At 46.0% G+C, this 288358-nt stretch overlaps 1 long non-coding RNA gene across 1 annotated transcript; it reads right to left on the reverse strand.

Annotated features, from left to right (window-relative positions):
- Nucleotides 1-9140: 9140 nt before the first annotated feature.
- Nucleotides 9141-126695, reverse strand: LOC138468033 (uncharacterized). Its single transcript, XR_011268183.1, has 3 exons — nucleotides 126437-126695; nucleotides 126059-126170; nucleotides 9141-10271 (listed from the first exon to the last, which is right to left on the reverse strand). It is a non-coding gene; the product is annotated as an uncharacterized lncRNA (long non-coding RNA).
- Between the last annotated feature and the right edge of the window lie 161663 nt (nucleotides 126696-288358).

Here is a 288358-nt window from a genome sequence, read left to right on the forward strand (position 1 = left end):
TCTAGTATCAGGTCATGTGCATCGATGGCGTGAGCTCCTAAGTACCAAATGTTGATCAGCGCACATTTAAGGTTGTGTTGATCTGGTGTAATAGGGGAGTCAGCTAAGCACAGAGGGGGGCAGCTGGACATTTTATGTGAACGGGTGACTGATGGAGGTTCCAAATGGGTATTATGAGGATGGGCAGCAGTAAAGGTCTCGGGGTGGGCCAAAGGGGTGCGAGTCGTACGTCTGGCACAGCTAAGTGATCCTAGCAAGGGGGTTGAGGTAGGAAATGAGTGAGGTGATTAATATTTCCCTGCTATGTCTTTCACATATAGTTAAGCAAGTTTAAAGAAAGCATATTACTGAGCAAGGAAGAAAAACAGTAACTCAAACATATTGTAACATATGCCATTGACTTTGTATTGTTTATTTGCTTGAGCATAGATGTATATTGAATCATTTTAAGTTCTCTTGTGTATGAGACATGAAGTACATTAGAGAGACTAGTCATTCAGGATTGCTTTATTTCGGCACTAGACCATGAAAGCATACACATTCAAATTCATACTAGATAAAAGCCAATGCAGTCCACAAATATATTTATGCATAACACACAGCTTCTAAAAACCATCTGTAAACCAGATCTACATCTGGAACGTCTATTTGGTAAAGTGCAGTGCTATGCTAACACATGACAATTCATAAACACATCACATTAATACATAACACACAGGAATTTAAAGCCTAGAACAACATATTGGACTTCTCTTTGGTAAGGTGCAGTGCAATGCGGACCCATAACCATGACAACATTCAAATTCATACAATTACATATACCCTTGCTGTTAATAAGACACATAATACAAGATTAACGTAACATATGACTTAAAAGCTATTTCAGCATCTCATAGTTATCTATGATTACCCGTTCCATCAAGAAGTGATAGAGGGCAATAGTTCCCTGGGTGGTCCCTATCGCCCTCCTTGAGTATCGGGATCATTTCTTCTGGACGACAGGATTGAGGAACAGTTCCTGATTTGATGGCTGCATTAAATACACAGTAAAGAACCGGGGCCCAAATCTGTGGTTCATCCCTAAAGAAATCAACTAAGACTCTGTCAGGGCCTGGGGCTTCTCTGCCCATCAGAGCCTTAACGGCACCGTCAACCTCTTTCACTGTCACCTCAGTTGGGTTCAACATCTCAGTGGGGTTTATGATTTCCAAACTCTCAACAGGAGGGTCTTCAACTGAATCAGAATGTAGCTCCCCAAAGTGCTTCTGCCATGACAATGATGGCATACTGGAGGGTATATACACTGGAGGGTATATACACTGGAGGGTATATACACTGGAGGGTATTTGGAGCGTGCTGGTCTTTCGCCACCACCATCATCCAAATAAGACAAAGATTGCTCTCTTTGCGTGTAGATGCAAGGGCATTCCATCTATCCTGATTATAAGAAGCCCTTTTTCCTTAATCAATGCTTTATAGGAGGCCCTAAGGACGGGTAACCTCACTTTCTGAACAGACTGGTCATTCTTTACACATGTTAAAATATCCTTTTTTCCCGGCTCTTCACTCTTCGTCAAACCAAATCACGTGCTTAAGTGCCCTCTTTTTAAGTTCTAGCAGACTTAGTAAAGACAGATTGCAGACCTGATATCATGGCCTCAGAGTGACACCAAATCTATTGATTACATAAAGGGGCACCACAAATAGCATCAAGGCCGTCCAATAAAAGGCCATAAACATTGTGCAATCTCCACTGTGCGTTGCTGAACCTCAAAGAGTGTGGCATCCCCCACCTTACACTGTAATGTACACATGAGAGGCTTGTGATCACTCTCATTACACTGGAGGACCCCACAGTTTCGAGCAAGGACCATACTTCAGTGCTAATCAAGATGTAGTCAATTCTCGATTAGCCATTATGACCAAAAAATGTGTTTACAGCAAGTTGATCAGGTTTGAACCTGCCATTACAGGCTCTCAAATTAAGGCTATATTGGATGCACACAACTTCAATGGCCTCAGATGTGTTCTCTGTGGGTAGGTAGCCATCAGAATTGGGATCCCCATACATGATCCTGTTCATCCCGTATCTCGTCAATGTAGTGTAGTGGCTCAAATTGTAAGTTCTGATCACCCAATACCAGTAAAAGAGGCTGGACATTGTACTGGGCACACAACTTGATAATTACATCCTGCATCAATAGTATTGACTTGTTTGGCAGCTTTCTATTCGATCTGTTATCTGATATGATATGGCATTTATAATGCGCCCATGCACAAGTGTTTCAAGCTCCAACAATGCAAGGGAAGGAAAACAGAGGGAGGACAAAAACAACGATCTTACCAGGCTTAGTGACATTCAGATAGCGCAAGTGCAGGGGAGCGGGGAGAAGGGCCATAGGGGGCTGGGAGGATGGACAAGTGCAAGTCAAGGAATCAGGAAACAACAAGTAGTGCAGCCAACGGGTGGCAAGTGTTAGTGTTAGAAGTGCAAACAACAAGTGTCTAATAAGTGCAGGAGAGGGGACTGTAGGGTTACAGATACAGACCAGTAGTGCAGGGGGTGCCAAGAGGCAGTGCCATTGTGCAGCTGGACAGGAAGGGACATGGGCCCTAATTCACAGGGTTGCCAGGTGAGCAGTGCATGTATCAGACCGGAGATCAGCAGGGGAGAAGAAGAGAGAAGGCAGAAGCAAAGAGTAAGGTCTTGAGGTGCTTCCGGAACCAGAGATAGTTCTGCTCAAGTTTCAGAGAGGCACCAGCCAAAGAAAGAGATATGCCCCCAACTCATTGCCTGGAGATCCGACTGATCCTCAATGAGTTGGAGGTGGAGGAGCGAAGAGCTAGAGAAGGAAGATATTACGGTAGTGAGCGTTGGAGGTATTATGGTCCCAGGCCCCGGAAAGCCTTGTGGACAAGTCAGAGGGTCTTGATCTTGTTCCTTGCCGTCACTGGGAGCCAATGAAGATATTTCAGTGCTGGAGAGATACAATCCCTGGGCTTGAGGCCAAGGACAAGTCTTGCAGTCCTGTTCTGGATGATTTGTAGGGGATGAGAGTATAGGCAGGTAGATTTAGAAAGAGGCTGTTGCAGTAGTCCGTCCTAGAGATCTGGAGACAGTGAGCTTCTGAAGGAAGGAGAGGAAAGGAAGAATACCTCTGAGGAGGTGCAGCTGGTAGTTCGACTTCTAGAGACGTCAGTGATGTGATGAGAGAAGGAGAGTGTGGAGTCGAACATGACCCCAAAGTTCTTAGCCTCATGGGTAAGAGCAGGAAGAGGGCCTAGAGTGGGCGGCCAGAGAGTGAGAGGAAAGGAAGGTGCTGGTGAGCTGATGAGGAGGATCTCTGTCTTTCTGGCATTAAGGCAGATATTATTGGCAGCACACCATTCCTGGATTGTGGACAGACAATCTGGGAGAGAGAGAGAGAAGAGGCAGCTGAGGGGAGCCTGAATACGAGCTCAGTGTTATCTGCATTGCACTGAAAGGTGAAGCAGAGCGCAGATATGCAGTGGGCGAGAGGTGCCAGGTATTGTGGTTGAACAGCCAAGGAGAAAGATTAGACTCCTGGGGAACACTGAGGTAGAGAGAGAGGAGAGGAAGGACCCAAGTTGAACCTGGGAGGGCTGGTCAGAGAGAAAGGAGGTCAGCCAGGCCATAGCCTGATCAGTGATACCCAGGTTATCACGGAGCTGGTTGAGCAGAATGGCATGGTTGACTGTATCAAAAGCAGAAGAGAGATTGAGGAGGATGAGGACAGAAGGTTGGTTAGAGTCAAGGTTTGAGAGCAGGTCTTCACAGATGTTCAGGAGAGCAGTTACCATGCTTCTGGCTGCTCTGTAGCCAGACTTAGGGTCATGGAGATGACCTACAGAATTAGTGTGAAGGTTAAGCTGGGAGATGACCAGCTTTTCCAAGAGTTTGCCAAGAAAAGGAGTAATGTATATCGGGCGATAGTTAGCCGGACAGGAGGGGTCGGCTGAGGATTTCTTAAGAAGAGAGTGCACAAGGGAGTGCTTCAGGGGGGAATGGAAGGTTCCAGTGGCAAAAGAGTGGTTGCAGAAGTCGGTCAAGACTGGAGCAAGGGTGTCAATATGGGCCTTGATGGTTTTGGATGAACAGGGAAGAACCTGTTTTGATGAGACTTTCATAGATCGGACTTGTCTAGAATCATCGCCAGGGGTGAACAAAGGAAAGGAAGAGAAGGGAGGAGGAGGGATGGCCACAGGAAGTCCAGAGTAAAAGATAAAGTAGAGGAAGACATGAGTAGAGGAAGAGGGGTGGTCAGGAAGTTAAATAGATCTTAAATATATTAATGGACTTAGCATCAGGAGCAGGAGCAACAAGGTGTTGTAGATCTGCACTACCATTATAGCAATCATTTACAATCCAATTTAGGCCAGAGGCCACCCAGGTCAACAGACCCCCCTTAGGCCTACCTCTGGAGCCTTTAGCTGCAGGAATGGAGAACACACTCTAACTCTGAATCATCTTCACTGCCAATGCCCATTTCTCTTGTCTTGTATACAGATGATGTCAAACCCTCAAATAAATTCCTATCAGCCAGGGTCATCCTGATGTTTACCAATAGCAGCAATGTTCCAAGACAAGACTTTACAGCTATTGCAGTCAAAGAGAATAATAAACAGGAAAGGCTATTTGATCCAAGAACATTACAAGAATAAAGTGACTCTTCAAGGTCAACAAGCTAAAAAAGATAATGTATCAAGGTTAAGTTGTACCAGTATCAACATCTGGAAGTCTTCATCAAAAGGTAAAGACATTTAATCCTATTATAGGGGTGGCATTGGTCAGTACCAATTACTTCTTTCTGGGAAAAGTCAAAGAACATTTTCCACATCTCTATAAAGTTCTGACTTATTAAGCCTGTTATTAGTCTTTCAGTAGAGGTTATTTGACTATGTAAATTAACCAGTCTTTCAGTAATGGAATATTCCTAGTCTTTCAGTATGTAAGAATAATGTATTTAGCTATTTAAGCACAGGCCCATAATAGGTCTGAAATTGTAGAATTAGTCTCACCACATAGCCAACAGGGGTCAATAATAAACCAGAGTGAAAATATTTTGTTGATCCATGAGTGAATCACCCACATGTTTACTGTAATAGGATGATTGGATTTGACTTAACTTTTATGGGATTCGGGTGACAAATTTGTGTTAAGCTTGTGACAATTCATACTGATGAAATATTGCTGTAAACATTGGGTGAAGAGGTCAGACCTTTTTCTGCAAGCCCACGTTCAAAACAAACAAAGTATAAAGTTAATGGAATAGGTCAGAAGTTCGGAATCGTTCCTGCCAGGGATCTCAAAGAAAACAAAGTGTCTAAATTACTAATGACTTGTACCTGGCTTTTCTTTAATATACAAAACCAAAAATAACTCTTTGTTTGTTGGCAGCTGACAAGAAATGACAAGAAATTGTAATCTATAAAAAAACACAATGCAAAATTCACAAACATGAATACAAATAATAAATACACACAAAAGGCTTTTTTTATTTGCATTATTTTGGGACATTAAGTAGTCACCTTATTCACATATGTGCCCTGTGCATTACCAGTGGGCTGTTCTGCAGTACCAACGATGCACTTTCCAGCCGCATTCCATACATTAGTGCCAGAAGCATGTATGACACTCTCTGAACCCAGAGGTCTCTTAATGTAGATATGTGCTTTGTTTTTCCACGGTAGAGAGCTCATAACATTTTAGTCTTACCTGAATGCTTGGCATGAACTGACTCTGCCTCAGCCCTACTGGCCTTTCTGAGGTCAATTATCTTCACCCATTGACTCTCCCTATTATTAAATAAATAGCCTCAGTAGTCCTCATGGAAGACAATTCAGACGAGGGAAACCTCAAACACCCCTAATGCATGACAAACACGTCCCCGGCCCTTTAGGCTTTCTAGGCTTTTCAGATGTCCATGTCTCTTATGAATTCCCTCTATTGCAATATTATATACGTAAATAATACACAATGGGCCTCATTACACGGTAGGCGGTAACCATGGCGCTATTAGCGCCATGGTTGCCGCCGGTACCGTACCGTGTCCGCAATGGTGAATGGCGGAATTACCGCCACATTCCAAGGTGTGTGGTGGCGGTAATTCCCCATTCACCATGGCACTTCCCCATTCCCATTTGAGCCACATTAGGGCTCAATGGGAATGGGGAAGGCGGCAATTACGGTACCGTAATTGCCTCCAAGGTCCCTTTGCGGGCCCGTTACATAACGGCTGGTAAATCCAGCCGTTGAGGTTGGGTCCCGCAAAGGGACCTCATAGTAAGGCGGTAAGGGTTAATGGTCACGGTACCCTTACCGGTGACCGTTAACCCTTACCGCCTTCTGTGTAATGAGGCCCAATGTGATGACCTCTGAATGATGAAAAGCAGACCCAGGCATGCCTTAGATGTGACTGATTCTGATGGTCTGGCATGCAACCTTACAATTCCCCTTTTCAAACGTACTAATTTGACTATGTTCAGAAGTCTTATCCAGATTCAAACCTGGGACCTGCAGGTTACACATAGATCTGTGCATTAGGTCATTAACGTTCTGTTAAGTGCATCAACCTTCTGTGGTATATTATTGCAGAGGTTAATATGCTGTAATTCTTGTATATAAATCACAGATGCACAGGACTCACTTTCGTCTTAAAAACCCCTTCCCACCTAACCTCATCCAACCTGTTTTTCCCTCACCTCTCTCTACCTTCCTGAATTATTTTATGTTATTTGGTGTATGTTTTTTTTTATCAATGAACCTGAACATTCCAGAACTTCTCACACGTTTTCTTGATGTATGGCTTTTAATGGAGATTTTGGCAGATTCACGATGAAAGAGAAATCTGTGGGAATACCCAAATCTACCCGAATCTCACTAGCAGATTAGTGGGAGCCGGTGGATCACTTTTGAGAAAGTTTATCTAGGCTTAGTCACTATTAAGTATGCCAGCTTTGTTTAGTCTAGTAGGCGCCCAATGCCACTGGCATACAACTCTGAATTGGGAGCATTTCAAATGTTCTTCCCTGCGGTCCCCCGTTATGGTGCAGGAGAACTCTGTCCCATTGCGCCCTCATGAATTTGCACAAAGGTTTCTCTTCTCATTTTGATTGGAGGTTCTCACAGATAGTATAATGATAAAACGTATGAATAAGTGGCGTAACATGCTGGAGTTACAACTTTATTATTACCCCATTTAGAAAACACATCAGTGATGGGGGTGCTACGGAGGGGTGCTGTAAGCTTTCTGGTCACATGCTCGAAATAACATTTCACTTCTAAATAATGCCAATTAAGTTTCTTTCCTGGAAAGAATGGAGACTTCAGGACATCAAAAGAGAGGATACCCTTCCCATTGTCTCTTTTATATTTAATACCTTTAGTTTGTCTTGTGTGTCCCACATGAATGTTTGTCCTGAAATGCGTAGCTTGTTGTTAACCCCTGAAAGTGTGCCTCTTGGTGATTATGTGAGTTTTGAGTGCATTGTGGACCTTCTTCCAGCCACACCTGACACAATCAATACACGGATGTGCAGTAGTTTAACCTATTTTAGTACTGACCTGTCCATACCGGATTTACACATGCGTTTATCAATATAAAACCATTTAGGAATCTATAGTTATTATTATAATTAATGTATTTATTGAGCACAGACCTAGCTTTGAGAAGCAACAGAGCGCTTTTCAGAGGTACATATGCAGATACATAACGGAGCACTTTACATGGGCGTACAACATTACAGATGCATAACGCAGCGCTTTTCAGAGGTAACAACCAAACAGATATACAGCGGGGGTAGGATACAGAGGGGCACACAGGAGGGGTACAGCTGTACTGGGTGTCGGGGAGATGAGGGGCGGGCAGCATCTAGCGAGTCAGGCGGAGTGAGGGGCGAAGGTGATGGCCTAGGTGTTGAGGAGCAGAGAATCTTTGAAGAGGTGGGTCTTGAGTTCTTTTCTGAATTGTAGGGTCGTGGGGGCGAGTCTGATGCCGGTGGGGAGGGGGTTCCATAGTCTTGGGGTGTAGGCAGAGAAGGCTTGTTTTCTGATACTTTCCTTTCACCAGCAGTGGATTTCAAGTCTGCACGTGTCCTGGCTTCTGGTGGTGCGCGGTCCGCCAGAGATGCTGAGTTTCTCTGAGAGGTAGCTGGGTGACTTGAGGGCGACTGCATTATAGAAGATACAGCAAGACTTGAAGGTGATTTGTGCATGCAGTGGAAGCCAGTGACGGTCGATGAGGGCGGGTGATGTGGTCATATCTTTGTAGACCCTTGATGAGGCGTGCAGCTACTTAAGAGAATGCCTTACTGCTAAGCAGTGAAAGGTGGCAAGTAAGCCAATGTAGTCCCAACTTAGGTAGTTTGAAGCCACCAGTAGCTTTGTAATATTGACTCTTTCTGCAGTGTTACCCATCTTTACTGAATAACAATGACCGTGAAGAGTCTGGGTTCATAGGGAGCATTCCATTCTGAAGACAGCAGCATCACACATTTGCACTTTTTGGGCCATAACTCACTAGGAGAGGTTTAGTGTGCTTCACCTGGAGATGTCAGATAGAATGGGTTCACACGATTTTTTTCCCCAAACAGGGAAAACACAAATCTTGAACGTGGTCAGAATTCATGAATTCCCAATCACCCCTTCCCAGTGAAACAGAGTGTGAGGGCGAGTGGGGTATGGCTAAAGGTGAGTGGGGGGCTCAGTTGTGGTAATGGAATGACCCCACTCGCATGAAGGGTAAAGAGGTGGGAGGAAAGGTGACAAGAATACGTTCAGGAAAAATGGTCGGGAAAATTGTATACATGCGGATAAAACGTCTTCCCAAAGCATGTTTTATAATCAGGGTTTACATGTAATCTCTATATGGCACATTTCCTTTAACACCAATACTGTCAGGAACGGAGTGGAAAGGCCCCATCTGAATCCGGCCCACAGCCGCCTTCATCTTGTGGAACAGATGCATAACATACGCTTTCACTGGCCGGCCTAGTACTGCATATTTGATGCCTACTATCTACTCTTCTCCCCCTTCCTCTGTGCTTGCTCTCATATGGCTGAATGGCTCAAGCACTGTGATTGGGCCTTTATTTGACCCCGCCCATCACCCCCATGCCTTTTATATATCCACAATAACAAACTCGCAGGTTAGATAATTAAGGTAGTTAAGTAGAGGCTCTTATTCGGGCCAAACAGTCCCTCCCATGTGTTTATTTAAGAGCATTGCGCGGCAAATCTTTTCCAACCTGATATGGTCTCCTCTGGGGGCACGTGGAACATGTCGGTAGTAAACAGGAGTGGTGAGTGCTCAGTGGCGGTAGCAGCAGTCCCTGGGGGCGAGCATTGCGCGGGAGCGGTTGAAGATAGAGGGGGCAAACAGGAAACGATGGGCCTGATTTATAATGGCCAAACACTCATAGAATAGTCGCTCTGTGAATCAGGCCCACCGTGAGCAGAAACTTTACAGGCCATTCCAAATATAAAAAGAGCCGGCAGAAAATGCGTTATAGGTGAAACATCCTAGACTCTTACAGGACACAGATAGGCACATCTTTAGTGATAATCCTCTGAAGTCAGTAAAAAGAATAAGGGCAAACAATAGCAGTGGTAAATATGTTAGTTACTGTCACAAAAAGGACTGATTGCTTGGGACCATTACATAGTAAATCCACCCACCAGAGGGCAGCATTGTCAATATAATACGACAACATTCTGCAGGGAGATGTGTTGAATGAAAGAATATGGACGTATGGAATCTATATGCCCTGTTCTTGAAGGGCAGTTTGTCCAGCAGTAATAATATACAAGAGTAACAGTTATTTCGTTGCTGGACGCGGCCTGGGAAGAGGTTTGTGGTACCGTAAAGCCTGAAAAGCAGTGTCAACTCAGTATCTACTCTAACATTCCATGTATAGTGCTGCTGCAAACGCACATTAAAGCAGATAAAGGCGCTCAAATCTTACCATACATGACCCATCCAAAAATGGGACCACAGAGAATAAACCAGTGGATATGAGCAATGGATGACCCCCTTGCATGTCTTTTGGACCTTACTTAACTTCAGCAATAGCACTTGACCATTTTGTGAATTTCCTGGTGACCACGGGGGTTTGCAGAATGTAGGGTTGTTGTTCTGGGGGGTGAACTCTTCGCTGGAAGAGCAAGGCATCAATCCATTTACTAAGAGCAAAGATGTGCCATGGACATTTGATGGACGCCGCATGTGGTTTCTCGGTGGGGGCACCTGAAACTGCGGAAAAATTACATCACTTTTAACTGTATTTTATTTATATACATAGTTCATTCGAACTTTTCACATACATCAAATTCACAACAGAACAAATTGTATCTCTTCATTCATGAACAACATGTATATTCACACTTCATGCCAATCCGATGTAAACATGAACTTCTAAGACCTGATTTAAAACCTATTAAATTTCTAAAATACAACTTTACAATATTACAAAACCACGCTAACAGTACATTAATGTCTACCTATAATCCGTCTAGTATGTTGTTTTTTAGATTACTCATCTGTGTGGGCCTATCGAGCTCCCCACATTCATAATTCATGATTTAGCCTGGTTTCCAGGTGCTGCCACATTTGAAGAAGTGCAATCTGCAGAGAAACCTTTTCGGAATGTAAGCAATAGAAAAAATCCACCGCTTTTAATCGAGTCGTAGATTTGAACACATTTTCCCAGATTGCACATATAAACAGTGCCTAATTCCTTGCATTCGGTCATTACATGTTTAATTGTTTCAGGAATATGGGCCATTTAACATATTCAACTAGTTATTTGCTTGCGAGGAATTTGGAATTGTGGGCGCTGCCTCATTAAAGTTGCTAGTTGCTTTATCCTCATGAGCAAATCAAATCTCCTGACGGCAGGAGACAGACTTAGGATCAACTATCTTTGCGGTCTCGTGTGATTATACATGACTTTGCCAATCGCTGAATCAGGGGTGTTGCTAAGTCTGGAAAAGATCAGGGGCTGAGCTAATGTCGGGACTGTCAGGACTCGGGGCTAGCCAGCATTTTGGTTGTAGCACCTGAGTTTCTATCCAGGGCTACACCCAAAAGACCCGGGGCTATAGCCCCCTCAGCCCCCCCCCCCCCAACAACGCCTCTGCGCTGAATAGATTTTTAGAGCAGCCAGATGTTCAACACTTTTGCTCCAGTCCCAGGGACTGATCTTGAGCTCAAACTGCGATTTTAGCTGGAGAAACTCCGACTCCCAATCAGGGTTGCAGCCAATGGCTTCCAACAACGTATCATTTCATTTTCGTAGGTCACCTAACTTGTTATCAGTATCATCCCTTAGAACATTCCCCAACAGGGGACCTTTAGAGTCCTTAATTGCTTTTAGGTAACGTGCCTTTTCTGAGCCAAACAAAACCTACCAATGAAGTCAGTCCCAACTTCAATCTAAGCACTTCCATCGGGACACATTGTGGTAGGCTCAGCAGTCGCCTCCAAAATATTCCTTCCAATACTTTCAGCCATTGGTAATTCTCCATTGCTAAAGCATCTGAGCTGTACAGGTTGGCCGGGCAAAAACTTTACCTATATCACAATCAAATGCATTGCAAACTAAACCTGCCATCCTGTTGAAAAATCTCTTAATGAAAGTTGTTAACAATGCAGCCCTTCTTTTTTTATCAGCAATCCATTGCGAATATTTTTTTCATATGGCAAACGTCACCCCCAGGTATTTGTACTCGTCTATTTGTTCAATTTGGGCATATGCAAGGTTAAAAGAACACTTCTTACAATGATTACCACAATAACACATATTTTCCTTTCCGACTGCCCATCCCAGATGGAACTTGGTTCCTTTCTCTCTACCATTAATCTTTCAACCTGTGGCGTCCATCAGGGTTCTAACCTATCCCCCTGATTCTTCAATGTCTACATGGCTGCCCTGGCACGTCTGATTGCCACCTCCATCTCCAACTTCCAGTGTTAGGTGGATGACACAAAACTCTCCTTCAGGCTACCCTCAGCCACCTCCTATACCTCGCTAATAACTGACTGTCTACAATTCAGTCTTGGTGGGCTGCAAACGACCCCTGCCTCAATGCCTAGTAAGACTGAGATCATTTGCTTTGGGACTCCTGATCCCGCTTACCCACTCTCACGCTGGCCGTCCTCCCTTGACCCTGCGCCTGCACCCACCTGTGAGGAAAAAAACCCTGCGGTCATCTTCGACTCCACTCTCTCCTTCTCCACTCACATTTCTGACATCTCTAAAAAGTCCAACTACCAACTGAACCTCCTCAGAGGTACTATTCCTTTTCTCAACTTCCCCCATTGGCTCACTGTCTCCAGAGCCCTGGTTATCTCTAGGCTGGACTACTGCAACAGCCTCTTTCTCAACCTCCCTGCCTCTGCATTGCACCCTCTGCAAGTCATCCAGAACAGAACTTCAAGACGTATCCTTGGCCTCAAGCCCAGGACTGCATCTCTCTGGGGCTGAAATCCCTCCACTGGCTCCCGTGGCTGCAAAGATCAAGTTCAAGACCTTCTGCATTGTCCACAAGGCTTCTGGGACCTCCGACCTACCTATCTGCAACAATGCATACCTAAATACTATCCCTCCCGAGCCCTCGGCTCATGCACCTCCAACCTTCTGCGAGTGAGCCGGTTCTCCAAGCAGAGATTTGGAGGGAGATCTTTATCCTCAGCAGGGGCCTCCCTCTGGAATAGCCTCCCTAACACTCCCTGTCTTGAGCCTGACGACCTCCTTGAGTTTCAGTAACCCCTTAAGACATTCCTCTTCTCCTCTTCCTTCTCTCTCCCTCTACCCTGCTAACCTGTAATGCTTACCTTGTACCTTGTCTCTGCGGGAGCGCCTGGACCCTCGGGGTAGCTGCTGCTATTTGGGCTGTTTGTATGGGCTGCTAGGGCTTCTCCTAAAGAGAGGGTATAGGTGTTACTACTGAGTTCCTGTATGTCTCGGGCTGCTCCCTAACCTCCCCAATGCCTTTTTCATTTATTCCCTGTGGGTGTTGAGCTCACCTTTGTGTAAATGATGCTGGGCTCTCCATCTTGCCGTCAGACGCAGGGGTGATATTCTTCTGCGTGCACCACCAGTTTCTTCACTGGGTTCCAGGCTCAGACTGGCTTCGGTTCGTCAGTGCTGTGTGTGATTGTCTTGTTAGTGTCAAGGGACCACTGTAGGGGGTCTGCGGATGTCTGGTGGCCCTAGTCCCTTAGGGTGCCCAATGGCTTAACTAGGGTCCTTGTGGAATGGTTGACTTGCACTGCTCCCTAACATCAGGGCTCAAATACTGCTTTTCAGAAATCCCACGGAACGCGGGATGACTCTCGTGCTTCTTTAGAATGTCTAGCACAGTTTACGCTGTGCGCGACAAGCAGCGTGTTCCCTCTGAAGTTATAGCTGCTGCTGTAGCTACACGGCATGTTACTTCCAAAACTAAGTATACGCAAAGAATATGTAACCAGCTGCTTGCTGTATTGAAGCATCGCATGCTTGCCTGTTTGTGTTGTAATGCTGTCTTCTTTTATTGCAGGTGATGACATGTAGCGAGCTCCGGAGCAGAGAAACCCATGTGCAGAATGAAGGATAAGCCGGTGCTGATGAGGGATGAAGCCGGCGTTGCTGAGGAATGACACCAGAACTGCAGGAAGATTCGAATCTAGGATGTTCTTAACTTCATACTCAGGCTCACTCTCTGCTTATACCAGAGCTCGGGGTGCCTTAATGCGAGGGCAGGTTGGACTGGTTTGAGCAGGGACACATGAAATACTGGGTGCATGCGCAAGTTGCAGGGCAGAGTCCATTTCATAGTGACTGGATTAAGCATGGCCTCGATTGTATAAGGTCCCAAGAATTTGAGATGACATTTTCGTGGTCCTTTCAGAGGAATATGTTTGGTCACCAGCCACACCGCATCACCCACTTGATAACTGGGAGCTTCTTTTCGGTAACTGTCTGCAAATTTCTTGTGTGTTTCCATATGCATGGACAAGTATTCAGTGGCCTTTTTCAAAGTCTGATAGATAGTGTCATGTAAAGTTCTAACTTCCGGCATTTCCAATGTTTCCGGTGGGTCATTTTGGCCTCATTGGTCATTTTTCAAAATTCTCGCAATGGGCGACCAGATCGTAACCCTTACAAAATTAGCTAGGTGCGATCTAATCATCTATGCTGTGTGCACAGTGTAGCAATGTATCCTAGGGGCATTAACATTAACATTTTCAAGGTGCTCAATGTAATCAAAGTTTCTTGTATCTAAGACCCTCAAGGGTGGGATCAGCGGTAGCAAATATAGAAAAGCCGTTCTTACATTGTTTCGTCAAGTCTTTCAGGGAAGATGCTTATTACTATAAATTACTTTGGGGCAGATGTCTGTTTCAGCCTGGCCGCATTTTTCAAGCCCCTTCACGTGAAAGGTAACTTTCTTTTCTGCTACTAGTCCTGATTTCTATGGCTCTGGAGTGGAGCACCTGTCAACAGATATCATTTGGCTGATATTTAGCTCAGAATTCATCTGTTCCATTTCAGAGATTTCAAATGTCATCTCTTTGATTCCCATGTCATTGTCTTTTAATACCCAGCTGTTCAGAGTGCCGGTGGTTTTGCAAGATCTTTTCTTCCTTCTATTGGCTTTTTTCGTAGCCTTTTTGGTGTTTACAATCGCCTTTAAAGTGCTTTTTTTAAAATTTCAGAATAGTACGTTGCTTGTTCTTCCTGTTTCCGGGTTAGATAAATCTCAAATGAGTTGACTCCATCTCCTGGTGTACAGACAAGTACTGCTTCCACTCCAGCTTTGTCCAGCACTATGATCAACACCTTCTGTGTGTCTGGCTCGATGGTGGCACTGGCAATTAACCAGCTGGTATCGGCATGATGTACTTCTCGATGACAGTTGGCCCCTGGGTGACGCTTGTCAAGGCATCGCAAAATTTCCCCGCCTTCACGAATACCCTCATGTATCTTGCCATAAAGCCTTAATAGGATTATGGTGGTAAACTGCAAAGTTGACATAGTAGTCAGTATGTCTACAGAGTTTTCGTGTGCTGTGTGGGAATCTTCCGCCTCAGCGTACCTCCGAAAAAAATCAGGCGTTACAGTCAGGCTGCGACTCAACTCTTGCCTGTCAGTTAATTGCCTTGCTTTCACTCTTTCATCTGCACTGCTCATTGCTACTTTGCTTCTCGGTCCGGCAAGGCCACGATTTCCAATTGTAACGAGTAACATAAATTGATCAATGAGTTGTTATTGATGATTGAGGATTTGGTACTATAATGTTCCTATAGCAGCCTTCTGGCCACCTTCTTTTGTGTTTTCCGCAGGTTGAAAATATGCTGTAATTTTCTTAGTGAATAGGAGAATTCATATTTTCTTCATGCTCGGGCAAGAGGGGTGTATCACTTTACCAGGTCCTCCATTTGTGTTTCTAGAAAAGCTCATGGCCCCATCTGAGGCATTGGAAACCAAAATACCCTTATTTCGAAGATTGTAAGGACCTTTTTTTGCCTAGAGTGTTTTTTGGTATTCTATTGTGTCAAGCAACCCCAAGTATTAGGACAAGACTCCAATATCTAACAATGCACATATTTTCTTCCCTGGCACCAAGAGCTTGGTCACAAGGAATCTAATAATTCAACCTCACCACCAAGCCTCAGGCTGCTTGACTGCAGAGCACTTACAAACTCACATGAATGCGCATGTGTTACGCATTGCATTTGGGTTTTTCAATACTCCACTGAATCAGGCAAGTTAATTGATCACTGCTCCAGCAGTGACAAGCAGCGTGCAGAGCCCAGTCTAGCACACAAAAAGCAAGTGCTTGCTGCTTGATTGCGGAGAACCTACAAACGCACTTGAATATATGTGCACTATCTGCTGCGTTTGGGTTTTTCAATACTCCAATGAATCAGGCAAGTGAATTGATCACTGCTCCAGCAGTGACAAGCAGAGTGCAGAGCCCAGTCTAGCACACAAAAAGCAATTGCTTGCTACTTGATTGCGGAGAACCTACAAACGCACTTGAATATATGTGCACTATCTGCTGCGTTTGGGTTTTTCAATACTCCAATGAATCAGGCAAGTGAATTGATCACTGCTCCAGCAGTGACAAGCAGAGTGCAGAGCCCAGTCTAGCACACAAAAAGCAATTGCTTGCTACTTGATTGCGGAGAACCTACAAACGCACTTGAATATATGTGCACTATCTGCTGTGCTTGGGATTTTCAATCCTCCTCTGAATCAGGCAAGTGAGTTGATCGCCGCTCCAGCTGTGAGAAGCAAAGTGCAGAGCCTGGTCTAGCAGACAAAAAGCAAGTGCTCTCGGCTTCACTGCAGAGCACTTACAAACACACTTGAATACATTGTCAGCACTTGCCAAGATCCTTCTTGGAATCATGATTGGATTGGCGGAGGTGTTCAAGCCTGTACATTATTTTGAAGACAGATTGGTGCCTCTGAGAAACATGGCTGGGCCCACACCCCCGCCCTTACAGCCCAGCAGAATCATCCCCCTACCCTAACCTATTAATCTCCCTATCGCAAAGGTTAGGCAAATTTATTCAGGCAAACCCACAGATACATTGCCCTGAATTTGGGATACCCCCCAGAGATTTGGATTAACGCTCTACCTAATCTGCTAATTCTTATAGTCCCTTCTCTCTTTCCATGGAGACCTGAAAAAAAAGGATACTGCGTGAGGGACACGCAAAAGCGTAAGTGGGTTTACCACCAGATATGGATCGCAAAATAACCAATGGGTTCGTTTGTGGGAGAATGACACACCCGCTCTGGGTGCTAATGATAAGTATATAGAAAATATGTAAAATAAAACAAATATGCGAACCCTTAGTGAATGTGGTATGGATGGCGCTTGCTTTTCTATGCTTTTCAGGTTCATACAATGGCATGTAGGGGGTGGCATATTATTGTACATAACATACATGAAGATGTACTTAAAGCTTTATGTCTGTTCGTTAAGATGGCAAAGGAGATGAAGTAAACATCAAAGAAGATAAGGTAGCTGTGCACATGTACCAACTCATGTGAACACCACAGCAGGTGAGCACCACATCTGAGTAAAAAAGGGGAACTAGAGCCACCTTTGAAATATAGTGAGGAAGAACATCACTAGCACATTTTTAGTGGGAACTTCGCTACCCATCCCAGGAAGGACATCAGGAAAAGTCATCTTGAAGACCTTTTCTATTATAACCTCCTTTGCGTGTGTTACTTAAACATTCCTGTATTCTTTATTACACATGTTATATTCTAATTGTACCTCTTGCTATGACGTCACCCATGCATGAAGGTTGGAGCCTGCATGCTGGAAGGCGTCTCCTGTGAAGGACCGGGAGGATAGCTCTGGCTCAACGCCTTGGTCTTGGAAGCAAGACGACGCATAACAACACAGGTTCGAATTCTGGGCTTGTGCAACATGTCTGCGTGGAGGACGGATAGTACAGACCATCCATATCAATCATGATATTTCCAGGGAAGCCAATGCGAGTGCTTGTAGATTCAGGATCCCCATACACAGTAACTTCTGCTGCAGAATATCAAGAGCTGTGGACAAATTTGATCACAGGCTACAGACAAGTGACATTCGACCCGGGGCATATGGGGCAGCACCATTGAACCCTGAAACCTGAAGAAGGGGAGCATCAAACCCCGAAACGTGTAGAGACACAAATTAACGTATTGTTATTCTATAAAAGATTGCCCCGAGGGGTTATTATTGAATAATTAAACGTCACACTGTATATTGTCTATTTCGAATTGTGAAATGATCAACAAAGTGACATACTGTAAAATTCGAAATTCAACAGTTTGGTATTGTATATGGTCTAACATAAATGAATGTGTGTGTATATATACTTTATTTGAGTAAAGATTTTTTTATAAGACAAGAGTTACAAGCAAAGCGTTATTTTTGAATTACAGAATTGAACATATAGAAATCATTCATTAATTGTTTGTGTTTACAATATCTTTTGGGTGTGCAGGGGACGGGAGGAATCCACAAGTGTGTGGTTATCTGTTGTCTATAGTATATTGTATACAACCTAGTGTCAGGGTTGGTTTTCTCCCCGGCACCCCACTACTAAATTTATACTTTATCAAATTTTAAGGAATAAGAGGAGTGCACTGTGATAAATTGGCTAGAGGCAGTACCATTGATGTCATTGTTTTTTTTAAGACACCACTGCATACAAGTGGAAACAGACCAAGGAAGAATTGGAAGCAAAAGAGGTGATTGCTTGTTGGATTCCTACCACCAGAGCAAAGTAGGCATGGAATCGCATTCTGGGAAAGTGGAACATTTGTGCATGGTGGGTGGTGCCGACTGGCATAGGTTAACGGATATTGTGACAGTCATTCCATAGGGCCTTCAACGCAAACAATGACAAGTTGAAAGGGTTCTGCCACAGAATTAAACTCCAACAGGGGGCGAGACAAGCAGGACACAGAGTGAGGTTGATGCCCATGAGTGTGTGGGAGAAGCTGAAAGCTGATCTTGATACTGTAGGCAAGGAGTGAACTATTGGCTCAATCAAGGGCAGTGAGTGGCTCCCGCCCATTGCGGTGATTCAGTGGCTCGATAGTCACATGCGGTTATGTGTGTACCTACAGGACTTGAACAGAGAAATGTAGGTGAATAGGTACCCCATCCGCAAGGTTAAATAATGTTAAACTGCTATGATGTCAAGTGGTTCACACTATCTACCTGTCCTCTCCGTATCACCAAGATGACTTAAATGAAACATCTCACTCTTTTACCCCCTTCATAATAATATAAGCGGCCTATCAAAACAGTTTAGGGCTAGCATCATCCAGACTATCCATTGGGCAAGTATCAGACATTTCAGATTCCCCCGGTCGGATGTCACTATTCCATTAGGATGGACACATGGTGGGGCTCTGGTTGGACTGGGCTAATGGCAGGGGTGGGCCCAAGTACAGGGATGTGTTTATGGTGGAGTTCCATAAAAGTGTATTGGATCCTGTGGGATCAAACCCAAATTCTACCCTGCCACCCAACCTTGAGAGCATTGAGGCACCTACAAGGTCTGCTCCTCAGGCACTATCTTTGACCCTTTCCACTGAGCATTGGCAGAGTTCATGATTAAGGAATATTACTGCTAAGTATGAATTATTTGTTATCCATTGCAGTGATACCTTTGTTTTCTTCTCTGTTGTTTTTTTCTATCCCCTCTTCTTTTACCCACCCTCTATATGACTATGCAAAGATATGTATTACGTGCATCCTTCATCATGTGTGTTACAGAAACATTCCTACATTCTTTATTCCACATGTTATGTGCTCATTGTACCTCTCGCTATGATGTCACCCATGAATGTAGTGTGTACCTCCACATGTGTGCTGGAATTGTCCAAGGGCACCTTCCAGGGACGTCAGTTGGCAGTTGCTGGTAACTGGGATCAGTTTTGGTGCTGCTCCTCACCAGTACAACCACCGGGGTATCTGCCATGGAGACTTAATAAAGATCCTGTTCATGAAATTGGGTCTCTTGTGCTTCATTCCTGCAACCTCCCACCAGCTACATGAGAGGGTCACACAACACACGTCTCTGCAGAATTACAAGTCCAGCTTCTGACCAAAATGCAGCACAGACTTGTCACCATCCCACTTACTGGCAATGGCCGTCACATTGCATAGCAGAGGGGCCATTCCTACTGCTCTTGCTCAACCTTGAAGACTGTCAATTGCAAGTCTCTCCTCCATGCTACTCTGTGTTCAATATGGCGGGCCTCCTACTTCACAGACAACAGCCTGCACAGATTGGCACAACATTATTCCAGTTCCATTCCATAACTGGTTGAGATGCCTCCTCCCAAGGATCCATATTCTCGCCGATCATTTGCAAGCGCTACATAGAGTCATCATGATCAACAAATAAGTAAATCACATACACCTCTACCAGAAGGTCAACTATATCATGGACACCCATCATCTCTTTCCTCTCCCTCATAGAGTCTTGGATTTCAAGCACCTACTTGCAGCCATTGACCAGTGGCTAATTTGACCAGTGAAGGATATCAATCAAGTCCTGGGAACCTTCGTCCAACCCGATGATGGGCCCATTTTGTCTGCAGATTGCATCCCAGGCTAAGTCTCTGGTGCTGCCCATGGTCATGGAGGCAGCCAGGCCTGTGGCCCTGCAAGGCACCTGTAGCCACACCATCAAAACTAACTTTTCATAAAATAATTGTGGAGCAATTGGGGAGGACACTGTTCCCCTATGGGACCCTACTTAAGGGCAAGCTGATGCAAGAGAATTAAATGATCCCCTTTTGGAATATTTTGCAGTGGGGGTTTGGATGAACCCCAGAAAAAGTAAGCAGACTACTTTGGCGGCCTCCTGAAAAATTGAATGATTTGTTATTTATTATGCGCCTTTACACAAGTATTTAAAGGTGTAACAAGGCAAGGGAGGGAAACAGAGGGAGGACAAGACTAGGCCTTGCATCATTGATATTGTGCAACTGTGCAAACGTGAAGTGCAGGGGAGAGGGGACAGGGAGAAATGCACCCAGAGCAGAAGGACTCTGAGTTAAGTGCTGGGAGGCTGGGACTCCAGGGGGAAATCCCAGCTCGGTACTGCAAGGTTAGCCAGGAGGCAGTGCAAGTAGGGCCAGGCGGCAAGTGCAGGGGGACTGGTCAGCATGGGGCTGGTGTCCTGTAATACTCAAAGGATAACCAGGCAGCCAGTCAGCAGACGAAGCAGGAGCAAAGGAGGGTTATCAGGGTAGAAGAGAAAAGGTAGGTCTTGAGGAGTTTCCAGAACTTAACGAAGTCCGACTCAAGGTGGAGGGAGGGAGGCCATTCCAGAGGGAGGCACCTACATAGAAGGGTTTCTACCCCCAATCTCGAGGTAGTTGAGCAAAGGGCTCTAGGAGTAAGGTACATAGGAAGAGAGAATTAAAGGTAGTAAGGGCCACTGCCCCAAAAAGCCTTGTGGACAATGCAGAGTGTTTTAATCTTGATCCTTGCAGCCACCGGGAGCCAGTGGAGGGATTTCAGGACTGGAGAGATGCGGTCCCTGTGCTTGTGGCCAAAGATAAGTATTCCGACCCGGTTCTGGATGAGATGAAGAGGGTGAAGAGCAGATTGAGAAAGAGGCTGTTGCAGCAGTCCAGCCGAGAGAGAAACAGAGCTCTGGAGACAATGAGCATCTGGGGGAAGGTGAGAAAAGGGAGAATACCTTTGAGAAGTGTGAGAAACCTGAAGGTGTCTCCCTGGCTAAACCCCGGGATCTGTCATCAAGGTGGCCAGGAAACGGCCATCGCTATTGGATCCAGTTCCTGGCCATGGACTAGTGAGGGAGGATTCCCTGGATGGGGAGTCCTCAGGGAGTGTGAGTGGGACACCGACGGGTGAGACGTGGTATCCCCCTTCTTTAAACACCTTTTCTCCATCCCACCATGTAGGACATTCAAAAACACTGCACCCACTCTTTCCGACACGAACACTTCATTCCACACACAAGAGAACAGACTAACACCAGAGCTGTTTACCAGCCATATCCCAAGACAAGTGTCAGGCAAAGTCAGGCAATTGATCAGAATCACACACACCTGACTGCCTTTTCCCTTCCCCACAGGGATAAAAGGTGGAGCAAGAGAGCACAGTAGGAGCAAGGCAGATCGCACAATGACACAGCTATCCAGGTCCTGAAGTTCAAGAGGAGGAGAAAGGCAGCGAACATGGAGAGGCTGACAAGGAGAGACATGACTTTTCCCTTTTCGACGCAGACACGCAAAGCCTCCACAGCCGGAAGCGTAAGACCGAGGAAAATAGCCCAAGTGTGCTGCAACAGATGTCAACAGTACACAGAGTGTGTCGACACTGATAAGCAGGAGTGAGGGAAACTCCTGATACCATGGTACTGGCTTTGGCTCCAGTTACGAGGAAAGCCAACTGATTCATCACAGCCAGTGAGCCGAGGGGAGAGCCGATAAGAGTTGGACTGTGGTGAATGAAAGTCACAAAGTGGCAACTTGAACCAAGTACAAAGAACTGTGAAAGTGTTAATGGGAGACCAATTGCAGAGGGAACTGGTACCATGTGGGTGCCAACTCAAGAGACTCTGGTCAGTCCCCGTCTAAGTGAAACTACAGATACTTGAAGCCTGCAGGAGAGCCGCCAAGTTAGGTCAAAGTGGTCATACAGGAGGTCAAGTGAAATCCCTGTACAGTCGAAAGCCTTTGACCTATGAACTGTAGAAAAAGTAAGGGAAGAAAATTCCACAAATCATTGAAAGCAAAGTGAATGGGAAGTTGGCAACAGTGAACCTGGAAGAGGGATGCTAACGAAGAGGGGCAAAGTCTAAAGTCCCAACAAACAGTGTGTTGACAACAGTGAACCTGACCAAGGGATGTCCACGGAGAGCAGTTTGAATAGACATTAAGAATGATTGGTGAATGCTGGAGAAGCCATAGTGAACCCAGTGGAGGGAGGCTGAAAGCAGAGACCAGTCTGCACCCAGAAGAGGGTGATCCAGGGGTCGAGCAATCACCCAAAGTTGAGAAGCCATAGGGAACCCTGTGCAGGGAGGCTGAAAATTGAGAGGGGTCTGTGCCCGGAAGAGGGGGACCCAGGCGTGAGCCAGTAGCACCCTGATCAAGTGAACCCGAGAAAGGGAGGTTCACAGCGAACTGTTGAAAAGACTTTGTATGAGAACAATAGGGGAAGATTTGTTGAAAGCCATAGTGAACCCGGTAGAGGGAGGCCTACAGTCGAGAGGGATCCGAGCCTGAACGAGGGAGATTCAGGGGTGAACCCTTCACCCAAATTCCATTAAGAGAAGGAACTGTTATTGATTTATGGCGTACAATTTATGAAGGGTCAGCACCCGGAAGAAGGGGACCCAGGGGTGAAGAATCCTCACACTAAGTAAAATCAGGAAACAAACGTTCATTTATTTTGAAGGAATGTTTGTTTTGTTGTTGAATATGTTAGGCCCTCGAAGGCAAGAGACTTTCAACAGAAAGAGACTTGGCCATCGATGGCCCTGATAACTGTCATCTCATGCTGGGGAAGATTGAAAGTGTACTGTGCTACAAGATCCCACCTTACCCCGTGCTCAAAACGTGGGGAAGGAAGAACCACGCTACCATATCCTGACATATTATTTGTGAACACTTCTTTCTTTTCTTGAAAACTATCCCACACTCTTTTTGTATTAATTGTAAGGTTTGGCAATAGGTTTCTTAGTATAGGCCCTTTTTTTTGACACAGCACCACTAGGACTGCCTTATTTTGATTTGATGGTCGACGCTTGCTCCCATCTTAGATTTTGGTTTAGATTAGGCGTTTTTCCAACCTGCATACAGTTTAAATAACACCCCTGAACTATGATCACTTATACTGTGATACTGTTGCCACCATGAGTACCTTACAGAAGGCACAGCTGGAAGTGGGCCTTTTTTGCAAGGTCCATGATGTGTGTTGAATAGGAGAGTGTGGAATCAAAGATTACTCCAAGGTTTTTCGCCTCAACAAAGGGTGTGGGCAGAGGGCCCAAGGAGGGCAGCCACAGTGAGAGAGGGAAACCGGGAGCAGCTGTCCCAATGAGAAGGATCTCAGTCTTGCTGGCATTGAGGCAAAGATCGATAGAGGTGGACCATGACTGCATAGCAGATAGACAGCCAGGGATGAGTGAGGAGGAGGCAGAGGGTAGCCTGAAGGAGATCTGCGTGTCATCAGCATAAAACCGAAAGTTAGAGGTGAAGGTTGGAGATCAGGAGGGCCAAAGGAGCAAGATAGATGTTTAAGAGACAGGGCAAGAGTATAGAGCCCTGGGGAACAACAGATGGAGAGAGAGAGAGAGAGAGAGAGAGAGAGAGAGAGAGAGAGAGAGAGAGAGAGAGAGAGAGAGAGAGAGAGAGAGAGAGAGAGAGAGAGAGAGAGAGAGAGAGAGAGAGAGAGAGAGAGAGAGAGAGAGAGATATGGCAGAGAGAAATGGTGGAGAGAAAGGAACCAAGCTGGACCTGGGATGGTTGGTCCAGGAGGAAGGAGGTCAGCCAAGCCAGAGAGGCTGATCCATGATGCCAAGGGTCTTGCACAGACGAGAAATCAGGATGTTGTAGTTGACCGTGCCAAAAGCAGAGGAAAGGGGAATGAGGACAGAGGGAGAACTAGAGCTGAGATTTGAGAGCAGATCTTCACGGGTGCTCAGGAGTGCAATATCTGTGCCTCGGCTGTGTTGTTAGATGCCACAGAGATGCAGGCTTGAATGTGGACCTCTTCTTAGAGAAGATGGATAGTCTGTATTGCCTTTGGAGCAGGCGACAAGCCAGTTTGTCAGAGGCTGCACCTGAAGCTCCCCTCTTCCGCTCAGCTACTCTGCACTTGCATTTCAGTGCTGCCAAATCGGAGTCGTACCAAGAGTTGCACCTTGTAGCAGGCTTCAGGTGGATCCTCATAACAGGGGCAAGGATATCCAGAGTGTTAGAGATGGAGAGGTGAAGGTTGGAAAGGGCTGTGTCAGGATGGCAGTCAGCCACAGGAGTAGGTGGTGGGGAGAAGGTTGAGGCAAAGGGGGCCGCTGACACTTGCTTCATAGGCAAATGTCCGTGGAGGAAGGTGGCAGTGCTAGGAGAGGCTTTGACAAAGGGACAGGAAGTTTCAAGTGAGAAGAGAGAAGAAAGTGGTCAGACCAGGAGAGAGGAGTAGTGAGAGAATTAGAGAGGGGGATGCCTGAAGACATGAGAGCATGTGTGGCTGGCAGAGTGAGTCATACCAGATGGTAGAATGGAGAAGGAAAGAGAGTTACATAGGTTTGCGAAAGAGCCCAGATGAGTCTGAGGAGTCCAGGTGGATGCTGAGATCCCCAAGGAGGAGAAGATGGAAGAGATAGGATAGGGGAGAGGAGTAGAGATCAGCCCATTCAGAGAGAAAGAGGGTAACCGGGCAAGGTGGCTGTAGATGGTGTCCATGGTAGGAGAGGGGCCAGAAGAGACAGAGATACTGCAGACCAAGCATTCAAAGGAGGAGCAGGCCTGATTGTGGATGATGGAAGCTGGGTTCCACTCAGGAAAGAACAGGGCCACTCCTCCTCCGGGCCTGTTGGGCCTTGGCTTGGTGAGGATCTTGTAGCCTTTAAGGAGGAGTGTATCAAAACTTGTGACAGAGCAGGCCTTGAACCATGTCTCAGTAAGAGCGAGAACATCCAGGTCCAGAAGTGCAAAGAAGTGGAAGATGTCAGAGGAGTGTTTGACAGCAGAGCGAGAGTTGAGAGTAGCCACGTGGAGCAGGTTGCACTTTTGAAAGACTTCTGGGGCAGCGGTGCAGGGGAGAGAAGTCCCCATCGGAAGTGTCAGAGAAGCCAGAGTGGTGGAAGGAGGAGGCGGCAAAGGAGCCAGCGAGGTAGAGGATGGCAAGGGAGCCTGAGAGCTGGAGGTCAGGGATTGTAGAGGAGCCAGAGAGGTGGAAGGAGGAGGGGGCAAGGTAGCCAGAGAAGGAGTGGATGGCATGGGGCCCTGAGAGGAGGAGAGAGGTGGCTGAAGAGCCATAGATGTAGTGCATGGCAATGGAGCCAGAGCGTTAGAGGGAGGAGGAGGAAGAGTAGCCAGAGAAGTTGTAGAAGGATTAGCAGGAGAAGGAAGGAGGTTATGGAGGCAGGGGAGGCACCTATCAAATAGATTGGGTTAAGGGCCCTGGACCATGGTGGTGCCATTTAGACATACATTAATGATGACTCTGGAAGACTGAAAGGGGGTCATGAGGACCTCCCACCAGGTTCCACTATTAAAGGAGGAGAAGGAGAGAGAAGTGCCACCATATAAAGGGTCCATAGGTCGGGCTAAGGAACGACAAAGAGGATGTCTGGAAGAGGCACTGATAGGTGTCAGCAATGGGAAGGCCTGGATTGGAGACCAGGGTGTCCTTCCTGAGCTTCTTCCTTCCAGACTTAGTGAGAAGAGACGGATAGGAGATAGAAAAGTAGTTGGAGAAGATGGGGGGCATTGTTGGCACCATACTGGATGTGATAGAGGGAGGCGAAGGAGAGGTGAGAGGAGGAGAAGAGAAGGAATGCACTGCACAGAGCAACGCCCTACAGGGTACACCAGGAGGGGAGTCTGGAATAATGGGGGGGTAACAGAGGGATCAACCAGCAACAGCAGAATGGAGACGGACACAAGCAGCATGGGCAGCAACAGGCATTAAGTGGAGAATGCGATAGGAGCCAACCAGGCTCAACTCAACCAAGAGAGGAAAAAGCCTGGAGGGCAACAGTAGAGATCAAAGTTTAAGGGATGCAAGGCAGAGCGATAGAGGCCAATATATTGACCGAAAGGGAAAAAGCATGACAGCAGAGGAATGCAGAGAAACAGGGATTGAGGCCTAAACAAACCCCTAAACAGGGAGAAAATGTGGCAGATGCAACATAACAATAGTGCAACAGCTTGCAAGAACAGCAGAAAATAAAATACAACTACACAGGAGCGGCATAGCCTAATGAATGCATACAAACAATGCAGGGTGAGATACACATGAAAATGGAGGTAAGCGCAAGGTAGCACAGTTTAGTTGGACGCAGTAATGGCTGCGTCCACTGCCCACACCTGTCTTACCTTGTGGTTGCTGCTGGTCGACGGCTGCGCTGCATGCTCACAATCTGCGTTCTGACCCGTTCATTACCAAAAACCTGGCTCACACAACACTGCATCCTTGTCCTGTGAGGGCTTTGCCACAGAGGTTCCAATCCTAGGACTTTAAAGGTTAGATACATGGACATAGGTACAGCGTATTACATACCGATGGGCTGCGTCTCCTGTACACCTGCATCACACAACACCACAGCCTTGTCCTGCAAGGTTTTTTCGCCCTGGCGACCAACCAGATTTGCTCTTTACAAAGAACTAATCTGGTTGGCCTTTACTAGATCTCCAGGCCCAGCTGCTAGATTGCACAGGAGAGTGCCAGCATAGCCAGATTCAGGTAGCCATTGAGATTTCTTAAAAGATATATGTGGGCCAGGGAACTTGACTAGGCAAACCCAGATATAGCTAATTGACTTTTGGCTCGATTTTTTTTTAAAGCGATGAGATGGAATTGCTGTAGATATTTGAAAGAATGTTTTGGGAATTTGACACCTAGTACTTGCAAAATATTGGCGCAGATCCGTAAAGCGGTTCAGGCTGTAAATGAGAGCAAACATTTGTCTGTGGGAAAGAAATGGAAAAACATACATTTTGGGCACCCATATAACTTCCCACCTGTCAAAAAGCATCAACAAACATTTGAAAACATGTTTTTTGGAACATTTCATGAAAAGTCATTGTATGGCATCACAATGGAATCAAAACTACAGGCTTCTTACAGGGAGTTCAAATTTTTCTTGACTACAGAGTTATCGCGATCCTGTAATCTAAATATGAACAGGTTCTGTCGACAGACATAACACTCATCAATTGTTGAAAATCATTGATCCTGTAGGTTGCTTTTCTGATTCGCTTATCGCATGATGTTCTTTGCACCCCAAAGTAAACTGCACTGAGAATGGACGCATGTGACTGGCTGTCATACTCCGAGCAGACATTGGGGGGAGGTGAGAGTTGATGTGCTGCTGCATACGAGGATCTTCTGTGCTCTCTCCTCATCTGGCGCCTCGCCCTACCATGGTACAGTTTGCTCCAGTGCATTGCAGTGCAAATATCTCCTTAACCGTGCATCCTAGGGCCTTGAAAATTGTGTTCCTTGAGTCGAGAGCGGTCCTTCTACAACCACATTGATGTTTTGCCGATGCCAAGCAACCGTCTCATGTGTCAAGGAGCTGACATCTCGGGAAAGAGGTGGGGTGTCCAAATGTCACTAGCGCGTAATGTCCAGAGGGTCCTAATAGGTAACTATGCAAATGTGGTGCAGATTGGTGAAACAGTGTGGAATTGTATAAAGAACAACGCTTCACCAAGCCGCAAATCCACAGACAAATGTTTACTTTTATTAATATAGATAACTATATCATTCACCTTTCTATTACTAAAATCTTAGAAAATCGCTGAAACAACTTAAATTGAAGGGGTGCTGTGGTAACAAGGTGAACCCGAAAAAAAAAAGAATTGCCACTTATGGTTAGTAATGAAAGAATAACTCGTCCTATGCCATACACTGGTTTGCCATCACATGTGACATCACTAATACCATCATAATTGACCTTAATGGACCATAAATATTCCTTTTGTATGCAAATTATCACAATTCAGGAAGTTGTCTTCATTTCTATGACGATGTGGCATACAGTAAAGGGGCCTGTCAAAGTACAAGGGGCTGGACGTGAGACTCAAGTGAGGGTTAAACAAATAGTTTTTATTTTGCACAATCACAGGGGTTTGAGTAATGGTTGAACCAAAAATGGACCCTTCTTTCTCAAGGGATGATAACGTTCATGGTGAGGATTCAGGGTGGGCAAACCACTGCCAACTCGAGCTTGGTGGACAAGCCGAATGTTGGCATCGAAATTTGGAGTCAGGGCCGACTGGCAGCCCAAACACACTACTGAATCACTGCGAGAGATCTTATGTGTACGGCATGCACTGGTGGGCCAATCAGAATCTTCAAATAACCTGCAGAGATTTGTTGGCCAATTAGAGGTCCAAAATCTCTGGGGAGGTTGGAAGTGCTGTCAAATGGTCCAGTCCAGTTCCTGGTTCTCTGTGGACTGTTCGCGACTGTTAGAGGGAGGGACAGGGCTAATCTACGCTGGGAGAGAGGATGAGAGCTTGTGCTGTAGCCTGTGAAGTCAATTCCTGTGGCTTTTTGCCATTTGGGTCCCGGTTTGTGACATTTCTTTTTACGTTGTTCTTGTTTCTTAAAGTCTTAACACACTTTGAGTTAAGTCCCTTTGTAAAATCCTTTATGATTGTTTGTTTTTTCAACTGCCCGCTTTTTCATTCCCTCACCCCAAAAGAAAATAAAAATAGAAAGAAAAGAAACTCTTTTTGAAAAGCTTTTGTGAAGGCCAGTTGTTTGTTTTCTGAATCCCTGTTCCTTAGCTTTCAGCAGAAGAACATGGGGTGGTTGGATGGGAGGAAGCAGGTGCAGGGCAGCAGGGAGCAGGTGCAGGGCAGCAGGGAGCAGGGAGCAGGGCAGCAGGGAGCAGGGAGCAGGTATGGGGCAGAAGTAGGAGGAATATGAGGCGCGGCAGCCAAAAGAAGGGCAGGAAGAGGATGTTGACTGAACTGATGCTGGTGGCTCCGGTCCTGTCCATTGGCCAGACAGGATGGAGGAGGGGAAAAATGATAGGGTATATCCCCACCACCCTGACTGAAGGTACGTACATGCATAGGTGTGTGAAGTTGTATGAAAGTGTAAGTTAATTCTGCAGGGCAAGAAGAGTGATAAGTAAGCATTGGTCAACTGCAATGTGTAACCACATTAGGCAGTGACATACACCAATGGATTATAGCTATTCTCCACCTGCTGCCCCTGCCATCATGGTAACCTGCTTCCATGGTGTGTTGGATGCCAACACGTCTCTAGGTGAAAGTAATTTCCCACAAGACATAGAGTACAGCAGCGTGTGAAAGAGTCCCAGCCACAGCCAGCAACACTGGTTGACGCTATCAGGTTTGTGTTGCCTTGGTTGACTGGGCCATTCATCAACAGCTAGCATGATTGTCTGTAACAGCATGCAGGTACAAGATGACTGCCTTGTGGGGAGGTTGTAAGCTTGGAGAAAGACACTGCCATCCATCTATGTTCCCATCACCCCACCATCTCCCCCCACGAAATTGAGCAAAGATGGGCACTGACAAGCTTTCCAAGCTAGCATATTCACCTGGCTGCTCCTATCCCTCACCACTCTCCTCCTGGTATCCTAGCACTTAGCGCCCTCCTCAATATTTCTGGTTCTTGCACACTGTGTGCATTTTCTCGCTTCTGCTCCTATTCCGACGTTGCCTTCACCCCACTGTTTAAACTCCCTCTCCATCCTTTGACATTTTCCATTCTGCCCTCCAGCCCACTAAAAGAACCTGATCCCCTTTTCCTTGCGCGAGTTGCAGCAGACAAGTCTTTATTAGCTGAGGTGTGGTACTGGATATGGCTAGATGTCTTAACATAGTCTTGCTCAATGTACTGGGGGTTCATTTTAATGAAAGTTAATTGTTCAACATCAGGCCCTGCCAGGATTTGTTTGTGGTCAGATAAAAATGCCAAAAGCCAAAGCAGCACTAAAACTTGACTCGGATTATGCACTGGGATAGGTCAGGTTTGGGATTCTGTGTCAACTCTCACAGAGGTGCTGGCCAGATGGTTGCTTACTGAACCAGTGCTGTAGGGGATCAACAGCCCTATTTATGTAGCAGGTAGATATGCATCACCCTATGCTTTGCTGATGAACCACTGTATACGCGTTTAGACTCATCTGTATTGAGGATTTCCAGGTGAATGAGGATGGCATCCCACATGCTCTCTGTCTCCAGCAATTCACTACAGTCACTCTTGCTCACAGAAGGTTGGTGGGGTGGGGGAGTGAAGGCAACGTACACCATAAGCATGAAGAAAACTTTGGGCTCATTGTGAGTTCAGTGGTATACAGTAAAAGTAACAGTAACGGAATTGATGCCACTTTTACCACACCACCAAATTAGGAGTTGGTGTTAATTCCACTAGCAGAATTACCGCCAAGAGTGAAAACGGTATTTCCACCATATCACAAGTTGCTATATTGCCAAAAATGGGTGGTAATTCCTCCAAAAACACAGTGCAGTTACCTCCACCGAAAAGGTGGATGTAAATGCATACAGGTGATGGAAAACAAGTCACAGGTGCACCCAATCCACCCTGAAAAACTACAAAAGGCCTGCACCTGACCCAAAATCACTTTCCAACCCCATGCTGCCTCTAGCTGTCTCAAAATGGGACATGCAGCACCTCCTGCTCCGCATTGAGCTGCAAAGGGAGGAACAGCAGTACAGAGCACAGAGGGGAGGAGGAGGAAACACAATGCAAGGCGAGGACACATTCCCAGGTCAGGCGCTCACCCTAGACATGGACATGGACTGCACACAAAAAACATTTGTTTACAGGCGCGTTATGAATGCCACATCATATCATACTATGCAGCGGAGTATCATGTACCGGCTGAACAAGGAGAACATTGTAGAGCTACTCCCCCTGATCCATGATGACATACAGAGCAGGATTAACATCAGAGCTGCCTTAACTCCTCGGCTGAAGGAAGCTTGTGTCGGTCCTACATTTCCTTGCAACCGGCACCTACCAGCACACTTTGGGCATACTGCATGGTATATCCCAGCCCACATATTCACATGCACTTGTGTAGGTGCTGGAAGCCCTCCTGTGCCATGACTCCCAGCACATCTCCCTGCCCACCACCCCGTCACAGATAAATGCCATGAAAGCACATTTCTATGCAGCAGCCCACCTGCCCAACGTAATTGCTTCTCTGGACTGCACCCATGTGGCATTGCTTGCCCCCCTGGCATCCAAAGAGGTATACCCCAACAGGAAGCAGGATCAATCTATGAAAATCTATGATGACACACTGCTGTGCCCGCTTCTCTGGTTCCACACATAATGCCATGGTCTGGAAGAACAGCACACTGCCTGCATACATGGAGAGCCACAGAAGCCAACGGACATGGCTACTGAGTAAGTACAAGTACCAACACATAAACTGGTCTTCCAGCACTAGTGAAATGGGGTGGGTGCATTACCACAACTGATCAATGCATGCCCTGTCAAGGCCCTGTACATGCAGAACCTGCCCTCTCAACCCGCACATGGCAGCCATAACCTGCAGGACAATGCAGTAGTATGTCAGCAGTGCATATTGCCCCAACATGCGAGAAATACACCCACACAGGACTGCAGGAACCACAATGCAAGGGCACACATACCTTTACATCGAATGCCACAGCTCAGCACTGCACATAGACAATGCAACACTGGCAGAAAATAATGCCACGTAATCTGCTAACCATGTATATGAAGCCAAAATGTAAGGAACACAAGCACTTCAAATATGCACAAGAAAACAAATCGCCCATCAGGGCACATGCATGACAGCAACATACAGGCCCAGCACAGCCCACATGCACTCTGCAATGGCAATCACAGACCATGAGAGTGATGACTGCTCATTGTGAGCTGTGCGCAAGATGTAACACGAAAATGCGTATGCTCCCCCATAGTGAATCGCTCTGTATCCAATAAATGGGACGGACAACCATTAAAATTGCATGCACAGATTGTCAACCGAAATGTCATAAGAAAAGGCAGCACATCCACAATGCACTGTGCAAGACACCTATGACATTTGTTCTTACAAGTGCCTCTGGATATCCCCAGCTACTATGGCTAAGGCACGTGTGCACAATTCACATACGCCACAATGAGGCACAAGTCAGGACCAAGCGGCTGTGCATGGAGCGGACCTCTGGCCTACTGAAGGGATGTTTTCGGTGTCTACACAGGACCGCTGTGTCATGATGCCTACCCCCGGGGACCCAGACCAAGTCCAGCAACCCCAGAAGCAGGCATCAAGTTATTCCAAGCAAGCCCAAATACCCCTGCTAGGGGCTATTTAGGTGCAGTCCTGGTGTCTATGGCGCCAGGCTCATATGGAGAGTCAGTCCTGGTGCCATAGGCGCCAGGCTCATAGATTAAAACTTATCTGATGTAGACCATGCTGCAAACTTACCTGATGCAGACCATGCTGCAAGAGCTCCAAGCCAAAAGAGGCTTGGAAGGGACTACTTTACCCAGGGACTATTTTTTTACTCGAGTGGGGCTGGGGAGGAATACTTACCTGGGACTACGTTGGTGGCTATTTAAACCACGCCTGAAGAGCAGCACACACTTCGCGTTATTCTGCATCCAGCAGCGTAACGCTCACCGTGCCTGCAAGTCTGCATCCAGTCTTCTGCCACGCCCGCCTCGAGTCTGGAGCTTTTAGAAAAAGGGAGAAAGAAGGAGAAAAGGTTAGAACAAGAGCAATACCTTTGATCCTTACCTGAATTCCCGATCCATCGCGCCTTCAAACTGGAAGAAAGAAACTATTTTATGCGCGTCACCTCGCCTGCTGCAGCGCCGCGCTGAACTCACCGGCCTTCGCAGCATCTTCACATTCCACCGCATCCTTCTGCATGTTCCCGCCGCACTCCGGCACCTAAGGGGAAGACGAGAAAAGCAAGGTGAGCCAAGGGAATACACAGAGGCAATATTAGTTACCCCCCATAGACTTACCTGATTTTACCACCGGGGGTACTATTCCTCTTCACGGGTCGGCGCAACTTCCACTGCATCCTCGCCGAACCCCGGCCCCTAAGGGGAAACAAAAGGACAGCAAGGTGAAACAAAGGGACAAACAAGGGGAAACCTCCTCACCACAATAGACTTACCTGATTTTACCGCCAGAGGCATTATTCCCTGAGACTTCATACTTTCTCTCAGCGCCTGAATAAAGGAGAAAGCAACAGGTTACATATTGACATTATTTTATCGAACTGTGTTGGATAATACAAATCCTTACCTGAATATTACCGGTTGCCACGAGGAACTCTTCGCTAGGGTCAAGCTGCAACCTGCAAGGAATCGGACAGAGTGAAAGTCAGACATTTGAACTCTTACGAACTACATACTTACGGCGTCTTGCCGGGAATCTCAGAGTCAATATTGTTCTGTAACTCACCAATTTCTTTGAGCCAGTGAAGTAACTGGTTATCTACGCGCCCCTGCGCTCAATGCAGGATGGAGAGCTCATCTTTCCAAACCATCAGGTGAGACTATAAGAGGGGACATCAAAGGTGATCAGTGGGGAGAACAGCGGGAGTGGGGGGGGGGGTTAACGCTCAACTCCACGGGTGGTTAATTCCCTTTCTCCATTTGCAGAAGAATATTCCTATGGGCCAAGCAAACGAAGCTAGGTGGGCCAGTCCAGTCCGTCATCTCGGCACTACGCGTCACATTGGTGGAGACCGCAGCTGTCCAGTTCAGATAGACCCCTGTGGGAGCCAGGTGAGCGTAACAGAATGCGAAGCCTATCCACAAATTCCCACAAGGCGGGATACCTCAGAAACTGACCAATTGGCCCAATTACTAGGGGAACTGAGGGCTGAAGTGCATTCAGCCTGTCAAGAAACCAATGCTCTTAGGAGAGAACTGATTTTATCAAAGGAGCGAACTGATGACCTTGCTAGGCAACTACTGCAAAGCCAGGCTGGACAAGCACCCCTACCAGGTCCCAGGGGAAATCCAGCTCCTGTGTCATCGAGTAACCCTGTGCAAATAAACCTACCAGGAAATATTCCATTAGCTCCGCCCGAACGCTTTGCCGGAGATCCCAAAAGGTTTGCCGTGTTTATGAACCAATGCCGCTTGCACTTTTTATGCATACCTGGAGCCTTCCCAAACGATCAAGCCAAGGTACCCTTTGTATTGTCATATCTCAGCGGCAGTGCAGCTGATTGGTCAATTCCACTAGTTACTCAGAATGACCCAATTCTTCATGATTTTCAGGGCTTTCAAATGAGCATGGAAAGACTATTTGCCCGGCACTCCCAAGGACAGGCCCTGGATAGCGACCTTTTGTCCCTATGACAGGGTAACCAGGACCTTCTTTCCTACATCGCAACCTTTAACAGGTTGATAGTGGAAACTGGATGGCCTGAGGTCAAACGAATCACGTTATTTCATCGAGGGCTTTGAGGAGAACTCAAGGATGTCTTGGCTCAAGTCGTGAACCCACCTCAAGACTGCGCTGAATATATAGACTTATTGGTCCAGTTAGATCACAGACTTCAGAACAGAAAGGCTGATCGAGCCAAGTTTGAGAATCGGATGTTGGTCAAAACCCACGCTAACCCCAAAGGAGCAGATGCTTCAGAACCCATGCAAATCGGAGGGGTTAAAGGACCCTTAACCCAGAAAGAAAGAGAAAGGAGACGGCAAATGCAATTGTGTCTATATTGTGGAACCTCTGGGCATTTTCTACGGGATTGCCCTGTAAAACCACCCAAGAAGGTGGTAGGAGCTGCTGATAAAAGCCATATGGAGTCAGACTCGGGAAACGACCACACCCGACAAGCGTAGAGGTCCGCTTGCCGAGCTTGAAGAAGGATACTCAGACCTCGCATTGCATCATACCAATGGTCCTCTTAGATCCAAGGCAGCCATCGCGGATGCACGCAGGAAGGGCATACACTGATAGCGGGGCCATAGGAAACTATGTGAATTAAGAATTGGCTTCCAGGATGAATCTACCGCTCTGCCGAAAAACCACCTCAGATGTCATCACCACAGTCGATGGAACTGAAATTGCCTCTGGGCCTGTAACTCATTCCACCGCAGAGATGACACTATTGGGTCAGGATGGGCATCGAGAGACTATTGTGTTTGATCTAATCAAAGCCCCACAGTTCCAAATAATACTGGGGATACCTTGGTTGGAAACACATAATCCTTGTATTGATTGGCGAGAGAAGAGAATAACCTTCCTGGATTGTGCACAAACCTGTTACCCAAAGAAAAATCTGAACGCAGGCCTGGCCACAGTAACCACAGCAGTCGTGCAACTACCTCCAGAATACCAAGAATTCCAGGATGTCTTCCAAAAAGAACAGGCAAACACCTTACCACCTCACAGATCGTATGATTGTCAAATCGATCTCATACCCGGTGCACAACCCCCTTGTAGCAGGATCTATGCCCTTATGGAACCTGAGAACCTTCACCTATGACAATTCTTAGACCAGTACCTTGCTAATGGCTTCATTCGCCCATCCAAGTCCCCTGCATCTTCAGCTTTGTTCTTCGTGCCCAAAAAGGAAGGTGACCTCAGAACGTGCATAGACTACCGCGCATTGAACCAGATAACTGTTAAGAACCGATACCCATTGCCTCTGATCCCTGAACTACTAGACCAAGTGAAGGACGCTTGCATATACACTAAGTTAGATCTCCGGGGGGCATACCATCTGGTACGTGTAAAAGAGGGTGACGAATGGGAGACTGCTTTTCGCACTAAGTATGGGTTATTCGAATACCAGGTGATGCCGAGTTGTGCAATGCACCAGCGGCCTTCCAATACTTCATGAACGATGTCCTTCGTGAACTCATTGACGTTTGTGTTGTCGTATATATCGATGATATTCTAGTATACTCCTCTTCAGAATCTGACCATGTGAAGCACGTCCGAGCAGTCCTTGAGAAATTGCGCCAGCACAAACTATTTGCGAAACTGGAAAAATGCGTTTTTCATGCCACAGCAGTTGAATTCCTTGGGTTTATCCAGACCCCAAAAGGAGTCCGAATTGACTCAAGAAAGGTGGACGCAATCCTTAAGTGGCCATCACCAAGTTCAGTTAAAGGAGTACAAAGCATGCTCGGCTTTGCCAATTTCTACCGCAGATTCATCCCGGATTTTTCACATGTTGTACATCCCATTACAGCACTCTTGCGAAAAAATAAACGCTTTATGTGGACTGAAGAAGCTGAAAATGCCTTCCAAGAGCTGAAAGCGAAATTCACGTCTGCACCTGTATTAAAGCACCCGCGCCCTGAACTTCCATACCTAGTGAAAACTGATGCATCCAGTCTAGCCATGGGAGCTGTCCTGTCTCAAAAGCACCCTGAAACTGGCCAGCTTCACCCAGTAGCATTTTGGACCAGAAAGTTCTCGGCACCCGAGTTAAACTAGGCGGTTACCGACAAGGAGTTATTAGCCATTAAATCCACCTTCAAGGCTTGGCGGCACTATCTTCTTGGTGCCGGGCATACCATTAATGTGATCACCGATCACCGGAACTTACAGTATTTAAAGACAGCCAAGGCCCAATCGTCACGCCAACTCCGATGGGCATTGTTCTTTGCCGAGTTCGATTTCGTGATAACCTATCGACCAGGTTGTAAGAATGGTAAAGCAGACGCCTTATCCCGAATAGGGATGGGAGAGGCAGAAGTGAACCCAGAACCAGTACCTGTAATTTCCGAACAAAGGATTCTTGGCATGACTACTCTACAGACACTAGAGGACATCCAGGTAAAGATCCAGCAACTCTTTGATCCTACAGCCCTGCAGGACTGGGTAAAGAAAGGCCAGGATTACTCTGTCACCAATAACCTGCCTTATTACCCGGGGCGGCTATTTCTACCACACAAGGAACTACAAGAGCTAGTCATTTCCCGTTATCATGATACCCTAATGAAGGGGCACCCGGGTATTGCAAACACTGAAGCTAAAATTAAGAGACAATTCTGGTGGCCCACCTGGCGAAAGGATATTAAATCATTTGTGATGTCTTCTGGCATTTGCGCCCAAAGCAAAAGTCAAAAGAAAAAACCAGCTGGACTCTTACAACCTTTAGACATTCCACCTATACCATGGCACTCCTTATCGTTAGACTTTATTACTGATCTACCCCCATGCAATGGATTTAACACCATTCTAGTTATTGTGGATCTTTTTTCCAAGATGGCCCACTTTATTCCTTTAAAGGGATGACCTTCAGCTTCAATCCTGGCCAAGGAGTTCCTCGAAAACATTGTTCGCATACACAGATTTCCGTCCGTATTGGTCTCTGACCGGGGCAGTCAATTCATTTCACATTTTTGGAAAAAATGTTGTCAATTGGCGCAAATCGATGTGAGGTTATCGACCAGTCACCACCCCCAAACCGATGGTCAAACGGAGAGGACCAACCAGACTCTCGAACAATACCTGCGTTGTATGTTACATCAGACTGAGAGTAATTGGAAAGACATTCTTTGGATCGCCGAATATGCATACAATAATTCAGTACATTCTGGAACTGGACAAAGCCCCTTTTATACCTTATATGGGCACCATCCTCGAACCTCAGACCTTGACTCACCCCAACACTTAGAAATGCCCGCAGTGGACCATCTGCACCCCACGATTACACAAGCCTTAAAGGAAGCAACTGCACATTTAAAACAGGCGAAAGAAAAATATAAGAAAGATGCTGATCGACATAGAAGTGATACTCCACAATACCAGATAGGGGACCAAGTATGGTTAGCCACAAAACATATACCTCTAAAGGAAACACGGACCTTTAACCCCAGATATGTGGGACCTTACTCTATTAAGGCCTATCAACCCGGTGGCTGTCAAGTTGGACTTACCTGCTAATATACAAATTCACCCCGTCTTTCATGTGTCACTTTTGAAGCCAGTGCAACCAGGGACAAGATTAACCAAGCCACCAGACCCCATCCTTGTAGACTGGGAACCCGAATTTGAAGTTAAGAACATCCTGGACTCCAAGCTGATAGTCAAAACCTTTTTATTTAATCGACTGAAAAGGTTACAGACCACAGGAAAGGTCATGGGAACCTAGTGACCACGTTCATGCACCCCGATTGGTGAAAATATTCCACCGAAATTTCCCAGACAAACCGAAACCACAGGGAAGAACGACTTTAGGAGGGGCCTTGGGGGGGAGTGCTGTCATGATGCCTACCCCCGGGGACCCAAACCAAGTCCTGCAACCCCGGAAGCAGGCATCAGGTTATTCCAAGCAAGCGCAACAACCCCTGCTAGGGGTTATTTGGATGCAGTCCTGGCGTCTATGGTGCCAGGCTCATATGGAGAGTCAGTCCTGGCGCCATAGGCGCCAGGCTCATAGATTAAAACTTACCTGATGCAGACCATGCTGCAAACTTACCTGATGCAGACCATGCTGCAAGAGCTCCAAGCCAAAAGAGGCTTGGAAGGGACTACTTTACCTAGGGACTATTTTTTTACTCGGGTGGGGCTGGGGAGGAATACCTACCTGGGACTACTTTGGAGGCTATTTAAACCACGCCCAAAGAGCAGCACACGCTTCGCGTTATTCTGCATCCAGCAGCGTAACGCTCACCGTGCCTGCAAGTCTGCATCCAGTCTTTTGCCATGCCCGCCTCGAGTCTGGAGCTCCTAGAAAAAGGGAGAAAGAGGAAGAAAAGGTTAGAACAAGAGCAATACCTTTGATCCTTACCTGAATTCCCGATCCATCGCGCCTTCGAGCTGGAAGAAAGAAGTTATTTTATGCGCGTCGCCTCGCCTGCTGCAGCGCCGCGCTAAACTCACCGGCCTTCGCAGCATCTTCACATTCCACTGCATCCTTCTGCCTGTTCCCGCCTCACTCCGGCACCTAAGGGGAAGACAAGAACAGCAAGGTGAGCCAAGGGAATACACAGAGGCAATATTAGTTACCCCCCAATAGACTTACCTGATTTTACCACCGGGGGTACTATTCCTCTTCACGGGTCGGCGCAGCTTCCACTGCATCCTCGCCGCACCCCAGCCCCTAAGGGGAAACACAAGGACAGCAAGGTGAAACAAAAGGACAAACAAGGGGAAACCTCCTCACCACAATAGACTTACCTGATTTTACCGCCGAAGGCATTATTCCCCGAGATTTCATAATTTCTCTCAGCGCCTGAATAAAGGAGAAAACAACAGGTTACATATTGACATTATTTTATCGAACTGTGTTGGATAATACAAATCCTTACCTGAATATTACCGGTTGCCACGAGGCACTCTTCGCTAGGGTCAAGCTGCAACCTGCAAGGAATCGGACAGAGTGAAAGTCAGATATTTGAACTCTTACGAACTGCATACTTACGGCGTCTTGCCGGGAATCTCAGAGTCAATATTGTTCTGGAACTCAGGAATTCCTTCGAGCCAGTGAAGAACTGGTTATCTACGCGCCCCTGCGCTCAATGCAGGATGGAGAGCTCATCTTTCCAAACCATCAGGTGAGACTATAAGAGGGGACATCAAAGGTGATCAGTGGGGAGAACAGCGGGAGTGGGGGGGTTAACGCTCAACTCCACGGGTGGTTAATTCCCTTCCTCCATTTGCAGAAGAATGTTCCTACGGGCCAAGCAAACAAAGCGAGGTGGGCCAGTCCAGTCCGTCATCTCGGCACTACGCGTCACATTGGTGGAGACCGCAGCTGTCCAGTTCAGATCGACGCCCCTGTGGGAGCCAGGTGAGCGTAACACGGAGGTGCATTGATGTGAAAGCCTGAGAAGGTTGGACAAATAATTCTTGCCTGAGCCATGCTGCACAACATCTGCCTCAGGTGAAATATCCCCCTGCCCTCTGAGGAGGACATGCCACCCCCAGAAGACATCTACTCACTACCTGCAGGTGCAGTGCTCCCACACAGTTAGCGGGAGGAGGGGAGGAATAGTCGTCTGATGTGGCAAGAATTGATTGACAATTATTTCTTAACACATAAATAAATTCCCAGCTGCTCACCTTTGTATATAGCCACGTCTTGAATATATCATATTAACACAATAAGAATTGTCCTTGCATTTCTTCAAGTGAACTGGTATTGAATGGTGGAGTGTCAAAAACATTCATCCCCAACAACCCTCCCATCCCGCCTCCCCATCCCCATCCCACCATCACCAAAAATTCTCCCTACCTCCCCCATCACCAACACATCATTCCTATCCCCAACACCCCAGCACACCACCCTCCCCATCCCCAACACCCATGCCACCCCCTTGCGCCTATGAATAGAATGTTGCAACATGTCACTTTTGTGGCCTCTTGCCCTTGTCAGCCTGCTCGGATCCTGTTGGGGTGAAATGGCTCAAGGAGCGGTGCCATGGGGTGCTAGGCAATGATACCTCAATGGGTGATGGAGGTGGAGCGCTTTGGCCCCAGATGTGATGCAATGTCAGGAGCATGGCGGAATGTAGTGACTCGGCAAAGGGCAACATGCCCTTGCTGTGTTCCCTCATTTTCTGCCCAACAGTAGTGATGGCAGCAGTAGACTGGCAGAGCTGCTAGCACTGGCAGTCCAGGGACCGGGAGGTCCTCCTGGATGATCCCTGGACACTGTCCCTGATTGCCTGCAGGTGCTACACCTGCTGCCATGCAAGGTGTTTGATGGACACCTGGCACTGCTCCATATCACCCTGCCTCACTCATATTTATTTATTTATTTATTTTATTGTTCATTTATAGCATGCTTAATACCAAGCAAGTGGTTTCTAAGCACAGGATCAGGATTCAAACCTGTGTTGCGCTGCATTGTCTTGCTTCCAAGACAAATGCATTGCCCCTGAACTATCCGTCCTCCCCTGTTGCTGCCAGTGAATACTGTGGTACTGGCAGTTGGCTCTGGAGAGGGACAGGGCTAAAGCATGGTGACCTGAAGCCTGCGACTTCCTCCTCCTGTTCCTCTGGAGAGCCATCGGTTCCCGTGTCTGCCCTGGCCTGGTGCTGTTGATGCCTGTCAGACATAGGGGATGAGGGGGCATCAGGGGGAAAATGGGTGGGTGCAGATGTGTGCATGGCACCATTGTGACCCTTGGGGATCTCCACAGAGGCCATCTGTGGTTGTGGCTGTTGCAGCACCTCCAGCAGTATGTGCTTTGCCTCCTGTGCCATCTGCATGGCTGGTGGAGGGGTCACTTGACACAGTTATGGGGACAGTGGGTGTCTCCATGCCTAGCACAGCTGACTCCGTAGTGGTCTCATGTGGCCTTGGTGACTCCCTCCTGCTCTTCCTCCCGCTACTCCCACATCCAGCCTGTGCAGGGGTGGAGGTGGAAGCACTGCCAGCGGTGGAGGTATCCTGGGCAGTAGAGGCCCTGCCTCATCAGCCTCAGTCAACCTTATACCTGTTGGGTGGATAATGACATACATTCAGTCATCATGCATACAAGTAAGTGGGCTAGCAAGACACTCATGCTACATAAAGTTTGATCTTCCTATATATATTTTTTAGGAGGGGCATGGTTGGTTTCAGGCCAATGAGTACAGCTACTGATAGGTGGGAGTAGTATCTGCTGAGGGTGTATCTGATGAATGCATGTGTACGTTGCCTGTTGTGGATGTGCAGGGGGTTAACTTGGCAACATGGACCATCACAGCACGCATGAGTGCTTTTCATGGTTCCATGGATTTACATGCACAGTTTTCCTACAGTGCATGTGCCTTACAACATTATCACACCTCCCCAGGCACATGCATGTAGTCACTGTGATTGACATGTGGTTACTCATTCCCCTCCTCATTTTGCACGTCTAAGCGGGGGGGATGCATGCTTGTGGTCAGTGCATTGACATGGGAGTGGGGACTGTAAGACCCACTGCCAACCCTATGGCTGCTTTCTCCAACTTCTGTGCTTCCATGTGGAGGATGGAGCAGGCCTTCTCTTCCCATGGAGTCAGGGGTTTCACTGTGCCACCTCCTGTGGCTAGGGTCTTTCTCCTGTGACCGGCAATAATGCTGTGGAGCCTGTCCTTGAGGTCATTCCACCTCTTATGACAGTCTTCACTGTCCCATAGGAGAATGACCACTGCCACAACTTTGTCGCTGATGGTGGCCCAGATGGCAGCCTTCCTCTGGCCAGAGGTCCTACGCTGTTTGCTCCCATAGAGCTACTCAGTGTGGCAGACAACATCATCGACTAGCACCTGGAGTTCAGCATCAGAGAACATTTGTTTCCACAGCCTCATCTCTGGCACCTTAGCTTTCCCCTTCTCCTGTTTCATGATTGTGGCAAGTCTGGTCTCCAGATGGCAACAGGAAATGGACGATTCAGAGTGGAGTGTACTTTTCAAGAAGGCTGCAGCAAAACTTGCGTTCTGCCGCTGCCAATATTTCTACCGGCGGTAATTCGCTGGCTGGAATTACGCCGTTGGAATTAGCACCAAACATGCCAGTGGTAATGACAAATCTGTGCAGAATTACCTCCTGAAAGTCATGTTACCCTCCAATGGTGTGTGCGCAATCAGTATTTTGCAATACAGCAGTAATTCTGCTGTACACCGTAGCGGTTACGGCAATTCTGCACCGTATTACTGCCGCACTCATGATGAGGCCCTTTGTTCTTTACATCCGTGGTGGAGTTTTGTTGAGCACAGGGCTTGTTGCATTTACTTCCTGACTCTGTTGTTCAAGCAATTTGATGCCACAGTGCATCTTTGCACTATTTACTGTATCTCATTTTGCTGGGTTCTCAGAGTTTTCATGTCACTGAAAAGCAGCCACTTTGATCTTGAAATAAGGGCAAAAAATGAGTACAGGATCTATCAATGTTATCTTTCATTGAGGCTGTGCGTCAATCTGTGCATGAAGTTGCAACCACATCGCTCACAAGCTGCACAGTGCATGCTTCGCCAATCAAGTCATGGGACTTTACATGTTGGATAGGTTGAGTTGTATCAGGTTCATCAGTGGCAGTTCCTTATGGTGGGATGTGCATTGCCAGCTAACATGCTTGTCTGTAGCACACAACAGACATCAGACCGCAGCTGCCGCTGTCTTTACATACAGAATACCCCATCTAAGTTGTGTCTGTGACTGTTGTAAAAACCAGTCATTACACTGCACATTACACTGCATTGTTCACTTAGTCAAACGTGTGCAACGTAGAATTCCAAATGGTGCCAGTTGCAATAAGCAAACTGTACTGTGACAACATGTGTCACGCCTGTAATTGGTATGCCACACTGGGACTCATTCCGAGTATGCTGGTATCCTGGTGGTAGAGCCGCCAGGATACCGGCATCTGGTACTTAGCATTACTGGCACCCAGTCTGGGAAGCATTGACCGGTGCCTGGCATAGCGGTGTATATCCCTATTCATGGAGTCATGTAGGACTCCCTGAGTGGATTTGCCATCATTACCGCCACTGGCAATGGCGGTGGCAGTAACAAGGGCCTTTTTGGCTGGTAAGGCTCTTGGCTTACTGCCAGGATTTAGCTGGAGGTAACCCAGGTGCCCCACAGGCACTCCCGTAGTCGGGCGGTATGGTAAAGTGCTGGTATCTTCATATACCGGCACTTTCTTACTGAGCCGCCCGACTTGGAATGGGGCCCATTATTTGCACAGGTGCCCTGGCTGAAGTGTGAGCTGATCTTCAGGGTCACAGAAATGATGCCCTTCACACCCTGGAAACTGCTGATGAAATGTGTCACCACAAAATGAAGGCCATGCACAAATCAAGTAATATCCATTGGCTTTCCCATTTGCAAGGCAGCAAGGATATGCATCCCCTTGTCAGCAGCAACAAAGCCCGAATTTGGGTATCGCGGTCCTATTCACTGCACTAGGACATCCTTCTCCTTCTCCTTCGATGGCCACTCCCCTTTGTCCTCTACCTTTTAATTCTTAAATGCACAAAATGGCCTGGAGCTAGACTGCATTCATTTTTCATTTGCTGGCCTCTGGGATAAATTAGTGATCCAAACCCATCTAGACTGAAAGGGGAAGGGAATGGCACCCAGTGTGCTGTCCCAACAAAGTAGTCAACACACTTTCCACCGGTCCCCATCCACGTGGTGAAGTAGACTTTCTGGCCCTCGGACTGATCTCCTGCCTCCCAATTACATAAAGAACCTCGTCATACGACTCTGGTGCAGCCTTACATTAAAATGAATTTCAACTCGTAACTTCTCAGTAATGATTGCCTTTACTAATGAACTATCAGAAACCAGTCCTTCCCACAAGCCCACCAATGTAGAGGTTGAGGAAGATATGGGGGTGGGGCGGCTTGGTGAGGAGGATGAAATTGCTGAATAGTTGACCTATCAGGGAGAGCAGGAGGAGGTTGCGCGCCAGTAAAGGGGATAATGATTGGCTCCCTCGTTCTGCTTTCCTATCTTTCCTGTGGCTCCCTTTCATGGAGGGAGATGCCCTGTCCACCAATGGAAACAGGTGCACCATGTAATGCCATCATTGTATCAGGCATTAGGCAACACAGAACCATGATATCACCATTTGCTTTTTCAAATGCAATAGCTCTGGCTGACTTCAGCCAGACCTCAAGAGAGGAACTGAAAAGTAGAGAAAGTAAATCAATTGACAGGACCAGGGCATGTTTTATTATATTTTCATAATTTTGATCAGAGCAGGCTTTAATGACTACACTTTTACAAATAAGCAGAAAAGGTAAAACATAGAAAAGACGAAATGAAAGGCAAACGAAAACTAGCAACAAAGAAAGCAAGGGGGTTTCTCTTGGCAGATTGTGAGAGCTGACAACCATTTCATCAAAAGCAGTATAGTACAGCTGCAGATGCTGGAAAACTATTGCACTGCAAGTCACCTTGGTGGCACGTGGACACAGACCACTCTATGGTCATATTACTCCTTGATATTTTGTAACGGACAATTGAGGGGTTGGAGATTGTCTGATATGCAAAGAATAATTAAAGGAAAATAGGCAAGGCATGTTTACTGTGTAAAGGAGAGAGCTATGATTCATCCATCCTCTTTTATTAAGGCCTGTTGCAATAATATACAAGAGACACCGATAAGTTGTTCCTTACTTAAGCAGTGTTTTAATATTCTACATTATTTAGTCATACAACTCACATTACCAATTCATTCCGGATAAGTAACAGACAGGGCCACTCAAGTACAGAAAATGTCATTTCACATCAGCATTAAGGTTCGACTTCCTCCACACTCCTAATCAGGTTCTGTGCAATTTCACTTCACTAAACACAGAGGTCAATCATGTGCAGATTGTTCTAGGTGGCCAGAAAGCCCCTCTGGCCCTGTGCAACCCCCCAGCCACAGAGCACACTCAGAGACGTGCTTGCTGTTCGTGCTCCACGGTCGCTCTGACGCTCTGACGCAGCTGTGGAAATGCCCTGTTTAGAGTTGCGTCACTCCGCCGCGTGTGCGTGTGCCCTTAAAGGGGCAGTCACCACAGAGATGTTAAAACCAGGAAGACCTTGTCATCAATACTCATGCGTCCACAAAAGAGTATATTTCGGGGTACCCACAAACAGACCCCGCATGTAATTCAGAGAGAAATGTACAGACGTCCTGTCGTAGCTTGCTTTGTGTAACCCAGACACTATGCAGCAGATTCTCAAAAGTGCACGCAAATGAAAAAGCGCAGGGGAAGCAATGCAGTGCAAAATACGTGCAGCCAGCCCCCTTGCACACATTAGTGCCAGGAGCTCTCTTGCTGCACTACTGTGCTACGGGCACTCAGCACCCATTGGGGTTCTAGGAGTGCATTTTACGGTGGCAGGCCCTCTATTAAATGTGAAAAAAAGAATAATGCATTCCCTCCACCCCCCGGTCTGAGGGATAGAAATGCAAGTGTGACAGCAGAGGTTCGTACAGCTCTTGCTCCACTTTAACACAATGTGTATAGGACTGGCCCTGCCATGCCGTGCACAGCCCCTGCCCCTGTTCCAAACATGTCCGGGGACATTTATGATTTCGGAGTGCTCTTTAAAATGCACAAAAATGCCCCCTGGTTTGCGCAAATGCATCAAGGGGTCAAAAAAACATTTCAATTGCCGCTTCATTGATGCACCAGTTTAAATGCCCTTTCAGGCTAAATGATAAGACACGACAATGCCTCTTATTATTTGCACCAAAAAGGTTTTGAGAAGTTGACGGACAGTCTAATTGACACAGCTTTTCAATGCAGTATGATTGATGCCGGACACAACATGATAATCTATGCATGTGTAAGTTAGTGCCAAAGGAACTAATGTGTGATTCCCAAAAAAAAGTGTAACGTTTAATTTATGTGTGCAAAGCTGCCTACCAACTTTGGAAAATGTTTCAGGGAAGGAGCAGGGGTAGTAGGGAAATGCAAGGGTTTGTAAAGAGCCACCAGGTCACAGCATGCATAGATATTCACAAACATTTGCAAACACATGTCCCACTCTTATCTGCTAACCTGACCCTTCCACATTGTGTGCTTTATATGTAATGTGTGTGTATTCCAAGCTTTGTGTAGTACACTATGATGACAGAAACCTTCATTTCCACTTATACGTCAATTTCCTTTCTGAATAGAACGTATTACTTGTGCACTTGACGATACGTGTAAGTTTCTCATACATTGGACACATTTCTTTGTGAATTTCTTTCTTTTCTTCTTTCTGTTATTAAGTGTTTGGCTTATTACAAACCTTTCTCTATAAGAGAACAAAAGAAGAAAATCAACACTGTAATCCAATCCATAATTCAAATTCTGATACAAAATGTGAATAAATAAATCGGCACAATCAATTTCCAAGGGAGTACAACCAGACATTTCATAATATTTACAACGGCCACGATTAAAAACATGCATTTCAAAATCTAATTGTATTTAAAATCACCGACGTGCTTTTGCCACAGCAAAGAACTCTCCACTGGTCTTCTGCACAAATCTCTTTATATTGTATCAGGATGTACCCAAAATGGAAGGTTCTCAGTGCAGTCAGGCCTCTGCAAAATCACAATAACTGCTTCGCTATTTCAAGTTCAGTTTGTGAATTTCATGTCCAGTTTCATTTTCCTATAAAAAGTAGCTGTAACGTAAGTATGGCATAAATTGCGTGAGTAACTGGCTTCACTTGGCGAATGAGCCGCTTCATGCAGTATCTCTTCACTTTAACAATTGTCAGGCTTAACATTCAAGGCGAATTGATGGTTGCACCCATTATTACTGTACTGAAACTTTTCTAGGTTTGGTTAGGGTTGTATTTGTATACTACACTGCCACCTGCTGTCTAACAAGGAGAACACCCACAGGAAATCTAAAATGTGAGAACGAATTGCGTGCGGTTGCACTCAGTCACTTTTAATATTACTAGGTTTAACTTTTTGATGTATTTATCTTATTTTGGTCATCTCAATAAAGGTTTTAAACATTCTGCATGCAAAGGGAAATGTTGTCATTTGGCATTAGTAAGCTTAATTCAACGTCAACAAAAGGTAACAGCAAGGAACATGTGTTCAGGTAGTCATGTCTTTGGGCCAAATTCATAGAAAATGCGCTACATTCCTACTACTTTGCACCATATTTTATTTTATTTATTTATTTATTTATTACGCGCCGAAGCTCGCAAGCATCAGGGCGCGACAAAAAGACTCCGGGACAATAATTTCACGGGACAACACTAAAGAAGGGAGAAGAGAAGCAAGAGAAGCAACCCAGAGCGATGAAGTAGAAGCCTAGTTATTTGAAGAGGAAGGAAATGACATTGTGCCTACTTGAGTGTTCGAAAAGCTCAACGCTGTTTGCTGATTCATGGATTTTAAAGCACAAAGTCACCGGCAGCGCAACCAAAAAGAGGCGCACGGAACACCTACAGCACACCCCCACGCAAACAAAAACTAGCAGCAACAGTCTTTGCACCTACCTTTGCTCCACCATCCAGCACCCTGGCTGCCCCATGCAATGCAAGCCAGCACCCCTGTGAAACAGCAAACCGTCACCAGCAACGCAAACCAGAACCCCACCAAAACTGTGAACCGTCTCCCGCAATGCAAGCCAGAACCCCACCAAACTGTGAGCCATCCCACGTAACTGAAAGCATCAGTCTGGCAAAATGGCTGATCGCCCCCCGTAACTGAAAGCAGCAGCCCAGCAAAACTGCAGCCCGTCCCCCCTAGGTTTAAGGCACCTAAACTGTGGACCTGCACACCTAAGTCATAGCAGCCCCTGAACTCCTCACACCTCCCACCACCCCCACTCACCTACGCCCACTACCCGGGCTGCCCTTTCAAGTCCACATACCTCCTAACACCTCCACTCACCTACACCTACACCCACTGCCCCTGGCTGCCCCCTCAAGTCCTCACAACTCCCACCACCACCACTCACCTATGCCCACTACACCTGACTGCCCCCTCAAGTCCTCATACCTCCCACCACCCCCACTTCCCTATGCCCACTACTCCAGCATTCCCCCTTAGATCCTCACACCTCCCACTGCCCCACTCACCTACGCCCACTACCCCAGGAAGCCCCCTGCTAGTCTGCACTCCTGCTAGTCCAATGTGCAGCTACAACTTACCAAAACTCCTCTGGCCTGCCTCCACCATGAAGTATCCCTGCCACACATCCTCCTCCAACACAATCAACTGGGAGCACTGCTGTTGGAAGACAACAATCCTCTTCGGATAAAAGTGGGATTTTTTTTATTTTTTATTTTTCTTGTTATTGTAACATATAGTTTATTACAAACTTTTATTACAACTTTTTCCTTACGTTACGTTCACATTCCATCACCATAAGTCTAACATTTTTCTTTCTTTTTCCATTTTCAGTTCAGAATTTTGTCCATAAAAATAATAACTGAACATGTTAGGTGCACAGAACCCCCACTTAAAATACGACTCCACCATTCGTCCATGTTCATATTTATCGGTGCAAATTTACCAAGATGGAGTGTTCTAAGATCTTTGAGCACCTGACATTCTGTTATTAGATGTTTTATGGATTCCGTCAACCATCATCCTTTGTGTCCTGAAAGAGGGAATTTCCACTGCCAATGATTTACAGTGTTGCATATGTGCCAGGGTTTCCCTTAGCAACATCTGAAGGAAATCAGTGACTAGACCTATGAATACTGCCTTGGGAAAGATCAACTCAGGTTGAAAGAGTGAATCTGAGAAACTAATCATTCTGAAAAGAACACCAGCCATGAGATTGGTCGATCCTGGGATGATAGTAAAGGTAATGTCATAGGGAGAAAAGAAATGCACCCAGCGAGCATGATGGCTGTTTTGCGTTTCTGCGTATTGAAGACCCCTCAGATTCTGGTGGTCTGTCCTTGCTTCCACAGAAAACTTTGAAAACAAGAGCAGATGTCTCCATTCCTGGAACACTCTTTTTATTGTTAAAAGTTCTTCTTTTTCTGGCACCTTATAGTTCATTTCAGATGAAAGTAAGATCTTGGACAAATAGGCCACTGGAAATTCCATTTCAGTCGAATCTATTTGTTTCGATACGGCACCCGTAGCATCGGATTACTGTGAATTGTCGGTTCTGATCTGGGTTTCGTTGGATTGTGGCTGAAGTAAAAGCCGCTTTGAGAGCACAGAAGGCCCGATTAGCAGAGAATGACCATTCATATATATTTCGCTCCTTTCTTGAGCAAGGCAGCTAATGGTAGAATGGAGCGGGAAACATTTGAAATTAATTTCCTGTAGAAATTAGTGAAACCAAGAAATCATTGGAGTTCCTTAATGGACCCTGGGAGAGGCCATTGCAGGGCAGCAGAAACCTTAGTAGGGTCCATCCAACAAAACATAACTTAGGTAAGTGATTTCACATTGATGGAACTCACACTTCTCAATTGTACAGAAAAGATGATTGTCTCCGAGATGATGTAATTCCATCTGCACATGTACGGTATGGTCAGAAGTATTAGGAGAACAAGCCAATATGTCATCCAGATAGACAATAACAGAGTGTAGGAGAAGATCAGCAAACACATGGTACATGAACCTCTGGAATATTGCAGGTGCATTTGACAGATCAAAGAGCATTACCCTATATTCAAAATGTCAAAATGGAGTGCGAAAAGCCATCTTCCATCCATCACCTGCTCGGACTCGGATGAGGTGGTATGCTCCCCTAAGATCCAGTTTACTGCAGACTGATGCCCCCTTAACAGCTATGAGTATATCTGGGATCAATGGCATATGATATCTATCAGGCACCGTGACCTTAATTAGACCTTGGAAATCAATGCAGGGACGTAGTTCTTTAGTGTTCCTTTTTGGGAATAAAAAAAGGACGCTTCAGCAGGTGATTTTGATTTTGCTATTAGACCATTCTTTAGGTATGCATGGTGTGTCTGGCAGTGATCATCAGTCTATCTACAATATTGCAACTCTGCTACAGCCTTTCTGCAATGACTACAACTTTTGAGGCCTAGATCTGTGTTCCTTTAAAAGGTTGTGTGCAGCGCACGTGGTGTGCGTAGTGTGTTTGGCAGTGACTGCCAGTCTGTCTATGATTTTGGACCTCTGCCACAGTCTTTCTGCAGTGACTACAACTTTGGAGGCTGAGATCTGTGTTCCTTTAAAATGTTGCACACACCGCAGAGTGCGCGCAGTGTGTGTAGTGTGTTTGGCAGTGTTCGGGAACGGAACGGCCACTTGAAGAGGTCTGTATTAAGTGATCTGCCCCAGGCTCTGAAGTTGCAGGAAGGCAAGCAGCATTATTGCAGGTGGTGGACTACTGAGAGCCCGGAAACACACGCCAAGGTGAGCCTATCAAAACTCTATTATCCAAAGTACTTTTTGAAGTCGATATTAGTACCTTGAAAGACTGGGATTCCAGGGAAAGTGGTGATTTAAAGTAAAACTGGCCAGTCCCGCAAAGCTAAACTATATGATTTAAGGTCAGGAAAAACCTATATGAATAACATGGCAATAGCTGACCGACAGTTTGAAAACAAAGCAGAGGTTTGTGCTGTGAATACCGGTCTGGCGGCGATAAACATTGGAAGACCGCAAGGGAAAATCACTGACTTCTACTCTAAAAAGAGCAGTATCTAGATTTAAGCTGTGATACCTGAGGTGACGGTCTCTCAGCATGACAGTATTAATACTTTGCTGCAGGATATTGACAACAGCTGCTTGTTGGAACTTTGCTACAGACTGCATAACAGTGCTCAGGCAGGAGTTAGTAGCATTGCCAATAACGACATTTCTGTAGCAGCGTTTGACGGAGAAAGGGCTGATGCTTCACAAAGACTCTCTGGAAGCCCAAAGTTGGTGTATGATTCAAGTGGAGAATCAGCTGTCCCTGTGTCTAGCTAGTAACAGCCAGAACTCAAACAATAAGTGGAATGATGCCTCTCTGACCTATTCAAACCCAGAAGTGTTAAACTTCTCTGTCAAGATACTTCTTACATTGTGCAGTGCAATACACAATGATATTAAGCGACAGGGGGAAGCAATCATGCAGTTACACGATCTCGTTATTGACTAAGTACTACTCAAGGTCAGAGTGTAGTACGACCAGTAGACACGGACCTGGCTTCAGTTCAGAATAATGCAGATGTTAATTTATCTGAACTCCAGGAAGACTGTAGCTTAAATAACGAAGGTTGTACCTCCCTGGCCTCTTATCCAATGTGTAAACAGCGGGTGCTCGTTTAGCGCCTGCAAGAGTGGGCCCTTAAGAACAAGGGGATAAATCAAGACTCAACTGATGTTATAGCCTCACACACCCTGAATTCCACCTTAAGGCCAGCACCTAAAACAAACCCGAAAACATTGGGGAAAAGAGAAGTGCGCAGGAAAAGGAGATCTGCACAAAACAGAGACATTCACTAGTTGGTTAGTGAAGGACGATAGTCCAGCGCAGGCTCCAGATTTGGCAACTCCTGTCACGTGTGAGGGCAAAGAATCGGATCAGTTGACTGGATTTCCTGGGCCACAGTGTGTGGATGTAAGAAGTGTGAACTTCACAGTTGTACCTCAAGTCCCTCAGCAAAGTAACAGAGAGGAGACACTGGTCTGTCGGAAACCTGACCCTAAGGTATTCACTATCAGTCCAATAACAGTAACTAAAGACAAACAGAACTTAAACCATTCAGCTTTGATGGAGCTCTTTCATAAAGTGCCATCATTGAGACTGTTTACATCTTCTGACTTCGATTTTGTGGTACGTTTGATTGCTCTACCTGGGAAGATATCACAGATACACTGCTGCTTACCAGAAACAGTGGCTTTAACAGGTCAACATCAAGCATCATTAAAATACTTTGGCTTTTCTTTAGATATAAAACTAGACAGTCTGAAGGAACCTACATGTTGCCCTCAATGCACGAACCCCAGCAAATGAATAGGCTATTTACTTAAAATTGAGCTCTAAGATCGATGGGAAATAAGATGATGCACAGGACAGGGAACGGCTTCAGCGTTTTCTACGCAAAACTGGACTCACTAAGTGAAGTACTACGATCCTGAGCTGGAGAACTCAGGGTTTATCTCACCTGCTCAAAAAGCATGGATCCATGGTCAAAATCTTGTGTAATGATATATTTGTCCTTCAAAAGACATTTGGCATTAGGTTAGATGGTTATGTAATCCATCAGACAGAAGCAGTGAAGGGAAACCTTGGCCGCTCGAAAGGTGGTCTTATGATTGGAGTCAGGAACAGTCTAAGTTCCTCTTTAGTTTTACTGAGGGATACAGCGGCCAAAGTCTTAGTTGTTGAGGTCAGAATTAAAGCCGGTGGGGCTCAAACACGCTTGCTGGTCATCAATACCTATGATCCCCTTGTACCTGTGTTACTCAGGCAGTGTTTGACTATCTAGACACAATTTTAACATAGTGAGGAGAGTTGACTATTGATAACCCAGTGGTAATATGCAGTGACTGAAATGCTAGGTGTGCTGACAAAAAGGGGTGTCCCAAATTTGAGAACATAACTGTGTATAGCATAAAACCATACTCAACTTCTAACGCCCAGGAAATACAGTGGGTCTCTTATCTAAAGGAATGGTATCTGGTATTGATGAAATGTCAGGTAGTGGGCGATCAGCCGGGTGATCCTATGTGGTTCTGTGTCACTAAGAAGACCATTTTGGACTACTTTAGCAGTAATAGTTCCTTAATAGAAAAAGTTAATTCTTTAAGGATCGTACCTAATGAATACAGTGACCATGCCATGCTTGTTCTAGAGATACATTTGGAAGCAAGAGAACCTGGAAAAGTTGCATGTGGTGCATTAAACTCAAATAACACAGGTTAACTATCTGTACAAAAATAATTTGTACTACTTGCGCCTTTTGAGAGCAATTAGACCCTTTATAAATGAGACAAACTCGGCTACTATTGCAAGAGCAATCCTGCTGTCCCGTTTAGATTACGGTAATGCATTGCTATTGGGAGCCTCTAAGAGAGAGCTGACAAAATGCCAGGTAATGCAAAATGATGTAGTTCGCAACATTAAAAAGAAAAAACAAAGGGCCCATATATCAGAAGGAAGAAAATAATTACATTGGCTCAGAATAGAGGATAGAGTCAAGTTTAAGTCAATGACGATAGTCCACAGATGTCTTTTTGGGGAGGCACCGGCCTACTTTAAAAAACAATTATCTTGGTATGCATCCCAAAGATGCCTAAGATCAGCAGACACGGGCCTCCTAAACATACCAGAGGCTAAACGGGCAACAGGAAGGTGTAGATCTTTTCCGGTTAAGGCAGCTAAATATTGGAACGGGTTACCAGCAAACCTAAGACACGAAGAAAACTACCTTAGCTTCAGGAAGGCTTTGAAAACTTTCTTGTTCCAATAGCCTTGAAACACCACATTGCCAACCTCAGAGTAGAGTAGACACTATTAACCATTGTGAGATTTCTACTGTAAATGGTACCTCTCTGCGCTCCCCGCACCCTAATGCCCGCAGGCTTATGGCGCGCTATAAGAACAAAGACATAGACATTCGGCTTAGTTGGACCAAGGACAAAATAGAGAAAATCTGTAGGACAGTTTTCGCTCATGGTTTGTTTGACTGGCTCAAATTAAAGGATAAAAGAACGTGAATGAGATTGAAGACTGACTTAGCCAAGTTGTGCATAGAACAGGGATCGGGGGTCGAGCGCCAAACGTGACCCGTGGGAACCAGAATCCTGCTATATTTGACATCAACATACTAAACCTATTAAACGCAGGGTCATCAGAACAGTTATAGGGTAATTCATGGAATAAATGTGCGCCGAAAAGGGTAGTGCAAGCGTGAAAATCGCAGCGCACATGTGCTAAAGCCACGCACGCAGCCATTCGTCGATTCATGGAATGCGCTGCGCGTGTAAACCCTGGGATGTGTGCCAAATCCGTGGGTGGCACACGCGTGTGCACACGTCACCAGACGCTGTGCGCAACGCGCACAGGGAAAGTGCAAAACGTGTAGCGCACACAAGAAAAGTGGGCGTAACACAGGGCGTAACACGCAGAATGGGGAACAACGCATGAAAATGTGGGCGTTATGGGGGAGGTACGGGAGGCAAATGATCGCAACGCCCACACGCACGCTAACAACACGTATTCATGGAATCGAACAGGGGAAACCTGTGCGCCAAAAAAGACGCGCTAATCTGGAAACACGTACGCCAGCAGGAAGCAGGCCTAAGCGGCCCCGCACAGCATAAAAGTGCACACAAACAACAAACAAGCTCATACGCTACGATGAATATACGGTTCCTCGCAGCCGTGGTCGTGGGACACCACAGGAGGAGGAGGATAGCCAGGTCCCGTATTTTTTTACCCAGGACCAGCCTTTTGGGATGCCTGATGACCAGGTGTATGGGAGGAACAGGTTTCCACAACTAATAATCCTAGAACTGGTCAGGGAGTGGGAGGATGACCTCACATCACCCACCCTGTGCTCCCAAGCACTGAGCCCCTTGGAAAAGGTGCTCAATGTACTGCACTTCTTGGCAACTGGGTCATTTCAGCGGACAAGTGCCATAGTTGGGGGTGTCTCACAGGCCACGCAGTCATGCTGCCTACACCAGGTGTTGGTGATCATGACTGCACGCCCCTCCGTCCGCAGGCACATATACAGACCCAGAACACCTACAGAAAGTCGTCCAGGACTTTTTTACGGGGTGGCACACTTCCCCAAAGTGCTAGGTGCCATTGATTGCACCTATGTGGCTCTCTGTCTTCCCAGGGCCACTGAGCACATCTATCGAAACCGCAAGCACTGGCATTCCATCAACGTGCAGGTTGTATGTGATGCCAAGGGAATCATCACCTCAGTATATACCAACTATCCGGGGTCCAGCCATGATAGTTTCATATTCCGAATGTCACCCCTAAACCGGGACCTGGAAGCTGGGAGGCATGGCGACACATGGCTAATTGGAGAGTATAAATGCCTCTGCACATGCATGCATGTCAGACACTGAGAAATGGCAAAACCCCAATAATGACAACCATTTCACCTTCCCAGGAGACAGCGCCTACCCTCTGAGCACCTACATGATGACGCCAATAAGGAACCCCACCACACCACCCGAGGTAAGATACAACAAAGCCCATATTGCAACCCGGGGCATAGTGGAGCGTACATTCGGAGTGCTGAAGTCACACTTTAGATCCCTTGACCACTCTGGTGGGCAGCTGCTATATGCACCCCCAGTAGTGTGCAGGATCATAGTGGCAGCATGTGTCCTGCACAACGTTGCAACCTGGCGGGGCGTGCTGGTGGACATGGTGGTGCTCCCACGTCCCCAACCACATGCACGGCCACTGAGCATGGCAGGTGAAAGGGCATGTGGTGAGGCAGCCCGTACCCAGCTTGTGGCAAATTTCTTCACCTAAAATCCCACCCCTGCGGAGTACACACAGATCTGGCACATACCAACTGTCACAACAATACCACCCTGAGATTTTTTACCTGGAAGTGCTCCATTTTGTGCATCCCTAGCTACTTAAACAAACCCAATGCTGTGTCAGTAAAAGGCAAACATGTATGCAGCATGAAGGACTACACCCTTGCAAAACACTACAACCAAATAGTGGCATGTCACCTAACCCCATCTCAGCTATCAAACACACCATGGCATGCCATGCGATGTGAAAGCAACCAAATGAATGCACATCACATGACACAAGTGTCACAAAGTGCACTGTCCCAAATGTAAACAGACCACAAACAATTGCCTCTCACTAATGACAAAAAAGCAGTACACATGAACAAATACATACCAGCAAGACAAAACATCAGTACAGGATCCAACAGTGGCAACATATGACAGTAAAAAATGAAAGTAGTGCAAGTGTCACAACCTGACTAAGGAGGCACATTTGAAAAAAAAAACAAACCCCCCCCCCCAAAAAAAAAAAAAAAATCCAAAATGGCCCATCATCCTCTGGTGGTACATCAGAAGGTGGGCGTGATATGGGAGGCAGACCACGCAAAGCCCTGGCATGCTCCTCCATGGCAGCAAGCATGCGGGTCTGAAAGGTTTGGTTCTGCAGGATGATGGTACGGAGATCCCCATGCCGCACCTCACGGGTAGCACGCATTTCTGCCTGCAAGGCCTCGCGTGATGCCCGGATCTCCTCACGGGTTGCCTGGAGCTCAGCTGAGAGTGTGCGTGTCAGCTGCTCCAGCTGCTGTTCTGACCTTGTACACTGGGACACCTCAAGTGCACCCAGAGTATCTCTGAGGGACCTGTGTTCTAACCTCAGGGCATCGCTGTGGGCCTGTGACTCTACAGATATGGCTGTACGCAGAGTCTCTAGTCCAGCCCATCGGTCCCTGTTGGATGCAAACATGTCCTCCCTGTGTGAGCGCCATATGGACTCTGTTGCTTGCTGCTGGAGCTCCACCTGCCTTTCAGGGGGGAGAATGGAAGTGGCCACCCTATCAATGGCCTGAGCCATCATCTCACATGATGCCCCCTGCTGTGCTGCAATAGTATATATGGAGTTCTCCCACACAGTATTGCCTGGTGGCGCACGGCGACCATGTTGGCGGGCACCACACCTGTTTGGGGCAAGGTGATGTGCACCTTGCTGTGCTGGCACTTCCTGAGGCTGCAGGACTGCATTCCTCCTTGAATCTGCTGGCCAAGGAACAGGAGCAAATATAGTGGAGTGTGACCCTGCATCCGTAACCGCCACAGGTTGAATTTCCAACACTGAATGGCCCATAGCGGGGTCTACCCCCAGTGCAGGTGGGTTGGACAGAACAGCATCCCTGCCAGAAACACTCACCTGCGACGGGACATTTGTCTCAATGTCAGATTCAGCACCTGAGCTGTAGAGGTCTGCGGAGGTGTACCCAGTGACACCCGTGGACAGGATGGTCTGTAGGACTAATGGATTTTCACCCACAACCACCCCACGCCCTCCACTGGTGCATGGTTGTGTCTGTGAGTACTCCTGCCTTTGCGCCATCTCCTCCTTCTCAACAGCATCTACTGCCTCATCACCTGCAAAAACATAAAAGAAAAGTAAAGAAGACAGGCATGAGCAGCACAGCCCACACACATAGGCATCACAAGGCACACATTGAATACATAAATGACACATGTCACACATGACAATAACTGTGGCATGCATGCACTGGCAATGAGGTTGAAGGGGAGCCTAAAAGCAGCCACTGAGGACTCCAAGATGGGAAAGCAACACATCTGTTGCATGCTGCATAGCACCGGCATCACACATTAGCCTGTGAGTGGCATGGACAATCCACATACATGACACATGCCAGCACACAGATGGCACGTAGCATAGCCATGGCAGATTTGACAAGGACACCCAGATGGTAGCAAATCAGTACTGTCACCCATCCATGTGAGCTGGACATCATGAAATAGAACATGCAAAAGAGTGTGACAAAAAACACATGTGCCACACGCTGCAACAAAGCCACTGTTCACCAATGCAGTGATGGTAGGCACATGGATACAACAATGTATGGTGACTTGAACATGACAGAAGACAATTGTCATGTTGAACATTCAAACAGGGCCCTGCAGTGAATGTGTGCAGGCCATGTGTAGGGGCACATTACTCAATCAGCCTGATTGATGAAATCATTTCCATAATAAGTAAACAAATGTGGGACATTGTGGGGTGTAATCCATGTCTGAAGTATGGTACATTTGGGGCAGAATGGCACCAAAATGTGTGGTTAACATGCAAAGGATCTCATCAATCAGGCAGAATGAACAGGAAAACAGTATGAACAATGTGGTGGCATGATGGCAGTTGAAGGGCAAGTGCAGTAATCAGGTGGAAATGGTTAACTGCGGTCAGAAGGGATACTGTAAAATCCAAACCCAAGGCCAGGGGATGTTTTGGAGGCACCACATGGGTGACCCATAGCAGCCATGACCACACATCCCCACCTGGCACTCAATCAGAACACATCACCCAAGCAACATACACATGGTTTGCAAACACATGCATGGCCACTCACCCAACATTGCCTCAAGATCTGGTAGGTATCCCACGCCTTGTATCTGATCCTGTGTGATGAAGCCTCCAGCAACAGACTCATGTTCTGTGAGTACTTCCTCCTCTGGTGGAGACCGAATGCCAGTCACCAGAGTAGAGGCATGATTGGAAGCCAGCTTGTTCTTTGCTCTGCGTTTGAGGTCATTCCACCGCTTAGAGCAATCATCAGCTGTGCGCCTCACAAATCCAAGGGAACTAATCTGGTCCGCCATGCACTGCCAGTGGGCCCTACGTTAAGCAGTTGTAGACTTGCACCCTGCAGTCACCAGCATTTTGCGGCCATGGGCCGACACGTAGCCCACAAGTGCGTCTAGTTCCACATCATTGAAACTACGCTTCCTTGACATGCCGGAGGGGGGAGCCGTGTCTGGGGTCCCAGCCTGTACTGCTCTGGTTGGTAGGGGCTGAAGCACAGGTGGACTGGGCACTGGAATTAGCCAAAGGCACAATGACCAAAGGTCTCACTGCAGGCATTGGCTGCTGGGTGATTTTGGCAGGACCAACCTCGGTGTGATGGACTTGGACCAACACTGTCCCGGCTGGGTGACTCAGAGCTGGGTGGATTGAGCTGCAGCTGCCCCTGCAGCCTCCTCACCTTGGCTACTTGGGGCAGCAGATGACATTGCTGCCCCAGATTCACATGGCCTGGTGACAGCGACTTTCACCGCCACACGTGGCTTTGACTTGGAGAAACGCAAGTCGGCCTGGGAGTCATCCTGTGCCGGTTCGGTCGACAATATGGGCTGGGTTAAGAAGGCCTGAGCTGGGATGATGTCAGCTGCATCTCCCTGACCCATTGGTGGGGGCATAGGTGTACCTGATTGGTTCTCCACACACTGGCCTCTTGGGCCACCCTGCACATCCTGGCCACGTCGCCTACCGTGCACACCTCTTCTAGGTCTGCCACCTTTGACTCCCTTACCACTTGGCCGCCTCCCAACCATGGCACTGATGTTCTTGTGTGAATGGGAGGTGCATTCAACAATTCTCCTGGGCAATTCGGGTGAAAGCGGCAGGGTACTAGATGGAATACGTACCCTAGTGCTCTAGTAAGGCTGTCTGTGACCCCTCGGGAAGATGATGGGTCACACAATGCTCAGGCACCCCAAAAACAAAATTTAATGTGCACGTGACCCCTGGTAGCCCACGTGCATAGAATAAAGAACCCGCACTACGCTGTGGCACCCAGAAACACGAAAGTGAGCGTACACGTGGTACACGCAGGCTACAATGACATCTAAATGGGAAAGTGACAAACGAGGGGCAACCACAGTTTAAAAAATATGTGCGTGACGCACCGTCTGCCTGGAAAAAGAATGTGAAAAAGACGTGCGTGTACGCGTTGGCAACTCCGCTGCCGAAAGAAGAATTGAACGCTGTCTGAGGATAAAAGGAGTACGAACTGGAACCGTTGTGAAGTAATCTTGTGTGAACCGACAAGAAGTACAAGAATCACCCGCTCTCTCTCCACAAAAAGCAAGAACAAAAAAATGGCGTCCTACGCATACCTTTTAACCCTACCCACACGTGTGACATCACTTACGCACATACGCGCTAAGGGCCTTTCCTCCAATTACAGGCAGTGACACCCGGACGTGCAGTTTTTGCACATGTACAATGAACATGCACCTGTGTGGAGGGAAACGCCCCCGCACAGACGCGCTTACGCGCTAAGGGCCTTTCCTCGAATTACACGCTGACGTGCAGTTTTTTCACATGCCAAATCACTCCGTATCAAACTGGCCACGCGACAACACACGGAAGACCATGCTCCTGCCCAGAAGGCCATTTTCCTGCCCCCAAGAACCCCAAGCACGCTCCCACCTGCCAGCTGCTGCTGCCTGCCTGCCTGCTGGCCACGTGCCCTGCTATTTGTTGCCTGCACATCAGCCATCTGTAGGGGTCCAGTTGCTGTGACCACCCCTGCTGGAACAGAAGACTCCCGACTGGTATTCCATCGCTCCACAGCCCAGCCCCAGGACCCAGTTGCCCACCCACACCTGCCTCGGGGGTTGCCATGTCTGACACAACACCATCTGGCACCAGTGGCAACCCCCCCAGCAGTGAGGAAGAGGGCTGCCAGCTTCACTGCCAATGAAGTTGGCATCCTGGTGGAGAAAGTCCTGGGGCATTATGATGCCCTCTTTGGTAGTTCACATGCTGACAATGAAGGACGGAAGAGGATCTGGATGGACATTGTGGCTGCCATCAACGTGGAAGCGGTGGCAGCCCGAAACATGCAACACGTCCGGAAGCGCTGGGAGGACTTCAGGTCCAGGACCCTCAGCAAGGCCCGGCGCCTCTTGAAGGCAGCGCATGCAAGGGGTGCAGGGTCTACCTTACCGAGCGGTAAGTGTCCATGCGTACTGATTGGATGCTGCCATGTTGAGGTATGGCAGGAGTGGGCAGGTTGGACATATGTCTTGGTAGGCCCATGTATCGATGTGTATGTACAGGGACATGAGCCTGCCACATGTGAGTCCAGTCATGTGTGAGTCACATCAATGGTGTATGTGTTCAAATGCATGGTGCCCAAATGCATGTGTGGGTGCACACATGTTTAAATTTCTGTGTATGTACTGTGGCATGGTTGTGGTGTGATGGATGCTGGTTCCACCTTCATGTATGTGCACAATATACATGTGCGTGTGTGTGTATTTGACATGTGTGCCACTGTGATACACCATGGATGCATGTGACACCGACATGTAGGAGGCTGATTGAAAGATGTGACATGAATGCTGATGATTTTACTGCGACAGGTGGTGGAGATGTACAGATGCATGTATGTCTGGTGGCATGTGTGCAAGTTTTTGGCACTCCCCGTGTTGCATGTGACGTCAGGCTAACCTTCGGATGCTGATGCTGTTGTATGTGTATGGATGGTGCTGCCTGCTGCTACATTCCTGTTAATTTGCGCATGTGTGTGGGTTCAAATGATATGTGTGTTGGGGCGTGTGATGCTATGTGTGAAGTTTGACACTGCCACTCATGTGCAACTGTCATGTGTCTATCAGACCATTGTACAGTGCCCTGATGCCTGTCTTCTGTCTCTCCCTGTCTGCAGCGTCAACTGATGCAGCGTCAACTGATGAAGCGGGCGGAGATGGTGCTGTGGAGAACAGCGGCAGGGATCACACCGCCAGCCGGAGACGCAAGGCCCAGCTCCCCTCCCATGTTGTCATCTCGTCAGTGAGTGAGGAGCCTGGTCCCGCGTCCGCAGCCGCAGCTGCCAAGGGTTGATCCAAGAGGTGGAGGTCGGAGGTGGACTCTCAACAGCAGAAGGGCCAGCTGAGACCCCACAGGGGCCTATGGAGGAAGATGGCACGGAGTCATCCAGGTTGGTGGGGAGTTTGGTTGAGGGGGAGGCCGTGGAAGGGCCACACATGAGGTCTGGAGGGGGGGGATTCCACTGGTGCTATTGGTGCAGTCCAGGGGCCGGGACAGGAGGCAGCACAGGTGGCCGCGGAGGTGCCTGTGTGTAATCCTGTCCCCGATCCTGTGATTGCATCATCCCGCACCAGCAGGGATGCCTTTGTCCAGACCCGTTTTCAGCGAGGGGATGCGCAAACAACAAATGGCCTTTCTCTCCCTGTGGACGTGGCAATCCGGGACCATGTTGAGCCTGTCCTGGCTGGGGTGGCTTTGCATCAATGTGGCATCTGGGATGACGTGCAGGGTTCTCGTGAGGACGCCTCACGTTATTTCAGATGCCTTGTTCACCGCGTCGACCTACTAGGACGGGTCACCAGTGCTGGGTTCCTCTGTGTGCTGGACCTTCTACCGACTCCCTCCTCAACTGAACCCCCTATGCGCCAGTCGTCCTCCGTGCCATCTTCCTGCCCAAGTATCACCTGGGCACCCTGTGGAGCTGACCCAGCAGCCAGGCTGATGGAGGACACATCCCTGCCACAGTCAGGAGTCGGAGGTCCAGCAGGGGTGGCCACCCCAACAACTGGACCCCAGCAGGAGGAGGACGTGCAGGCATCAACAGGCAGGGCACATGCACGGCAGCAGCAGGCTCAAGGTGGGACCGATGATGGCTCGGGCCATCAACATCAGAGGTGCAGGCATCGGCCAGTGGGCAGGAGGACCTTGGATTAGGAGTGTCTTCCGTGTGGCAGCGGTTGGGCCGGCAAATAGATGCGGAGCGGCGGCGGGTGGAAGAGGCACAGCTCACTATGGTCAGGACGGAGAACTCCATGCGCAGGGCTTTGAGGCGGGCTGAGTGCCTCGAGGCAATTTGTAGGGAGTTGGAGGAGGCCATGGCTGCATCCCTGCGAGACCTCGGGGCCAGGCAAGAGGCCCGCCTCCGGGACGTTGAGGAGGAGTTCAATGATGCCCTGGCCCGGAACATCAACAAGTGAGCCGTTGGACTTGCCCGCCGCCTTTGTAAATAGTTCTGTAGGTGTAAGTTTCCTTTCTATTTTTTTTTTCCTTTGGCGTGCATGGACTATGCCCCACCTTTTTGTATATAGTTATTTTATTGGTAGGATTTAGGTTAGGCTTCCTTTGGATTGTTGGGCTCATGGACCCTTGGATGTGCTTTTGTAAATAGTTTTCGATCTGGATTTCATTTTCTTGGACCCATGGTGGAATACTTTGCTTTTTTTTAACTCTGATTTTTTTTTCATGGATGGACCCATTGGAGCCTTTTTACTTTGGATTTTATTGGTTGCAGCATTTATTTTTTTTTAATCATTTTTGGACTTGGAATCTTTCTTTTCATTATTGGGTGCTTTTGTTTTATTAATTTCGTTAATTCTTCAATACACTTTTTTCTATACTTTACTTGTGTGGTCTTCTCTCATTTGTTTTGTGCATGTCACAATGTGGTTTTTCACAGTTATGTGTCGCCATTGTGTGGGTCTGAGGGACATGTATTCATTGGCATGCTGGTTATTTATTTTCTATCATGACATTGGGAATTCAATGTGGGGTGTTTTGACTGGGGTGGTGTGGGGTGGCATTTGGGTGGACATAAGGGCCATGGGGCTGGAGTGTGATGATGTGTCGGGTGGGGGGACATGAGTCGGGGCCTGCTGGCATATGCCCGTCAATGGTGGGTGGGTGGTGGAACATGAGTCGGGGCCTGCTGGCAGGTGCCCGTCAATGGTGGGTGGGGGACATGAGTCGGGGCCTGCTGGCAGGTGCCCGTCAATGGTGGATGGGTGGGGGTCATGAGTCGGTGCCTGCTGCCAGGTGCCCGTCAATGGTGGGTGGGTGGGGACATAAGTCGGGGCCTGCTGGCAGGGCATGGGGCTCACAAGTGCATGGTGGCATGTGAGCTTCCTGCAGAGCATGGTCAGGGGTGTTGACCCCTGACAATGTGGTCTGGGCTGCCTACAGGGCATGGTCAGGGGTCTAGGGTAGTCCCCTGTGGTGTGGGTTGCCTGCAGGGCATGGGAAGGGGGGAAAGAGCACACCCGTGAGGAGCCACAATGCCAAATTGCGTGTAAAACTTCCTGCGCACCCCTGAAATACACGTACCCCGCTCTCGCCAGGACTATCGCATGTGAAACTTCCCAAGCACCCCCGTAATACACGTTCCCCGCTCGCCCAAGGCCTATCGCATGTGAAACTTCATGCGCACCCCAAAATACATGTACCCCGCTCGCCCAAGGCCTATCGCGTGTGAAACTTCCCACGCACCCCCGAAATACACATACCTCGCTCGCCCAAGGCCTATCGCGTGTGAAACTTCCCACGCACCCCCGTAATACACGTTCCCCACTTGCCCAAGGCCTATCGCATGTGAAACTTCACGCGCACACCCGAAATACACGTACCCCGCTCGCCCAAGGCCTATCGCGTGTGAAACATCCCGCGCACCCCCGTAATACACGTACCTCGCTCGCCCAAGGCCTATCGCATGTGAAACTCCATGCGCACCCCTGAAATACACGTACCCCGCTCTCGCCAGGACTATCGCATGTGAAACTTCCCAAGCACCCCCGTAATACACGTTCCCCGCTCGCCCAAGGCCTATCGCATGTGAAACTTCATGCGCACCCCCAAAATACATGTACCCCGCTCGCCCAAGGCCTATCGCGTGTGAAACTTCCCACGCACCCCCGAAATACACGTACCTCGCTCGCCCAAGGCCTATCGCGTGTGAAACTTCCCACGCACCCCCGTAATACACGTTCCCCACTTGCCCAAGGCCTATCGCATGTGAAACTTCACGCGCACACCCGAAATACACGTACCCCGCTCGCCCAAGGCCTATCGCGTGTGAAACATCCCGCGCACCCCCGTAATACACGTACCTCGCTCGCCCAAGGCCTATCGCATGTGAAACTCCATGCGCACCCCCGACATACACGTACCCAGCTCGCCCAAGGCCCATCACATCTGAAACTTCCCATACACCCCTGAAATACATGTACCTCGCTCGCCCAAGGCCTATCGCATGTGAAACTCCACACATATCCCCCAAATACACGTACCCCGCTCACCCAAGGCCTATCGCGTGTGAAACTCCCCACGTACCCCCGTAAAACACGTTCCCCACTCGCCCAAGGCCTATCGTGTGTGAAACTTCACACGCACCCCGGAAATACACATACCCCGCTCGCCCAAGGCTTATCGCGTGTGTAACTTCCCAGGTACTCCCGAATTACATGCAGGCACCCCATCCACCCTGGGCATGCCCCACAGGCAGCCCACTCACCCCCCCATTCCCCGCAGGCAAGCCATCCACCCTGGGCATGCCCCACAGGCAGCACACACCACATAGGGTACATTTTTCTACGCAATTTACCTGGAGGGAGCGGGGTACACGTATTCCGAGGGGTGCGCGAGTACATTTTCAGGCATTTTGGCTGCCGTGAGTGGGGTACGCGTAGTATTTTAACGCGATTACAGTGCAGTGGCCCTGTAAGCTGGTTCAGGGCTAGCGCAGCCCTTTGCGCTGCATTGGGGATTTCATGGCTTTTCCTTGCACAAGGGCCGTTCTTGGGAGCGTAACTGGCGCTGCGGGATGTTTGTTGCACCAGCGCTCAAAATGGCTTGGAAATTCCATGAATATGCAGTGCGCCAGAATGCTGTTTAGTGCACACAGCTGGCGCACGCTGGTGCACGCTCCCTCTCTGTGCTGCTCGCGTGCGCTGCCTCTGCGCTGAAATCTGTGAATTACCACCTTAAAGTAGGGCTTAAGGGTCATAGTTTGACATTGCTAGCGGCTGGGGAAATAACAAGCATAAATAAAGAATATCGGTCCTGGTTGAATTTTATAAGATCAATAAGATCAGGAGTAACTGGGAACAATGTGCTGATATTTTGAAAAAACAAAATACCTGTGCAATCTGTAAATGTTGGTTTCAGCAAAAGGTGAGACTGAGAAAAAACGGATATACCCGTTTCTGGAGAAGTATGGTGTACATACAAAAGAAAAAACGGAAGATATCGGTACAGGACCAATTTGCCCTTTGGACTTGAAAGAGGAGATTATTAAGCATGTAATAGTTAAATCGAAGACCTCAAGATCACCCGGTCCTAATAGCCTTGCCAATGTGGTTCTTAAGAGTGACCCTAACAACTGGGCACACGTTTTGCTGATATTGTTTGCTCGGGTCTGCCGGGAGCGAAAGTTGCCGTCCTCATAGCAGCAGTCTATTTTTGTGCCTATGTATAAAAAAGGAGATCGAATGAATGCTAACAACCACAAACTGCTGTCCATGTTGGACGTCACAATTAAACATTTAGCCACTTTGGTATTAAAGGAGTTACAGAAATGGGTGGAGGGCGACAATATTCTCTAACCATTCCAGAAGGGTTTCGGCCTGGCTCAGCCACAGCTCATAACATCAGAGCACTTGACTACCTAGTACAAGGTACCTGCAGTAAAGATGGCCCAGCACTATATGCCACATTTGCTTATTTCAAATCAGCATTTGACCAAGTGAACAGAAACATCCTATGGGCTAAATGAATGAAGTTTGGATGCCCAACCTGGTTATTGCAGATACTTATGAAACTGCATTGCAACAACAGGGCGCATGTTCACCTGGATAATGAGGACACAGTGACATCCTTGGTGGAGGTCAACAGGGGAGTCAAGCAAGGTTGGGTCTTGGCTCCCCTGTTGTTTTATCTGTACATTGAAGACTTGCTACAACGTCCGCAGCGTAAATCCACATGCCTGCCGAAGATGGGCAATTCTTCCTTAGTCGCCATGCTACATTCTAACCACGTGGTAATGTTTGAGGATAGATTAAGTGGGACGCGTGTATGTCAACCGAGCCCTCAGTCAAACAATGCTCCATACAATAATCAGAGCCAAGGAACAATGAACTAGCTTTCCAATTTACAGTGGGGTTGTGACACTAACTACAGCAAGCCTAGAATGATGGGATAATGGGCCACCCTTGTTATATCAAAAGAAAGTTGTTATTTATGCGATGCAATACTCATGACCAAAGGCGACGTCTGTTCGCTAATGGGTCCTGAAACCAAAGGAGAACCATCCACACCTTCCACAGGAATAGGTATCTCTTTTATAACCCTATGGATACTCTTACCCCCTGCCCTTTGGTCGTCCATAAATAAACATGCTGCACAACGGTCAATGAATGCGGGTACATTAAGTTCTTCACCACCTGAGAAAAATAATGACACCTTGATTACTACCATGGAATGCTGTAAACAGGGGCTTGAAGTTGTTGAGGTCTGTTCAGGGGAACCCAATGGACCTTCCCGGATCACGGTTCCCTCTACGATCGGAAACCGGTGTTTCCCTGACATCTAGGTGGAGGCTAGAGGACAATCACACACCAAATGACGTTTAGAAGCACAGTACATGCATAATCTAAGAGTGCATCTTCGGTTCCTCTCTTCCACTGTTAATGGACCTCTAGCTACCCTCCGTAGTCCAACTGCATCACTAAAGTGATTATCTCTGGAGACTTCAGGGGTCATTACGACCTTGGAGATAACCATGCCGCAATTTGCAGCATGGTTACCCCCTTACCGGGTACCGGGTCCGGGTTCCTTAAATAAGGAATTACCGGGCCGTTCCAACCTTGGAGAACCCAGTAATTCCTCATTCGAGGAACCCGGACCCGGTACATCCCCATTCCCATTCGAGCCCCCATAGGGCTCAATGGGAATGGGGAGGGAGCTAACAACGGGCCCGTTAATAACGGGCCCGTTGTTAGCTCCCTGGTCTGCTAGCGGGACCCGCTAAGAGCACCTGGTTTTACCAGGCGCCCTTTGAGGGTCCCACGAGCAGACACGTAATGGGGCGGTAAGGGGTTGACGGCTCCAGCACCATAATGGAATATAAATGGGCGTCGCTATCTGTTATGATTTCACTTAATATCACTATATAGATGGAAGGATGGACCTGATGTGCAGCAGAGCTGGTAATGCGGCTGTAAGAATCACCAAAAAGACATTTGTCTCCCTGTGCTCTGTGTAACCAAGGATGACAAAGGCCTCAGGGAACCCCTCTGGGGTAAAAAAGCCTGTGTGTCCAAAGGTCGTCGATACAGATCTGTTGGACTGTTGTGCGTAGTGTAGATTGAGGGCTTCTTTTATCAAATACGGGAGCTGCAAGGAACGCGTCTCTTTGTGGAGGGGGATGCAGCAGGGAAAGGACCACGGCATAGGGAGATTGCTCTGATCTTTACAATAGTGGACTTCTAAAGCCGACATATAGAAAAGAAACATAGGATTAGACATATAGAAGAACGGCGAGACAGAGGCAAGACAGGAAGAAACGAATAGACTTGCAACACGGAAAGATATGTTTAATAGAACTCACAGAGCGTCTCGTTGAAGAGTATCTATGCACTGTGTTCCATGGCAATGGCTCCTATGTAGACATTCGGGAATGGCTTACGATGCAGCAGGTGGGCCGTCATTCTTATGGATAGTTAAAAGTGAGACAGTGGGCCTCATTACAAGTTTGCCGTACCGGCACCAATGTTTCCAGACCAGCAAACTACGAGTCTGCTGCCGGGTGCCGTTTCACCCACCAGGTCTGACCCTGGCGGGTGGAACGGCACCCACCAGCAGACTTTGACGGAAGCACTGGCACTGTTGCGCACAGTGCCGGTGCTTCCGTCCTCCCCATTCCCATTGAGTCCAATGGGAGTCAAATGGGAGTGGGGAGTAACAATTGCTGCCGCCTGACTTACCGGACCGCTGGGGCTGTAATGCCACGGTTATTCCAGCAAGTCAGGCAGCGGAAATAATGTGGCCCTGTGTGTAAGATAATTCTTGATGTTATACTAGTTGTACATGGCTGTGAACAGCATGAATCACAAAAAGTGCTAACCAGAACATCAATACATGACAGCACTGTAGTATACAAAGTGAAGCTATTCCATACTTTTCAAGTCGATGCACCCTGCCAGGCCCACCTAGATGTGAAACGCAACAGGGCGCCATAAAACGGGAATGCATTATGTTTTTACGAAGGCCTCTATATGAACATAAAGTATTTTTCAGAAAAAAGCAGCGCAAAACAATGCAAGGTGTTTGTTAGGGAAACCTAGATGTGGGCAGAAAATGGATTGATGCACTTTGAAAGGGATAGGTAGGTCTAACAATACAGAATAAAATATGGACCAAATCAATGTACTATCTTAGGGATAGCTAGATATAAGGTACATTGGAAATAAAAGGATAAATCAATGTAATGCATTTTCAAGGGGAACATGGACGTGATACACACTATTATGCACATTATGGAGATAATGCATTTCTTTGGGATACCTAGTGGGAGAGAGGAATAACAAAGCACAACAGAGAACACATGCACTGTGCTTTGTTGGGAAAGCTAGAAGGGAGGCAACAACATAGTGCATGGAAATCCATGCACTTACTAAGGGAGACCTAGATGTCATATGATGATATGAGACACTATATAGAAGCAAGTGCTAAAATTGGTATAGTCGGGGCTTGGATAGGGGTAGCATAGCACAAGACAGGGATAAAAGGTCATCATCGTCCTTTACGTGACAGTATCAGAAGTCAAGACCAGGAGTTATTGTAGGGCTGGGGTGCCAGGTGAAGAGGAAAATGGTATCTACTTTGTATATTCATTATGCAGAGAAACGCCTACTGATCTAACACCCCCTACTTTATCAATCCTAACCCAAAACTCTGGGACAAGAAACTGAATCTTCTGTGTTTTTTAAAAATAATACATCAAAATTAAAGGTGGTCCCCTAAAGTTATGCTGGGGAAATCACCCATAATGTTGCATTGAAATATATGATAAGTCATTTATAACGCTCCTGTACACAAGTGTTTCTAGGCGCGACAAGACAAGGGAGGGAAGACAGGGCCAAACAAACAGTCTTACTAGGCCTTGGGTCATTAGGATCACGCAAGTGCGATAGCAGAAAGTGGAAGGGGGAGGGCGAAGGGGGAAGTGCCAGGGAGAGGGGAAAAGGGAAGTGCAATTAGGGCAGCATTGCTCTGAGTAAGTGCAGCCAGGGCAACGCGGCTTTGGGTAAGTCCATGGAGGCAGGGCAGAAAGCAAGCATGGCTGGAAACCAAGTTCTTGAGCTGCTTCTGGAACTTCAGGTGGTCCAGCTCAGGTTTGGGAGGGGAGGGAGGCCATCCCAGAGGGAGACACCTGCAGAGGAGAACTCCCCACTCCCTGCCTGGAGAAGTGACTGACCCTCAGAGAGTTGGAAGTGGCTGAGCGAAGAGCTTGAGAAGGAAGGTGTTTTGGACAAAGAGATGGATGTAGTGCGGGCCCCAGCCACAGAAGGCCTTGTGGATGATGCAGAGGGTCTTGAACATGATCCTTGCAGCCACCAGGAGTCAGTGGAGAAATGTCAGTGCTGGAAAGATACAGTACCTGGGCTTGAGGCCAAGGAAAATTCTTGCAGTCCTGTTCTTGATTTAGTTGCAGAGGGTGGAGGGTAGAGGAAGGCAGATTGAGAAAGAGGTTGTTCCAGTAGCCCAGCCTAGAGAGAACCAGGGCTCTGGAGACAGTGAGCCTCTGGGAGAAAGTGAGAAAAGGAAGAATACCCCTGGGGAAGTGCAGCTGGTAGTGGGCTTTCTTGGCAAGGCCTTTGATGTGTGGAGAGAAGGAGAGAATGGAGTCAAAGATGACATCAAGGTTTTTTTGCCTCACAGGAAGGCGATAGAAGAGGGCCCAAGGAGGGCAGCCAGCGTGAGAGAGGAAAAGTGGGAGCAGGAGTCCCAATCAGAAATATCTCAGTCTTACTGGCATTAAGGCAGAGATTGTTGGGCGTGCACCAACCCTGAATCGCGAATAGACAGTCAGGAATGAGCGAGAGAGGAGAGGAGGCTGAGAGGAGCCTGGGTGTCATCTGCATAACAATGAAAGTTAGAGGACAATGTAGAGATAGGGTGGGCCAAATGGGTCAAGTAGACATTGAAGCGCCCGTGTGAGAAGTTAGAGCCCTGTGGACCTCGGAGAGTCAAGGAAGAACAAGGTCAACCACTCCAGGGACTGATCAGTGATGCCCAGGTTCTCACAGAGTCAATTGATCAGGATGGCGAGATTGACCGTGTCAAAATCAGAGGAAAGGTCAAGGAGGAAGAGGACAGAAGGAAGGCGAGCATCAAGATTAGTGGGCAGATCTTCACGGGTGTTCAGGAGAGAAGTTTCCATGCATCTGGCTGCTCTGAAAACAGATTCATGGTCATGGATACAACCAACAGATAGTGCTGAGAGTACGCTGGGAGATGGCCAGATTTTCCAAGAGTTTGTAGAGGAAAAGAGTGATAGAGATTGGGCAATAGATTGCTGGACAGGTAGAAATGGCAGAAGGCTTTTTAAGGAGTGGGTGCACAAGGAAGTGCTTGAGGAGAGAGGGGAAAGACCCAGAGGCAAAAGAGTGATTGCATAAATCAGTCAAGCCTGGAGCAAGGGTGTCTATGTGGTCCTTGGAACACTTGTGTGGATGACACTTTCGTAGATCGGACTTGTCAAGAAATGTCGTCAAGGGTTGTCACAGAGAAAGAGGAGAAAGGAGGAGGAGAGGGAGTGGCAGCCAGAGGGGGGCAGAGAGAGGTAGAGTGAGAGGGAAAGTGAGAGGAGAGAGAGGACAGGATGTCCAGAATTTTAGTGGTGAGGTGAGAAGCCAGAGTCATACAGGGGGCCTGGGAGGGAACAGGAGAGGTGGAGACTACAGAAGGATCTGCCAGCTCCTTGCAGATTTTAAAGAGTTCTGTCATGTTTTAGAGGCGGCGGAGATGCAGGCTTGGATCTGGACTCTCTTCTTGGACAGGACATATTGCCTTTGGAGCAGGCAGCAGGCCAGTTTTTCAGTGGAGGTGCCTGAAGCCCTCCACTTCCTCTCAGCCACTCTGCACTTGCATTTCAGGGCAGCGAGGTCGGCAACAAGGCAATACAGGCAACAAGCCTACAAAAATGACGGAAACACAACTTGCCTCCTGTTGTCCCATTAATTATTACATGCACATTATACTCAAACACCCATTCATATAAAGGCAAGTTGACAATAGCTAGTCTAGATGACATAACAACCTTCAAATGCAGTATATACATTTAAATGTTTACTGCTTGTCAGCATCACATTTAATATTCACATTTCCAATTGTCCTCTTTGATCACCCTGTAGTGATACACGAAATTGCAACCTTGCCAATCAGGGCTTTAGATGACAGCATTAGCCGCTGAAAGCCAATAGTGTATTCAAAGTATGTGCTAAAAATGCTGACAGTAGTCTGTTGTAGCACTTCCATTATGCAGTAGTGAGCTACAAGCGATATGCAGGCCTAGTATGAAATAGGTCAAATTAAGCATTGTTGATAGACAGGCAGGGAGGGCCCCCAGCTATGTAGCTAATAGGTTTTTGGAGTGTTTGGAACATCATGGCACCTATATAGCGCTTAGATAGCCAGTCTTAAGCGCTATAAACACTAAGCTATGAGTGCATGCCTTTTAGAGCTTGCAGATGGGGTTAATACATCCCTGCTTCCCTTAGAATATTCAGCCTCACTAACGTTAGCCCTGGCTCCAAGCTAATCTTCCTTTTCTCTGGGAAGGTACTGATAAGACATTCCTCAGCCAGCGCAGATGGGAACAAGGGAGGGGGTAGGAGCGAGCAGGGAGCATCTCAGAGAGAGCTGGGTTTTTTCCATGAGCCAGTTGCACAGGGAAAGTTCTGGAACTGTGCGTCATGGTGACTGACAGCAAGAGGGTATAAAATATCCATGCACACATGGATCAGGGGGAGATCGCCTGTGGACTTGATTCGTGTACAGTCAGGTGCCCGGAATTGGCTCTCACGGTGTCCTCCAGCCTTGTTTTTCTATGAGAAACCCAGGTCTCCCAGGGCTGAGATTAAGGGACGTAAGACTGTGTTTCTCTATGTTTCTCTATATTTCTCTATGTTTCTCTATGTTTATCTAAGTTCCATGTTTCACTATATTTTGCATTGCTCTTTGTTTTAAGCTTTGTAATATTCTCTAACTTGAATCCCAAATGTATATGAAATTCACTGCTTAGAATAAATATGCTAAAGCTTTGAGGGTGTCATTTGTCACTAGCATGAGATCACTGCTCAGCACAATAGAACCTGTATTTTGGGCTGAATTGGGTATTTTTGCTCTCAAAGGGCTGGCCCCGAGGAAGATTTTGCCCAATATCAAGACATTTGGTGGCAGCTTTGTGGGATTGTGAAGAGCAGTGCCATGCTGACATGACAAATGGTGTGAGAGAACACAGTGTAGAGTGGGGAGCAGGCTGTCGCATTTCCTTGATGGTCTCACTGCAGCTCTGAGACTTCAAAAGGCAGCAATGTTGTGTCGGCTTGCCGTGGCCGATAGCTTGTGTGGTTAAGACTCCCTTCAGTAAATCAGTCGTGACTGACTTATTGCATGGGATTGGTGCCAGGGAGTACAAGGCAATAAACGAGCGGGAAATGGCTTTGTTTAAAGCACTCCGATGAATGGTTAAGAAAGATGTATGCTCAATTAGAAAAAGAATTTTATCATGTGGTTTCCCAGTTTAAAGTTGTAATTTGGAATGCATAATGAGACGGAGTTCTCATCTCTATTCTGTCATGAGGGCAGGAAAAAAAAAATAATTGCAGGGATTTGACATGCAAATTGTGAATAGTGATTTAACCATTGACTCAGCCCCAGTGTGCTAGCGAGTGGGGGCTGTAATGTTCGGAGGCGAAGGTTCGTCTTTTTTGATATATGCTTTTGAAGGGTTGGCATTCCTGAATAATGAGGAAGGGGAATGAGCCATGCTTAGGAGAATGAGTAACATCTGTGCTGAGAGCCTAAAGAGTTTTTTCTTTCTTTTGGCAACTGTAAAATTCCATGTGCTAATGGTGGCAAATTCTGTTTAAAGGAAACACACTAAAATGGTTATATTGCATTTTAGGCTGTGCCATGCTTATATTGGGTGAGAGACTCACTTAAAAGGAAAGTGAGTGAATGTTATTTGGATTTTCGATTTTTGTGTACTGATTTGAAATTGCAGAATCAGTTTGCAATGGTTGGGGGGAAAAACAATTTACATTTTTCTAAATTGCCCCTGGAGTATTTTTGACTGTCCCTATGCTATGCCATGGATTTGTGCTGTTGCCTTATAAGTGATGTATGATTTGGAAATAGTGTCCTGTTGACTGTGATACATGGGGAAAAATGTTGTTGACACATTAAACAGCCCACAAGCAATAGAGTGTGGGTTGTTCTTGCAGAAAAAAAAACGTGCAGGGAGCTGCACTAAATATGGCATTTTTATTTTTTAAATGCACTGAACTGAGTGGTTATAGTTTGGCAATGGTACAACAGAATGAAACATCTGTGTGTGATAAGATAGCACAAAGATTTAATGGGTTGCGAGTTCTCTTGAAAGATCGCACATTACAAGAAAAAAAAAAGACGCTTTGACATTTTGCAAAATTACATGGAGTAGAAAAATGACAAGAAAAGTGCCGCTTTTGAAAACAAGAGTCTTGCTGTGTGTGCAGAGCTTGTGCCTTGAAGCTGTCTTGGGCGAGGTGCAGGAAGGCAAACAAAAGCAGAAACAGTACAAGAAAGAGTTAATCTGGATGAATTGTCTAAAACGAGTGAAGCCGCCACAGTATAAGAGTTATAGGCAAAAGAGATAAGCTGCGTGCTAATGGCGCTGCCAGGTGCACACGAAAGATAAACATGCCTGCATTCCTGAGGAAGGGGGAGCAAAGACAGAGCTGTTCAAAAAGTAAAGAATTTGCCCAGTAAACTGTGGTACGGAGCAAAGGCTTCATGCAGGATGGCAGACGGGCACATCACATCTGAACATTTACCTATGCATCTGTGAATGGGCCAAGAAAAGACAGCTGCCCATTCCAACAGACATTACTGTGCAAACCGCATTCCCATGTGATGTGAAGTGAAGTAAAGCGCTATTGCTGTGCAAGCTGCATTCCAATGCTCCATGTGATGTGAACTGAAGTAAAGCGCTGTGCACTGGAGAAGAAACCTCTAGGCGCTTTGAGAAGAGAAAATACACATCTGGCAAACTGCAAGCTACATTGCCAGGGGATGGAGTAACTGACAAAGACATTATGGCATTCCAGATGGAAGCAAAACTGACAAAAGTGCTTAGCCGTTTTGCAAGAGACAACATGCAGAGCGGGGCTTTGAAGTACAACATGAACACTGCACATTAGCCATGATCCAGAAGCCACACGGCTTAGTGCAAGAATGAATGATTTGTTGAAGCAACAAAAGAAACTGGGTTAGACTATCGCACTCAAAGGGGTGGTTCAAAAACAGCAAACGCCCTTTGAAAAAATGGAGTGAAAAAACCAGAGGCTTGAAAAGACACTGCTAAGAAAAGAAAGATAAATAAACAAAGCTGCTTGTACAACTGTAAGCGGTATTGGACTGAAAGACTTTACCTTTGAAAAATGGAGTGATGCCAGCAGGGCAACCTAAACCAAGATCATGGGACACTGGAAGCAAGTTGGCGCCTGGCATTGGTGATCGCTTTGGTGAAAAAAGAAAAGCATTGTGCGACCTGGGTACTTACTATATGGCTTTGTAAAAGCACAGATCAGTCTGAGGTACCATTGACCAGCTATGATTGCATTGCACAAATGAGTTTGTGATTAGGCAGTTACACCCCGTATGGTTGAGTGTAAATAAGCCCCCAGAAACATGCAGAAAGGTGATAAATAATTGCAGTAGCAATGACAAAGTGTGTAGTTACCTGATGAGACTTTTTGAAGATGGGGGTGGTATTATGGGAAGGGGTGGATAACGCTGATATTGAAGTTTTGATGACATCCTAACATTTCTGTTTGTATTTTGCCTAGGCAAAGCACAACAAGACATTTTACAATATCAGGAAGTTAATATGCCGTTTGTGGGTGACACTGATCAAAGAAGGGTCAGACGCATTCTCAGAGAAAGCGAGCCACTGCGACATGCTATTTCAACTTTAACGTGCCCTGCACCGCACTCAATGCTGTAACCTGCGAATAGTGTCCAACAGAGTAATAACTTTTGCTGAACTGGCACGATGCAGACTTGGCTAATTATCAAGTATTTGATGCTACACATTTAAATGACATGTTTTGCCCTTTCTTGTTTAAAGGACTATGGACAATGAATTGTGGACTGTAACATCAGGCACCACATACAGCTGTGTGACACAGCAATAGAATGCTAACACATTGAAAAATGGTTTTTAAATGCACTGTTGAGATGAATCTGAAAAAACCAAATGGTTTTACTCTTCCAACTGAATGGCTTTAACCAGAGATGTTTTGTTTTTTGAAAAAAAAAAAATATTCTACATTGCACGTAGGCAGGAGAATGATTTATGAACTGTTGGGGCAGCAGAATTATGCAAGCAGGAGCGTAATTTATTTTGAGATAAGATGAGTGCGCACATCAAAGTCACCTGTGCGTAGGTTAAGATTCTTAATTGAAGTAATGCTGCCAAGTGTATGAGCTATATTTTGAAATGGTAATCTTTGAAACACTGGATACTTTTACAGCCAGCTTAAGGCAGGTAAATGAAACCATGACTGACTTGATGTTTGATTTTATGACACAGAGTGTGACACGGTTTTTTGTTAAACCAACCAGTTTCATGTTTTTGTGGGGACAGCTGTCTCCAGCACACTAATGCAAAGAGTCACCTTTTGATTGTAAACATTTGGAATAATTCTTTGGAAAAGCGCTACAAATGAGTATCCACATGGAATTGCTAGTGTACTGGCCTGGCACATTGTCAGGCATCTTTTGTCACTGAATGGATACCATTTGTTTAATTTGTCTAATGTGATGTTTTTCTGACCAAGAACTGCAGCGAGTGTTCTCGCCAAGATTTATGGACTATAACTTGACTAAATGAATTTTTTCCATGGTGTGATGAAACAGCCACTGCCGGATAGTAGTATGGTGTTTGTGGCTAAAGTTAATATTGTATATGGTAGATATCCCACTTGAAGAAGGGTATTCTCCAAGTCACAGAAGGTAGACACTGTGAACCTGTTAGATTTTCCAGTAGTAAGATAACATGTAAATTGTAGGCTGGTAATGCACACCTTTATTATTACAGTGATACACTTAGACATAGATTTACCATGAGGCAATGTTTCCTTAGTACTACCAAGCTGCTACAAATGGAGTCCATTTCTATGGCCCATCACTAGAGTGCGCGTAGCTAGGGAGCTAGATTCATTAATTGCAGGAGCAGCGGGGAGTAACAGGAGCTTTATATGCTTGTGACATAGAAACTGTGCACAATAAGCTAGCCACTATGGGTTCTGATGCCAGCTCTGCTATAGAACCTCTGGCCTAGTGGGGCCCATTGATATGCCCAGCACTGCTACAAGTATTGACAGCCAATTGAAGATGACAGAATTTTAGACATGTAGACATTTTTGTCTGCCATAGGGCAGGTCAACAAGACTGCTAAATACACACAATGCATTGTATGGCAAACATTGTTAAATCAGCAGGTGTTGGCTTTTTATTGGGTGGGGGCAACCATCCTCCACACACTGGCACGCAGAGCTACAGTTACCAGCATACATATGGATTGAATTGCTTGCTTTTGATTGCATGAATAACACATGCCATGCTTTGATGTAAATTAGTAGAATTGTTTTTATTTTGACAACCTGGTGCCCATGGGTTCACCTTGTTCACGAAATTAGATGGTTTCTGGTTGGGTTCCACCTACCTGGGGGAAGTGTATAGTCACACAGCCCATAGTCACGCTTGAATGCCCTGGGATCAGGGGGAGGGTAGGCCCTTAGGGTGAAAGGCTGCCAGGTTTTAGAATTGGTAACCATACATAAATGCAATAGTGCATTGTAGATTAGACTACACTGGATTGCCTTGACATTTTAACTGCATGCTGCTTTTTAACTGACAATCAGTTATACAAAATTGATTTAGGTATTTTTGTGTAGGCCATGTTTTGGCTAGAGTAAATGTCCATGTTCACTTGGTGTAGGTATTTTTGGTGTAGGCCAGGTTTTGGCAAGGGTATATGTCACTGTTCACTTTGTGTACATTTTTGTTTAGGTAGTGTTTTACCTTGCATGCCACGCTAACTAACCGCTATAAGATAGTTTGCTTAAACCTCTTGCAAAGCCCCAAGGTCTTTATCGCTGCACTAAATACTATGTTGATAGGTATTAGTCAGCATTTGTCGCACAAACGTTGAATAGGGGTGGAATGTAGTGATACACGAAATTGCAACCTTGCCAATCAGGGCTTTAGATGACAGCATTAGCCGCTGAAAGCCAATAGTGTATTCAAAGTATGTGCTAAAAATGCTGACAGTAGTCTGTTGTAGCACTTCCATTATGCAGTAGTGAGCTACAAGGGATATGCAGGCCTAGTATGAAATAGGTCAAATTAAGCATTGTTGATAGACAGGCAGGGAGGGCCCCCAGCTATGTAGCTAATAGGTTTTTGGAGTGTTTGGAACATCATGGCACCTATATAGCGCTTAGATAGCCAGTCTTAAGCGCTATAAACACTAAGCTATGAGTGCATGCCTTTTAGAGCTTGCAGATGGGGTTAATACATCCCTGCTTCCCTTAGAATATTCAGCCTCACTAACGTTAGCCCTGGCTCCAAGCTAATCTTCCTTTTCTCTGGGAAGGTACTGATAAGACATTCCTCAGCCAGCGCAGATGGGAACAAGGGAGGGGGTAGGAGCGAGCAGGGAGCATCTCAGAGAGAGCTGGGTTTTTTCCATGAGCCAGTTGCACAGGGAAAGTTCTGGAACTGTGCGTCATGGTGACTGACAGCAAGAGGGTATAAAATATCCATGCACACATGGATCAGGGGGAGATCGCCTGTGGACTTGATTCGTGTACAGTCAGGTGCCCGGAATTGGCTCTCACGGTGTCCTCCAGCCTTGTTTTTCTATGAGAAACCCAGGTCTCCCAGGGCTGAGATTAAGGGACGTAAGACTGTGTTTCTCTATGTTTCTCTATATTTCTCTATGTTTCTCTATGTTTATCTAAGTTCCATGTTTCACTATATTTTGCATTGCTCTTTGTTTTAAGCTTTGTAATATTCTCTAACTTGAATCCCAAATGTATATGAAATTCACTGCTTAGAATAAATATGCTAAAGCTTTGAGGGTGTCATTTGTCACTAGCATGAGATCACTGCTCAGCACAATAGAACCTGTATTTTGGGCTGAATTGGGTATTTTTGCTCTCAAAGGGCTGGCCCCGAGGAAGATTTTGCCCAATATCAAGACACACCCTATTATATCTCTCCAAAACCCCATTTTTTTGGGAATGATATATGGCACTAGTTTTGTGGACAATGCCGCCCCCCTTAAAGTACTAGCTATTTATCTCAACTGGAACCGAGAACCATGGTCCATAAGAACTACATCATCCTCACGGCCACACAACTCCTCCAACAAGTCAATAACTCTCCCTGCCGTAACATTGGGAGTCATTAACAACTCCACCCATCTGGCCGGCACATCTATAACTACAATACAATATGTCTGACAACCACCACTCCATTTGCTTGTCTAAATCTTGTGTAAAAGGAGTGGTCACTAGACCATTGTTAATCCGTTAGGTCAGGAGGAGACATTGCGTCCATAAGTGGCGGTGTGCATTGACATCTGCAGCCTTCACAGAAAATCACATTTTGTGCAAATAAGAAAAGCATTGTAGCACCAAAAAACAACACTTTTGCTATTCTGCACTCACATCAGTAAGAGGCCCAAGTGTTCACTAAGTGGATTTACTGAGTGTCTTTCCCAAAGAAATTCAACAATATTTTCATAAGTGTCAAAATGTGCCTATCGATATGAATAATGACATTGATTGTGTGGCACTGTACAGCATGCTCAAGTAGCGACACAAACATGTAGCAGCCTGAGGAGCCAATGGGCAATATAGAGACATGCCTAGAAGTTGCTTTTATTTTTGTATTTAATATCATTTTCAAACATTGAACGAAAGAGAGAGAACATCCAGATAAAGCACAAATACATTCATCCATATTCTTCCTAAAACTACCTGTACTAATAAACTAGAATCCTGCTAAAAAAGTGCCTAAAATACATAAGGTGCCTGAAAAACATAAAGTTACAAAAAGCTCTTAAAGTGCCTCAGGTGAACATACCTGTAATGCCTGCCACTTCTGTGCAGAATTATTTGAGCAAGCAAACCTTTGATTGAGTTGTGTCAAGTCAAGTCACCCCACCCCTCAACTAAATACTGCAAATACGGTAAATAATTTAAAAAGTAGGTGCATGCTCCAGATTACTAAGAGATATCTCCAAACTCTTCTGCAACACACTTCTTCATTATCCCCCATATCCATCTACACCTTGACCTTTGTCCCTGCTGGTTTACCTTTTGCACAGGTAAAAATGACTGACGCATCATACCAGTTGCTGCCTATGGGAGGTTGTGAATGCTTCTAGGTTTTGGGTAGTGATATAGTAGAAAAGACAAGTCCTCCCGTTTTTTATCACTGAGCCCTAATTATCTCACTTTGGACCAAAACCTAGAAGACCTATGTACCATGCCATTCAGGCTCTTCACACCTTGGACATTTGTAGGTCACATCTATTTAATCATGATGTTTGTAATACCACCAAAATACCTTTTACAATTGGTGGAGCTTTTGATTTATTGTGTCAATTTCCATAACACCCCATCTCCCTCCAACTGATAACTACACATTGGCCCTCATTAGGACCCTAGCGTTAATGGGTTAATGGCGCCGTAAAAGGTTGCGGCGCCATTAACCCCTTAACGCCTTACTACAAGGTCGCTTTGCGGCTCCCGACCTTAACGGCTGGTCTAGACCAGCCGTTAAAGTAGGGACCCGCAAAGGGACTTTGAAGGTAATTATGGTACCGCAATTTGCGGTACCATAATTACCGCCTTCCCCATTCCCATTGAGCTCTATGGGGAAAAAATGGGAATGGGGAAGGGCCAATGGTAAATGGGGAATTACTGATCCCCCCAACCTTGGAATAGGGTGGTAATTCCCCATTTAACCATGGCGGAGTCGGTAAATTACCACCATTGGTTAACGCCGGGGTCCTAATGAGGGCCATTATCTGATACTTTTTAGAAAGTAAGCCTCTCCCATCTATTGTCTGAGATAGTAATTGCTCCAGGATCTCATTTACTTTAAGGTGAGGAGCTAAGGATATTAATAAATGCCTGAATTTTAAACAGACTTATTTGGAAATATCAAATCAGTGTACTAATTGATGAATGGCTGGTATGGAGCCCTGTAGAATAAGCCAGCTGGATGGACTATTGCCAGGCATCCCATCTTTGCGTGATCTCATTAAGGAATATAAAGGCAGAACAAAATTCCCTCACATGCTCTTGGAGGGATGCACTTTCTGCAGTCGTTAAATGTTCTGAATTATGGACCTTATTCACATGAGAAGTTCCTGGGATTTCAGTCTTACTTTTTTGAAAAACCTAGGAGTTCCAAATTTAATTTCCCAACTCCCCCCACATCTGAAATGAACATAGCTCATACTATCTATACACCTTGAAGCAGAATACACTTCACACAGGCTGACAAAGCTGCCCAACTGTATCATTTTAAATCTGAAAGTGAGAAACCACCGGTTTCCCAATCACAACACACTGTGATGAATCCTGCGGATCCCTCACCTAATCCCTGCCTAAAGTCTCCTCCCAGGTGGCCAGAGAAAGGCAGATGCTTTCTCATCCTGACCTGGGGGGTGGTGGCTCTGCGGGAGGATTACCTGGGAGGAGAAAAGGATCAGGGAGGTGAGAGTAATCAATGGAGTGAGACACAGTATTTACCTCCCTTTAAGCAAGAGATATTAAGAATGCAAAAATACCTAATTGCTTGTTGCCACAATAATCTAACTGTTCCACTCGTTGAACATCTGCATGTGGGTATAATCAGCTAAAACCGATGTGGTATAAATGAGAATGAACCCCAATCTCAAACCCCAGGAGCTAAAGGAGGAAATGGAACGAAGTCTGTGAATAACAATCGCAAGAAACCTAAAAAATCAGATTCCTCTTTTCAAACCAAACTGGTAACTGTTTCATACAATGTGCCTGTCCGGTAACTACGGTACCGGCAAGCTTGCCGGTACCGTAGTTACCGGACCGGCAAACTAAGAGTTCGGCTCGTGGGTACCTTTTCGCCCACCAGGTCGGACCTGGCGGGCGAACCGGCACCCACCAGCAGAGCATGTCAGATGCACCAACACCATTCTGAATGGTGCCGGTGCATCCGGCCTACCCATTCCCATTGAGCCGTAAGGGGCTTAAATGGTAATGGGGGGCATTTTTTACCGGCGCCTGGGAATTGGCAAATACCGGGTCCAGCGGGCCATAATGACCAGGTAATTGCCCATTTCCGGGCGCCAGTAAAATTCGCAAGTTCGGCGGCAGCCTGGCAGTTTTACCGGCGAGGCTATCGCCGAACTTGTAATGAGGCCCAATGTTCCTTCAAAGAATTTTGTAGAAAATATAAGGCAAATCAGCAAAGTAAAATGAGTTAGAAAAACTAACATATCTGCCAGGGACTTCAAGTCCAATAATTCCCTCAGTACTGAAACGAGGAAGAGAGATACAGAGGAACACTACTGTGGGCGTGATCTCGTAATTAAGGTAAATTATCTACACCTGAAGGGGACTGAAAGGCTTAAAAAGCCCCCTAAGGTGCAGGCATTAGAGAGAGAATGAAAAGCAGAGCAGTGGAGGAAGCAGGAGCAGCACAAGCTGTGGTTACAGCTCAGAGGGAGGCCTGAGGCGAGAGAATACTCCGGGACCACTGGAATGCCAGAAGCCATGCCGGGTCCTTAGAGAGTCTTTGCCTTTGACTCTCCCTGCTGCAGAGGTTGTGCCGTGGGAAGCATGAGGAAGAGATGCTTGCCAGATACAATTTTGTTGTGCAGAGTTTGCGCAGAGGGAAGCAGTTGTAGGAAGTTAAGTATTCCCTCTTTGAAGGTTCCAGGTGGCTAGGTTGCACATGACCCTCTCCAGAGCAGAGGAGGCTCCATTCATCCGTGGCATGAGCGGAGGAAGACCAGAGGAGGCTGTCCACCTGATCGCGAGAAGCCACAAACACTGAAGACCTGCAAACACAGAATGGAGCCTAAACGAGCGTCTTAACCGGTGAGTTCACAGCTTGCAAGTGACTCCGGAGAGCTCCAACGTGGCCCGCGTGTTCACAGCAGGCTGCTTCACTCACAAGTGAGTGAAACCAAAATTAGCAGTAACTTTGAATACGGAACTATACGAAACCAACAAAAGTTGGGCCTGGTGAAACAAAGTGACTATACAAATAAGTGCATGAGAGTGTGGGAAGCCCAGAAATCCAGTGGGAAGCTGTAGAAAGTCTGAAAGCTTACAAGCAATACCCAGGCAAGAGTATATTAACAACTAGCAATACCAGTATAACAAACAGTGCTCAAGGCAAAAGGGGAATACTGAGAGGCTTTATGAGTGTGAGACTTACTGCTTATGTGCTATGACACACAGATCTTCAGGGGATAGGAACCTACATTGCCAAAGCCAATCTATTGGTCACTCTTAGGTTTTTGATGCAAAGGGTAAAGAAAGGTGGCAAACAGGCTTCCCTTCTGGAGAAGGTTTTCCACAGGAAGAGGAGCATAACTGCCTAGGAGTCTTAAATAGCACTAATGTGGTTCCCTGTTTCCCTGCCACTTGTTTAAATGTTATTACTAAAAAAAAGTCTAATGAAGTTGTTGTTATTCTAAGTTGGAAGTTACCACTGAAGCACTTTTCTATTCTTGTTATTTAAGCAGTAGACAGGCAGGCGAATTTACCCATAGGGCAAGAAGTTATTGCCCAGAAGAGCCTGTTAAAGGAATATGCCAGGTAGTAGTGGATGCAAGGGCTAAATTGTGATCTAACAGAAACAACTCATGTTGATTTGTGGCATTTGAAGAAGAATTGTGAACTTGTTCTTACTGCAGGAGGAGTTGCAATAGCCTATTTCCTGCTGAAAACAAAAGTTGTGACAATTATTTTGATGAAGACAATTGTGGTTGCTCACTTGGAGAAGACAAATGCGAGACAGTTCTTATTCCAGGAGGAGTGGGAACTTGTGATTTTCTTGAGATGTTTTATTGAAGCAACTGAACTTTGTGTTAAATTAAAATTCCTTGTTTCCTTTGAACTGTGGAGAAAACCGTTGCTCAATTCTGGGGAAGGGAAACTCACCCAGGTTATGAGAAGAGACATTGGGCCTCATTATGACTCCGACAGTAGCCATGCCAGTAAATAGTGGCACGGCTGCCGCCGGAGTCATGAATTTACCGGCACCCGGAAATGAGGACTTACTGGGGCATTCCAGGACTGGCAGACCCGGTACATGTCCATTGCCGGGTGCCGGTAATAATTACTCCCCATTTCCATATGAGTGCCATTGGACTCTATGGGAATGGGGAGGCCGGATGCACCGGCACCATTCATGAATTCATGAATGGTGCCGGTGCATCCGACATGATCTGCTCATGGGTGCCGTGGCGGGCGGTAAGGCACCTGCGAGCAGAACTCGTAGTTTTCTGGTCCGGTAACAATGGTACTGGCAAGCTTACCGGTACCATTGTTATTGGACCGGCAAGCTTATAATGAGGCCCATTGATCATATTGTGAATCAGCTCATATCTTATACATTATTGTAGAATTTAATTGCCATATATTTCCTTTTTGCTTTATTTGTTGTACAAGTATGAGGGTTAGAGACCTTTTTTTTCGAGTGTTTCCTTTAGTTTCTCTTAGGCAGGGGAATCCTTGTCAGGGTAAGGGATAGTGAGGCACTTTTCTAACCTGTTTATTTAATAAAATGGCTTAAGTTGAAAACTCTTTACAAAGTTGTCCGCCTCCCATTTCTGACCCCTCACAACACACACGCTTTACTGGTGCTGGGGTATTCTTATTCCATATAAAAGAGGAGATGTTGGAGTTGATCCTTCTTAATCCAAAGAGGCCAAAGATGAACAATTAAATCATGAAATACAAACTCAAAGTTAGGGAGTATAAATAACCTCACTAGATTAACTTGACCAATCACTGAAGTAGGTAACTTTGCCACTTCTGCATTAAGGCCAACGCCTCTCTGCCTACCTGATCTGAATTTGTCTTCCCTGTTAAAGTTGGATCCTTACATAAAGTTACCCTCAAGAACTTGACCATGCCATCTAGTAACATTTGTACTGGTGGCAGTTCCATTCCATGCATTGGCATTTATTTGTATTTTCAAAATATCTTGACACCTAACCAAATTCTTCAGTGCAGTGACAGATCTCTGGAATTGATGATTTTGGAGCATATGTGAGAACTGCAATATAACCTGCATAAATGGCAGCTTTAACCCTTCCTGGTTCCCACTTTAATTCAAACACCCCTGGAATCTTCAATATCTATCTCGCCCCTCTTGCTCACCTGACCACATCCTTCTCTCCTCACTTCTAGTGCTATGCTGATGGCACACAGCTTTCCTTCAAACTTCCCTCTACTATCTCTTCTTTCATACCTGATTGTCCGCCGTTCAGGCATGGTGTGCGGCTAAGGATCTCTGATTTAATACCAGTAAGACAAAGATCCTTCTCATTGGGACACCTGTGCCCTCTTTTCTTCCTACCCTCTGGCCACCCTCTCTGGGCCCTCAACCCCCACCATCCTGTGAGGCCAAAAACCTTGGGGTCATCTTCAACTCCATTCTCTTTTTCACCCCTCACATCATGGACCTTACTAAGATGGCCCACTTCCAGCCCCACCTCCTCATAGGTACTGTCCCTTTCCCCACCTTCCTAGAGGAGCTCAATGTCTCCAGAGCTCTGGTCCTCTGTAGGCTGGACTACTGCAACAAACTCTTTCTAAATCTCCCTCCTTCCTCCCTGTGTCACCTCCAGCTAATCCAGAATAGAGCTGCAGGACTTATCCTTGGCCTCAAGCCCAGGGACCATATCTCTCCAGCCCTAAAATCTCTCCACTGTCTCCCGGTGCATGCAAGGATCCAAGTCAAGACCCTCTGCATCATCCGCAAGGCTTTCTGGAGCCTGGGACCACACTATCTCCAACTTTCCCTTCCTAAATACTCCCCTGCCTGAGCCCTCCACTGCTCTAACTCCAACTACATGACTGTCAAACGCTTCTCCAATCAGAGAGTGGCGGGCCGGTCTCTTTCCTCGACAGGTGCCTCCCTCTGGAACAGCCTCCCGGCCCGTCTCAGACTTGAGCCAGATCTCCTTAAGTTCCGGAAACTGCTCAAAACTCAGCTTTTCTCTACCTCCTTCCCTCTTTCATTTCCCCTGTTAACCGTTAACCACCCCACTGCTGCTGAGACTAGTGGCCTAATCCTCATGAATCTCCCAGGATACCTGGCCCTTCTTCCCAGTCGATGCCAGCACCGTCCCCCCCACTGCTCTGCCTCTGCGGGTCCCTTTCTGGCGGTTCTGCATCCCACCCTTGGAAGTTACCTGCACTTGCACTTAGCGTGGGGCTCCGCTTTCGATCACCTTGCACTTTCCTTGTGGGCCTTCCACCTGCACTTGTCCATTCCTTTGCTTCCTCCATCCATCCCTATCTTCAGCACTTTGCTTCAAGTCCGATTGCCACAAGGCCTAGTTGTACCACAACTGTATAATTACTGTTTTGCCAATATTATTATTTACCCTGCTCCCTTCCCATTTAGACTTGTGGCACTTTGAAACACAATCCTGTTGTAGAGGTGCGCAACAAATGCTTAATAAAATTACAAAAAAAAACAAATCTATAATTCCCAATCTGACTGCAGAAGACAGCCCGTGATAACATGATTCATCTCTTCCAATGAAATAACCAAACAAATATATTCTCACCATCACTGCCAAGAGCCCAGCTCACATGTTCAAATACCTTCTCTTTATCCAAAAAGGTACAAATGAGCTGGAGACCCCACAGGGCTGCAGCCTCAATCACCAACTGGACCACAGTTATATGGTCCATTGGAATCTTGTTGGGGATAAACACATGTCATCTTTATGAAGGATATATTTTATTACACATATATCCCACATTTCTTGATCTCTTGTAAGACCTTTAGGAAAACCAAAGGACAGATCTCCCTCACCGTTTCATAAACTTTGCCTGAAGTGCCATTTGGTACTGCTGCCTTGCATATAGGGAGGAGACCAATGGCGTAGAATATTTCAGCAGCTTCAGCTGGTTGTGCTAAAGCATCTTCATGCGTTTGAGGCAGAGAAGGGAGAACCAGTTGTGATAGACAATTGTACATTTAAGCCACCCAGGACTCCTGTCTTCATTGTGGAGATTGTCACAAAGATCTGCAAAGATTTCCCTCCCCTCCCTCGAGTTGGAGGTAATCACCCATGACCAATTTATCCCTTTAGGGTGCATTTATGAATGGGGGCCAACAATTTGCTGACCAAACACCTTATCCATGCTTTCACTAGCTAAGAATATTCAATATGTAGACATTTGGGGAGAGTATGTTACCTTGTCCTGAAACAACCCCACCCCCACAGTTTATGTAGCCAAAGGTAGCTCTTCTTGATATGATATATGACATGGCATTTATGACACGCCTATACACACGTGTTTCAAGGCGAGAAGAGGCAAGGGAGGGGGAACAGAGGGAAGACAAACATAACAATCTTACTGGGCCAGGGGGGCGTGGCTATCTGGCCATGGAATAGGAGGTGCTTCGTGAGGAGCTCCTGATGATCCGACTTTATTTTTGCTAAAGTTAACCGCTGAAACTGTAACGAGCGCCTAGAACTTTGAGGATCAGGTGTCGGAAGCTGCACGCTAAGTGGAGTTCGTGGGAGAATTTCATGGTCCCAGGGAATCGTGAGATATATATGTTTTTGTTGGTACGGCTGTGTGGCCACTTCGGTGCCAAGATGGCGGCTAACAAAGGAGAGGCCTCTGAGGAGAAATGACACTGATTCCCCGGAACTGCGGGACATGGCTGCGGACGATTGCTTGGAGGACGAGTACAACAGGGAAATATGGAAAAGTGTTTGAGATAGCACCGTGAGAGTGCCCGGCCTGGCGTACGCTAATGGAGCCTTGGCGATCTGACTGCAGGAGGAGATAGCATTGGATACTTGGGCGACAAGGCCTACGGAAGTTGAATGAGGAGTGCGAGGCCATAACCCACCCGTACGACAATTCGAAGTGCCATCTTGAATGTGAGTCAGGAGACCTGGGAGCCAGACTATTGTCGGACCAAGGACAGTGCAGCAGCTGCACCAAGACGGAGCCGTACAGGAGAGGAGGGCAGCGCCATGTCGGCAAAAGGGTTGAGAGTCAAGTCCAAGCAACCCACGATGGAGGTTTTTACGAAAACGCAGCGGACCCCCTCAACATCGGTGCAGAGCATGGTCGTGACTCCCGTGGAAGACGCCCCCAAAGGGGATAAGCACCAGATCCTGGAGGCTATAACGGGACTGAGTGCTAAATGGGACTTGGCAATGGCGGACCTGCGCACAGCTCTGGAGAACAAGATTGATGCTGTGGGTATGGAACGCACCCTGTTACGTCAAGATGTCAGGGCACTGGCAGAAAGAACCAGTGGTCTGGAAAGTGGGGTGAAGATTAATACCGACGTTAGCACGAACAATGAGAAGGAGATTCATGTCTTAAAACAACAGGTTGCCAACCTGGAAAATCGTGTGGAAGAGGCGGAAGGAAGGGCGAGGAGGAACAACATCCGTGTGGTTGGTCTGCCGGAGGGGGAAGAAAGCCAAGACCCCATAAATTATGTGGAAAACATGATCCTACAAGAGATCGGAGCAGGGAATCTTTCGCAAGGATTCCCGGTGGAGCGGGCGCATCGCGCCCTAATGAGGAAACCCCGGCCGGGGGCCCTGCCAAGGCCGATCATCGCGAGGATCCTGAAATACAGGGATAGAGAAAAGATCCTCGAATATTTTCGTAAGGGCAGTACGATAGAGAGAGCATCCACCAACATCACAGCATACCCGGACTACACGATACTGGTGCAAAGGCAGAGGTATAGTTACGTCGGCGTCAAAAGAAGGCTGAGGGCGGCGGGAGTCAAATATATGCTGCTGTATCCGGCATGTTTGAAGGTGCTACATAAGAACAAAGCGCTATTTTTTGATACCCCGGAGGATGTTGCCACATGGCTGGACCTGCAGGGTTGCCCGGAACAAGAAGCGGATCATGATCGGCAGGAGCATATCGAATGAAGATTTTGTAATAAGGACATTGTGAGGGTGAGTGGGAGGAGGATCCTGATTGTACAGAGAAATTGTAACTGGCTGAACTTTGAGCACAATCCGAGCCTGGTGCTCGACATGGACTGGAATATAGTGAGTGTAACTGCAATTGGTAACTGTCTAGCATCTGTATGCGTAATATTTCTTAAAAGGAGCAACAGAATGTGGACGACCTACCCCGATAGATTATTAGTTTCAGCGGCCATTAGGGCGGCTTTACCCTACTGAGCCCTGAGTAGAAGCTTGTGCTAGGCGGGGCTAGATGTGGGGGTGCCTGAGATCCAGGAATGGAGCTGGGTAACAGTTGGGGAGGGTGTTGTTGGGGAAGGGATGGGTGGGAAGAAGGTGGGGGGATGGGAAGTTGAGTGTGTATGTGGTTATGGGAAGTTTAAGTTTTGTTTTGAGCCTATTTGGAGGAATCAGCATGTTGCACTTGCGGTGCATGAGGGGCGGAATCGGCGGAAGATCGGGGAGGTTCTTACCAACGACTTATGGGAGACCTCAGGATAATAACGTGGAACGTCAGGGGCCTTAACAGTTATTTGAAAAGAAATAAAATTATGATGTATCTGAAAAGGCAGAAAATAGATATTTCACTACTACAGGAGACGTACTTGACGCGAGAGAAGTTGGACCTGGTTAAGAGAAAGTGGAGAGGGACTGTGGTGGGCTCGCCATACTCTGCATACGCCCGGGGTGTGTTAATTTGGGTTGCACCGCATGTCCCGTTCCAATCGATACAAGAGGTAGTTGAAACTGATGGAAGGATGGCTATATTGCGAGGGCTGGTGGAGAGCAGGGAGGTATGCATAGTAAACGCGTATGCCCCCAACCAAAACACAGCAGCATATTTCAGAGCCCTGTGTACCAACCTTAGTATGTGTATAGGGAGCGCTGTGATCTGGGGTGGGGACTTTAATTGTGTGTTGAATCCTGTGGTGGACAGATCTGATGGCGGGTGGGTAAACCTAGCCCGGCGGTGAGAGCGTTGCAGACACTGCTAACTGATTTTGGCTTTACAGATGCGTGGAGGATGAAACATCCCACTGAGAGGCAATACTCGCACTATTCAGCCCTGCATCAACTGCACACTAGGCTTGATTACGTCTTTGCTACAGCAGATGTGATGTCTGAGATTACTCAAATCGAATATAAGGCTAGGGTCCTCTCAGATCACTCGCCCCTGATCCTCGGATGGCAATATTGCCCCCCGAGGGCGAGGATCCCTACATGGCGCCTCCGAGCAGAGGCACTTAAAGATCCAGTCTTTAGGGAAGAAATAAGGGAAGAGATTACTAACTTCTTTGAGGAGAATACTGGGAGTGTTGATTCAGAGGGCACATTATGGGAAGCTTTTAAGGTGGTGAAGCGGGGGGCGGCCATTGCTAAGTCAAGAGGGTTACAGGGTGGGGTCTTGGCTGACCTACAGAGGACGGAAACTGAGCTAGAAACAGCATTGAAGAACGGTGACGTAGACACGGAGCTGGTACTCCAACTACAGCAACAATGCGCAGGGCATTGGGAAAGACTCTGCAATCTCAATTATAGGAAATATGTTGAGAGGCAGCACGCGGGGGAGATAAGACAGGCCGCCTTTTGGCCTGGCTATACAAAAGTGAGACCCCTAGGCCTCCGATTAGGACCATTATTAGGGAGGACGGGGATGAAGTGGCCACGCAAGAGGGGGTTAACAAAGAATTTGCAGATTATTACAGAGTGCTGTACGAGGATGATGAGACGGGTGACCAACGCAAGATAATTGAAACATTAGAAGACATAGGGCTGCCCAAGATCAGTGAAGAGGAGAGGGAGGAGCTAGATGAGCCAATCACGTTAGAGTTTGGAGTTAGAGGCGGTTGTGAAGCAGTTGCCTACCTGTAAGACCCTGGGAGCAGATGGGTTCCTCAGCGAATTATATAAAGTATACAGAGAGGAAATTCTGCCCCAATGCTGGACATGCTTAATGAAGCGTTTGAGATAGGACGGTTGCCTGAGTCGCTCAGAGAGGCGATCATAATACCGCTGTCCAAGCCCAACAAACCAGAGCATAGATGTGGTTCCTACAGACCTCTGTCAATGCTGAATCAGGACAGCAAGATTCTAACGGCTGTCCTGGCAAATCGATTGCAGAAAGTGATTGGTAGACTGATACATCCTGATCAAACGGGTTATGTCCCGAATAGGAATATAACACACAACCATAGGCGACTTCACCAGGTGGTCAAATGGGGTAGCAGGAATGAAGGAGAGATGGTGATAGTGTCTCCAGATGCAGTTAAAGCTTTTGATTTGGTCAAGTGGTCATGGCTATTGGCTGCCTTGGAAGGGTATGGAATGGGGCCGGGCTACATCAGGTGGGCTAAGATGTTCTATAGTGAGCCGCTTGCCAGGGTCCGAACTGGAGCGGTGATATCCGAGAGATGGCAACTTGGTAGAGGCACCAGACAAGGGTGCCCCTGGTCCCCGATGCTTTACATTTTAGCCCGGGAGCCTCTGGTAATATGCCTTAGGGCACAGTATGATGCGATAGGCATTGCGGTAGGAGGGGAATGACACTTGATATCCTTGTACAGAGATGATTTGTTACTGTACTTGCAATACCCAGAAGAAAATCTCCTATACATACTTGAAGTGATGGAAAGGTATGCAGAGTTGTCGGGCATATCGGTGAACCCCCAAAAGTCTGTCATATTCCCGCTAGGTAACTATAAGGGGACCCCTGTAGATAGACTACCGGTGCTACAAGTACCATGGGCAACTAGCTCTTTTTGTTACCTGGGCGTAGATGTATACCACACGGTGGAAGAAGAACATAGACATAATACAGAAGTAGCCGTCGAGAAAGTTAGGAACAGCATGCAGTTCTGGGCAAAGCTGCCCTTGGCGATGATGGGGCGGGGGGCAATGCTCAAGATGGTAGTATCCCATACATGATACCCAAGAGGTTTTTCTGTAAATTGAACAGCATGTGTAGGGACTTCCTGTGGCATGGTCTCCGAAATAGAGTGGCGTTTTGGAACTTTCAGACTGCCTCATTTTGAGGTTTACTATTTGGCGGGACAGCTACAGTATGTGGCTAAGTGGCTCTCCAATGAAGTGACCCCTGAGCACAGGGTGCTTGGACAGGACTGTGGCCCGTTTTATTTGAAAGAAATGATCTGGCTGCCTGAAACCGAAATGAGGGGGCGTCCTGCGATGTTGAGGTTTGGGTGAAAATTTGGCGTAGGGCTTGTCGTTTGATGGAAGTCCCATGCCCGTGCCTCCCGCAGATACCGCTGGTTGCTTTGACAGGAGGGGATAAACAGTTGAGGGTGATTATTAGGACCTACTGGGAATCGGTGGGGCTGGTAACACTAGGCGATGTTTGGCAAGAGGGGTCCATTAAGGAGTTTACAGAACTCAACGAAGAGGCGGGGCTACATACGGGCCAATATGTCACGTACATTAGGTTGGTGTGGATGATTAGGAACACCTGGCCAGAGACAGTTTTGATAGAAGAACCAGATGCGGTTTTGGGAGCAATATATGATATATCCGAAGGAGGGCATGAGATCTCGAGACTGTATGAGATGGTGATGGCAAAGGTGGGGAAAGAATTGACACATCTTAGACTGGACTGGGAGGCTGAAGTGGGGGCCCCAATTGAGGATGGGGTGTGGGAGCGTGCCCTGGGCTATCACAAAAAAGTGTCTAGAAATGGCAGATTAAAACAAATACAGCTGTATGTAACGCGTAGGGCATACATGACCCCCTTGAGGATATCTAAGTACCGAAACACTGGAAGACAAGCGTGTCCTAAATGTAACCTAGAAAACGCTGACATGGTACATATGTTTTGGTTGTGCCCGATCATTGTTTTTGGGGAGAAGTGGCGCAGAAACTGGCTGATAAGGGGGTTACTCTTGTTATAGACACGGCCTGGGCCTGCTTACTGGCCGGGTTCCCTAGGCCACGGAAACTCAATCATGTTGAGAAACTGAGAAATCTAGCGTATGTGCTTGCAAAACGTAGGATTGCCATGGGGTGGAAGAAATGCCACAAGCCTAAGGTGGATGCATGGTGGAAGGACTTGCAGAAATGGGCGGAAGCTGAAACGGTGGCATGGCAAGAAGCGAGTAGCCTTGCTAAAGAAGGGGAGGCGGGCATCTTGTTGGCTTGGAAATCGCTAATAGCAGAATTGTTTGGAGTAATATCAGATCCAACAGACTCCGAAAGAGAACCAAACCCGGCCGCATGTGCCAGACATTGAATGAGATTAACAAATAGGCTCATGGGGGGAGGGAGGGGTTGTGGGAGCAGTGATTGAGATAAATTGATGTGTAATGGAACCATTATGATTATGCTGCGTGTTTGGTTTGTGTTGTTTTGTTTGCATAAAATCAATAAGACATTTAAAAAAAAAAACAATCTTACTGGGCCAGGTGACATTGAGATTACGCAAGTGCAGGGGGAAGGGGTAAAGGGAGAGTGCGGGGGAAGGGGAGGGGGCAGTGCAATACATAGAATCAACATTAAAGAATAAATACAATAAATAAAAACAATAGGTAAAAGTACGGCCAGCTAGTGGCAAGGGTGAGTGCAGACATGAAATGTCAAGAGCTGGGGGGACTGTAGGGATACAGAAACAGCCCCCAAGTGGAGGGGTTCCCCAGAGGCAGTGCAGGTGTGCAGCTGCTGGGGGAGGGGACCTGGGCCCGAGATCAGGGGGTAGCCAGGTGACCAGTGCAGTTTCAGTCAGGAGTTCAGCAGGGGAGAGGAGGAGAGAAAGCAGAGGCAAAAAGGAATTTCTTGAGGTGCTTCTGGAACCGGAGATGATTCTCCTCAAGTTTCAGGGAGGCCCCAGCCGAAGAAAGAGATCTACCACCAACTTGTTGCTTGGAGAAGCGAATGATGAGGGAGTTGGAGGCGGATGAGTAAAGAACTCGAGAAGGAAGATATTTAGGAATAGAGGGTTGGAGGTATTGAGGCCCCAAGCCCCAGTAGGCCTTGTGGACAATGCAGAGATTTTTTAACTTAATCCTCGCAGCCACTGCAGAGATTTCAGTCCTGGAGAGATAAGATCCCTGGGTTTGAGGCCAAGGACAAGTCTTGCAGTTCTGTCTGGATGAGTTGCAGAGGGCGGAGAGTAGAAGCAGGCAAATTTAGAAAGAGGCTGTTGCAGTAGTCCAGCCTAGTGAGAACCTGAGCTCTGGAGACAGTGAGCTTCTGCGGGAAGGAGAGGAAAGGAAGAATACCTCTGAGGGGATGCAGCGGGTAGTGTGACTTCTTAGAGACGTCAGAGATGTGAGGAGAGAAGGAGAGAGTGGAGTCGAAGATGACCCCGAGGTTTTTAGTCTCACAGGTGGGAGAAGGAAGACAGCCAAGAGAGGCCAGCCAGAGAGTGACAAGAAAGGAAGGAGCAGGTGTGCCAATGAGGAGAATCTCAGTGTTACTGTCATTAAGTTAGAGATAGTTGACGGCACACCACTCCTGGATAGCAGACAGAGAGTCAGAGATGAGAGAGGGAGAAGAGTGGCAAAAGGGAGACTGAAAATTAGCTGAGTGTCATCCGCATAGTACTGAAAGTTGGGCAGAGATCAGCAATGCGGTGGGCAAGAAGTGCCAGGTACTGGTTGAAAAGCCAGGGAGAGAGGTTAGACCCCTGGGGAACACCACAGGTAGAGATAGAGATAGAGGAGAGGAAGGACCCAAGTTGGACCGGGATGGGTCGCTCAGAGAGGAAAGAGGTCAGCCAAGCCAGGGACTGATCGGTGATACCCAGGTTATCACGGTGACGGTTCAGCAGGATGGCATGGTTGACCGTGTCAAAGGCAGAAGAGAGATCAAGTAAGATGAGGACAGGTTGGAGACCAGGTCTTCATGGATGTTCATGAGAGCGTATTCTTTCAGCATCCCTATTTAACCGAATTGTCTCAGAATGGGCATATTTCAGCAGTTTTAACTTTCCCTCCTTATTAGCTTTTGCCTCTGTATTTTTACAAAATGTTTTATACAACAAGAAGTAACTAACTCCTGAAAGAAATCTTTCCACATTACTATAAAACGTGTTTATTTCTCATTGGACTTTATAAATGAGCTATTTTTGTATAGATTTACTCAGAAAAATGCAATATCCGCCTATAGTTTTTAGGCCAAATGATCAAGGTCTTCTTTGAGGAACTCCTGATTCTCACCTCAATTAAACTAATAGGGGGCATGATCTGAAAGAGATATACTTTAGTATTCACAATGCATTTTGTTAAGCCACATGTCCACGCATAGATTCAATCTATATGCAAATATATATACAGTATCTGGTCATTGCATCTAATACCATTGCATCTAATGCCATTCCATCGAAATGTTTCCATCTAAAAAATGTCCATCTAATGCATATTTTTGGGGGGTAAAGGATTCATTTTAGTTCAGTTGAATTATAAAGGGTAAAAAACAGGAGTGTGCACCCCCAGCCCCCGAAAAAAAAAGAAATGGAATGGCATTAGATGCAATGGCATTAGATGAAATTACCATAAAACGAATATACCTAATGGAGGGAAGAGTAGTAGGAGTATTCTCTCTTGTCCAGGTGTAGTAAGTACCAAGCATCTATCAGGCTATAAACCTCTACAAGGTTTTTGAGTGCCCCCATTTGTTTGGGTGGCAATGTCATAAGAAGGGAGATCTAGAGGTACAGTATATTGAATTCCACCCCACAAATATTGGAAAAAGTCAGGAACGCCAGTCATGTACCTCCTCTCGTTAAGCTAAAGGAATCTGATAACCTTCAACCCTCTCTTATCCTTTGCATAAACAATAATCTTCATATTGGGGTCAAATGGTATTGTCACCACTTCTCAAATACAAGCGGTCTGAGAAGTAGCTCAACAGCCCTTAACCATAATTGTTCTTTCTGCAAATGGTAAATGTGGCTCTTTTCACCAGGCACTGGACCTCATTCTGAGTCAACTGGTCTGGTAAAAAGGTGCCAGTATTCATGGATACCAGCACTTTGCTAGACCAGCCAACTATGGGTTTTCCAATGGGGTTCCTGGGTTACCCCCAGCTGGAGGTAAACCAGGACCCCTCCAAGCAAAAAAAGCACTAATTACTTGCACCGGAATTGCTGGTCCCTTTAATGATGGCCAATCCCCTCATGGGACACCATAAATGGGGATTTACACCATCACTCCGGCACCTGTAACCCGCCGGCTATGCCGCGGGACCGGGTGCCGGAAATGGTACCCGGTAACTACATTTGCTGGTATCCTGGTGGCTCTACCGCCAGAATACTGGTATGGTCAGAATGGGGCCCTCTGTCTACTTTTTGCACGTTAAATACGCTGCTGTTGTTTATTAATGGCTTTTAACAATTAAAATTCCATGATAACATTGTTAGCTGGCCAAGTATTATTGTTCTGCATTCTTAAATAAAAAGCCTGCACCTGATAACGCCCATCACATTTGCCAACCTTTAGTTTAGCCATAAACAATTCCCAGACCAGTGTCTCACTTCATTGTGTTGCTGCTACTAACCACCACATTTTCCTCCCACCCACACTTGCCCCTACTTCCCAGCCCTCTACCCACATGGCGGATTCTCTGTCGATGGAGTCATACCACAGAGTGAGTTTCTGATGACTTGTCTGCCCACACTGAAATAAGAAGACTAAGCTTTTTAACTTACCATTGACATAATAATCCACTAAACATACCACACAAGATCAGTAAATACAGACATTCTATCAGCTTCTCATTATCACAATACCATAACACTGCTCTCAGCATGTAACATGATGAGAGCGACTAGTATACCCTCCTCACACCTCACTAACATGGGAGTGGTGTAGCCAGGATTTCTTGACAGTGTGTACCTACATAGCATACAAGTGGGCCTATGGCAGGAGTGTAATGGTTTATTGAGGAGCCACTCTCAACACGGAGAGTCCCTTCCCTCCCCACTTAAGTGGTTTTGCAGCAAACTGTTTAACAGATTCTTTTATAGCCCTATCTCAGATACATTTCATGCCCCTTGGATCCCTTTGCCCTGAGCTAACAATGAGCCAAGAACCAGACTGGTGTACGGGAATATATTGGTATTTATTTAAATTAAAAGTAATAGAAATTAGCACAACAATGTCATAACACAACTTTATCCGTGTCACAACACAATCAACTTCTCTCAGCATAAACAAATCACAAAAGTGAGTTAAAAAGAACACAATCAAAATACTTAGTTTTCTGTAAATTTCAGTTCCCAAAATAATTACACTGATCAATAACGAAAGCACTTATGTAATGTTGTGTGATTTTGATTTTCCTGCAGGCTTAAAAGGCTAGCAGTAGGATTTCAAGATTGATAATGATGATTTTGCCCACACTTTTGGTTTAAAATAAACACATGGTGATTTATCGGTTTGTTTTTCAGACCCCCCACCCCTGCTTTGGTCTATGTTGGGAAGTCAGATAGACAAATCTGAATGCTTTGGGGGATTTTGGATTTCAGACGCCCCCCCCCCTCACTGAAAGGCCTGTGTTGGACAAGCTGGATAAAAAGTTTGGACTGATTTAAGAACACAGATACCCCTCTTCCTTAAAAAAGTCGGGGTCAGCTGGACAACAAAGATTATCCAATTAATTTATAGGCTATAGTTTTCACCCCGTAGTGTTCTGTCCAATGGGGAATTAATTAATTCATATTTTGGGTTAAATAGGCTAAGGATCTACACAGAATTCAAGGCAAGCAAACTCCTCCACCTTTTGGTTTCCCAGGGCTCAGTCCTACTTACATAGCAAGCATCTGTTTAAGGTTCAGGAAAGCCAGCTGCATCTCCGGACATTCTGGAAAGATAGGGCAGGGGTCTGGTCACTCCACTCTCAAAGATGGCCTCCCGCTCTCCACCATTGCACCCAGTCAGCTTTGAGGCCTTCCTAGAGATAGATAGCTCCACCCAGATGCACTCTCAGCAATCTCCCCTGGTGTCTCCTTACAGCTGTCAGATGGTCAGTTTCAGCAGCCTTCCTGATGGTCTGTCTCCTGGCTATCTGTCATTCTCTCTTTTTTGCTGTGTGTCTTTTCTTTCTCCCTCCTTTTTCTCCTTTCTTCTTTTTTTTCTGTCCCCTGTCCTAGTGCAGTCCCCCTTATATAGCAGTGATGACCCTACCAATTGTAGAATCTTGTGGAAGAAACCTGCAATAATCCATGCCACTAGGATTGAACAGTTACCCTTCTCTCTCCTCCCAACCCCAGCCTCCAAGTCAGGATTTGTTTAGGGGTCTGGAGCAACATACGGCTATTCCTACTTGTAAATGCCATTTGTTCTCCTCTCAACTTTTTGGCAAAAACTAGTTACGTATCACAACTTCATAATTTTACTATCAACTGCCAAAATAAATATAGTTTCTGATTCAGCTAATCATGCAGAATTAGATAAGATGACCACCGAATCCGTACCATATAGCACGGCCATGTGGTACCTTTCTGATGTTTACATAAAAAGCACAACAGTTATAAGTATGTACATTATTAAGCATAACCCTAATTTCATTTTCCACTCGCTCACCAACTCTCACCTTTGGAATATGTTCAGATCAGCCACAAACCTAGTTTAACTGGCCATTACAGTTCCCAGAGTCACAGGTAGATACATTTTATATCCCCAAAATCAACTGGAAATTACATAAGAAATGGCACAGAGATGAAATCCATCTGCCTTATGATGGATGACAAAAAGGCCTAAATGATAATAGTCCTTTTAAATTAATTGTGAATCTTCATGTGGGACAAATGGCCCTGACTCCTGCCTTCCGGCCATTTGATTTCACTGGGTCAGCCTGTACCTTTATCAGTCTCCTTTGTGCTGGAAGCTTGATCTTTGAAGTGGGTGCCCCCATTTTCACACATAGTTATGCTCCAGCCAAGCAGTGACTTTTCTTGAAGTCAATGCTTTCAGAGCCAGCAGGTCTGGAGAACACTGAATTTCAATGCCTTTAACGGGACATTTTATTGTGGTTGGTCATTAGATGGGAGATGTGACATCAAGGCTAGAAGTGGGAGATGTCCTTGTGAAGCTTTGCCCACAGCCAGCAAAAGCATCTGCCTTAGGCTGTCATTTTCCATGAAGACAAAGTGGCTCCTCAAATGTCACTGGAGTTTTGTGGGTGAAACATAATATATATTGCTTTTGGTCAACCCACACATCATGTTTTCTTTTCCTGCCATTTTTCTGTGAGCAGTGATATTTTTTTCACTTTTACTTTTATTTTGACACACATGTGCAGGCCGTTTTTGTTTTCAATGCTTAAAAATCCTGATTTTTTTATTTATTTTTATTTGATTTGGCAGAATTCAATCAACCTTTCAAAATAGATACAGAACATATCATAAAACATATAATCCAAAAACATATCTTAAAATTGATTTGATTTGCATTTGACAGGGATCTTTGATTCCTCCTTCTTTTGTAAATAGAAATGCTGCTTATCCATTGGTAATGACAGGTAGGCCCCTTTCCACATTGCTCTTTAACTTTACTTGAAAAACAAAAACAAAGGCCAGATCGTTTTTGTTTCAGTGTTTAAAATCCTGCCATTCATGTGCAAGGGACTTCTGTATGCGTCCTTTAAATGCTGCCCACAACTAAATAAGCTATAATTACAGAATAGAGGCATTTTCATTAGCCTGCTCATGTCGACCAGGCCAATCTGTGAACTATTTTAGGATATTGCATAATTTTAACTAAAAAGCTCCCTCATTCCAATGGCTCAGAATGCAAATTAATGTGAGCCCAAAGAAATCTCAGAGCTTTACTACTTTAATTTGGAGGGAGTCAACAAAACACGCATGATAAGGGCTTCTGCTTTTATAACTATTATAATTTTATTTATTTATTTATTTATTTATTAATGTGATATAGTTTAGTACATACGTACAAACTTTACACATATTCCACATAAAAAAGCATAAAACAGTAAAAGAAATAAATAGGTGATATTTAGGTATTCATCCTCATAGAATCCTATAATCATATGATATTTCAAAATGTACAAGATTTACAGCTATATAGCCTCCCATAAATACCTAAATAAAATACATAAACATCTTTGTTTAACTATGTTTCTTGAACAGGTGTAGATAAGAGAAGGGATAGACAAGCATGCATGTGCATTTCCCATTACATAATTAATACTCCATGGCTCCCTCTGTGGGTTTGTAGTGCACAAGCAAAAGCGTCCCGCCATACCTGGTATAGTGCCATATGTAGTTTTGGGTTAAGGGTATTGATACATTGTATCCAGAATTCTGCTTGTTCTATGAATTCAGGGTTATGCACAAATCTACCAAGGTGTTTGATATAGCTAGCTCTCATCCCAGTACACGAAGTTAGAACATGTCGAGCAGTTTCAAGTTCATTGGGCAGATCACAGATTCTACAATACCTTTCCGTTTTTGCTAGACCCATCTCCTGACCCCTGGCCGCCAATATTGGGGGATGGTTAATACGAAGGAGTAGAAGAATGCGCCTCAGTTGATCCGACGGACAGAGGTTTAAATAAGGCTGCGCCTTCATAAAAATGTAGAGAACGTGTGAGACAAAGCTGTAACTTTTCAGTCCTTCAAGGTGAATATAATTACATTGCCAGTCCCATAGCTTGAGACGGTACGCAAAATTGTTGAACAAGCAATTGTTTTCTCGACCCCACCCCGGCTGCCAGCAGGTTTCCTCACTTAGTTTTTCCATCTGGGTTTCAAAGTTTTTCAATTTGCCTGCCTCCATCTCCCTGCTGATACTAATTAGGAGGCCATTTCCAGGGTCGTTCTTAAGACGGATATATAATTCCATTCGTTTTTTCAAAACCATGGCTCTGAGGGAACCAATTCCTAGTTCCAATCTAATCAGGGCCATGGGTATACATTGGGGAGGCCGAGGATTTTCCTCCAGAAATTACCCTCAACCAGCTGTAGCCATCCCAAGTTCATATTGTAGAGGGGATCAAGCCCATAGGTGACCATCGGGGCCAGACATTGGATATACAGCTGTCGTGCCGCCCATATAGAGAAACCACTCCGTTCTCGCGTGAATTTGTATATGAGTGCTGTAAGTTGAGTTGCTTTTGTTCTGCGTAATTGAATACAAGTAAGATAATTTCCCTTGTGATCAAATTCAACACCTAGATATTTATAGCTGGGGGTATAGTTAATTTCAGTCACTCCTATCATCATACGGGGTCTGGCTACATTTCCAGCTGAGAACAATAATAGATTTGTTTTGCTGATGTTGATCTCAAGTTCGTTGGCCTCCGCATAATCCCATAGCTGTTTAGCAGATCTTAGGATCCCATTAAAGGTATGGTCAAGGATCACTAAATCATCTGCATATGCAAGCATGGGACAATGACTAGGGCCAATCTTTGGTGGGCAGTTGTTGATTCCCTGTAAGCATTCTGGTGCATCAGATACGAATAAGTTGTACAGAGTGGGGGCTGTGACACAACCCTGCTTCACTCCTCTGGTCTGGGGGACGGGTTTAGTCACTGCCCCAGCGTTATCTAATCGAACCTGTACCGTATTATTTGTGTGTAGGAGTTCTAAATAATAAAGTAAGGTTTCAGGGCATCCCAATCTACTGAGTTTCTTCCATAGGAGAGAACGATTCGCCGAATCAAAAGCAGCCCTAAAATCTATAAAGAGTGCATACAATGGTGGATTAGAATGTGTTAAGGCCTTAATTCTCTATGTATTCATTATGAATAGATTATGTGTGGTCGAGTATCCAGCCCTAAAGCCACATTGAAATTTATCCAAAATGCCCGCGCTCTCAACCCATTTTAGGAGTTCACTAAGTATAAGAGCAGCAAATATCTTGCCAGTGCAATCCAACATGGACAATAGCCTATAGTTTTCTGGTTCGGTTCTATTGCCTTTTTTAAATACAGGTATAAGGATTGCTGTCTGCCAAGAAGGTGGTATTTGGCCCTCACGTAGAATCTTCCCAAAAAGTATTTTAAGTAGGCAGGCCCAGAAAAGGGGATTTCGCTTCAGCACCGCATTGGAGAGTCCATTAGGCCCGGGGGAACGGGACGAATTTAACTCCTCAATTCGGCTTTGAAGCTCTTTAATAGTTACCACAAAAGGGTGAGCTTTAGGTTTCATATGCACCGGGTTGTTAGTAATATTACTAATCCCACCATTACGCTTTTCCAGATAAGCGATCCATTCAGTGTTACCTATAGGGTTGACCATATAAGTGGATTTCTGTCCTCTGACTTCACCTAGCATAGACCAGATCTTCCGAGTGTTTCTACTACACAGTGTGCTGACCATGTGCTGCCAATTTGCCAATTTTCTTGACCTTTTGTGTGTTTTTAGCCACCAACGATAATCATTTTTCACTTTCCTCAGCTTAATGGCAGTTTCCATTCTAGTTAGAGGGCCATTTCTAATCCGTCGGATATCACTTCTAAGCTTTCGCTTTCTATCTCTAATGTCCCTATCATAAACAACCTCTTTCACGGAATTTCCCACCATCTTTCTCATTTTACAGGAGCCGTGTTTACCCGAGAAATCACTAATCCATTTCTCAATTGGCACTGGTGACATATGATAGAATTGCTTGATCAAATCAGGGCCCCATTCTTCCATAGCCATAGTGGCCTTTAATATATTTTTATCCGACCAGGAAATACGATTATGAGAGTGGTTGCTCAACAAGTGCCCCAGATTGACTTCCTCCCTTTTGTGGGCCGAAACTCCCATAGTTAGAATCAGGGGGTCATGGTCACTCCATTCACATTCTTTTACCACCATATCACAAACTATCAGGGCCACCTCCCAGCTAGTGAAGATGTAGTCAAGAGTACTTCCCGATCTACTGTTTCTCCAAGTATTCCTGCCAGGCCTGTCACTTTGTGTGCACCCATTAATTATTTCGAGTTCCCAACAGCCAAAAAAACCAAGCCAACCCTCCCCCTCCTTATCCGTAGACGGGAGGTCCCATAAGCTATTCTTGGATAACAGAGGGTTGTTACCAGTGCCTCCACCATTGTTGATATGACAATTTAAATCCCCAGCAACAATAACAAGGAACTTCTCATTGTTTGATCTCCATTTAGCAAAAAGTTCATGCATGGTTTCTTGGATAAGTTCTCTTAGTCTTGCACCTGGGGGATTGTAAATATTGACTATTAGTATTCTTTCACTTAGTCCTTTTATATTGAGAGTCACTTCAACGGCACATATATAATCACAATTAACCGCTGGTATCTTTTTACTCAGGATCTTGTTAGTCACTCCAATAGATAGACCCCCGTAGGGGCGCCCCCGCTCTCCTTTTTTCGCCAGCGTGTGATATGTCATATACCCGTCGATATCCATGGGAGATGTCCACCAAGTTTCTTGCAATAATATAATAGGGTAGTTGTTGATGAATGCCAGAGAGCCCTTATCCGAGAGAAGATGCTGATGTCCATGGGTGTTCCAGCTCAATAGTAAGCAATCTCATGGTTGCCGAAGCACCATCGGTAACGAATCTGCTATCCATTTCAGAGTACTCTGAATATCAGTTAATTGGACCTTCTCCTTAGGTGGTTGCGGGGGTCTGCCCATCTTATTCTCAGATGTCCCATAATCCTTGCTGGGCAAGCATGGATCTTCCTTATCTTTATTCGCATCAACTTCCACACCAATCTGCATTAGAGATTTCTTATGTGTTCGAATCAGCTGTGCCGATGCTAGCACACTACAATGAAGAGCAGAAACATTTGGATTGCGCACCTCCAGTGGTTCGACAAACAGGAAGTCTTCCGAGCGTATAACACGCAACTGTGGTATCATGTGTAGTTTAGCTAGTACTTCCGTCCTTGTCAGCCATACGTCTCTTTTTTTCTGGTGCAGATTTTTGATTATGCAGATTTTACTTGCACCGTCTTCCACTTCCTCCGATTCCTCTCCCCCCACGGATACACGGACCTCTTCACCATCCGTTTTTTCAATTCGACCTGGTGTCGAGCATTTAGTCGATTCACCGATGATACTGATCGATAATTCAGAGTCCACGACTTCATGGGCCATGCTTTTAGCTTCATGCAATGGGTCTGGAATTATCCAGCCTGATAGAGATCCCATCCCCTTTCTTGCACGTTTCTTTGCCTTCCGACCCCTTCTCTTGCTTTTTTTCGATCGAGCAGCCGTGGGAATGGTAGCCGGTAGGGGGGAGGCGATTTCTACCACTGCGTTCTTTGCAGCATCTCGTTTCTGTTGTCTGCGTTGCTTTTTGGTTAAAGGTACTGCCGTATTAACCTCCTCTGTCTCCTCCGGGTTTGTTATGTCCGGCTGATCCGTAAATATTGGAGCTTCATCCATTGCAGGGGGTATTAATGATGTTGGATCCATGCTCCCAGTCAGATTCGTTGTCCTCAATTGCATGATGGTGTTAGTGTGAATCCTCCCACACAACTGTAATAAAATTTTCAGCGCAAATTGGAGAGATGCCATGGAAGCCTGCAACTCTGCTATGGCTAAGCCATTGGAGTCTTTCGGCATCCCATTGCACAGCTCGCCCGTGTGGTCCAATTCTTCAGGATCCATGAAGAGACTGGGGGATGCAGACAGTCGTCCCATCGTTGGTTGTACTGATGGGATGGGTGTGGGCTGAATGGAAAGTATACCTGATAGATCAGAGATTGAGTTGCCTGTGCTGTTATCCGTGCATTTAGGACTGGGGATCTCTATGTCCTTTTGTTGCTCCTTATGCGCCGGATTCAGGATCTGCGCTTCCACCACAATTGTGGGTCTTTCAACTGAGGTTACTGGTCTGCCTGAAGTTGCCATTGATTTTTGGATAGATAAGCAAAGCTCCAGTAATGAATTATTGTCGATGTCTTGATAATTGGTAGAGTCTAAAACGTCACTGCCATTATGAGTGGGCGAAAGAGTCTCCTTTTCTGGTGCGGCAATATCCGCCCCCGTATTAACTTTGGGCTTACCCTTCCCAAACATGGCAGGAATAGTACCTTTTTCAGGTATAACACTGTCCCCATTTACTGTTGCCTTATTTGCGATCTTAGGGGGTAGTTTCTCCACTTTTTCATTATTGCCTTTCCGTAGGTTGTACCTAGTGTTTCCTGCTTTTGTTTTAGTCATTCTCCTTACGGAGCACACCACCGCACGTCTGACTGGGGGGTATGCCGTAAATTGCGATAGAACTGAGATCATGCTATGCAGGTTATATATCGGTCACCGATATGTGTCGTAGCCCACTGTGACAGATTGAGCGATGATAGGGATCAAGGAGGTAGAATCGCCCTCCGCAGTCTCCCGGCCCAACTGCCGTCTGTGTGGGTGTATCAGGTTCCTTACCGCTCTTCCGGTGCCCCTTATGTAGATCCTGGAGGGGTTTAAGGTTCTCGTCCCCCGCCGTCCACCGCTGTCCACAAGTGACCACAAAGGACCACTTCTCCTCCCACTTCTCCGCGCTGGAAATGATGTTAAGTAGAGTTGGTAGCTGCTCACTGCTGCAAAGCTCCGCCTCCAAGTAGTGTTCAGGGAAAAAATACTCAGCGCACCACAAAGGACCACTTCTCCTCCCACTTCTCCGCGCGCGCTCCGCGCTAGAAATGATGTTAAGTAGAGTTGGTAGCTGCTCACTGCTGCAAAGCTCCGCCTCCAAGTAGTGTTCAGGGAAAAAATACTCAGCGCACCACAAAGGACCACTTGTCCTCCCACTTCTCCGCGCACGCTCCGCGCTGGAAATGATGTTAAGTAGAGTTGGTAGCTGCTCACTGCTGCAAAGCTCCGCCTCCAAGTAGTGTTCAGGGAAAAAATACTCAGCGCACCACAAAGGACCACTTGTCCTCCCACTTCTCCGCGCTGGAAATGATGTTAAGTAGAGTTGCTAGCTGCTCACTGCTGCAAAGCTCCGCCTCCAAGTAGTGTTCAGGAAAAAATACTCAGCGCACCACAAAGGACCACTTGTCCTCCCACTTCTCTTATAATTGGTTTTATACCCAGAGGTTTCTAACCACAGAGCCGAGATCGAACCTGTGTTGCTCAGCGTCACCTTGCTTCCAAGGCGATGTGATGCCCTTGAGCTCTCCTCCCGAGACATTATTTGACAGGGACATGCAGTTTGCTGTTGTCTCTGATGTCACGAAAGATTTGAAGTGTTACAAAAAGTTAATTGTTTTTGCATGTGTAGCACGCCGATATTATGGAAATGAACTAAGCAGTTTGAAAACGAAAGGGGTTTACCTTGTGCTTCAATCTGTTGTCTTGAAATATGAAATGTTTACAAGGGTGTGGGGGAGCCTTTGAATCACTAAGTCACAATTCGTCCATTTCAGTGGAAATAACTCAACATTCTCACTTACTATGAAGAATTGTCAGAGGCAAAGGAGGAAACGTTCATGTGTCAAAGTGAGCACCAGTATGTACAACATTTTAAATGATACATGTATATATCAACCAAATAAATGCTATTCATTTTATGGATTGCATGAGATGAAAGGGCATGCCCTAACATAATTGGGACATAAGTACGTTTTCTCTTCTGCCACATAACAATAAAATGCATGCAAAGTAACCGCAGAATGTAAGAATTCTAGAGCTAGCAATGCAGAAAAACACTATACTTTTCCTCACCTGCAACAATACTTTGAACACACATCTGTTCCTTGAAATATGCTGAAACAGTGCTCTCAAACCATGTTCTGTAAGTCCAGGCATATGCAGTGCATGACATTTTGCATTTCTGTACATTTTATGAACACAAGACAGTAGAAAAGTCAGGAGGCTTGGAATGCGGGCTGTACTGTATGTATGGTACAAGCCCCATTCTGAGCTGCCTGGGCAGCCAGCAACCCCTTTCCTTCCCTGCTCCCTCTTCATCACCTTCCACTTATAAAAGCAACCCATGTAGTTTCCTACACGGGTGCTAATGGTGTCTTAAAAAAAAGAAACGTACCTTTCCTGCACGACTTGTCCCCTCAGTCCATTTTACGTGCGGATGACGTCAAAGTAAATCAACATGTAAAATGGACTGAGGCTTTCAGCAGCAATGCGCAGCCCAGTCGGGGGCCGCAAAAAGGTACGTTTCTTTTTTTTTGTATTAAAAAACAAATGATCCCCTGTGTAGGGAACTACACGGGTGCTAATTGCAGATCTGCCCCTCGGTGGCAGGCCGACCCTGTTGGTAATGGCACTGCCACCCTCGTCAAGAGTCTCTGGATGCGCTCGGCCCCTTAACTTGGGCAACTGGCCGTTGCCTACAGGGTCAGCCTGCCACCTAGAGGCATATCGCCTCATTGAAACGTGGCATGGCACAACGTAAGGTCTATGGTTGTACTCGGACTAGCTGGTGTTATAGTTACCTGCTTGTAGGCCTTATTTGATACCTGCAAGTATCTTGCTACTATGCGCAATATGCATAACATTTGTTAACTTTTCAAACATAGCAATGCAAAGCCCTTTCCAGAGATGGGCACTTGAAGCATCATATTCTGGTGTGAGGAGGGAATCCTTTCAGTTGTTACATGTCATTATGTACGGTTGTTTTTAGTAGCTAGCAGTAGGGTCCTCCTGCAGAAGCTCCCAGTGATTTACTTTACACCAGAGTCTTCATATGTGAAAGAGATATTAATAAGGATGTGCAGCTCCTGTGCACAATTGCACATTGCAGAATGAACTAACATCTTGCAGTCAGAGAAAGGAACCATTCTCAAAAGGTTGTGTGTTTAATCCTGTTTCCAGGCTCCATTTCCATCCATGGAAGTTACAGAAATATGGAAGAACAGTGTATATTACCTAATGGAGGCAACCAGCCAATAGCCAGTGTCCTAGAGCTCATTGGGCTCTCTGGGTCTATGTTCCTCCTATACTGTGTGCTGATCCCTGTTGGAGTGTGTCTGACCCCTTTAAGTGCCTCACTTTATGTACTGGCTGTGAGCAATATTGCTTTAGCCCATCAGAATTAAGAGCTGTTTCCTTTAAAGTCATACCTACCCCTGCATTTTACTAAGCAGGTTTGACCCTGGGGACTTGGGTGGGTCGAGCCCCTCAGACCACAGCCTGTCCACGCCACTGGTTATGGCTGACCCTGCAATCATTTGTCCTAGTAGTGTCTTCCATTCTTACTTTGTTTGAACAAAGTAATCTCTGTTACCCTACTTAATTTTCCGATGACTGGAACATTGCACATATAATTCTACTCCAGGACGCTTTGCATCTTTAATGAGAGATGTCAACTGCCATTGTCTAAGGGTAGCTCGAGGGCTTTCATCTGGGACGAGGTCAAATGAGCAAGAGTCTGCCTCAATAGTCATTCTCTCCCTGACTCCTGAGCCTACTTTGTCATGCACTGTGTACATCAGGAAGGTCACTATTACATGGCGTGGACGTTCCCTTCCATTATTGCTAATATTTGGAGACTGATGTGCTTGCTAAATGTCTGCCACAAATGCGGCCGATGCCCAAGTCCCCAACCAACCAAGAAAATAGGTCTGCCAAGAATAGACTCTGATCAATGGCTAGCTCTTCAGCACCCTCAGGAATACCAAAAATGTTCAAGTTGTTCCGCCTCACCATTTCCTCTATGTATTCTTGCGGCTTCTGAAATACCTGTAAGCAGAAAGTCATTTTCTTTCAAAACTTTGTGAATACGCCTTCCCTGCGGCTTAATGCTTTTCCCAGAGCTTGCGCTGAGGATGCTCCCACTACTGAGGCTCCCAGCAGTTGTGAGTGATTCTCTCCCCGGCCCCCGAGGAAAGATCTTGTGCTCCACCTGGTTCACGTCGCATTGACAATCTAGGGGCTCTAAAACCACAAGTGCCACATTTTCTAAAGGTGTACAAGATCATTGAATCTGTCCAATTTAGACTGGCTCACTTTAGCTCTAGCCCCCATTGTGTTAGTTTGAGCACTGCGTGTTCCTCTGATTTATTTTAGTTCTTTGGGGTTCCTTTGAAGTATTTAAAGCATTTCCATGTCTAGTAGCTCCAGTGTTAAGGGACTAAGAAATTAGCACTGGTAAGTGGGATGTGCTTGAGTCACGTACCAAAGGACATGGTTTCAGGTTTTGCCAAGTTGGGTGTTCCTGATGCTTTTGGGGGCAGACAGAGTTCAGTCTGATCCAGCATGAATATTGGCTTTCAGTGTCTCTTTTCTCTGATTTGTTACTTTTAACATTGTATTTGTGCCAGGCAGAGGATTTGGCAGAACTTTTAGCCCTAAGTTATTATTTAAGCAATATTACCCAAGCAAGAAGGGGCGGATTGGCCCCTCTTCCTTTCGGCCCGTGGCTGGGCCGAAATCGTCCCTGGCATGTGGGCGCAGTTTCTGGCCATGACTGGGCCAGTTTAGAAAAATAAATTTGAAAAACAAAATATATTTTTTTCAATTTTCTTTAAAAAAAAGAGCCTTTCATCCTTCTTACGTCGATAAATGAGTACCAGCACAGGTTGGGTGATATTGCTTGCATATTTGTTCCATAAAAAAGAGCTTAAGCGTAAGTGCTATACAATAACATATTATCCTTTGGCCTTGGACGTCTGCTTGGATTCACAGTAATTTAGTATACTTAGGAACAATGCAATTTGATGACACTTCCTGTTTTGTCAAGTGGTGAAAGGTCGTGTTTCATCTCTTCCCATGATATCACTTTCAGGTGGGGTCAAATGACATCACTTCTGGTGATGTCATCAGAGGTCAAGGGTCGTGAGGCGAGGGGTAGGCCACTTTTTTTGGGGTGACCGGGACTATTTCTTGTCCCAGTCCGACCCTGCGAGTGATGGGGGCAGTACCAGGCCAGGTAATGCCCCGGGGAGGTTAAAAGCCTGAGCGAAACAAGGGTTTTAACGATAGCCCAGGGCATTACCTGCACCGGTAATGCCCGGCCACAGCAAGGGTGATATTGCTATTAGTACCCTGGCAAGTTGTACCAGAGTACTAATAGTGGGTTTTTTAAAGTTGAGAAACGAAATGCGCCCTGTTTCTCAAATTAAATAAAGTATGCAAAATAAGATGGCTGCCATGGATCGGGGAGAAGGGAACTAGTCGTAGTCCCTTCTCCCTTTCCATGGTAGCCATTGCCGGGTTGGTGACACCCCAGGAACATTAGTGTTCCTGGCACTGCCGAGGAACATAGCATGACCAGGGAGATGGGGTTAGGACGGGAGGAGAGAGGAGATGTGCAAAAGTGGGGCGAGGGGGAGGGGAAGGGGACACAGGGGAGCGCACAATTACCTTTACACATCGGGGGAAGATGGCAGCCTCCAGTTCTGAGGAGCCTCGGAGCGGGGCTTTACCAAGTGGTAAAGCCCCCGTTCTGAGCCTCATCATTGGCTGGTAGGATGAAGTCACACCCCTGCCGGGTACTAATACCTTTTAATATTAGTAAGAATGCTAAGCACCTCACTCACTCTTCTAGCACATACACCATTTTCTGTTGAGTGCATAGGCATCCTGGTGGTAGGTATCCCCGTCACTGTTGGTCATTACCTCTGACCTAGAAACAAGGTCGTGACATGCCAGGGCTATTGTTTGCAATGTGAAGGCAAACATGAACCTTTCCAATAGTAATATTGAAGTTTGATTATGAAAGTGCTGACAACTGTCAATTGCAAAGCAAAGGGTTTAAGACAAAAAGAATTAGGCATCCGTGTGGGGTACAAATGCTTTATAAACCTTAATTACAAACACTTTACAAATAAATGTCAACCCTGATAAACGGGTACTGAGCGAAGGCCATGCATATTAGGGCTTGGAATGACCATAATGTGACTTCACTTTTAGTTCTGGCTCATAGGTTGTGCTTTGCTCCCACCTGTGCAGCATCTTCACATCCCCGACATGGCCAATGGTAGTCACTGTGCGCATGGCAGTTTTTATAGTCCGCCTTTGCTGACACTCTGATAGAGCTATTTCACTCTCCACAGATGATTATTGATTTCACAAAGTTTCAAAAGTTCCAATCCTACTACTTGTCACATTACATTGATCTGTTGTGAACTAGTGTGTTATAGCATGGTGCTTCCTGTCTTTTTCTGCTTGCATGAGAATGTCTGGTATTCTGTGTGAGTATCCATGTCATGTGACAGGATGTTTGGGTACCTGCTTGAATTAGCATTTCACTTCTTGACTGTTGATCCTGGGGTGGGAATGCGGTGGTCTCATTTGTATATGTCTCTAATACTTGTTACTGGATAATCGTTTTCTGTGCATACAATCTATACATGTTCTTCTTAATTTCCTCGGAGTTGGTGTTAATAATGGGGCCCAGTCCAGCGGCGGTGGTGTGGTGGTTGGACCTGTCAAGGGTGACTTGGCCAGCGTGAGTACCCAGAAGGAGGACGCACTCAGGGAACTGCCCATTTTCTGGGTATGCTCCTCCTTACATCAGAAGGTACTGTTGGATCCTGAGAACTGGGGAAAGCTCTCTTTGTCATTCAGAGTGTCACCTGTTTGCCATGACTGACGCATCGACGCCCGCGCTGGGAGCATATGTGGGAGGCTCCTTTGAGACGAGATGAGGACCTTTGTCACATGAGTTGCCTGTTGTTACCCCGTGTTTGCTTTTGTTGTGTTCTAGATTATGGGCTGCATGGTGGTGGAACCATGGATCAGAGTCAAGGTGTGACATGCATGGTCTTCACGATGGGTGCATGTGACCTGCTGCGTTAATAAGTGAGTAGCATGAGTGACAATATGGGGCTTTATTTGAAAGATACGAGGTCATATTAAGTTCATGTCATGTATTTGTTTAGGTTCAAATGGTTCACGCATTGACTTTTGCTTTTCTTAGCAAGGTTGGTGTGTCTAGTGTTTTACATGATAATTGCTGTACGTTCACTGTTAGCAGTGGACGAGGGAGTGTGTTGCCTGTTGTGGAATGAGATGTGTTTGCGTGTGTGTGTGTGTGTGTGTGTGTGTGTGTGTGTGTGTGTGTGTGTGTGTGTGTGTGTGTGTGTGTGTGTGTGTGTGTGTGTGTGTGTGTGTGTGTGTGTGTGTGTGTGTGTGTGTGTGTGTGTGTGTGTGTGTGTGTGTGTGTGTGTGTGTGTGTGTGTGTGTGTGTGTGTGTGTGTGTGTGTGTGTGTGTGTGTGTGTGTGTGTGTGTGTGTGTGTGTGTGTGTGTGTGTGTGTGTGTGTGTGTGTGTGTGTGTGTGTGTGTGTGTGTGTGTGTGTGTGTGTGTGTGTGTGTGTGTGTGTGTGTGTGTGTGTGTGTGTGTGTGTGTGTGTGTGTGTGTGTGTGTGTGTGTGTGTGTGTGTGTGTGTGTGTGTGTGTGTGTGTGTGTGTGTGTGTGTGTGTGTGTGTGTGTGTGTGTGTTTTTTGGTGGTGGTCAGATGCCGGTGTGTGCAGGTTTTCCCTGCTTTGTGGCTTCCACTTGTGCTCTGCAGAATAGTCTGCGGAATTTGGGATTAGCAGCCAGTGCCTGCAAGCCAACACACCCACCCTAAGTTTGGCTGTTCTTACATTGCGTGTAGTCAGTCTGTGCGTGGGTCTGACTGCTGTCAAGTGATAGTTAATAGATGTGGGGATATTTGTAGTTGGCACATTCGCGGGCATGCTGCCATTCTGGCAAACTGTCAGGAACTACGGGTGGAAGCTGTGGGAGCGCTGGAGGCATTGACATTAGCGCTCCACGCGCTCTAGTCCTCATCCAATATGGCGGCGTCTGGTATATTACCAGACCCCGCCCCCTCGCTCATTGCGTTGTATCTGTTCTTGGCACAACGCTCTGTGCGAACTAGACTTCAGTCCTCTTATCTGTCAATTTCGCCCTGACTTTCCTCCTTGTTTTTCTGTGTGTATCTCTTATCCAGCCTCCCTACTAAGGTTTGTTTCTTTCTTTCTTTCCATACTTTTTCCCGCTTTACTTTCTTACGGCGTCTTGCTGGTATTCCTACTTTCCGCTTCCAGTATTGGGACCGGTTTCTTCCGCTGTCTTGTGGTTCACTTCTAGCACTATTTCGGCATCATTCGCCGCTCATTTCTTACCTTCGTTTCCTGCTGATCGTCTCCTTCTTTCAGCGGTGCTCCGCTCCGCTCTCTTTGCCTGGAGCACTTGTGCGCCAGGGATCCTTACGCGGACCTCCGCATTATTGGTTTTGGTGTTAGTTATTCCTTACAGCACCACTCACCTGCTTTAAACTCTCAGTATTTATCCTGTTTCATCTTGGAGGCTATTGCTTCCGATCCCAGGGATAGCTGCTGATACTTCCTGCTGCCACGTTTCTTTTCCAAGATCTCCATTGTTTCTACTCTGCACTCCGGAACGTTTAACTCCAATCAAGACTCTTTACATCAGGGTTTTTTCCGCCACTTGGCTTTTTCCCTGTTTTGGGGCTGGCTACCCGGGGTCCCCCTAGGGCAGGTTCCAGCTCTGCCAAGGTGGCCTCCGGGGGAGCCAGACCCTATTTACACGAACGGAAGGACCATAAGCCTAAAGAAAAGCCATATTTCGACAAGAAAAAGAAGAGCAAACCATCTGGTACGGTATCCGAGGACCTTACTTCAGTGGAATCAGGTGAGGAGGATTGGGAGGGTACACAGGAGTTTGACACAAACTGCTGTTTCTTTGTCTTGGTACATGAGGCATGAGTGTGCATGTGCCCTTTCTGCCACAATGCTGTTCCTCGTTTCTTTACATGATGCATGAGTGTGCCCTTTCTGCCAAACTGCGGTTTCATTGTGTTGGTGCATGATGCATGTGTGGGCCTTTGCCTCTTGGGTGTATGTATGATGGCTATCCTTACATTACCGGTGTCAAGGCGGGACTCCATGTGGCCATGTGGCCTGGGGTGCTTGCCAGGTGTTCCTGGGAGTGGGGCCACATGCGGAGTCTCGCTTGGCTGGCTGTAACGTGTGCCTAGATATGAGACCGCATGTTGAGTCTCGGCGTGGTTTGTGTTATGTGTGCCTGGCAGCCGTGGTGTATTTTCTTGTGCTTGCACCCAAGCCTCTTTATTTCCTGTTTGCTCTGTGTGTTTGAATGTGCGTCATGATAATAAAAAGAGCATATATCATTTTACACAATGAAAACGAGGAACACTTTGAGTGTGTGTATTTCCCCATTTGTGTGTGCTGAGAACTTCTCCCATTTTTGAACACTGTAGGAATATATGTTTTTACTGCCAAATGTAATGGCACTCAACAATGTAACGTTGGAAAAATGAAGGACTGCATCTTTCCCAACAGAATCCAAACGTTCGACATGCAGATACATACACATCTCTGCAGCACATGTGCAACACACTGAGCTATCTTAAAGCCATTGCTACTCCGTGTTATTCTGCTCACAGAGCTCTGTCATTTACAGAATGTTATAAATGCTCTACGGGTGGTCGTCACTGTGGCATTCGGACCACCCTAAAGTCACCCTAAGCAATGCCCTGTCACCAGTGGCGTCGTCAGGAATCAAATTTAGGGGGGGCACAGAGGGGGCCAAAGACAAATGTAGGAGGCCGCCTATGAAAGGGAATGTGTGACATCACAAGCACTCCTACAGAGAAGCTATTGTGCACACCACCTACCAAATCCCACTGCACCTTCCCTCCCCTCAGAATGTAGGCACAAAACCATTAAATCACTAATGACCCATTACATTTACCATTACCATTCACAGTTTTTTACGCTACATTCTGATTGGAGGGGCTGTTCATGACGGCAGAGGGAACTTGAATAGGGTGACCAGACGTCCCGGTTTTCCTGGGAAATCACCCTCCATTCCGGGGTCCCAGAAGTTTTTATATTTTACAAACCACGTCCCAGGATTGGAAGGCTCGGTGGCTACGGTCCTGGTTTTTGCGGGGGCCGGATTTCGAAATCCCGAAATCGGGCCCGGTGTGACTCTTCCTGCGGGTTAATGGGGGCGTGAATGCTTTTCACGCCCCCATTTACTCCCCCTTCCATTCCCCGGCCGCTCTTCTCCAAAGAGGGCAGTGTGCCTCGGAGCACCCCTACTCTACCGCAACAGGCCTGCGACATAGAAGTAATACAGCAGTTTGATTTGTGTTTACTTTAGTCCTACTTCTACGTCTAAGGCCTGTCCCATTTTTAAAAAAATGTTCTGGTCACCCTAAACTTAACAGCTCTTCATTGGTGATTGCGGCCCTGTGTGTGTGTGTGCCATGTGTGTGAACACAGCACCGCAGACAGTGCAGAGTGAATAGCCCAGTTGACGTAGTGGGGCCCAGGATTTCAGAGGAGGGGCCTAGCCCCCCCTTAGGGACGCCACTGCCACATTATAATACTACACAATAATACAAAAATGTCACAAGCCATTGTTTTGGAATTATTGAAAGCTTTACAATACAAAAGACACACCCAGTTTTAATTTGTTAAATCACATTGATTGGTATGCTGGTACTTATATACTTCCCTTGATGACAGAGAGAATGAAGCTAGAATCATTCCCATTTTGCATAACACCCTTCTATAGTATTTTGTTTAGAAATAGTCATGTTTGGTAATGTGATTTTTGTACTTTCCAAGTCCTTTTTAAAAAAAAATGAGATTGTTTTAGTTCATGGTAAAAACCGGAAAAGAAAGTGTTCAAATGCAGACATTGCAGAGTTGACACAAATCCCAGCTTCACCCCTTAACCCCGTAACCAATGTGTGATCCAGGGCATCTCATTTAATCTTGTATTGCCTAACCTCTCAATATTGCCAGTCCCTAAACCTTTCAAAATTGTCAACTCTTCCGAGTGATTTCCTTCTCATGGTATGATCTTCATAAAAGCCTTATTCATGGTTTCACTGTGTTAATAGTGAGCATATTTACATCGCACACCACAGGCATTTGTTCCTTTGATATCTAAAGGCAACACTATTTGAAAACCATATCCCACTTCTAATCTCAGTCTGTCTGGATAAAGACACCTTCCTGGTAGCTTCTAATCTGCCTCCACTATCCATGCTACAGTATGTGTAGAGTTCTCCTTCCTTGCACTTGGTGGTCTCTATCCATGCATGAGCACTTTTGCATTCTGTGAGGCAGCTAATGTGAGTTCTCTGTCTATTAAGGGTTACATGTACCTATTAAATACGGTCCTGCTTTAATGCTTCATCTACCTTCCTGGATGTTATTTATAAAAAGTATCCTTATGTACTAGAACAGTAACCCCTCTGTAGACTGCTAATGTTGCTCTTCAAATGCTACTTTATTATTCTGCAAGAATGAAGAGTGCAAGGGGACTAAAAGGGAGAAAACGTGTTTATTATGCTGCGAGACAGCATATCAAACTATTTGATTGCGAGCGCGACTGGTGGGGTGTGGGGGTCGTGACCAATATTCTTGATCCCTTAATTCCTTTGATTTGGTGGAGGGGGTCCCCAAAGATGTCTGTGCCCAGGGCCCCAAAAGTGTTTAAGATGGCCCTTTATGAGTAAATGCATAATTAAAGTCTGATTCTTGGTTGATGTTGTTTTTAAGTAGCTTGAACGCCAATAAAGTTTCCTCTTGGAGCTTTCTTCGAAGGTAGCACTCCTTGAGTTTATGGGAGACTCTACACGGCAGCAAGATGCAGTGATTTTGTTTCTGCAACTGAGAAATCCCTGCCTCCCATGATGGTGTTGCTGCAGCAAGTGAACATATTAATTAAAAGGATGTGACGCTCCACCCGGTATACTATGGTGTTGTAGTCGATCTACAGCACCATGCACACAACGTGATGCACAGCACCACATTTTCAGTTACAATCACTGCCAACGATGTTAGTTGGAGAGCATATGATAGCATCGCCTGCCATAGGATGTGCCATGAGATGTGGGGACCAATCAGTGCCGCGTCTATCGCTATTAACTTGCCGAATGAAATGCTTGTTCGTAGCTTGCTATGAACTTTCCCAGCAATCCCCTTAATGTTCCCAAGCAGCACATGTACTAGATTGAGCAACCTTCTGATAGCTTGCCAGGACATGGCAGATGATTATACTGCTTGACAACAAAATGGCAACAGCTAGACAATAGTGAAAGAAGCAGGCTGCTCTCTTTGAAGTGGGAATCCAATAGATGTGCACAATGCAAAATAGTTAGCTTTACCAGCACACGATCTGAACAGGCTGAGTAGAAAGCCTGCCTTGTATTTGTAAGTATAATATACTGGAGGGTAATTCCCTACTCTGTCAAGGACTGGGATATAGATCTGACCATATACAAAAGTGGGATTTTGTCCTGACAGGCATGAGCCTTCCAACTCAATCGACATTCATATTAATCATGGGTTGTCTCCACAATGTAAGGGACATAACACAGAGGGTCTATATGTCTCTCAGGTGGTGGGATCTATTAATCTAGACTCCCTATTGAATAAAGAGCTCCTAGATCTGTGTTTTTTATTAGCACATCTCCCTATGTCCTCGTGTGCTAATTTTTCAAATTGCTCGACAATGCTTTCAGGAATTATCCACAAAGAAATGCTTTAAACACTGATAAATTACAGACAAAAACAACCAGCACTGTTGCCAGCGTGTCTACCTTTTTCTAAGTTAAAGTGTTTGCTTTCTAAATGATGGCTGTATGTGCGTGGGCTTGGTTTCGAGTGGATGTAAAATGTGTGTAATGAAGGTTGATGGGAATGTCATTGCAAGTTGACATGATGCAATTAAGGAGTGTGTTGTTCATTCATTAACTCGACCTCAAATCAGTTGAGAAATAGAAACCATCTTGCATAACGTGTAGTCAAGCACAAAGGAAAGGAAAAGCTTTGCAAATAATGATGCTTTTATCAGCATGTTAGAATTTGCTGCACCAGCACAATTATTTTAGAAGTCTGCTTTCACAAACAAAAATATTAAAGAACACTGATAAGCTGATCTCATTCTATCACTGTTGAAAGACTTCAATACTTAACTGTACTCATCACTTGCAGATGTGGAATGTTCTTGAGTACACTACTTCCTGACCTTGGGTGTCTGGGATGATCTGATTGTACAGAACAATATATTGTGTTATTGGCGACGACCAAGCCCCCTCGATGACTTCAGGGCAACATTCCACTTTCTGTATGCAAACTAATGGAGCACTAGAGGTATAAACGGGGGTTGCTTTAGGTGGGTGGAGAGTACAATTTGAAATTGTACAGGGACCTGTGACACTGTTTCTTTTCTTCTAGTCTCTATCTTCTGCAGCACTGTCAATTACATATTTTACATACTAATCACAAACTAGAATTGAACTTGGCATTTTCCTTTGGACCACAAAGCAATGGATGGAGTGATGAGTTAGTGTGTATATGTGCATTTAAATAACGATTTATGGTCCATGAGGCATTCGTTACAAATGAACCTCAGATTCTCTGTCACCATTTTGTACACTATCCATCATTAAGAAAACTATGAATGTAATCTGTCAATGTTGTCTCCTACTCTGTGTTTTGACATACAACTGGTTGATAGACCTTTTTTCTGTTCAAGAACCGCAGCTCTGGAACAACCTCCTCTTCATCTCAGAAATGATCACAATTTATTTTTAATTTTAGAAAAACCTTTAGAGCACATTTCTTCCCACAGTAAATATAGCCCAGTATCTCGTTCTCTGAAGTAGTGCCTAGCTACCTCTTCCAGGGTGTACATTTGCTCTACAAATACATACTAGCATAACATGAGGGATGAACTTGTGTGTGGGGGGTGGAGTGGTTTGTAGTGTGTATGTCATTGAAAATAAGGTTATTTTGATGGAAAAAATGAACAGGCATTTAGGTGCCGTGAATAGGCATGTGCTTTTTAGCATGAGGTGTAAGCAGTACCATGTGCTAACTTCAATTTTTAGATAAAGATATTTAGAAAGTCTGAACTTTGTTCATCTGCTATTATGCATTGCAGTGTGCACAGTGTGTTTTGGTGTTTGGGAGTTTGGGACTCGGGGCTCCTGCTCATCCCTCTGTCAGCGCACACGGCCAGCTGGGGCAGTAGGTGCTGAGGACTGCCAACTCGCCCCACTCCATCACGCTCTGATAAGAGACTCAGCTGTACTATTGTTGCACTTCAACACCTTCACTTTCATAAATGACTGGGCAATGAAGCCCCCCCCCCTTTTCCCCTTTTGCTTCTCCTTGCTCGGGCTGAGTCAGGAAGGTAGAGTAGGTGCCTTAGGGCCTACAACTTCCCACAATGCCGGGCAAAACAGCCGCACAAACCAAAACCTGTAACACTCGCAATATACAACCCTACTATTTAAGACCTGGCAAACAACCGCCAACCAGTAAAATTGCTCCTCCAAATCAGTCCATCTTGGTTATTGAAAGTGGTTTGAACACCCAAGGCCTGATTACAACCTTTTACCCTAGGGCAAGTAGACGTGCTACAGCTCAAGACATACGCATACGTGATACTTGTTCTACCCTAAGTGAGACTAGCATATCTTCCTCCCAAGTGATCAATAACAAATCAGTGTTAAATCTTTGCTATGCTCTGCAAATGAGCTTGCCGCTAGGGCTGATAAATACTAACATAAACGATCAACTGGTGATCGTGAGCGGAAACAGTCCAGATGAGGTACAGCCACCAGTGTGCAACACACAAAAACTCTCGGCAAGTCCAAACTTACACTATGATCCAGCAGCAGAACCAGTGCCATCACCGACGGGGAGCCGGCAGCCAAGAAATGCACCCAATAGTTCGGCCATGGAAGATCCTTCTGTTACCTCACATTCTGGTGTTTTGAACGTTGCCGTAAAAAGTTTACTTAAACTCTGTGGAGCGATCCACGAGGATGTAAAGCGGCAAAACAAGGCAATTATAAAGTTACAATCAATGATCACGCTGGATACGGAACATATACCTGATGCACAAGTTGAAGTAGATCCAACCCCTCCACCACAAGTGCTGGAAGCAGCTCTGTGGAGAAACCGGTATTCAGACAGGTGAGGAAGCCCTATTCCCATGCTCCTGTCAAAAGTGCAAGCAACGGGGCATGGCAAAACACCTGAATGAGAGGGCGATAAAAGGGAGAATAAAATAATACAAGAACTGGGGGGAAAAGTGTCAACCGTGTGACACACCCTTTAAATTTCACCTTGGACTCAATAAATTCCCTCAAAAAACAAGAAACAGAGGAAGAAAGTGGTGCAAAGGGAAAATAGGTCTAACCTTCAGGCAGGCACCCTCACAAGTTGAGTGGTCAAAGAGGTTGAAACAGTGCAACCCACCTCTATATTGTCTGCATCCGACAGCGACTTAGAAGAATTACATCTACTGCTAAACCAAACTAGCACAACAAGTATGGTAGCAGCTCCAAGGGTGGTGGAAGACTCACTGCCAAGCCCAAAAGTTTAAAAAACAAATCAGTAGTCCTAAAGGACATGAACCCATAGATCTTTACCATTAGTCCTTTGAGTGCATCTAAGGAATCTTGCCATTTGAACAGATTGCGTCTTCTGGAACTTCTGTACAAGGTGTCATCACTTAGGTTGCTATCCTCATGTGACTTTTTAATTTGTGGAACCCCTTACATCCTCCACAAAGAAACGTTCTCGGATTCATTGCTGTCTCCCAGAAACGGCAGGTATGATTCGGAAACAACATGCTTCTCTAAAATACTTGGGGTTTATGTTAGACACTAAACCAGAAATAGGAAAGAACCAAACCACTGCATCAAATGCACGTGCAACCAACCTACTCACACTTCTTTCATCTCTAAGAATAAAGGACCAAAGAATCCGATGCGGCAAGGGAGGGGGAACAGAGGGAAGACAGAGACAACGATCCTACTATGCCAAGTGTCATTCAGATCGCGCAAGTTCAGGGGAAGAGTGAAGGGGAAAGGTGTGGGGTGGGAGGGGGGTGGGGACAGTGCAGTACATGGGATAAGAATAAATAAAAACAATAAGAGAAGTACAGCCAGCTGGTGGCAAGTGAAAGGGTAAGTGCAGACATCAGGTGTCAAGTGCTGGTGGGGGACTGTAAGGATACAGAAAACAGTCCCCAAGTGTGGGGGTTGCCAGGGAGGCAGTGCAGGTGTGCAACTGGTGGAGGAGGGCACCTGGGCCCGAGATCAGAGGTTGGCCAGGTAACCAGTGCAGTTTCTGCCAGGAGTTCAGCAGGGGAGAGGAGAAGAGAAAGCAGAAGCAAAGAGGAAGGTTTTGAGGTGCTTCCTGAACCGGACATGGCTCTCCTCAAGTTTCAGGGAGGCACAGAGGCTGTTCCAGAGGGAGGCCCCAGCCGAAGAAAGAGATCTACCACCAACTTGTTGCTTGGAGAAGCGACTACCCTGAGGGAGTTGGAGGCAGGTGATCGAAGAGCGAAGAGCTCGAAAGGGAAGATATTTAGAAAGAGAGAGTTGAAGGTAATGAGTCCCCAGGCCCCAGAAGGCCCTGTGGACAATGCAGATGGTTTTGAACCTGATCCTTGCAGCCACTGGGAGACATTGCAGAGATTTCAGTCGTGGAGAGATACGATCCCTGGGCTTGAGGCCAAGGACAAGACTCGCAGTCATGTTCTGGATGAGTTGCAGAGGTTGGAGAGTAGAAGCAGGCAGATTTAGAAAGAGGATGTTGCAATAGTCCAGCCTAGAAAGAACCAGATCTCTGGAGACAGTGAGCTTCTGGGGAAGGAGAGGAAAGGGAGAATACTCCTGAGGAGGTGCAGCTGGTAGCGTGACTACTTAGAGGAGAGAAGGAGAGTGTGGAGTTGAAGATGACCCCGAGGTTTTTAGCCTCGCAGGTGGGAGAAGGAAGAGGGCGAAGAGAGGCCAGCCAGAGAGTGACTGGAAAGGAGGAAGTGGGTGTGCCGATGAGGAGAATCTTGGTCTTACTGGCATTAAGGCAGAGATCCTTGGCGGCACACCACTGCTGGATAGCACACAGATAGTCAGAGATGAGAGACGGAGAAGAGGTGGCTGAAGGTAGCCTGAAAAAGTGCTGAGTATCATCTGCATAGCACTGAATGTTGGGGCAGAGAGCGGCAATTCGGTGAGCAAGAAGTGCCAGGTATTGGTTGAACAGTCAGGGAGAGAGGTTAGACCCATGGGGACACCACAGGTAGAGATAGAGAAAGAGGAGAGGAAGGACCCAAGTTGGACCTGGGAGAGTCAATCAGAGAGGAAAGAAGTCAGCCACGCCAGGGCCTGACTGGTGATACCCAGATTATCACAGAGATGGTTGAGAAGGATGGCATGGTTGACTGTGTCAAAGGCAGAAAAGAGATCAGGTAAGATGAGGACACAGGGGGTGTTGGAGTCAAGGTTGCGGAGCAGTTTCCATGCTTCTGGCAGCTCTGAAGCTAGACTGATGGTCATGAAGACAACTAACAGATTCAGTGTGAAGATCAAGCTGGCAGATGGCCAGCTTTTCCAGGAGTTTGCCCAGGAAAGGCGTGATGGAGATTGGTCAATAGTTAGCTGGGCAGGACGGGCCAGCAGAGGGTTTCTTAAGAAGAGGGTGCACAAGGGAGTGCTTCGGGGTGAAGGGAAGAGTACAGTGGCGAAGGAGTGGTTGCAGAAGTCATCCAGAGCAGGAGCCAGAGAGTCAATGTGGTCCTTGTTGGTTTTAGAGGAACAGGGATGAACCTGTTTTGATGAGACTTTCATAGATGAGACTTGTCTAGAAACCTTGTCTGGGGAGAACAGGGGAAAGGCAGAGAAGGAGGGAGGAGAGGTGGCCGAAGAAGAGCCAGAGGAAGAGCAGGGAGTAGAGGGGGAAGGGGGAGAGAAAGAGAAAGAGGACAGGATGTCCTGAGTTTTAAAGATGAAGTGAGAAGCCAGAGCCGTGCAGAGGCCTGGGAAGGGAATGGAGAGGTAGAGACTGCAGCAGGATTGGACAGTTCCTTGCAGATTTTAAAGAGTTTGGCCGAGTTGCTTGATGCCGCAGTGACGCGGGCTTGGATGTGAGCTCTCTTCTTGGTGCGGACAGAGAGCCGGTATTGCCTTTGGAGCAGGCAGCAGGCCAGTTTGTGGGAGGATGTACTAGAAGCACGCCATTTATGCTCATCCACCATGCACTTGCATTTGTGGGTGCTGAGGTCATGCCAGGAATTGCACTTGGCTTTGGGCTTGAAGTGGATCCTCATGACAGGGGCAAGAACATCGAGAGTATCAGATATAGCAGAGTGGAGCATGGAAAGGCTGTGTCAGGGTGTGCGTCAGCCAAAGGGGGAGGGGGTGAGAAAGTGGCGGTGAAAGCCTCAACAGACACATGCTTCATGGGTCGGATAACCGAGAAGTGGGTGGCAGGGCTGGAGTAGGCTTGGCCTGAGGGGTAGAGAGGGTGAACTGGGAGGAAAAGGGAAAGTGATCACTCCAGGAGAGAGGAGTGTTGCGAGGGATAGAAAGGGGAAGGTCTGAGGAGATCAGAGCATCCAGAGTGTGCCCTGCAGAGTGAGTCGGGCCAGAGGGGAGAATAGAGAGTAGGAGAGAGACACAGAGGTCACAAAAGAGACCAGAGGAAGGACAGGACGCATCCAGGTGGATGTTAAAGTCTCCAAGAAGGAGGAGTTGAGTGGTCGAGGGAAGAGGAAAGGTCCGCCCATTCAGAGAGGAAGGAGGAGATCTGACCAGGTGGGCGATAGATAGTAGCCACAGTAAGGGACTGGCAAGGAGAGAGAGAGAGCCTGCAGATGAGGCATTCGAAAAAGGAGTATGCCTGCGTGGGAAGGACAGAGGCAGGAATCCACTCGGGGAAAATCAGGGGTACACCCCCTCTTTAACGGTTGGACCTGGGCGCGGAGAGGATCTTGTAGCCGTCAGGGAGGAGAGTGTTAAAGCTAGTGACAGAGATGGCCGTGTACCATGTCTCGGTGAGACCAATGACATCGAGGTCAAGTTCCTCCAAGAGGTAGCAGATATCAGAAGAGGGTTTGACAGCTGAGCGAGAGTTAAGAGTGGCAATATGGAGAAGGTTGCTGTCCTTGAAAGACTTCCGGGGAGGGGTACAAATCAGAGGTACGACCTGCAGAGGTGTAGGAGAGGAAGGAGGAGAAGGCAAGGTAGATAAGGAGGAGAAAGCAGGGGAAGGCAAGGAAGCCGTGGAGGGAAGAGAGGGGACTGCAGGAGAAGGAGGGAAATTGATGAGGCACGGGAAGCGTCTATCAAAGAGGAGAAGATTGGCCTGAGGGCCTGGGACCAAGATGGTACCATTCAGGTAAATATTAATGATGACCTTAGAGGAGTGGAAGGAGGTCAGGAGGGCCTCCCACTGGGTGCCACCGTTAATGGGAGAAGAAGATAAAGGAGAAAGCACAGAGACCATATGAAGAGTCCAAAGGTCTGGCGAGGGAGCGACAAAGGGATGTCGGTGAAGGTTTGCCTAGAGGCGGCACTGGTATAGGTGTCAGCGATAGGGAGGCCTGGGTTGGAGACCAGGATATCCTTTTTAAACCTTTTCCTACCAGCTTTAGTGAGGAGAGAAGGATAGTCCATAGAGAAGCAGTTAGAAAAGATAGGAGAGAACACTCGGGGCGGACGCAGGGGTGGGTACAGGCGCTCAGACCATGGTAGACAGTTGCTAGATGAATGCTTAGTTAAGAAGTCAAACAACAGAATGATACTACTATCTCAGTGTTATTTAGATACTGGAGAAATACACACCTAAATCTGAGTCTGATAAGGGGTGAAAAAAGTAGGAGTAGTAAGAGGATCCAAATTGGGAGCCCTCCCGTCCCCTGCACACTTTGAAATGTTGTCAACAAGACATTCAGTAATTCATAATGGAATTTCTCATAAAGAACATGTTGAATTAGAATCAATGATAATCTTCGTTTACAAGTGGTACAAGTATTTAATTCAGAAAAAACAAAGCAAACATGTTTTTCTTGTTACAATTGGTTATGAGTATAACAGCATCAAATGCAAAAGGAAGGGAAAAAGATGGAAAGGAATCCATAAAATCAATGTGCTTGGCTGACGCGTTTCGAGGTAGAATCCTCGGTATCAGGTAATGTTATCCCCATATATATGGTCGCCGTATATAATATCGCCGGGAAAAGGTTGTGGCGATATTATATGGTGACCATATATATAGGGACAGGGGCAGCAAAAAAAATAAATAAAAAGAAAATGAAAAAAAGGGTTTAGAGGTACGGGGGTGTCCCGCGCATGTTCCATGCAATAATGTCCCCACAAAAAACGGCAATTTTTCGGCGATATTTTTGCATGGCGATATTTTTGAGGGGACATTACATGGAACTGAATCCTCTTCTTCTTGAGCCTAATAGCACTAGGACACATTCAAGCAAGGTATGGGACAAGATAAAAATGGAGGGAAAAGAAAGGGAAAAAAGGGTAAAGCCCATAAGTTATTCCCAATGAACATTATAAGACACAACGGGGGGGGGGGACATCCCTTAACGATAATAGTTAATTACTAAAAGTACAGGATGCTTGGGAAATTGTTATATGGCAAGCCATATGTTCATTGAACAATCATCGTGGTGATTGGTTTCATGCTGGTATTAGATATTCCAGTGTTTTACCTACTATGCCTCATTTAGAGGGCAATTTAAGGGGACCCGCTGAGCACCAGTTTAAGTAAAGCATTAGTATACTGAAATCCTAAATAGGATTAGGCATAATACATTCTGTGTGATGAAGCCTGTTGAATAATAAAGTGCTGTTGATAGAGTCTAAATGTTAATGTGGTAATCAAAAACGAATAATCTATATTCTGGGTAGATTAAGGCTCATCATGCTGTTAGCAGTGATATCAAGAATAAATGTAATAACTCACATGTAGAGGGAGGTAGTCAAAGATAACTCCTTCTTTGTATGTAGTTGGAAACGTGGGAAATGCTGAGGAATTGCATTCAGGTCGTCACGTTATAATTCACTCAATCTGTGCGCTTAAAACAAGGGAATGTACCCGTGTCAAATAGTGTATTTAAAGTCACTAATAGATAAATTCTATTAATGAAACATTCCATCACTCCAACAATAAGATGAGACTCAATCATGCGGCTGTCCTAGGCAAGTGCGAGGGTTAGGGGTATCGTTAATCTTATATCTGAGGGCTTCTATAAAAGGGTAAGTGAATGTACGATATAGAAATACAAATCAGACGTGAAATGGTGAAAAGAAAGTACATAAAGTCAGAAACGCTGAAGAGTACCTGATGCAGACAGGACTGTCCTCAGCAAGTGCAACGGCACCGAGCGTTTAGGATGCTGCCGTGCTGCTGGCCGGAGACGTAAATCATTAGATTGGGCGAGGATCGCGGTAGTGCGTGTAAGTCTAACACTATGATTACGCAGGTTTTTGTTCCGTGTTCCTGAAGGCAGAAGAGGAAAGATTAAATACTATATAGTCATTGAGGGAAGTGCATTTAGTAAAAAGTAAGTTGGATAGAGCAGCGTTCTGTCTGGAAAAGATCCATTCAGGAAAGCGTGGTGGTTGCCACGGTGATGGGAATCAGTGGATTACGTGTGTGGGCTGCCATTTTAGGTTGGTAAATAAAGTGACTTGCAGCGTCATAGAAAATGAAGATGGACTAAACGTACGTGTCTAGTTTAAGTTCCATATTGAAGTGAATGCTCGAAGGCAAGAATCAAATTGAGGTATAATTGTTCCATTCTAATGCTCTCCAGTGGTGTGAAGCGGGTGCCCTTATTACATTGGATGAGGATATTGTGGCATATATTACATCTTTTGTAAACAGTATTCCGTACAGGACATTTAACAAAGGTAATGCTAAGTGGTTTCATAAACACATAATATCCATATGGTATGATTTAACAGCCCTTCTAGTAGTAGTAGTCTACTTATAGGTACTAAAATACCCAATTCTGCAGATATATCATCAAGCATAGTTATACTACAACACTAATCATTAACGTCAATAACTCCCTTCAGGTTTGTCATACCGCACATGACGGAGTAATGTCAAATACCTCAGGTGTCTGTCCCGCTGGGGAATGTCCTCACACTCCTAGTAGTGTTCTAATGTTCAAGGAGGAAGTACGCATCATCAAAGTATGAATAATGTGTGAACATTAAAATGTTTGTGAAAATGAAATGTGTTCATAAGCGTTGTGATAAGCGGTGCAAAAAGGCCTATGTTTAACAAAGCAATTTTAAATACTTCCACAATGTAATTTTGTTTGAACACACCTAGAAAAACACACCTAAGTCTGAGAGTCCAGTAAGGGGGGAAAAAGGCCTAGGTTTCACAATGCAATTTTAAATACTTTCACAGTGCAAGTCTGAAAATCAGCTATGACGGAGGGTTGTCAGGGTAGAGTGCTGGCTCTAATATCTAACGAGGGCTGCTCCTACCTTTTTTAGTCACTGCTGGTTGACAGCTGGCTGCTGGCTTCGCCGGCGGACACCTGCAGACACGAGCTGGAGCCACCAAGGGGGAGCCGCCCTTTGCCTTGGGGCCCTTAGCCACAGGGGGCTGCCCTGGGAGGGTCAGTAAAACCGGAGATAAGGCCAATCATGGATGGTGGGTGGGCTGGGAGGTGGGAGGGAGGGAAGGAGGGGAGCTGCAACAAGGAAGTGGAGTGCTGGGGCGAGGGGAACTACAAAGGGGCTGGGGACACAAAAACGCCAACAACAATGCACAAAGGCCCCAAAAAGCTCTTCAACGGTGTTAGGCTCACCTGCTCAGGAGCACCGGAGCCACGCAGGTTGATAGACCCTGCAACAGGAGGGAGAAAGGCCAATCAGGGATGGTGGGCGGGCTGGGAGCAGGGAGGGAGTCAAGGAGGGGATCCGCAACAAGGAAATGGAGGTTGGGGGAGAGGGGAACTACATAGGGGCTGGGGACACAAAAACACCAACAACAATGCAAAAAGGCCCCAAAAAGCTCTTCAATGGGGTCAGGCTCACCTGCTCGCCTCAGGAAGAACTGCCGAGCACCGGAGCCATGCGGGTCAATAGAACCAGCGACAGGAGGGAGAAAGGCCAATCAGGGATGGTGGGGGGCTGGGAGGAGGGAGGGAGGCAAGGAATGGAGCCACAACAAGGAAGTTGTGGTCGGGGGAGAGGGTAGCTACACAGGGGCTGGAGACACAAAAACGTCAACAACAATGCACAAAGGCCCCAAAAAGCTCTTCAACGGGTCAGGCTCAACTGCTCGCCTTAGGAGGAACTGTCGAGCAACGGAGCCACGCGGGTCGATAGACCCAGCAACAGGAGGGAGAAAGGCCAATCAGGGATTGTGGGCGGGCTGGGAGGCAGGAGGGAGAGAAGGAGGGGAGCCACAACAAGGAAGTGGAGGTCGGGGAGAGGGGAACTACACAGGGGCTGGGGACACAAAAATGCCAACAACAATGCACAAAGGCCCCAAAAAGCTCTTCAACGGGGTCACGCTCACCTGCTTGCCTCGGGAGGAAGTGCCGAGCACCGGAGCCATGAGTGTCGATAGACCCAGCAACAGGAAGGAGAAAGGCCATTCAGGGGTGGTGGTTGGGTAGGTAGGCGGAAGGGAGGGAGGGAGGGGAGCCACAACAAGGAAGTGGAGGTCAGGGGAGAGGGGACTAAACGGGGACTGGGGACACAAAAACACCAACAACAATGCACAAAGGCCTGAAAAAGCTGTTCAACGGGTTCAGGCTCACCTGCTCGCCTCAGGAGGAAGTGCTTATGACATTTTTATACTACAAGAGACTCTCGCCTCATTCCATATCAACAGGGGTCAAGTCCTAAAAAATAAAGTGGGGGTCTCAACAAACGCAGTGGGATGTGACGTCGCCAGAAATTAGCATATCAAGGTGAAACGTGCACATTTCATTAAATTGGCTTTGGATAACCACCCAAATTGAACAGGACGAATGGCATTTGCCTTTCATAAAATCAACACACGCACAAAACCAAAAGAGGATATTTTCTTCTAATAGTGTTTTTGAAAACTTTAAAAGGTGTGCATGTTTTTAAACTCCAAGAACCAATATATGTTTTCCCTGGGACTTTCAGTGCCAAAATGGGACATTTCACCTTTAGCTGTCTCTTATTTTTCCTCAGGTTATATAGTGCAGTGGTGAAGTGTCTGGCCTACAAATCTGCCGACTGCGGTTTGATCCCCGATTAATTCATAAATTCAAAGACCTGGAAGGATAGCTCAGCTGCAAAGTGTTCGCGGAAACAGGACGACACGAAGCAACACAGGTTCGATCCCTGGGTCCATGCACACACAATTCCTGTAACAGCGCCTCGATGCCCGTGGGCTGTGTGAGCGCTTTAAAAATGCAAAATATAAATATAAAAGAGGACATTGAATGTTTCTCATTTTAGCTGGGGCGGACTGTGTCGCCCCTCTGAAATAAAGTGGGTGGACTCCATCCCCCCGCGTGTACCCTTGACTTGAGCCCTGCATATCAAGGTCGATGGCTACATAATATATCAGTCATTTGCATCAAGTGGCCTTTGAGGGAGGCCTAAGGATGGTCTCCGATTGGTATCAAGAACGATATAATCTCCACATTGATCCTTCCTCGCAACCTAGGGGGAAATGTATTGGCAGTTGAAGCTAAACCTTTTCAGGATGGGGTATGTAAAGGCTTGCTGATTGCCAATGTATATGATCCCCCAGTTGATCAGGTCTCTCAAACAGTCACTGATTATCTAGATACTATTCTAATACGGAATAGGACAAAATGACTGATTGCAAAAAGTCCGACCCCCAAAAGTCCGACTACCCTTTTTTCCGCATATATATATATATATATGTGGGGGGGTAAAGTTAATAAAAATGTATAGGGGTAAGGTGGTGGGGCTGTGGGGGGTCTCCCCCCACTTATATATTTGTGGAAAAATAGGGGGGAAAGGTCCGACTTTTGGTAGTCTGACTTTTGCATTCAGTAATTTCACGCAGATCCTTCTAATGCAGTGTGGGGAATTGATACCTGATAATACTGTGCTGATAAGCGGGGCCTGGAATGTTAGATGTGTGGATGAGGAAAGTGTTCCAAAATACACAAATGTCAATGCAATGATCACAATCGAATGATCGTGGTGCCCAATGGTTATTATACCTAGCCGAATGAGAATTGACACTACTAAATGGAAGAACATCGGAGGTTTGCCCTGGCGCCCCCCACATGGTACAGTGGTAACAAAAAATCTACACTGGGTTATTTTAGTGGTAACAATCCCCTGCTTGAAATGGTGCAAACTCTGAACATTTCCCCTAACAAACATAGTGATCATGCTACACTATCCTTGGAACTAAATTTGGAGGAAGGTGTAATCAGCACACAAGCATGTGGTGGACTAAATGTAAACACAGTGGGAAACCGCCTTAGATGGTCACGCACCAAAATTGACAAACTGTGCACTCTGTTCTTCCCCTTTGGAAATTTCGATTGGCGAATGCTAGAGGACAATACTGCACATACAGTGTCTAGGAGTAATTATATACCAGCTGTATATAGTGGGGTGAGAAAGCAACAAAACTTTGATATTGAGATTAGGAACACTAAACGCTGCAAGAGGAGGGCTATTAGAAAGATTAAAGGTAATGAGCATGTTAACACAGCTGCTAATGATTAAGTAACCATTACAAAAAATTATAGACATTGGCTAAAAATGCATAAAGCTAAAAAGACTAGAAAAACCTGGGGAACGTGTGTGTATTTTCCTAAAAAGGGACTACTGCAAGATATGGGACATGCTGACGCTGTTTAAGGAAGTTACAGATGAAACACTAATAAATCCTATCCCAGGGCACCTCTGGCATGCTCATGTAACTAAGAATTGTCTAGCACATCCCTCTACTGTTGCGCATGGAGACCCAAATGTACCTTGGGTTCTTCCGCTGAGTCGTAGGGGTATCCAAGAAGCAGTAGTTAAACTGAAGGCCTTGAGATCCCCTGGCCCAAACGGTCTCACAAATGAGATATTAAAGGGCGACCCTGAAAATTGGGCGCATGTTATGTTAACACTCTTTGCATAAGTATGCAGAGAGAGCTCAGTGCCACCCTCATGCCGGCAATCTGTGTTTGTACCAGTGCATAAGAAAGGTGAAAGGTCGGAAGTGAGCAACTAAAGACTGCTATCCATGTTAGACGTCATCAGGAAGTTATTTGCCTCACTGGTACTGCAGAAATTGACCAAATGGGCCGAAATGAACTTTATTCTGCACCCTTGCAGACTGGCTTTCAGGCTGGTTCTGGCACTACACAAGATATTAGACCGCTGCACCATTTTATACAAGAAGCATGTAGCAAAGATGCGCCAGCCCTATACATTGTTTAAGTTGATTTTAAATCGGCCTTTGACCAAGTACACAGGGCTACTCTGTGGGCTAAAATGCAGAAGATGGGCTGGCCTGCAGGGTTCCTCTAGATGGTTATTGAATTACATACTAATAACCAGGCACAAGTACGTCTAGATAACTCTGGGACTACCACAGAAGAGACATGCATTTCTAGAGGAGTCAAACAAGGTGGCAATTTTGCTCATTTTTAATTCAATCTATATATATCCGATTTGGCGGGTATAATGGAGGCTAAATCCTTGTGCCCACTGAAAATTGGCACCAGGCCAAAGGTAGCAATGTTATACGTGGATGATTTAAATATGTTCACGAGAACAATATCCGATATGAAAACACTATGCAACGAGCTGGCACAGTTCACAACCAAACACGATCTGGCCATAAACCTTGAGAAATCCCAGATTATGCTAACTACAAACACATAAGATAAACTGGGTAAGACGCGTGACCGCATTGGGCATAATAAATGATACACCGACCTACAAATATCTGGGAATTGAGGTTGGACTCTCTGGCTAGGGCAAAATGGTTGAGAACAAAGTACGAAAAGCGAAGCAACTCACAGCCCAAATATCAAAGGTAGCCAAAGCCCAGGTGGGGTATCACTTGCTGGGGTCATTCACCTCTTCAAACAATGTTTCTGTCCACCTATATTATATGGTCTTCAGCCTTAACACTACAGGACCTAACATGGGTAGACAGGATTGAAGGTGCCTTTCGGCAAATGATGCTATGCCTTCGGCCCTTGTGTCCAGTCCAAGTGGTTCGTATGGAACGGGGTCTAATATTAATGCAGTGTCTGGGTCATAAGGGTAGGGGCCTGTTGGACATAAAAACCAAAATGAACGCTAAATGTGGGCTTCTGAGATGCTTGAGCGGTATGCAAGAGCGAAAGTACAGTGTGGGAAAAAGGGCCTATGGTGTGCTGACGAAAGAGCTTTTTGAAAAGGTTGAGTGGTGGCCGGAATTTGAGAGCAACAGGAGCCAGGTGAGTTAGTAAGGACTTTCAAAAAGAAGCTAAGTAGTTTGGATTGGCAAAAGAATTATTCCCATCTGCCAAGCTATTGCATATTTGAAACCACAATCATATCTATGAATATGTCCCGACCCTAATGTAAGACACTTCGTGTTACTTCTCAGAACAAATGAACTGGTAGTGTTATCCGTTCGTGGCACACAATTGGGTCTAAATGCCACAGAACGGTACTGTCGGATATGTAGATTACAACAAATGCCAGAATCAGCCAAACACGTTCTCACAGAGTGCGTGAAACTGTGGCCAGTGTACACGTGTAACCTGGGCGAATTTGTTTATCTGTACAACACAATTAAAACTGAAACCTTTTGGTCATATTGTCCATACTGGCACTGTATCGTGTTCGGAAACATGTAAAAGAACGTCTATACCCTAATCCCTACCCCCCTCCCCCACACACACACAAACCTCTGAAAGGGCATTATAAGGCCACTCTGTGTCTTTCTTTGTCTGTAGATGAATGGTGGAAACAGGGAGGAGTCAACCACTTCGTTACCTACCTGTAGGAAATGTAGGTCCTTTTGGGAAAACATACATATGTGCGGAAGAAGTATGTTTGTGTGCTTGTTTGCTTGGTATGTCTGATGTGTGCGCTTTCGATGCAATATTGTTTACACTGATATTGCTGTCACAATGAATATTCATTTTATCACTATGGACCTTTGAGTATATGGACATTTTAGCGTTTTAGTCGTTTGCTTTATCTTTTAGTCTCTAGTTTTAAGTTTGATTGTAAATGATGACATTGGTTAAGGTTAAGTAAACCGTTTTCTTATGTGGTTAAATGATAAGCTGACGATGTTTAAAGTTGCCACGTAATTTCCATGTCAGGATTATTACTAGTATTACTATTACTATCATCATCATTACTTGTGTGAAGCTCTTTTGAGTTAAATCACAATAAAGAGTATTATTATTATAATTATTATTATAATGCAAATAAGATTAAGGTTTGTTTTTGCTTACTTTTTGGTGAAATAAACAAATACAATCAAAATACCAAAAACATTCTAGATACTGATCGTTTTGAAAGCAGAAATAAATTCATATATATTGATGGGGGAGGGCACAACCAGGCAAAATAACTCTGATTAACACCTGCAGCAGGCACCACAACCAATCAGATAACTCAGAATGTGGGCTGAAACTCACGGTATAAGCCCGTTTACGAGCCATCTGATAGTGCCCATAAGCCATTTTCCCTCCCTCGCGCCCCCACTTTTCTCACATACCCCTCACCCATACCAACTTACCTATAGAAGTTGTAGCACCATTGTGCCCCTCCTTTCAGGTTGTTAAGTGTTTCAATCCGGTGATACACCCAGGTCTCAGCCTAGTATGCAGTGCACAACTGAAATGCTTATTTTGTTATATATGTAGGTTCAATATTTGAGAGATACACTACTCATATCACACCCCTTTTTCAAATACCCCGGGTCACGGTGGACCAGGAACCATGCTGGTTGGTAAAGGTAATATTTATTTATTTAAAATTCAAGAAAATCATACACTTTTTAATATATGGGGCAGCAATCACCAATGTGGTGACAATAACAATAGGAATGTAGGCAATGCACTTAAATTAACCCTTTAGCAACACAGATAGAAAACACCAGATAATAGAGCCACTTTTGAATTTTTAGAAAGATAGCACTCAAGTTAGGATTTCCCCCTGCAATATTCCGCAACCCACAAAAAATCAATTCTAAATAGATATAAGGAAGCAGCAGGTCATCAGGAATGAGGAATAAGAAACACAATTTGAATTCAACCTTCCCTCCCAAATAAGAGAGAAAAACAGATTTGAAACCCTTGCGATGTTGAAATGACACTCGGAAATGGCTGAATAAAACAATGAATGTGTGCAAAAATCCTTAAATAAGTACAATTCTCTACGAGAGCAACACTGGAAAGTTACAAGCAATCATAAGCAATAGATTGAGCAAAAGCATACAATTTGAAAATGAATGGAAGGTTTAAAACAATTGATGGTAAAAATAACACATGTAAAACTTTGCAAAAATGCTAATTCCCGCCTAAAATTAACCAAACGGTTTTTGATAAAAATGGGGTGTAGCTATAGATCTTAGGTACAGTCAAGAGGTGAAATTAAGTCTCTAGCTATTAAACTGAGGGAGATATGCAATGTAGAATAAGAGGCATTTTTAGAAAAATTGGGTAGTGAAAACAGAAAAGAAATTCAGTTTGGACAAGAACAGTTTTACTCTACACAAAAGCATTCAGGCTAGAATACCAAAAAGCGACACAGTAATCTCCAGGGTTGATTCATCAGTTCAACCCTAGTTCCCCAGCGCCTGCCCTGGTGGAACCAGTCCAATCACTCGAAATAGGATTGATAGTTTAGGATTTAAATTACAAGAATTACTAAATAGATAACGCTTGCACTAGAAATCAATGACAGGGTTGCAATAAGGATTCTGTCAATGTTACAAGTTTTTAAGGTAAGGATAGGATGGTTTAGAGATTGGGATAGGGCAAGGCAAGTTATGCTATGGTTTTCTATGGTTCCTATTGATACTCACAGTCCACTTTTAGTTTTTGGACAGTCAGCGCTCTGGATCAACACTTGGATCTGGTCTAACACATGACAGCCAGACAAAATCAGCGGGCATGGACTGGATTCCGGGTAGCACTTCTGGTTACTGGATACTACAGATCAGCTGGATGGCAGGTTTGCATTTAGTGAGCAGCAAGCTAGGTTAAATTCAGGATGCTTTCCCAAAACACCACAGCTTCCCTTTGGTTATTGGGATAAAAAATGGAGGCCTAGCTGAAGCAGGATCAGGAAGGTTTGGGCTTGTGGTTGGGATCTGGATTCTAGATGGATAATTCCAAGAAGACAGGAAAAGACAGGACGCCGGGCAGGATATCAGGAATAAGTCAGGAATCAGTGTGCTGAATTTGTTGTCAGGGACCCTTTACATAGAGCATAGTGACATCATTGACTATATTGCTGGGCTGGCTTAGCTAAACTGGATTGGGCAATCAATGTTAGCGGCCTCCTCTGGGTGGTACCCAGTTTAGGAGGTTGTATTTTTATGAGGTGAAAAGACTTCCCGCAGACCTTTTTGCCAAAAATCTGTCATATCAGTATTTAAGCATTTGTACAATGGTAGCACCTAATAAATTGCATAATCAGGTCACATATTGCATGTAAAGTACAGCCGTCCAATCCTGAAATCTGTGAGACCTTATTTTTGGCGTTACTGCTTTTTCATCATTTTAGGCATGAAAAGTTTGGCATAAAAGTCCATAATTTTATACATATGTGGGTACTGTCATGAGGGATGTATGTACAAAAATGTACGTTTGCAACATTTATACTTTTCTTTAAATCCTCAATATTTCACCATTTCTGTCCAGAGTGTGTCAAGACATTCTATCAAGTTTCAAAATAAAGCACACGATCATATTTGATTTGGGAAGTTTTCACAATTTTTCAAAGTCTTGCTGCAGAGATAGAAGTCTTTAAAGTTTCTTCATGAAATAATCTTTAAAAGCAAATGGCAGGGGCTGAACCATATTTTGTCTTGTCAGCTGACACCAACTGGCATTTCCTTCAAAGCAGGATGGGGGGTTTCAGCTTGTTTGTCGATTTTATTGCCCTTTCACACTTCCAACTTCCTTGCCCTGGGAGCTTCATTGTCCGTGGGCTCAATAGAGTCGAAAGTCTGTCCAACCCTGTAATTATCAGGGAGTTGCCAGGAGCTGCTGAGAGAGAGAGCACTCCTCCAAGCAGAAAACCTGTTTTTTAACTTGCAACTCCAGCACACTGGTTTTAAAAATCCTTCATTTATGCTCTTAAATCCAGAATTAAAATAAGCCTATTGCATTAAATAATCCATGTTATATAGTTTCAACAGCAACAAACTTTTCCCATTGCTAGGTAATGCAAGATTTCATTCAGTAATTTACTTTTTAAACAGACCATTTTTTTCTGTAGTTTTCCAAAGGCCCATTTTTTTACACATGGTGCAGCCAATATTTCTTTGTTTAATTCAACCTTTCATCTCCAGCAGATTCACACACTGCCATGCAGCTATAGTGATTCACTCAAATGCTGGAGTTGTTCTGCAGCATGGATACATTGAAACTCATTGCTCAGCTATTTAGAGTCTACCTCTGAACAGCTCAGTTTTAGATACTTTTGCAAAAGAAATGAACGCTTTTCCAGTGTAAAATGAAAACAAAGCCCTTGGTTGATTTGTTCAGAGTTAGTTTGACAGGGCTTGTCAATTCAGAATTAGGCCCGGTTTGGCTGAGCACTAGGACTTCTCCTGGGCCTGGTAGGGTTTATTAATCACAGTGGCTTTCCGGAATGGATGAATTTAGTGTCAGGCAGTACTTTTAAAAGGTGAAAAGCTTCATTTTAATGCTGCCTATTTCACTTAATTCCATGTTAAATGTTGCAGAGCACACTGGCATATTCCTGGACTGTGTACTCTGTTCCTCCCCGCCTGAAATGTGTGTGGCAGGGTGGTGCAGCCATTTTTTGGGTTGTTGTCAAAACGCAATTTTGAGATCCTGGAGCGCACAGAAGCCAGTGCAGCCATTTAGCTGTTTCTTGCACCAATGCAGCATAGTGATGTGGGGCAATGCATTGAGTCGGTAAATATATCCCACAAGGTCTGCCAGGCACCATGGAAATGGAAGAGAAGCTCTGCTCATAGCCTGCTCCCTTTGTTTCAATGAAATACATTACTATTACCACCCTGGATTGCTAGCCATGGGTTTCAATAACCATTTGTCATGCGTTCCAAGAGCCGTACCAGGTGGTAACATCCCAGAGCACTCGTTACAAACCCTTGCGTGCACGATTATGGCGAAATAATCAATTATGCAATCTCGCAAAAGAAGTAGGCAACCCCACACTCATATGTGCTTTAGTTCAACAACTAGGATGATCTATTGTGCTCCAGGCCCACAAAGATGCTCATTCATTGTTCTCAGTAAAAAAAAATCCCAACAATGAAATTACATATATTTCCGCTTGTAAACCCAAATATATATTCTACATCATTGAGGTAGGATGCATGGGATAGTTGAACCTCTTATATTCTGGCTGAAACACGATTGGTCGACATTCTCATTATAATCCATTATAATATATCCCTGATATCGGAAAACTGAGACCCAATGTGGCTAAAACCAATGACACAGGAACAGGAGTGATGTTCCTGTTACACATGCCACACAGGCAAACGAGCTATCAGAAATGTGTTTATAAAAAGGACTGCCTGATGAATTAAATGTAATAATTGTTTTTGGCAATAGGTTTTCCTCCCATAATACAATAGATTAAAAGTCATTTGTTTAAAAATGTGCACGCCTGTACTAACCCTCATGCACTGATTTGAGATTATGTAAATTCATATTTGTGATAGATATGTTTTTAATGTACTGAACAGAGATGTGAAGATGAAGACACACATATTTTGTGTAGACAAGCAGAAATAAAAGTAATTTAATTCTTAGGAATTTCTTTTTTACTGAGAATAATGAATGTACATATGTGTGGGCCTGGAGCACAAAAGTTCAACCTAGTAGTTGAACTAAAGTACATATGAGGGTGGGGTTGCCTACTTTTATGAGAGTGGTCTCAAGTAAGACATGGGTGACCCGTTGGATAGATAAATAATAAATCAACCATATGTATTGCTAGGACAACAAATACATGTAAGAGCATATATATTGCTTAGAAATCAGGTTACTGAAGGCACACTTAATTAAGACAATTTGATTACACTGCAAGCTCATTTACAGCTGCAATGAAGCCATTAACTGTGAGAAGTCTGTTTAGAAGGAAAACTGACCTGCCCTATACTGCAGAAATGTTATGTTGGCATGGGATAGAGCTAGCTCATAAAGGTCCCAGGAGAATGTATTTTGGTCGAGGAGGGGCAGGTAGTGGGTGGGAAGGACCATAGTGATTAGCTTGGCTATGAATATTCAATGGGTGGATACACCCCAAAACAACACCCAGAAGCTGTGTATACCCGTTAACATCCCCGTTATCTGTTGTGACGAATCAACTTCCGGGTACCAGTGGTCCATATGTGAATGTCGGTTTCTAAACCATCAATCAGCCCCAACCTCTAATAAACCAGAAGGAATCTGAACAGATTGGAATAACAAGCAAATTCCAAACTTCCTTGTCCAATTTTGGTAACATGGACTGAACGGCAGGCTTATCTCCGAAAGGTCTTGGATCGTTGGTTAGCTGCCACACAGCGAAAATACAATTATTGCCCAATAACAAAAGTGACTTTCCAGTCATGGTTGTATCAAAAATATTGACTTTATTTCTATGACAACAGATAGTTCTAGCAACACTATGAAATACAACCTACCCTGTACAGAAATGCAGAGGACAGACAGTTTCAAAGAAGGAAAAGGGATGTACTCTGGATACTGACAGGAGGGTAGTCGGTATGGTTAATAACCACAACAGTTGAAGGTTTCTTGGCTTTAGCACAAAGGGAGCAATGGGTCTTAAAACTGCTCTACGGGCCTTCTGGGAAGGACAAGGGGGACAGAACCGCAATGTACCTTGTGCTGTAGGTGTTCTTGGTGCTCAACAGAGTCGAGTTGGCTTCAGGGTGCTTTGCAGGCTTCTCTGAGAGAGTTTGAGATGGGAGTCAGCTGCGTGAATCAGGCGACACAATGGGTTGGCTTGTGAAGCTGGACGAATGGCTGCAGGCTGGCCTCCACAGCGGCTCAGGGTCAGGAGTCGTCTCAGTGCTGATCGACAGTTCGGAAGCACTGGTCGAGACATCTCAGATGTCTTTAAGTGAGAGCAGCTTGACAACAGTCATCGTTGCCATCGGTTGCTGATCGAGGAACTCGACTGGCTCGAAAATTTCCTTTAAGGCGGACGTCGGTAGATGCTCGTATACACACTTCTCCCTGCTTCTTCAAAGGCCTTGTGTTGTCCTTTAAGGCGGATGGCCCACAGCTGTGGAGTGTATTGAAGGCAGCTGCATTGTCCTTGGCTGTAGGTTCAGAGACCTTTTGACACTTGATATCCAGGATGCAAGCTGCAGAGCTTAGCAGGGCACGCTGTGTGCTGGATGGGTACTGGTTCTGGACCAGCATGAGGGTCTCCTGAATTCTGTATCTCCATCTTTTCCCTGGGGAGATGTTTAGGGGAGGGATATTGCTTCCCTCTTTGGATACCCTGGCTTTCCTTCACTGGTGTAAGTTGTAAGGCAGAATGTACCTTCAGCCAGGGCCCAAAGTTGAGTTCTTTTTGCTGCTTCTTGCAAAGTCTTCAGATGATATGCTTTTAAAGATAAGTGGGCCACAATGATTGGTGTAGGCTAAGCCTATCTTAATGAACAAATCCTAGGGTCCCTGCCAACAATCTCCTCTATGTGTGAGTTCATAACCATAGTGCTTTGCAACAGGAAAGGTAAAAGGGGAGAAAAAAGAACAAGGTGTGCCCTAGAACTAAAATGGCAGAAACCTGCTCTCAACAGATAGATCTCTGGCCACACTCCACTGTGATACTAAGTCCCACCCATCTTCCTGTCTGTTGTTGATAAAAGAGTCTCTCTGGTTAAGTGACCTCTCTATGTCTCATTTGAAGCTGTGGCAAGACCAGACTCTCTGGCTCCTGCAAACCACATCCGCGTACTTTATAAATGGGTACTGCTAGCACGGTAGCTTACTGTAAACAGCAGTCCCAGACATGGAAGCTCACTGTCATTGATACTGAGGGCGAGAGTTGGCTTCTGGTTGACACAGTTACATTTGAAAGGTTGTTGGGTTTCCTGTCTCCTTTGTTAACCCCTGCAGCCAGGCCCCGTGTGGGCCTGTTTGAAGTGCCCTCTCTTGGTATGATAAATGGTGCCACCAGCTGCAGGGCCTAACAAAAGAGCAGGGTGGATCCATGGAGCCTTTGTTAGTTAATCAGGCTGACAAAGGCAGGGGGAAGCTTGGCCCTCCCCCTTCCTAGAGATGCCATAGGGTACTCCTGGCTGTCATATTCCAACTAAATATTACAGGGCGTACTGTGCCTCTAAGCTGTGCCACCCAGCGTACACAGGTCTATGCATTTGTTGTGGTGTGAGCATAGGAAAATGGTTGGTCTACCATTATTGCGTTTAATTAAAAACTTCAAAAAGCCCTGGCGAGCGCATGCCCACCATGCGGTTGGTCAAATACATCACATCAGTAATTCAATCCAAACGTTTTACCTTAAACGTGCTGCTCAAGCCCCACATAATAGCCAACATTAAACATAATGAATACTTCTGAAATAATATTTAGGGTCCATGCATGGGCATTTTATTACTAATTAAAAAAGAGTTTAAAAGTTTATTTGGCATACAAGTGAGTTCAAGGTAAGTTTTTATTCATCTTATTGGGTAGCGTCTATACAGTAAATGGTGTTTCAAGGTGTCACAAGACAAAAAAGAGGGTGGGGGCACAGGGAAGAAAAATAACAATAATGGTTCTACTAGGCCTGGTGTCATTCGGATTGTACAAGTGGAGTAACAAGAAGTTTAAGGGAGAGGGAAGTGGGGGGGGGGTGGTGAGTGCCAGTCGGTGCAGATTGGGATAGTGCTAGGGTCGGGAAGGATGTGCATGGCATAGAGGAGAGAGTGCAATTGAAGGGGGGAAGGAGGGGAAGAGGGCCCCAGGTGCTAGCCAAGTTCTTAGGGGAGGCCAGGACGGCAAGTGCCAGGGAATGCAGGGAGTGCAGGGAGTGAAGGCTCACATGCTAAGTGCAAGGACAGGGGTGGACTGGGCGGGGAGGATCTGGTGCCCTGTAGGCCTCAGAGGGAACCAGGCAGCCAGTCAATGCAGCAGACAGGGGCATTAGCAGGGGAAGGGGAGAGGGAAGGAAGAAGAGGAAAGGAGGGTATTACGGTGCTTCCAGAACTTAAGGAGATCCGGTTAAGGCCTGAGAGTGGCAGGGAGGCCATTCCAGAGGGAGGCTCCTGCGGAAGAGAGCGATCTACCACCACTCTCTGCTCGGGAAAGCATCTGACATGCAGAGAGTTGGAGCTAGAAGACAGAAGGGCTCTACCATGGAGGTATTTGGGGAGAGAGAGTTGGATGTATCTGGGTCCCAGGCCCCAGAAAGCTTTGTGAATGATGCAGAGGGTCTCGAACCTGATCCTTGCAGTAAAGGGGAACTAGTAGAGAGATTTTAGGGCTGGAGAGATGCAGTCCCTGGGCTTGAGGCCAAGGATAAGCCTTGCAGTCCTATTCTGGATTAGTTGAAGGGGGCGAAGGCAGGATAAAGGCAGATTGAGGAAAAGGCTGTTGCAGTAGTCCAGCCTAGAGAGGACTACAGCTCTGGAGACATTGAGTTTCTGGGGAAGGTTAGGAAAGGGAGAATGCCTCTGAGGAGGTTAGGTTGAGAGTGGGCATTCTTGGCAAGGTCTGTGATGTGAGGAGAGAAGAAGAGAGGAGTCGAAGATGGCAAAGAGGTTTTTTGCCTCACAAGAGGGGAGGTGGGGGACTTATGGGGGACAGGCAGAGGGTACGAGGGAAGGAGGGAGCCAGGTCCCAATGAGAAGGATTTCAGTCTTACTAGCATTAAACCATTAAAGAGTTTGTTGTCAGAACACCATGCCTGCCTAGCATTCAGCCAGTCAGAAATTAAAGTGGATGAAGCGGAGGGAGAGGAGGGAAGCTTGAAGGAGAACTGTGCATCATCTGCATAACACTGAAAGTGAGGAGAGAAGGCGGAGATCAGGTGGGCTAGAGGGGCACAGTAGTTGTTTAAAATCCACAGCGCGAGGATAGAGCATTGAGCGACGTCGCAGGTTGAGAGTGTGATAGAGGAGGGAAAAGGACCCAGTGAACCTGGGACAGTAGGTCAGAGAGGAAGGAGGTCAACCAGTCCATTGCCAGGTCTGTGATGCCAAGGTTATCACACAGCCAATTTGTAAGGGTGGCATGATTGATCTTATCAAAGGCAGAGGAAAGATCAAGAAGGATGAGATGAGCATGGGATGCAATATTGTCCTTGCTAGTTCTGGAGGAACAGGGGAGTACCCGTTTGGAGGAGACTTTCATAGAGAGTACTTGTCTAGAGACCTCATCTGGTGCTAAGGGCGAGAAAGAGGAGATTAGGAGGGAAGGGGAGAGGGGGACCAAGGCTTGAGAGATGGGTGAGGGAGAAAGGAGGGGTGTAGAGGATAGTGGGGACAAGATGTCCTGAGTTTTGGTTAAGAAGTGGGAGGACAGTGCAGTACATAAGGTCAGGGATGGCAGAGTAGAAGCGGAGACTGCAGTAGGATTGGCGAGTTCCTTGCAGATTTTAAACAGTTCACCTGTGTTGTTAGTGTCCCCAGAGATGCAGGCTGGGATATAGGCCCTCTTCTTCGAGCATATGGAGAGTCTGTATTGCCTCTGGAGAGGGCAGCAGGCCAGTCTGTCAGAAGATGTGCCTGAAGCATGCCACTTCTGCTCAGCAACTCTGCACTTGAGTTTCAGAGAGGCTAGGTCAGATTCATACTAGGTGTTGCATTTGGGGATAGACTTCATGCAGATCCTCATGACAGGGCCAAGGATGTCCAGGGTGTTGGAGATGGAAAGGTGAAGGTTAGCAAGGGATGTGTCAGTGTGAGAGTCTTTGGCAGGAGTGGGAGAGAGAAGGAAAGTAGCGGCATAAGCAGCAACTGACACTCGCTTCATCGGTCGAATGACAGAGAAGGAGACTGGCAGTGCAGGCAGAGGCTGAGCTGGGAGACCCAAAAGATCCAGGTGAGAGGACAGAAGAGCATGGTCAGATCAGGAGAAAAGTGTAATGAGAGGATTGGAGATGGGGATGTCTGCTGAGATGAGAGCATCCAGGGTGCATCCGGCTGAGTGTGTCAGACCGGAGGGAAGAATGGTGAGGGAAAGAGAGTCACTGAGGCTGCTGATGAGTCCAGTGACCACATCAGCCTAGTCAAGGTGAATATTGAAGTCTCTTAGGAGGAGAAGCTTGGAAGTGGAGACCAGAAGAGAAAAGGTGAGGTCAGACCATGCGGAGGGAAGAGGGAGACCGAACCAGAGATCCTATAGATGGTGGCAAGAGTCAACGAGAGGACTGTAGCGATATCAAGCCTGCTGACAAGGCATTCGAAGGAAGGGTAAGTCTGAGTGGGAATGATAGTAGCAGGGACCCATTCAGGGAAGATCAGGTCCACCCTGCCCCCAGACTGGTTAGGCCTGGATTTAGAGAGGATCTTGTAGCTCTCAGGGAGGAGTTTGTCAATAAGAGTGACAGAGCTGGCAGTGAGCGCGAGAATGTCAAGGTCAAAGTCTTCAAGTCAAGTCCGAGACAGATGACAGAGGAGTATTTAACAGCAGAGCAAGAGTTGAGGGTAGCTAGGTGAAGCTGGGTGCAACCTTTGAAGGTCTTCCGAAGAGGAGTACAGGGATGTGGTTCGCCCATCGGTGGTGGTGAAAGGGCAAGGGGGTGGCAAATGGAGGAGAAAGGAGAAAGAAGGAAGTTGATGAGAGATGAAAGACGCCTATCAAGAAGGAGGAGGTTGGCCCTGGGCAATGACAGTGCAATTCAGACAGACATTAATCATGCCTCTAGAGGATGGGAAGCATGCCAAGAGTACTTCACATCTGATTCCACCATTAATGGGCGACAAAGAGAAAGAGGAGAGGACATAGACCATGTTGGGCGTCCATAGATCCGGGGAGGAAGCGACAAAGAGGATGTCAGTGACTGTCTGCATGGAAGAAGCATTGACCTAGGTGTTAGCGATGGGCATGTCTGTATTGGAGACCAGGAGATCTTTTTTGAACTTTTTCCTCCCAGGCTTCGAAAGAGAGGTAGTATAGGTAATAGAGTAGCAGGTAGAGTAAATGGGGGCGATGGAGAGCACCATGGATGGCGAGAGTAGAGAGATCACCTGCCATGGTGGGAGGAGGACTCTGGGTCAAGGAAGACTGCCTCGTCACCAGTTGTTAGGCCGGATGGCCTAACCAAAAGAAGGACGCGACACAGGAGATAAGAACCACATCTTCTTTATTTCAACATCAAGCACCAACTGCCTTTCCTTTCTCCCCTCCCCACTCCCACGTCATTCCCACATGGACCCTTCCTCTTTCATAAAGGGGCAGTGTCGAGCAACACATGGGTCCACCTGCTCTCTGTTTATCCCCTTAAGTAGGGCGAGTGATATCCGAACTTCAGGGGTCTAATGTTCTTTCCGCACAGGGACTACAATCCTCAGGCGACATCTTGGATTCCCAACATGGCTTCTCACAGATGCTCAACAATGTCTGATTCCTGGAGTTCTTCCCCTTCAAGAGCTTCAGAATAAACCATGCAGTGTCAGGGGGGGTCTGCTTCACGGATGTATGCCTTTCACAGAACATTTCAGTGGGTATTGGGCTCTGAGGGGCCTCGGTATCATGGACCTCACCGGGAGTCCGACGGCATGGTCTCCTAACCAGTCATCAGTTATTGAATCTCTATACGTCTAGCTCTCCTGCAGGCTCCAAAACCCCTTGGCCAGCACTTCTATTCACAGGCTGCGTAGCTGTGCCCGTTGTTGCGCCCACCAACTTAGGGTCAGGCAGGATCTTGAGGTTCTCATCTGTGGCGCTACTCCTGCGACATCTAATGGCACCCGTTCCACATTGTTTCAGTTACTCTCTCTCCGAATTAGTCTGGGCCGGGATTCGAGTCCTGTGGCTGGGGAACACCAGCACTATACCCGAGCATAGGTCTGCAAACACCTAGGCCTCCAGGCACTGTCTGCAGGGTCTAGTAGTAAAAAGGATCACTGAAGAACGCTCCGGAGCACCGCTCTTTCATAGCCCATCCTCCTCGCTCCACTCCAGGGTCTGCTCTGCATCCTAACCTGGCTCGCTCCTTCAGGTGGCTTGTTTGGCCCGGCCCGGTGCACTCCTGCACACGGCCACAGAGACAGATGTTTGGTGGCCGGTGCTCCTCCAGCACTGCGCACTGCACGCTCCAGGGCAACACGCCAGCTGAAGTCCACCAGTGCCCAGGGCTTTCACACAGCCGCACCAGCTCAATCCAGCAACATGACAAATTCCACTCTTCTGCACTACCAACGGCTCAAAAACTCGGGGTACAGCTACCCTAATGCACCACGCACCACGCACCAGGCACCGTCACTTTTAGTTTTTTATGCCGGGACTCACTAGACTAAGGACCCCTTCTCCTTGCGCTCGCTTGGAGAGTCAAGCAGCAGCGGCCATCAGCAGCGGCCATCTTCTCCTACTACATTGAAGAGAGAAGGGAGTAATGGATTAATACAAGGTACGTTGTGCATCATGGAGCGATCAGAGAGCAGCAGATTAAGATCAGAATGTCTCTCACAAACTATACCGAGAACAGTCAGAGAGAGCTAAAGCTCCCTTTACGCAGAATTGAAAATCGTAAAGTGAGAGTACCGGTTGGCAAATGTACGGACATACCACAGTGCAACAAGCAGCATATTATACTTTTGAGTTGGTGTACATAAATCACATTGAGGTGGACACGTGATGAACGAAGGGCTCTGCTTGAAAGAGTGCCAAAGTTCTGAACGTAAAATGTGTTCTTCGGCCTGCAAGAATGAATTAATTCCAATATGTTCAATCTTCAATACTATAAAATAAAAGCATGATTCACACATTCAAAATACAGTGTTGAAACTAGCCTTTCTCAGGCGCACAGTGTCCCATCTATCTTTATGAACTTGCAAAATGAAATGCAGGTTCACCTTGCTATGAACTTTCCCAGCAATCCATTTCATTGTCCCGAGCAGCGTGTTTGTTTGGCTAAGCATCCTTCTGAGAACTTCGTTAGGTTCAACCGATTGTTTTTTTTTTTTGTATAATTGATAACAGGGCACGCACGCTCTTGGCTTGGAGCCTATAGCATTCCTTCTGCGCCCAGGCCACCAGGGGTGGAAATTGCTAATGTGTTTATGGCCGTGAAACCGCCCCCATTCTATTTGTAAAGCTTGAACTGCCTCTGACCTGCCAGGCAGCGAAAACATTATACTGAAAAAATGTATTCTGGCATCCAGCCTATATTTATAAAAGAAAGAAACGAAAATTGCAAATCAGGCCATGATTAGTACCCAGTAATGTGTTAAAATATGTTTGGCATTCACACTGAGCAAGGCTGAAGGGCATCCTTAATGCCGGTTACTGTTGTAATGTAATTAGTGATGTCATCAGTGATGTGATCTGTGATGTCATCATTATAGTCATAGGCTGTGCAACATGGGGCGCAAAGTTAAAGTGGCTTTATCTGAATTTCAGGGGTTTTGTTGCGTTAAGTTCTCACCTTAACGTCCATGCAACTAATGTTTTTTCCTTGAATATATACGTACATATTCACTGAAAAATCTTTAGTTAACGTGAAGTTAAGTTGACCAGATTTAACGCAACAAAACCTTGGAAATTCAACAGATGTGGGAAGTAATGACCAGCTTAACTCAGCACGCTCTCATGGATGTTCCCCATAATGCCATGTCCCACATAATGCCATTTTGTATGTCATTGTGAATCCCTTCTTTTACAATATGTATGTGCTCAATATGTATGTGCTCATGGGCTTTGCAACAGGAACATGCTGAGTTAAGTTGGTCATGACTTCACACATCCGCTGAATGCCCATTCGACAGCTGCTGTGACAGTAAATCACTTCAGCACAGGGGCAGCATTTAAGAATATGCACCCCTGCTACAAAAACTTCATAACTATGAGAGTGTTTTCTTGGTGGCATGTTAAATATAAGCCATACCTTAGTGTGAGGTATGGCGGCTAGTACTCCGCATAGTTATCCAAGCCACATCAATTTAATATCATATCAGAAGTGTCAGCCCTGTAAACCTAGTTCAGCTGTGAAAGGATTATGTGTAATCCCCTTCCCAGCCAGGCTGTCCTTGCTCCTCCTAGCAAGACTATAGTCCTGGGGGATGCCTCTTTTTTTCCTTTGTGAGGGCAGGTGACACTTTCTCCAGAGAGACAGCCATGCCACAGGAGGTTGTCCTGGGAACAGAAAGGAAAAAGGCACACCCATGCATAAAAGGAGTATCCTCGCACCAGGGCACTGCATACCAAAATGGACTTTGATTCCATTCAGGAGTGAAAAGGGCAGGGTTGGTGTAGACAGAGGGAGCTCTTCACAGCTGGAAGAAGGTTTCATCAGCCTCTACCTTTTCTTACTGCCCCCTCCACTTCCTGTAGCACAGAGCACTTTGGCTGTGATCTCAGAAGGCAAAGTCCACTTATTGTAAGAACAGGGAATGGACCCCTAAAGCAGGTTAGCCTTAATCATATAACCCGTGGACTTTAAGCCTTTAAAAGCAGGGGGCTCCTACTGCTTCTTTGAGTCACTCTTGAACAAAAACTTGAGAAAGAATTAATTGGACCCCTTTTTAGAGAGTTGATCTTTCTAAAGTCATATGCCAGTGAGATGAAGACTGAGTGTCAAAGGCAGAGGTGAGCTGTTTCCCCTTACCATCCCCAGAGCACACTGGGGGACAACTGCTGCTGGGAGAAGACCTGCCTCTCTGCTAGCCACAACGTCAGCCAGGACCTCACCTTGTTGAAGTACACCTGCATTTGTGGGCCAGCCTCCTCTGTGTTTTCGAGCCCGAGAACAAGGACTAATGTATATTTGAGTCCCTGGATTGGGACTCACAGCAACCTGAGAGTTAAGACAACCATGATCCCTGTGTTTTCACTCTGAACCGTGATTGTAGCTTGTTCCACCCGTTCGAAGCAACAGGACACCCTGGTCCTGTTTTTGGCAGTCCCCTGACTCGCAAACTGCTATGTTGAAGCTGTCAAACCAGTTTGATACCGCTGCATGAACAAGAAGCCATTGCTGCACTCACACCATTCAAAACAGTCCTTCAACCAACAGCATCTTTGTTGCTGATCTTCATTGGCAGTCAACCAGACCCTGGGGGACCCATCAAACTGCGACATTCGAACACCTCATCGAACTGATAGTCCCAAACTATACATTGAGTCACCAGCATCATCGCTGTCACCTCAACTGTCGAACCGACCCTGGTGGCCCTCAAAATCTGCTCTTCATTGAGCATCTCTTCAAACTGAAGCAAGCCTCATCACATCCCAACCAGAGCCTGTAACCTGTCTGATTTGAAACAACCACTCATTTGCAGGAACTCGTCTCGAACTGCTGTAAGCATTGTGTCATCCATCAACCTGATACAGTAGGAAACAAACAACTCAAACTGTCTCGACATAGAGTTGCCACCTATTGGAACTGCACCTTCGATTATCAGGTTGACTGTTTCAAACCATCACAGGACCTTGTCTCGAACCGGTGCAGTTTCACACCCAAATCTGAAACCCAACCAGCTGTTACTCCGACTCAAACCGCACTTGATCTTCAACTGACGCAGGTGAGCCATTTAAGCTGTGTTGCTCGAACTTTGCAATTTAACTGCTCTGAGTTACAGTTTCGAACCAGTTTGACACCTGCTCCGCACTTGGAGTTACAGGATCCACCGTACCCGAAGTAGGCTCGATGGGTTTGCACAGCAACAAGAAGCCTGGTTTGATGCTGTTGAACCACCAAGAACCGCAGAAAGGTATTACTGACTATTAACATGCCTCACTTGACCAGACCAATCTAGATTTGCACCTGGCTGCTCCACAGTGCTTAATCTCCATTGATTTATCTATATTCTTTCTCTTGTTGATCCAGGAATTCATGTTGTGGCTGCTGCTTTACATGCTGGCAAGGCATTTGAAACATTTATTTGACCTTTTTGTTCAGGTGATGGAGAACTGAGGATTAGAGCCCTATTTTAGAGCTTGCATTAGATTACTAAATACTATGGGCCTCATCATGAGTTGGGCTATATTCCTGGCTGTAATACCACCTACTGTAATAGCCCTGGCACCGACCGGTCCGGTGGTATTACCACCGGATCACGGGTTGGGCCTTAACGGTAAATCCCCATTCCTGATTGGGTCCATTGGATCCAATGGGGAAATTTCAGTGCTAATACTGTGGGCTAATACAGCTGGCTGTAATACAGCCGAAAACAGGGATTTTCACCTGCAGAAAAAAGCTGGAGGTAAAACTGCCGATTTAGGACCCAACTCGCGATAGGGCCAACCCTTAAAATGTGGTGGTAATACCGTTACCAAAACATTTAAGGCCTACAGTCCAACTCGTGATGAGGCCCTATGAGTCTACTGCGAGGATCTGTATCAATGGTTACATAACTGTACCCATAGAGCTAGGTAATCCCACTAGACAGGGCTGCCCCTTTCACCACTCCTATTCAAGCTTGTGATCGAACCATTGGCTGATGTTATTACACTCAATTTCCTAGGAGGCTCAACCTTGGAAGATCCCTTGAGATTATGTAATTATTTGCTGATGATGTTCTTTCATTTATTGGCATCCCTGATAATAATATTGAAACCAAAATGTAGCATATATCACAATTTGGTCTCCACGCTGGCCTTTGTAATACTTGTGTTTAGGTCACCTGGATGCTTGTATAAGAAGCCCCCGGGCTGCAAGTGTGCTATACAAATGCAAATAAATAAAAATAAATAAGAATTTGGGGGTATCTCTTCAAGTTGTAACAAAAATGAAATTGAGAAGATGGGTTGAGATTCCAATGTCTTTAATCGACAAGATATCCCTTATGAAGATGATTATATCACCCAAATCCACAGTTTTTTCAGAACATTCCAATTTGGCTTGGATGTGCATTCTTCTACAGATATTGTGGAAGTGATCTCAGAGTTTGTTTCAGTCCAGGAACTGCACTTATGAAATGGCTTGCTATGGCTAGACTCAGAGGTTGGTGGGACTACCTTATTAGTAAGTAGAGCTATCACCTGGGTAGGGACAGTTATTTAAGCAAAAAGCTTGTGTTGCAGAACAAAATTCTCTTTAATAGTTTTTCATAAAAAACATGTTAAAAAAAAACTTCAACATTTGATCCTTTGATCATCATTCATACCTTTCATTCAACAAGGACTTTTACAGTAACAGGGTAAATCAAATTTGGTCTTCTTCAAGCATAACAGTTAATAATTTATGCATATACGACATAGGAAAAAAACATTAGGTTTCCTTTTTCGGTCTACATATGTTTCGGCCCTTGGAGATGTACCACCCTTGTCTGGGGTGGTCACTAGTTCAAATATTGGGCCATCTTCAGGACATAGGTTATTGATTCTGGAAGATCAGTTTCATTCCCCATTGAAAGATTTAATGATCTATAAAAATACATTAAAAAACAAAGAAGTTATTGTGAAAAAGACCTTGTGCTCCCCAACTGGTTTTTAAAGGTGATGACTCATATTTTATTCAAAGAATCGAACACCACACCCACCTGTTGTCCATATACTATGATTTAGGACTTCTGAGCTTAGTATACTGGGTATTTAAATTGTAGCATCCAGTATCCAGTTCCCTGAAACAATAGGGAAAAAGGAACTAATGAATGTTCTGTCATTTGTTTGAAATGGAAATATATTTCTAATTAAAAATTATGAAGAAAACTTACAGAGATTCACCTATCAGACTGTATCTTCTTTTGTAAGCATCTCTATCTTGTGGAGACCCGGTTTAGGAATTCCATGAGTTAGGGCGACACTTCAGAAATGACTTCTGTGGTGATATCTGTGAAAATGTGGATAGGAGATTGTCAGTGAACCCCTATTTTAGTGTTTTTTTAACTAATTTCTTAACAAAGACCACGTTGTATTAATTGTGTTCTTTGCTGTTGTTCAAAGTACAGATTTAAGTTTAAAAAAAGGGCAGGTCTGAATTGTCACAGTGCTATCTGAGAAATGTCTATCTACTGCTGAAAGCCTTTGATAGAAGGACAGGGACGCAAATGTCTGTGCGACTTACCTCGCTTAGTGTAGTGACAGAGATTACACCTGTACACCAGCCGTTTCGTGCTACTTGTGGTTACCTGGAAAGCTGGCTGTTTTTGTCTTCTTCGTTCAATGTCACGTGACTATGTTTATGGAGTCACGTGACATATTACGTGTCTTGATAGGGTTTGAAACAAAATTAATAAAACAGCTGAATCATTGTCTATATGCAATGGGCATGGATGCAACAAAAGTGTGCCCATTTGCATGATAGGACCCTTTTAATCGCTAGAATTATTGACGTTCGTGTGCTTCGAAAGAATTGCACACGTGTCTCCCGTATAATAGGTAATACGGGGTAAACTAGTATTCATATCAAGGCACGTGACATGTCACGCGTTTATGGTGTCTATTACAACTATTATTTCGTAATAAGGCTTTGGATGGTATTCGTCCGGGCTATATTGCAAATATACGTCCCTTTGACATAGAAGCCAGACCACTTGGCAAACCTGTGTACTGAAAGGATTACACATGATACTCCCGTATTAAAGATGATCCAAGGCCAAATAACGGGGTGCCATTAGGTGCTAGACAGCATAACAGGGTGAATCTAGGACTCTAACTTGAGAATAAATGTATGAGAGCACTCCATTTGACGATGGTTGACAGCTGTATGTCTCAGGTGTCTGTTACATATACTGTTTGTTAGACAACATTCCTGAATATATTAATATGGGCTTCAATTGTGAGATTTTTACATGCCTAGTTTGTAGATGGTTAGACACGTCTTTTGACGAATATTGGTGGTCATAGCGCTATAGACCTCTTAGAGCCAAAATAGCGAGGGGAACAAGCCATTATTTAACAGAATCAGGGGGCATGTTTTAGAAAGGCCCCAAGTAGCAGCCGTGCTACTGCGTGGCCAATTATGGGTGGGTATTACCATGATCATACTATGGTTTAGGTGGAATCTGTTGTTTGTTAAGGTAGTACCACCTATGGATGCTATTAGATGAATGCACTCCATTCTACGGCGATGTTAAGGCCGTGTTTTACCGTTTCTAAATTGTAGATCCACCTTTGTTCACATCTGGTAAGAATGAGATCTCTATTGCCGCCTCTGGAGGATGGCTTAATAACCTGAATTACAAACCACAGCATATCGGTACATTTGTGCTGTTTAGCTATGAAATGAGCCACTAGTTGTTTGTTCTCTATTTTGTTGCGAATACATGACTTGTGCTTGCACATTCTTTGGCGTATTTGGCATTTGGTTTTCCCTATATACACGAGATCCTTGGGGCAATTAATGGCGTAGACTACCCATTGGGTAAGGCAGTTGGTGAAGGACGTTAATTGGACTACCATATCTCTTAGTTTAATACTTTTCAAAGTTGAGGTTTGCGCGCATACCGAGCATTTGCCACAGCGATGGTGGCCTTCAACTGGAGGCAGACCCCAAAGGGATGTTTGTAACGGTCTGTCCCTGATAGTATTGGGATATGTGTGTACAAGGGTGTCTTTGATATTTTGTTGCCTTTTAAAGGCAAAACGGGTATAGGCGGATTGAAATCCTCCGTTTTAATCATGTGCTAGTGTTTTTGGATTATCTTCTTAGTTGGCTACTGATAGGACTATATGTACTAACACAGGTCATTTTCTCCAGGGTCTGTCACTGTGAAGGTTCTAGACAGGTAGCTCTATTGGTATGTAGAGCCCTTTTATATGCCCGTTGCATGGTCATCTTTGGTTAGCCTCTGTCCTTCAGCCTAGATTTTAATGTTTTACCATGTTCTTTGTACGTGTTTACTTGGGTACAATTTCTGCGAATTCGCAAAAACTCTCCATATGGGAGCCCTTCTTTAAGACTGCGAGGATGGAAACTGTGATATTTATGTAAAGTGTTCTTGTCCGTCGGTTTTCTGTAAAGGGCAGTTTCTAAACTGCCTGAATCTGTTTTCTGTATTTCAAGATCTAGGAAGGCTATGTTTCTTAGATCAGAGTGTATTGTGAATGGGATAAAAGGATTTTGAATATTGAGCCATTTATGAAACAAAATAAATTGTTCAGAAGTGCCGCTCCAAATCAAATAGATGCCGTCGATATAGCGGAGCCATGTTTTGATAAAGTTGGAATACGGGTTAGTAGGCCCGCAGATCGATTGCTGTTCTAGATCATCCATATACAGATTGGCGAGATCCAGTCCGAATGTCGCCCCCATGCTAGTCCCTTGTAACTGATTGTAAAAAAGCCATTATACAGAAAAAAAAGTTCTGTTAAAGCCAGCCTGATACATTCTAGAATGAATGCAGTTGGGACTTTTGTAAGTGTTGTGGTTCGATTGTTTAGGTAATTGGTCATCACCCTTAAACAGTCGTGTTGAGGAATACTGGTGTAGAGGCTCACCACATCCAGGGTCACTAGGATGTCGGTTGAATTTAGCCCCTGCGATCTCGTGTATATAGGGAAAACCAAACGCCAAATACGCCAAAGAATTTGCGAGCACAAGTCATGTGTTCGCAACAAAATAGAGAACAAACCACTAGTGGCTCATTCCATAGCTAAACAGCACAAATGTACAGATATGCTGTGGTGTGTAATTCAGGTTACTAAGCCACCCCCCAGAGGCGGAAATAGAGATCTCAATCTTACTATATGTGAACAAGGGTGGATCTACCATTTAGACACGGTAAAACACGGCCTTAACATCGCCGTAGAATGGAGTGCATTCATCTAATAGCATCCAATAGTGGTATTACATTAACAAACAACAGATTCCACCTAAACCATAGTATGACCATGGTAATACCCACCCACAACTGGCCACGCAGTAGCACGGCTGCTACTTGGGTCCTTTCTAAAACATGCCACCCAGATTCTGTTCAATAATGGCTTGTTCCCCTCGCTATTTTGGCTCTAAGAGGTCTATAGCGCTATGATCACCAATATTCGTCAAAAGACGTGTCTAACCATCTACAAATTAGGCATGTAAAAATCTCACACTTGAAGCCCATATTAATATATTCAGGAATGTTGTCTAACAAATAGTATATGTAACAGACACCTGAGACATACAGCTGGTCAACCATCGTCAAATGGAGTGCTCTCATACATTTATTCTCATGTTAGAGTCAGAACCTACATTCACCCTGTTATGCTGTCGAGCACTTAATGGCACCCCGTTATTTGGCATTGGATCATCTATAATGCGGGAGTATCGTGTGTAATCCTTTCAGTACACACGTTTGCCAATTGGTCTGGCATCTATATCAAAGGGACGTATATTTGCAGTATAGCCCTGATGAATACCATCCAATGCCTTATTACGAAATAATAGTTGTAATAAACACCATAAACGCGCGACGTCTCACGTGCCTTGATATGAATACTAGTTTACCCCGTATTACCTATTATACGGAGACACATGTGCAATTCTTTCGGAGCACACGAACGCCAATCATTTTAGCGATTAAAAGGGTCCTATCACGCAAATAGGCACACTTTTGTTTCATCCATGCCCATTGCATATAGACAACGATTCAGCTGTTTTGTTAATTTTGTTTCAAACCCTATCAAGACACGTAATATGTCACGTGACTCCATAAACATAGTCACGTGACATTGAACGAGGAGGACAAACACGACCAGCTTTCCTGGTAACCACACGCAGCACAGTAATCTCTGTCACTACTCTAAGCGACGTAAGTTGCGCAGACATTGGCTTCCCTGTCCTTCTATCAAAGGCTTTCAGCAGTAGATAGACATCACTCTGATATCACTGTGACAATTCAGACTTGCCCCTTTTTTAAACTTAAAGCTGTAATCTGAACAACAGCGAAGAACACAAATAATACAACATGGTCTTTGTTAAAAAATTAGTTAAAAAACACTAAAATAGGGGTTCACTGACAATCTCCTATCCACATTTTCACAGATATCACCACAGAAGCAATTTCTGAAGTGTCGCCCTAACTCATGGGATTTCTAAACCGGGTCTCCATAAGGTAGAGATGCTTACAAAAGAAGATAGTCTGATACGTGAATCTCTGTAAGTTTTCTTCATAATTTGTCATTAGAAATATATTTCCATTTCAAACAAATGACGGAATATTCATTAGTTCCTTTTTCCCTATTGTTTCAGGGAACTGGATACTGGATGCTACAATTTAAATACCCAGTATACTAAGCTCAGAAGTCCTAAATCATAGTATATGGACAACAGGTGGGTGTGGTGTTCGATTCTTTGAATAAAATATGAGTCATCACCTTTAAAAACCAGTCAGGGAGCACAAGCTCTTTTTCACAATAAGTTCTTTGTTTTTTTATGTATTTTTATAGAACATTAAATCTTTCAATGGGGAATGAAACTGATCTTTCAGAATCAATAACCTATCTCCTGAAGATGGCCCATTATTTGAACTAGTGACCACCCCAGACAAGGGTGGTACATCTCCAAGGGCCGAAACATATGTCGACCGAAAAAGGAAACCTAATGTTTTTTTTCCTGTCATATATGCATACATTATTAACTGTTATGCTTGAAGAAGACCAAATTTGATTTACCCCGTTACTGTAAAAGTCCTTGTTGAATGAAAGGTATGAATGATGATCAAAGGATCAAATGTTAAAATGTTTTTTAACATTTTTTTATGAAAAACTATTAAAGATAATTTTGTTCTTCAACAAAAACTTTTTGTTTTGCTTAAATAACAGTCCCTAGCCAGGTGATAGCTCTACTTACTAATAAGGTAGTCCCACCTCACTCCACCCTGTTGTACATACAGGACCTCCAGAGAGGGGTAGTCAATTTGTCACTTGTTCTAAAATATTCAATACTCTCCCTCAAAACAGATTTGACCCCCCGTCAACAAAAACTAGGGAGTACCCAATTGATTATTCCTGTTAAGGACAACCCTTTGGTTTTTGGGTTGATTCATCTCCACAGGTGACAACATTTTTTTGATATAAGTCGCCAAAATGGAAAATGGAAATTTAGTTTCTTTCTCAGATGAGTATTATCAAAAACTCATGAGTTTACCATCACTACTAGGAGACAACATTGACAAAGTGGGAGCCACGACCCAGTCCAATGATGCCGAATTACTTACCCAAAAAAGAAAAAGCTCATATGAACTGAGTCACACGGCCAACTTATGTTGCCCTATTTAAAGGTTGGTCCTATAATGGAAGGTCTGCAAATATGACCGTGCAACGGGCATATAAAAGGGCTGTACATACCAATAGAGCTACCTGTCTAGAACCTTCACAGCAACAGACGCTGGAGAAAATGACCTGTGTTAGTACATATAGTCCTATCAGTAGCCAACTAAGGAAGATAATCCAAAAACACTGGCACATGATTAAAAAGGAGGATTTCAATCTGCCTATACCCCGTTTTGCCTTCAAAAGGCAACGAAATATCAAAGACACCCTTGTGCACACATATCCCAATACTATTAGGGACAGACCGTTACAAACATCCCTTTGGGGTCTGCCTCCAGTTGAAGGCCACCATCTATGTGGCAAATGCTCGGTATGCGCGCAAACCACAACTATGAAAAGTATTAAACTAATAGACACGGTAGTCCAATTAACATCCTTCACCAACTGCTGTACCCAATGGGTAGTCTATGCCATTAAATGCCCCTGCGATCTTGTGTATATAGCGAAAAGCAAACGCCAAATACGCCAAAGAATTTGAAGCAAAAGTCATGTATTCGCAACAAAAAAGAGAACAAACCACTAGTGGCTAATTTCATAGCTAAACAGTACAAATGTACCGAAATGCTATGGTGTGTAATTCAGGTTATTAAGCCATCCCCCAGAGGCGGCAATAGAGATCTCAATCTTACCAGATGTGAACAAAGGTGGATCTACAATTTAGACACGGTAAAACACGGCCTTAACATCGCTGTAGAATGGAGTGCATTCATCGAACAGCATCCAATAGTGGTATTACCTGAACAAACGGTAGATTCCACTGAAACCATACTATGACCATGGTAATACCCACCCATAACTGGCCACGAAGTAGCACGGCTGCTAATTGGGGCCTTTCTAAAACATGCCCACCCAGATTCTGTTAAATAATGGCTTGTTCCCCTCGCTATTTTGGCTCTAAGAGGTCTATAGCGCTATGACCACTAATATTCGTCAAAAGACGTGTCTTACTATCTACAAATTAGGCATGTAAAAATCTCACAATTGAAGCCCATATTAAAATATTCAGGAATATTGTCTAACAAATAGTGCATGTAACAGACACCTGAGACATACAGCTGGTCAACCATCGTCAAATGGAGTGCTCTCATACATTTATTCTCAGGTTAGAGTCAGCACCTACATTCACCCTGTTATGCTGTCCAGCACTTATTGGCACCCCGTTATTTGGCCTTGGATCATCTATAATACGGGAGTATCGTGTGTCATCCTTTCAGTACACACGTTTGCCAATTGGTCTGGCTTCTATAATCAAAGGGACGTATATTTGCAATATAGCCCGGACGAATACCATCCAAAGCCTTATTACGAAATAATTGTTGTAATAGACACCATAAACGCGCGACGGGTCACGTGCCTTGATATGAATACTAGTTTACCCTGAATGACCTATTATATGGGAGACACGTGTGCAATTCTTTTGGAGCACACGAACGCCAATCATTTTAGCGATTAAAAGGGTCCTATCATGCAAATGGGCACACCTTTGTTGCATCCATGCCCGTTGCATATAGACAACGATTCAGCTGTTTTATTAATTTTGTTTGAAACCCTATCAAGACAGGTAATATGTCACGTGACTCCATAAATATAGTCACGTGATATCGAACGAGGAAGACAAACACGGCCAGCTTTCCCGGTAACCACACGCAGCACGGAACGGCTGGTGTACAGGAGTGATCTCTGTCACTACACTAAGCGAGGTAAGTCGCACAGACATTTGCTTCCCTGTCCTTCTATCAGAGGCTTTCAGCAGTAGATAGACATTACTCTGATATCACTGTGACAATTCAGACCTGCCTCTTTTTTAAACTTAAAGCTGTACTTGGAACAAGAGCGAAGAACACAAATAATACAACGTGGTCTTTGTTAAAAAATTAGTTAAAACCACTAAAATAGGGGTTCACTGACAATCTCCTATCCACATTTTCAAAGATATCACCACAGAAGTAATTTCTGAAGTGTCGTCCTAACTCATGGGATTTCTAAACCGGGTCTACACAAGATAGAGATGCTTACAAAAGAAGATACAATCTGATACGTGAATCTCTGTACGTTTTCTGAATAATTTTTAATTAGAAATATATTTCCATTTCAAACAAATGACAGAACATTCATTAGTTCCTTTTTCCCTATTGTTTCAGGGATCTGGATACTGGATGCTACAATTTAAATACCCAGTATACTAATCTCAGAAGTCCTAACTCATAGTAAATGGAAAACAGCTGGGTGTGGTGTTCGATTCTTTGAATAAAATATGAGTCATCACCTTTAAAAACCCTTCGGGGAGCACAAGCTCTTTTTCACAATAAGTTCTTTGTTTTTTTATGTATTTTTATAGATCATTAAATCTTTCAATGGGGAATGAAACTGATCTTCCAGAATCAATAACCTATGTCCTGAAGATGGCCCAATATTTGAACTAGTGACCACCCCAGACAAGGGTGGTACATCTCCAAGGGCCGAAACATATGTAGACCGAAAAAGGAAACCTAATGTTTTTTTCCTATGTCGTATATGCATAAATTATTAACTGTTATGCTTGAAGAAGACCAAATTTGATTTACCCTGTTACTGTAAAAGTCCTTGTTGAATGAAAGGTATGAATGATGATCAAAGGATCAAATGTTGAAGTTTTTTTTTAACATGTTTTTTATGAAAAACTATTAAAGAGAATTTTGTTCTGCAACAAAAGCTTTTTGCTTAAATAACTGTCCCTACCCAGGTGATAGCTCTACTTATTTATAAGGTAGGCCCACCTCACTCCACCCTGTTGTACATACAGATCCTCTAGAGAGGGGTAGTCAATCTGATACTTGTTCTCAAACATTCAATACTCTCCCTTAAAACAGATTTGACCCCCCCGTCAACAAAAACTAGGGAGTACCCAATTGATTATTCCTGTTAAGGACAACCCTTTGGTTGTTGGGTTGATTAATCTCCACAGGCGACAACATTTTTTTGATATAAGTCGCCAAAATGGAAAATGGAAATTTAGTTTCTTTCTCAGATGAGTATTATCAAAAACGTATGAGTTTACCATCACTACTAGGAGACAAACATTGACAAAGTGGAAGCCACGACCCCGTACAATGATGCCAAATTACTTACCCAAAAAATGAAAATGCTCATACGAAATGAGTCACACGGCCAACTTATATTGCCCTATTTAAAGACTTGTACTATACCAGAAGGGCTGCAAAGAAGACCGTGCAACAGGCATATAAAAGGGCTCTACATACCAATAGAGCTAGCTGTCTAGAACCTTCTCAGAGACAGACCCTGGAGGATATGACCTGTGTTAGTTCATATAGTCCTATCAGTAGCCAACTAAGGAAGATAATTCAAAAACACTGGCACATGATTAAAACGGAGGATTTCAATCCGCCTATACCCCGTTTTGCCTTTAAAAGGCAACGAAATATCAAAGACACCCTTGTACAAACATATCCCAATACTATCAGGGCCAGACCGTTACAAATATCCATTTGGGGTCTGCCTCCAGTTGAAGGCCACCATCGCTGTGGCAAATGCTCGGTATGCGCGCAAACCACAACTATGAAAATTATTAAACTAAGAGATACGGTAGTCCAATTAACGTCCTTCACCAACTGCCGTACCCAATGGGTAGTCTATGCCATTAAATGCCCCTGCGATGTTGTGTATATAGGGAAAACCAAACGCCAAATATGCCAAAGAATTTGCAAGCAGGAGTCATGTATTTGCAACAAAATAGAGAACAAACCACTAGTGGCTCATTTCATAGCTAAACAGCACAAATGTACCGATATGCTGTCGTTTGTAATTCAGGTTATTAAGCCATCTCCCAGAGGCGGCAATAGAGATCTCAATCTTACCAGATGTGAACAAAGGTGGATCTACAATTTAGACACAGTAAAACACGGCCTTAACATCGCTGTACAATGGAGTGCATTCATCTAATAGCATCCAATAGTGGTATTACCTAAACAAACAGCAGATTCCACCTAAACCATAGTATGACCATGGTAATACCCACCCACAACTGGCCACGCAGTAGCACGGCTGCTACTTGGAGCCTTTCTAAAACATGCCCACCCAGATTCTGTTAAATAATGGCTTGTTCCCCTCGCTATTTTGGCTCTAAGAGCTCTGTAGCGCTATGACCACCAATATTCGTCAAAAGACGTGTTTAACCATCTACAAACTAGGCATGTAAAAATTTCACAATTGAAGCCCATATTAATATATTCAGGAATGTTGTCTAACAAACAGTATATGTAACAGAAACCTGAGACATACAACTGGTCAACCATCGTCAAATGGAGTGCTCTCACACATTTATTCTCATGTTAGAGTCAGCACCTACATTCACCCTGTTATGCTGTCCAGCACTTAATGGCACCCCGTTATTTGGCGTTGGATCATTTATAATACGGGAGTATCGTGTGTAATCCTTTCAGTACACACATTTGCCAACTGGTCTGGCTTCTATATGAAAAGGATGTATATTTGCAATATAGCCCGGATGAATACCATCTAAAGCCTTATTATGAAATAATAGCTGTAATAGACACCATAAACACGCGACGTGTCACGTGCCTTGATATGAATACTAGTTTACCCCGTATTACCTATTATACGGGAGACACGTGTGCAATTCTTTCGGAGCACACAAACACCAATCATTTTAGCGATTAAAAAGACCCTATCACGCAAATGGGCACACTTTTGTTGCATCCATGCTCATTGCATATAGACAACGATTCAGCTGTTTTATTCATTTTGTTTGAAACCCTATCAAGACACGTACGTAATATGTCACGTGACTCCTTAAACATAGTCACGTGACATTGAACGAGGAAGACAAACACTGCCAGCTTTCCCGGTAACCACACGCAGCATGGAACGGCTGGTGTACAGGAGTAATCTCTGTCACTACACTAAGCGAGGTAAGTCATGCAGACATTTGTTTCCCTGTCCTTCTATCAAAGGCTTTTAGCAGTAGATAGAGATTACTCTGATATCACTGTGACAATTCAGACTTGCCCCTTTTTTAAACTTAAAGCTGTACTTTGAACAACAGCAAAGAACAAAAATAATACAACGTGGTCTTTGTTAAAAAATTAGTTAAAAAACACTAAAATAGGGCCTCACTGACAATCTCCTATCACATTTTCACAGATATCACTATAGAAGTCATTTCTGAAGTGTCGCCCTAACTCATGGGATTTGTAAAGCGGGTCTCCACAAGATAGAGATGCTTACAAAAGAAGATACAGTCTGATACGTGAATCTCTGTAAGTTTTCTTCATAATTTTTAATAAGAAATATATTTGCATTTCAAATGACGGAACATTCATTAGTTCCTTTTTCCCTATTGTTTCTGGGAACTGGATACTGGATTCTACAATTTAAATACCCAGTATACTAAGCTCAGAAGTCCTAAATCATAGTATACGGATAACAGGTGGGTGTGGTGTTCGATTCTTTGAATAAAATATGAGTCATCACCTTTAAAAACCAGTCGGGGAGCACAAGCTCTTTTTCACAATAAGTTCTTTGTTTTTTTATGTATTTTTATAGATCATTAAATCTTTCAATGGGGAATGAAACTGATCTTCCAGAATCAATAACCTATGTCCTGAAGATGACCCAATATTTGAACTAGTGACCACCCCAGACAAGGGTGGTATATCTCCAAGGGCCGAAACATATGTCGACCGAAAAAGGAAACCTAATGTTTTTTCCTATGTCGTATATGCATACATTTTTAACTGTTATGCTTGAAGAAGACCAAATTTGATTTACCGTGTTACTGTAAAAGTCCTTGTTGAATGAAAGGTATGAATGATGATCAAAGGATCAAATGTTGAAATGTTTTTTTAACATGTTTTTTTATGAAAAACTATTAAAGAGAATTTTGTTCTGCAACAAAAGCTTTTTTCTTAAATAACTGTCCCTACCCAGGTGATAGCTCTACTTACTAATAAGGTAGTCCCACCCCACTCCACCCTGTTGTACATATAGGACCTCCAGAGAGGTGTCAATCTGTCACTTGTTCTAAAACATTCAATACTATCCCTTAAAACAGATTTGAACCCCCCGTCAACAAAAACTAGGGAGTACCCAATTGATCATTCCTAGACTCAGAGGGGCCATCAAGGACTACATTTTTAACTATTTTGCTTGGTGCAATTTGCCTCGTTGATATGGTACAGATATATCAAGGCAAAGTCCGTAAAAGTCTGGGTGCAGCTGCCTGCTGCCAGGACTGTGGTGTGTCTCTTCCTTGTCCTTGCCGTGCCTTACCAAGAAATGCTGTTCTCTGCCCCAGCATTGTCCCAGGTTGTGAGGGCAAGATTACACCTGCTGCACTGTCCCCCATGAGGGACTGTGACTTGATTACCTGCTCCTCCAGGGACCCAGATTGGTGCTCCTGTGACTACTCCTGGTGTAAGATTCAACTTTAGGCCATGCCCCCTTCTGGTCCGCCCACCCCCCAGGAGACTACAAAAATAATTTCCTGGGCAAAGTCTTTAAAAGTCAAGGTGCAGCTGTCTGCTGATGACGCTTTCCATTATACTTTCTTGCACTCTGGATTATATATTATAATGTCTTTTGTTTGTTTGTTTATGCCTTTCTAGTCCATCATGGCCTACTACCTCGTTTGCAGAATGCCTAGCTTGCCTATTAGCTGTTGCTCTGTTCTATTGCATCTTAGTGCTGCTATCATCATTACATGGTTTGTTTTTCCAATGTTTCTGCTGCTATGCCTTGTTCAATTTCCATGCGCTGGACTTGTCATAGTCATTCTCATTCATTACCTTCTTGCAACTTTTCTATTTTTGTTTGTCTGTCTTCTGATTTCCAGTTCTTTTGCACTAATGTTGCTCTCTGAAAAGCTCAGTCTCTTTCCCAAAAATCCCATTAAATTCTTGATATGTTGTTGCATTTTAATTTGCACTTTGTGTGTATCACTGAGACTTGGCTCTCTTTGTTTAATTCTGCTATTCCTGCATCTTTGTTCACATCATACACTGCCTTCACACACACGCATCGTTCTTCAGGCCGTGGTTTAGCACTGGTATTCTTTATCGATCATCCTCCATTTTTCATTCTACTTCCCATTCCATTCCTACTTTCACTTGTTTTGAATGTTCTCTTTCTACTTTTCCTAAGCCTTGTGCAGTGACTTTTCTTTTGATTTATCGTCTCCCTGGTCCTCTTACCATTTTTTGTGACGATATTGATGCACTTCTCAGGGCTGTTTTACCTTGCTCAAACATATACTTCTGGGCAATTTTAATCTTCACCTTTCCTCCACTCATGCTTCTATTCCATTTCTAGCTGTTGTGTTCTAACATTTCTAGCTTATCACCTCTTAGCTCTCGCTACTCCTCCATCTCATGTTTTGGTTCTGTTTGAATCTTATTTTTACTTCATCTTTACTACTTTTTGGTCTCAGTTCATTCTGTCTATTCTTCTGACCATCACCCCCTACATTTCCCCCCCCATTCCTACCACCCACTCTTCCCTTTCTGCATTCATGCCTTATTATCTTTGTTGCAATCATCGTGCTTTCAACACTCCTCTCTTCATATCTTCTTGAACCTCTGCTCTTCTATCTCACTCAGCTTTTCTTGGTCTCTCAATGGATGAGGCCTCTTCCCTCCTCTTCACTTCTCTTTCGTCTCTTCATGCTTTATACCATGATTCTTCATTCTCTCCTTCGCATATGCTCTCATTCACTTCTTACCATACACTTTATGATGAAGCACTTCTCTTTTCCAAGCGCTCTTATTACTCTGATCTTTTGCAATCTCAACCTTCTCATCCTCGACGTCTTTTCCAATCCCTTTCTCGTCTGATGTCTCCTTCGTCTCCAGATTATTCTCTTCAGTCAACACTTATTTCACTTCTAAAGTTACTACTCTTCATGTGGCTGTTGCTTCTACATACCCTCTTTTCCCCCACTCTTCATCTATGGTCATTTCTCCCTTCTCCCCTATCTCTAACTCAAATACTTCTTTGCTCCTCTCACAGGCTCATCTTACTGCCTCGCCTAAAGATCCTGTTCCCTCTTCTTTTATTCCAAAAATCTATCCTTCTCTCAATTCCTATCTTACTAGTCACTTTAATATTTCTCTTGCTACTTCCACTTTCCCTCGCTTATTGAAACATGCTATTATTCTTCCTATTGAGAAGAAACCTTTCTTGGATCCATCTGTACTCTTTAATTTTCGTCTCATTTCCCTTCCTGCTTATTTTTCTAAGCTACTGGAACGTCTTGTCTACTCGCAGGTTTCTTCTTTTGTCAGGTCAATCTCTATTCTTCCTCACTTTCAAACTGAGTTTCGACCCCTTCATTCTACGCAAACTGCTATCCTCTCTGTCTGTGATTCACTGCTCTCAGCTCGCTATTCTAAACACTCTTTTATCTTATACTTTTGGATCCATCCGCTGCCTTCGACATGTTAGACCATACACTACTTTTACAGTCTCTTTCTTCTTTTGGGTTTTCTGGTTCAGTATTATCTTGGTTTCACTCTTATTTATCCAACCTTACCTATTCGCTCTCATGGGCCGCAACTTGTTCTGATGCCTCTCCTCTCTCCCATGGCGCCCCACATGGGCCTGTCCTTGGTCCTTTTCTTTTCTCTCTCTACACTTCTCCTCTTGCTAATATTATTTCTTCCTTTGGATTATCTCATCACTTTTTTTAATGCTGACGATACCCAACTCTTTTTGTCATTTTCTTCCTTCACTTCCACTATCCACACACATCTTTCGGCTTGTTTCTCTGCCATTAAAACATGGATGTCTGATCACTTTCTTTTTCTTAAAGCTTAAAAAACTGAAGTTCTTATCTTCTGAGCTAGTACTGTTCCTCATCCTCTTGCTCCCTCCATTCTCTTTTTTCCTCCCCCTTGCCTTCTTATCTCTCCTACTGCCCGTAATCTTGTTCTTCATCTTGACACTAAAATTTCCTTCATTCATCATTTTTCTATTACCTCCCGCTTCTGTCCATTTCGTCTTTTTAATATCTGTAAAGTCAGAGCTTTTTTTACTTTTAGTGCTACTAACCTTATCCTCTCTTATTTTTTCATGACTATTTTACTGTTCTGTATAAATCTTTGGTCTTCCTGTTTCTCGTTTAGTTCCTTTAAAGTTTGTTTTTTAACTCTTCTATTCATCTTTTGTAGTCCCTTCCTATTCATGATTCTATTTCCACTTATTGAGCTTCTCTTAGATGGCTACCTTTTCACTCTTGACTGAAATGCAACTTTCTCTGTATTGTATTTATGTACCTTTATGGTCTTGCACCTATCTATCTTACATCCCTTGTGTCTTACTATGTCCCTTCCCATGTACTTTGTTCTCAGTCTAACTTATTATCTGTACCTTGTTCCCCCCGCGTGCAATCATGCTTCTGCTCTTTCTCTCTGCTTGCTCCTCTTCATTGAAACTCTCTCATCCTCTCTGTTCGATCCATTGATTCTTATTCCACTTTTCGTACTGCCTTGAAAGGTTTTCTACTTCAACCTTACTTGTCTACTTCAACTAATTTTTTTACTGAATTTGCTTATTTGCTGTGTATTGTACTACTACCTTTCATAATTTTTGTACTATGAATTGGCGTATGTACAGTGCCTTGGCGTAAGGCACTATATAAATAACAAATAAATACAAATACAAATATCATCACTACATATAAAAGTTGAAAGGTATTGAGCGGGTGTTACGCTCACCTGGTCTCTGCGGGGGAGATGGGGCACGGTTGGAGCCCTCCCTCGACTTGGCTCCCCAGGATCGCCTCTCTCTCCCTGTTGCTGCAGAATCTGCTGTTGTGGGTGCTGGTATTGCCCCTGAGAGAAGATGAGAGGCAACGAGAATGGTGTGGTGATGTTGTGACTTCCCACGACCCTCTTGTGCCAAAATGAAGTGCACAAGCGTTTTCCCATGCAAGCTCACCTGTTGTGTTGTAATGTTGAGCTATCCGTCCTGCTTCTTATTGCAGGGGCGGGTAGAGTGGACCTAGTTGCTTCACTGGTCCATGGAAGTGTTGATCCAGACCGGCTGCAACCAATCCATTTAGAAGGTAAGTCTTTTGGTTATGATTATAGTTTGTTTATTATAATGTCTTTTGACTTGATCATAAATAGTCATTCTTGCAATGTCTTATCTCTTCCCAATAGGTGTGAAGATGCAGATCGGAGTCGTTGAGCGAATCCGGGGATTCCCTTGACGATGATGGAGCTCCCAAAGTAGCTGGTAAGTTGGCCTTTATGATGGACTCTAGTCTCAAGTATGGCGCGGCCAAGCATTCGTTATCTATATGATTTCTAACCTGTTGTGTTCTTTTTCCCTTGCAGGAGAAGGCCGGTGGCGTGGTGCGAAGCATGGATGTTGGGCACCGCTCTGAGGTTGCAGGATGAATGTACCGCGAAGGAGAAGAAAAGAAGTGGAGCTCCGAGTAGCTGGGCGCTTGGATCAGGTGAGAAGAAGGCTCCGACTCCGATAGTGATGGGATGCAGGTAAGAGGCGCGCACAGCGATGGAGCGGCTGGAAGTAGGTATGGTGCGCCTACAGCGATGCAGTAGCTGGAATCAGGTAAGATGCGCCTTGAGCAGTGGGGTAGCTGGATTCAGGTAAGAGGCGTCTTCAGCGATGGAGTAGCTGGAATCAGGTAAGATACGCCCTCAGTGGTGGAGTAGCTGGGTTCAGGTAAGAGGCGCCTTCAGCATTGGAGTAGCTGGAATCAGGTAAGATATGCCTTCAGCGGTGGAGTAGCTGGGTTCAGGTAAAAGGCGTCTTCAGCGATGGATTTGCTGGAATCCGGTAAGATGTCTTCAGAGATGAGCAGCTGGAATCAAGTGGATGCACAGGTAAGGACAGCGGCAAGCGTTACCCTGCAGAAAGCAGAATAACGCGAAGCGTAGGCATGTGGATGGGTTGGCCTTAAATAGGCTGGCCCTGGCCCCTCCCTTTAGCCCCACCTAGTGGCTCCACCTTGCCCCTCCCAGGGACTCCTGCACGTGTCTTCCAATGATGTTCTATGGCCACGCCCGGGCCTGCTGCACGTTCCTTAGGTACAGAGTGTGCAATGCATACTTTTTCATGAGCCTGGCGCCAGAGGCACCAAGACTGGGTCCATTTGGACCCTGGGGTGAGGAAGGACTGGACCCTTTGACAGCACTCCCCCGCAAGGCCCCTCACACGGGCGTTCTACTCCCCGGTCCGGGTTTGTTGGGGTTGTTATAGCGAAGCCGCCTGATTCGTTGAGGTGCATGGACAAATTCCTCAGGTTCCCAAGTGCGATCTTTATGTCCATAACCCTCCCAATCGATTAAGTAGTATAGTTTTGATTGTACTATTTTAGAATCTAGGATGTCTTTAACCTCATAGTCAGGTTCTCCTATGATAATTTCAGGTTCCGGTGGTTCTTTGATCCTAGTCTCAGGCTTCACAGGCTTCAAGAGGGAAACGTGAAACACTGGATGAATTTGCAAATTGGCGGGTAGATCTAGTTTTACTGCGGCCGGTTTGAGGATGGCCTTGATGGAATAAGGTCCAAGATATCTTGGACGGAAGACCCGAGGCCCTTTTAATGGTATATTTCTGGGAGCCAACCATACTTTATCCCCAATTTGGTAATGTTGAGATTCCTTCTATGCCTATCAGCAAACTTCTTTTGTTGTTTGTTAGCTTTAGTTAAATTATTGGTTGCTTCCTTAAGGGTCTGATTAATAGTCTTATGTAAAGAGGTGATTGCCGGCATTTCTAGCTCGTCAAGCGGGTCAAAAGAGGATGTCCGAGGATGCCGACCATTCATGATATAGAATGGGGTTTGTCCAGTACTAGTGTGGATAGAGTTATTGTATGCAAATTCAGTTAACCAAAGCACGTCCTTCCGGGATCCTTCTGTCTGCTGCAGCATGCACCTCAGATATTGCTCTAACGTCTGATTAGTCCTCTCAGTTTGACCATCGGTTAGGGGGTGGTGACTGGTGGATAGGCGAAGATCAATCTGCCCTATCTTGCAACATCTCCTCCAGAAGGCTGAGACAAATTGCGTTCCTCGATCAGAAATCAGTACTGAAGGGAAAACATGTATTCTGATTACTTGTTCTAGGAATACAGTAGCCAGAGTTCCAGCAGTAGAAAGTCCTTTTAGTGGTATAAAGTGTGCCATCTTGGAAAATAAATCGACTGCCACTAAAACTGTGTTGAAGCCATTGCAGGGAGGTAAATCTGTAATGAAGTCCATGGATAACATATGCCAAGGGACCGGTGTTATACTTAGTGGACGCAATAATCCTGCAGAACTGGACTTTTGGGATTCTGTTGTGCGCAAACTTCGCAGGTTGCAATAAAGTGGGCTACGTCCTTTCTCCAGGTTGGCCACCAATAATTCTTCCTGATTTTGGCTCATGTCTTAGTAATCCTGGGATGTCCCTCCACTAATGATTCATGGTAATTGGCTATAATCTTCTTTTGAGTTTCTTTATCTCTAATGTATAGTCTCCCCTGGAAATAGGGCAAATTGTCTGTGATGGAGTACTGGTCTCCTTTGTTTAACCATTGTTGTTGGGCGGTTTGGTCCATTTGAGACTGGAGGTCGACCTTCAAATCTTCACAGCAGCCAGTTACTGCGATCTGATTCTGAATTTGCTCCTCTGGAATGATGGGTACTGGTTCTGATGGTATAAACACGTCTTTGTCTTTTCCCATTTGTGACAGAGCGTCTGCTTTTCCATTATGCACTCCTGGTCGGTATGTGATCACAAAATCTTACTCCGCGAAGTAGAGAGCCCTGGATTCTGATGAAAAGATCGGGCCTTGGCTGTTTTTAAATATTGCAAATTACGTGATCCGTGATAACGGTGACAGTATGTCTAGCCCCCAGGAGGTAGTGTCTCCAAGTTTTGAAGGCTCCTTTGCTCACCAATAATTCTTTGTCGGTTATGGCATAGTTCATTTCAGGTGCTGTAAACTTACCGGACCAAAATGCTATGGGATGTAACTGCCCGGTGTCAGGGTCCCTTTGTGATAACACTGCCCCCATGGCCACATTAGAGTCTCCGGTCTCAACCAAATAGGGTACGTTGGGTCGAGGATGCCGTAGAACTGGTGCTGAAGTGAAAGCCAATTTCAGTTCCTGGAATGCTTTTTCAGTGTCGGGAGACCAAGAAAACCTTTTAGTCTTTCTTAGCAAAGAAATGATAGGATGAACGATTTGAGAAAATCCCGGGATGAATCGCCGTTATAAATTGGCAAACCCGAGTACGCTCTGCACTCCTTTCGTTGATGTCGGGGATGGCTACTGAAAATAGCTTGCACTTTACGAGTGTCCTTGTGCACCCCTCGTGGGGTAAGCATAAAGCCCAAGAACTCGACTTCCGTGACATGGAAAAAACATTTCTCTAGTTTGGCGAATAGCCAATGTTTACGGAGTCTTTACAGACGGCCTTTACATGGCCCATGTGATCTTCCCTGGATGCTGAATAGTTGTGGATGTCGTCGATGTAAACAAGGACAGAGACATCCAGCAGTTCGTGGAGTACATCGTTCATAAAGAACTGGAATGCTGTTGGTGCGTTGCATAACCCAAAGGGCATGGCCTGATATTCGAAAAGCCCATATTTGGTTCGGAATGCTGTCTTCCATTTGTTGCCTTTTTTCACTCTTACCAAATGGTAAACTCGCCGTAGGTCTAACTTTGTATAGATTTGAGCATTCTTTACTTGGTCAAGTAGTTCAGGAATGAGTGGCAGAGGGTATTTATTTTTTACGATAATCTGGATTAACGCCCTATAATCTGTACAAGTTCTGAGGTCCACTTCCTTCTTTGGCACGAAGAACAGAGCTGAAGATGAGGAGGCTGGAGACTTGGACGGGCAGATGAACCCATTAGCTAGGTACTGATCTAGATAGGATCTTAGGTGCTGATTTTCTTGCTCAGTCAGAACGTAGATTCTGCTGCAGTGAATTTGCGCTCCAGGGACCAGATCGATTTGGCAGTCATACATTCTGTGTGGAGGCCAGGTGTTAGCTTGTTCCTTTTGGAACACATCCAAAAAATCTTGATATTCAGAAGCTAATGAACCCGAAATTCCTAGGATGGGTTTCCCCTTGAGTTGTAGATTTCTCACGTCCTTATGGTAGCAGCTCCTTGCACATTCTTGAGGGAAAGTCAGCTTTCTTGTGCGCCAGTCAATCCTTGGGTTATGGGTTTCAAGCCACAGCATTCCTAGGATCATTTGGAACTGAGGGGCCCCTATAAGATCGAATGAAATGCTTTCCCGATGACTATCCTGACATGTCAGCATTACCTTATCGGTGTGTTAAGTTACTGGCCCTGACAACAGCTGAGAGCCATCCACGGCAGTAACGTTTTCTGAGTGTGGTTTTTGCTGAAGTGGAAGGCCTATCCGTGTGGCCAAATCCTGATCGATATAATTTCCCACTGCACCACTATCAATGTAGGCTTCTAGAGCATGTACTTTTGACGGTTGTTGGTGATGGGTTATTAATACTGGGATGACCAGGTGTGAGGTCTGTACAACTTTCTTGATTCCGCTTGACAAGTAGACCCCTACACTTGCCGGGCTTCTGAGTTTTCCAACTTCTGTTTCTTTTCTTTGTTGCCATTGTCCGTGGCACCTAGCATCTTCTTGGGGGTTTAATAGGGCAATCTCGCAAGAAATGTCCAGCCTTTCCGCAACATAAACAAAGTTGTTGTTGCCTCCTTTCTTCCCTCTCAGCCTTGGAAATGGGAGCTCATAATCCCTCAATTTGTATAGGATCCGTGGTTTCATGAGCTATGGTCTTATTGTCCCGAGGTCGTATGTAAACTAATCTCCCTTCCGCCCTCGTGCGGTCCATTTTTCGGTCTTGTAATAAGTGGTCCAATTGCACAGTGAGGTTGATATATTCCGCACAACATTCGGGCGGATTGACAACTTGAGCTAGTACATCTTTTAACTCACCACATAGCCCCCCATAAAAGAGTGTGGTCTACTTCTCCTCAGGCGAATTAGTCTATGCTATGAAGCGGTTGAAGGTAGCAATATAAGTCAATAAGTCAATAAGTCATGGTTTCCTTGTCTAAGAGATAGGGCCTCATTACGACCCAGGCGGACTTCGCGGTGCTAAATGCACCGCGAAGCATGGCGGAAAGCCGCCGATAGCGCCATGGGGATTGGCGGATTTACCGCCCCATTCCGACCTCGGCGGAGCGGTAAATCCCCAATCCCCATTCTGCCCTTCCCCATTCCCATTTTTGCCCCATAGGGTATAATGGGAGTGGGGAAGGAGTTAATTACGCCACCGTAAAATACGGTGGCGTAATTAACAACGAGGTCCCGTAGCGCCATGGTTTTCTCCGGCTGGTAAAACCAGGCGGAGAAAACCTCCATGGCGCTACGGGAACTCGTAGTATGGCGGAGAGGTACGCCATGCACTACGCTGGCGTAATACCCTCTCCGCCAGGGTCCTAATGAGGCCCATAGTAATTCATTGTCTAATGCTTGTCCTTGGGTGTGCCTGGCAAACAATTTTTCCAATTCCCGTTGGAATTCCACAAAGTTCTGGATTGTCCTGGGTCACTAATGGTAGGGACCAGTCAGCTGCACAGCCTTCCAAATAGGAAAGTACAAAGGCCACCCTTGCGCTGTCGTTAGGGAAGGCTCCTGGTCGGCACAAAAAGTGGAGACAGCACTGGTTAATGAACACAGCATATTTGTTTGGGTCGCCAAAGAAGCGTTCTGGTGGGGCCAGTGGGACTGCCCCTGGAAGTACCACCTGCAATGGTGGTGATGGCTGTGGCAACAGAGTTGGTGTAATTCTGGGTAACGGAACTTGTCCTGCATGTGCCTGGAGCATTTGTCTCGCCAAATCATCCGTCCGTTCTCGGGCTACAATAAGGTCTCTCCTCAAGGAATTAGTCTCTTGTTTCGAGGCATGCACTTCAGACTGTAGCTCCCCCAGTAATTGGGCTAACTGGTCGGTTTCAGAGGCCTCCATAACGCCCAGGCAGAGATTCGGAGAGGGTCCATGTTCTGTTAGGCTCACCTGTTCTCTGCGGGGGCGTTGGGACATGGTTGGAGCCCTCCCTTGACTTGGCTCCCCTGGATCGCCTCTCTCTCCCTGTTGCTGCAGAATCTGCTGTTATGGGTGCTGGTATTGCCCCTGAGAGAAGATGAGAGGCAATGAGAATGGCGTGGTGGTGTTGTGACTTCCCTCGACCCTCTTGTGCCAAAATGAAGTGCGCAAGTGTTTTCCCATGCAGGCTCACCTGTTGTGTTGTAATGTTGAGCTATCCATCCTGCTTCTTATGGCAGGGGCGCGTAGAGTGGACCTAGTTGCTTCACTGGTCTGTGGAAGTGTTGATCTGGACCAGCTGCGACCAATCCACTTAGAAGGTAAGTCTTTTGGTTGTGATTATAGTCTGTTTATTATAATGTCTTTTGTCTTGATCATAAATAGTAATTCTTGCAATGTCTTATCTCTTCCCAATGGGTGTGAAGATGCAGATCGGAGTCGTGGAGCAAATCTGGGGATTCCACTGAGGATGATGGAGCTCCCAAAGTAGCTGGTAAATTGTTCTTCATTATGGAACTCTAGTCTCGAGTATGGCGCGGCCAAGCGTTCGTTATCTATATAATTTCTAACCTGTTTTGTTCTTTTTCCCATGCAGGAGAAGGCCGGTGGCGTGGAGCGAAGTCTGGATGTCTGGCAGAGCTCCGCTGTTGCAGGATGAATGTACCGCGAAGGAGAAGAAAAGAAGTGGAGCCGAGTAGCTGGGCGCTCGGATCAGGTGAGAAGAAGGCTCCTACTCTGATAGTGATGGGATGCAGGTAAGAGGCGCGCACAGCGATGGAGCGGCTGGAAGTAGGTATGGTGCGCCTACAGCGATGGAGTAGCTGGAATCAGGTAAGATGCGCCTTGAGCAGTGGGGTAGCTGGATTCAGGTAAGAGGCGCCTTCAGCGATGGAGTAGCTGGAATCAGGTAAGATACGCCCTCAGCGGTAGAGTAGCTGGGTTCAGGTAAGAGGCGCCTTCAGCATTGGAGTAGCTGGAATCAGGTAAAATATGCCTTCAGCGGTTGAGTAGCTGGGTTCAGGTAAAAGGCATCTTCAGCGATGGATTTGCTGGAATCCGGTAAGATGTCTTCAGAGATGAGCAGCTGCAATCAAGTGGATGCACAGATAAGGACAGCGGTAAGCGTTACCCTGCAGAAAGCAGAATAACTCGAAGCAGAGGCATGTGGATGGGTTGGCCTTATATAGGCTGGCCCTGGCCCTTCCCTTTAGCCCCTCCTAGTGGCTCCACCTTGCCCCTCCCAGGGACTCCTGCACGTGCCTTCCAATGATGTTCTATGGCCACGCCCGGCCCTGCTGCACGTGCCTTAGGCACAGAGTGTGCAAGGTACACCTTTTCATGAGCCTTGCACCAGAGGCGCCAGGACTGGGTCCATTTGGAGCCTGCGGGTGAGGAAGGACTGGACCCTTGTCCAGTGGCCATGACAGCGTGTCACTTTTTTAATGTGTTTACACCATGTTATAAGCAAATCAGAATTTGGGGCCTTCCTGACATTGCCCCTACTTTAGAAAAAGATCCTTCCTTCAGTGTCCTGAGAGCAGGCATGGATACATGCATTGGGGTGATATATTTGTTAAGAGTTCATTTATTTCATCTGACCAGGTAAGGGGCATTGTGAATGAGGGAACCATCATGTCTACTACTGTTATTGAAAGGGCGCTGCATTTGTGACCAAGTTGTCACATTTCCACTCATACCACTGGCTTACACCTTTATTTAATACTAGTGTAAAAGCCTGTTTACATTGGGCCAAAGTCTGTAAAAAGAAAGACATTTCCAGAGTGTTAAAATATATTATGTGGTATATGAACATTTTATTTGCGTTCACAATTGTTTTCCCTTTCAAGGGCTCTTTCTGTATATGTCATATTTTTTCTACGGGCTGCAGAACGTGATTGTTGCATGTCCCATTGAAGAGCAGTTTCCAGAGCTGTCATATTGGCCCTATTTTTCCGTTTGCTTGCAGTATTTTTTTCACATTGACTTGCCCTTTGTTGCTTAGTCATATCATTAAATGCCCTTTGAGCAGCATTTTCTTGATCGGTGATGTTGGCGCAAACATTTTTGTTGCGGTCATGATTGTTTTCCCTTTCAACGTCTCTTTCGACGTCTTTCATATTTTTTCTACGGGATGTAGAATGTGATTGTTGCATGCCCCGTTGGGGAACTTTTTCCCAAGCTGTCATATTGGCCCTATTTTTTCATTTGCTTGCAGTATTCTTTTCACGTTGACTTGCCCTTTTTTGCTCAGTCATATTTGTCCAACATATACTTTGAGCCTCATTTCTATGGTGTTTAACGTTTGATGCATCTTCATGTGTTAGCATTCTCTTGGGATGCATTGTTGAGGAGTGATATGCTGAAAATAATTGTACTTAGAGAAAGTCCTCTTCATGGGGAAAAGAAAAATCATGTATTTTGTTATATTAGAGAAATAGTGCTTAATCAAATGAATTATTTTTATATATATATTTTTTTTAAATGTATATATTTTATTAGTCCCCTAAGGAGAAAAACAGAACGACTACCACTCTCTTTTGTCCCTTAATGAATGCCTGTCAGTAACTCACAGCTATCTGTTTATTCGTTCATCAGATAAGTCAGCTCTTTACAAAGATTTTTTTTTTCTCAATATCAAAATCACACATATTTATTAAATCTACATTATTAAAAAAAACACAGCTAAAAACCTGTGATAACTTATATCGATAGCATATACAAAACACACGACCCACTGAAATCTGTGCTACATACAAGTGGGTTATCACATTCACCAAACATTTTTTGACTCTTTTTCAAACAATTCTCTTAGAAACAATTTCTTTGAAAAACCTGTTTTCAGTTATGTAAAATAATGGGGATACAGACACGTGGACCATAAAGCATACCACTTCTTTATCAATACAATTAGTGCAAGGGGGCTAAAGATAATGTTCAATATTTCTTATCCTCCCCATGCTTTCTGATCTAATCTGTGATTTTGGTACACAATACAGTTCATTTATAGCAACCAGTATCTTAGTTCTGCAAATAGAGATAGGAAAATCAACCAGATGAGTGTTTCCTTTCAAGTCGACATATGTTTCAGCCACTCGAACCCATACTGCACAATCTCAAGTGCTATCGGTCTACTTATTGTTTGGGCCATCTTCAGGACAAAGTCATTTGTTTCGAGAATTCATTCCTCCCCAACTGGATGCATCTTCAATATCAATCTATGACAAAGATGATAATGTTCTGTTTACTTCAAATGACACTATTAAAAACAACAACAGCTTCTTTGAGGTGATGTCTGAGGTATCAACAAAGGTACCACCACAATTGCTGACCTGGCATTCACAATGCTGATATAGAGACGTTGAGAAAATTCAAATCTGGACCGTAGTGCAGTCAAGGTCTAGATTTCAGGTGCATCAGGCTACCTACAAACAGATGATCATATTGTGGATCACTGTCGCTGTATGATTTTGCAAAAACTTTTCTAATGTCATAGCATATGTTGTATAATCAATTTACCTTCCTTAGAAGTTTTATCAAGGATGTTTACAATCATCCATCTCGAAGAATTCCTTTGTGACGGATTAAGATATCTTGGTATCTTCTGAATTGACTCAAGGCACTTCCCTAACTTCGTGGAGTCAGGCAGGGGCCTCTACAGGGATATAGCGAAAGTAAAAGTCTGCCAGACCAGATTGGTGTAAGTTATAATGACAATTCCCAGAAATCATCGTACCAAATGAACAATGTGTGACTAAGGATGGAGCACATCTCCTGACAATAAAATCAAAAGAAATGTTGAGAAAAATATTTATTACATTTTCACTTACTGGCGGTATTTTTCTCTCTCATGCGAGTTCGATATGAAAAACAGCTCTCTTTCTACTTCTATGGCGTTTGTTAACGCGCTCCTGTGTGAACAAAATACATCTCAATGTGCTTCGTTTTAAGTCAGGTATAATATTCAAAGGGAGTGGTCCGCTCAAAGAATACTCCGCAGCATTGTGCTACACATCAACTTGTTTTTACCTTCATTTCCAAAAAACTGGATAAACTTGTTTATCTTCCAGTACAGTTCCGGCTCGTAAAACGTCTGAATAACTCTGCAGCGTTACAGGCTTCTGTTCAAAAGCTCTGACGTACGATCATGTGATAATGAAAAATTCTGTCACGGCTCCTGTGAAGCCAAATTACATCTCAATGTGCTTTGTTTTAAGTCAAGCGTGATGTTCAAAGAGAGCACTGTGCAGCGTTATGCTATACAACGGCTTATTCTTAACTTAATGTCCGAAGAGGGGATAGACGCGTTTGTCTCCTGGTACGTTTACGGCTCATAAACGTCTGAATAAATACACAGCGTATCTGAGGGATAATAAATCTGAGGGTTGCTGCCTAAGATGTACCTCCAGCAGGCAGGGCACATGTGCATTATCTAGCCATTCTCTTTATTTGATAGATTCTGTAAAGGGTTGTGTGATCAAATCTTTCCTATTACAAGTATTTCCTTGCTGGTGGGGTCCGCTCACAGCATTTTTGGGGACATGAGTGCAATTTCTGTCATTAAGGAGATGTTTATAAATCTTCGATTCATGCTGACAAAGTGAAACAAGTTCATAACAGTCAGTGCCTATGATTAAGTCATGGATGAGAAACCTGAGCTGGCCCAATAACAATCAAGAGGTTTATGCTCCTTGGTATCTTCAAGGTATCACCAAACCACATATGGGTGGACTTTGGCACTTTTGTCAAGTCTTATATGGAACAAGACAGTCATATAACATAACAATAGTATATAAATGTTATCCTTTCAAACATCTTGTGATCTGTTATGAGCTGCTAAAAAGTTAAGATAATGTAATACCATCCTTGGTGAGCTGTTTTTTTTATTCCACTTTTGATAACTTAGTTGTTATATATTGCTAAGTTGTTAAATAAAGGTAGAAAAATATAGCACAGTGAAACTGAAAATATACTCCGTTGTGCTGTTAGCAGGATAGGCAAGCCAATAGTTATGTCTTGTCATTTCAACCACTGTAAGCTCATTAAAGGGGAGCAATGAAAAGAAAATCTTTCAAAAGCCTATGGATATTACATTGAATGAGCAAACAGTAATCTAAAGCCGTGGATAAAGAAACAGGTAAAACAGTGGTAAACCACCTTTTGAGTTTCTCTATTCCATCCACCAATACATGTATAGATCCACTTATAATGTTCAGAAGAAGCACAAAAATAGCAAAGGATTTGAAATGTGATATGCCCAGACTTGTACCATACCTCAGCTCATTGTTTCTCTAAACATCAGGGAAAAGTCAAGAGCTAAACCTGACAAAAATAGTGCATAGCCAATCTTAATTTTAAGATCATGGAAAACCAATGCCTGTAAACAATGATTTCAAAAAGGCTAATTCAGCCTCTTCAATATGGTATCAAGAATAACATTACAGTATGGAAACATTGTCATGATGCCAATAATGTAGAACCAGAGTTCATATTAGAAATCTATCTGTAAAGCTCCTGGCCCCATCTATTGCTTTTCCAGTAGTCATAAAAGCTTTGCCACACATAGAATCTGCTTGAAAGGAGTTCAAAAAGCTCTGTGGTAACTGCTCCAATTTTGTATGGTATTATTCAGGGTTGAAACAGGCCTTTTCTAATGTCACATGATAACTAACATCAATTTAATTTTTAGCAGCGCCATGCTGCTGCTTGTTCTTATAGTTCATATGGGTTTATATGTAAAAGTTAAACTGTGACTGAGCGGGATGTCATGACTGCTAATGTCATACCCACCCATTGCTTGCTGGCTTCGCTTTCCTATAGTACAACATGGATGGCGATGAACAAATAAGTGAAACTCTCATTAAACAACAGGCTGTTTGCTTATTCTTAAAATGGGCTTATAATTAAAAAATGTAAAAGAAATGTGATGACTCTGATGGAGTCATCACTGATTCCCCAGTGGTGACCTCCTCTCATCTGGCTGGGGGTCAGCAGCCGCTACCTGATACTGACCCTGGAGGTGGCTATATGAGTGAGTATCACATGGGGGCGACAACCTCTGGGGAGATGTCATGGCTTCATCGGGTCAGAATGGTATCCCCTATTTTCTCTTGAATATAACCCTCCCATATCCAATACCCTCATGGCTTATTGTGATACATCCAGTCCTTCTTCCTTGAAGAATAGGGAAATCACCCTCTTAAAGTCCATTCATCAACCATCCAGAACTCATTTACCATTTAAGACCACTGAAAATGGTTAAGTTTTGCAAATATATTCTCAAAAGTGAACTTCATGTCCCGGAATGAGCAAAATACTGGGACGAGGAAGAGGAATCGAGCAGTACAGAGGGAGAGAGCGAGAGAGTCCCTCAAAACTTCATAGAAGAATTGCTTGCAGTAGCCTTATCCAAAAACGTCTTTCCTTTCAAGGACACATACTACCTCCAAGTATTTGGAACAGCTATGGGAGCTGCTTTTTCACCTAGTCTTGCAGTAATCTTCATGGCTGAATATGAGAAACTATACATTCTCAACAATACAAATCCATTCTTACACAGGATCAGCAAATGGAAACGCTACATTGATGAGATTATCTTTATCTGGCATGGGGAGATCCTGACACTCAATGAGTTCCACACGTGGCTCAATAATTGTGCTCCAGAAATCCAATTCACACTATGTGGCAGTCCACAGTCAGTACACATTCTGGACCTCACCATCGTGAATAAAGAAGGCATGTTAGCTTGCACCCCGTAAAAAAAAACACAAATAGGGACAAGCTCCTACACTATCAAAGCCACCACCCAAAACATTTGGAAGACAATCTGCCCTATGGACATACATTAGGATATCCAGAAACTGTACAGAGCTATCTCAATATAAACAACATGCTCAGGAACTGAAAGAAAAAAAAGTGAAAACAAGACGATATCCAAAGAAACTATTGAAGAATGCACAAAAAAAGAGCAAAATGTACACCTAGGGATACTCTACTAACTCCAAACATCAGAACCTTGGTTGATTAAACACTCACTTGTGTAACAACCTTTGGTACAGACACTGGACAAATCAGACAAATACTCAAAATGTTCTGGCATTAGTGCAACTGAGTATACCAGGACAACCCCTACCAAGGACGGCCTTGCAATGTTCTAAGAACCTGAAAGAATAATTAACCCACACACGACTTGGAAAAAAAGAAACGAGAAACAAATTTCCGCTAAATTATAGGCCTCTACCCATGAGGTACATGCTCATGCTCAGTGTATCGCTTCACCAAGAAAACAAACAAGTTCCCCATAGTAGGCAAAGAATGGACCCCCAAACATTTCTCAAATTGCACACCTCAAAATTTGATCTGTGTTATCGAATGCCCATGTGGGCTAAGATAGGTGGGCCAAACGTCAGGACCATTCAATAAGAGAATTGGTGAGCATCGATCTAGAATCAAATGCAAAACACTCACAGCACCACTGGTAACACACTTCATGGAATTTCAACACAGCACAGACGATATTCAGTGGTGGGTTTTGGACAAGGCAAATAGCAACACCAATCTAAGCGATTCCCTGCTGTACAAGGAAGCCTGGTGGGTCCACAGACTCAAAACCATTAGCTCAGCTGTGGTGAATGAAGCTGTGCCTGCCCACATTGGAACCTAATTAATAAACAAAACAATAGATCACATGATTCTCGGTGAACCCACTTATACTCAACACTTAAAGAACACACTCTTTCAGGCCCCCTGACAATGCAAGTAGCCATGACTCCATTTAACATTTGTGTACACATATCCACTCTCTGAGCTGCCAAAGTAGCATCTGACCTTTATGACCAAGCTAGGATCCAGCCATCCATCCCGTACTCAGATCCTCCTGAGATCACAACCACCTCTCCAGAGTGATTAGGCCTGCAAGCCAGGCAGCCAACAGAATTTCTCTCCCAAACCACATGCACATGCAATCATGTGCATGTACATGCACAATGTACAATCACCAACGTGTCCATCACCATGGCAGCATAACGGACGTAATATACCTATGCCAGCCACAACCTCGTACCCACCACAACATTGGAATGAGTGGACATTCACATTAGGGACCCCAATGACAGCTACTGGTCGCAAGCACATGCATGCTAGGCCTACAATACACTACGAGTTACTTTGCATACTCACAGCCAATACAGCAATCCAGTTGTTCGCATTAGGGACCCCAATGGCAGCTACTGGTCCAAAGTGCATGCACGCTAGGCCTACAATACACTGTGAGCTACAACGCATCTTGGCAGTGTAAGGAAGGTATGGTATCAACAGTAAGACAGACACAAGTGACCACCGTTCAAAGGTGTTTATTGAACTTCAAAAAGGGTTTTGAAAAACACCTATCTAATCCTAAATCTAAAGATAGGCGCAAGATACGACCACCAAATAATTATAACACAGTCCTAGTGGTGTTTTGTCAAAACAAAAGGGACTATACTAAAAAAAAAGCTATTGCAAACACTTTCTTCTAAATACAAATAGTGTGGGAATCAATGTTATGTAAAAGAAAGAAGTGTTCAAAAAATGATATGTCAGGAAATTCAGCCCATTGGCCACCCTTCCCCACAATTTCAGCATGGGACAACGTGTTACACTCGAGCTTAGCACAGTCTCTGGCTTCTTTAGCACGAGGGTACAGTTCAAACATTAGCATCAGGGCCTTCTGTGACCAAGTCTCTTTGCCTTTCAAAGTCTCTTCTTTGCCTAATACAACACACAATAAGTTATTTTCCTCTCAGTCTTTCACATGTACTCAATTTCTCAGATGATTCACTATTCACCTCTAATACCCCTCAGCCAGGCTCAGATCCCCTTTACAAAATGCTTCTAGGATTTTCATATATCCAATTTCTCAGGTGATTCACTGTTCACCCCGGATCCACCTCAGCCAGGATCATATCCGTTTTAACATAATGTTCAATCAGTCTCCCTCCGCCGGGCTCAGACCTATTTAATTCACTCTAAAACAAAACTTGCTTTATCCCAAAAGCTTTCAATTGAAGAAGCATGCACGTGGTGTTGAACCACTCTTTCAGAGGTATCATATCTTAGTTTGAAAGTTCAATCACTTGTCTTTTGTTCAATTTTACTCAGGTGGCTTATCACATGCGTTTTATACACTGTTCGCTTCAGCGCTCACCACACAATGTTGCTCCTTGCAACCTTGGCTTCAATACCTGCCTCTACTCTTCGCCCTCTGCAACTAATCCAGAACAGGACTGTAAGACTTGTCCTTGGCCTCAAGCGCTCGGATCGTATCTCTCCAGCTCTGAAATCTCTCCATTGGCTCCCACTGGATGCAAGGATTAAATTTAAAACACTCTGCATTGTCCACAAGGCTTTCTGTGGCTTGGGTCCAAAATACCTTCAGCTATCCCTCCGCAAATACCTCCCCTCTCGAGCCCTTCACTCCTCTAACTCTAACTCCCTCAGGGTCAGTCGTTTTTCAAAGAAACGAGTTGGGGGAGATCCCTGTCTTTGGCTGGGGCCTCCCTCCGGAACAGCCTCCCTGCCACTCTAAAACTTGAGGAGAACCATCTCCGGTTCCGGAAGCACCTCAAGTCCTTCCTCTTTGCATCTGTCTTTGCTCCCCTACTGCCCTGCTGATCTGCTCTATCTTGGCACTGTGCGCCTGGCCACCCTCTGTCCCCCGGGCCCATGTACCTGCTCACCCTGCCACCCTTCTGCACTGCCTCCCGGCCATCCCTCGCACTGGGGACCATATCTGTACCCATACAGTCCCCCACAGCCCCATTTTCTTCTTCTATGCATTTATCAGACTTACCCAGCTCTGCTGCCATAAACACAGCACTTGCCACTTGCTGACTGCACTACTCCTGTTTATTGTTCCATTATCTATGTATTTGTATTTATGACTATTTATCTGTTCTCCGCTGCTCTGCACTTTCCACTCTCCCACTTCCATGCACTTTTCCCCTTTCCCTTTCCCATGCACTTGCACGTTCACAATGTCACTGGGCCTAGTAAGATCGTTGTTTTGTTCTCCCTGTTCCCCTCCCTTGCCTTGTCGCGCTCTGAAACACTTTTGTACGAGCGCGATACAAATAAAATATCATATCATATATCAAAACACAGACCAGTCTGGTATCGGTCTCCCCAACTCACTGGCTGTGTTGATTTCACTGGCGCTGCTTTGTTTTAGGCCCCGGGTACCTCTGACGCATAATGCAGGATTCTTCAGCCTGGTTTCCTGGTCTTACGCTTTCTATTCTCGAGGTTTCATGAAAGTAGTGGTTTCTTGTAGAAGAGGTCATGGGTACTTCCCTCCTTGCGATCTCCTCGTGTTAAACTACCATCTTGGAATTGCTGTTTCCTCATGTGCCATGCCTCGCTCATGTGCCGTGTGCTCTCAGGTATGCCAGAGGGAGACTGGAATTTTGCTAACTCTTGGAGGGCCGAACAACTTCCCCCAGGATACATGGAGGACTCAGTCAACGGCAAGTTCAAACTGTGGTTTATTACAGACAAAACCAACAGAGATCAGCACAGGAACAGGAAATATTCATGCACATCTTGCTCTTCCTTGGTCCGCAGGCCGGTTTTAGTAACTAGTGGCGTCAGCGCCACGTCATAACTTGGGCCCTTCTCCAGAAAACCTATCGGCCCACATGATTGGATATTGGGTATGTTATTACCTATACAGGACACTATAGATGTTATTCTATTGGCCCTTGCATGGCAGGTGGCTGGCCTGGTCCATCCCCAAGTCACTAACTATAACATTGTTGCAGTGTGGTGGATTTACCATTGGCTCGTGCTCATTGCTACCCAACTCTGGGGCACTAAACTGTGGTTGGCTAAAGCTGACATCCCCAGACCTGGCATTCACCAAGATTCTCAGCTGACTGTGCCTCTTCAAGGTAATGAGAGCGATTATGTGTCTGCATTGTAACTTGTGTGTACCACCTTAACTTATGAGAGTGCTCTCCTGATTGGCACAACACTTGTCCCACATTGTTGCATACTTGTTGCGGTCTATGTCTGGTAGCCTGAGACTGGATCTCTTTCCCACCGCTGATCGCAGTCCGTTGTTTGCTTTGGCCGCGTCACGTGTTCAGAGACCACGAATTCGAGCTGTGCAGCTCTGAATTATGAGGATTTATTCACATTTACTGCAGCTGGTGCCTTTGTCATCTGAGGATTGGAATGTCGTCCATATCTCTTGAGCTTGGCTATGGGTCCTTTCTCACAGGTCTTGCTCTCTGCCCAGCCTAAATCAGCTCAGCTCGTCTCTTGCTGAGAGTCCTGTGGCCTGCTGCAATTTTCTTAAACCATTGTAATGCGGTTTCTACAGTGTCCATGCTATACTACATTCTCCATAGGTTAGTCACACTTGGCTCTGTGAGGTGCTCCTACAGTTATAGCATTATTCGCATGTAAGCATCTGCAAGTTTTGCTCAGGATCTCTTGCGCCTTGCGGTTTTTGCGTTGCTGCGTTTAGCTAATGGCAAAATTATAAAAGTAATGACAGTATGTGTATATCCCTGTCCTCTAACTGCAGCACTGTACGCTCGTGCTCTTCATGTTTTCGAGTGCGTGTTTTTGTCCCGAAGTGCGGATGGCATGTGTGCTTCTTGTCTAATGCTGCTATGTCATGGTGTTTCTAATGACGTGAGCAACATGGCTTCTTGGTGCTTTAGTCAAGACTGTGAATAGAGGTGTCTTTGATCATGGCCTGTGGCTCTTCATCCACGCAGGGGTAGATCTGTACCGCACCTGGTCTGTATGGCTGGTTGAGGGGGTACAGCTGGCTGAGGGAGTATCTCTCAACATATGTGTTAATCATGGGACCATTGGGAATTAGTCCGAAATAGAATGGGTGATTGCAGTGTTTCCTGGCCTTCTTAATTGTCATGAATTCCGTAGGAGGGGGAGGGAAGCTTCCCCATCCTTCTTCAGTCCCCCCCTGTGGTCGACCTGTCGACGACATCCTTATACGACAGTCCTTTTGCTCTTGGCTGCCATATCCTCGTTATTCCTCCATGGTGCCCATAGTAGTTTGTGTGGTCATCGAACGAACAGTTCATGGAACATCACACTCCTTTGGGGTTGCACAAACCCACTTCCCTTCATAGTACTTTGCGTCCAATGGGTTGTCCAACTTCATTGAGCTAGTTGGCAAAAGATCACATTGAGCAATACTTTCTCGTATCTTGTCTCTTTCTGCCACAATCTCGTCTTTTGCTTCTCCTATATTTACATCCATCAGGATCTGCATTCCGATAGCTTCGTCCGCTGTTTTCTTGCACCTGGCCATGCAAATTTAGATCCCACACATAGATGTTGCTGCCAGTACCAGTGCTCCATTATCACCGTTAGTCCATCTGCCAGCCATGACAGCATCCAGGACCTTATGCAAGATATTCAGCGTTGGTCCTTTCCTGTCCCTCTAGCTTCATCTTCCATATTGGCATGCATCCGTGCCAGTTGCACCACTGCACCTGATAGAGTTCGGTTATCTGCCTCGCTGGCCGGTTTGAATATGAACATGAACTACATGGCCCTCATTAAGACCCTGGCGGTAAGTGAAAAACGATGCCGGTAAAGGATTACCGGCATCGCCTACCGCTAGGGCCGATTATGACCCGAGATAGCGCTATTAGCGGCACCGTAATCAACGGTGCCGTTAAAAGCGCCATGGGCGCGGGCATGCGACTCCCATGCTGTAAATACCACCATGGCCCTAAATTGTGAACATTACGAGTCACGCGGACATGGAAATAACGCCTTTGTGAAGGCCGTAAAGTACCTTACCGCCATGGTGCTAATACCGCCATCGCGGACCAACCGTAAATGGCCATGTGCAGTGTTCCCAGCTGCCACAGGTGCACACAATCAGCACAGGTGGAGGCAATACAGACTGGGCAAGCACAAAAGGAGCACACCCCACCCCTTACCACACACAGTTACACTCCACAATGAATCCCATACTACTAGCAATGCTGAGGCTGGAGGACCTGATTTCAGTGGAAGTGCTACAACAACAACTACAGGAAGTACAACAACAGGCAGCACAGAGGAGACACAGGAGGAGAAGGAGGGCAAGGCAGGGCCAGCATGCCCCACCAGCACAGCCAGTGCCAACACACGCAGGCAGCCCCCAATCCCACGCATCAGAGCCAGTCCATTCAACTCAACCGCTGAGCAGATCCACACCCTGTACCGCCTGGACCGGGCCACCATCACCACCATTGTGGACATGATACATGACGACATAGTCAGCCTCATTGCAAAACGCACCGCCATCCCACCCCTACTGAAGGTAGTGTCTGTGCCCCACTTCCTGGCCACAGGCACCTACCAACACACAGTGGGGCAACTGCATGGCATTTCACAACCATTATTCTCACGTACATTGAACCAAGTGCTTGATGCCCTCCTCAAGCACACAGACGAACACATTTCCTTACCACGGTCTGCCCAGGAGATCTCAAACACCAAAGTGGGTTACCATTCACTGGCCGGCATACCTGGTTGCATTGGCGCCATCGACTGCTCCCATGTGGAATTGGTGGTCCCACATGCCATGGAGGTAGTGTACCGCAACCGTAAGCTATACCAACCAATCAACGTGCAAATGGTATGTGACTCAAACAAGATCATCACACATTGCTGTGCTTGATTCCCCGGATCAACCCATGATTCAATGGTCCTGCGGAACTCCATGATTCCACGCTACATGGAGTGACATGCAGGGCACAGATCCTGGCTTCTCGGTGAGTCGCATGTTAGGCTCATGGAAATGTGATGTGGGTAGGTGATTGAGGCATAGATGCATACTTCACCTGGCTGAGGTGTGGGGGGAGAGATGCATACATAACCTAGCTGCGAGTGCAAGAGGGAATGGAGGAAGCTCACACCCCAAAATCCGCCCAGACTGGACCTGACACCTGACCACATAATGCAAGATGCAAGCAGCCCTACCATGCGAATGAAGCAGTGTCCCAACCATCCCACAGACATCTGCATGTGCACTGTACCAAATCCGACTCCATCCCCACAACGAAATGCAGCCACAAGCAACGACTATAGCCAATACAAAGCACAAAACACCATGAACTGAAAGGCCAGTCCCCCATTACTGCGTTCAAAGGAGTCACATGAGGGTCAAATACATCAATACACTGCTACACTGACACAAAGGCCCAACGAAATTGCATGACACCATTTGTTGTGGGTAGTGAGAGCATCATGAGGCTGACATCAACGTTGCCAGGATGACAGCATACAAATAAGTGGACATCTGCAAGATCACAGAAACAACGGACGTGCATGTGCACTCACGAGGAACTGGACGCCCCCGCGCACACTAATCAATGACATACAAAACAGTCCATAAGAGGAATACACACATAGCAGTCTCATCGTGTGACTCCATCCATGCATGGAAATGGGGTTGAGATGAAGAAACAAATGCATGCCATGGTATCACTTAATGAGGTCAAACATGATGAGTTAACTTACACATACATTGTTTCCCACATGCAGGTGATGCAGGCTATCCCTTGAAGCGGTGGGTCCTTACCCCAGTCCGGAACCCACAGAACAGGCACGAGGAAGACTATAATCGTGCCCATACACAAACCCTTGTGGTGATTGAGCAGACATTTGGCCTCTTGAAGGCACGGTTTCGCTGCCTCAGCAGGTCTGGTGGGGCACTCCTGTACCGCCATGAGAAGGTGGCAAAGATTGTCATGTTATGTGTGATGCTACACAATATGTGCATCAGACGGAATGTGCCCCTGCCCCCTGACGCAGAACAGCAACCACCTGACGAAGAGGATGAGGAGGGTGGGGATGGGGCAGCACCTCAGGGAGGAAGCGATGCACAGGAGGGTCGTGACATGCGTCAGACTCTGATCAAAAAATTCTTCTAGCACACATGGATGCGGGGTGTCACATGGAGATGGCACTTGGGGCATTGGGTGTGTCAGGGACATGGACACTGTAGACTGTTCACCAATAAAGCACACATACGCAATGAGCAATGTCCACACGTGATTTGTGCATAACCAAAAAGTGTATTGAAAAGGTAAATCTAAGTGAACACACCCACTCCCCCCTCTACTCCCCAACACACCCACTCTCCCCTCCCCCCTCTACTCCCCAACACACCCACTCCCCCCTCCCCCCTCTACTCCCCAACACACCGACTCCCCCCTCCCCACTCTACTCCCCAACACACCCCTCCCCTCCTCCCCGCTCTACTCCCCAACACACCCACTCCCCCCTCCCTCCTCCTCTCCCCATAACATGGTGTGGATGACTGTGCACAAGTGCATCATGTGGCATCAGTACACGAGGCTGCGCCTATTGGCACCCCCCTCTCCTGGCACCCAGTGCACCCCTGTCGGTACGCCGCAGGTTCCTGCCCGATCTGCGGACGATGCTGGTTCGGGTTGAACTGGCAGCTGAGGAGGAACTGGGTTGGTCACATGGCTGCATGTCCCTCATTGTTTGGACTAGCTCTGAAAGTATGTGCCGCACCGCGGCCAATTCGGCACAAATGTCCTTAGAAGTGGACTCAATGGCAGACCTAACAGTATCAGCACATTTGCGCATTTCCCCCCTAGCGGTGGCGCATTCTGTGACATGCTGTGTCAACAGGGCTGCAAGTTGCTGTTGCCGCGTTATTATTTTCTGCATGGGCTCTTGGCTGTTGTGGCCTGTGGCTGATGGTTGTTGCGTGTCCATTATCCTGCTCCCCTCCTGCACATCTGCTACTGGGCAGGGAGTAGCCGGCCAAGAGTTTCCATGAGATTGCCCCTGTATGCTAGTGTCATGCTGGCTGCACGGGGACAGGTAGGGGGAATGCAGGGGGCCAGTGGGGGGACCCACGACAATATCTACATCCCCTTCCTCGTTGTCTGAGATAGCTGCAGTGGCAGCAGTCTCACCAATTTTGCTGCTTTCTGCGGATCCAGTGCCTTCAGTGGACACCACTGGACAGATGGTTAAAGTCGGTGGCGCCAAAGTGGTTGACTTGCTGGACATCGGTGCCGTGGCCTGTGCTGTGCTGTGGGATTTATCCTGTTGTGGGGGTTTGCTTTTTCTACCTGAGGTGGAGGGACGGTGTTGTGGCTCTTCGGGCCTGGGCTTCTTGGCAGGTGTTGTGCCTGTGTCTTCATCGGCACTGTCCGAATGAGAGCCTGTGGTGGACCAAAGGAGGGAGACGGTTAGTGATGGGTCTACGGAAATTGAGCAGGGATTGTGATGGCTGCATTCATTTTGATTGCTAGATGGTTCACATTGGAGGCAGTGACATACAGGTTGTCTCACTCTTAGGTGGTAGAAGCATGGAGACATATGGGTGGCTACAGAAAGGGGGTGCATTATGCATGTGTACAAGGTGGAGGTCAGCACTGCCTGTAGGCAGTCTTGTGCTAATGTGTCCGGTGGACCCTGTTAGGCATCATTGCACTTCCTAACCATCTGGACATCATTGTGGTGAGATTGGCATAGATGGACTTAAGGCACCTACCTGCGTCGCCTGATGTCGGGGCTCCTCTCTCCATATCTCCAACTCCCTCAATGCTTTCCGTGCCCATGGTGGTGGCACATATCTCCTCCCACGGCTGTAGTTTGATGGGCGACTCAGCTCCTCCGCCAGTCGCCATGCCGAGATTCCAATTGGCCGCCAGTATGCTCCTGACCCGGAGCCGTAGATCGTTCCACCTTTTTCGGCCTTGTCTGGCATTGCAGGGTGTTGTGCTGACGGTACTGACCCTCTGGGCTTCCATGGCCCATATGGCCTTTTTTTGCTGCAGCGCCGGTCTGGTCATCTCCGTGGAAAACACAACATCAGCGTGCTCTTGGAGGGTTTCGGGCAACATAGTTAGCTCCTCCCTTGAAAAGCGCTCCTGCCGCAGCCGATCTCGCTCTTCTTCAGAACTTTTGGCATCGTGATGTGGAATGGGTGGTGTAGAAGGTTTGTGGAGGTTGTGGGGGTCAGGTGTCCACTGGTAACAGAGGATGGCAATGGATTGTGTTTTTAAAGATGGCCGCCATCCTCTTTCCCGTTCCTGTGCGGTGACGCTACTTCCAGATCCGCTTGTTTACGGTCGCCGCTAATAGCGGTTGCCGTTAATTTCGGTTACCGCTATTAGCGGTGACCGCTAATGTCGATGGCTAGGGTGGCGGAGGTGCTATTTGCACGGCATACGATGCCAGTAAGTGGGATTTTATGGCCTTTAGCGGCATGGCGGAGATTACATTACCGGCATGGCGCAATGCTCTTGCCCAAGAAGTCATAATGTGCCACTTTTAGCGGTCTCTGGGCAGCACGGACACGTTATTTGTGCCATGCCGGTAATGGCCGATACTTACCGCCAGGGTCGTAATGAGGGCCCATATGTTTGTGCAAACTCCTCCTTCCATGGCTCTGAGGAGGTCCAGAACGTATCTATTCTGGAGTGACACCAACCTTATCGCTCTGAGCTCTTCTTTTATTGCCTTGAACCCATTCACTTTGAAATTGCTCGTCACCATCAGCTCCCAGCGGGTGATTTTTAACCACTTTGTGTTCATGTACATCTGTACAGATGGTATTACTGGTGAAAGAACATTTGTGTCCCGCTGAAAAACCTGTGTTCTGCTGCAACTTCACCTAGTGCTGTTTCTGATCCCCCTGAGAATTAATTTCCTCCTCTCTTTACTCTGCTCAATCCTGCTGGCTTCTCTGCCTTGGCTGTTGGTGTCACGCTGAGTGACCTCTGCTTTCTTTTGTTATTGTCCATTTTTGGTTGATGTCTACCAACGAGCAAACTTCTCCCCAGTCGGGTGGCAGCTTCTAGTATGATTTGGATCCGCAAGCCCAATAATGATCCAACAATACTGCTGTTCCTGCTTTCATAGCTCGGTGTTGTTCAATGCTTCTACACCCAACATTCTCGCCAACTTCAACCTCACTGTTGTCGTAGCACAGTGCTGGTGTCTTCAGAGGTATCATTGGCATCAGACCAGCTTCATTTTCCACTTAGGTCAGTAGCTTTGCACTCGCCTCCCATTCCTTCAGGCATTTGTCATTTTCTTCCTGTACCTTGTTCACTGGGAATTGTGCTAGTGTCAGTGTTTTGCTCCCCACGACTCAATCCTGCTATCCATCTTCTGTGTACACTTGGCCATACACTAGCATCTGTGGCCTTTCCCAACAGCCAGGCTCTCCTCCCATCTCCCTCACTCTTGTCCTGGGACATGACAGTGCCTTTAGAGTGATAGTCTTTGCTTCTCCCTTGACCGGTCCATCAGTTATCTATTGTATAGTTTCATCCAGCTGCCAATAATTGTCCTCATGTCTAGAGACTTTATGTAATTGTCTTCATACAGGAACTTTGCTTTGGACATCCATCTCAGCGTGGCTGTCTTTCTTTGAAATCTTCCACGAGTTTGCACCATCGAGAGATGTGTTAGGCATTGTGCTCTTGCTGCTGGTACTTCAGTTGCTATGAATGTTCAGGAGGCACTCATGGCATAGGGGATTAAATAGCAAACATAAAAGCTCTACACAGTGGTCCCCTTACCTACTTTTGTCATATTTTGTACTAAATGTTCTTAGACACTCAAGCAGTATCAGTGAGATACATGTCTACCCCCCCACATGTCTGTGTCAACACTGTGCTTACCTCTCCTTACCTTATCAGCAGTGTCCTCCTGTCAACCTGACATGGTCGTTCCACCTTCTGTGGATGGGTGAATGTTAGTAGAGGGTAAGCGGTACCACTAACACCAACATATAACTGCCAAAATACAAACTGCATCAACCCACCTACTTTGGAAGTATTAGGCATGACATAATAATAATGTTCTTTATTGTTTCCCTCCTTTTCACTTACGCCGCTTTATCCTTGCAGCTTGAAGATATAGTTTCCTGCCTGAAAGGTACAAAGAAATGCGTTATTGTGTTAGTATTGTAAATGTTCCGCCGGTCAGGTAATTACTGATGGCGAAGGCAAACACCTCTTCCCACAGTTTTCTTACAGAGGGGTCTCTCAGAGTAGCAAGGACTGGGTGTTCACCATGCTCAATTTGGGGATATGTCAGGGCAAAATACTCTATAAAGGCAAGATAATATACTCCAGGGGTTCAGGCTCGGAATCTACTAGGTCTTCTCACAGTATTGACAAATTGGTTTGAGAAGGTATCTGAATGAGGGACAGAGGGCAACATGGGTATGAACAAACAGTGCAATTACATCGGCTTTCACATAGACTTTGTGTGAAAAAAGAAGAACACACCAACAGTGTACTCTAATCTATGTCTACAAGTATTCCAGTCTCTACTTCTGCAGCTCTCGAGCGTGTGACCATTGGGTGTCCCGCTCTTCCTAGTCGTGTAAGTTAAGAACGCACTTGTAGCTCTCCTAGGTGATCAACATTGGCCCTGTCAGTCAATGTGACTTTGATGCCAGGCATGGCCTCTGCTTTGTAGGGCTTTACATCTGCCAAGAGGTTCCAGACCATTGTTATGTTCCAGGCCACGCGTCCGTGCGCGCGCGGGGACTGGCGTAGCAAAGGTAGGCCGCCCGGCCTGTGTCGCAGCTCCAGCAGGAGCTCAAAGAAACACGCAGCACACCCAGCGATGGTCTGCCCGGAACTGCCTCCCGTGCTCGGGGGCGGGGCTTTTATTTACGCGCCCTGCGTCACCGCGTAGCGGGACGCAGGGCGAATGCAACATTCCTCCTTTATTTCAACAAAAACAACACTAACGCAACTACTAACATTAACTCACAACAACTCCCCAATTGTCCGAAACCCCCCCCAGTCTTTCTGCTTATACTTTGCGGGGGCTAAACTACCACACATAGTCTTTGAGCCTGCCAGGCGGTCTTGTGGCAGTTTTCAGGCCATACCTCCTTCCTCGGGGACACACCTCTGCTGGTTCAGTGGGGGGCTCACCTTCACTGTCCGGGTCCCCCAGGTCCGGCTCACTCAACTGTTCCCAAACTCTGTCACTCGCTCCTGCCTCGTCCTGGATGGACACGGGCTCTCCTTCGTTGGGCTGAACTTCTTCGGCTTCCTGGTGGCACTCACCATCGGTCCACAGATTCCGGGGCACCGCCTTGAACCACGACGCATTGCGCATCACCTGACGGCATCCTCTTGTCACAGTCACCATGGTTCCTTGCCTGTCACTGACGGTCCATGGGAGCTCTTCATGTCCGATGTCCAGTTTCGATTTTGTTGGATTACGCAACATGACCACTTGATCATCTATATGATGATTGGACGGTCTAGCCCTCCTCTTGTCGCTCATGTGGGCGTTGGCACTCCTTCTCCTCCTTTCGGTCCGCTCTTCGTTGAAGTCTTCCGGGGTCCTGCTAGGGTGATGCGGAATTGAAGATTTGATGACTGTTCCAAACATGAGGTCGGCAGGCGGCACGCCTGTCGTGCTGTGTGGGGTGACTCGATAGTTCCGCAGGAACCGGTACAGGTCAATTTTCCACGGGCTGGCATTCGCCCTCGCCACTCTTAACACCTTGTTTAAGGTCTTCATGAATCGTTCGACATCCCCGTTTGCCTGTGGCCACCTTGGCATGATGTGATATTTTATGTTGAGATCATGCAGATACTGTTTGAATTCTATCCCCGTGAAGGGGGCCCGTTGTCACTTTTGATGGAGGTTGGAAGCCCATGGGTTGCGAACATTTTCTCTATGGCAGGGATGACCACGTCCGCTGCTGTGGATTCAACTATCTCAACTTCTGGGTAGCGGGAATGGTCGTCGATTGCCACCAACAGGTGAAGGCCTTCACTTAGCTTGCAGAAGTCAATGCTAATAGCATCCCATCGGGCACGTCCACGTTCTGCTGACAGAATTGGTTCTGGTTCTGGTGGGGCCCCAGTGATCTGGCACGGTAGGCACGTGCTTATGAGTGTTTCGACCCGGTCGTCAATCTGTGGGAACCAAACCCTGTGCCTGATCCGAGCCTTTGTTCGTGTCATCCCTTGATGTTCCTCGTGAGCCAATGCCACTATCCTGTCTTGTAGGCTCAATGGGATGACGATACGGTTACCTCTCAGCAGCAGTCCGCTCTCGGTGACTGACAGATCTTGTCGGACGGTGAACATGCCAGATAGAAAACCCTTCGCTTCCACCGTTCTATTGTGTGTGTGCTTCATGAATGTCTTCCAATCGCCAGAAAATATGGCATTCTTCACTAGGTCACAACAAGGATCCCTGTGGGTCTCCGTTTCAATGTCTTCGATGCTGACGGCCTTGGGCCTCATGGCACGTACCACCTGGCATATGTGCTCCTCGGTCTCTTCAGCCACTTGGACTTCTTGTGGGGTTGCCGCTCGAGGATGCCTTGACAGGAAGTCTGCTGGGTTTCCACTGCCCGGCTGGTAAACCAGTTCAAAGTTGTACTGCTGAAGATGGAGCAGCCATTTGGTGATCCTTGCCGGTGGGTGTGACGACGTACCCATGAAAATAGGTAGAGGGGTTTGTGATCAGTGATCGCCGTGAATCGGCATCCATATAGGTAGAGATAAAAATGCCGACACCCCCAGAGCACGGCGATGGCCTCCTTTTGAATATGAGAATATCTCTGCTCTGTCGCCGTGAGGGCTCTCGAGGCATATGCGATGGGTCTTTTCTCCCCTTCTTTAGTTACTTGCATCAGGATGGCTCTGAGTCCCACTGGGCTCGCATCGACACACAGTTCTGTAGGGAGTTTGGTGTTGTAGTACGCCATCTTTGTGTCGACGGACAGAGACTCCTTGATGTTCTCGAAAGCCTCCTGGCACTCCTGCCCCCAATCCCATTTTGTGTTTACTTTGGTCAGGTCGCGTAGGGGCTCCGACAGAGTAGCCAGGTTTCAGATGAACCTGCCGCAGTAGGTGGCCATGCCAAGAAAACTACGTACTTCAGTGGGAGTCATTGGCGGGCTTGCAGCCTGAATGTCTGCGACTTTCTGGGGGTCAGGGGAGATGCCAGTGCTGCCAAACTTATAGCCAAAAAACGTAATTTCAGGTCTGAGGAATTCGCACTTCTCCCTGTGTATGGTTAAACCAGCATCTTCTAACCTGCTCAGTAGGGCATGTAGTCTTTTGAGATGTTCTTCCCTGTCAGGCGCGTGAATTAGAATGTCATCACTCACGTTCAGGACGCCAGGTATACCCCTGATGACTTCTTGAATGGTTTGCTGAAACACTTCGGCCGCTGACGATATCCCGAAGCTCAGGCGCTTGTACCTTCGCAGCCCTAGATGCGTTGAGAACGTCGTGATGTAGCGAGAGTCCCTGTGAAGTTTGAGCTGATGGTACCCCACCTTCAGGTCGACTTTGGAGAACACACACGACCCTGTGAGGTCGGCCACAATTTCATCGATCGTCAGTGTGATATGGCGTTCCCTTTAAATGGCGGTGTTTGGGAGACGCATGTCGATGCAAATCCGGACTTTTCCGGGCTGTTTTGGTTTCCTTGTTACCATCATTGGAGATACCCATGGCGTGGGCCCTGTGACCTCCTCTATGATGCCGGCGTCTTCCAGTGCTTTGAGTTCTTTCTCCACTTGTTCCCTCATGTGGAATGGTGTTCTCCTGTGCCTCACTGCTCTTGGCTGTACCAATTCATCAATATACAGTCTCATGGTTTTGCCTTTCAACAACCTATTCCGTCTTGCAGCTTGGGGTATTGACTTAAAATGTTTTCCACCTCTGTGACCTCATCGACATGGCAGATGAATTTGACCACCCCCAAGTCTTCCGCTGCGTCCCCACTCAGAAGGCTTTCGATTCCTGCTTTCACGACATAGACTTTCGACCATAGCCTGTTTTCGCCGTGGCCCAGAGTGGTGCGGAACCTGCCAATGACTGGTAGGGTCTTCCGGCTGCCGTATGCAGACAACAGCGTGTCTGTGCTCTTCAGATCTGGTTGTGGGTTTAGAGTCTGGAATACGATTGTGGGCATGACGTTCACCGAGGCACCCGTGTCAATGGTCATCAGAACTTGCTGGTTTTTTGGATGGTGACCACGCACTTGCGCCTTCGGACTGATTTTCTCTGTGGTGCTTGACCCTGGTTCAGTGCAGACACCAGGTAGACCTTCCTCCCTTTTCTGTCATTTTCCTTACCGGGTTCACGTTGCATGTCTGAGACATCATCACCCTCTTCCTCCGTTGAGGAGTTGGCAGCCGCGACCCTCCTTGCGCTGGCATGCTTTTTCTTCTTGGTCGCGTTCCTTTCCTGAGAGTTCTGTGAGGGCTGTGTCGTCGTGCCCACTGACCTGCATACTTTCGCATAGTGATCCTTCCTGCCGCATGCTCCGCATGTGGTGCCTTGCGCGGGGCAGTTCCGTCGGCCATGTCGCGGTCCACCACACCAACCGCATTCCGTGGGCCCCGGGATGCGTGGTTGCCACCTGTTCTGAGCAGAACCCCCACTGACCTCGTCTCTTGTTACTTGTCTGTTGGTGATCTGGGACACCAAGGTGTGGTGAGAGCGGGTTGCAATTTGTGTAGCGTGGCCTCCATGTTGGCAGCCCTGGTGTGTGCCAGTTCCCTTTGTCGTCCCAATTCAAGGATCCGTTGTAGGGGGATGCCTTTTTCACTAAGTACCAGCCGCCTTAGCTTTTCTGAATGGATGCCATTAATGATTTGCCTCTGGATCTCTTTCTCGACATTTGTCAATTCACAGGACATGGCTAACTTCCTCAACCGTGTGTGGTAGGCATCAAGAGTTTCATCCACTGCCTGAATGGTGGTGCAAAAAATGAAAGTCTCATAGTCCGGGTTTAGTTGTGGGAGGAAGTGAGCCGTTAAGGCATCTTTTGCACTCAGATATGCATCTTGGCCATCGTCAACGTTTAGGGAATTGAAAATGCGTAGTACCTCATCACCCACAATGAGCAGCAGGTGTGCTTTCATCTTCCTGACCGTCGTTATGTCCTTGCATTCCATCGCCATTTCGAACTTTTGGATCCATAATTGCCATCTGGGTCCACTTGATGATGGGTCTGTGAAGGGGTCAAAAGGTTGGACAGTGCCGATGAACCTCCTTGTGGGCGAGGCTGTGGTGATGTCATTGACAAGTTTGCCGCGATTCTTGGTGGCGTGCTGGGCCCAGGGGTGGATGCTCCAGCCGCCATGTTGTCATGCACACGTTTTGTCTTGGTGTGAGTCCTTCAGATTGTGCCACTGCACCGTGGTAGCCCAAGTCCAGCACACACCTCCGATGTTACCCTCAGATTAGGCACGTGAAACCTGTTCTGGGCCTTCCTTGGAGTTTGCTGCCGAGTATGAGGAGGAGTATGTGGAATCAGGTGCCTCCACTTGGCTCCTGTGGCAATTTGGAGAGTTGCATGTCTCTTTTTTTGTGAACGGATGGCATCAAAGGAGAGAACAGGAAAAAAAAATGTTTTTTTTTTTTTTGGGCGGGGGGGGGGTCACGTGTGCAGTCCCCCCCCACCGGGTTGCGGGCCATCCGCGTGCTGTTATATGCAAAGCGCGTGTTGATACGAGCTCCACCTCGTCGCCATTGTTATGTTCCAGGCCCCGCGGCCATGGGCGCGCGGGTACTGGCGTAGCAAAGGTAGGCCGCCCGGCCTGTGTCGCAGCTCCAGCAGGAGCTCAAAGAAACATGCAGCACACCCAGCGATGGTCTGCCCGGACAGCGCCTAATTAAATTGTGTCAGGAGGACAATGTCCCCCACTTTGACAGAGTTTTTAAGTTCACAGTCTTTGGCGCTTTGTTGCAGTCAGTTTCTTTGCTGTCTTCTGGGCCTCCCTGGATTCGCTGTATTTGGCGAGATATAAAAGAAGCGCAAGCCACCAAAGAAGTAATATTTTCATGCATTTCCTGTCCTAACACATCTGAACTATTCTCACAGTCTTTCAGGGCTCCTGTGGAAGGAGACAGTGGGAGATGCATGCACTGTGCTATCACCACCTCATTGGGCGTTAAATGGTGGTCAGACCCATGCCTATTGCGCAATGCGAACAATGCGAGAGGTAGGCAGTGTAGCCAGTTTCTCTTCATGCTCTGCTGTGTTTTTGCGATGCACTCCTTCAGGAGGCCGTTCAGGCAAAACAAACCCCATTTGCTTGTGGCGAACTTATGCTGAATGCTTAACAATGCTGTGATGTGCTGAAACATTTCATTGGTGAAGTAAGGGTCATTGTCAGACAACAGGACCTCACACATTCCCCATCTTGGGAACACCTCCCTAACTAGGAACTTGGTCGCTCTAAGGGCATCAGCGTGGAGAATGGGCATACAACCACTATCATGTAGCGGTGCCCTTGGCAGACTTGGATCATGTCGACATAATCCATGTGTAAATGCAGGAATGGGCCTACTGGCCTCTGTATGGCTCCCCTCACAACTCTCAAGGTATGATCTGATGTAAATTGCTTATATACAAAACCTTGAGAGACTAGGGGGAATATTTATCTGGACCTCTTTAAGACAACCCTCAAAGAGTCAAAAGACTAAACATACCACACTAATGCATAAAGGGTCCCTTGCTTCTCCAGTACCTTATTCTGACTCAGTCATGCATGCTGTTTAACTCATTAGACTATAACATACTCTTTCCAAACAGTTTTTTTAATCAAAAATATCAATTTATTTACTTTCAATAAAAACATCACTAAAATTGCATTCATAGTTTATCTCTAATACACAATATTGCACGTATGTCTAATATCAGTTATTGTACATTTGTCACTAGTTTTGGCACTGTTGACCACAGAAAAACCTACATAATACTCCGTTATCTAATACCTAACTTCGCAGTTAAATAGTTCATCATTGGAGGACAAGCTTTTCAGTTTATAATTTGTTTTTTATCTCCTCTCCTATCCTCACTGGGTACTCTAAATTCCCCAATGCAGCATTCTATTCATTCCCACTTGTGTAATTCATACATCCCTTCATTCTACAATCCACACTACCCAACATGTTTCTTTCCTATATCGGTTTTCACAATTCCAGGAAATTCTTCAGGGGTTAATATTGGTATAACAACAGTCTATCATGTAGTGACCATTAGGTCTTCTTATGTTCATTAGACTTCTTGGTCAAGGCTCTTATGTTCAACTCCCATCTGTTTAATTTCTGGGCCAGAAATCCAAAAGAAGGTATCTGTGAGAAGCAAGTAGAAGCAAGTATATGAAGAATGGATTTAATTACTAAACCAACTTCTATGTAGTTTTATTTCTACATTCAGGGTATCCAATTTACCCTGAAAGAGAATATCTTCTTTCAGTCATTTAGTACTAACATGCACGACTTGGTAGAGGACATTATCACAGCACAACATTGTTTCTTAGGTGGTATACCATTAATCTGGTGACCTACCCTCTTTGCATTTAGCAGTAGCTCCCCTGTTCTTCAATAGGGCATTATTAACATATTTATTTTCTCAAAACCTATAATACTTTGGAGGTACACTATTTACCTTCTAGCTTTAGCATGCAGGTTATTTATTTTAATCCATCCGTGTGTCTATTTCTGGATGCTCCTTTATTCTTACTACTAGTGTGTTATCTTTCTGTATTCACCTATTTCAACACATATAAAAACAAGGGTGTATCTTACAGCCACTCACAGTTAGACTGATCATTCATGTCCTTAGTTTGATAAACACAGCATCATGGTTTACATAGCTCTGGGAAATATACCTTAGTAATGTGTTCCTATTTTTTAGTCGACCGCGTTGGCAGTTCCCAGCTAATCCCGGCTCCTCAAGGATGTTTATTCGAGGTAAGTACTTCCTTTTACTCTAAAAGGGTCAGGGTGAGAAATAGAAACAGTATTGCGTATTATATCCTGCATCCTTTTTAGAAACAACTTTTGTTCTTTATACTATTTGGTGTATATCCCTTACTTGCTGATTGTAATCTCGATCGCCCTGGGTTCCCACGTGATCTTTAGTCAGCTTCTGGGCTTTCTAAAAGCCGGCCCCTATCGAAGCAGAATGAGCGCATTTTAAATTAGAATGTTCCGCTCTATTGTGTGACTCTCCTCTAGTCTACCATTCATTTCTTCCAAAATGATACTTACTTTCTATCTCGAGGGCTGGATCCCTCTGTCTCGCGGGTCGCTACCGGCGTCCTCTCGCATCTATCGACGTCCGTTGACTCTTTTTTTCACACATGAAAGTACTCGCCCGCATCACAGCTGGTTCCTCTTTCTGGCATGTTGCTATTTCCGTGTTCTTTTCTACGTTTCTGTTGGTAGGCGCGGTTCCATTTATCCAATGCCGTACCGTCACGTCATCGTTCCGGAATTGAAGGTCCTTTTTTCTTTTTTTCACTGCTCCGTGTTTGTTTAGCCTATTACTGTCGATCATGCACAACTAGTAAGGCTCCTATTTCCTGATCCCGTATTGTTATGCTCAACATATGTTTGCACATGCTTTTTCCCAGTACTCACATGTTGTAACCATCACAGGAAGTGGACAAGTTAGTTGCAATAGCATTTTGTCGTAAGTCGCTTTCAGGACAAAGGCTTCACGAATTAATACAACTCTCAGTGCAGTACACATTATATCGTCCATTACCATTGGTCCATACTACATCACTCAGCTCTTTCGTTGAGGCCTGTCTCACAACATTTTGTTAGAAAAATCAGTTCTTTTTCTTTTGTCAGTAGTTTCTTCCTATCGACGTTCACGTCATTACTCACTTTCATCTGATATACCACAGACCACTTTAGTTCATCTGCCTTATGGATCATTTCAATGAAATGTCCTACCATAGGCGCAGAGTGAATTCTGTTCCTTATGCAACTCTTATGTTCCGCTATCCTGGTTTTTATTTTTATTTCAGTCTTCCCTATATAGATTTTTACATGGGCACCATACCACATAGATCACAAATTTAGAGTTGCAATTAGTTGCAATTAGTTAGTGTTTTCTGTTCCCACTCGTTTCTGAGTCCTAGATCTATTTGAGTTGATTTCTTTGTTTGTGGGCAGCAAGTGCAGCTGCCACATGGCCCTCCGGTGCTTTCATTGCTCAGCTCTCTGTAAGTGTTGGTTGGATCTTATACTGCTTTGTAATATCATTACTCATTATTTGGTCCTTCACGGTCTTACTTCTTCGGAAGGCTATTAGCGGTTTTTCCAGTGGGCTTTTTCCTTTTTCCATAATTGTCCATTTTTGGTATATGATTTTTCTAATCCGATTTGATAGATTACTATACGTGTTAACAAAAACCAATTTGTCATTCTTTTTTTCTTCTTTGGACACCGCTTGCTGTTCTGATGTAAATTGCTGACATGTGAAACAGCTGCTCACAATTCCGTCCACGTATTCCATCAAGTTAGGACAGAACTATGTTTCTCCAATGCGTGTAGCAATTACCTCCTTCCCCGTGTGTGTTAGATAGTGCAATTTTGCTAATGCTGTCTTCAACAATGCTAGTGGCATGACCACTTTTCCTGTGTTGTTCTGTCACCATAAGGAATCTGTTGGAGACATGGGGCAGCCCCTTTTTGCCCATAGTTCCTTCTCTTCCTTGGGTGCAGCTCCCTGCATCTCCATAATCTGTGTCTCTGGCACCACATTTTAACTGTCACCCACCGGTTGGTAATCCTGGTGATGCAGCGGAACCGTGACCCAGGACTTGATAGTAGAGCCCGTAGTTAGACCTAACCAGGGCCTCTTCTCTGTTGAGGGCAAGAAATCTCTTTTTAGCAATATGTCCCCAGACTGTTCAAGGATACAATCAAGGAGACCGATCACTCAAAAGAGCGGGAACACACACCGCTATAGTCACGAGCTGTAAAGAAATGAACAAGTATTATTATCAAGGAAGAATAAGGATTGAACACATTAGTTCTCAATTTAATACTAGTAATACCTGCACTGACTACAGCTGATACTCCCTCTAGGTAACCCAACACTAAAAACAAGATGAAATTAGAATCAGTGAAGGGCTCAGCTAATATAACAGAGCTAAACCTAAAGAAAGAGGAATTATACTGAGTTGTTAGTCTTACTGTGTTGATTGGAGCTAAATAGAGGTAAGTAAAAGTGGAAGTCCACACCGACTAGTGTAAAACAAAAAAAAGGAAGATTAGTAGTGGAACTATACCCGACGGCACGTGGATCACTCTAGGGTCGGGATGGTGCACGTCCCTGCAGAGCGTTCTTGTGCACAGAGGAGGTAAGTTCAACAGGAAGTATAAACAGACAGTTTAACTGGTAAGAAGCCACAACACGAAAGAAAGGACAAACGGGATTACCCAGGAAAAAGATACTTGCGGTGTGCTTGTTCGCGCTGTAGAGGGGAGGAGTTCCAATTCCAATCCATATACAATCCGGGTTCGGTACACGGGCAGGAGTCACTCAAAGCAAAATCAGCGTCCAGAAGGATGGTCCGTAGGCAGACTTGAAGGTTCGGTACACGGGCAGGAGGAACCGGAAACAAGACGGAGGCAGAGAGAGAAATACGTAAACAGGCTGAGGGTTCAGTACACAGGTAGGGACATCCAAAGTAATCAGAAGGAAATTGAAGACAGAACTTTAGGAGCAACAGAGTGCTGAAGTAACTTCAATAGGAAGCAAGTGTTACGTGAAACGTAATATACAATCCAATGCGAGGCTCCCTGATCCCTATTGGAGGAAAGAAGGAACCAAGGATGATGGGAAATGAAGTCCATCCATGTCCCGGATCATTAACGTAATCTCCAGCGTCTATGAAACGGGGCCTAAAAGCACCGTATTCTGTGACATAGAAATGTGGCACACCTGGCAGAACGTTGCTGGCCAACATAACGGTTATGTTTAGAAGTACCACGGGCTGCCAGCGGTCTCCTTGGTGTAACAGTAACCTTCCTTCAATTCCATGGTTCTGGCGCCTCCTCGCTCATTTGGTGCTTCTCTCAGTTCCCATAGTTCCCCAAAATACGCTGCACACTTTGCCTCAAAATCTGCTGCTTCGTTCCCTCTTGAGACGGAATCTTCCCTTTAGTGTGGGCGTAGCACTTCACTATTGCTAATTGGGTTGGCTATGCAATTACTTTGATCAATCTGCCCAATAGAAGTGCATGCTGTACTGGAGTCCCGTCTGCCCTTCTGAATCCTCTCCTGAGCCAAAGTGCCAATCCTGAGTGTATTGTCGACATCACGTAGGCGGAGTCAGAGTACACTGTCACTTCCTTTTCAACACTATGTTCCAGTGCTAGTATTAGGGCCACTAGTTCTGCTGCTTGTGCTGAAGAATGGGATGGCAGTCGCACACTTGCTACTACCTCACTTGTCCCAGCTTCCTTCAGTCTTACCACTGCAGTCCCTAGATGTCTTACCCCATCTGTTTGATCAATTGTTGAAGAACCATCAATGTAGAGCACTTGTCCCCCTTCAAGTGCATCCTCCTCTACTTTGCGTGTCTTACTGAACATCTCTATGCTCCTTGTGCATTCATGTGAATAGTCTCTTACCTGGAGAATGCCTGGTAGAAATATTGCTGGGTTGACAAGTTTGCATCTCAGTATCTTCAGCCCCACATTTGATTTTATCACCTTGTACCGTGATGGCCTTTGTGTTGTCAGCGTACTGCTTTGCTTCTGTAGTATTTCAAAAAGGGCGTACTCCACATAAAGAGTGGTGGGGCAACCCATTGTTATTGCTACTGACTTCTCCACTGTGAATGCGGCAACCTCCAGAGCCTGTTCGCACTGATAATGCACTCTCATTACTGGGTCGAGGTTTCCACTGTAGGAGACTATTGGGGATTGTCTTTTGTGTCAGTACTGCCTTCATCACCATGTTGCCTGTGTGTGAGAACAAAAAGAATTCCTTTTTGTAGTCGGGGATCCCTAGCACTGGTTCTGTGCACATTGCTTCCTTCAGTTCATTGACTGCTTCAGTTATCTCAGTGGTCCACGTCAGTGTCTTGTTTCCCTTCTGTGCTTCCTTCAGAGAGCTCAATAGGGGCTTTGTGTATGTACTATAGTCAAAGACACATGCTCTGCAGTAGTTGCATAACCCTAAGAACTATTGCATTTCTCTCACTGTCGTGAGCTTTGGTGTTTTGCGTATTGTTTCTGCTCTCTCTGGGGTCATCTGTTGGCCATTTTGTGAACATTTCTGTCCAATGTGCAGCACCTCCTTCTGACAGCACTGCACCTTGTCCTCGTCCACCTTGTACCCTTTGTCAGCTAACACAGTTAGCATGTGTACTGAGTCCTGTCTACACTGTTCCTCTGTCTGGCTGCAAATCAAAATGTCATCTAAGTACTGCAAAACTGTTTGTTGCTTAAGCCCATCTGTATAACTCTGTTAATGATAGATGGTGACTCGCAGTACCCTTGTGGAAGATGAGTATGTTTCCACTTCAGGTTTCTATACATAAAGCCGGTCAAGTCTTGTGAGTCTGGGTCTAGTGGTACTGAGAAGAACGCATTCTTCAAGTCAATGACCGGTGGCTTCCTCGGGGAATGCTGCACAAAATTGTCGCTGGGTTTACAACTAAAGGATGCTCTGCTTCTACAATGTGGTTAAGAGGCCTTAAATCCCGTATGAAACACCACGATCCTCCTTTTGGGTTGCACACTGGGTACACTGTGCTGTTGCGGGATTCTGATGGCACAAGAATGCCTCACTCAATCAGGGCTGTGATTGTCTCATAAATTCTCTCGTCTGCTTCCTTGGTTAGGGAGTATTGTTTTACTCTTGGTAAAATTGCTCCTGGCTTCAATTTTATCTTCACTGCCCATATGCTCTTAATGTGACCCACATCATAGGGACTTGTGGTCCATAAAGTGTTTGGTACCTTCACCATGTCCCCCTCCCAGAATGTGGGCGGCACCTCCAGCACCATTGCCATTCTCTGTGGTACCTCTTTGTAGTGTATCTATAACCAGTATGTTACACTCATCTCAAACACCATCTCTAATTCTTGTCTCTCTTCCGTGTCCACTGGCAACCCCCTCTGTACTGTGCTGTACTGTACTGTGCGCCCACAATATGCTTGGACAATCTGCCTTAAGTTGAGCATGTGTATCCCTTGGGTGGAGCACACTATTCCCTTGTTTGTAAGGGAGATGTTCATGTTCAGTCTGCTCATAATTTCTCGTCCCAGTATGTTCACAGGTGTCTGTTGAGAGTAGAGTAAAGGTAGTGATAGATTGTGGTCTCCTATAGAAAGTGAGGTATTATCTGTAAAAGGAACCACTTGCTGAGCCCTAGAGAATCCTTGAGTGTTCATGGCATTGCCTGACAATGTAAATGCTCCATTCCTAATGCAGGACCTAGTTGCCCCTGTGTCAACAAGAAAGGAAAAAGCTTTGCCACCTATCGCCACCCCTATGCGAGGTTCCTCCACAGGGTTGTGTGTGATCGACAGGATGGGACACAACAAGTTCATCTGTGGGCTGTCCTATTGGGGTAACAAGGACATCCCATTCCCTGTAAAGGGGTTTTCCCCACCCTGGTAACTCCTCCCAGTGTGTGGCTGCGTCAGTGTTCTGCATCTGTGCTAATTGCTGTGTGTTCCCTCAAATCTGTGGTGCTTGTAAATATTGTGCTACTGGTGTGGGCATCTACGATACCTGCATTTGTGCTTGTGGGCCTTGTGCGTGGGGCACCTTCTGAGGTGTGCCCTGCATCTGTCTTTGTTGTTGCTTGTCCTGTGTATAGTAATCGTCCTGGTCCCCTTGATAGGGCTTCTGCTGGCCCTGCCCTCTCCAATTCTGTTGCATCCTCCTGTATCTACATACTCTTGAAATGTGCCCTAACTGTCCACATGTCCACCACTGTGGTGGCTCCCTCCCCTGCCCTTGGAAACCCACCGAAAAAATCCTCTGGGTTCTGCTGCACCTGCTGCCCATATCCTTGAAACCCTCCCGGAAATCCCCCTTGGTTGTGATGCATCTGTGGTCCAAAGCCATGCACTCTCTGTTGGCCCCCCCTTTCACAGAACCCTTGCTGTGGTCCGCACCACCCCATAAACCCTCCTCCCATGGGCGGTGCAAACTGATGTCATTGTGACTGCTGCTGCAGCTGATGTGCCTCCGGGTTGGGGCTAGTTATAACTGCCCCTTCCATGGCATATTTCGATAGTTGTCTCTGTACTAGTTTTGCCTCGTCTAACTTCCTGTCCTCCTCCTTTTTCTTAATCTTCTGCTGCCATAGCCTACAATGGTGAACTATCATGAGATGTATTTCTCCCCATCCCCTTGCTTCCATCCCTACCAATTTTTACAAACTCTTCTGGACAGGCTCTGGTAACCCCTGTACTAGTATATGATAGAATATTGCTACTGTTTTGTCCCAAGGCTCTTGAGTTTCAAGGTACCAAAGCTCTTGAATCTCTTGAATGTACTGTACAGGGTATTCATCTTCCCTCATTTTGCGAAACGTGATCGCCCCAATGTCCGATGTGTCTGTCTGGGTATTGTGTCCTTAGTGTTTGCCATACTGCTGCCTTGCAGTTTGCAAATGGTGCCCTATCATGGGTGGTGTTTTGTGTTGTCACCCCTGGGAACCCTGCCCTATTCCATACCTCACCAGCTGAATCTCCTAAGATCGATACTAATAGTCCCTTGACGTCTCCCACTGCTAACCTGTGTCCCGCTGTCATTTTCTCCATCTCATAAATCCACTTCCCAGCTCCCACACTCAACAATGCTAGCCTACACGTCACATTCTCCTTGTCTGTCTGCTTCCATGGTTGATACTGAGGTATCACCCCTCCTCTTTCTAGTAAGGGCATCTGTGTGAATGCTGCCTCCTCCTCGTGCGTCCTCCTAGTCCTTCTGACTTGTCGGTCCACTCTCTCACTCTCGATGCCTGCACATATTTCTATTGGCTCTAGTATGGGTACTCTCTTGCTGTCATCATACCTCCTTGTTAACTATCCCCTTGAACAAGCCATGGCTGTCTCCCCCTTCCTTCATCCTATGAGGTCTCTGAGTCTATCGATATATGTAGTGGTGTCATGTAGGGTGTGGAAGTCCTTCACCCGCTGTACATGCTCCTCTGAGCAGCCCCTCCTTCTGTGTTTGTGTGTGTGTGTGTCCTTAACTCCCATGACGCCCGCTTGTCTGTCCCCGCCGACTAGCGTCAAAACTGCTCGCCCCTCTCGTCCCCACTATTCCTGTCCTCGTTGTCAGATCCTGTGTCCATGTTGCTACAGAAATCATCTGCAAAACTCAGTCTCCTCGATGTCAAGTCTGTGTTAGGTTTCATACTGAGGTCGATATCCCTCAGGTCGTACCTGCTTCCTCATCCCCAAGACCCTAGGCCTTCTCCATCCTGTTCCAAGGTGCTCCTGCCTCGTGATCTTGTGCTGTCTGGTTCTGTCCATCGGTCATCCTCGAGTCTATCGTTTCCCCTGTCTGATACTCACAGTGGCCCTCATTACGACCCTGGCGGAAAGCGACTGACCGGAGCGCCACAGCGTAAATAGCGTTTCCGCCATTGCACGAAGGAGCAAAGTGCGGCCCATTCCGACCCATCGGGCACGAGCACCACGCCACGGCGGAAGTGCAAAGTCCGCGATGGCGGAAATGACCCCAAAACGGGCCACACCGCCGCCGTACGGCGCCCTAGGTGCAATACCGCCACCCCTCTTAGCGGTCACCGCAGTGTGCGCCTACCGGAAAGTACGGTGACCGGAAATATACGGAAACAGAAGTTAAAACATGGGCCCGGAACGGGAAACATCCCGGCGTACACCTATAAAAACACTAAAACCACACAACCACTAAAATCACTACCCTGAAACACACCCCAACCCGTCAACCACCCTAGCGAAACCAAGAAAAATGGGAAAAGTAGCGAAGAAAGCGTGCGACCGCAAGCGGCAGGTCCACTTCTCCCGTGAGGAACTCACCGTGCTAACAGAGACCCTCCAGGAGAATGCTGCCGTCGTCTTCTGCACGCAAATGACCAGGACGGCACTTGCAAACAAGAAGGCCATATGGGCTCTGGTGGCACAGCGGGTAAGTGCGGTGGGGACCGCACCCCGCACCCCACAGCAATGCCGCAAGCGATGGGACGACCTGCGGATACGCGTCCGCAGCATACTCTCTGCCAACCGCAACATTGCCACAGCCACCGGGGGAGGTCCTGAATCACCCATCAAGTTGACCCCCTGGGAAGAAATCTGTGCCTCCACCATCGGAATGGAGAGCATAGAGGGAGTCGGAGGGATGGAGAAAGGAGTGCAGACATCCGAAGATTCAGGTAGGTGGGCCAGATAAAACAATGCCAAATCCACACAGTCCATCCATGTGAAGTACCATGCGTCCACATAGTGCGACAGAAACACATGTCCAGGAGAACGTCCACACACATCGGCCTGATAGCGCACGTTAAAACCCACAATAAATACATAAATAATTAAAAACCCCTAATACACGCACTACACGTGCAGCAGGCACACCCTAACTGCAGGCTGCCAAACAACTGCACCCTCACTCCACACACAAATCGAAGCACCTCCAAGGCCCCGACCCAAATCACCCTCAGGTACCACCCCAAAGCATGTGATACAATGCCATTCCAATTCCCACAGACCCATCAATAACCCTCGCCCTCCTTTACTCCACCACAGGGTCCGATCCAAACGACGAGCTACAGGACACCCCTACCAGCACACCTGCAAAGAGGGCCAAGACCAACGGCCAGAGACCCTCCACCTCAGCTGCACGCATCAAGACACGGCAGCAGCACAAATCAGGTTGCAGCACAGAGGAGGGAACATCAACAGGCACCCCAGCAGCCAGCATGCCCACAACACCACCACCACAGGTCCCCCCAATGGATGCCACAGAAGGCACTGCCTCTGGTGGCAGCAGCACCATAGGTGACACCCCATTGATGGCAGCATGCTCGGACACAGAAAACGGGGATGTCGAAGTCAGATCCATCCATGACCTGTCCCAATCCCCCTGTCTGTCCCATCCCGTACAACATGAGGATACCACGCAGGGGCACCCACAAGACGACGACTGGCCATCCCCCACAAGCCCTGTGGCAAGGCAACATGAGGACAACAGCCCCTCTGTGACACCCCCCGCAAATGGCCATGGCCCAGCAGAGGCAACAGTCCCTCGACCAGTTGATCGAACAACAGCAGCAACTGGCCACACTCCTCAAGGACCATGCCGATGAATGTGGGGGCACTAAGGCAGACATAGAAACATCAACTGAGACACTTAGGGCAGAAATGGAGAGAGGTACAGAGACGCTAAGGGCACAAATTGAGAGAAGCACCGAGAGCCTGAGGGGGGAACTGCATGCGACGTCCAAAGACGTATGTGCCGAACTTGCCGCAGTGCGCCGTGTGCTCACTGAGCTCTCGCAAACCCTTAGGGACATGCATGGACGTGAGCAGGCAGACACATCATCCGTTGCAAGTTCCGTCCAGGGCAGCCCCCAACGTAGATCTGGAAGGAACCTGCGCTCCACAGGCAGGGGTGCCCCTGATACCCGCAGAGGGGGCTTGCAATAGCGACAGCCCACTGACAATGAGCATCTTTGGACACTGGTGTTCGGGGGGGAGGTAGGAGGGTGGAGGGGGTGTGTTGGGCTCACTTGGGTGGCGGGTCGATAGGGTGTTCAACATGACATCACATATGCCATAAAAAGTGCACGATAAACCAATGAGATGTGTGGACATTGATCTTTGTGTACTAGGCCATCATAGGCGTACAGTCCATATTGTGCATGTCCCAGACACACGCAGTGCCACGAGTCCCGTGTCCATGTATCAGCCACCAGGCGTGAGTGCTAGAAGCATGCATCAATGAGATGCTGACGAATGTCACGGGCCTCCGGTGCCTCGCAGACTCCATGAGGTGCTGCCACATCCCCACCCTCATCATGACCATCATCAGGTGCTTGCAGTTCTGCGTCAGGGGGCATGGGCACATTTCTACGTACGCACATGTTGTGGAGCATGACACATGCCATGACCATCTTTGCAACCTTCTCATGGCGGTACAGGAGTGCCCCGCCAGACCTGCTGAGGCAGCGGAAACGGCCCTTCAGTAGGCCGAATGCCTGTTCTATGACTACACGGGTACGTGAGTGGGCATGGTTGTAGTCCTCCTCATGCTGGTCCCGTGGGTTCCGGACTGGTGTGAGGAGCCATCTCTTCAGTGGATATCCAGCATCACCTGTATGTGGACGAGAAACGTATGATGTGGAATGCCATTGATACGTACGCACACCCCCCCCCCTTCCTGCCAGGTCATTGCCAATTCACATACCCCACATCATCATGCATGTAATGAGACTCACCGAGTAGCCAGGATCTGTTCCCTGCGTGTCGCTTCATGTAGCGTGGTATTGTAGAGTTCCTCAAGACCATAGAATCATGGGTTGATCCAGGGAATCGGGCACAACAATGTGTAATGATCCTGTTGGAGTCACACACCATTTGTACATTCAGGGAATGAAATTGTTTTCGGTTGCGGTACTGGGCCTCCATGGCATGTGGGACGACCAATTCAACATGGGTGCAGTCGATGGCACCAATGCAACCCGGTATGCCGGCAAGTGCATGGAATCCCACTTTTGTGTTGGTAATTTCCTGCTCCGAGCGTGGTAGAGAGATGTAGTCGTCTGCGTGCTGCAGGAGGGCATCGAGCACTTGCAATAGTGTCCGTGAGAACAGTGGCTGAGAAATGCCATGCAACTGTCCGACTGTGTGCTGGTAGGTGCTTGTGGCCAGGAAGTGTAGTACAGACACCACCTTCAGTAGGGGTGGGATGGCGGTTGGGCTATCTATCATGCTGACAAGGTCAGCCTGTGTCATGTCCACAATGGCGGCTATGGTGTCCCGGTCCAGACGGTAGAGGGTGTGGATCTGCTCATCAGTGAGGTTGAACGGATGTGCTCGGAGGCGTGGGATTGCGGGCTGCCTGCGTGGTGGTAGTGGCTGTGCTGGTGGGCCTTGCTGGCCCTGCCTTGGCCTCCTCCTCCTCCTGCGTCTCCTCCGTGCGGCTGGTTGTAGTTGGTGTTCGTCTTCTTCTTGGAGTCGGAGCACTTGCAGTGCTATCAGGTCCCCCAGGCCCAACATCGCGAGTCCTGCCGGTAGCATTTCGGTGTGGTTGTGGGAGGAGACTGGCTGTGCAATTTATGTGTTTCCAGGCTGTATGGCCTCCACCTGTGGTGATTAATTCCACCTGTGCAAACTGCTCTCCCCTTTGGCCGAACACGTCCCGCGCACAACGCTGCAATTCGGGGAATGGTATCTTGCTATTGCAATCATGTATTTGTACCCGATGGCCGTGTAAGATTGGTTGATATGTTCATTCTGCTGTGGTCCCATTGTTTCCCATACTATCTGTGCAGTCGCGAACAGACTTGTGAAGGGTCAGTGGAACGTAGTACTCGAGTAACGGTGGGCCCTCATGCATCACTGTACCGAGTTGCAACGACGGGCGGGGCGTCCCATTTGTGGGTGAAGGCAGTTGCCATTTTCACACACAGCCGCACTCGATGGAATAATTAGTGATTTCAAACGGCCACAGATGCCTTTTCGACGTGATGTTGCAAATGAGGAATTCGAAGGGCGGCGCTTTCGGTTTCCAGCTAGCGGCGAGGAGATGCCCACAGGTCTGACTACAAATGTAACGTTCTTTTGTTCAATGTCCTTGAGACAGGGCCCATGGCGAGGGAGCAATGATTGATATGAATAGTTTGGGATGCGCAATAGCTACGTGGGCGATGAGGCCGGCCGTTCCCAAATACATGTTACTTCACAACACTGGATTACGGGCTGGGGCACTGTGGATTTAGCAGGCTGCATAACGCACAGACTCAATGGATGTTTCTAATGTTATGTGAGTAATTATTCAGGCGTTTTGATCCCGGGATGAGGGAATGATGAATGGATGCATGAGCAGGTGATTTGATACAGAGTTTGCCATGTACAAGGCTTCTTGGGATCTATCCGCCTCCCCTACGCTATGTGATGCAGGGCTGCCATAGTGGGACCATCGTCTATCTGGCCTTGTTGAGCCCTCCCTGTCTCGAGGCGCCCTCAGACACTTGTGTCCATGCACGTTAACATTCCCATCTGATGGATTCTGTTTTGACAGACGCATGCACAGGTACACTCGTTTGTGATGGTGTTTGCACCTCGATATAGATGGTTATGAGTCGCAGGTGGTTTTGGGGTGGTGATGATCCTTTGGAGTGGGCTAGCATGCATATGGCTGTGGATTTCGTGTGATCATTGAAGTGAGTTGTTCGAATGTAGTTCTGATGGCCATTCTGTTCTTGTTCTTTTCTTTTGGTTGACAGGTATCTCCTCCCCTTTTGCCACTGCCATCTGTATGCCACTCCTGCAGATGGCTTTTACTCCCGACACCTGCTGCTTCGTGTTAATCAGTGGAGCAGCATTACGATCTTATGGGACGATCGCCAATGGCCCACATGCCCTTACGCAGTACTGGTGGCTCGGAGCAACATTTCGGCCTTTCAGCTGGACTAGTGCCTCCCCATTGGGTCGGCCCTGCGGTTCTGTGCGCTTCCATGTTGCCTTTTCGTACGTGAATGTGGCTCTGTGTACCATGGGGGAACAGGGCGACACACAGGTAGTGGCTGGTCATTTCTTGCGGATGCAGCCCACAATGGTGATTAGTGTTTTGGAGTTCATGGCCTGATGGCTGTATGGGCTTGGTGACTTTGATGTGCATTAAATTTCTATTCTGATTTGGCCCGTGTAGCGTTTTTCTTTGCAAGTGATGTGGCATATGCCTATTTGGGGGGCGATGTATTGTGAGGAGATCTGCATTGGGTTCCAGCTTCGGGGTTTAGTTGCGTGGTACTGTGCTGGGCGCGTTTGCCTACGAAGCCCAGTGAGGTCAGGGATGGGGGCTGCCAATATGACAGTTTGAATGTTGTCATGCTCAGGGGCGGGGGATTGGGTTTTGTGTAACAGATGCCGGTCAGCCAGGTGGACTGGTGGAATGATGTGATTTTCGGAATATTGCTGGTCACAGGTGCCTGTGTTTGCGTGCGTTTCTTGGTGGGGGACTGTGGTCATGTCCATTGGGATGGCTTCTGTATTCGTGCCATCTGTGCCCTGCAGCTCCCATTGGCCCCTCTTGTGTTTCTTTTGTTCGTTGCCATGCATGGGTGACTTGTACATTTCAATGGTTGCATTGTGACTTCATTGCACCTACGGGGAGTTGTGCTTTGTGGGCAGGGAGCGGTGTACAGGCACTCAGTGGGGCCGTTTACGGTTGATTCGCGATGCCGTACTTCTCGCCATGGCGGAATGGTACATTACGCCGTGCCTGATGGCGTTAGGTACATGTCCGCTAGGGTCGGAATTGGCGTACCCTTGCGCCATGGTGGTGTTTGCGGTTTGGCATGGCGCGCGCGCGCGTGCTTGGTGCAGTTAGCGTTGGCGTTCACTACGGTGTCGCTAATGGCTTCGTACTTTGCGGTGACGGGTCATAGTCGCACCGAGCGCTATTCGATGGCGGTATTGCATTTCCGCCATCGTTTTCCCCTTTCCGCCAGGGTCGTAATTAGGGCCAGTGTCTTTTGCGGCCTTATTGCTCGCTCATCCTCCTTTCTGCATGCTTGTTCCCTTGCCAGTCTATCTAACTGTAACTTCCTTTGCTCCCTCTCAGCCAACTTACGTTTTTACTGCTCGGCTATTTCCCTTCTCCTCTCAATCTCCTCCAATTCTCTTTCCTTTTTCTCCCGCATCTCCCTTTCCGCTCTCTTCCTTTCCTTAATGTCTCCCTCTCCAGTTTCTCTTCTCTCTTCTTCTCCCTGCCCTCTCATTCTAATCTATCCTTCCAGTCCTTCTCCCTCCTGTCCTCCTCATCCATGATCTCTGACCAGTCTGTTGCTTCACTGCTCCTCTTCAGACCCACCATTGCCCTAGCTGCCCCTTCTCCCTCGCCATCTATTTACTCATGCAGTTTCAGGAGTATATGGCTTCCTATCCACTTGTTTGTGGTTATGCCCTCGAGCAACTCCTTTGCGCCCTTCTGCGCCTCGCTGCTTGTCTCTCTGTTGATAAGTAGTTGCCTTGTGCCTTTTGGCCCCTCCTTCCTCGTATATGGTGGTGGTTTATCTGTCGGATTTGAGTACCCATCTGCTTCCCTTAACTCTCGCATTGGGTACATCCGCTGCTCATAGTTTGTGTCGTCAGACACTTGGAAGGACATGGGGAGGTGCAGTGGGATGAGTCCCTGTGTCCTTCATCTCCTGCTGGCTCAGCATCCACTGACGCCTCGCTGAGTGCCCCTGGCCCTCCTGAAACATGCGCCACAACTCGAATATGGCCATGCATTTTGGCAATTTTTTTTCCCCTTATAGGCAGCCTGTATGTGTGTTAGTAGTGATTGCTGCAAGTCCTTGGATAAACTTTCACATGATGGCCATGGCTTAGTTAACTTTCCCTCAGTACCTTTGCACTATTCTATGCTATATTTACAAATCTTTTCTCTATCTCTATAAGGCATGAGTGTCTTACACAAGTGCTAAAGGGGCGTGTCCCCTCCACATTTCCCTTGATACATGTTCGGTACCTTTACCTGACCTAAAGTCGAGGGTTTCGATAGTCCGCTGTTCGGGGAGAAAGGTACAATATAATAGCAATACTTCTACAGTTTCTACGAGCCTCTCTGACTCCACAACTTATCAGGCGTGCTCCGTGCACCACCCCTTCTTCACAATCACTGCCTCCTCAGGCACACCCACAATCCTGGGCATGCGCCTTCTGCGCACCGCCACTTGTTCTCCTCGTCTGCCAACCCCAAGTTTCCAATCCTAGCTCCTCATGGTCTCGTGCTTTCTGTATCCAATCTGCAACCCTACGGGTGACGTCACCAATCTAAACTAAGTAGTGCAGAAAAATCAAATACCGCGCATGCACTGTAATATCCCATTACTCCCAAACCACACAAAACCCCACAGCTGTATTCCCGCCTCAAGGCAGAGTATATCAATATTCTCTTGTGATCGAACTGCACCCGCTGCATTGCCTAGCATGCAAAACATCTCACTCCAGGAGACTTAACCAGTCGACTCACCTTCTGCAATCTAGGCCAGCTCCCGTGCTAACTCTTACGGGGATACCGTCACCTATGACCCGAGCTAAAACGCCCAACCCACAGGCATACCTCTTATTTACATATCTTCTGTCATCCATGCCCTCGAGTCAATATTCTAGGTTATTCACCAGAACCGTTTACCTCTAAAACCAAATGTGCCCTAAACATACAAAAAGGACTTCTACCTCCGCTCCTGTGCTTACTAACTTTGACAATACTCGATGATACTAGACAATACTTCACAATACCCAATACCCTCCCACAGTTGCCGCTAGACTGGATCAATACTTACACTCTGTGGTCTGCTGGCGCTGCTAGGCTGCAGAATCCTCCGAAGGCGCTCACCTCCCAGTCCTGGTGTGCCTGGACTACTTGCTGACTTTGGGCAGGATAATTTCCAAGGGGCTCCTGATGGCCTTTACACGGGTAGCCTTTTTCCTGTCTTCTCAAAATATGCAAGGGTCCTGCAGCCTCTCAGCTTCAGTGGCAAAGGAGATGACCTGGTGCTGGACTGGTGCAGCCAAACATCCTCTGCTACCAATGTGTTGGAGACGGATCCCCAGGTATGCCAGATGGACACTGGAAGTCTGTGAACTCTTGGAGGGCCCAACACCCTCCCCCAGGATACACAGAGGACTCAGTCAACAGCAAGTTCAAACTGTGGTTTATTACAGACACAACCAACAGGGATCAGCACAGGAACAGAAAATATTCATGCACATCTCGCTCTTCCTCGCAGGCCGGTTTTATTGTCTAATGGCGTCAGCGCCACAGAAAAACTTGGGACCTTCTCCAGAAACCTATCGGGCCACATGATTGGGTATTGAGTATGTTATTACCTATACAGTACACTATAGATGTTATTCTACTGGCCCTTGCATGTCAGGTGGCTGGCCCGGTCCACCCCCAAGTTACTAACTATAACATTGCTGCAGTCTGTTAGACTTACCATTGGCTCGTGCTCATTGCTACCCACCCCTAGGGTATTAAACTGTGGTTGGCTAGAGCTGATGTCCCCAGGCCTGGGATCCGCAAAGATTCTCAGCTCTCTGTGTAGCTCTTCAAGGTAATGAGAGCGATTATGTGTCTGCATTGTAACTTGCGGGTAAAACCTTAGCTTATGAGAGTGCCTGATCGGCGCAACACTTGTCTCAAATTGTTGCATACTTGTTGCGGTCTATGTCTGGTAGCCTATGACCGGCTCTCTTTCCCACAGCTGATCACTGTCGATTGTTTGCTTCGGCCACGTCACGTGTTCAGAGACCACAATTTTGAGCTGTGCAGCTCTGAATTATGACGATTTATTTGCATTTACTGCAGCTGGTGACTTTGTCATCTGGGGATTGGAATTGCGTCCATATCTCTTGACCTTGGCTGTGGGTCCAGTTTCACACATCTTACTCTCTGTCCAGCGTGAATCAGCACAGCTCGTCTCTTGCTGAGAGGCCTGTGGCCTGCTGTAATTTTCCTAAACAATTGTAATGCGATTTCTACAGTGTCCATGCTATACAACATTCTCGATAGTGTTAGTCACAATTGGCTCTGTCAGGTCCCATAGGTGGTCTTGCAGTTCCATAGGGTTATTCGCATGTAAGCATTTGCAAGCTTTGCTCATGATCTCTGGCGCCTTGCAACGACAGTATGTATTGTTACGCTCACCTGGTCTCCGCGGGGGTGTTGCAGCACGGTTGGAGACCTCCTTTGACTTGACTCCTCAGAATCGTCTCCCCCTCCAGGTTGCTGCTGGGCCTACTGCTCGAGATACTGGTGTTACCCCTGATTGAAGATGAGAGGCAATGAAAATGGAGTGGGGATATCGTGACTTCCTCCAACCCTTTTGTGCCAAGATACAGTGTGCAAGCACCTTCCCATACAAGCTCACCTGTTGTTTTATAATGATGAGCTATCCGTCCTGCTTATCCTAGCATGGGGGCATAAAACGGACCGAGTTGCTTCACTGGTCCGTGGAAATGTTGATCGAGCCCAGCTGCGACCAATCCACTTAGAAGGTAAGTCTTTTAGTTATGACTATTGTCCGTTTAGACTGTCTGTATTTTGTCTATAATAATTCTTGCAATGTCTCATTCCATTCCCCCATAGGTACGAAGAAGTAATCGGAGGCGAGGAGGGTCCGGGAAGTCTCTAGAGACTAATGGAGTTTCAACAGTGACAGGTGAGTTGGTCTTTATAAAGAAACTCTAGTCTCTTGTTTGGCACGGCCAAGCGTTCGTTATTCGTATGAGTTCTAACCTGTTGTGTTCTTTCTTCCCTCGCAGGTGCAGTCCAATGGCGAAGAATGGCATCCGGATGCTCAATGAAGATTCACAGTTGCAGGATGAAGATAGCGTGGAGAAAATGGAGAGAAGAGGAGCTTCGGGTAACTGGGGGCCCGGATTAGGTAAGATGAAGACTCTGGCTCTGGCAGTGATGGAATGCAGGTAAGATGAAGACTCCGGCTCCAGCAGTGATGGAATGCAGGTAAGATGCGCGCACAGTGATGTTGTGGCTGGCAGCTGGTAAGGAGTGCCCTCAGCGAAGGAGTAGCTGGATTCAGGAAGAGGCGCGCACAGTGATGTAGCGGCTGGCAGCAGGTAAGGAGCGTCGTCAGAGATGTCTTCAGGAATGGAGCTGCAGGAATCCAGTGATGCACAGGTAAGCACAGCAGAGAGTGTTACGCTGCTGAAAGGTGAACCCCTCCACGAAGGCACGTGGAGCGGTTGGCCTTATATGGGCTGGCTCAGGCCACTCCCTTTAGCCCCGCCTACTGACTCCACCTTGCCCTTCCCAGGGACTCTGGCACGTGCCTTCCAATGCTGTTCTACGGCCACGCCCGGCCCAGCTGCACCTGCTATTGGCACAGAGTGTGCAAGGCACACTTTATATGAGCCTGGCGCCAGAGGCACCAGGATTGGGTCCAATTGGACCCTGAGGATGAGGAAGGACTGGCCCCTTGTCCAGTGGCCATGACATGTATACATGCCTGTCCTCTAACTATAGCACTGTACGCTCATGTTCTTCATATATTTGAGTGCGTGTTTGTGTCCCGAAGTGAGGATGGCACGTGTGCTTCATGTCTAACGCAGCTATGTCGTCTGTGTCTCTAACACCGTCAGCAACATGGCTTCTTGGTGCTTTAGTCAAAACTGTTAATAGAGGTGTCTTTGATCATGGCCTGTGGTTCTTCATCCACGCAGGGGTAGGTCTGTACCACACCTGGTGTGTATGGCTGGTTGCAGGGGTATGGCTGGCTGAGGGGGTATCTCTCGATATACTTGTACATCTTGGGACTATTGGGAATTGGTCCAAAATAGAATGGGTTATTGTGGTGTTTCCTGGAATTCTTGCTTGTCATGAATTTTGTAGGAGGGGGAGGGGACGGTAGGCCTCCCCATACCTCTTCACTGTGTTGGGAAGTAAAATGGAAGCCAGGTGTGTGTGATGGTCAGTAATTGCCTGACCCTTGTATTGGAACATGTCAGGTATACGCCTCGGGTGCTAGTCTGTTTTCTCTCAGAGCGAGCTGTCCGTGAGAAAGTGTTCATGGTGTGAAGGGGGTGGAGGGTTGAGTTCCTAAGTATCCTACCTGGCAAGATGGGGTAAAGGTGTTCCGAAGACCCCTCACCCAGGTGATCTTCCCGCACTGATCCACCCCCAGGAGCTAAATCCAAGAGCGATGGTCGCGTCCTGGCCACCTGAATGACAGATCCCCGGGGACTAGCGAGTGAGACACCTTCAGGTTTCTCACATGCCCTTCCCCTATGCGATGTAGCCGCATCTGTTTCACAAGGAAACCAAGAAAGGAAATCTGTGTTTCCTTGGGCTTTGCCTTTTCGGTGCTCCACAGTGAAATAGTAAGGTTGCAGGTCTAACAACCACTGAATGACTCGAGGGTTTGAGTGTTTTCATTGGCTAATCCATACTATGGAGAATTATCCATGATGAGTGTGAACTTCCTTCTTAGAAAGTAGTATGTGGGTGATGGCCCACTTGATGGCAAGGGCCTCTAAGCACGGAATCATTGTTTCCACGTGGGAAGATTTTGCGACTAGTGAACAAGATAGGGTGTTCCAATCCACCACAAACTTGTGACAGGACTGCTCCTAGTCCTGTAAGGGAGGCGTCTCTTTGCAACTCAAACTCTTTCGAGAAATCCACTACCTTTAGGTTGGGGTTCTGGCACAGGGTTTGTTTTAGGTTGTTGTAACATATGTCGTCCTGGTCAGTCCAATGAAAGTTCTGGGGTTCGGCGTTCTTTAATTCGTCTGTCAGAGTAGCTGTCCTGTTTGAGAAGTTAGTGATAAACCTATAGTAGTAGCCAATGAACCCTAAGCATGCTCTGAGGTCTCTCTTAGTTTTTGGCATGGGGGTAGCTAGGACGGCTTTCATATTTTCACGCTGAGGTTGGACACTACCATTCCCTACGAAAAAGCAGAGGTATTTCATGGCTGATTGAGCCAGCTTGCATTTGGTTGGATTGGCAGTTAGGCTGGCTTCTCTAAGGGCTTTCATAATGATTGAAAAGATGGTCTTCCCAAGTTTTAGTATAAATGACTCTATTGTCAATATAAGCCCCACAGAAATCAGAGTAGGGCTGTAATATCTTATCCATAAGTCATCAGAAAGCGTAAGTGAAAAGGGAGGACTTTAAACTGGAATAGTCCCAGGGGCGTCGTGAAAGCTGTCTTTTCTTTATCAGGTCCATGTACTTGGACCTGCCAGTACCCCTTGGTTAAGTCTAGGGTTGATAGGAAGGTGGCATTTCCGAGTTTATTAATTGATTCGTCGATGCGTGGCATGGGATAGGCATCGAAGTCGGAGGTCACGTTGACCTGTCAGAAGGGTATGCAAAATCTCCAGGAATGGTCAGGTTTTGTGACCAATACTATAGGAGAGGGCCATGGGCTTGAAGAGGGTTCAATGATATTCAGCCTTAGCATTTTGTTCACTTATTCAACCACTATCTTTCTACAGGCTTCCGGGAGTCTATATGGTTTCAGATGGACCACTTTTCCCTTTGTGGTTCTGATATAGTGATAAGTGACTAGAACTCTTCCTGGTTTCTCAGAGAATAAATCAGGGAATGTTGCAATTCCTCTCTGAACAAGAGTACCAACAGCAACCCCATACACGTGTTTCAGCCTTGTTGGGCCTCATCAGTGAGGTGAAGCTGTGCCTCTCTGAACACAGTGAGCAGGGAGTCCATGTGTGGTTGCCCCCAGGTAACTTAGGGTGACCAACCCCAAGTTCCTTGCAAATATTTCAAAAAAGGTAGCAGGCGCTTCTCTCCAGAAAGAATACTCACAGCTTCACCTCACTGATGAGGCCCAACAAGGCTGAAACATGTGTATGGGGTTGCTGTTGGTACTCTTGTTCAGAGAGGAATTGCCATAGCATTTTGGTGCTGGACTGCCCATGTGGGCGGGACAAAGACTGATATGAAAATGGATATTACCCATTTGTGAAAGGTACAGTGAGCAAAAAGTGTGTGCAGCAAACTCGCATATCAGAACAGGTTATCATGCCATGTTCTTTCTGGAGAGGAGTGCCTGCTACCTTTTTTGGAACCACTTTGAGACAAGGTTGCTTTCTGAGGTAGGTAAGAGGACTAATACCTTTTGTCCTATTGAAAATGATCTCAAGACTACCTTTTTGTTGTAGACTAGATTTTGAACAAGTTCCTTATGCTCTCGCAATCTGGTAGCTGTTTGCGAACGGGGAATGGATGCCTCTTATTTTTCTTCCCAGGTCTCCCGGAGCATGTCCAGGACATCTCTAGGTTCTCTACCATAAAGTATTTCAAAAGGAGAGTATCCAGTGGATACCTGAGGGGTTTTTCTTACTGCAAATAGGGCCCAGGGGATCATGCAGTCCCAGCCCTACACATCCTTATCTATCATCTTTCTTAGGGTCAGTTTGAGTGTTTTATTGAATCTTTCTACCAATCTGTCTGTTGGGGGTGGTAAACTGAGGTTCTTACAGTTGCGATATGAAGCAATTCCTTCACTTCACCCATGAGTTTGCTCATAAAATTGGATCCTTGATCCATTAGAATTTCCTTAGGAAAACAGACCCTGAAAAAATATGTTAATAGATGTTTTAAAATCTGCTTGGTTGTGTTATCCGCGTAGGGAATGCCTCTGGGTATCTGGTAGCATAATCAACGATTACAAAGACATATTTAATAGGAAGTTTAGAGGTTTCTAAGGGACCAATGATATCCATCGCAATCCCCAAGAAAGGGACTTCTATTATTGGTAAAGGATTCAGAGGGGCAGGCAAGGGAATATGAGTACTGGTTTTCTGACATATTTCACATGTCTGAATGAAGTTCTTTATATCAGCATGGATACCTGGCCAGTAAAACTTCCCACTGATATGCGCCTGGGTCTTAGATTGTCCTAAGTGTCCCCCTGTCAAATGAGAATGTGTAATCTTTAGTACGATCTTCCAATGGCTTTTGGGGATTACTGAGTTTTGCTTAGGCCTTCTGTGGATGTTTTCTTTCTGTACAGTAATCCCTGTTTTAGGAAGAAAAACAGACTTCCCTTCTCTAATCCTTGCCCTTCAGGAATCATCTGCAAGAAAGCCTCTGCTAGTGCTGGATCATTTCGCTGTGCGAAGGCTAGGTCGGGAAGGATGGTAGGTTCTTCTTCCCTTTTTGCTTCAGTGATAGATTGTTCATCAGATTCCCCAAAGCCTAAGGTAATTCTCTCAGTATCTTCTGGTTCACTCTCTCTAAAACAAGGAAATAAAGTTCCTTCAAGAATTCCTTGTGCAATTTTGTTCCCACGATGTACCTCAAACGGAATTTCGCCTTGGTTCTGTGGGAGAACCTTTATGTCTCCCCAGAAGTCGGGATCTAAGATGCCTGCTAGGACATCTAGACTGAACTTCCAGGTCAGGCCAGATGTTGGAGCCAATCTTATATAACACCCAGGAGTGGGTATCAAAACTAAGTCTTTGGGAATCATTCCTCTTTTCCCTAGAGTGATCATAGCTTCTCTGCTGCTACAGATAACAAAGCCTATGGATTCATTTGTGCTGATAGAAGGATCTGAGGCTCTATGACTAAGCTTCTGGAACTTTAGGGTTCCCCAATTTGTCTCAGTTGAGTCACATCCCACTTCTAACACCACATGTAAGGAAGGCATGGTATCAACAATAGGACAGACACAAGTGACCTCAGTTCAAATGAGTTTATTGACCTTCAAAAAGGGTTTGGAAAATGCCTATCTAATCCTAAATCTAAAGATGGGAGCAAGCTATGACCATCAAATAATAATAGCGCAGTCCTAGTGGTGTCTTGACAAAACAAAAGAGCCTACACAAAAAAGCTATTGCCAATCCTTACCTCTAAATACAAATAGTGTGGGAAACAATGTTATGTAAAAGAAAGAAGTGTTCAAGAAATGATATATCAAGATATTCAGGCCATTGGCCTCCCTTCCCCATGTTTTCAGCATGGGACAAGGCAGTACACTCGAGCTTAGCACAGTCTCTGGCTTCTCTAGCACAAGGGTACAGTTCAAGCATTAGCATCAGGGCCTTCTGTGTCCCAGTCTCTTTGCCTTTCGAAGTCTCTTCTTCCAGAGGGCCTGATGCAACAAACAAACAATAAGTTATGTTCCTCTTAGTCCTTCACACCTTCTCAATTTCTCAGATGATTCACTATTCACCCCGGATCCCCCTCAGCCGTGATCAGATCCCCTTTAACTCAATGCTCATAGGATTTTCATATATCCAATTTCTCTGTGATTTGCGGTTCACCCCGGAACACCCTCAGCCGGGTCAGATCCATTTTAACATTATGTTCAATCAGTCTCTCTCTGCCGGACTCAGACTAATTTAATTCACTCTAACACAAAATTTGCTTTATCCCAAAAACATTCAATTGATCTCCCTCGTTCAGGCTCAGACCAATGTTATCTACTTTGTCATCAACTTTTTTGGCAGTATCAACATCAAAGACTTTCGATTGTGCACAGGATTTTGCTTGACCCATCACAGGACCACTTTGATGCACAGTTCTTTGCCACTCTTTCACCTTTATAAACTCTCAGTTCGATACCTTACAGAGACCGTCCAAGGAGCATGCACGTAGTGCAGGATCACTGTGTCAAAGGTATCATATCTTGGTTTCAAAGTTCAATCACTTCTCTGCTCTTCAATTTTACTTACGTTGCTTGTCACATGCGTTTCATACACTGTTAGCTTGAGGGCTCACCATACAACGTTGCTGGTTGCAACATTGGCTTCAACACATGCCGGTCTGGTATCTCTCCTTAACTCATTGGCTGTGTTGATTTCACTGGCGCTGATTTGTTGTAGGAGCCAAGAAGAGGACCACGGGAGAAGGCGATTGTCCCTACCTTGATTATCGATGCGGGAGGGCCCGGGTACCTCTGACACACAATGCAGGATTCTTCAGCCTGGTTTCCTAGTATTATGCTTTCTCTTCTTGAGGTTTCATGAAAGTAACGGTCCCTTGTTCGAAGAGGTCAAGGGCACTTGCCTCCTTGCGATCCCCTTCTTTTTCGCTGTCTTTCTCCTCTTGGTAAACTGCCATCTTGGAACTGCTGTTTCCTCGCATGTTTTGCCTTACTCAGAGTGTGCACTCATGCTCTGCCTTTTGTCCGTGTGGGGAAGGGTAATGGAAGTCAGGTGTGTGTGATGGTCAGTAATTGCCTGACCCTGCCTGGCCATTGTATTGGGACATGTCAGTTATATGGCTCAGGTGTTAGTCCGTTTTCTCTCATTGCAAGCTATCCATGAAAAAGTGTTTGAGTTGTGAAAGGGGGGTTGAGTTCCTAAGAATCCTACCTGGTAGGATGGGGTAAAGGTGTCAAAGGGAAGGTGATATAATTTCTTGCCATCTGGTGTCCCACTCCCACTCCCTAAAGGTCCCTCACCAAGGTGATCCTCCCGCACTGGTCCACCCCCAGGAACAGGATCCAATAGCGATGGCCCTGCCCTGGCCACCTGGATGACAGATCCCTGGGGACTAGCGGGTGAGATACCTTCAGGTTTCTCACAGCACACAAGACAGCAATTCAGTTGCTCCGGTAACCGCCGAACAACAAGGGAAGCGCGGACCGCTTCTCCAACACAGGAGAAGACAGACATGCCAGTAACAAAATTAGCAGCCCCCCTTCCGTTCCAAATTATTATGAACCACAGGCATTCACCATTCCACTCAGGCCTCAGCACTGATCCCTTGTCTTTCTTCCAACAGAACCACTGAGGTCACACCCCAAGAACAAGCAGACCTCTATCACCCACTACACTGGCTGACTGTAGAGGATTGCATCATTTTTAAATCACTGACGCTAGTCCATCGCTGCCAGTTTGGTGATGCCTCCTCATAGCTAAAGAAGCAATTCACTTGGTATGAGCCAAGCAGTACCCTTAGATCTAGGGACAAAGGACTCCTACACGTCACCTCGTCAAAAAGAGTCAACGGAACGGGCAGAGCTTTTTCCTCCAAAGCAATCACTATGTGGAATGAGCTGCCCGTCAACTTCACATCAGAATCAAACTACCTTAGTTTCAGAAAGAAACCTAAAACCCTTCTCTTTAAATAATGGTACTCGATTCTCGACCCTTATTCTCCTATGCACTGATACTTAGAACCACCAGCTTATGTTGTCCCGTCACATGGTCGTCCTCGTCATTATGTAATGCGCCCTGATGCCTGCAGGCTGCAGCGCTATATAAAAACATTAAATAAAAATAAAAAATAAAAATAGGAGGGCCGGGACAACACATGAGTTACATAGAGGCAAACACACAGGAGACTAGAAACAAGTCTCATGGTCACAGACAATCAGTGAATCACCATAAACACTTTCTCTAAGTCTGACAGAGCTTGCCATCCATTTTTTTTATGTCTCCCCAGATTCGAGCTACATGAAACACAGTCCATTCCAAACAACAACTATTGGTGCCTTCAAGCCGCCCAAAAACAGTGGCTTACGCTTCTGAACTCAGTCCTGCTCCTAGAAAGGGAAGGTCACCAATGTCAGTGTGAAATAGAGGACACTTAAAAGCCCCAAGAACTTTTTAACCTTCAACAGCCAGCCAATCTGTTTTTTTAGATCACAGTTTGTTTAAACTATAAATAGGCCGATCAGTAAGGCCATATGCAGGTCATACATATCATTCTATGTCCTCGTTTACTACAGAGACACCCAATCCATGGCCCAGATGAAGGCAACAACACACCTTGCCGAAACGTCACTGGATAAGGATAAGCTACACCATTTCTAGCGCCTAACCATAATTCCTGCTAATAACTAGAGAGGTCGGCCTAGGATTGGTCACTATATTTTGTATATAATATAGTGTAACACAACAAATGAAATGTTAAATGATTGACATGCCAATTTGTATGAGATAGGACATTTAGGTTGTTATAGATTCACAGGCATTGGGAAAACAAGAAAAAGAATACAGGTGCCTATTTCACCAGACCAAGACAATACAGTTGAAACACTGCTTAATTTGCTTGAACACTGATGGTTCCCCTAGCATTTATTTTCTGTCCTTTGGGTTTTCTCTGTCCTTTGATTTTGTTATTTAACTTGATTTCCAAGTTGTTAAAAAAAACAGTAATAGGAAGTCAGAAGAGCAAATTGAAATATCGCATGGGTGTATGCACTAATTTTGACCACAGATGTATTTTTTGTACTATGAACAAGAATAAAATATATTGTTGTGCAAAAACCTCTCCACTTTTCTAGACATATGTACATGTTGTTTTACTCACCACGTCTATATGTCTCAATAATTGTTTTTGGTCTGAAAACTTAGCACCCCGAGAATTTATCATGGCAATGCTTTGAAAAAAGTTGAAAAATAAATAAACAGTACCAATTCAAAACGCCTAAGAAAAAGAAAAACAACTAGTTGGAATTTCTTACATAGTAACAGAAATACCCAAACTATTAGTACCTGAAGTTTAGGAGGGATTGAAATACCTCGGAACAATACACATAATAACATGCATGATTAATGCATTTAGAATTCCAAAGTGGCAGGACACTTCGAGTTATAGTAGTACAGAACGAGAGAGGCTACAAATCCAAGGAGTGCTCTAGTGGTTGCTTGCAAACACCTGCGCCCAGGAAATTTAAAAGGCAACTGAAGCAGGGAATCAATGTCTGCTTCTGGCGGGAGAGAGCTGTGTCTCTCTTTGAAGGTAAAGCAACCAAAAAACAGTTACCGGCATGGTAGAGCTAGGCGGCTCACCAACGAAGAAGGAAGAGGCTGCGTCAGAAGGACACACTGAGGGAGTGCCAGGAACCAGTCTAAGACTCCTGGGAATTCACAGGTGAAAAAGAGCAGAGCTTTCATTACCGGTGGCTGGAGAGAAGCAGATGCGTGAAGTGGAAGCCACGAGAGACGAAGAAATCAGGAAGAAGCGGTCACAAGAAGGAAGCAGATGAAGATGCTTCTCCGGTGGACCACGGGAGAAACGAAAGACACCAACAAGAGCCAGTGCATCCACCCAGAGGCAGTGGGGACCCTGGGGCATGTCGGTGGCAATGGCGAGTGAAAGTGGTTAACACAAATAACTGAAAAAGAGGGAATGAATTAACTTGATGTAAAAAAGGGAGATTAAGCAACAAACAGGCCCCTTTCAAGCAAAAGGATATGTGTAATGCCATATGGGCAAAACCCAAACCGGATAATATATCCAGAGGACAGATTGACTAACAAAGTGTATATGTAACTTTGGGGAATGGCAGAAGCACCATGTGAATATAAGTAGTCCTGACAGGAGAGTATACCAGGCAATCACATGTTTGTGAAGACAAGATGCCATGGCAGGAGAGTATACCAGGCAATCACAAGTGTGTGAATACAAGACTCCCTCGCAGGAGAGTGTGCTAAGCAATCATGAGTGTGTGAATACAGGAAGCCCTGGCAGGAGAGTATACCAGGCAGCCACAAGTGTGTGAAAGCAAGACGCCCTGGCAGAGGAGCATACCAGACAACAAAAACTGTTTGATATAAAGATATCCTAAGAGGGAGGACTGGAACAGAGATATGTGAACCAGGAGAGGAGGAAATACAATTGTAAAGTCAAATACTTCAAATGGTGTGAGCCTAGAAAGGCACAAACAACTGTTGTATGTGAAACTTTCAGAGAGCCAAAAGAAATCCAGGAAAAGGGAACCACCCTCTGAAACTGGGATCTCTATCATGGAAGAACCTTTGTGTTGGAGCCATTTATTCTTCTTTTGTGAACAATTTTCTAAACATCCCAAGGTTAAAGACATTTCCCATTTCACCGTAGAGTTTAGTTTTGGTGTGAGGGTCAGGATAGAACGTTGGCACAGGACAGTATTGGTTTGGACATTCTGACACAGACAGATCCTTAGTTTTGGCTTAGGTAGAGAATATCCTCTAAGAGCAGGGTCAAAGAGGCCTTTCCCAACCCTTTTATTTTCAACTAGCTAGGGTACCCAGTGTTGCCTGTGTCTTGATCGAGTGGTGTCTCATGTGCCCTGGAGGATGTTGCTCTTGTCCTCTTGTCGTCAAGTCTTGCTTCAGTTTGCTCTGGTGTCTCATGTGCCCTGGAGGATGTTGCTCTTGTCCTCATGTCAGCAAGTCTTGCTTCAGTTTGCTCCGGCATCTCATTTGCCCTGGAGAAAGTTTCTCAGATCCTCTGGTTGGCAAGTCATGCTGCTGTTTGTTGTGTTTCAGAAGCTCTTGATATTGATTTTTGCTTTGCATCAGAGGAGCTTTTCAAAGTGATGTTCATTTTTTGTGCGCCATGTTTCAGTCACACAATGGCTTCAGAACATTTGAGAAAACGTCCAAGAAAGATTGATTGCTTGTGCTCTCATCTTGTGAATGAACTTAAGTAAACTGTAACCTTGCCACTTCCCATATTTGGAGTGGCGTGATAAAAAAAATGTTAACATTTTATTGCTTTTTTAATTCCCTTTAAAAATGCTTTAATCAAGATTTTCGAACTGTATACAGTAGTAATACATTTCAAAGGAATAACCAACTCATTGAACATTTTGCTTCAGACACTTTTCCAAATTGTATCTCCTTCTAGTACCCACTGTAGTGAATCAGGGTCAGCATCAGTAAATGAGGATGTCTATGGAGTGAATATTTTGCATATAAGACTTTTGTATCCAAACATAGACTACAATCTTGCCCCAAACAAAAGAGCAATCCATGCATAATTTGGTATGCGTGGGTTCAACGGTGTGGATTGGTATAGCCAGACAAACATACCCAGACAAACACACCCATACATTCAGCTTTACATATAAAGATAAACGTCTTTAACCAAAAACATGGCTAACTTGTGAACGAGTTTCATTCCTGGCTCAAAAAACAGTTATTGATCACCTGTTGAGGATGGACCTACAAAAGATAATAATTGTTTACATTTTGGTCAGCATTTAATTGAAAGAGATTTTATTTTAAGAATATGGAAGGATTGTTCCATTTGAAAATGTTATGGTCTGGTCTTTTTTCTCTGTATGCAGTAACTTTGTAATAGCTAAAAAGCAGAAATACCCTTTCATGTATTCTTATAATGTTGTCATTTTAATTAGCAATGCGAATGCAGAATTTATTTACTGTACTCAAGGTCATGTACTTTAGTTAAAAATGAAAACTGGTTTTAAATTCTAAATGTCATTTTAAAAGTGCAAGTTTTCTTCATTAGGCCTGCAACCATGAACTACATTCACAGGCCATATTCAGCACAGTGCTAGGCAGTGGCTGCAATATTTGAATGACACCACATTTCATTTTATAAATTAACCTTTCAACAATTGAGTCATATTGTAAAATTGCAATGCAGAGAAATCAGTCCTCAACCCTGTTTGTGTCTGTTAATAACATTAATAACAAAAACATATGAATTGCATATTCTATGACTACTGATCCACTAAATACCATTCTGCCGCCCCCAATAGAATTACACTATATACATCGCTATCAGTGGATGCATTATAGATGGTAAATGTATTTTAAACTCTCTTTGTGTGTGCGTGTGTGTGTGTGAGAGAGCGAGAGATGGTGGAGACAGGGAGAGAGAGAGAGAGAGAGAATGTGACATATGTTAAACCCAATAGTAACATATATTTTACCTTTATGTACAAGCAGTGCACATACTCTGCCCATATGAATTCTTTTATATTAGACAAGCAAGAATTGAGATAAAAGACATCTTCAGTGTTGAAACTATGATGCGGACTTCAAACAGCTACATTGGAAATTAAGCAGAAGTGCCTTTAGTTTGGATCCCCACGCAGAAACTTGGGTTTCAATTTGGTGGTGAGTAAAACTCATCACAGATTACAAAATTGCATGCTTCTTGTATTGTGAAAATGGCCAAGAGATATTGGGGTCGATTCATGGAGCAAACGTGCGCCGAAAATCCCAGAGCAAGCAGGCGCAAGGTGGCGCAAGTGTGAGAAACCCAGCGCACGCGTGCGATTCAAGGAAGACGCTGCGCATGTTTCCCGCTGTCCGTGCGCCAGACCTGCCATGGCGCACGCAGGCACACACGGCGTGCGCTACGTGCACAGCAAAAGCGCACATAGCGCGGCGCACACAACCAAAGTGGGCGGAACAGTGGGCGTAACACGCGGAATGGGGAATAACGCATGAAAAAGAAGGCGTAACTGGGGAAGTACTGCAGGGAACTACACGGGACGCCCACACGCACGCAAACAACCCGTATTCATGGATTTGAATACGGGAAACCTGCGCACGGCAAAAGACACACACAGGCGTCAACGTGTCTGCCACAGGAAGGCAGGCGGAAGCGTCCCCGCGCACAGTATAAAAGTGCGCACAAACAACAAACACGTATATACAGCTACGATGAATGCCCCATTTGTCGCAGCACTGATCGTGGGACACCACAGGAGGAGGAGAATAGCCAGGGCACGCATTTTCGCACCACGGACAAGCCTTTTTGGGATGCCTGACGACCAGGTCTACGGCAGGTATAGGTTTCCACCCCATATCATCCTAGACCTGGTATGGGAGTGGGAAGATGACCTTACATCCCCCACCCTTTGACCCAAGCATTGAGCCCCTTGGAGAAGGTGCTCAATGTCCTGCATTTCTTGGCCACTGGGTCATTTCAGCGGACTACTGCCATAGTGGGGGGGTCTCACAGGCCACGCAGTCACGCTGCCTACACCAGGTACTGGCAATCATGACAGCGCGCCCCTCAGTCCGCAGGCACATATACATGCCCAGAACCCCCGCAGAAAGGCAGGCCGTTGTCCTGGATTTTTACAGGGTGGCACACTTCCCCAAAGTGCTCGGTGCCATAGATTGTAACCATGTGGCCCTACGTCCACCTAGGGCCACGGAGCACATCTACCGAAACCGCAAGCACTGGCATTCCATCAATGTACAGGTGATATGCGATGCAAAGGGAATCATCACCTCTGTCTATGCAAACTACCCTGGCTCCACCCATGACAGTTTCATATACAGAATGTCCACCCTGAGCCGGGCCCTAGAAGCTGGGCAGCATGGCGACACATGGCTCCTAGGTGAGTAAAAATGCCCTTGCACATGCATGCATGTCACACACACACACACACACACACACACACACACACACACACACACCCCCCCCCCCCCCAATAATTACAACCATTTACACCTCCCCAGGGGACAATGCCTACCCTCTGAGCAACCACATAATGACGCCAATCCGGAACCCCACCACACCACCCCAGGTAAGATACAACGCCGCCCATATTGCAACCAGGGCCATAGTGGAGCGCACATTCGGAGTGCTCAAGTCACGTTTCCGCTCCCTTGATCGCTCTGGCGGGCAGCTACTCTATGCACCCCCAGTAGTGTGCAGGATCATTGTGGCAGCATGTGTCCTGCACAATGTTGCAACACGGCAGGGCGTACCGGTGGACATGGTGGTGCCCCCACATCCCCAACCACAGGCACAGGCGCTGCCCATGGGAGGGGACAGGGCACGTGGCGAGGAAGCCCGGACCCAGCTTGTGGCCACATTTTTCACCTAAACTCCCACCCCTGCAGAGTGCACACAGGCCTGGCACATACCAGGTGACAATCGATGATGACAAAGAGACAGTCAACTGTCACAACCTTACCACCCTGAGATTGTTGCCATGGAAGTGCCACATTGTCTGCATCCCTAGCTACTTAAACACAAGCTATCCTGTGTGACCAAAAGGCACACATATGACATATGACATGACATGATATGGCATTTGTAACGTGCCTATACACAAGTGTTTCAAGGTGCAACGAGGCAGGTAGGGGGGAACAAGGGAAGACAGACAACGATACTACTAGGCCAGGTGTCATTTAGATTGCGCAAGTGCAGGGGTAGGGGGAAGGGAAAACTGCAAGGGGAAGGGGAGGGGGGAGTGCAGTACAGGGTAAGTAGAATAAAAAACAAATAAATAGGCCAGCTGGTGGCAACTGCAAAGTTAAGTGCAGACAAGTGCTGGGAAAGGGGGGCTGTAGGGATAGAGAAACAGTCCCGCAGTGCAGGGGTTGCCAGGGAGGCAGTGCAAGTGGAGAGTGGCTGGTCCAGGGACCGAGGTCGGGGAGAGTGGCCCAGTTGCAGATCGAGTGCAGTTTCAGTGAAGAATTTAGCAAGGGAGAGGGAGAGTGAAAGCAGAAGCAAAGAGGAAGGTTTTGAGGTGCTTCCGGAACCAGAGATTGTTCTCCTCAAGTTCCAGGGAGGCAGGAAGGCTGTTCCAGAGAGAGGCCCCTGCCGCGGAGAGAGATCTACCACCAGCTTGTTGCCTCGAGAAGCGGCTGACCCTGACATGCAAGGTATGAATCACACACACCTGCAAAACAGGCCATGACCATCACTGTTATGTCACTCAAACCCGCCCAAACCACAACATGACATGGCAAGCAATAGCCATACACCAACACAGTACCAATAAGGTACACATTGCCATGTGAAAAATGTACAGTGGCATCAGACAATGATGCCTGACATGGAATCAGATGAAATGACTGACCAATAACCTCCCACCCAAAATAAGTAATTCCCAAATGCATTACAAAAGTTGTAGACGTAACATAACAATGAATGCCTGTCTACATGCACATTGTGCATTGCAAAATCAACACTGCAGCTTCTGTGTGCTGTGTCCAACTCCTGCAACACACTGCTCAGCGCACAGCACAGTGAACAGCTATTGTGTGTGATGCACACCCTGAGCATCACATCTAAGCGACAAACCACATCAAAAAGCAAATTAGGCATGTACAGGATCCATAATTGGTCACAGAACATGTGCTGCAGGGACACAGTGGGCACCAGAAGGCAAACAGAGTGTACACGTGGATATCCAAGGGTGGTTGTACATGTAGTACATCATAGTGCGAGTGTGTGGGTCAGTAAGGACATGCACTCAACATATGCATGTGCAATCAAGTGACCATCAGTGTCCTCTACACATCACATGTGAACATTCACCATCTGTACACCCCAGCATGTCAAACCACAACTATCCCCTCACACCTGAAAGGTAAACACAACACATGAACATGCATTGATAAGCAGAACCTAACAAGTACATAGGATACCACAATTACAATGTCAGGGTTCCCATCACACTGCAGGGCAAGGCAACTATCAACGAGAAAACACCCTCCCTCCCTCACAAATGACCATGACCCACTGAACAACTGCACCTGGGTCATAGAGCCTTCAACCCTCAATTTCACCTGGCCACAGGATCACCCTTCCCCTTCGTCACCATCTCCCACCTTGTGTGTAAAAAGGTGCCTGCACCCTCAGAGTCCACCTTCATTTGCAAAATCACAAAATCCAAGGCAGAAAAACGAACCAGAACAGCCTCCAGTAGATGACTTGACGTAGCAGTACCTCACAAAGGCCAAGTACTACCACAATGATGTAACAACCAAGGTAGCACTGTAAAACAATGTCACAACAGGATGTGAACCATGTGTGGTACATAACATAGAATGATGCACCACGAACGGATGTGTACTGTCACAGGTCCCGTGTACAGGCGCAGGAGTGGCACGAACCAACCACCCCCACCGTGGCCCGGGTGCCTGCAAGGTCAAACTCATACAGGCCTCTGAGACCCTGGTGGGGAAGGAGGGTCAGGGATATGCAGTCGGGACAGGCGTTGTCACACTGGATAACTGGAATGAGTGGCAGGAGAGGGGAGGAGGAATGACACATGAAAGTAGGGAATGCACGAAAATGTACTACCTGCATGAACACATACACAATCCGAACAAACTTGTACATCATTGGCATGGCCTTCTGGAGTCCAGGCTTAGGAGTGGCACGAACCAACCACCCCCTCTAGGGTTTTGGCGCCTGCAAGTTTGGGGCTTACACAGGCATCCGCAATCCCAGCGGGGAAAGAGGGTTAGGGAACGTTGGTTGGATAGGTACGGGAAGCAGGAACACCGGGTAGAGGGTACATGGTTGAGAATTGGATAGGACTCCGGGAGATTAGGGGAAAAAAATCATACCAAATCGAATTACACATTCATCCATGCATTAGTGCACCCCCAGCAAGCCTATGCAGAGCAGTTTGAAAGAAAAACAACAAGACACTTAGCTCTGGTTTTGAGTGCTGGCCTCCTGCCTGCGCACTCTCATGTCCGGTTACAGGATCACTTCAATGCTGCAAAGAGAGCCACAGTTAATAATCTGTGCGTGCCCATAACACAAAAACACACCACCAAATATGCCCCATAGCAACAAACTACTCTACAAACAGACAATCTGGTGTGGATGCACAGTCAATGCAGTAAGTCAGCTGCCGGTGGGTGCGTGGCAAATGGAACACCAATGTGTCACAATTCACACAACATGCAATGTTCCCTGGGTAAGCAGACAGACCCATATAGCAAGGCATGACTTCAGAACAAGTCGTGTTACACCATGACCAAAACAAAGTAGGCAGTGCATGTTTCAAAATGTACATGGAAATGAAATGCACTGCACCCGAGTATGTCCCTTGCTGTATGTCCCTGTGAGCTGCTCCTTTCCATGTCTCGGAAGGCTACATGGTTGATACAAGTGCCTCAATGGACCTTGGTGTACCGGAGGGTATGTGCCACTGCCCCTGCAGGTGCCCCAGACAACCTTACAACCAACAGCCATTAGTCCACCAACACATCCTAGCTGTATTGTGTGCTCCAACACCAATATTCGTCCAAGCTCACCCTCAGTGCTGCTACTAAGCCTGGATGTGCAACTGGCCTGGTGGAAGCTTTGCTGTGTTGTGGCCCCTCTGTGCTGCTCACCTTGTCTGGAGTTCCTTGGAACACGTCAGCAGTTCTAGGATGTAGGTCTGCAATCCCGGTGCCTCTGCTTGCGCACACATGTGCATGTGGGCACCAACAAACGTGTCCAGAATTCAGACGTCCAATGGGCCATGTCTGCTGGCAAAGGTGGTCTGGAGGCTCATCCCCCTGCAGAAAGGGCATGAAACACATGAAAAATGCTTTAAAGTCATCTGTGTGTGTCTCTTCAGGCATCTCATTACTGGACCATGTCAGAGACTTACATCAGTCCGTCTTTCACATCCAAAGTGTGGAACACACTATCTACGGCATGAATTGCAACAAGCACGTGTACAGTAAAGATAAGAAACATACTACACAATGCATAGCAATTAATGTACACATTAATCATGAAACACCCCATCTAGCAAAAGCTGAACAGTGGTCAATAACACCGCAATCATCCCCACTAGGGGTGTTAACACAAGTTACACAGCACCAGACATGCCACAGATATGACAGTCCAAAGCCCTTGTGTAATAGGCTGTCACACCGAACCATCCTTGTGAGCCCGTGGATAAGGGAGGCAGGAGTGGCATATGTGAGTCAAGGACCCCAAGCAGCAAACACATACACAAGACAAGCCTGAAGGGCCCAGCTGGAACAGACAGTAGATGCTTTCAAAAGCCACAAAGCACCGCACCGTCACATGAAAGCACAATAGACAAGCAATTTTAAACTATATTAACTAATTACACTAACTATAAAAAACCTACATTACTTAATTAAATTAACTATCAAACAGAAACTTAACTAACTAAACGAAAAGAAAAATCAAAAATGGCCACATACGACCTGGGGGGAGGGGAGGCACCCAGGAGGGGGGAGGTACAGGGTGCTGCTCAACACCCACATGCGATGATGCTGAGCAAAAACCTCCATGGGCTCAACGCCTGCACAGCCTGACCTATGTGGGAGATAGATGGTCGTCCGAGTCTGGCTCATCCTGGAAAGGAGGATGTGGCACAGTAGCCTGGCCATGCCTAGCCACAGCTTGCCCCTCGTTGGCAGCAAGTCTGCCGGACGGGTGAGCCTGGTTCTGTGTGGTGATGTGACGTAGGTCTGCATGCAGAACCTCACGTGATACACGTGCTTCCTCTTGCAAGGTAGCACGTGTAACACAGAGTTCCTCCTGCAAGGCCTGGCTGGACAACCGCTGCACCTCCCGGCAAGCCTGTAGCTCAGCCTAGATGGTACGCTCAAGCTGTGCAAACCTCTCCTCTGCTCGCTGCCTCTGGGACATCATAAGGACACCCAGAGTGGATTTGAGGGAAGCATATTCCTCCCTCAGGGCATCCATGTGCGCCTCTGCGTGAGCAGCAATTGCTTTACGCAGAGACAACATTTCAGCCTGGCGTGCCTTGTCTGAGGCCGTCATGCCCAGCCTGAGCGAGCGGGCCGTGGACCGTGCCGCCTGCTGCTGGAGAAGCACCTGCCTAGCAGGGGGGAGCACAGATCGGGCCACATACTCCATGCTCTCAGCGATGTTCTCCATTGCTGCCCCCTGCCGTTCTGAATTGGCAGTCATGTCTTGCTCCCACTCAGTATACTGCGGTTGCGCGCAGCGACCTCGTTGCTGGGCTTGACCCCTGCGGGACCCAAGGACCGGGTGTTCTCGCTGTGTTGGCACCGCCCGCGGCTGCACGACTACATTCCCCCGTCGACGTGATGTCCCAGGCACATCAGTGACTGGTGTGGAGGCTGACCCTGCGTCCCGATCCACCACGGGCGGAGGAACCAAGACTGTCTGATCCCTCAGTGCAGGTGTCGCGGACAGAGGAGTGTCCACATCAGAATCGCTCACCCCTGACACATGGACTTGATGCTCATCCAGCTCGACATGGACGTCAGAGTCGTCATCAAGGCTGGACTCACAGGCAGCCAGAGACAAGATGGACTGTAGCACTTGGGGGTTTTCGTGGCCTACCACCCCACGACCCCCACTTGTGCCGGGTTGATGTAGTGGTTACAACCCTGTGTCTGGCATGACAACACCATTCTCCGCCTCCATTGCGTCATCACCTGAAAAACAGAGAGAAAAAAGGTCACTACACATGTCAGAAGCACACAAAACACACACACACCGACAACAAACACATCAGGCAGACATGTGACACACAACATAGAACCTGGCATGCATGCTGGGTCAACTGTGAATTGCTTCTGTGATCAGACCTGTTGAAAGGTGGCAGTTTGCATGGAAGTGGGTCTATGCAGTGCAGAAAATGTGTACACCACTCACTACCTACATGTACAAATACTCCATGGTGTGTGTCAGGAAATGTGAAGGCAGTGCAAGGTCAAATTCAGGCATCACGTGCACTGTGCATTCAATGGGTAGCATATCTACAAGCCAAGCACCCCTCCACCCAAGTACAAAAGCAGGGATGCCTAGCATGGTATCAAAAGGCTGACCATACACCTGTGTATTGACAGGCAGTGTTGACTGGCATCAACAGCTTAATGTGATTCAAGTGACAACACTGCAAATGATGATGGGACAGTAAGCAGGACACATGATGAAAACTCTGGAGGCCGCCCACGTGTGAAGAAGACACTACAACAGTCGGACAGAGTCATTGGCCATTAAACAGGCTGAGGCCTGTGAGCCACACAGATTGTCAGACCCTAAACATGTGTGCAATGCAGTACTGAGCCACAGTTGACATGGGAAGGCTGATGAGATGCCATGCAATGTATGTCACCCAGGACTTGTATTACAGTGATCATCCAGTCAAGGACACATAGGGGCATGCGTGCAATGCACATGGAGCATGAATGGGCACTCATGTCCCTGCGGGACATCTGACCTATGCACAGTACAAGTGAGATACCCTGCATCAAGTACTAAGGCTGTACCACACGGCATATGTCTGGCAGATTGTATGCTGGAAGTTAGCATGTACACAGGACGCATGAACAGGAAAGTACACATTGGCAAGATTGAAGCAGACCAGTGCAAAGGTGGAACTGGGGTGCAGAGTGGCGGAGGAGGGGCAAGGGAGCATGCCTACATGGAGTCCCTGCATGCAGGCAGAGGAGACATGCACGTCAGTCAAGTAATGACATTGTGCCTGGGCTGAGAGGAAGGTCACCCCACGCCACATGCAGAAGGGCCAGTGAGCTGGAACATGGACCGGAGGGGCATACTTGTAACCAGCATGTGAGTAGGTTGCAATAGTGGTGATGCGGACAGTCCCCGTCTGCTCCACATGCCCACCATCCAGCAAAGCAGACATGCATCACAGAAGCATTGCATTACTTACACATCAGAACCATGTACACGTCACATGTAGTGGCAATCATGCACAACACATCCTACAAGTGAAACACACACGTCCTCAACAAACACGCATCAACACTCACTGGACTGGGCATCAAAGTCCAGCATCTCTCCCACTCCTTCGACCAATTCAGGTGGTATGAACTCCGCAACGAGTGCCTCATGCGGAGTGAGCTCTTCCTCCTCTGGTGCAGGCCCACCGCCAGTCACCAGAGTCAACTTGTAATTTGAGGCACGCTTAGCCTTAGCGCTGCGTTTGAGGTCATTCCAATGCTTTTTGCACTCTTGCGCCGTGCGCACCTCATGGCTGAATGAACTGACATGTTCCGCAACATGCTTCCAGTGGGTGTCACGGTGGGCAGCCGTAGTCTGACTATTGGCACCCACTACCATGTCACAGCTGTGGCCCCGCACGTAGTCCACGAGGAAGTCCAGTTCCTGCTTGCAGAAAGGCTTCTTCCTCGACATGCAGGAGGTCGTGGCTGTGTGTGGGGTCCCAGCCTGTGCTGCAGGTGCAACCTTCCTCCTCTTGGACTGTGGCGCAGGCCCTGGCTGGCTAATGCCGCCCTGACCAGTATGGCCAGTGGGTTCGGTGGATTGAGCCCAGGGAGTGGCAGGTGGAGGGACGACCAAAGGCCTGACTTGTGTCATTGGCATCTGGGTGCCCTCTAATGGACCCTGTGCAGCAACATCCGCTGTGGCAGGGTCATTGCCCGCAACGGTCCTGGTTGGCAGACTCACAACCGGGGTGTTGTTGGGTGCATCTGCCCCTGCACTTGCCAACACCCGGCTGTTCGGGGCAGCAGATGACATAACTGCCCCAGGGACACGTGTCTTGGTCAGAGCAGCCCTGCGTGCCCCTATGGTTTCCCTGCTGGCCTGTTGGAAATCTACCAAGGGCTCCTCAAGTGCCAACGCAGCCTGAGCTGGCAGACCCTGAGCCTGGGTGGCGGTGTCCACAGCTGCACCTGCAGCTACCACTATCCTTGGGCCTGTGGCAGTCGATGGAACGGACTGCCGGGTCACACGGGCGCCAGTGCCAGATGCAGAAGCTGCATCCCCCGGAACCACAGGGGGTGGTGGCATGACTGCACCAACACATGGCACAACATTGTGCTCAAGTGGCGCACCCCTGCCTCTTCCCCCGCTGTGGCCGCCCTGGACACCCTGGAGTCCCCCTACTCCCTGGTCACCACGGCCACGTCCCCGACCACGCCCGCCACGAGGAGTACGCCCAGCTGAGGCGCCCCTCACCTTTGGTATCCTCCCAACCATGGCACAGATGTAGTAGTGCCGGCACAGATGGAGTAGTGCCAATGGGAGGTGTACACCACAATTGACCTGGGCAATTGGGGTGAAGGGGGTGGGAAGCAAGATGTTAACAGCCCCCCTGCACCTACAAGGCTGTATGTGACCCCCGTGATGTAGTGACGGGTCACGCAACGCTCAGGCACCCCAAAACTGCAGTAAAACCGTGCACGCAACCCTGCAGCCTACGTGCGTGGAATCAACCTCCCGCAGTACGCGGTGGCACCCAGTAACACGAATAACGCATACGCATGGGACACGCAGGCTACTATGACCTCGAAAATGGGTGCGATACACAGGGGCACCCGCAGTGGGAAAAATAGCGTGTGCGACTCACCGTCTGACTAGCGCGATGCAGAAAGATACATGTAGCCAGTACCCCTGCCAAAAGAAGAGATACGTCCTTGATAGCTGTGAAGTTGTGATGGCGCGCGAAACAACAGGAAGCAGCAACACACGTCGGTCTCCACGAAAGGCATGTACAGCGAACTGCTGCCCCCGCTCACCTTTAACCCGTGCTGAGGGAAACGCCCGCGCGCGTCACGTCACTTACGCGCATGGGCCCTTTCCTCGGATTACACGCATTCCCACGCAGACGTGCAGTTTTTCACACGTACTGAAATGCCTGTGCATGCCCGCGCACGTCACGTCACAGAGGCGCTTACGCTTGAAGGGCCTTCGGTCCAATGAAATCGCACATGCGTGCAGACGCGCTTACGTGCTAAGGGCCTTTCCTCGAATTACACGCTGACGTGCAGAATTTTCACGTGCCAAATCACTCCGTATCAAGCTAGCCACGCATAAGCACACAGAAGACCATGCTCCTGCCCAAAAGGCCGAATTACTGCCCCCCAGGCCCCTGAGCAGCCTCCCACGAGCCATCTGCTGCTGCCTGCCTGCCTGCCTGCCTGCCTGCTGCCACCGTGCCCTGCCATTTGGTGCCTGCACATCAGCCATCTGCAGGGGTCCAGTTGCGGTGCCCACCCCTGCTGGAACAGAAGACTCCCGACTAGGACACCATTGCTCCACAGCCCAGCCCCAGGACCCAGTTGCCCACCCACGCCTGCCTCGGGGGTCGCCATGTCGGGGCAAACACCATCTGAGACCACTGGCGACCCCCAGCCAGAGGGGCAGAGGGCCACCGGCTTCAGTCAGAAGGAAGTTGGTGTCCTGGTGGAGCTTGTCCTGGGGCATTATGATGCCCTCTTCGGATCATCACGCGCCGACAAGGAAGGACGTGACAGGATCTGGGACGACTTTGTGGTTGCCATCAACGCGGAGGGGGTGGCAACCCGCAACATCAAGCACGTCAAGAAGCGCTGGGAGGACTTGAGGTCCAGGACCCTCATAAAGGCCCGGCGCCTCGTGGAGGGGGGGCCGGGGCAGCATGAGTACCATCCAGCTGAGGGTCCTGGAACACGTACGCCCAGCGCTCCATGCCCAGATCCTTGAGAGGCAGACCCGTCTGGAGTCGAGCGGTAAGTGGCCAAGCATTGCTGTGTGGGACAGGGCATGTTGCAGTGTGCTGGTTGTCTGATACTTGCCTGTATGTATGACATAGGCCATGTACGCGTGTGTGTGTGTGCAGGGACATCATGGTCATGCATGTGAGACCAGTAATGTGTGAAGCACACGGTTGGTGTATGTGTTTAAATGCTACATGGGGAGCCCTATGCGGAATGGACACATGAGAGCATGCCAGTCTCTGTTCCTGGACATGGGTTGGGGTGAGGGATGGGTTATGATGCCATGTACATGTATGGTGTCCATGTCTGTGTATCTGACCTGCGTGTCTGTGACTTGTGAATGCCATGGATGCATGACACATGTCTGTGACAATGTTCAGATTCACTGATGCAGCCTAGTTATCCTTGCATCCACTGTGTCTGGGGTGTACGAGTTCAGATGGATGAAAGTACGGTGAAGTGTGTAAATGTGATAGGCATGACCCATGAGGCATGTAAGTTCAAAAACAACATTGTATGTTTCAAGAGTCCCTTGGACATGTTTGCTAATGTCCATAGCATGCGCCATGCCTGTTACTGCATGTGTTTTGCCTGCACTGACCCATGTGTTGTGGAGGGACATGATGGAAGTGATCTTTGACAGTGCCACTCATCTGCGATTGCTTCATGTCTAGGGGACCATTGTACAGTACCCTGATGCTTGTGTTCTATGTCTCCCTCTACACAGTGCAAAGTGAAGAAGAGGGCGGAGATGGCGCTGTGGAGCAAAGCGGCGGGGATGCCCCCACGGCTGCAGCGGAAGGGGTGGGTGAGCCCCCACAGGGGCTTGCAACGGCGGAAGATGGGGTGGAGCCATCCAGGTTGGTGGTTTCCACAGAGGAGGAGGAGGCCGCTACTGAGCCGCACATGGGACCTGGTGGGGGCATCCCTGCTGGTGCAAGTGGTGCAGTCCAGGGGCAGGGGCAGGAGGCAGCACAGGTCGCCGTGGAGGTGCCTGTGCATGTCACTGTCCCTGACACTGTGACTGCACCACCATGCACCAGCAGGGATGCCCCATACCAGGCCCGTCCGCAGGTAGGGGGGATGTCCATGTCACCTGACTCCCCTCCACCTGCGGACGAGGGGACCCCTGGCTGTATGGAGAAGGTCCTGATTGGTGTTGCGTTGCGCACGGGTGTCCTTCGTGATGAGGTGCGTGCTTCCCGGGGGGAACACACAAGTCATCACGAAGAGCACCGTGCCAACGTGGCCCAGTTGGGAGTGGCCGTGGTCGGGGGTTTCATACATGTGTCGGGCACTCTGGCGACCTCTGGATTCCATCAGCCTGGATGCCGTCGTGCTGGCACAGGCAGTTGCGTCGGAGGCAGCGGCAGGCTCGACGTGGGAGGCATCATGGCTCGGGGCCATCAACATCAGGGGGCAGGCATCGGCCGGAGGGCAGGAGAACCCTGGAATGGGAGTGTCTTCCGTGTGGGAGCGGTTGGGCCAGCAGATAGGTGCGGAGTGGCAGCGGGCAGAGGAGGAACGGCTCACAATGGTCAGGGCGGAGAACTCCATGCGGAGGGCGCTGAGGCGGGCTGAGTGCCTCGAGGGTATTCTCAGGGAGTTAGAGCTGGACACTGCATTATCCCTGCAAGACCTCGGGGCCAGGGAACATGCCCGCCTCCAAGCCATTGAACAGGAGTTCGATGATGCCCTGGCCCATGACAACACCAATGAGCCGTTGGACTAGCCCGCTGCCCTTGTAAATAGTTATGTAGTTAGTGTTAGGTTTCCTTTGCTTTTTTATTGATTTTGGACCTTTTGGACAATGGACCAGATTTTTGTATATAGTTTTTTTATTAGGTAGTATTTTTAGATAGGTTTCATTTCTTCAGTTGGGATCATGGACCCTGGATTGTTTATCTGTATATAGTTGACTGTTGGATTATGTTTTTTTTTTTTTGATTTACCCATGGAGCAATGGTTTTCGGTTTTGTTTTTCCCTTGGATGTACTTTTTTGAACTGTGACTTTGGACACCTTTCCTTTGGATTATGATTTGTGGTTTTTCATTATTTTACGGACATTCTGCTTTTTGTTTTTAATTCCCATTGTCGTTTGTTTATTTTTAATTCCATTGATGTTGCTTTTAATACATTTTTTCATCAAACTTCAATGTGTAGTATCATCTTATTGGTTTCATGCATATCATGATATGGGTTTTGACATTCACTTACACCCATTGTGTGTATGTGCGGGACATGTGTTCATTTACATACTTGACATTGGGGTTGTATCATGTAATTGGCATTTCTGAGTGGGTGGATGCAATACTTGGGTGGGTGTTTGGCATGTGGAGGCTGCCCATAAGGCCCAGGGATCTAGATTGTGATGACGTGTTGGCTGGGGGACATGTGTCAGGGCCTGCTGGCAGGTGCCTCGCAATGCTGGGGAGTGGGGGTGAAGGTGGACATGAGTGGGACATGAGTGGGGGCCTGTTGGCAGGTGCCCCGCAAAGCTGGGGGGTGGGGGTGCAGGGGGATATGAGTGGGACATGAATGGGGGCCTGCTGGCAGGTGGCCCGCAATGCTGGGGGGAGGGGGTGCAGGGGGACATGAGTGGGACATGAATGGGGGCCTGCTGGCAGGTGCCCCACAATGCTGGGGCGTGGGGGTGCAGGGGAACATGAGTGGGACATGAATGGGGGCCTGCTGGCAGGTGCCCCACAATGCTGGGGGGTGGGGGTGCAGGGGGACATGAGTGGGGGCCTGCTGGCAGGTGCCTCGCAATGCTGGGGGGTGGGGGTGCAGGGGGACATGAGTGGGACATGAGTGGGGGCCTGCTGGCAGGTGCCCCGCAATGCTGGGGCGTGGGGGTGCAGGGGAACATGAGTGGGACATGAGTGGGGGCCTGCTGGCAGGTGCCCCGCAATGCTGGGGGGTGGGGGTGCAGGGAGACATGAGTGGGACATGAGTGGGGGCCTGCTGGCAGGTGCCTCGCAATGCTGGGGGGGGTGCAGGGGGACATGAGTAGGACATGAGTGGGGGCCTGCTGGCAGGTGCCCCGCAATGCTGGGGGGTGGGGGTGCAGGGGGACATGAGTGGGACATGAATGGGGGCCTGCTGGCAGGTGCCCCGCAATGCTGGGGGGTGGGGGTGCAGGGGGACATGAGTGGGACATGAGTGGGGGCCTGCTGGCAGGTGCCCCGCAATGCTGGGGGTGGGGGTCCAAGGGGACATGAGTTGGTGATCAGTAGTGCAAGGAGACATGTGCCTTTGCTGGGGGGCATGCCCATGTTGGGTGGGCTGCCTGCGGGACATGACCAGGGATGCAGGGTAGTCCCCTGTGGTGTGGGCTGCCTGCAGGGGCCGTGGAGGGTGTACAGGGAACACCTGGGAGGACCCACACTGCCAAATCACGTGTGGGACTCCCCGGCACCCCCGAAATACACGTACCCTGCTGAAATCGCGTGTGAAACTTCCCGCGCACCCCAGTAATATACGTACCCTGCTGAAATTGCGTGTAAAACTTCCCGCGCACCCCAGTAATACATGTACCCTGCTGAAATCGCGTGTGAAACTTCCCGCGCACCCCAGTAATACACGTGCCCTGCTGAAATCGCGTGTGAAACTTCCCGCGCACCCCAGTAATACACGTACCCTGCTCAAACAGGGCCAATCGCGTGTGAAACTTCCCTCGCACCCCAGTAATACACGTACCCTGCTGAAATCGCATGTGAAACTTCCCGCGCACCCCAGTAATACACGTACCCCGCTCGCACAGGGTCAATCGCGTGTGAAACTTCCCGCGCACCCCAGTAATACACGTACCCCACTCGCACAGGGCCAATCGCGTGTGAAACTTCCCGCGCACCCCAGTAATACACGTACCCTGCTGAAATCGCGTGTGAAACTTCCCACGCACCCCAGTAATACATGTACCCCGCTTGCACAGGGCCAATCGCGTGTGAAACTTCCCGCGCACCCCAGTAATACACGTACCCCGCTCGCACAGTGCCAATCACGTGTGAAACTTCCCGCGCACCCCAGTAATACACGTACCCCGCTCGCACAGGGCCAATCGCGTGTGAAACTTCCCGCGCACCCCAGTAATACACGTACCCTGCTGAAATTGCATGGGAAACTTCCTGCGCACCCCAGTAATACACCTACCCAGCTGAAATCGCGTGTGAAACTTCCCGCGCACCCCAGTAATACACGTACCCCGCTCGCACAGGGCCAATCGCGTGTGAAACTTCCCGCGTACCCTAGTAATACACGTACCCCGCTCGCACAGGGCCAATCGCGTGTGCAACTTTCCGCAATGCCCAGTGATACGCGTTCCCCGCTTGCCGTGCTGGTACAGGGTTAGCGCAGCCCTTTGCGCTGGATTGGGGATTTTGATGGCTTTTCCCTGCGCAAGGGGCGTTCTTGGGGGCGTAACTGGCGCTGCTGCAGGGTCGCTGCGCCACTGTGCGCCACGGCTGGTTTTGGTGGCTGGAATCCATGAATACGCTGTGCGCGGAAATGTATTTTAGCACACACGGCTGGCGCAGGGACACTGTGCGCCAGCCACGTGCGCCGCTTGTGCGCTAAATTCTATGAATTACCCCCATTGTTGCTAACAATGGAGTAGTTCAAAAAAACATAATAGGCAACTGTCTAGTAAAATGTGGCTTTTCAATAAAGTGGCTATTAATAGAATCATATTTGGTAGGCATCAGTGGATGAGGTTGTCAGTAATGCTTGGCCACCCAGTATTCCCTCGCTTGAGCATGATGAAAAACATGTGCTATTTCCACGTAGATATCCCATTTATTTTGCAAGTACAGCAATGTCTTGCTTGCAGCAGATAAATCCCATGATCTTCGATCAGTGGCAGGCACCTCATTTTTTCAGGAGATGCCCCACAGTACTGTGGAACTTGTCAAAGAGCAAATGATAAGTAGCGCTGGTGCTACTGGAGTCTCTGAACTAAGATAACCAGTTGCAGGTTTTTGCTAAACCAAGTAGAGTTGAGGAATGTTCTGTCTGCTCTCAATGCATCATGCACTTGTGGATACAACAGTAAGTGATATTTCAAAATCTCTGAAGATATGGCAACCCACCTTTTAACATAATTACCTCTCCTCACCAACGAGGAATGCAGCAGCTACGCTTTCAATTTCTTCCAGCATCTGAAGATAAGGTGATGGGACACCGGATTACTCCAGCTGCAATGATATAAAACAAATATGAAGTTCCAGTGCCCAGTCTTGACACACATCCCAGTTCTCCAGTCCCTATGTTAAAGACTGAGTGAGTTCCCTTTTGCTCCTCATAGAACTAAAGTGATTCCTGAAAAGGTAAAACTTTTGAGGATTGTGCTCATGTCCTCTGACCAGTTATATATGCTTTTAAATACATATTTGGTCCGGTGCCTGGTCTTGCCTGCTCCTTCTTGCAATGTCTCCATTGTGCCAAGAATTGTGATTGTGGGGTTCTTCATGTGTGCCAATCTCAGTGACAATGACAGAAACTAGATTTGCCTGAGCTTGACTTCAGGCGATTGTAGCAATACTTGTACAACTGGTGTTTGGAGAATGATTCCATCGTATTTGAGCACATTGGTGACAGTAATCAGACTAGCTATTCCCAAAGGCTCCCCACGGCATGTCATATTGAATTTACCAATATAGGAACCATTAAGTAATAAGTAGGATCTGCTCATAAATGTCTCAACACATACAACACTCATGCTGCAAACTACAGTATTGAATGATAGTTCACAGGGATTTATTCTTGTGAGCTGTAAATTCCAACTGCAAGACTGAATGCTGTGCAGCAATTGGTCAAGGCAGGTGGGCGAAGAAATATGTAAGGCAAATCAAATAATAAAAAATCAATCCAAGAGCCAAAAATGAATGCATGAGATGTGAGAAAAACGAAAGTTTATTACAACACAGCCCAGGCTGGGGAATAATAAAAAAAACATCAAACATGGCTTCTGAAAATGGCTCAATTTATAGTGAATATCAGAGGTGAAATGACAACAAATGTGACAGGTTATTCGCAAATCCCCAGCCTGTGATTGGGCATAGTTTTTTGCACTATAGATGAATCTATACATTACCTGGTCCTACTGGCTTATTGGCTTATTCTACCCTCGTGAATATGGTAAGACATCAGTTTATTAATTGACACTGAGAGCATCTTTCTTCCCATGATGCCGATTGGATGCTCCTCTTTGTAATTTGTATCCACAAAACTTAATTGTTTATTGGCTGATCCATGAGGAGTATCTGTGGTGGGAGTGACTTAATAGATTTCCACCAATCTCTGTGTGAGATATGACAGTGTGCCAACAAAATTATAACTTTGGATCCTCTTCCAAAGACCTAATTGGTTGGCACCGACTTACCATTCCCATTATGAACTACTCATTGACAGTTTAATATTGCAACTCATTGTTGGAAACATTACTCGCTTCCCCTTCCTTTCTTATAGCTTGTGCATGAATTATTTTGCTCTGTCTGTGACCTATTGAGCTGGGGGCTTAGGTGTTTGCAAACTTCATTTTCTTTCAATGATATAACTGTATACATATTCAATGAAAAAACTTTGTTAAAGGGACCTTATGGTTAAGTGGCACTAAGCCAATTGGCCAATCGGGGTCCTGTCCGTGGAGCGAACAGGGAAGTGTGTCCGCGGAGCGGACATAGATATCACTTATTTTTTTTACTTACGTTTTGGTCGTTTTAAAAGGCTCTACTGGACGGATTTACACCAAATTAACAAAAGCCTGCTTTCGGGACCAAGTCGCCGCTCCTGCTGCTAATTTGGTGAAAATCCGTCCATCGGTTTGGGCTGTAGGCGTGAGCAAATTATTTCCCCTTATGTCTATGGAAAAAAAAGAAATTTTGGGACCCCTCCTATAACTTTGCCCACAATTTCTGTGCTTATCACGTCATCAGGGAGACAGTCTCACATGCAGCAACGAGCCAGTGAAGGTGTAATCAATCAATGTTGATTCTGCTGCAAGGAATTATGGTAGCTGTAGACATTAGATTTGCAGGGAACCTGCTCACTCCCAAACACAGTGGGGGGGAGAGAGAAGTAGCCCACAGTGTGGCACTCCAAAGCTAGGCATATATCGCCTTGGTGCAGTACCCTATAGGAGCCTGGAGCTTCCACCCTCCAGAGTACCTTAAACATAAACACCACTAGATGGAAGGGGCACACTCTGGTTCCCTGCACAATGCACCTCCACAGCTACTGATGTTCTCCTCCGACCAGTTTCTGTGCTTATGACATTATCAGGGAGGCAGTCTCACTTTGCAGCAAAGAGCCAGTGCAGGTGTAATCAATCAATGTCTATTCTGCTGCAAGGAATTATGGTAGCTGTAGTCATTAGGTTTGCTCGTAACCTGCTCACTAGCTTTCAGTATTATAAATGTACAGTTAAATATTATTGCATATGTGCTGTTAGGGTTATTCAAAAGTTTCCATGAAAGCTAGTGATGCCTAATTAATTCTACTTTATTTGCAATGATTTTTTATGTGGTTCCTATCTTAGTAATTGGATCTCCTTCTGTGAGATTTTTCCTACAGAAGCAAATGCTGCTCCTTGATCGATCTTTCTCAACAGACATGTTCTTCACTGCTCATTGAATAATTCCTACCAACTTGTGACCTTCACTGTGATACGTTTTGATGTACTGGCTAGGAACATAAGTTGTTATATATCCTTTGAACACAGGCTTGGGAACTAGGCTAAGCTGATGTGTCTCAACCAATCCATGTGCAGTATTTGTCCCTTAACTTTGGGGTCTGATACTTCTTTGTTGCTTTTGCATGATCTCGCTACCGAATTTCAGGCTTGAGAATGCGTTCGCCCACCTGCCTTGACTAAACACTGCACAGCATTCAGTCTTGCTGTGGGAGGTTATATCTTTGTATGTGTGTGCTTCTTTGAAAGGGCCTGGCTGATATTTTCTGTTAAATTGATGAGGATTTCTAAGCTTCAGAGATGGCTAGGTTTGTCTCAAGGCCTATGTATATGCTGTTTATTCAATGAGTATAAAAGCTCACTTTCGTTTGCAATCGTTATGAGCACCCCCTAATGGTTCCCTGACTAATGTTAAATGCTACTATACTTCGTAAGAATATGTGGTTATACTCAGGTATAAGGGCTGCACTTTATGGCTTACTTGTCCCTCAAGGACACTGCTTACTGAAGCTGGTTACTAGTGCATTTTGGGCCTAACCTGGGAATTCTATATGTGTGGGGCTGCTTTCGCTATAACCTTGTATTTCTTCAAAGGGACTTTCAAAGCTTGTATTTCCATGCACCTTGGGGGCATTGGATGCCCTCCCAACATTCCACCCTTTCGTCTGATTAGGGATGAATCTATCCCATGGGTTACATCTGAAGAAGTTGCATTCTCCATCTGCAGTTGGGTCTACATAACAGTCCAGGTAATTTTCTGGATCAGAGGGTGGTGACCAAAGGGTACATTCTGGGCCTATGGGGTGGTCGACTGGAACCATTTTTATTTCCCCTACCTTTGTTTCCGGATCAGTTTGCCAGCTTTTATCTTTCCAAGGAGAAGTAGCATTGCCTATCATGACTGCAAGGAGGCTTATTTTATTTCCATGGGACACACAACATGATATAATTATTTGGTAAACACACCAGATTATTATCAAGAAAATGAGAATGGGAAACACAACTTGGCATGTATTAATGAGCCATTGTGGCATCCAAGGGGTAAGGACTGAAACCAATTTTTATCTTTAATGATCCCCCTGCTGCTTCCATGTCTGTTTTCAATTTCCCCAATCTGTTTAATTGCCAATGTCAGTGTGCCATTATCTGCATCGCTAGGTGGCACGTAGGTGCAGCTGGTGCTGCCAATTTTTCTATACACGCCAACCCTCCCATTGTTGTTGGTCACTAAGGAGCATAATCCATTCCATGGAAGGGGAGAGTAAAAGTACGCTTCACTGCCACACTAGAACAGAAGTCCATGATTGTGGCAGTTCCCTCGTTTAGAGCTAGCATCACATATGTTCAATTGTAATTGTTGTTCGAGCCCACTGGCATGCTTCTTTTGCCCCTGAAACAAAACAAAGATTGAGTGAGTTTCTATTCTTGCACAGGTTGTTCATGTTGATGTAGTCTGGTCAACTTATTCACATGCAATGCCCATATATTTCTACAACCCTCATCTGCTTTCATTATTGCTTCTTCTGTGAATCCCATTACTTGGCCTTACTGTTTGCTTTCATTGTACATTGCCAAATGTTTATTCCATCACAACTATGTTCATCTAGCAAGTTATTCTTTACTCTTGCATTCTACTGTCTTTTGGGTCTGGTCACAAGGTCATTTTTAATAGTAATTACATTTACCACTTTGGTATCATTATTTCTTTTACCTTTGATACATAAGCTCATTAATTTCATTAACGAAAAGGAAAGAAGGAGAGAAAAGAATCAACAACATATCCCTAAAAACACATTGTTTATATTTCTACGATTCATTTTGGATTCTTGATTATTAGCTACTGCACTGGCTCTACTGTGCCAAAAAGCTTAATTCTCCTAATGTAATTTCTCATAGTCTGTATGCTGATGATTCTTGTTCGGTTTCCAACGTCTGCTTCGAGTCAGTGCTGTGGTGTTGTGCTGGTATCTTTGCTCAGATAGGTCAAGTGCACCCAGACACATTGATTCTTTAACTTTTCAGCAGTTTGTGAGGCTCTCTCTACCTTTTAAGGTCCTGTGAACTTTTGCGGATGCCAGAGATATGCATGCTGTCTGGCCTAGACTCTGTTGCCTTGTTGTAGCTGAAGGGATTCTTCTGTCGCTGTGTCTTGTTGGTCTGTTGGAGCTCAGTGGTGCACTTTGATGTTTATCTGGGAAGATATAAGCTTAGCACAGGTCAACATGTTTTTGATATATACAGTAAATTCCTCCCCCAAAAAATCAGCACTTCTATGTATGTCAGACACTGTTTGTGTGGGCACAGACTGAGTATCTATCCTCCTTCCCGTCACCACTTCATTAGGTGACAGGTGGTGGTCCTTGCTTGGTTAGTTGTGCAGATTGAAAAGGACGAGAGGCAGGCAATAGAACTAGCTCTTCTTTAGTGTGTCGCACAGTTTTTCTAACTTAATCTTGAGTAAACAGTTCAAATATTCTACCACCCCATTTGCTTGTGGGGGATAAACTGTACACAGTTTGTGTCTGATACCTAGCAGTCTTGTGTACTCATTAGAAAACTCATTTACAAAGTGAGGGCCATTATCAGACCTCAGTGTTTCAGAAATGCCCCACACTTCTCTGACGAGGAATCTTGCTGCCGATTTGGCATCTGCATTCACACAGCGTCCTGCTTCAATCCAACGGAAATATGGCCACACAACCACCTATATGTGCTGCGCCTATTTACCATGTCGATGTAGTCAATATGGAGCTCTTTGAATGGCTCTGTGGGGTGGGGCAATGTTGCTTTTAATGTCCTGAGTGTATGTCCTGCATTAAACTTGTGGTATATGATACAGTTTGTTGGCATGTTAGGCTAAGTTGGGCACAAACCAATACTTACTAATGTCAGCAGCAATGTGCTGCTTAGGTGCATTCATAGGGAAGTGAAGTTGCTCCATGGTGATGTTTATTAGCTCTATGGGCATTACTACTTTACCTGTGCTATTTTGTCTACATATAACGTCAGTGGGTAACAGGGCCCGTCCCCTTTTTACCCATAATGCCTTTTCATCCAGTGGGGCTCTTTCTTGGAACTCAATGACGTGTTATTTCTATAATGCACTGTAAACATATGGTAGTCGCTCTTGTTGTACTGCTGTGATAGGCATTTGACTTTCCTATGGAAAGGGCATATAAGCTGCCTGTTTGGCGACCGTGTCCGCAGCTGCATTTCTACATGAAATCTGGTCTTTCCTCTTGGAGTGCGCTGCACTCTTCACAATGGATACATGAAGGGGACTTTTTAATGCTTCTATTAGTCTAGCTGACAAGGTTGCATGTTCGACTGGCGACCTCATCTGCCCTTCTGTATCCTCTTCTCTTCCACCTTGATCAAATGCGCTAGAGAGGCAAGGTAGATGTTGAAGAGCCACATAGATAGGATATAGGGATGCCGCAGGTGGAGAGTGTGATGGAGGACAGAAAAGGGTCAAGTTGAAATGGGATAGTCGGTCAGAGAGGAAGGAGGTCAACCAGTCCAGTGCCAGACCTATGATGCCAAGGGTTCACAGAGCCGGTTTATAAAGCTGGCATGATTGACCATATCAAAGGCAGAGGAAAGGTCAAGAAGGATGAGAACGGAGGGAGAGTTGGAATTGATATTTGAGAGCAAGTCTTCACAGGTGTTCAGGAGTGCAGTTTCAGGCGCTCTGAGCACTCTGAAGCCAGACCCATGCTCATGGAGACAACCAGCAGATTCATTGTGGTGGATCAGATGGGAGATGACTAGCATCTCCAAGAGGTCACCCAAGAAGGGGAAAATGGAGATAGGGCGGTATTTACCCAGGCAGGAGGGGTCAGCAAAAGGCTTTTTGAGGATAGGGTACACAAGGAGTGCTTGAGGAGTGGCGAGAAGGAGCCAGTGGCAAAGGAGTGCTTGCAGAAATCAGCAAAGGTTGGAGCAAGGGATGCAATGGTGTCCTTGAAAGCTCTGGAGGAGCAGGGTCCACGTGTTAGGAAAAGACGTTCATAGAGAACTGTGTAGAGACCTCATCAGGTGATGTGGGTGAGAAAGAGGAGAATAGGGGGCAGGGGGACTGAGGGGCCAAGGGATGCCTGCAATACGGGTGAGGGAGGTGGGAGGGGAGTAGGGGAGGGTGAGGACAGGATGTCCTTAGTTTTGGATATGACGTTAGAGGCCAGTGCAGTGCAGAGGGGCAGGGATGGCAGAGGAGAAGTGAGAGATGCAGTTGGATTGTCGAGTTCCTTGCCGATTTTGACAATTCAGCTGTGTTGTTAGTAGCCCCAGAGATGTGGGCTTGGATATAGGCCTTCTTCTTCGAGCAGATGGAGAGTCTGTATTGCCTTTGCAGCAGACGGTAGGCCAGTTTGTCAGAGGATCTGCTCAAAGCCTGCCACTTCCGCTCAGCTGTTCTGCACTTCCATTTCAGAGAGGCAAGGTAAGAATCATACAAGGTGTTGCGCTTGGAGGCAGACTTCACGCAGCTCCTCAAGAGAGGACCAAGGATGTCTAGAGTGTTGGAGATGGAGAGGTGGAGGTTAGCAAAGGCTTTGTCAGTGTGAGAGTCAGCAGCCAGAGTGGGAGGTGGAATGAAAGTGGCGGCAAAATCAGCAGCTGACATTCGTTTCATAGCTTTGAATGACAGAGAAGGAGACTGGCAGTGCAGGCAGAGGCTTAGCCGGGGGACTCAAGAGATCCAGGTGAGAGTACAGGAGAGCATGATTAGACCAGAAGAGAGGTGTAATGAGAGGGTTGGAGATGGGGATGTCTGCTGAGATGAGAGCATCCAAGATGTGTCAGACCGGAGGTAAGAATGGTGAGGGAAAGAGAGTCACAGAGGCTGTGGAAGAGTCCAGAGGCCACATCAGGAGCATCAAGGTGAACATTGAAGTCTCTGAGGAAGAGAAAGATCGAAGCCAGGACAGAAGAGGTGAAGTCAGACCGATCCGAGAGAAAGAGGGAGACCGATCCAGGGTTCCTATAGATGGGGGCAAGAGTTAGCGAGAGGAATGGAGAGACACCGAGCCTGCAGATGAGGCATTTGAAGGAAGAGTAGGGCGGAGTGGGTGTTATAGTATCAGGGACCCATTTAGGGAAGATCAGGGCTACTCTGCCCCCAGACCGGTTAGGCCTGGGCTTAGAGAGGATCTTGTAGCCCTCCGGGAGGAGTGTTTCAAAAGTAGTGACAGAGCTGGCTCTGAACCACATCTCGGTGAGAGCAAGGATGTCAAGATCGAAGTCTTCAAGGAGGTGGCAGATGTCAGAGGAGTGTTTAATGGCAGAGAGTTGAGGGTAGCTAAGTGGAACTGGTTGCCACTTTTGAAGGTCTTCTGAGGAGGGGTACAGGAATGTGGTACCACCTGTCAGTAATGACAAAGGGGTCAGAGGGGAGGCAGAAAGAGGAGCTGCAGGAGAAGGGAGGAAGTTGATGAGAGATGGAAGTCACATATCAAGAAGGAGGAGGTTGCGCTGAGAGCCCTGGACCATGCCAGTGCCATTTTGGTAAACATTAATGATGCCCCTAGAGGATGGGAAATATGCCAATAGAACGTCACATCAGGTTCCATCATTAATGGGTGAAGAAGAGAAAGAGGAGATCACTGAGACCATATGGGAAGTCCAAATGTCCAGAGAGGGAACGCCAAAGAGGAATAACAGCGACAGTCTGCCTGGAATAAGCGTTGACACAGATATCAGCGATGGGTAGGCTTGGAGAAGGGACCAGGAGAACTTTCTTGAACATTTTCCGTCCAGACTTCGAAAGAGGGATAGGATAGGTGATAGAGTAGCAGTTAGAGTATATAGGGGAGATGGAAAGCACCATGGAGGGAGAGAGCAGAGAGATGGAAGGCAGAGAAGGAGCAGGAGAGCGAAACTGCACAGTGCATGACGAACACTCCAGGACAGGGAAAGATCCTGAACTTCAAACACAACAGAAAATGCAAAAACACCCAGATTTAAATTTCCCTATATATTGGGAACAAATTCCTAATTCTCAGAACACAACAGCAAATGCAAAATACCCAGATTCAAGAACACTTTGGGTTCCTTGTCTGCATCTGGGTTGATTGAGAGAACTGGACACATCAGGGCTCGCTGTGGTTTGCCCAGTTGTGTATACGTGTTTGACCCTGAAGATCGAAAACACTGCTTCCTAGGACACTTCTTTCCAGTATAATGTGTCAATGTTCCTCATTTTAAGGGCATATATGGGTCCTGAGGCTATGGCTTGGTTTGGGATATAAACTCCCTGCACTGGTCAGCAGTATGAGGGATCTGGTGTATAGTACTGAGTTGGGGGTGCTCCCGGGTGATATTGCATGGCAGGTCTGATTCGACAATCCTTAGCCATGTGCCCCATCTCTCCACATGTCCAGCATTATCCTCCAAATCGTGATTGTAATCCCTCAAATCCTCTTCCTTGCCCCTTTTTGTGAATTGATCCTGTAACCTTGTACCCCTCTGTCTCTTTGATTGTTATATGAATTATTTGCCAATTCTTATGATGGCCCTGACTGCTGTTGGGCATCTGCAGGGTTGGTTACTACTGCACCTTCCATACTAACCTTTGCTGATTTCTTCAGTACTAACTTCGCTTCTGCACGCTACAAATAAATAAAATACAAAATACAAATACAAAAAATACTCATTTTCTTCCGTTGCCCTTTCATTCTCACACTTGCCTTTACAAAAATGTACTATATGCACCTGTATACCACCCCATTCTTTTGCTTCCATGCCTACTATTCTGTCTAATTATGCTTGAACCTCTGTGGAAAGATCCTTTCACAGTACATGTTAGAAGAATGGTATATTCTTTTCCCATGCCTCCCCTGTCTCCTCTCATCACATCTCTTGGATGGACTGAATATATAAAGATGGGTCATTATCGTATTTCATTGTAGGTGCCATAACAGAACCTACATAAGGTTTATCTGGGTATGTCCTTCTTAATGCATCCCACACACAGACTCCACAATTGTTAAATGGAGCTCCATCATGTGTATCACTCTCTGGACTGACCCATGGATAACCTGCTCTCCCCCAAACGGTGTTTGACTAATCCCCCATTATATTGGCTAGTAAGCTTCTCATATCTCCTACTGCTAGAGTGGCCCCTGCTGTTTTTCTAATGCATTGATTCACTTGCCCGCCCCCCCCTCGCAAGAGGTGGTAGGGTCTTTATTAAATTATTCTTGTCCATGTGGGGCCATGGCATGTAGTGTGATCTGCCAACCCCATTTTGTATTAATGGAAACTGCCTCCCCTTTTTTGGGCTACGATGTGTCCTAGCCTTTTTCTTCCCTCTAACTACTGCCATTGTTCTGGGGCACACATCCAAGCATATATCATAGGGCAAGGCCCATGGATAACCTGCTCTCCCCCAAACGGTGTTTGACTAATCCCCCATTATATTGGCTAATAAGCTTCTCATATCTCCTACTGCTAGAGTGGCCCCTGCTGTTTTTCTAATGCATTGATTCACTTGCCCGCCACCCCCTCGCAAGAGGTGGTAGGGTCTTTATTAAATTATTCTTGTCCATGTGGGGCCATGGCATGTAGTGTGATCTGCCAACCCCATTTTGTATTAATGGAAACTGCCTCCCCTTTTTTGGGCTACGATGTGTCCTAGCCTTTTTCTTCCCTCTAACTACTGCCATTGTTCTGGGGCACACATCCAAGCATATATCATAGGGTAAGGCCCCTCCGTCTTTCTCGCTGCCCTTTGCAATTCCTCTTTTGTCTTGTGTATCACTGCTTCTAAATACTTACATGCTTTATTTTCTATTTTTACTATTGCTGGATCTCGCTGCACACTATGTGCAACTATTCCCCAAAAAAGAACATTTCTGTATAGGCAGGGGGTTTGTACCGGCGATTGGTATATCCTGCTGCAGGTTTTAAAAGTCCGGTTGCGGGTGGGCCTGTTAGGTGCGCAGGCTCTGGAGCCTGTGCCGACTAGGTGCTTTCTTTTAAAGCTGCCTGGTGTGACGACTGTACAGGCATCAAAGCATCTTTCTTTGTTCCCGCCCTCAACTTCCTCATACAACTTCCACAACTCTAAAATATTCTGTCTCTTTTTCAGCTTTTTACCCTTGCATGTGGATAATAAATGAGTGTACATATGTTGGATTATATTTTTTATCATGTGTGCCCTCGGTAGGTCAAACTGTAAACATTTTCCCTTCAGTTCCCATATCCCACTCATTATTATACTTAATTATCTTCTCCTTATAAGTTGGGAGCTCTTTGCACATATGTTGTAATGGAGTGTTCATTTTTGTCTAAATAGTAAGATCACAAACACAACTGGCCAGTATCCATTACTCACGAAAAGACCGAAACAATAACCTTAATGACACCTCTAAGGGTGGACCCTCTACAGCAGTGCCCAAAGCTACCTCTAAACAAAACGCACAAAACCTGAACACAAAATCATAGCGCATCTTTACGCAAAACCAATATCGTCAAAACCACACCCTTGCTAAATGCAGTCTCCACCCGAAACTTTTCCCCTCACTCAAATCTTACATTTGCTTCTGATCACCCGATACATTTTTTATGTACACGTTATATGATGCAATTGGCAATAACACTTATTTACAAAATGTTCTACGTTCCCTGCCTCTGACCCTTCAATGTGGGTGGAGGTTACAGTCCTCGCTAGTGTGGGACTTCTCGCTTTATTACTCAAGCAGCACTGCCCTCCCTCCTCTTTATTGAGGGATGTGCACACTTCACTTACCAAGTCCATAACTAACATCATGTCACTGTTCCTCGCTATGGGAGTACTCTTCAGTTTCTACTAAAAAGAAAAAGAAAAACAAGGCAATAACACCACGTGGTTCACACGGTCACTCACTCAACTTCTGCATTTATACTCACTCTCCCGCTGTAGTTCTCGGATCAGGTGCACTGGCTTGCAATGGTCTTCTGGGGGTGCTTCTCCCCACAATGGGCCTGCGCTCGAGAGGGCATACAGAGCCCTGAAGCGATCAGGCAAGCCTTTGGATAAACCCGGCACTTTCTGCCTCCCTGTGGTCTGCACAGTCTTATGCTCCCTGCAGACGGGCTTCGCTTGCCCAGGAGTGTGGTGAAGGAGCGCACAGCTGTCCGCAAGAGACTTGGATCCCTATACGGGCCACCAAATATGTAAGGCAAGTCACAAATCCAGTAATAAAAAAATCAATCCAAGAGTCAAAAATGAATACAATAGATGTGAGAAAAACGGCTTCATTACAGCACGGGCTGGGGTGTAATCAAAAAGACATTCAACATGGCTTCTGAAAATGGCTGAATTTATAGTGAATTTATAGGTGTTTGCAAACTTAAATCTCTTCCAATGATATGATATATATATATATATATATTCAATGAAAAATCTTTGTTAAAGGGACATTGGGGTTAAGTTGGACTAATAAAAATCTATGAAATTCAAAGAAAAAACTTTGTTAAACAGACGTTATGGTTCCAAGTAAAACCGGAAACCCCCTGAAATTCGCCAGTTATGGTAAACTAAGCAACCATAACTTGCGCCACCACTGTGCACTGCTAAGACTAACACTCAGACATCAAAGATGACATCACAAATGTCATTGATGACATCACTGATGACATCACACGTGAAATACATTTTGATGAAAAGTCTCTACAAGGAGTTGTGTTTATATTGTTGATAACAAGATGTCAGGAGTGATCGGGAGACCTATCATGAACTACTTAATCTATTACAGAATGTACTCATCTAATATGGGGGGGAAAACTTGTAGGGGGGTCCCAAAATTTCTTGTTTTCCCATAGACTGAATGGGGAAAAAACTTTGCTCATGCCTACAGCCCAAACCGTTGGACGGGTTTTCACCAAATTTGCGGAAGGAGCAGTGGCTTGGTCCCGAAAACGTGCTTTTGTAAATTTGGTGAAAATCTGTCTGTTAGTTTTTTTTAAAACGACCAAAAAGTAGGTCACAAATAATTAGTGATATACATGTACGCTCCGCGGACACACTTACCTGTTCGGTCCGCGGGCAGGACAACGATTGGCTAATCGGCTCGCGTCATGTCAGCGGACATGTAACGTGTCCCCTGATTGGATGGTGAAGAGCGTGAAGTGCATCAGATTTTTGGAAACGCCCACCATCTTGGATCCGTGCTTGGTGTCTGCGGACATCGTGGTATAAACATATTAAAAAACACAACATTGCACTTGGCAAACTTATCAAATAATCTCTGGGGAGGTGAGGGGTGATGAGGATGGGATGGGATATGGCTGCAAGAAGCAAAAAACGGGTGTTTTTTTGTCGCGAAAGTGCAAACAGTTAGGATGTTCATGAACAGTCCTGTGCAGGACCGGAAGAAGTGGTTGATTGACTTACAATCTATGTTTACAAGTCCACCATTTACATTTCTGCCTCACCATCTGTGTTGTCACTGAAATAATGCAATCAACTTGAAAATTAGTGAAGGTTGCAGGCTAAAAGCACTGTGCGGAGAAGTGATACAGTACCCACTGCTAAGGGGTAAGGAAATTTGCAATGACAGAATGCACCCTACTCCAACATTTAAATAGAGGGTACACAAAAAAGAGTCAAAGTGTTTCTAGCAATAGCCCCATGTGGGATTGTTGCTTCTGCAGTCTGCAACGCCAACCTTACCTTGTGGTATTACAGAGTAATACAACATTCCGAATGCCCGTTCTTCTATATTGTTTATATTGGTTGCCCAATAGTTATTAATATTAAATAGAAGTAATTTCAGGTTATTTTGCACTCTTAATTAAAACGCTTGATGTTTATAAATTGATGTGTTTGTGCTACACCCAGAGCGCGGCAAAGAAAGGGCTATTCATGTCTGTGTTAAAATGTAATTAAAGTAATAATGGAGTCAGACTGGCGCCCCCTAGAGTCGGCACCTCAGGCATCCACCTGCACTGCCTGATGCAAAGACCGCCTTGCACGTGCATGAGAATTAAAGTTCTCATGGATGCGGTGAGGCAAGTTGTCGCAAAGTTAGAATGGATTTTGATTCTGAGTGAAGGTCACCAGCTTTGAATTTTTGTTTGCGAGCTCAGGAAGCCCACGCATCGGACACACAGTATAAGCTTCAATTGTTTTTGACCTTGAGAGAAAGGGACCATTCCGAAAGGAATTGAATGAAGGAGGGTTGTTATAATGTAAGATATGATAAGGTTATGTATTCATAACCTTCAGTGGACTAGGTAACATGTAAATTCAGTTTATGAAAAAATGTTGGTGCAAACGGAGTCTGCCTTATGGTCTGAGTTACGCCAAGAGAATGGAAATGGTGAATGTAATGTAAATTTAATTTTGGATAATTTTATACTCGAACAAGCATCAACTTATCATTATCTGAGCATTATTTGTGGGTTACATTGTACATATTTGTTCTTTGTGGCATATTACAATGTAACGTAAGTATAACCTTTGTGTGTAATGTTCTTTTTACCGCCCAGATGGGCAGGCCAGCATTGATATGCATGTAGACCACTACTCAGTTCTCCCAGGTTCAATGCTAATATTTCATTAAAATGCCATGTATGAGCACATAGAATTGTAGCGTCAGCTTTCCTATCCCATTTAGAGTTGATCATACCACATAGCAATGTTCTCGGAAGCAAATTGTAATAAAGATCGGCTAGTGAGACACATTTCTATTATGTTTCCGAAACAGGTACATTTTGCCATTTTGCGATTGTCATAGATTCCAGATGCCAAGTGACAGATTTTTTTAATCAGCAGCTCCAGCTACTTGTGAACAACTAGATGTGTTTGACAGTTTTTTGGGACGATCGGCAAGGGCAGATATGCCCTTACGCTGTATTAGCGATTAGGAGCAACATAACATCCTTTACGGTGGTCTAGCCTCAAGTTGATGCACAAGCCCTGGAATTCACTGTGCGACCCAAGCGCTTCTTTTATCCAAAACGAACACCTTGTGTACGCAAAAAGAACAACGCGTGACTCACGATAAACATTTTGGATCGCGAGTGAAGAAAGAAATTTCAAATTTGATTGAATGTGGCAATAGACGGATGTTGTCGGAGTGTTTATTGTGAAATAAAAGTACTTTAAAAATTGTACAGTCTTGTTGTTTCTTTTTAAAGTACGGTTTAGTATTCAGAATTGTGCCGTGCTGTGAGAAGTTGTGTGTTGGATTTTGGGTTCTGCGTCACGTAGGTGATGACTGGGCGCGTTTGGGTACACTGCTCAGGAACGTCACAGAGAAAGGTGGACAATATCACTAGGTTTGGTGATGTGAGGCTCAGGGGCGGGGCATATGATTTAGTGCTATCAGGGCCGTTCACCTTAGGCCAGTGGTCTTCACATTTTTTTGGCCAGAGCCCCCGTGAGCAAAATTTGGGCAGGTCGGGACCCCCCCGCTACATCACCTGCTCCCATCACAGTCGCTGGGCTCCCTCAACACACTCCTACCCAGTCCCTGGTCTCTCCGCACCCCATCACACACCTTGGGCTCTCCCCACTCTGCTCCCATCACTATCCCATGGTTCCCGCCCATTGTGCTCCCACCATAGTACGTGGATTACACCCATCCCGTTTCCAACACAGTCTGCGGGCCAGTGGCGGCTGGTGATTTTTTTAAGTGGAGGGGCATAACTATTTCCCCAAAAAATGCCATAGCGACCGAGCATAGTGAGGGAGCCAGAACCAATAAAAGGGGGTTCGAACGGGGGTTTCCACCTATGAATTTTCTTTAAATAATGGGTTAAAATGTTGCATTGTAGAGCATACTTTTAACAAAAAAATTGGTAAATAGCCAAACAGTTTGCAATTGGTGCCGGGGACCAGGGGGCAGGCATTACATTTTTTACTGGACATCTATAATAGATGTCCAGTAAAAAGATACCATCCCTGTCCCCTGGGCCCCCCTGGGCCTAACACAATCAACATGATTACGTGTGTATGCAAAGCGCTGCACATTTATACAGCAATCACTCTATCATTGACATGAGCATCCATCACCATACACTCACTCAAACATAAGCATACACGCATCCATACACATGAACATAAACGTACCTTCTGCATTGGCCTGCGTGTGGGTGCTGAAATGCCCTGCTCCAGGCTGCTCTGTCTGTATGTGCGAGGAGGCGCAGGAGCTCCTCCTCGGACATACAGACATGCAGTGCCCCAGCCAGCATTTTCAATGAGCTATGCAATGCTGGCCAAGCAAAATGCCCCAGCACTTGTATGGCTCAGTGAGCATGTGCGGCTTTGGAACTAAACTAAACTGTCAAAGGGAAAGATTTTTCCCTTTGACAGTTCAGCCAGCCCAGGAGCACTCCATCAGCTGGAAAAAGCAGCTGAGGGAGTGCTCACTGTTTCACTGGGCTGGCTCCTTAGCTCCTCCATAATGGATGAGCCGCCAGGCTCGGACTGGGCTATAGGGCAATTCCTGTACCAAAAATGTAAAATGCTAGTGTGGGCCAGTCAAAATGGGCCACCATTTTGGCCGATGTGGACCAGTTTGATGAGTTACTTAACTATGCAGTTAGTAATTTTGACCATTGTTGCTGAATATATCATAAACCTATACTTGCATTTTAACACAAAGCACTCCCTTGGGTACTATTGAAACAGTGGGCCTCATTACAACCCTGGCGGTAGCTGTGCCTGTAAAACCAGCACAGCTGCCGCTGGAGTTGCATCCGGGTCCGGCACCCGCAAATGGGCAATTACCGGGTCATGCCGAGTTAGGCGGACCTGATAATTGCCCTTTCACGGGTGCCGGTACCGGTAGATCCCCATTCCCATTGAGCCCAACAGGGCTCAATGGGAATGGGGAGCTCGGATGCACCGGCACCGTTAATAACGGTTCCGGTGCATCTGACGAGCTGTGCATCTGACGGTAGCTTACCGGCACCGTTGTTACCGTACCGCCATAGTTGTAATGAGGCCTAGTCTGTGAGTAAAGGAATGAATATCCATTTACAACTGCGGCCCACTTTTTCATTGTTGCCTGAGACAGTTTCATGCTTCAGCCCGACCATGTGAGCCACTCTGCCCATTTCTTCCAATCTAAAAAATAATTAAAAAAAAAAAATATATATATATATATATATATATATATATATATATATATATATATATTTTTTTTTTTTTAGATTTCATGTTGAGCTCTCAGGGCCCCCCAGTGATGCACCTGCGGACCCCTGGGGGCTGCGCCCCACAGTTTAAATACCGCTGCCTTAGGCTGATGCAGCAACGGGTAAGATTAGCACAAAATGGCCACGCCCTGTTGCCAGATTTCGCGTGTGTACAAAAGAGGAAACCTAAGGTAAGGTGCACTGGAAATGTTTGTACGATCGATCAAGGTATGTATAAAAATACATGTCTGAACCCTCGGACCAATAATATTTTCTGAGCATTGCTCTTTTAAAACTTATCAAATAATCTCTAAGGAGGTGAGGGGTGATGAGGATGGGATGGTATATTTGTGACTTGATTGTGAATGAGTTTTCAAAGTTTGGTGGGATTCTGTCATGAGGGGGGAAAATTAGAGAAGGGTCCCAAAATAATGTAATGGCTAATAAATGAGGTGAGATTTGATGAATCTGCACTTATTTTGGCAAACTGATAAACGATCTAGATATAAATGTTTTTGTGAAGTTTGGTGGGATTTTGTCAAGAGGGGGCAAAATTAGAGAGGGGGTGCCAAAATAATGTAAATCTACACAAAGGTTTGGAAAAAGATTATAGATCTAGGTATAAATGTTTTCGTACAGTCTGAATGGATTTTGTCAAGTGGGGGCTAGGTTATTTGACGATTGTGTGTGCATTCATTTTACACTTTTGAAAAAATAAAACATGGGTGGGTTTGCAGCGAACTTGCGTAAGGAGCATTGGCAAGGACCTACAAGCATTGTTTTGCCAATGTGCCAGTATTTTATTATTTGTCAAGTGTCATAATGTAGCTATAAAAAAATAGCGGTATACCTTTAGTGAATGAGGGGTAGCGTATGGCAATGGGCAGTGGCCAGATTGTCTGGTTCATTGAATAAGGTCATGATCCAGACATTCTGGCTACTGGCTCTGACTACAAGGGAGAAAACATAGGATTAAAGTGGCCATGTCCACTTGGGACTGGCTTTGTGGTAAAGTTATTCGAAATTAGGATAGATCTGAAAGGGAAGAAAAATGTGCTCATGGTAATATGGTCATAGGGTTCTCTTTTTGCCTTCTGCAGCCTGCCATGGAAAGTGAAGAGGGCCCTGTATGGAACCCTCACCTTCCTTTTCCATGGTGGCCATCTTGGAAAAGGATTTTCCTTCCTATCCTGGGACACCACAGGCGTCCCGGTGTAGGAAGCAAAATCCTCTTTTTTAACACCCCGGGTTCCGCTTTGGGAACGTAGGTTGCTAATGGCTTTCATCCCCCCATTTCAGCATCGGTCCGTAGACATACGCACAGTTCGCGGATATCAAAATCACTAGCTGGGGGTTCAGCATGTTCTATGTTACATGTATATAAAGTAAGGGAATCCTAGTAAACATACATCAAATTTACAGTATGTATATGTATATTCAGTAAAAAAACTTTGTTAAAGGGACATTATGGTTAAGTTGCACTACCAGAAACCTATGTATATTCAGTAAAAAAACTTTGGTTAAGTTGTGCTACTAAAAACCTATGAAATTCAGTAAAACAATGTTGTTAAAGGGACGTTATGGTTAAGTTGCGCTACCAAAAACATATGTATATTCAGTAAAAAAACATTGTTAAAGGGACGTTATGGTTAAGTTGTGCTACTAAAAACCTATGAAATTCAGTAAAAAAACTTTGTTAAAGGGATGTTATGGTTCAAAGGAAAACCGAAAAACCCCTGAAATTCGCTACTTATGGTAAGGTAAGCAACCATAACTCGCGCTACCACTGTGCACTGCTAAGACTAACATCCAGGACATCAAAAATGACATCACAAATGTCATTGATGATAACTGGAACTGGCTAATGAATTTAGTTGCGGACAAAATTCAAATGCCATAGGCCAGGCCAACAATCGCTAACAAACCCCTAATGATTGCCTCATGGAACACTATAGGGGCCTCATTACGAGTCATGCCGGTAAGGGGAAAATGATGCCGGTATGTAAATACCGGCATCATTTAATGTTCCGTAGCATTCTGACCCGCAAACCCGGTATGAACGGCACCGTTATTTACGGTGCCGCTAATAGCGGCATAGGCGCGTAAACGCGCCTCTTCAGGTAGTAAATACCGGCATACCGGTAATAGGGGGTAATCACAACCCACGCAAACATGCAAATACCGGCATCGCGAACACGGAAACAACGGGCTGCATGATGCCGGAAAAACAGGCATCGCGGACCACCCGCAAACAGCAACCAAGATACAAGGCAGCTGCCACAGGTGCACACAATCCCCACAGGTGGAGTCAAAGGAGGCTGCGCCAGTATGAACTGAGCACACCCACACACCACAACCCCACCCAGGTGTAGGCAATGCAGAGTGGGCCAGTACAAAAGGAGCACACTCACACACCACAACCCCCCCAGGTGTAGGCAATGCAGAGTGGGCCAGTACAAAAAGAGCACACCCACACACCACACCCCTTCCTACACCAAAATGCTACCACTAGCATTTGCAATCATGGCGCAGGAGGACATGCCTATACTGCTACAACTACAACTACAGCAACAGCAACAGCAACAGCAACAACAACAACAACAACAACAACAACAACAGCAGCAAGAACAGGCAGCACAAAGGAGACGCAGGAGGAGAAGGAGGGTGAGACAGGCCCAGCAATTACCACCAGCGCAGCCACCAGCGCCTCGTAGGCAGCCACCAATCCCTCGCACCCGACCCAGCCCATTCAACCTAACCCCTGAGCAGATCCACACCCTGTACCGGTTGGACCGTGACACCATCACCACCATAGTGGACATGATACAGAACGACATACAAATACGCACTGCCATCCCCCCACTACTGAAGGTGGTGTCTGTGCTACACTTCCTGGCCACAGGCACCTACCAACACACAGTGGGCCAGCTGCATGGCATTTCACAACCACTATTCTCACGCATGCTGAACCAAATGCTGGATGCCCTCCTGAAGCACGCAAGCACCCACATATCCCTACCACGGGAGGCCCAGGAGTTAGCCGAAACCAAAGTAGGCTTCCATGCACTGGCAGGCATGCCCAATTGTGTTGGTGCCATTGACTGCACCCATGTGGAATTGGTAGTCCCCCATGCCACAGAGGCGGTGTACCGCAATCGCAAGCAATACCACTCCATCAATGTGCAAATGGTATGTGACTCCAGCAAGATCATCACTCATTGCTGCGCCCGATTTCCTGGATCCACATGGTACTGCGCAACTCCACGCTACCCCGTCACATGGAGCGACATGCTGGACCACGTGCCTGGCTGCTCGGTGAGTTGCACAACAGGCCCATGGCCATACTGTGGGGTACTCATGTGTGCGGATGCAGAAGGGGGGATAGTACACCTGGGTGGGAAAGGGGGGATAGTAAACCTGGGTGGGAAAGGGGGGGATAGTACACCTGAGTGGGAAAGGGGGGGGGGTAGTACACCTGGGTGGCAATAGCCAGTGAGTGTAGAATGAATGCAGAGCTAAACACTCCTCACCTGACACAGCCAAACTGAAAATGACACATCACTGGGCCACATATCACAAATGATGCAAATGGATGACAACAAGTAAGAGGCACAACCAGGCCACCATGGTGATGGCAAGCAATGCATGACTGAATAGGATGGCAACTGTGCCAATGCGGCCAGTGTGACCATGCATAGCAAAGAGTATACTGCATGAATTGGAGGCTAAACATTGTCGCACTGCCACAGCACATCTGCCTCAGCATGCATGCTTACACCCTGCATCATCTATTCAACCCCATCCAGTGTTCCACACCTCTTTACAGTATACATTCCATATAGGTGACTATTTGGTACACGTACAGGGACATGTGCATGCTCACACCTAATAGCTGCTGCCATGACCGTGCTCCCTGAAGGTGTCAGTTCAGAGTGACACACACCTATTTGTATCTGCTTGCAGGTGATGGAGGATATCCCTTGAGGCCGTGGCTACTTACCGCTGTGCGGAACCCGCAGAACAGCCATGAAGAGGAGTACAATCGTGTGCACACTCGAACCTGTGTTGTGATTGAGCAGACCTTTGGCCTGTTGAAGGCGCGGTTCCGCTGCCTAAGCAGGTCTGGTGGGGCACTCCTGTATAGGCCTGAGAAGGTGGCAAAGATCACCATTGCCTGTGTCATGCTGCACAACATGTGCGTCCGAAGGAATGTACCACTGTCACTGACATGCATGGCCCGGGTGAGGATGAAGGGGATGGAGATGGAGGCGAAGGAGCCCCCCTGCCAGTACGTGATGCACGGGACGGCCATGCTGTACGCCAAGCACTAATTGACGAATACTTTTAAGACACAGGGACCATGAATTACTTTTGTCAGTCAGACACTGGGCCAATGTGAACATGCACAAAGGGAATGTTGTAGTTTGGACACTGAACACCGTAACACCAGGGATTGTTCTCCAGAAAACTTGTGTATTATATGAAAGTGCAAAACTGTGCCCACTCCCCCCTCCCACAATCCCAAAACAAACTCCCTCACCCACCCCACAGATCCCAAATGTCCCCATGTGCGCAACAAACAGTGTTGCCTTCACCAATGTTACTCCTCACATTTTTTCCAATTTTCAGAAAGTCACTTTTTGGCGACTTCAGGGTCTGGGGGTTCCAAGGCCATGCGCCGTGCGCTCCTGCGCGTTAAGTGCACAGGGCTAGATTGAACAGAGGTGGAAGTTGTTGACGTGGTGGATGTGTCAATTGTCAATCCCCTTGCTGACCCATAGTGTGGCTGCTGCACTTGCCTGATGTTGGCTAGTAGGGCCTCGGTCAGTGACCCCATTCACTGCCTGAATGCAGACGTGGATGCCTCCACGGCAGCTGTATTTGCAGCAATGGCCGTGGCTATGGCCTTCATGGCCTCATTACCGGCAACGACCTGTTGCCGCATAATCTGCAGCATCTCGTCTTGGCGGGCCTCCACCCTTGCAAGACGGACCTCAAAGGTGGTTTCTGTCGCAGGTGTACCGGTGGCTGGTGGGGTGGTGGAAGGCAGGGTGGTTGAAGGCAGGGTGGCGGAAGGCAGGGTGGCGGAAGGCAGGGTGGTGGAAGGCAGGGTGGTGGAAGGCAGGGTGGTGGAAGGCAGGGTGGTGGAAGGCTGGGTGATGTAATGCAGGGTGGTGGAAGGCACCTGCGTGGAGCCCTCGTCCTGGGCACTGTCGTCCACGAAAATGCCGATGTCCGAATCTCCTAGGTCGGAGTCATGGAGACATGGGTCATCCAGGCTCTCTGTCTCCACAGGGGAAGAGGGGGTGCCAATGGGTGTTGGGCTGGGCAATCCCAAAGATTCTTCGGCCTCTTCGACCACCTCTGTGGACACGACGTCCGTGGTGGCCGGTGGTACAGCTGGCACTATCGCAGCAGGTGCACCCTGCAGAGATGATGCCTTGTGTGGCACACTGGGAGTGGTGGCAGGCAATTTTTCAGAGGAGGGGGTTGCGCTGGCCCTGGTCCTCTTGCGTGCACTGGATGTGCTTGCCCCCCTGTCCTGGGTTCCACCTTCCTCATCGGTGCGTGGGGATAGAAGAGATGCAGGTCATCAGTGAGATTGCCAAATGGCAGCTGTGATTTGTTGCAGTGTAATATCTTGATACATTCAGGCATGATTTAATTTCTGTTGTGTGGCATTTGGTGTACTGAGGGGACATGTTGGCAATGATTGCATGGCTGGTGGCAATGGATTGTCTAGGTGGGGGGGGCATGGGCATGGATGGGTCATGTTGCACCTCTGTTGGGTTTACATATTTCACGCAGCATGCATGTGGTGCAGGGAGTGGCAATCAGTATTCTGTTGGTGAGTTGATGTTGCCTTGGGTAAAGGAATTGCCTTGCCTAATCGGACTCCCACCTCACTTGTGTCATATCATGTTTTGTTATTGGTGGATGTGATGGTTCACTCACCTTCCTCTGTTGTGGTAGCTGCCCCGAACTCCTGCTCTCCGATCCCCTCTATGGATTCTGGATCGATGAATCCACTTGCAATCTCCTCCCATGTGGTGAGCTTAACAGGGGAGTGTGTGCCACCGCCTGTCGCCATTGCGGCCCTCCGGTTCTCCGCAAGGATCTTCCGGACAAGGAGGCGGAGGTCGTCCCAGCGCTTTCTGCAATCCCGGACACTCCTTGGGGTGCACCCCACTGCTGTTACCCTCTGCGCAACCTCCTGCCACACCTGTTTTTTACGCGTTTGGGCCGCATGCTTCAGGTCCGTGCTTCGGATTATGTCAGCATGCTGTTGTAGGGTGTCCGCTAGCATTGTCAATTCTGCATCTGAAAAGCGCTGCTTCCTCTTCCTTTGTGAGCTTTTTCCAGTGGCCTTTCACATCCTGGTTGTGTTTTGGCACTCAACAACACGGGTGTAGTGGTAGTAATGGAGGATGGCAATGGATTGTGTTTTTAAAGATGGCCGCCGGCCCATTTCCCGTTCCTGCGCGATGACGTAATTTCCGTGTCCGTTTTTTGCGAACATGGTAATAACATGACGGTATTACCGTGCCGGTATTTACGGGTTAGTGTGAGGCGGTAGCGCAATGGGCAGGCCCCGCGATGCCGTATAGGGGGCTTGGAGGCCCTTTACCGGCATGGCGGTATTGCCACTACCGGCATGGGGGAACGCGCGTGCTCGCGCACTCGTGATGACCCGCAATTAGCGGGTTCATACGTGCACGGACACGCTCATTCCGGCATGCCGGTAATTAACCCGGTTTTACCGGGCAACTCGTAATGAGGCCCTAGGGGTTTTTTACATCTTTTTACTCAGCAGAATGACAACATTGAAGAACATGATATATGTTGTCTACAAGAAACCTGGCTTTGTGAATTTCCAATTGTGGAAGGATATTTAACTTACCTAAATCCTGCACCCAAAGGCGTCAAAGGTCGCCCTATGTCAGGTCTCCTGATCCTAGTTAAGAACAATGTTCAATTTAAAATTGTGGCAGTATTGAACCCAACCAGTCTAATCCAGATACTTGTTGGTACATTAACAAATAAAAATAACAACGGAGAGCAAACACTAGCCATATGTAACCTATATTGGAACCCGAATACATTAATTAGCGTGGATTTTCGTGGTCAAGTAGAAAGATGGATCGATCACTGCAAAATAAATTGACCGAACACAATGTTCATCTTGTGTGGGATTTAAATTGCAAATGTTTAAACACCAATGATGAACGTATCAAGGCCAATAACATACTGGCCACAGCGGCTGAACGAAGACGTATCCAGTGGAACATGGTCATGGAAGAAAAAAATATGTCAATTCTCAATGGTTCAACTATGGATGATTCCCCAGCACAAATAACAAGGGAAAGCTCCACAAACGGGCAGATCCTAGACTATATATTCATCTCAGACCCTTTGATCTCGTCAAATAACAACATGAGAGTAATCCAAATGCGAGATAATGATCATAACTTGCTATCTGCGACATTGTTCCCAATCTCTCGCAGAGATGATCATATGGATCCATTATGTCTTGAGGTAACCATCGGTAAAAATTGGCTGAGAATACCATTGTCAAAACTACCAAAGATAACCAATGCTCTGATTATCTCAATTAATTCACCACAAGTCAAAGGGTCAGTTGACACACCTGAATACATAAACCTATTCAAAAACTTTGAAATTGACTAAAAAGGAAAAAGAATTATATATTGACATTGGACCCACAATTTTGATGCTCAAATTGCAACAAAAACAAAAAAAACGATGAGACAGCAATTGAATGCATTAAAACATGACAGAACTTCGACAGCCTCGATCCAGAAACATAGAATTCGCCAACATTATCGAAATTGGACACGGCGATACAAAAAGGTCCTAATCCAAAAAGATGCTGAAACCATGCGGTCCAAATTAAAAAATAAGAACACAGCTGAGATGTGGAAAAGATTATGAACTCAGAAATAGAACAAGATTCAATGCTTATGACACCTATAGCGCCGGAGAAATGGATTGCTCACTTCAATTCCTTCTTTGATAAAACTGAACATCCATGCCTCTTGGATGAAAACTGCACATCCATGCCTCGTGAACAAAAATGAACATCCATTCTCAGCACCAAGATCAGTGCAAAAATGGCATCTAATAGACACATCTAGTCAAACTATCATGGAAATCATTAACAAGCTATTGACCTCGAGGGCCTGTGGTCCAGACGGCCTCAGCAATGTAGCACTGAAAACAGATGCTGCCGAATGGGCAAATTCTTTCTCGATCTTGTTCACTCACATTGTTATTGTCAACCAAATTCCATCATCTTGGAAGAAATCCATTATAGTCACTGTTCACAAAAATGGCGATCGAGCTGAACAATCAAATTATCGTCCTATAGCATTACTTGATGCCTCTGGCAAGATTTTTGGCACTCTGATTCTTAAAGCACTACGTAAGTGGGCAAAATAATCCAACCATATAGACACATGGCAAGCAGGATTTGTTCACGGGATTGGAACAGCCCTCAACATATTCATTCTAAATCTACTGAAGACCAGAACTGAGCGATATGCGAACTACAAAATCTATGTTGCGTTCATTGATTTAACACAAGCATTCAACAACATATCACGACCACGACTTTGGGCAAAATTACAACAATGGAGTTGTCCCCAATCCATACTAGCCCCAATTCAGGCATTTCATCAAAATGCCACAATACAAGTCAGACTCAACAAGACAGGATTGCTTACTAAATCCATACCAACTAACAAAGGACTGATGCAGGGATGCCCTATGATATCCAAACTGTTTAATCTATTCACTTCAGATGCCGGTGATAGCTTTCAAGACGTTAGGCACTTTCCACCATCAATAGCCACTACAAAAATCAACAGGCTTATGTACGCTGACGATGTGGTCCTCATAGACCAGACCCCAGTAGGCCTCCAACGACAACTGAATACTCTTAATAACTACCTACAAACTAATGGCCTCACGATCAACCCAAAAAAATAAGCCATCTTACCCATGGGCTTGCGACATCATCAGACAAAATCTAAAAATCTAAGCTGGTCGTTACTGGGAACTACTATTCCAGTAGTAAAGTTGTTTGTTTATCTGGGAGTCTGCTTGAATACTAGCAAAATAGATGGGCCGAGACAACAAGCCTTGACCAAGAACACAGCAAACTTGGCAAATTTGGCTAAAATTTTGAGACATCATTCAATTTTTAAATGAAAAACTGGGCCCTACCGGAAGGACGTTTTTGGAAAACGGTGTTGAGACTTCCAAAAGGAACCCCCATACAATCAATAAGAATGGAATTGGGTCGGAGTTCTTTAGCAGTAATTGTGGAATGGAAGATGCTTGCATTTTACAGGAAATGCAAAGATGATCAACCAAAAGGAGGCTTCCTACATTTACATAAAGCACTGGCAACGAGATCTGAGCCAATATTGAATGAATGGGAAGAAAAGTGTCTAACCATCATACATTCTTTACAAGAAACCAATGAAACCTTAATGAACAATCCTGATAAAATCAAAAAGAAACTTTATTCATTAGATTGGTTCAATGCCGAAGAGCAAAGACGCAGGTACAAAGGATATGGCAAACTATGGGAAATCAGTCAGAAACCACATTCAATCCCGAACTATTTGAAGATATTCCCTCGTTGGTTCTTCCTGGATCAATTCCTACGATTCAATTTAAATCTGACTCAAACTAAAGAAACTACATGGTCCAAAACCATACAAGCAGGGCCCCAAACTTGCCGTCTATGTAATGAAGGAAAATCAGTTGAAAATCTACAACATCCGATAATGGACTGTTCAACTTTTGAGAATCAAGGAACATTGATAATGTGTGATGTCATCAAAAAATATGGATGCAGACCAAAGGACACGTGGTGGAAAATGCTTATAGCCAATGAAAAAACATCAATAACCTTAGCATTGATCAAACTGTTAATCATCTTAAAGAATCACCTAGCTAAATTGGACTAGAGGAAACTGTTATAGCCTACATGACATATATACAATGCTGAGGTTTCTGTATCCATCTTATCTTATCTTTCCTCGTTCTTTCTTTCTTTTTATTTTTTAAATATGAAGTTAAAACATGTGATCAAAGGTTGTCTAATGTATAACCGTAAAATCACGTTAAATAAATAAAAAAAATAAAAAAATAAGTTGCTGTTTCCGTAGGAAGAGCACTTTTTGGGCACTTTTTGGGCGGCTTATAACTCCTCTCCCCTTGGACGAATCTTCACCAAACTTTGCAAAAAAAAGTATATGGGCCACTCTGAATTTTTTTGCAATTTTGCAAAGTTTGGTGATGTTTGTTCCAGGAGGGTAAAAGTTATAGGGGGGGTCCTAAAACGTCATTTTTTCCCATAGACTGAATGGGGGAAAAACTTTGCGCACGGCTGCAGGGTAACCCGCTCGAGGGATTTTCACCAAATTTGCGGCAGGGGCTTGGTACCAAAAGCATGCTTTTGTACATTTGGTGAACCTCCGTGCAATACTTTTGTTTAAAACGACCAAAAAGTAGGTCTCAAAAAATTAGTTATATCTATGTCCGCTTCGCGGTCACACTTCCCTGTTCGCTCCACGCAAAAGATACTGATTGGCTAAGGGGTTGGCGTCATGACCGTGGACATGCAACGTCTCCGCTGATTGGCTGCAATGAGACGTGTTCTGCGTCAGATTGTTTGGATGCGCCCAACATCTTGGATCCGCCGACAGCGGAGTGGCAACCAGCGGCAACATGCTATTTCGAAAACTATTTTGCTGTATCATAGTGTTTGGGCAGGTTCAGACAGTAAGAGATGGGTGAAAAACTGCATTTGTTCTGGCGGTAGGTGTTCCGGATGTATTTTCTATCCCTGCCTTGTTCGGGATGTTTGTATGTACAGAAAACGAGGGGTTTAATAAGGTTAGTATTTCAGTCCGTGCTGTGCACAGGGAACTTGAAACTGTTCTAAGGACACGCGTGGTGTTAGCGAACATTGAAACTGAGTACATGCCGTATTTACATTATTTTTTCCTATGGGTATGCTATTCAGCAGTACACAGCCATGGGTGTGACATGCTGCGGTGGTTGTAGCCAGGGCCTGGAGTCTTGGATGCATGGCCGTAGGCCGTAGGCCGAAGGCCATACTTCCAAGACTGTAGGCCCTTTGCCACAACCACCACATCATGTCACACCCATGGATAGACCTGTGGTGTTGAATATCGATTAGCTCATTGTGGGCAGTGTGTACAGTCTTGGGTGCACCCAAGAACAAAGTTATAAGCAATGGAGGTCTAAGCCACTGTAGACCCATACATTGCAATATCTATGGACAAACAAATAAGAGTCTATACTATGGCCTTTTCTTCTGCAGCATACCACAACTATACATATATCCGTAGTATCGCACATCCCTCAGGTGGTTGTGGGGAGGCCCTGCACTCTTGGCTGCATGGCCGAAGGCCATGCACCCAACAACAAAATTATAATCTCTTACCTTATAAGGCAACATGGATTTTATATAGTGCGGTGGTTGTGGGCAAGACCTGGACTTTTGGGTGCATGGTTGCAGGCTGTAGGCCATACTTCCAAGACTCTAGGCCCTGGTCACAACCACCGCGGCATATCACAGCAATGGATACGGGTGTAGTATTGCTTATGGGTCTGATGGTTGTGGCAAGTGTTGGGTGCATGGCCAAAGGCCATGCACCCAAGATCAAAGTTGTAAGCACTGCCGTTGTAAGCCACTATGGATTTTATATACTGCATACCCATACATTGACAAACCTATGGGTTTACACCCAAGTCTGTAGCCTGTGGCCACAACTACTGCAGTATTTCACAGGTATAGGTACACTCGTACTATGAAAATCATTTGGGTGGTTGTGGGGAGGGCGTAGTGTTTTGGGAGCATGGCCGAAGACCATGCTCCCAAAACCAACTTTATACGTAGTGAAATTAAAAGCCACAATGGTTGTGATATTCTTTGGTGATTAACCGTGTAGATTTGCATATGTATGAGAGTCCATATATGTCTTAAATGACTGTAGTACTTGGCAGACCTAGAATTTTTTAATTTCTGTGATAAAAGAAAAAAGCATGTTAGTGTTTGCATTTTAAGAAGATGTATTACATTGTATGATAGACAGTTTACCTTTATTTTTTTACCCTCATATTTAGTTTACAAACCAGTGTACTGTGCATTTTGCTCAGTTTCTGTTTTTGTTGTTCAAATCCTTGGGTCTGGGGGAAAAAATCCTTGTCGGATTAAAAAAAAACTTTATTTGCTATGCTACAAACTATTTCTTTGCTTTCTTTTAGTGTTTCCGTGTTCTTTCTGAATAATGTTATGTTTGTTGCCTTGTTGCCGATTTTTAACAACAGTTAGATACCTGTTGGCGTATTCTAACTGTGTATTTGTTGTTACGGTTCTGTGGTATTCACTTATCTGTGTCGTTCTTATACACTCTTGGGCAGTTAGATACCTTGGCGTATTCTAACTGTTGTAGTGTTTTACTTCACGTTTTGATAATGTTGCAGTACACATTAGTTATAAAATGTGGCTTTAGGAAGATTAAATACGCATTTGTAAGATTAGCTGGCAATCTCTGCTTTACAGTAATGGTGCTATCGTTACATTCCAGCCATCCACATTTCTTTTTAATGGATGCAGTGTAGTGACCTGCATTGGTTGTAGCTCCTGCATGGTAGATTATACCTACTGTTCTAAAGGTTTTCTTTCCAAGTGACACTTGACGTGTCTGAATCCAGTCAGCTTGCAGTTGTTTTTGGTACCATCTGCATTATAACGTAGCAGCATAAGTATTATGTACTTACTATGTGCTTGTATCAGTAAGGTGGAGCGATTGTCTGAATTGCACATGGTACATAATCTGCCATGGTTTGCATTCTGTATAAGTTGCTGAAATGGAATGGATTCACAATTAGGTATGGATACATACACGAATCGTTCATTTGGGATTTGTTCCTGTATCACATTGTTACAGAGAGTGCATGTATGTTTCCACATGTATGAAATATGGAAGATTTCATTTATAGGTATGCTTTTGTTTTCCAGTACTTGTAGTAAGTACATTAGAAATTCTTTTGGATCTTCTTGTGCATTTATAGTGAATCTCACCATTCGAACACAGTAGTCCAATTCTTGTCTTATTCCGTGAACACTTTACGTGTTGTCAGGATTGTTTGTTGCGTTTCTATGAAGGACTAACATTTGCAAACACAATTGGTCTGTACTGTGTAAGTAAATATTGTTCACAATTGGTGGCAATTGAAATAGAATATTCATTGCTACATTTACATAGCAATTTACACGAGTTTCATTTGAAAATTTGAATGGACCAGCTAGTTCTGTATCTGAGTGCTTTTTTTCTGAATTTCTCTTCCTTCTATGAAGAAGTACCTGGATTACTTTCCGTAATAGGTTCTTCTTTGCTTTTGGTGATTGATGAATCTTTACCTTCTTTTGTTTTCTTTGAAGAATTTGCTGTCAGCTTCTGTTGCATTTCTGTTTCAATTAGTTTTCTTTTACCACGTTTTACTTTTTCTGGAACAGGATATTGTTTTAGATGGGGGTGTAGAGTAAACTTAGTCTATTGTATTCTAAAATGCAAGGAATATCAGCGTTCACTTTACTTGCATCAAAGTTGATTAGAAATAGACTGTCAAGTGTACCTAAGCGTGATAGTGCTACGTAGCTCATGCCTTCTTTAAAGACTGTGTTTCCTATATCTATCAATGCTTTGTCTAGGGTAAGACCTTGGGATTTATGAATGGTGACTGCATATGCAAGAGTTAGAGAAAATTGTTCTCGACGTACATACATGTCCTTGAACAGAAGGAATCAAGCAGTTGAGTGCCCTATCCTTTTCACTTCTGAAAGTTTGTCAAAACGAATATTGACAAACTGAATGTTGTTGTCACGTGGGTATGATTGAAAGCCAACAACTGTACCCAGTGGCCCATTAACTAGCCTTTGCACTACGTCATGGTTACGTTTAAGCATTACTCTACAATTTAAGGATCATTTTAATATTTTTTCCAACCCAGCTGTGTTGGAGATTGAATTTTCTAAGCTATTTAGTCTTGTTGTGGCTTGCTCACTCATGGGTAGTGTCATACCATGTACGTCTAGTTTGTCTGTGGCGCAAATTTCTATTATTGGTTGCATTTCTTAATTTAACATTGTTTCATTGAATATGAAACAGCTTGCAAGAGTTGGCATTAAGGGTATACAATTGACATTTTTGTGCGCTAATTGTTCCATAACATCAGTAGCACATGCATTATCGCCATAGAGTGCAAGAATGTGCTGGATTTTCAATATTGGTTGTGCTTCTTGAGATAGTACACCAACTCTAATACTTTTTAGGATGTTGGCATAAGTGAGATCTGCAGATTGCCGCATGTTTTCTGTTAATTCTCTGTATTGGAAATGTTGCCAAAGGGTGGCATTTCCTATGCTGCCAACAGTTTTACGGCAGAGTTTGTGTCCTATGGTTTTAAAAATAGGTTCACCTTTCACTGGTGTCAATTGTAGAAGATCTCCGAAAACGATAATGTTTTTCCCTGCAAAGTGTTCTTCGTAGTTTGTTTTAAGTACTTCTTGCAATCTGAGGTGAATCAAAGCCAACATTAGGTTGGAGACCATGCTCACTTCATCTATTAGTAGCATTTTCATTTGCTTTGATACGCTGCATAGTTCCATTGCAGCTTCTGCAGAAAGTTTGTAATAGTCTAATTTATTTTGGTGTTCTACTGGAAGAAGTAGTCATCGGTGTAAAGTGACACTGCCTATGTTGTAGGCAGCTAAACCTGTAGGGGCAGTTACAACAGCTGACAGTTTGTTGTTTGTGAAGGAACTTGCTGATGCTACTGATTAAGAATGTTTTTCCTGATCCAGCTTCACCACTGACGTACAGTAGTATTGGTTTGTAATTTTGGCAGGTACATTCTTTATTTTCGTTTTGTACACCATGTGCAATTTGTTTTGTTACATCTTCAAAAATGGTGCGCTGATCTTTGTTAAGTTTTACTTGTTGTACAGTTAAGTCTTCTATATTTTCTTGATAGTGACACATGGTGTTTTCCACTTCTGTCATAGCTATTTCTGCCTCATTTGCTATTAGTGGCTGTCCTAGTGGTTCTTGGCTTCCTGTTACAGAAGGTTGACTACTGTCGGAAGAGTCCTTATCTAGTTGGGCCTGAAGTTCTTGTGCAACATTGTTTTGTACTGCGTAAAGTTCACATCGGTGATATCGCTTTCATTTGCTTTGAAAGCATCTTCATATCAGTCATAGTTATCTAGTATCTCTTCCACTTTTCTCCATGGTTTAAAAAGTTGTAGCAGAGACATGTAATATAGTTCTTTCTGTTGAGGAGTTTTTAATGACAATTTAACCTGATTAATTAAGCTTTGTTTGGTAAGTTTTACTAAGCTGCCTTCACATTCTGTGACTCTATATCTGCCTTTGCTTTCATCGGGTTTTATATTATTTTTGTATGCAAAGTTTTGAGCTATCTGGTATAGACACATGCTTTCCAAAGTGCTACTCCTGTTCGGATAGAATGTGTCCAGTAAATTGTTTTTCAAAATGTCTTGGCTGTTGGGATCATTTCTGGCAATTGTTTCTATGTCCTCGTATGATTTCAGAACTCTTTTTCTAGATTTAGCCGGACCAAGACTTAGCCATACTATGTTGTCTGATTTTCCGTACAAAGCAGTACTGGTTAAACGATCTGCTGCTTCATAGACGCCAGATTCTCTATGAGAGAGCATTTTTATGCCAAGGCTGTACAATTTCTGAGATAGTGTTTTGTCTGATGATGGGTCATCCCAGAGGTCTTGGAGCTCTGTTTTTTCTGCATTTGTTAAGTAGGCTGTAACATATCGTGCAACAGCAGTGGAATTGTCTGCAATGTACTGCACATCTATGTTTACATTCCATAAAAGGGCAGTGATTGCATTGTAATTATTGATATATCTAGATTCTTCTGTTCTTTATATGTAATACGTGTTCTTAGGTGATTTACCTTTAACACTATGTCAAACTGAAGACATGAAGTTGTTCACTTCACCTGTTCCTGTAACTGGTCTAGGGAAACCAAACCGGCATTTGGTGTAGTATTTCCCTTTGTTTTTGTATTTGCGCAGGCAATATTTGCCACATTTGTGTCTTTGAAATAGTAAAATCTGCCCATGCAGGTCACTATGTGTCTCTTGTGAAGGGATTTCACACGTGACATATTTTTGGATGAACTGCAAAACAGTGGCATCAGTGTCATGACCAAACTTAGGTGCACCTTTAATCCATAAAAGCATGTGAATATGTGGTGCTCCTCTCGCTTGGTATTCTTTTCTCCAAAAGAATTGTTGCACTTCTCCGAGAGGTGGAACAGTTTTATTGCAAATAAAGTGTAGCATAGCAATGAAACGATGATGGAAATATCTTGAGACATTAACTGGATCTAGAGAGCAAAGTTCTCCAGGTGTTAATAAATGTACGTTGGTTTTATTGCTGTTTGATATGCGTAGGAACTCATGTAAATCTTCCCATGCATATTCTGCACAACTTAGTGTAACAAATCAAGTCGGTGGTCAACGGTTTCTGATCATACAATGTACGTCTCCGTGCCATCTGAACCAGTGTTCTTTTGTACCACGCATGTTTGCAAACAAATTTGAAATACTTGATTGTAAAACCTCATCTTTTTCTTGTACTTTTTGTATTAATTGCGTAGCTGACATATTTTGAAAGTGGGTTCCAGATTTCAAAATGTGTGCAACTCCGTAACATAGGGTTGGTAGTTCACTTTCAAAGAATAGGTGGAATATGTATTCCACATTTTGTCTAAACCTGGGATCTTCCGAATACATTTGTAATGAGCGGTATTCTGATGCCGTAATCTGAGTGGGTCTATCATCGTATCTTCCACCTTTACCAGTAGGAAATAGCAGTGTAAAAGCACATGCTTCTATACATTTTCCCATATGCTCATTGGTGAACCTTTGGTTTGTCGCATTTGGTAAGTTTCTAGTGCATCATCTATGCTTTCATAGGAATGCAATGGATGAATTGTGTACTGGTCCAAAAGAGTGGATACTGCAGCAGGATCCAGAAATTTGAATTGTCCAGTTTCTGATGACTCTTCAATTATTTCAGTTGTTTCCCTTAGGCTTTCTTCAATATTTATTTCCTTGTAAAATTCATTATTCTCTTCTAGATACTGCAAGGCTTGTCTACCTTTATGTGTAACTTTATGTAAGTCCACCAGTTGTTGCCACATTATTTTGTCTTTTGTTGGTACACCATTTATCAAGACAATTAATGAATGTTCTATTGAATGTTGCACTCCTAGAGTGTGTACATTTTCTGTTAGACCTAATGGCAAATAGACTACTTTGCCACAAATGCCTTTCCCCAATTCAGAGGGAGGTAATTTTGCTGTTTTTGGGTGAATGCGTATAATTGCTTGAAATGGGTGAACTGTTTGAATTTTAATGCTCTCATACAAATTGAGTTGTTGCAGGGTTTTTATAGTGGAAACAATTCCAAATTATTTGTAATAACCGTGAAGGAGTTTGGTTGTTGTCTAGTTTTGTAGTACAGTAACAGCAACATATTAGGTGTTCATTTACTTGATATTTGTTTTCGGCTAAAAGGTAGAGAGCTAATTCAAACCATTTGGAATCTTCATTGTCTTCTATTTTGTATGCTATGTCTATATTTTTTGTGCTCCATTTGTAAAACGTTCTGCGGCAACACACACACACATGGTTTGGTATTTCAGCTGATGCACTTTTAAATTTTAGTATTTCTTTTTTGTATGTGTATAATAGAAGGTTGCTATGTGCAGAATTGTTGCTAGTCTTCTCTACAACTATTGCATTTTGTAAGTGGCTTTCACTTCCAAAATATTTTCTCTGGATATGGTTAATTTCTTCTTGTAGATATTTGTGTGTACCATGCAGAAGAGTGTGATTTAAATTGGCTAATTCTGAAGCTGGACTTTTAGCATAGTATATTTTATACACTAGATTTCTTATATTTGAATGATGTATTGTTATCCTTTTGATGTCATAGAAGGTGCTTTTGCAAATAGGTCCAGAAATACAGGCTAATGAATGTCCTTGTAGTCCTGTGTATTTGCGCACTGGACAGATATCCATATTTTGCAGCACTTTCATTTTAATTTTGTCTTTACCGTTCACATACTGATTGAGGAACTGACATAAAGATTTGTAAGATTTGTTAGGAATGGCACACATTGACGTGCACCGCCATTTGTATACTGGACAGTCTGGTTCAGTCGAATGGAGAGATAATTCTGAGTTTTCAGGGGATACTTTTCTAAGCAGTGTTTCTTGTTCCATGATGCTATTATTGATTTTTTCATACCCTCGTCCACTGCTATGGATGGCAATTGTGTTTGTTTGATTTTGTTTGTATGCTTCTTCTTAAAATATGGTTCTGTGGTTGTTGTGTGACTCCATTCACCTCCACAAATATGTAAGAAGTTATTTTTGTTCATATTCTGTTTATTGATAAGTTTCTTTTGTAGTTTGGTACTTAGTTTTGTTAGTGGTTTCATCCTATTTAACACTAATATAAACAACTTCCTTTTGCGAAGGATTGCACTGTCCACAAGAGTTTGTAGGATACATTTTCTACGGTAGGTTTTTAGGGTTGTGGATGATTTCAGTCCTCTGCTTATTAGATTCTGAAGGACTCTGTGGCGAAACATTTTTGCTAAAATATTTTTTTTCCTATAGGTTCTTGTTACTGTATCAGGATTAATAGGAGCATTGTTAGCAGTACTGGTAGCCGATATTTTTTTGTACAGTGTTTGTGTTTCGTGCCACATTTTGTTGGAGGATGTAAAGTTTCGGTAGTTGAAGCTTCCTTTGTTTCACTAAATGACTGTATTAGCTGTTTTGTTCCATCGTTCTCTCTAAATTCTGCTACACATGGATGCTTAGATTGGACACATTTGTTTTTATTTGCTCTACTTCTGGGTTCCTTTCTACGGACTTACTTTTTGGTAGGCATTGTTTGGGGTCTTTTTAAAAAAAGAAGGCATAGTTTGGTCTGTTGTACAATGTATGTGTGCAGCATGCATGAGTTTGATGGGTAAGCTCTTTGTGGTGGTGTGTGAATGTGCATTGGCCTCGTACAATGATTTGGGAAGGCTATTTCTCTGTTTGTACACCACTACAATGTGCTTCAGATGAGAGTACAAAGTGGGTAGTGGCGAGGAGAAGCATTAATAGTAAATGTAATGACATAAAATTGAAACAGCTATTTGTTTTCTAGTACTAACATTCTAAGGCTTCTGTATGTAATTTGAGTTCCAAACACACAGGGATTTGCGAGCCAATCCTCCTGTTATTCTTTGTTTAATAAATGGGGATTTGTGGGTAGAATAGTTCAGAAATCACTGTTTGCTTTGGTGCACAAATTACATACATAACCCACACAGTCTGTTTGAGGAACAGTTAGAATATAAAGGTCGTACTGTACTCACTTTTTTTTTGCAGAATAACCAGGTTTCTTCGGATATGTCGTTTGAAGTGTAGATGCTGTTGATTTTCAGGAGAGTAGTCTTCACTGCAATTGTAAAAAGAAGAAGTTAGTAACTTAGTGTGTTTAAAGCAGTGATGTTACTGTACACGTTACTTTTGCATCTTTCGTCGGAGTATTCTCCTTTGATATTTCACCTCAGTGCATGTGTACATTTCACTTCACTATGTGCTGCCTTTGTATGTTACTCCTCGTATATTAGTTGCACGTGCTTCAGAAATGAGTACATTTTTTAGGGATATGAAAATGCCTTGTTTCTTTTAAGCTCTGTTATCTATAGCAGAAAGGTTTGTAAGCAATTGGTCATTATAGTAGATGGGAAACATTTCTGTACTTTCATATTATAAGTGTACGATTTTGAAAAATCGGCAGACCCTCAGAGGGAGATGTCACCACAGCAATCGGGAGCGTTTATTTTTCTCATAAAATCGCACTGAAAGTTGCATTTATGTAGGCGGTACACAGTAAAAAATGGTGCCATTTTCTAATGAAAAATCTAGTTTTGCGCTAAATAGGGAGGGTTGTAACGTATGTATAGTTTATGCGGGAGACAGTAAGAAGTAGTGCGGTTTGTAAATGATAAATCGGACATCTTGTACTTAAAGGGGGAGCGTTGGTATGTATTGGCTATGCAGATTTAGTGGCATTAATTTGTTTAAATGCAATTATAAGGGTTGCAGATGTTCTCTGATTAAAATATGCATACCTGTACTTTATACGCATGCATGTGTGCATGCATAGAGCTGTACGTAGAAATCCGTGACACTTGCTCAGTAGTTTTTGAAGTGGGTGCTTTGCAATGATATGTGACTTGCATTCAGAGTGATCAATAGTACATTTGAAGTGCGAAATTTTGATGACAGAGTTAGATGTAGGGATGTTCCATGTGATTGGTGGATGGTTGTGTGAGTGCTTAGCCGTGTCCAATGAGGGAAGGAATTTGTGAGTGATGTGGAAAAGGTAGAAGGACTGGCTAAGAGTTACGTGCCACACGTAGACAACTCTTGTCCGTGGGTAGGGCGTGTCACATACAGGTTTCTACAGCAAATTCAGCATGGAAAGGGGACTGTAGGCATCAGCCAATTAGATGTTAACATTGCCCCTTTGTGTCGAAAGACGGTGCGTATACTGAAGATGGCAGAGGTGCAGATGGTCAGGGTTTTGGTCCTTGGAGAAATTTTTGTGCATGGTTTACAGCACTATGCCGAAAGTAGGCATGATTTTTTATTTTTTTACATTTGTAAAGCGCACTACAGCCCAAAGGCATTGAGGCGCTGTTTACATGAAAGTGTACGTAGGCATGAGTACAGCTGGGCATACAATACGGTTTCAGAGAGTACAAAGTGAGAGCGAGGACTGACATTTCATACAAATTGGCTGGTTTTGATTGCTTTGCGGAACACCAGGTGGGAGTCCATTACCCTAATGTGTGAGGGTAGTGCGTTCCAGTGGGTGGCAGTGATAGCTGGGAAGCTGGAGCCCCCTGCACGCACTCTGCAGGTTTTGGGCTTGGTGATCATGTTGGTGTAGGCTAGCCTAGTTGGCCTTGTGGAAATGGGCAAGGCGATGCGCTGGGCAAGGTATGGGGGTGCCAGATCATGGAGGCATTTGTGAGTGATGGAGAGGATTTTAAAGATGATTCTCTGTTTAACAGGAAGCCAGTGAACCTGTCTCCTTAGGTCCAATATGTGGTCCTTTTTAGGGTATCCAGTGGCAGCCCTAAGGGCGTTGTTCTGGACAAGTTGGAGTTTGGCAATGTTTTTGCTGGAAGTGGCTCCAAGGAGATCATTACAGTAGTCCAGTCTTGAGCTGATAGTGGCTCTAGCGATGGTAAGGCAGTTCTGTGCGGTTAAGAAGGGTCTTACTGCGTTAAGCAGTTTTGAGTAGTATGCCGATGAGGAGGCAATGGCGTTGACCTGCCTATTCATGGTGAGATTAGAGTCTAGGTAGACTCCCAGAGTTTTAACTGTGTGGGACACAGCGATGGGTATATTATCGATGGTGAAGGAGTGATAGTTCTTGTTGAGGTTGCCCAGGATATTTGGTGACCCAATGAGCAAAAGCTCGGTTTTGTCACTGTTTAAGCACAGCCAATTTTCAGCCATCCAGGCTTGGATGGTGCAGTAGATGGAATTCAAGGTGATCCTATCTGCCTCATAGTCACCTGTGAGGGGGATGAGCACCTGGGTGTCATCAGCGTAGTTGGTATATGAGATGCCCAAGGTGTCAAGAAGGTTGAAGAGGGGCCTAGTAAATAGGTTGTAGAGTGTGGGCGCGATGCAGGAGCCCTGATGGCACCACACATTTGATGTGACTGGGGGAGGAGCATGCTGAGTCGGAGAAGACTTTCATGGACCTTTCCTGTAAAAAGGAGGTTATCCATGCACATGCATTAGGGGAGAAGTTGGCAGCGATGGAGAGGTGATGGCTGAGAGTATTGTGGTCCACGAGATCAAACGCGGCTGATAGGTCAAGAAGCAGAAGGAGTGCTGGTTTGCCGGCGTCTCTGATGTCGTCCATTTGATTTTTTAAGTCGAGGAGGGCCGTTTCGGTGCCGTGTCGCGGCCTGAAGCCAGATTGCCTAAGGCCCAGAAGGAGGTGGTCCTCGAGGAATTTCTGGACTTGCAGGTAGGCTGCTTTGTCCAGAATTTTAAGCAGGAAGGGGACAGTGGTAATGGGCCTGTAGTTTCCTGGTGCTGCAGGGTCAAGGGAAGGCTTCTTGAGGAGCGGTCGTACCCAGGCCTCCTTGAGGTCAGAAGGGACATGGCCAGACTGGAAAGAGGCATTGATGAATGCTGTTAGGAAGGGGGCAATTGTCGCGCCACAGTCCTTAATGAGCTGAGCAGGGCAGGCGTCGCCCTTACAGTTAGATGGTTTGATGGTTTTTAGGAGGGAGAGGACTTCGGATTCCGTCATGTCTTTGAAGTTGAATACCGGGGAGGATTTGAATTTGGTCTCTTTGTTCTGTTTACTATTCTGAGAGGCAATTTGGAGAGTAAGGGCCTTTTGGTGAGCTAGGATTTTTGTTTGTAGGGTATTTAGTTTTTTGAGCATGGCAGATTGGATAATTTGCACCATTTTTCATCCTTTAGGAGGGTAGGTGGCAGTGTGGAAGGGGTTTCCAGCTCCCTAAAAATGGCGAAGATTTCCTTGGTGCCAGATTTGGCATTGGCTATCCTGGTGTTAAAGGAGTTTGCTTTAGCATGGACTATGCCTAGTTTATAGTCTTTAGATATTCTCTTGAAGGCTAGTTTGTGGCACACCATTTCAATGTGAGAGGAGTGGAGGTGGTGTGGAGCGCTGAGACTGATCGCAATGTTGCGGCAATTCTTCAAGTTTGCACCGAGATGTGTACGATGACCACTCCTCATGTGGTAGTTTTGCACTAAGGTGCTTGCCATTTGGGCTACGTGAGTTCATGTACTTTGTTGGAAGATTTGGAACAGTTGGTTCAAGCAGTCATGAACATCTTTCCAACTGCAAAATTATTTTTTTCAGGGTTTCTCCCAAGAGGGAAATGGGACAACAGTTCTGTTTTCTGTCCTGATCAAAGTATTGGGAGGTGTAATATCAATCATGGCATATGTGCTTTTATGTTACGCGCTGGTATGTTTTTCTGCAGCCACGAGAACATTGTTCCCAGTAATGCGGCTTATTTTGAAGCAGATGGTGTTGCGTTATCTTCTTTGGGAAATGTCATGTTCTTTTGGAATGTAAGGCTTGCTTTGGAGAAGGTTCTGTAAGGGTTGTAGGAGTAAAGTAAGAACAAAAAATATTTAAAAACCAAAATAACAGGTGTCTGTAAGGCATCTGCCCAAAAGAAAGAAAAACAGCTCTTTTCAGAGCCCACCTTAAAGGGGAAAAGGGGAATAATATTTAAATGTACAGTCGTCATGCTCTGATCCTGTACGTGTTTGCGAACATGGCGGTAGTTCGCAGGCGGTGCGTATTACCAACAGGGATTCTGGGGTGGAGACGCATGCAAATGAGAATGTGCGAAGGTAGGGATTGGTCAGTAAAGTTCAGTGGGTGTGTTTTGTAGGGAGAAATTTCGTGAGAACGTCTTTTCCTTGTCAGGAGACCAGACAACGATGGCTCTGTGTGCTCGAAAACAGATTATCTGGATTTTGGGAGACTCATGGATACATTGGTTGAAGGTGCATGCAGAAAGTTGCAGTCTATCTGCAGATCTTGGATTTCCTCATGTGGAAGTGCACTGGCATGGCGTGCGTGGAATGAGGTGGCTGGGCTCTCTGTGCAACTTTACAGACAGAGCTTCATCCTGATATAATTATCAATCATTGCGGAGGAAACAGTTTAGGCCATGTCTCTGGAATTTCTTTGCAATTTCAATGAAGGAAGGACTTGCGACGGTCATGGACATGTTTCCAAATTGCCAAATAATTTTCTCCCGTATTGTACAAAGGCAAATATGGCTGCGTTCTTCTGCATTTGGTCCACAAATGGAGAAAGCGAGGCGCAATGTGAATAAGGCTGTTTGTGCCTTTCTAAGAGATGTTGGAATGTCCTCATTCCACAATGAAAACATTTTGTTTCGCAGCTCTTTCATTTTTCGCATACAGTCCATCTCACATATGCTGGCAATCTGATTTTTTACCACGTACATTTTTTGAAGCACAAACAGCACAAAAATGCTCTTTTCAGAGCCACCACTTACTCCCAGCGAAAAGTCCATTGGTTTTGCTACACTTGCACCCTCCGTTTTTGTGTGTCCCACGACTGTCCCCGGACTTTTCCAAAAATGCACGGGGGCCTACAACGGTCACTTGCTAGTTTTATTGTTAAACTGAGAAAGGCGGCTCTGAAAAGAGCCTTTTTTAAATTGTTGTTATTTTCCAGTTTACTGCTTTTGAGGACACAACACATTAGGAGAGGAGGGCAAACTAGAGTAAGGAAGGGACACCAACCACGGGGATAAAAAGGGCCAGGTTGAGAGAGAAAGATATAGAGTGGGCTTTATTTAGGTAGGGAGCAGTTCTTCTGGTGGACTTTATACTTCACAGTAAAACCGAAAAACACTTGACATTCGCTAATTATGGTAAGCTTAGCAACCATAACTCGCGCCACCTACGTGCATTGCTAAGACTAACACCCAGGACATCAAAGATGACATGACAAGTATATGCACATGTGATGTCATCAGTGATGTCATCAATGACATTTGCTTTAGACCTGCGAGGGGAACAGAATCGGCACTCCTATCCATCTGGGATGACCTAAAGACAAATGCAGACTCCAACACAACCTCTGCCCTGATTCTGCTTGATCTCTTGGCAGCATTCGACACAGTAAGCCATGACACCCCCATCAAGATATTAGAAGATATAGGTATAACAGACTTAGCACTACTGTGGACAAAATAATTCCTAGCAAACAGAACAGAGTCAGTCTGGATAAAGCCCTTCAAATCTGCTCTATGAGTTAATGATTGCAGAGTACCACAATGATCCTCACTATCACCACTGTACTTCAACATCTAACAGACTACGCTTATCAAAATCTATAAAAAATACAATCTTACGTGCTACAACTACACAGATGACACTCAAACCATCTACAAAATCGAAAATGCACAATAAGAACATTCAACTCTAGGAGACTGTCTCAATGAAATCTATGGCTAGATGAATGCCAATAACTTAAAAATCAACCCAGGAAAGACATAAATCATGATTTATATCCAAAAACCAAGAGAACAACACCCACATACCGTGGCCGATAGAATTGGGAGCCACGCCCACACCATCAAACGTAGTCAAAAACCTGGGAGTCCTAAGGGACAATGCACTAACATTAGAACCACAAGTAAATGTCCCGGGAGGATAGCTCAGTGGCAGCATGCGCGTCTTGGAAGACGACACGAAGCAACAACAGGTTCGATCCCCGGGTCCGCGCTTAGAAACCTCTGGGTGTTTAAGCGTGTTATAAATACGTAACTAAGACAACAAAAAAACACAATTACACAACTAAGAAAAACAAACAAATCCTGTAACAGCGCCTCGATGCCTGTGGGCTGTGTGAGCGCTTTATAAATGTAAAATAAAAATAAATAAATGCAATAATTAAGAAATGCTTCTTCCTCTTTTACTCAACAAAAAGAATCCTACCATTCCTGTCCTTTACCCACAAAACACTGACAATCGTCGCCCTCAACATGTCTAGAATCGACTATGCCAACAAACTCTACCTCGGAATGCCAGAATACCTGCAGAAGAAACTACAACACATCCAAAACACAGCAGCCAGACTCCTCTTTAAACCATCTAGAAGAGACCGCATCACAACAGCACTAGAAATGCTACATTGGCTTCCAATCAAACAATGTATCAATTTTAAAACAATGTGCATAACAAACAGATCAATCAACGACCAGGGAGCAGAATTCCTACAAAAGAAAATAACCATCTACAAGCTGACGAAACTCCTTAGATCAAGCAATGAAATCTGCCTGGAACCAAAGTCCTACACCATGAAAAAACTTGGCGGCTCCTCTTTCTCCCACCTGGTGGCAAAAACCTGGAACAACCTCCCAAAAGAAATAAGAAACACAAAAGAACACTTAAAATTCAGAAAACTACTAAAAACCTGGCTCTTCAAGACCTCAGACCCAGACGGAAGCAGCTGAAAATGCAAAGAGAACCAGTTGACAGAACCCATGACAGTACAGATAACACCTAGAACCAACAGAGAGGGGGACCACTCGCAAGAACTAAAGAGACAAAACAAGGCGAAACCGACTAAGAGTAACAATCCAATCAGGA

This window comes from Ambystoma mexicanum, chromosome 4q (genome assembly GCF_040938575.1).
Source record: "Ambystoma mexicanum isolate Mex_15411 chromosome 4q, UKY_AmexF1_1, whole genome shotgun sequence".
Classification (NCBI taxonomy): domain Eukaryota; kingdom Metazoa; phylum Chordata; class Amphibia; order Caudata; family Ambystomatidae; genus Ambystoma; species Ambystoma mexicanum.